Source organism: Hyaena hyaena, unplaced genomic scaffold, assembly GCF_003009895.1.
Source record: "Hyaena hyaena isolate Hyena2069 unplaced genomic scaffold, ASM300989v1 scaffold_52, whole genome shotgun sequence".
NCBI classification, from domain to species: Eukaryota; Metazoa; Chordata; class Mammalia; order Carnivora; family Hyaenidae; genus Hyaena; species Hyaena hyaena.
In genome coordinates this window covers 3,314,934-3,537,998 of record NW_024080684.1, presented here as the reverse complement: position 1 = coordinate 3,537,998, position 223,065 = coordinate 3,314,934, and the positions used below count along the sequence as shown (strand labels likewise).

The 223,065-nt window shown below is 40.6% G+C and overlaps 4 protein-coding genes and 1 pseudogene across 8 annotated transcripts; 2 read left to right on the top strand and 3 right to left on the bottom strand.

Moving 5' to 3' along the window:
- The first annotated feature begins 685 nt into the window (after positions 1 to 685).
- On the top strand, positions 686 to 15,987 carry LTV1 (LTV1 ribosome biogenesis factor). Its single transcript, XM_039230904.1, has 11 exons — positions 686 to 1,197; positions 2,195 to 2,326; positions 4,144 to 4,317; positions 8,565 to 8,652; positions 10,404 to 10,542; positions 10,908 to 11,163; positions 12,209 to 12,336; positions 14,039 to 14,178; positions 14,495 to 14,547; positions 14,800 to 15,000; positions 15,126 to 15,987. The coding sequence occupies exons 1-11, from the start codon at positions 1,195 to 1,197 to the stop codon at positions 15,234 to 15,236; spliced, it is 1,425 nt and encodes a 474-aa protein (XP_039086835.1). The 5' UTR covers positions 686 to 1,194; the 3' UTR covers positions 15,237 to 15,987.
- Positions 15,988 to 16,073: 86 nt separating this feature from the next.
- On the top strand, positions 16,074 to 59,462 carry ZC2HC1B (zinc finger C2HC-type containing 1B). The gene is made up of 8 exons (XM_039230905.1): positions 16,074 to 16,260; positions 26,512 to 26,573; positions 29,104 to 29,223; positions 29,739 to 29,877; positions 47,728 to 47,867; positions 51,372 to 51,480; positions 58,771 to 58,855; positions 59,324 to 59,462. Exons 1-7 carry the CDS (start codon positions 16,233 to 16,235, stop codon positions 58,839 to 58,841), a joined length of 669 nt encoding a protein of 222 aa, XP_039086836.1. The 5' UTR covers positions 16,074 to 16,232; the 3' UTR covers positions 58,842 to 58,855; positions 59,324 to 59,462.
- A 2,669-nt stretch (positions 59,463 to 62,131) lies between these two features.
- PLAGL1 (PLAG1 like zinc finger 1) lies at positions 62,132 to 136,876 on the bottom strand. Of its 5 annotated transcripts, none has more exons than XM_039230897.1 (7): positions 136,543 to 136,876; positions 110,960 to 110,996; positions 94,469 to 94,542; positions 84,665 to 84,738; positions 69,437 to 69,567; positions 65,826 to 65,953; positions 62,132 to 64,474 (listed from the first exon to the last, which is right to left on the bottom strand). In XM_039230897.1, exon 7 carries the CDS (start codon positions 64,468 to 64,470, stop codon positions 63,235 to 63,237), a length of 1,236 nt encoding a protein of 411 aa, XP_039086828.1. In that variant the 5' UTR covers positions 64,471 to 64,474; positions 65,826 to 65,953; positions 69,437 to 69,567; positions 84,665 to 84,738; positions 94,469 to 94,542; positions 110,960 to 110,996; positions 136,543 to 136,876; the 3' UTR covers positions 62,132 to 63,234. The 5 variants fall into 5 exon arrangements, with proteins under 5 accessions (XP_039086828.1, XP_039086829.1, XP_039086827.1 ...); XM_039230898.1 differs by having other exon boundaries at positions 65,833 to 65,953; XM_039230896.1 differs by lacking the exon at positions 65,826 to 65,953.
- On the bottom strand, positions 124,037 to 125,200 carry LOC120231037 (annotated as a pseudogene).
- Positions 136,877 to 204,482: 67,606 nt separating the features above from the next.
- Positions 204,483 to 205,212, bottom strand: SF3B5 (splicing factor 3b subunit 5). Its single transcript, XM_039230903.1, has one exon. The coding sequence runs from the start codon at positions 205,082 to 205,084 to the stop codon at positions 204,824 to 204,826; it is 261 nt and encodes an 86-aa protein (XP_039086834.1). The 5' UTR covers positions 205,085 to 205,212; the 3' UTR covers positions 204,483 to 204,823.
- Positions 205,213 to 223,065: the final 17,853 nt, after the last annotated feature.

Genomic DNA, 223,065 nt, shown 5'->3' with positions numbered 1-223,065 from the left:
CCATAAATATTTGTAATAGTAATAGGAGAACGGAGATACACAATCCAAGATAATTCGGACATTGGAAACACGCCAGGTAATGGGAAGAGTAAACACAAATTTGAGGAAAGATTTGGCAATAAAACTATGGATGCATTTCCCCACCTTTTTTTCCCAGGAAAAGCTGGAAGCATGCGCAGGCACCTGCCTGACATCTTCCTAAGAAGGTGTGATTATAGCCTATTTGCTTAAACCACGTTAAAACATTTGAGGAACGACTTGGAAGAAAATAAACATTAGTTTCCTTCTTATAAGATAAGGTATGCAAACACCAGACATTCCGAATATATTTATTTAGTTCAAATGCCTCTACTTTCAACAGAATCTCGGGGTTTGGTGCACCGGATGTTTGAACAAAGACCTGATTAAGCTTGGTGCAGCCTAGAATAGCAAGGCCCTGATCCTCCGTTGCTAAGGCAACCAATTCCGCGCCGGCCCAGAGGAGACAGAACCTGAAACCTCGGTGACCTGGGAGGGTGGCCACCTTCCTTGTGTGTGTGTGCGTGTGTGTGTGTGTTTGACCTGGGAGAGTGGCCACCTTCTGTGTGTGTTTGTGTCCTTGTGTGTGTGTGTGTGTGTGTGTGTGTGTTTGACCTGGCAGGGTGGCCACCTTCCGTGTGTGTGAGTGTGTGTGTGTGTGTGTGTGTGTGTGTGTGTGTGTGTGTGTGTTACGGATGGGATAGGTTGGGAATACAATGGTCAATAGGGGCGCTACATACGTTGCCTGCCTCTGTTCTCGGTAGAGGGCGCTACAAAAGCAAGTTCCCCTAGAAACAGCAACCCCTCTTTCGCGCCTCACCGCCACAAAGGCTCCCAACACTCCCTTTCCCAGCTTACTTGATTTTGGCCGGAAAAGCCCCGCCCTCCCGGGGATGAAAACAGCCCCACCTCCCAATAGCTTCTCGCGATCGTTGCGACGGAGCCAGCTATGGGTAACTTCCGGCCGCGACCCCTGCAGCTCTTCGGCGATTGGCCCATGTCCACCGCCGGTGCTTAACTTCCTGTCTGGGTTCCGGGGTTGCACGTGTGTTGAGGCCTAAAGACGCAGCTGGAATCCGGGCTTCGCCGGCGTTTTGGTTGTAGCGAGTCTCTTCCCCGGGGGTAACAGCGTGTCGTAGTCGCTCTTCTGTGGGGTGAGCGCCGCGCGGCTGCAACATGGTGAGCAAGGCTCGTTGTCTCGCGGACGGGGCGCTCTGGTTTTGCAGACGCCAGGCGGCTTCCTCTGGTGCCAGGGGCTCCTGCCGCCAGGGATTGGGAGGGCCGGCCCAAAGGTGCGGGGAGGCGTCTTGGCGTCCCAGTGCGCTGTATGGGCCACCCTCACCACCCCGGGCATACTTTGCAGTGTAGATTACTTCTCCCACGGCCAGGCCTCCCCGAGGAGTGGAAAGAAGAGAATGGCTTTTCTTTTTTCCTAAGAGGGCTAAAAAATCTGTGAACGCAGACACACAAACGCGTCACCTTGTGCCCCGTGCAGTCGAGAGGAGGGGGAGTTGGCCGGTTTCTCCAGGCGTTGGAGTGCCAGGTCGGCTCATCGGGTGTTCTCGGCATAGGGAACTTGTGGGAGAGTCTAAGGTTGGGCCCGAAGCAAGATGGCTTACTCACCTGGGATGGTGCTTTCTCAATGTAGAAAGTCAGAGTTGGGTAGGGGAATACGAGTGTAGAAAGAGATGATGCATCTTACTGTAGTCGTGCTGTCCTGGTTTCATTTAATAGTTGGTACACGAGGTGCATAACTTGCTTGAAATGGTCTTCCCCGGATTTTCCGCTGACGGCTTCCTCGTCATTCTGGTCAATTGTCAGGGACCTTCTCTGAGCACCCAGTCTAAAGTCACTCTCATTTGCACTTCACTCTGTTTTATTTTCTTTACTTGAAGTCTTTTTTTACTTATGATTTGCTTGATAAGAATAGGATCTGTGACCTCATTGCTGTGTCCCCAGCCCCCATAACAAGGTTTGGCACAGAGTAAGTGCCATCAAATGTTTATCAAAGGAAGGGAAGTAAAGATTTTCTCCAACGTTGTTGATATTGCTTACCACAAAAATGGAAGTTTTAAAAATCTGTAGACCCTTTATATAACTTCCTGAAGGTGCCTCTGTGGACTCTGGTCTTTTTTGTTCTTTTTCAATGGCTGACTCTGATTCTGTTCCTTTGAAGCCTCACAGGAAGAAAAAGCCTTTTATAGAGAAGAAGAAAGCTGTATCTTTCCACCTGGTCCACCGGAGCCAGCGAGATCCTTTAGCCGCCGATGAGACTGCACCCCAGAGGGTTCTGTTGCCCACACAGAAAGTAGGTCCTGTTCTACAGCCAATCGGTTTGTAAGCGAACTGTCAGTAGTTGTTTAAATTGTTAGCCAGCTGCCTTTCTCCGACAACCTGTGATCTTCTGGGAAACAAAACCTATGACTTAGTTTTCAGTAAATGTACTGATTTTTACGTCTTGGATATTTGATTGAGAGGATAAAGCATCTTTATTTGAGTTGTTTAAATGAGCAAATCTTGTAGAGTAACAGTGAGTATTTACTAAACCAGCTACAATGCTGCATGATTATTTAGGGCTTTTCTGTTGTTTCAAAACCACAGGCTGCATTTTGCCACCTCCTCACTTAACTCATGAATTAGCTTTTAAAAATGCTAGGAAACCTTTAAAAAGTTGATTTGATAATTGTCACAGCGTAAGTTTTGGTAAATTTGATAGGAAGTCTTGGGGAACATTGACCATATTTAGCTTTTTAGTAAAGCCTACTTGTGTGTTGGGAAGGTTTTTTTGCCTGTAATTAATAAGAAATTGTACTTACTTGTCAGGACTGTCGGGTCTTTTAGCCCTCCAAGTACATGACAAATTTCCGTGTGTGTGTGTGTGTGTTTCTTGGCCTGAATTTTAAAAAGAAAAAAGTTTTAATTAAAAACCTTTTTAAAAATGTTTTTATTTATCTTTGAGAGAGAGAGACCAGAGTGCAAGTGGGGCGGGAAGGGGAAGACATAGAATCCAAAGCAGGCTCCAGGCTCTGAACTCTCACCACAGAGCCCAGTGCTGGGCTCGAATTCATGACCTATGAGATCATGACCTGAGCCAAAGTTGGACGCTTAGCTGACTGAGCCACCCAGGCGCCCTGGCCTGAATTTTTTATTTGAACTATAGTTGTACAGTGTTACATTACTTTCAGGTGCACATTATAGCGATTTGACAAGCCTGTATGTTAAGCTGTGCTCACCACAGCAAAGGTACCATTTGTCACTAAACAATGCTGTTATAGTACCATTGGCCATATTCCCTATGCTGTACCTTTTATTCCATGACTTAACTCATTCCATAGCTAGAAGACTGTATCCTATTTCCCTTCACCTATTTGCCCAACCGCCCCNGCCATCAGTTTTGTTCACTGTAGTTATGGATCTGTTTCTGCTTGTGTGTGGTTTTTTTTAAATTCCACATATAAGTGAAATCATAGGTGTTTGTCTTTGTCTGACTTCCTTCATTTAGCATAATACTCTCTTTAAGTCTGTGTTGCAGATGGCAAGAACTCATTGGTTTTTTTTTTATGGCTGAATAATATTCCATTGTGTATATATGTATTTATATATTTTCTGCATCTTTATCACTTCCTCTGTCAGTGGACATTTGGGTTGCTTCCATATCTTGGTCATTGTAAAGAATGCTGCAGTCAACATAGGATTCCATATATTTTTTCAAATTAGTGTTTTCATTTTCTTTGAGTAAATTGCAGTGGAATTACTGGATTATATGAGATTCCTATAATTTTTTGAGGAACTTCTGTTTTCCACAGTGATTTCACCAGTTTATATTCCCACCAGCAGTGCATGAGTGTTCCTTTTTCTCCACATTCTTACCAACACTTGTTATTTTTTTTTTTATTTTTCTACCTTGGCTTGAATTGTTGCACAGAAATGTAGAAGCAGTAATTGTTATTTCATTTAAATTGTACATAGCACTTGGGTTTAGAATCTGTTTCCTGAGTTGTCTCGTTCTTATTTGCCACACTTTCATGTGCCTTATGCTTCCTATTCTGAAAGCTGTGCTCACTAGAAGGTTCCTGTGGCTTGTGCTTGGAAGAGGTACCAATTCCATTTTGTTTATTATCCTAGGTAAATGATGAAGAAAGGCGAGCAGAACAGAGGAAGTATGGGGTGTTCTTCGATGATGACTATGACTATCTGCAGCACCTGAAGGAACCATCTGGGCCCTCAGAGCTTATTCCCACAAGTGCCTTCAGTGTACCTAGCCGAAGAGATGAAAAAGAAGAAACTTTAGAAATTTCAGTAAGACTTTTTATCAATATATGTGGGAGAGAGTGAAGAAACCACCATTTGTAAGTCAAGATAACTAGGGCAAGAAGTGGTGTCAATCTGAAGAACACAAAAATAAGCCATGCCCTCACTTAAAATTATGTGTGTGTGCGTGCTCACAGGAGAGACTAGGCTTCTTATTCTCTGGTGGCAGCTGTTGAAAGTTGCAGCCTTTGATAGGGTTAGAACCTTTGATTAATAGATGTAGTCGTGTTAGATAGCACCTTCCAATAGAAGAAAAGCAACTGACATTGTGTATGTTAACTATTTAGTGTCATAAACTGTCTTCTAAGATAGAACTTAATTTTTGTGGAATGTTCAGATCTTTAACAGTTATAAAAATCTGTGGGCCAACCATGAGAGAATAGAAGCAGTAGATATTATAATGAAGTTCCTGTTACTCTTCTCAACAAAAATGCAGTCCGCTTTAATTTTTCGTTTCAAGTACAAGCTAGAGTATGTATCTCTACGAAATTAGTGCTACTAATTTAAGTTCGGTTTCTTCATTTATGTTCAGGATACCTGTGTCCTGTGTCGTATGACTTTATCTTTTTGTTTAGTATTAGTATACAGTAAATTTTCCCTGTGAAACTTTTATATCACCTAGCATTTAAAAAAAGATATTCGTTTATTGGGTTTGTTGACAGAAAGAAGAGTTAAAAAGGGCACTGATGTCTCCTGCTTCTTATTTTCCGGTCTTGTCACGGTCTAGGCATTCTTTTCCTCAGTGAAGTGTGATCATAGTTCCTTCAGTCTATAGCTTGTTGCTTAAGAAGAGTCAACAGGGTTGCGTTTCCGGGTATTATCCCAGAGGAAAGTAGGAAACACAGCTGTTCTCGTTCACTTCCTAGGTGGTAGCTCTCTTGTAAGGCTTCATAGGCCACTCCCACAGCCCACTCCCACATCTCTGTCCTAGCAGAACCACCTCCTCTACTGCTGCTTTCCCAAGGCGATATTACTGTCAGGTGTAGGGTAGGTATCTTACTGTCTCACCTCCTTCCGTGACCCTGTGAGGGAGGGGATAGGGTCTGGTAGTGCTTCAACTTCATCTTTTTTTTTTTTTTTTTAAACGTTTATTTATTTTTGAGAGACAGAGGCAAGCAGGGGAGGGACAGAGCGAGAGGGAGACACAGAATCCAAACCAGGCTCCAGGCTCTCAGGTGTCAGCACAGAACCCAGTGTGGGGCTTGGCTCCATGAACTGTGAGCTGACAACCAGAGCTAAAGTCAGATGCTTAACTGACTCAGCCACCCAGGTGCCCCTTGTTTCAACTTTATCTTTGGGAGAAAAGTCTTAATAAAGTTCTTGTATTCTCTTGGCTGGATTGTATTGGCAGATTAGCTTTTGAGGGGCACCTGGGTGGCTCATTTGATTAAGTAGCTGGCTTTGGTCATGATCTTGCGGTTCATGGGCTTGAGCTCCGCGTCAGGCTCTGTGCTGACCGCTCACAGCCTGGAGCCTGCTTCTGATCCTGTGTCTCCCTGTCTCTCTGCCTCTCCCTGGCTCACAGTCTATCTCAAATAAATGTTTAAGAGAAAAACACTCTTAATGGACGGTTCAGAGATATTTATAAGAATGAGTGAATTATGTTTAAAAACAAAAATGCCATCTGTTTTCTGTAGCATGATGCAAAAATATGGATGAGTCCTTTGTGCTTTTTTGACTTTAAAGTATTTTGTAACCACAAAAGTTGACTAAACCAGAAATGCTGAATAAACTCTAGAAACAGAAAATGAAGCAGTAAAGAGCAGTCCTGTGTGAGCCACCTGATTGTCACACGAAGGAGAGGAGGTCCTGCCATGGTGGAAAGCAGCCAGGCAGACCCAGCGAGTTCACAGCTACTGCAGCCAATAAAAATCATACGTGTTTTTTCATGTTTGTTTATTTTGAGAGAGAGGGTGAGCACAAGCAGGCGAGGGGCAGAGAGAGAGGGAGTGAGAGACTCCTAAGCAGGCTTTGCCATCAGTGCAGAGCCCAATAGGAGGCTCAGTCTCACAAACTGAGATCACGGCCTGAGCTGAAATCAAGAGTCAGATGCATAACCAACTGAGCCACCCAGGTGCTCCCACCTTTTTTTAAAAACATAATGACTAAACTGTGTATGTGATTCTTTGACTGGTTTTTAAGATTTGAAAAATATCTCCAAAGGTCACTAAGCATAAACTGATTCTCCCTTTTTTTTTTTTTTTTTAAATATTTTTATTTATTTCTAGGAGGGAGAGAGAGAGAGAGACAGCATGAGCAGGGGAGGGTCAGAGAGAGAGGGAGACAACAGAATCTGAAACAGGCTCCAGGCTCTGAGCTGGCTGTCAGCACAGAGCCCAATGCGGGGCCCGGACCCGTGAACCGCGAGATCATGACCCAAGCGAAAGTCGGACGCTTAACCGACTAAGCCACCCAGGCGCCCCCTCCCTTTTGTTTTTTTAAGGTGTATTCATTTTTCAGAGAGTGTGAGTGGGGAAGTCTCAGTAAAGCTGTTTTTTGTTTTGTTTTTAAATAAAGACTCTGTAGCAGAAACCGCATCTTTTCCTATACTTAGGCCACCAAGAAGTGCCTTTTGGAAGCTAAGTTTGCTTGCTGTTCATTACTCTACGTAGCTTTTACTCCTGCTGCTCAAAGGTATCCATTTCCATGTGCTCCATAAGCGAGCGAGAACCAACGTCTCCGCTTTCTGCCTGCTACTAGACTGAGGATGAGGTGGACAATGGAGTACATGAGATAGAGAACATGTCATGACCCTCACGTTGGTAACTAGTTGGTTGAAAAAAGATCAGAGCATAAGGACCAGTCAGTTACATGTGCCAGCACAAGTGGAGTTATTTGTATGGTGTGAAGAATGAAAGGGATTTCACCCAAAGGAAAGTTCTAGGAGAGTGATCAAGAAGGCCTTCATGGAGGAGGGAGGAACTGAGCTGGACACTAAAGGGTGGGTTGTATTGAAGAGAGAGGAAAGAAACATTCCAGTTAGACGGGGTATAGGTAGTAGTGTGGACCAGTGTGTGACATGTGTGCTCCATACATTTGAATTATTCCATGATGTGAGGAACTGGACCTGAATTACACCGAGGTCATCTTACCGAGTATACTGAGTAACAGTTACTTGGTCACATAGAATAGGCCTTCATTTTACAGACCTTGAAAATCAGTGAAAAAAAATCAAAACCTGTTACAAGTTAGAGAAGATTACATAAAATAGTAAAGGAGTGTTAATCTGGAAGTGATGTGAGGGTTGGATTAAGTGTGGGATAGCTAAGCAGTGGTGGTAGTAATCTACATCTTGATTAGCCATGAGTAAGATGGTGCCCGAAAGACTGATGTGATACCACTTTATACAAGAGAGTTCAAAGGGTTCGAGGGATGGAGAGAAATGATTATGACCATCCCAGGATTTAAGATAGCCAATTCAGGGAAGTGCTCTGCTGTTAACCAGAAATTGGCATGTTATCTCAGCTTAGGAGGGAAAAGATTAAATCTTGAAATGAGGACAGTGGCATTGCAAAATCTGGATTTGAATCCCAGAACATCACTTAACAAGCTGTTTGAGGCAGGCATGGCATTTGATCTTTCTTAGCTTTTGTTGAGTAAAACGTGCTGATATCTCATGGGCATTAAATGGAATAATACTGGAGAACACTTTGAAGTTGCAGGGAATTTGCATGCTTCAGCGGATGGGATGTACATGTTTAGAATATTTAACTGGAGCACAAGTGAGAGAATGCAGGATACAGTGCATTAGTTTTCCTAGGACTACCATAACAAATTACCACACATTACCACTGGGTGGCTTACAACAACGGAAATGTATCCTGTCACAGTTCTGGACGTCAAGTCCAAAAGGAAGCTTTCAGCTGCATTGCTTGCATTGTGGAGGCTCAGGGCAAGAACACTGTCTCACACCTATCTCCTTGCTTTTGGTGGTTACCAGCAGTCCTTAGTGTTCCTTGGCTTTTGTTGGCCCATTGCTCCAGTTTGCTTGAATCTTCACATGGCATTCTCCCCTGTCTTCATGTCATCACTTGGCCTTACAGGGACACACCAGTCTTAATGAATTAGGGCCCACCATAATCCATTGTCACCTCATAACTAATTACATTTGCAAGGATCCTGTTTCCAAATGGGGTTGCATTCTGAGCTATTGGGTGGACATGAATTTTGGGGGGACACTTCAACCCAGTTCAGAAGTATTTCAAATCTAACCATTGTGTAATTTCTCTTTCAAGACCACGGGAATTCAGTTGCCTTCGTCAGTATTTGCTTCAGAGTTTGAGGAAGATGTTGGATTGTTGAATAAAGCAGCTCCTGTTTCAGGTGTGCTTGATTTCTTGAATTTTTCAAGTGATTTGATTTGTATTACAAAAAAGAAAGCATAGTAATGATCGTTTTTCTGTTTCTGATAAAGTGATGAAACAATTTAAAATGTGTCTGAATTCAGATCAGAGGTCATTAGGAAAGGATGAGTGATCGGGATCCTTTTCTTTCATTGCCATCGAATTCTCAGTCTTTGAAGTTCATTTTTGGAGAGGAAAGTAAGAAAACTGTGGAGATCCAGTAGGGGAATTTTCACCTGGACCTAGCCTCTTGGCAGTGGAAACAGTGATGTTCAGTTAGCCTTAGCATGCATATAAACTTGTGGGCGCTTAGGGGGCTTAGTTGGGTGAGCATCTGACTCTTAATTTCAACTAAGGTCATGATCCCAGGGTTGTAGGATGGAGCCTGAAGTCTGCCTGAGATTCTTGCTTGGTCTCTCTCTCCCCCTCTGCCTCCTCTCTCTCATTCACACATTCTCCCTCTCTCTAAAAAACAACAAAACAATAAAACCCCGAAACCTATAATAGACTAAATCTGCTTTTAGAATTTCTCCCAAGAGTATAAGTATTTTATGGAAGTCTGTTTTACCATCTGTTCTAGATACAGTGAAAAATTTAATGTTTTATTTTTTTATTATCAGCATTGTATTTTAGAACAAACAGAAGTGGTTTGGTATTTTCTCTTGAATTGTCTTAATTATTGACTAACATTTGCCTCTCAGCATTCATTCATTGATTGCACAGATTTTTGAGTTACTGCAACATGATGGGCTCTAGGGTTAAACCAGAATAAAACACAGTTTCTGACTTCAAGGAATTTATCATCAGTTGGGAAAGATGGACAGTAAAGGGGAAATTACAGTTAACTGTACAAATGGATGAATGGTTTAGGTAATAGTGGGCAAGTTGTCCTGGAGAAAATGGGGTCTAAGTTATTGCTTAAGTAGAAGCTAGGCAGGTGGATGAAGGAGAGGTTATTCTAAACAGGAAACTGCATGTGCAAAATTGAGAGAACATGAATGCAGGAAACCATATTTGGAATGAGGCTGGAGAGTCCAGCAAGAGCCACATTATGAAGAGTGTTAGAAGCCATGTCAGTTCATGAGTTTGAACCTGAGTTTTTTCATAGACTCTAGTTTTACACACAGAAGAAACAGGATTTATTAAACTCTTCTAGGCCAGAAAAACAGTTTTAACGGGCCACACATACTTAGAGTTACTTTTTTTTTTTTTTTTTTTAAGTTGGTTTACTTTGAGAGACAGCAAGCACACCCGAGCCCCGGAGAGACAGAGAGAGGGAGAGAGAATCCCAAGCATGCCCCATGCTGTCAGTGCATAGTCCGACACGGGGCTCCAACCCATAAACTGTGAGATCACCACCTGAGCCGAAATCCAGTCAGACACTTAATCCACTGAGTCGCCCAGGTGTCCCAATTTGAGTTACTTCTTACAGGTGAACTTGAAACCCGATTCTAACTGCAGGTGGAAGCTTTGAATTTTACTAAGTAGACAAAGTTTAATATCTGTAATGCAAGAGTTTTTATGATTACTGAAACCAGAGGTATTTTCCCATTTCCTCACATTCATCCCTCTCTGTCTGTTCCTCACTAGACTGAGTTTGAAGTTTTTAATCATTTTTTTAAATCCTCAATACGTTGGTAGAATGTGGCATACAATAGGTACTCAGATTATGTTATGTGAAGGAATCCTGTTTTCTTGGGAAGTGGTGCTAATTTTTTGTTTTGTTTCTAGGACCACGACTGGATTTTGATCCTGACATTGTTGCGGCTCTTGATGATGATTTTGATTTTGATAATCCAGACAATCTGCTTGAAGATGATTTTATTCTTCAGGCCAATAAACCAACAGAGGAAGATGGAATGGATATACAGTATGTGTGGTTTCTTTCAAATTGGGAATGACCTGACTGTTGCTTCTTCAATAGAGTAGTATCTATAGAATGTTAACACTGGAAGAGACCTTTGAGAGCGTTTAATCTGACTCTTTTGTATTTTAGAACAGAAAATGTGAGGCTTGAGGTCTTTACAAATTGACGATAGGTGGGGCTAAAGTCCAAGTTGCCTGATTGCTGGTTCATTACTTTCCCAGCCCTACCAGACAGGTCAGGCAGCACAGCTGTTCCTGCCCCAACCAGGAATCCTGCCTGAAATCCCCTCAAATTTTACTTGTATAAAGTCATTTGGTTCTGTTGTTTCTCAAGTTGTTTTGACAGTTAATTTATGGCTCTGACTTTAGGAAATCTGAGGCTGAAGATGACAGTGAGTGGGAAGATGTGGATGATGAGAAGGAAAGAGGTAGTGATGATGAGAACTATGGCTCTGCGGGCTCATCAGCTGAGGCCATGTCTGTCCCTGGAAAACCTCTGGGGGCTGTAGAAAAGCATCTGTTCTGGGAAGAGGAAACAAAAAGTCGCTTTACTGAGTATTCTATAACATCCTCAGTCATGAGGAGAAATGAACAGCTGACTCTTCATGATGAGAGATTTGAGAAGGTAAGGTCCCCAGATAAGGACCCTTTTGATGATACTGGTTCCTGGTAAATTTCATGACATTGGAACTCAAAGCCAGAACTTTCAACATTAGAAATCGCCTGTCTTATTGAAACAGATTACAAAATCATCCTAGTTTTAATTCTGGAAAGAATGCATATAGATCAGAGACAGCTGATAGAACTTCCTGACTTTCTTTAGAGAGGTTTGATACTTTGAAAATGAGAGTCTGGCTCCAATCCCCAAGATTATGCTGTTTTCCTCAAGCGCTGGCCTGGGCGTAAACAAAATTCCATTGCTTTTCTGTTTTTTATGTATGTTTGCTCACTGATACAGCCCCAAGTCTAATGTGGTGTCAGGCATGTGGTAAGAATTCAGAGTGTTCAGCAAACGATGAATGGGTGGAGGGTGGGTTTCTTCCTTCAGAATGAATCAAAAAGGTTCTACCTTTGCTACCTTTTCACTAAATACCAATAGGTGAACTGTTACTACAGATAACCTCACTCTTCAGCAGGATTCACGTCACCCCCTGTTTACTCTTAACAGCATTTTATACAGTACACATTTAAGCAAGAATGAAATTTGTAACGAAGTCCCCTTTAAGTTTGAAAGCATCTGTAGAGTATTCTGAAGTAAAGATTTCTACCCAGCATTTGTTCTGTAAGCTGAACAGGATGATTATCTTTCACTTACATATTAAATGGCAGCCTATTTTCCGTCTAAGTGTCAGTCTTAAAGTACTGGGTAGAATGTCTTCCACATGCTATTGTTATGGTGCTAATTCCTGCTAATATTGTAATGGTGCTTGTGATCTCATGGTAGTGCTTAAATAATTGTGTAGAAAGGAAATTAATGTAAACACCGGGGTGCGTAGCTAGCTCAGTTGGTGGAGCATGCCAACTCGTGATCTCAGGGTTGGGAGTTCAAGTCGCAATTTGGGTGTAGAGAGTACTTTTAAAAACCTTTAAAAGAAAAATTAAATGTAACATTTAAATGCAATAGTTTTAATACTTTTTTCTTCATGGTATCTTTTTTCTTAATATATAAGTTTTATGAGCAGTATGACGATGATGAAATTGGAGCTCTGGATAATGCTGAATTGGAAGGTTCAATTCAAGTAGACAGCAATCGCTTAGAGGAAGTCTTGAATGACTACTATAAAGAGAAGGCAGAGAAGTACGTGCCTTTTCCTTGTTTACTTTTTTCCACTTTCGTTTTTCTGCATGCTTTCTTACGGTTTTATGGATTTCCATCCATCATTAAAGTAGCGTCCATTGTCTCAAACGGAGGGTGAACTCAGCTCAAGACAAAGTAGTATTTTCTAGCTCTTAGTTCCAAAAAGTTTTTAAAAACCCATAGCAGAGATAAAAGATGAAAACCAGAGTACAGTTGTTTTGCAAGAGTCCAATCCTTGACAGAGATGCTCTTTAGATTTCTAAAAACTTATTTTCAAATTGAGGAAATCTATTGGATTCAATAAAGATGAATTTCTCTGGTGAGTGAGGAGGTAAGGGTTCTTCCTGTCTTTATTTTTATTTTTTATAGAAGGAAGGGTGGTGATTAGATACTGGGTACCAAAGGGCCAGAGTTCTAAGTCCATAGTTGAGAGGATACAAGAATGAAAGGAGCCCTTTGGTCACGGGGAATGTTCCTGACCACCCAGGACACTTCCCATGTCAAAAGAACATTCTGAGAGCTTTACTTGATAGGATCATTTTATTGAGAAAAACAAAGCATTAATGAATAAGGAGACTTCAAGCCTGAAATTGGTAGGGAGCTCAGAGGCATGACAAGCAGGGTGACTTCTCTTTTCCTCATTTTCAAATAAAGTGTTTAGTTCGACATCTGAATCTAGAAAATCACCCTGTCAGAATCTGTATTGAGAAAGTGATATGTTTTACTTCAGTGTTGATTCACATTTTGATATTAAGGTCCAGAAACTGACTGTAACTTTGGGTGGGAACATACTGAGAGCCACTTTCTTTATGGCTCTAACCTGAGAGTCATAATCGAAGGGCTTGAGGGTTAGAGTGGGGGGTGCCAGGGCACATTCCACTTGGGGAGTAGGGTGGTGCTTTTAGCCTCCTTGGCTGAAGAATTCTGACTTCTGATTATATACGCTCTTCTTTACATCTTTCTGAAATACCAGATGTTCTGAGAAGTTGATTTTTATGGCTCGTAGATAAGAATTTGTCTGTCCAGCCATATTAGTATAACTTTACAGTTAAATGTTTGGCAAATCAGCATCCATATCGAGGTTATTTTTCTGTGAGAAACTAATGAAGGGGCCTGCTGGAGGGGTCTGCTACTCCATGATCACTGTCATTTGCAGATCTTACAGTAGGACAGGGGCTGCATATTTTGAGCAAATTATTTGACCACTTTGGAGAGACAGATTGGGTAGTATTTTTCAAGTCTTTGAAAAGACTGTGTTTTAGGAAAGCTGCCATCTTGTTTAATGTATTACAACCTTGCAGAGATCTTTCTCTCAATGGAATGAATATTGGGGCTGGGAGTGCTTGGATATTTTTGAAATGCTACTGTTTCCTCGGCGCCTGGGTGGCTTAATCGGTTGGGTGTCTGACTTTGGCTCAGGTCCTGATCTCATGGTTTTTGAGTTCAATCCCTGCATCGGGCCCTGTGCTGATGGCTCAGAGTCTGGAGCCTGCTTCAGATTCTGTCTTCCCCCTCTCTGCCCCTCTCCCCACTCATACTCTGTGTCTCTCTCTCTCTCTCTCTCTCAGAAACATACACACACACAAATTGAAATGCTGTTGTTTCCGTAGCTCTTCAAGTGCAGTTGTAGTAACATACAATATAATAATGGGTGGTTGTTTTGTTTTTCCCTCTTTTGTCTTCTTTTTCAAAAACTCAAAAGTTGTGTAAAACTGAATACTCTTGAACCCTTCGAAGATCAGGACCTGCTAATGAATGAACTGGATGGGTCTGAGGAGGAAGAGATTGTTACTATAGTTCTTGAAGAAGCTAAAGAGAAGTGGGATTGTGAATCTATTTGTAGTAAGTATTTTAGTGTCCTTTTTACTGATAAAGGTATGGTAGTGATTTTAAGGTATTAAATACATCAGTTATTTGAAAAAGTTCATTTTTTTGTGTGGAAATGATTTGGAAAAGTAATATTCCTGTTAGTAATTGAAAAAGTTTCAAAACCTCTATAATAAGAGAGACTCCGCCATCTTGGCCCCTCCTCTATAATAGGAGAGACTCTACTGTTATTTTGAACTATGAAAAGATTAAAGTCGGGAAGACAGTAGGAACTCAGTAATGTATTCTGAACTGAAAGTGTGCTTACTGATATGTTTTTGTTTTTTTAAAGGTACATATTCCAATTTATATAACCATCCACAACTTATCAAGTATCAACCAAAGGTAAGTCCTAGTGTCCTGAGCTATTTGAAGTATGCAGTGCAGAAAAACGTGTACAAATTATTTTCTCACTGTAGTGTATCCCTTTGTGGCTGGCAGCACTGTTGGGAAGAGCAACACATGATGTGTCATTAGTGAGCTGTGTGTGTGTGTGTGTGTGAGAGAGAGAGAGAGAGAGAGAGAGAGCGCGCGTGCGCACTCTTTTTTGATAGGAATGGGAAATGACCTAGTATGATTTTTATCTTTTATTTTCAGCCCAAACAAATTCAAATATCTTCTAAAACAGGAATACCTCTCAATGTCTTACCTAAGAAAGGACTCACAGCAAAGCAAGTTGAAAGAATGCAGATGATTAATGGTAGTGATCTGCCAAAGGTGTCAACCCAACCTCGATCTAAAAATGAAAGCAAAGAAGATAAAAGAATGAGAAAGAAGGCTATAAAAGAGGAGCGCAAGGTGAAGTACTTTTCTCAAATGGGAGATTCACAAAGAGCTCATGGGGCAGTGGTCATGGAAATTTTCTTTTGTAAAATTAGTCTGCGTTTGTTAGATTTGAATAACACAAATGTATTCTTATACAGGAACGGAGAGTGGAGAAGAAAGCTAACAAATTAGCCTTCAAACTGGAGAAAAGAAGGCAGGAAAAGGAGTTGTTGAACTTGAAGAACAATGTTGAGGGTCTCAAGCTATGACAGTAGAACATTAAGATAAGGTGCCTTCCCCATTGGGGCTCCTTGTTATGTTCAGTAATGTACAAGGATCTTCAGAGAGACAAAACTATTTAATCTGCCATTTTTACTGGCAGGTGTTTATACTACCAAGTTTTCTCTACCATCTGTCTTGTAAATATTGTAACATTAAAAAAAATAAATTTAGAAATAAAACTCTGAAATAAATGATTTCACAAATGTGAAATGTTTGGATGAGTTGAAGGAAAACATCTTCATAATGTAAATGGAATTGGTGTATTCTTCATTTATTTGTATGATTGTCCCAGCTGTCTTTTGCAGATGTTCTCAAATGTTTCTTTGAAACCTCTCCACTCCTTTTTAGGAGTTAAGTGGTTTAATTTGCTGTATGTAGAAAAGTGACCCCATTAAACCCCATTTTGAAATGCTGAGTGGTAAGTTTTCTCCTGAGAAGGTTCCACCGGTAGGAACTAAGTTTCCCTTGCTGTGTGCAAAGGCTATTTCAGAAGATTGGTAAAACTGAGTATCAAGGTTGTTGGGACTCAACTACTGGATGACTGACTTTTGGAATTTAGAAACAGTGAAGACAGGAAGCAGAAGAAAAAATAATCAAGAAAACTTCCTTGGCTTCAGTGAGTACCTGGCTCAAAATCAGAAATATTTACTTCAGTAAATAACTAGAAAATTTGTCTTTTCAACATTATTTAATGCTTGGAACCATTCATATTTGACTAAAAGACACAGTTGAAAATTTTCCTTGTTTTTTTGGTGAGCTTTTTTGTTGTTGTTTTGGTTTTAGTTTTTTGTCCCCCTGTAAACTTCTTCAAGGCTCAAGCAATGACACCATCACAATTGTTAATTATTTGGTAAACTGACTTCCTTGCAACAGAAGAGTTATTAGTGACCCTTGTACCTGTGCCCATGACTAATGTGTTGTTATCTGGACTGTTCTGGGGGCAAAAAAATCTGAGGACACTGTTGTTCTGAGTTGGGAACAGAATGGCTGAGACTGAAGCATTTGTAGCCGGTGAGCTGCATTTGATAACTAAATTATTAGAGAGACTTTTCTATAATTCATTTGTGACTTTTCCAAACTTAGGTGGTGTTATTTTGTTCTGTTTGGTTGTCTTTGTTTTAAGTTATAAACCTAGGTACTCTAGGATTTTTAAGAACTGTGAAAAACAGTAGCATTAGGTACTCAACCAAAATTGATATAAACTCAGCGGAAGAGCTTATTATAGAAATAGACTCTGACTGGGAAGTGTATATTTAAATGTCAGTCTGCAGAAGTAAAAGGTCAGATGATGGTTATGTTAATAACTGAATGTATTAAATCCTAACAGGATTGACCATTTATTTTGGTAGCTATCTCAGTTGAAGGTTCTAAAACCAGCAAACCAGCAAGAATCTTAGAATAATATTTTGACTTGATGTTATGCAGATTCCTTAGGAGTCTTTTTTTTTTTTTCATATACATGTTTGTATGTATGTGTGTGTGTATATATATATAATTTCTGAGAGGGGGAGAGAGCAAGAGCTGGGGAGGGGTAGAGAGGGGGAGACCGAGAATCCATCCCAGCAGGCTCTGCGCTACCAGCGAAGAGCCCCATGTGGGGCTTGAACTCAACTGTGAGATCATGAGCTGAGTCAAAACCAAGAGTCAGAGAGTTAACCTACTGAGCCACCCAGGTTCTCCACTTTAGGAGCTTCTAATACCATTTTACTCAATCCAGCAGGTTTAAATCGGCACATTTTATATTTTCCAGTCAAGGGAAGAGGACTGTAAGCCATGAATCTTGCTGAAGCATTATTGTGATTTTGGCTGATTATCTTCTAAATTTAAAGATCTTCATTTTATTCTGGAGAACGAACCTTACATATTTTGGATTACTTTGTAAAGTTTTGGAGTATTTGTGATTTGAGTTGTTTATAAACAATGGTTGGGAACTTAACAAAAGGTCCTTGTGAATGTTGGAAGTCCAGAGCGATAAGGGGGTTCTTGCCTTCGGGGACTGCATCAGCTGTGGAGCAGGGTGTGTGTGGCAGAGCTGGCCACACCGAGTCACTGAGAAGTACCAATTGAAATGAGGATCTTGGTACTTGCTGTTTGTTCCCCTTGAAGTGCTTACCTCAGATTACGCTTACTTAAGGTCAGTGTTCAGTTGTCACCTCCAGCTATAAGCTTTCACCTGACCGTATTTAAAAACAGCAACATCGCTCCCCCGCATTTTTTATGCTCCTTCCCTGCTTTATGGTCTCTGGCATCTATTGGCATCTGAGTTATATCTTGTTTTTCGGTCTCCTCTCAGTAGGGCAGGGAAGTTTTGTTCACTGCTTTATCCGCATGGTCTAGAACAGGTTGTGGCATTTGGCAAATGTTCACTAAGTAGTATATAAATGAATGCATAGGGAAGACATTTCACCAAAGAATTGCGTAAACTTGGAAGGAACCCTAGGACCTAGCCTTCAGGTTAGCTAGGAGAAAAAAGGCCTGAGGCATCCCAGGTAGGGCGCAAAGTCATGAATTTGCTTGCCCCTATTTTGTATGAGCACTGTTACTTTTTTTTTTTTTTTAACAAATAGCTTATTGTGAAGTTAGTTTCCACATAACACCCAGTGCTCATCCCCACAAGTGCCCTCCTCCATGCCCATCACCCCCCCTCCCCCCCACACCCATCAGCCCTCAGTTTGTTCTCAACATTCAAGAGTCTCTCATGGTTTGCCTCTCTCCCTCTCCCTCACTATTTCCCCCCTTCTTCTCCCCCATGGTCCTCCGTTAAGTTCCTCCTAATCCTCCTATACGTGCAAACATAATGGTATTTGTCCTTCTCTGCCTGACTTATTTCGCTCAGCATAACACCCTCAAGGTCCATCCATGTTGCTACACATGGCCAGATTTCGTTGTTTCTCATTGTCATGTAGTATTCCATGGTATAGATAAACCACATCTTCTTGATCCATTCGTCCGTGGATGGACACTTAGGCTCTTTCCATGTTTTGGCTATTGTTGAGAGTGCTGCTATGAACATTGGGGTACATGTGCTCCTGTGCATCAGCATTTCTGTATCCCTTGGGTAAATCCCTAGCAGTGCTATTGCTGGGTCATAGGGGAGTTCTATTGTGAGTTTCCTGAGGAACCTCCACACTGTTTTCCAGAGGGGCTGTACCAGTTTACATTCCCACCAACAGTGTAGGAGGGTGCCCGTTTCTCCGCATCCTCGCCAGCATCTAGAGTTCTCTGATTGGCTCATTTTAGCCACTCTGACTGGCGTGAGGTGGTATCTCAGTGTGGTTTTGATTTGTATTTCCCTGATGAGGAGGGATGCTGAGCATCGTTTTATGTGTCTGTTGGCCATCTGGATGTCCTCTTTGGAGAAGTGTCTGTTCATATCTTCTGCCCATTTCTTTACTGGGTTGTTTTTCAGTTGTGGAGTTCGGTGAGTTCCTTATAGATTTTGGATGTTAACCCTTTATCTGATATGTCATTTGCAACTATTTTTTTCCCCTTCCGTAGGTTGCCTATTAGTTTTATGGATTGTTTCCTTTGCCATGAGCACCGTTACTTCTTGTTAAAAGTCACTTTCAGATGTTTCAAATCTGTTATTTTAAAAGTCTAAGTATCAAGAGCTATTAACATTTGTGTATATTATCTTGTGGCCCATTGTATCCATACCTCCATTGTGATGTCATCAAATCATCACAGGTGAAGGATAGCCCCAGCCATCTTGTAACTTTATCAGTACATTTATGTCACTTTCTCCTGTGCATTGACATTAGTATGGTTTTATCTACCTTGGTGGTTACAATGAAGAATCAGGATAAGGTAAAAGTTCTAATGGCCTTACTTTGTTTTTCATTTCTTTTTTTAAAGAAAGAAAATCTAGAAGCCACCTGTGGTCCCGTCCTCATTTTCATTCCACTCTGTCCCCTCAGGAACTCTTAAGTACAGTCTAGATTATATTAATCATCACCTGTATGGTATTCCTAAATACAATATCTTGTTTAGTTTTGAAACACGAATCTGGCTTTATGAGGGCAATGTTTTACTACCAGTTGATGAAGGCATCCTTGAGCTGAATGCTCTCTGAGCCTGAGTTCAGCTTCTAGAGTTTACAAGAGGCCCAGGTGCAGATGTCATTGAGCCAGGTGATGAGTGAGTCCCAGGGAACACAAGTCCCCACAGTTGAAACATCCTGGATCTCCTGCATAAATATGCTTAGTGGCTGAATCCTTGTTTTATATTTTCTGCTTCTAAGGTCACCATGATCTCAAGATCAATGCAGAACCTTCCTGTAGAGTGAAATGAGTGTCCTCAGCCCATCTAGATGTCAGAATGGGAAGGGAAGAATGAGCACTCCAGTTGGATATGGTCAGACAAGCCAAGTATAGAATAGAATAGGAGCCAGATACACTAGGACATACTGTCCTCTGATTACAAAGGCAGTGAACATCTTGCTCACAACAGCCTTCAACGTGTCTGTTTTTCATTACACACCTTCAGATATGGACTGTTTGCTTAGTTCTAGTGCCCAGCTGTCACCCTGGGAATTACTTTCTCTCTTGTGTTGAATCGCCTGTTTGTTACATGGTTTACTCACATTGCTGAGCCCGTTCTCCAGTAATCCTTGAGACAGGATATGTGGGAAGTCAGCTTCTTGAAACTTAAAGTGATAAGAAATGTACTTAACCCTTATATTTGAACAATAGCGTGGCTAGGTATGAAATTATAGGTTGTAGATTGTTTTCCCTCAGAAATTGAAAGGATTTTTCCTCCATATATTTACAAGTTTACTGTGTGGGAATCTGAAGCCATTCTGATTCCTAATATTTTGTATGTTGTTATTTTTTTTAATCTCCGTAGAATTCTATCTCTAGCATTCTGAAGTTTCACGATGTTGTTACAGATCTATTTTCATCCATTGTGTGGTGTCTTTTCAGTGGAGGCTCATGTCCTTTCACCTCTGGAAATCATTAAAGTTTTTTATTTTCTTCCTTGTGTTTATCTCCTTTTTGCTCTTGAACTGTTATTTGGAGTAGGACCTTCTGGACCAGAGGTACTCAAATTGCTTATATTTCTCTCCCAACTCTATGCCGTTTTACTTTCTGAAAGATTTCCTTAAGTGTATCTTCCAGACTTTGTTGAGTTTTTCATTTTTCCTAGAAGACTTTAATTCCTAAGAGTTTTAATTTTTCTTTAAATTGCTTTTTTACTTGTTTTGGGCTTTCATGCTAGAGTTTTTCCTCAGATCTTTGGAAATTCCTGTCTGTTGGCTCATTAAGACTAGAAGGAGACACTGGAAATTCTGAATGGATAAGCAGCGTTTAATAATTTTGAGCTTTATGGTAGAGTGTGAGCTATTAGGGAATCTTTCCAATCTTGGTATCTTTAGGTATTTTGTCATGGAATGGTTATATTCTCAGGGAAGTTTTCATTCTGCCTTGACTCAGTCTGGTAGGCAGAGTTCTGTGAGCCAAGTAGAGGAAGGTAATTTGGGGTATTCTTATGAACAGCATCACTGTTCATGAAGTAATCACTAGATTAATCACCATATATGCACACCTATGACATCAACCTTGATTAATCGAGTCCCTATTTGCGAATTTGCCTACTTGCTAAAATTTGAAAGTCTAAAAAGGTGACTCAACCTTTTCTTCTTTTAAATATTTATATCTGAGAGAGAGCACTGACAGAGGATGTGGTTCTTTCATGGCCATTCACAGACCTGCACATAGCAGTTACAAAGCTGACTCACAGAGCATCTGGGTGGCTCAGTCAGTTAAGTGCCCAACTTTGGCTCAGGTCATGATCTTGTGGTTTGTGGGTTCAAGCCCCGCTTCTGGCTTTCTACTATCTGTGCTGAACCTGCTTCGGATCCTCTGTCACCCTCTCTCTCTCTGCCCCTCCTCTGTCAGTGCGCTCTCTCATATATAAATATTTAAAAGAAGAAAAGGTTGAGTCACCCAACATGCATGTTCTCAGCAAAAGTAGAACAAAGTGATGCCCTGCCTTGTTTCAGCTCCCTTCCGGTAAACAAGTGTCCTTTCACAGTTTGTACCACATTTTTTCATGTTTTTGCAATTTTTCTTGATGATTTTGCTGTTCAAAATGACCCCCAAACACAGTGTTGAAATGTAGTCTAGTGTCTGAGTACAGGAAGTCTGTGATGTGGCTTATGGAGAAAATATGTCTGTTAGATAAGCTTCATCCAGGCCTGAGTTATAGTGTTGCTGACTAAGAGTGTTCACGGTTACTGAATCAACAATATATATATTTATACAAGGTGCCTTTAAGTAGGTTGATAGGTTGATAAAAAGTGTGACCAGAGACTCACAGGACCCTGACCCTGTATTTCCCCCAGAAGTAATAAGTCTGTCTTTGCCCATTCCGTGCTCACAGAGACGTTATGGAATGTCACTACCACAAATAGCATGAGGCACTGCTGAAGCCATGGGTAGGCAGAACTACTCTTTTAATCCTTTTGGGAGAGTAGACTTACAAGGATTAAAAAAGTAGACAACTCCCAGAGTTGGAGAGGGCAGTCACCCAGAGGGTATGGAGTGAGGGAGAGGATCTAGAAATCCACTTCTTTTCAGAAAACTTTTATCTTGGCCCTCTATTTTGGCAAGCCCTTCCTCGTTTATCTCTTCCCAGTTCCACAGGTACTTGCTGCTCTGGGGCTTCCTACAACTTTGAAGGGTTCTGCAGTGTGGTTTGGGAAGTGGATGTTGATGTAGTGTTAAGTCTTCCAGGTCACTTATGTCTATCACTTTTCCAGAGTCCAAATTTTTGGTCTTCTTTCCTCCATGGCCCTTGGCTCTCTTTGTCTCTTTTCCTTTATTGCAGTTTTTTTGGGAACTTGGGGAGAAGCAAAAACTGATTTGGGGGTTCTCTCAGCCATCCTGTCTTAATTCCTTTTTTTTCTTTTAGAACTCATGCTGCTAAGATAAGTTAATAAGTTGTCACCCCCTTCACCATAGGGCCCAAGGAAGATGTTGATATTGGTAATATTTGTATGTTCTGGACTGCAGAGAACGACTTTTAGAGTTTTTTGACTGACAACTGAATGAGAAAATGTCTTCCTTTTTTCTTTTCTACCATGCTTTTATAAGGAAGTGTGGATTGGTAGGTGTCTATACAGAGCATTCTTAACTTCCAGTTCAGAAAGAGAATGTCTAGTCAGGAGTAAAAGTTTTTGCAATATCATTACAGCCATAATCCTCTCCAGGCTTATTTTTCATTGTTAGCATGCTAAACAAAATTGTTGATGGCTTCCAGATCACTTTATTTTCCTCATTTAAAAAATTGTCTTAAGATTTTAAACCAATGTGTAAAAGTAATAGCCAATATATAAAAATAATGGCCACTTCAGTAGTCTACTAAGTAATACTCCTATTAGGGTAAAGACAGAAATCTCTAAGTTGGTACTTCTTGTTTTAGAATTTTTCCCATCAAAGGGTTCTTTTTAAAAATGTCAGTGTTTTAATTTTTAAAACAATAGTATTGTTTGTAGAAAAATTGAAAATGCAGGAAACTAAATGTGCACCTTTTTATCACTTAGGTGTGTGTGTCTATCATATATATATATATGTATATGTATGCATGTACATATCTATCTCCAGTCTTTATTTGTAGATATAGGAATAAAAATGTATCATTAACATTTTCCATGTTCTCCCACAGATCATTTTTAGTCACTACATTCTCATTCACTGGTTGGCAACCTATTTCCTAGTATAATTTTTGACTATGCAGGCCATGTGATCTCTGTTAACAACTACTCTACTGTTGTAGTGTGAAAGCAGCAATAGATATAATATAAACAAATGGGCATGATTCTTTACCAATAAAACTTTACTTACAAAAAAATACAGTGTCAGATTTGGCCTACTGGCCACAATTTGCTGACCCCCAGATTTTTTTTTAAACTTTTTATTTTGATAAAATTAGTGCACAAGAATTGCAAAATAGAGATCCCATTCACCTTTTACCCAGTTTCCCCAGCTTAAGTTCCAGTTTAAATAACTATAGTGCAATATCAAAACCAGGAAATATGCATTGGTACAATATACATTTATAGTTCCAGACCATTTTATTACATCTGTAATAACTGCAACCACATTCTAGGTACAGAACTATTCCATTACCCAAAGGTCTCCCTCATTGTACCCTAATATAGTCACAACCACCTCCCTCCCAGACTAGTCTTCTCTGCTAGCAATCCCTGTTTCCCATCTTTATAATTTTGTCATTTTGAGATTATTGTACAAATGAAATGATACAGTATGTGGCCTTTTTGAGATCGGCTTTTTTCACTCAGCATTGAGATCCATCTAGGTGTTGCCTATATCAGTAGTGTTGTGTTACTGAACAGTATTCCAGGTTTGGGTATTAACAGTATAACCATTCACCTGTTGCAAGGCATTTTGGTGGTTTTAAATAATTCTTTGAAGGTTCTAGTGATCACATATTCTATGTGATTCAGCCTTCTGGAACAAGCACTATAGACCTCATTGATTTCCATGTTTGGATCAACTGAGAGGCACGTGTTCTCTTCCTTATAGTCAAGCTTCAGAATGTGGTATTTCAGGTGTTCTGTTGAATATTGTATATCATTATTTTAAACTCATTGAGCTAATTAAAACTCATGGATTTAAATCAGAGGCTATTTATCCTTCGGGGACTTCCATTTGTTTTGTAGGTTAGTACTGACATACCTGTATTTATGGTAATAGTTGAATATATAATCTTAATACTTATAGACACAGAGATTCAGGTTTGGCTCTCAGTGTTACTACTTACTACTTGTGGTCTTTGAAAAGTCCCCTAACTTTGAATCTCTGTCGTCTTATCTGTTAAAAAAAAAAAAAAAATAGTAGTACCAACTCGGCCTTACGGGGTTGCTGTGAGAAGTAAATGAGATTACATAGGAAAAGTGTTTGGAAAACAGGGAAACACCATACAAATGTTACAGTAATATTGGTAAAAATAAAAATCATCCTTCATTATCAGTTTGGAAAAAGGAGTTTTATAATTATGATGAGTACCTTTTATTAACTAATAAGTGTGTAAGTGGTGGGATATCCTTGCTGAAAAAAAATTTTAAAAATAATTTTAAGACCTAGTTTTACAGAGTTACAAGGCCAAAAGAACAGAGAGGAAGAGTAATATTTCTGTATGCTGTAATGGATGACCTGTGTTGCAAATACAATACCATCTGGCAGATGTGAGAAGAAATCATTTAAATCAACAATGTCTGTAATGAGCTACCATCTGATTCCTGTTAATCAGTCCTTCCTTTTTCAAACCTTTTCTTGGTTTCCATGACCCTGTTCTCTCCTGTTTCTCCTTCTGGCTTATCATCCTCATCTTCTTGGCCCTTAAATATGGAGTTCCCTAGGGATCATCCCTGTACTTCTCTTTCCATGACCTCTTCCCTGGCAATATCATGCCTTTACATCACTCTCCAAACAAAGCCTACATCTGTGTCTCTAGCCCTGACCTCCCTCATTTCCATCCTGCTGGCTGGATGACTTTCTCAAACTCAGTATTTCCAAAGCTGAGGTCATTTTTCTTACTAAGATGGTCCTTCTTTTCATATTCTGTTTCTGTTCACAGCCCGACCATCTTCTGTGTTCTTCAGCACTGTTCTCGCTTCACCACTTCCAACTCTCTCCACATCTAGTCATGTTGTCAATTCTTTGAGCCTGGTGTCTCCCGTTTCCTCTTTTCTTCCCAGTTCAAGCCCACACCTTTAGCTTTTTAACTGAAATCCCATCTTCCCTCCCCAGTACCATCCATTCAACCCTCCTCACCTTTGTCACGTGAACTTTCCACAGCTCTATTCAGATTCTTCTCCATGTCAATGATTGCTCCCCTTCTTTGTAGAATAAAGCCCAGATTGTTAATCTAATATTAACAGTTTTTCTAATCTTTATATACTCAACTCCAGGTGAACTTTAAGTAATATGAAGCAAAACCTTTTCAGAATTCCATGTTTTCCTTTTCTTGTGACACTTCTCTAACTTTAATGTAATTTGTGCACATATTCTTCTTTTCTATGCTGGACACATGTATGGTTTCTCTCAATATTTCCACAGGGTTGCATGTAACAGATTATTTATTGAATGAATGACTCGTGGTGAAACACAATTCTTGTTTGGCCCACACATTCAACAAGTATTTATTGATCACCTTACTATGGATCAGGCACTTCGAGACATGGGGCACAATCTCGTGGGCTCAATTTCGTGCTTTTTTTTTTTTTTTAAAGTATTTGACTTTATTCTTCATTTAACTTTTAAAACACCATTGTTTAATATTAATAACAATAGCAAGTAGTGAGCATATGGTGATTATAGTCCTTCACTCATTCACGACTACATATAAAATGCCAGCAGTGAGTGTTCTTCACTGACTTCAGGAAGAGGTGTGACAGCAAACACCAGCCCTCAGATGATGCTTGTCTTCATGTACTTCTCCATTGTCTTGGTCCCATCTTTCCTGATTTGGATAGAACTCCTGTCTTTAGTTCTACTTGGTCCTTTTCATCAGTATTTTATACTCCCTCTCAGGTAGGAGTTTTTCCAGCACCAAACTCTCTGAGAGAGAAAGCCATTCTCAGGAAAGTACCTTAAATTTGATTATTTGGTGATCCTTTTCATATGACCTTTGATAAATTGCCATGCCTTCACTTAGCACACACACAGACATTACACTCTAGTAGGAATCTCAAAGATGTCATTAGATAATTTGTCACTTTTTAAAAATATCTGTTTATTTTGAGAGAGCATGTGCACAAGTGAGGGGGTGGGCAGAGAGAAGAGAGAGAATCCCAAGCAGGCTCTGTGCTGTCCGTGTGGAATCCGATGCAGGGCCCAGTCCCATGAACCCATGAGATCATTGACCTGAGCCAAAGTCAACAGTCAGACATTCAACCAACTGAGCCACCCAGGCACCCCAGATAATTTATGACTTTATACTAAAGTATTAACTTTGTACTTCTGTCTAAAGCAAAACTATCAGGCGCTTAGTTTAGGAATATGTTAAATGTACTGAGGTTGCCTGAAGGATATGGAATTTACCTGTTTAGTGAAGTGAGAAGTTCCTTTAGAAGAGGAAAATGGGTGAGTTCATGAAATATCTTCCTAAGAGAAGGAAGTTGGTGGGGAGGGAAAAGAGTGAGGAGATCAAGCTATTGAGGTCCCCTCCAGTTAGTCATTTCTTCTTGGGCAGGCAGTTCCACGAAACTAACATAATGTGCTTTTGGATCTCATACAGATGGCAATCAGGAGTTACTTCCCTGTGAAGTCTGTGGAAGACGCTTTGCAGCAGATGTTCTGGTAAACATAAAGACATTTTGTAGATGTGTTTCGTTGGAGTTAAATGAACTGTCAAGTCAGTGAGGAGGCTGCAGCAGCAAAGATTAAAGACAGATGTGGAGGGAAAGCGAGGGAAGAGGGTAACATAACCTATGGCTGGCAGGCCTGGAGGACACTGAGGCAGATAGATGCCACCCCATTCAGAAGGGAGTTTAATTAAACGCGGTACTCTTATAAAAAGGATACCAGATGAAAGTGTTTTGGCACAGCTGATTGTCTCTTGAGAGCTTTTGGCTCTTTTGCCTTTTCTATAAGCATCAAAAATTCAAATTTTAAGGCCAAAGCACCAGGGAAATTAGCTAGTCAAGAGGAATGAACATTGAATTTGGAGCATCTGGAAACTTGGCGTTTAGCCTCAAATTTGTCACTAATTCTGACAAGTCCTTTAACCTCCCTCTGTTTCCTGCTTTGCCACGTATGAAGACAGAACCTTTCAAATTTTAGAGTTTTATGTAATTTGAACAAAATGGATGGAAGGCCTGTTCCAAGATCTAATTGTTAATCAAATGCAAGCTAACTGCATGATCGATGCCTATAAAGTGGAATAAAAGCTTAATTTATTTAAAAATTAGGGAATCAACCAGGTATTAGACTCCAATATTATAAAGAGATACCCAAGAAAAATGATTTTCAAAAACCAACTTATGTTGATAATGCAACTCTGAGTTTGAACATTTTAGATCAAGGAGACATAAGCAGACTTAAAGGTTTTGGACCATATACCTAACCACATTTGGGGCAAAAGACTATACAATAAGGTTGTAGGTTTTCTTTCTCTGGGGAATTTTAAAAATGAAGTATCTGTTCTGTTAATCAGAACTGTGCTGCTTGTTGCCAAGCCGGGCTTGCACCCCGTAAGAATGAGTTTAAGACCTAGGGGAGTACCATTCCATTTGAAGTTGGATCACTGAATTTCAGGTGTGTCTTGGGTTTTCGTGGGTCTACTCTCTAGACCTATTGCCAGGCTACTAAGCATTTATTTGATCGACTGATGTGATGCCTTTCTCTCCTTTAATTTAAAATGGAAGGGACACCTGGATGGCTTAGTCAGTTGAGTGTCTTCACTCTTGATTTCACTTCAGGTCATGATCTCATAGTTTGTGGGGTCAAGCCCCACATCAGGCTCTGCAGTGCAGAGCCTGCTTAGGAGTCTCTCTCCCTCTCTCTCTCTTAAAATGAATAAATAAATAAATAATAAAAATGGAGAGCACCTGGCTGGCTTAGTCAGTAGAACATGTGACTCTTGATCTTGAGGTCATAAGTTTGAGCCCTACATGGAGTGTAGAGATTACTTAAATAAAACTTAAAAAAAAAAAAATAATGTGGTATTATAGCTTGTTTGTACAGGTATAGGGTTTTTTTTTAATAGATTCCATATTTTGTTGGGTCTGGATGAAGGAACTGTGTGTTAACTATTATTAGTTCCATATCCACCGAAGAAGAGGACAGTTAGTGGAAAATTGTTGGTATAATCCTATAGCAGTGATGCCTTAGATTTTTGTAAAGGTGGTACACGGGCAAAGCTCTGTTTGTTCATTTTTTATGTACTAAAAATCCTGAATACTTAAAGGACTACTTGGCTGGAGTAAAGAATGTTTTCCCTGCCGATTGTCTGTTAAATGTTAAATATTGTAACATTTTAAAACTTAATATTAAAAGTTTAGATTTGCTCTGAAATAAATGACTTCATGGATGTGAAATGTTTGGATAAATTAAAGGAAAATATCTTCATAATGTAAATGGAATTGGTGTATTCTTCATTTATTTGTATGGGTGTCCCAGTTGTCTTTTGCAGATGTTCTCAAATATTTCTTTGAAACCTCTCCACTCCTTGAGGAAGTTAAGTAGTTTAATGTGCTGTATGTAGAGATGTGGCCCTGTTGAATTCATTTTGAAATTGCTGAGTGGTAAGAAGAGTTTTTCTGAGAAGGTTCCATTGGTAGGAGCTAAGTATCCCCCTGCTGTATGCAAAGGGCTATCTCAAAAGGGTGGTAAAATGGAATATTAGGATTGTTGGGACTCAGATTCCCTGTTATGTTACTGGATGACTTGCTTGTGGAATTTGGAAACCGTGGAGGCAGGAAACAGAAGACATAGGAAAATTTCCTTGGCTTCAGTGAGTACCTAGCTCAATATCAAAAATATTTATTTCGATTTAAACTAGAACGTTTGCCTTTTCAACATTATTTAATGCCTGGAATCATTCACACAGCCCAAGTGGTAGAGTTCAGTATATAAAACCAAGTTCGAAATATGTCTCTGTAGCTGTGGAGGCCACAGAGGCCTTTTCTTGACCTTGCCCTCACGCAGTATCTAGTGCTGTGTAACATGGGTGGAGAGAGCCAGATGGATTTGCTCTGCTGTGATTTGAGAGTTAGAGAATGAACTTGGCTCCGAAGGTGAACCCCCGTCATTCTAGTGGGGGCTGCTTAAGTACAAACCTTGTGACTGTACATGTTAAAAATTTTAATCCCCACTGTTTCTTTTCTAGGAAAGACATGGGCCAATATGTAGGAAACTCTTCAACAAAAAGCGTAAACCTTTCAATTCCTTGAAACAAAGATTACAGGGCACTGACATTCTCCTCGTGAGAAAGGCTCCTCAGTCCAAGGTACTATCAGTATCGTGCTTGTTCTTCTTGATTACATCCTTAAGTACATTAAAGCCCCTTTTTGGCTCTCTGGTTTCATTTTTGCTTGATAGTGCAGTGTAATGTCATGTAAGTATAATCCACCTTTACTGTTTTCTTTTTTAATCATGCTCACTTAGATTTCGAAATGTATTTCAGATACATTCCAGATGTGGCAAAAAAGAATCTCGTTTATGTTTTCATTAAATCTAGCAATTAACTTGGAAGAGAGTCCTTTTTAATCTTACAGTTAAGTCTTTCTGTTAAGCGTTGTAGTTTGTTTTTCTGATTTTTATTTTGTGTTTTCCCACATTGTTGTGACTTGCAAGTTTTATTTACTGTATTTTCCAAATCTCTTTTTGTATTTTTGAACACACATTCTCTTTTCCCTCTAAATTTCACAGTCCTATGTCCTAAAATTTAAATCCCAGCTTCAAAAGTTGCAGTGGAGAGATGTACAGTCTAAGTTAGTATATATTGGTATTTCTTTTTTATAGCTTCAACCTGTGAGGAGATCTAACTGGAGGCAACAACATGAAGACTTCATTAACGCAATCCGTTCAGCCAAGCAGTGTACACTAGCCATTAAACAAGGCCGACCTCTCCCACCTCCACCTCCTCCATCCATCAACCCAGGTGTGGGGCCTGTTTGGTTTGCTTTTGGGCATTTTATTTTACTCTTAACCAATTGTGCTTGATTTGGGGCCAAATCATCATGCCTTGCTTCCTCCTAGGCACTCTAAAATTAATAATAGCAATTAGATCATAAAAGTAATTTTATCATACAATATATCTTATCCTAATTTTATTTTAATACCGTGTAAAGATTCTGTGTTTCCTTCTAACTCTATTTCAACACGAGACTGCCACTTTACCCAGGGTCATGGCACTGCTTAACTCCAGGGGACACCGTTCACATCATGGTCTATGAGAATGGGACTGTGCAGGACAGTTCTCCAATAGCTCCACGGTGTCAGTGTTTTTTTCTATTTTGGGAGGCGGGAGGGTGGCAGCGGGGAATAGGGTTTTGATTTGAGATAAAAATCTCATAATATGAAATTCACCGTTTTAACCATTTTAAGCTGTGCAATTTAGTGGCCCTAGAGGCTTTTTCCTTAAGCTTTTTATTTTGAAAATTTTCAAATTTACAGAAAAAGGAAGAAATAGTTACAGTGATCACTCATAAACTATACCTTCCATTGAAATTTGACAGTTGTTTACATGGTCATATTTTCTGTCTTCTGATTTTTTGGGGGGCAGAACTATTTTTTTTAATTAATTTTTTTTTTTACAAATAGTTTATTGTCAAATTAGTTTCCACACAACACCCAGTGCTCATCCCCACAAGTGTCCTCCTCCATGCCCATCCCCCCCCCCCCCCACATCCATCAGTCCTCAGTTTTTGTCAGCATTCAAGAGTCTCTCATGGTTTGCCTCTCCCTTTCCCCCACCATTTCCCCCCTTCTTCTCCCCCTTGTTCCTCAGTTAAGTTCCTCCTAATCCTCCTATACGTGAAACATATGATATTTGTCCTTCTCTGCCTGACTTATTTCACTCAGCATAACACCCTCAAGGTCCATCCATGTTGCTACACTTGGCCAGATTTCATTGTTTCTCATTGTCATGTAGTATTCCATGGTATAGATAAACCACATCTTCTTGATCCATTCGTCCGTGGATGGACACTTAGGCTCTTTCCATGATTTGGCTATTGTTGAGAGTGCTGCTATGAACATTGTGCTCCTATGCATCAGCATTTCTATATCCCTTGGGTAAATTCCTAGCAGTGCTATTGCTGGGTCATGGGGAGTTCTATTGTTAATTTTTTGAGGAACCTCCACACTGTTTTCCAGAGAGGCTGTACCAGTTTACATTCCCACCAACAGTGTAAGAGGGTGGGGGGGCAGAACTATTTACAACTAAGTTCCAAACATCATAAGACTTTACCCTTAAATATATCAGTATGCATTTCTGAAATATGTGCGCGTTTTCTTGCATAATCTATGGACTCATATTTTCCCAGTTATCTTAAGAATGTCTTTTAAAGCTCACTCCTTGCTCCCTAATCACAATCCAAGAACCATGCATTTTTTGTTGTTGTCTCTTTTCTTTAATCTTGCACAATATCCCTACTAAGCCAGTAGGCTTTTAGGATATCTTTTAGGACATCTTTTAGGATATCTCCTATTCTAGATTTGTCTGCTTTTTTACTCAGGCTAATGTTTAACTTGTATATTCCTCTATCTTCTGTTTTTCTGTAAATTGAAAATTAGAGTCAGAGACTCTATTAGGTTAATATTAATCCCTATCAGGTATAAGATTTTAAAATATTTTCTCCCATTCTGTAGACTTTCTTTTCTTTCTTTTCTTTCTTTCGTCTGTCTGTCTGTCTTTTTTTTTTTGGTCTTTTCACTTTCTTGATGATATACTTTGATGCACAAAATTTTTAAATTTTGAGAAAGTCCAGTTTTATTTTTCTTTTGTTTCCTAGCTTTTGTCAAATCCAAAAAAATCATTGCAAAATCCATGTCATGAAGCCTTCCCTGTGTGCTTTCTTCTAAGAGTTTTATGTTTTCAGGCTTTTACAGTTTTGTATTTGATCCAGGTGGAGTTAATTCTGTATGTGAAATAAGGTAAGATCCGAGATTCATTGGAAGTCGCTTATCTAGATTTACATGTGGACATCTAGTTTCCTCAGTACTATTTGTGAAAAGACTATCCTTTCCCCATTGAGTGATCTTGGCATCCTTATAAAAAGTCATTTCACCATATATGCAAAAGTTTATTTCTGTGCTAGTCTGTTTTTCTATATGTCTGTCTTTATGCCAGAACCACCCTGTTTTGATTACTCTAGTAAATTTGCAGTAAGTGTTGAAAGTCCTCCAAGATTGTTTTGGTTATTTGGGGACCTTTGAGATTATATATGAATTTTTGGGATGGGTTTTTTTTCTGTTACTGAAAAAGGCATTAGAATTTTGATAGGGGTTGCTTTAAATCTGTACATTGCTTGCATGGTGTTATCATTTTAACAGAATTGTTTTCCAAGCCATGAGCATGCATTGTCTTTTCATTTATTTATCTTTTTTTTTTTTTTAATTTCTATCAACATTTCATTGAATAGGTATAGGAAGGTACAAGATTTTTACCACTTTGGTTAGATTTATGCCTATTTTATTCTTTTTGATGTTATTGTAAATGGAATTGTTAACTTTCTTTTCAGATTGTTCATTACTAGTATATAGAAATATGACTGATTTGGGGGTATTTTCTAACCTGCAACTTTGTTGAATTTTGTTAGCTTTAACAGTTGTTTTTTTGGTGTGGAATTTTTTGGGTCTTCTACATATAAAATTATGTCATTTGTGAACTGATGTAATTTTATTTCTTCCTCTCCAGTTTGTCTCTTTTATTTCTTTTTCATATCGAAATCCTCTGGTTAGAATTGCCAATAGTATATTGAATAGCCGTGGTGAAAGCATACATCCTTGTCTTGTTTTCCATTGAGTAAATGTTAGGATTATAACAGGCTATTTCAAGCATAATTAAAACATATTATGTATGAAAACAATACAGTAAGGTTAGGTAAAGCAAATGGACATACATTGTAGAAAGTTTTTTATGTATTATACATGAATAAGGTTAGTATCCCTTATACTTGAATAGGTGTAGTATTATTTGAAGGTAGACTATTATATCTTAAAGATGCCTATTATAAACCCTAGAGTAAACACACAAAAATCTTGACATATTACTAATGGGTGGAGATAAAATGGAAAAACTTTCAATCTAAGGGAGAATAGGAAAAGAGGGGAAAAAACAACAAAGATGGTAGAAAGACAAATAGCAAGATGGTAAACTTAAACCTAACCATATGGATGGTTGCATATAACTGACCCCTTCAGATTAAAGGCAGATTGTCACTGAATGTGAAAACAAGGTCCAATTATATACTTTCCATAAGAAACACACTTTAAATAGAAAGATAGAAACAAATGTGCCAGGCAGGTGAGAAAACAAGGAGGTGACCCAGGTAGGCCTACAGAGACCACACTCTCACTCAGGACAGCTGCCTGTACGTTAGCAGGCTGCCGCCGCCTCAAGGAGACATACACCAGGGTTGCCAGATCTAATTTCTCAAAGGATGTCAGAAATGCAGATTTCCTGATTTATAAATACCAGAAACTCAAATGTTTTAGAAACTTCAGGTTTGAATCTCTGAGGTTGGAAGTCAGGCAGTGGTTTTCCTTGGAGGGGTGGGGATGAGCAGGAGTGGACATGAGGAACATTGCTGAGAATGTTCTGAGTCTTGATCTGGGCTGGATTACATGGGTGTGTGGAGCTTGTAAACATTTCGTGGAAACATACACTTATGATTTGTGCCTTCCCCCTTGGATAAAAAGATAAAAAGAATTAAATACCAGCAGTGTCAAAACAACTGTAGACTGCCATGTTAAAAACATAGGGAAAGATACACACGCAAGTAATAATCATAAAGCTGGAATGCTAATATTATTATCAGGCAATGCAAATGTCAAGTGTTATTAACAAGGGTAATGATTAAAAATCTATATTCATCAAGAAGGCCTATCCATCCTAAATGTTTATGTACCTAGTAACAGAGCTTCAGAGAACATAAAACAAAAACTGACAAAACTGTAGACAGATTCACAGTTATATTTAGACATTTTAGTGTTCCTTTCTTAGTAGCTAATAAAATAAGCAGCAGGAAAATCAGTAAGGACCTAGAAAATGTGAACAACAGTACAAGCAGTTTGACCTAATTAATATCTAAAGCTATAAGGTGACATGCAGCAACAGCAAAGTATAATTCTAAGTATACGTAGAGCATTCATCCAAGGTAGACCACGTGCAGGGCCACAAAGTAAGTTTCAATAAATGTAAAAGGATTGAAATATCATGCAGATTGTTACTTGACTCAGCAGAATTAAGTTGAAATTAATGATGAAAATATATCTAGAAAATGTCCTAATATTTGGGGGCGCCTGGGTGGCTCAGACAGTTAAGCGTCCGACTTTGGCTCAGATCATGATCACACAGTTCGTGGGTGCAAGCCCCACGTTGGGCTCTGTGATGACAGCCAGCTCAGAGCCTGGAGTCTGTTTCAGATTCTGTATCTCCCTCTCTCTCTGAACCTCCCCTGCTCATGCTCTCTCTCTCTCAGAAATAAATAAAACATTAAAAAAAAGAGAAAAAAAGAATTCCTAATATTTGGAAATTATCAGCTTTTCTTAATAATCATGGACTTAAGAAGAAATCATAAAAGAATGGGAAAATATTTTGAACAGATGGTAATGAAAACATACCAAAATGTGTGGGATTCAGCTATAACAGTGCTAGGAGGAGATTTATATACTTTTAAAAAGCTTATAAGTAGAAAAGAAGAAAGGTTTAAACCAATTACTCAGTATACTTCCTCTTTAAAAAGTCACAAGAGGGGTGCCTGGGTGGCTCAGTTGGTAAGTGTCCGACTTTGACTTGGGCTCAGGTCATGATCTCACAGTTCGTGGGTTCGAGCCCTGCATCAGACTCTGTGCTGACTGCTAGCTCAGAGCCTGGATCTTGCTTTAGATTCTGTATCTCCCTCTCTCTCTCTGACCCTCCCCTGCTTGTGCTGTCTCTCTCTCGGAAATAAATAAAAAATTAAACATTTTTTAAATAAAAAGTTACAAGAACAAATTATACCTCAATTAATTAGAGGGAAAAAAATAGTAAATGTAGTTCACCATATTAACAAAATATTCTTTTTTAATTTTAATTTTTATTTTTAAAAAAAATTTTTTTAATGTTTTTTTTATTTATTTCTAGGAGAGAGAGAGAGAGAGAGACAGCGTGAGCAGGGGAGGGTCAGAGAGAGAGGGAGACACAGACTGAAACAGGCTCCAGGCTCTGAGCTGGCAGTCAGCACAGAGCCCGACGCGGGGCTCGAATCCACGAATCGCGAGATCATGACCTAAGCGAAAGTCAGACGCTTAACCGACTAAGCCACCGAGGCACCCCTCTTTTTTAATTTTTAATGTTTGTTTATTTTTGAGAGAGAGACAGAGTGTGAGCAGGGGAGGGGCAGAGAGGGGGGGAGACACAGAATCCGAAGCAGGCTCCAGGATCTGAGCTTTCAGCACAAAGCCCAACGTGGGGCCTGAACCCACACCATGAGATCATGACCTGAGCCGAAGTCAGATGCTTAACCCTTGAACCACTGAGGTGCCCCTAACAAAATATTTTTAAAAGCATATGATTATCCCACTAGATACAGGGAAAGCTTGTGACAAAATGCAACACCTGTATATATTTTAAAAAGAAAATTCTTAGAAAGGTAGAAATAGAAGGGAAACACCTCGGGGCGCCTGGGTGGCTTAGTCGGTTAAGCGTCCGACTTTCGCTTAGGTCATGATCTCGCGGTTCGTGGGTTCGAGCCCCGCATCGGGCTCTGTGCTGACTGCCAGCTCAGAGCCTGGAGCCTGTTTCAGTCTGTGACTCCCTCTCTCGCTGACCCTCCCCTGCTCACGCTGTCTCTCTCTCTCTACTAGAAATAAATAAAAACATAAAAAAAAAATTAAAAAAAAAAAAAAAAAAAGAAGGGAAACACCTCAATAAAAGGGCATTTTTGAACAATCTGCAGTTAACATTACACTTGATAATCTGAACACTTTCCCACTGAGATGAGAAAAAGCAAGGATATCTATTCTGACCGCTTCTGTTCAACACTGTACTGGAGACGTAGTACCCACTGAAATAAGGAAATAAATTATTGGAGAGGAAGAAGAAGTAAAACTGCCTTTATTCATAGACAACATAATCATGAATGAGTAAATGTAGAAGATTTTAGGAAACTATAAGAAACCTACTGGAATTAAAAGTTCATTTAACACATTTTGAGGATATAAAGTCAATATACATAAATAATTTATATGTCTATATAGTAAGCATAAACAATTGAAAAATGAAATTAAAAATACATTTACAATTATGAAAACACATTAAATACTTAGACGTATGTTTAGCAAAATATGTGTAAGACTTGAAAAATGAAAACCATGAAACACTGTTTAGAGAAATTAAAAAAGACCAAAATAAATGAAGAGATTTACCCATTTTCATGATTTGAGAGACTTGATATTATGTTTTGATGTCAGTTCTTCCCAAATTGAACTATGGACTCCATGTAATTCCAGTAAAATTCCCTGCAAGTTTTCTTTGCCACATAAGGAATTCACCAGTTGACTCTCAAATTATGTGGAAATTCAAAGGATCTGGAATAGCCAAGATAGTTTGGAAAAAAGGGGGAAAATTGGGGTACTGACAATGCCTGATGTCAAAGTTATTTTGATGTTACAGTAATTTAACATTGGTGTATCAGTTGAACAGAAAAGAGAATCTTGATGTAGACCTACCACCCAGGTATGGGCGATTGATTTTTGACAAAGCGAAATTCAATGTAGGAAAGGATAGTTCTATTAATAAAACAGGGACAACTAGATATACATTTGGAAAAAAATGAGTTGTGATCCTTATACAAAAATTAACTGACAAAAATTAATTCACCATGGAATTTGACCTGATATAAGTGCTACAACTATAAGATTTCCAGAAAAACCAAAAATCTTAGATCTAAGAGTCAACAAAGGATATAAGCAGGATATAAAAGGTAGAGATTCTTTTAAAAGGAAATTCATAAATTGGGCTTCACCAAACCTAAAAATTTTAGTCTTCAGAGACACCCTTAGGAGAGTGCAAAGGCAAACCACAGGCTGAGAGAAAATATTCATAATACATATGGTCAGAGGACTCCTATCAAGAATATATAAAGAACTCTTGAAGTTCAATAAGACAACCCAGTAAGAAAAAAGTGAGAGATGTATTTGAACAGATACATCACAAAATAATGGCTGATAAGCACATAAAAAGAAACCCAACATCATTTCTGTCAGGGAGATGTGAATTACAACCACAGTGAGATACCACCGCATACCCACTTGAATCGCTAAAATTAAAGACTGACAATACAAATGACAGCTAGGATGTGGAACAGCTGGAAGTCCCACTGTTGAGGGGAGTGTAAAATAGTACAGCTACTCTGCACTGGTATTTTCTTAAGTTAAACACATGCTTATTTATAGAGCAATTCTATACCTAGGTATTTTTGCAACAAACTGGAAACGTGTCCTTAGGCGAGACTTCTATATTAATGTTCATAGTGGCTTTATAGCATAAGCTAGGGGGAAAAATCCTGCTAATGTCCATTAGCAAGTGAGTAGATAAACAAATTGTGTAATTATTTACAAAACAATACAACTCCACAGTAAGAAGAAAGTGCTACTATATTGGCAGCAACATGGGTGTTCTATTATGTGAGACTATAGAACAGATAAAACCTGAGTGGCAGGAAGGGTGCCTGGCGGCTCAGTCGGTTGAGAGTCCCACTCTTGATTTCAGCTCAGGTTATGACCCACATTGGATTCCATGCTGAGCATGGAGCTTGCTTAAGATTCAGCCTCTCTCTCTCCCTCTGCCCCTCCTCCCCCTCAGTCATGCTTACACGCTCTTTCTCAAAAACAAACAAAAAATCCCCAAAACTTTAGTGACAGAAAATTGAGTTTTGATTGATTGAGACTGGGTTTGGGGGAATATTGACTGAAAAACGGGTATGAGGGAACTTTTTGGGGTAATGAAACAGTCCTGTGTTTCAGATGAAGTGTGTACATTTATTAAAACTCGCTGGCCAGTATGCTTAAAATAGGTGTATTTTACTTCATGTAAATTAGTTCTCAAAGCTCATTTGAAAGAGTAAAAAAACAAAACCAATTCCAAACCCACAGTGTAATCACACTATAAAAATCATCTGAGAAATAATCGGAACTTCTATAACCAGAAAATAATCTTTTTAAAAATACAGGTTTTTAAAAATTATTTTTATGTCCAGTTGACATACACTATTATTAGTTTCAGGCATACAACATTAACGATTCGACATTTGTATACATTACAAAATGCTCATCATATTAAGTGTAGTTAACATCTGTCATGATACAAATTTATTATAATATCATTCACTACTAGCTGTACTTTTTATCCCCATGACTGATTTACTTATTTACTTACCCATTTCTAAGTTTTGAGGGGAAGATGAAAATACTTGGTACTGAAGTGCACAGGGATGTGTGGAGTAAAGGATTATATTGGCCGTAATAATTTTCCAGTGTGAAAAGAGCTTACCTTGACTATCCTTAACAGAAGATTATTTCACTTGCTGAATGATTTGAATTTTAGAGCTCTATGTGAAAAATGAAGTGTATTTTACTTGGACCACTATAACAGTGTTGAAATTGATCCTTGTGGGTGTCGATCTCTTACCCATTGGCAGAGCACATCCTAATTTTCTGTTCTTGTAATAGTTTCTCTTGATTAAGGAAACTTTTTTTAATCAGAGGAAGCAGGAAAAGTAGGATAGGATGCTTTCGGTAATACTTTTTGTATTGCATCTGGTGTTTGTTTTTGTTTTGTTTTCTAATGAGAGGAAAATTACAGATAACTTTATAAAATTAAAAAAGTATTTTTTGGTGAGATGACCTTTTTTCTTTATCCTTTCTTTATCCTTTGTTTAGGATTACTATTTAAGATTCATCGTTTATGGAAAGGGTGATTTACTTATTTTGTAACTGGAAGTTTTTACCTCTTTTACCTATTTTGCCCATCCCTGCACCTCCCTCCCCTGCTGGCTACCACCACTTCGTTTTTTGTATTTATAAGTCTGTTTCTGTTTTTTGTTCATTTGTTCATTTGTTTTTTAGGTTATACATATAAGTGAATCATATGCTATTTATCTTTCTCTGTCTTATTTCACTTAACGTATTACCCTCTAGGTCCACCCATGTTGAATTAGAGTTTTCATTTCTTTGGGTAAATATCCAGAAATGGAATTACTGGATTATATGGATAATATATATATATTATATGGATATATATATATAATATATATATTATATATATGGATAATATATATATTATATATATGGATAATATATATATATTAAAGTTTATTTATTTTGAGAGTGGAGACAGAGAATCCCAAGTAGGTGCCATGCTCTGCACTGAGCCCCCAATGCAGGGCTCGATTTCATAACCAAATCCTCATGACCAGAGCCAAAATCAAGAGTTGGCTTGAGCCATCCAGGTGCGTGCCCCTGGTATTTATATTTTTAATTTTTTGAGGACTCCCCATATTCTTTTATAGCGGCTGCATCAGTTTCCATTCCCACCAACAGTGCATGGAGGTTACCTTTTTCTGCATCCCCACCAACACTTGTTTTTTCCTGTCTTTAAAAAAAAATTTTTTTTTAATGTTTTATTTATTTCTGAGTGAGAAAGAGAGAGAGACACAGCATGGGCAGGGGAGGATCAGAGAGAGAGGGAGATACAGAATCTAAAGCAGGCTCCAGGTTCTGAGCTAGCTGTCAGCACAGAGCCCGACGTGGGGCTCAAACCCACGAACCGTGAGATCATGACCTGAGCTGAAGTCGGACACTTACCTGACTGAGCCACCCAAGAGTCCCTTTCCTGTCTTTTTTGCTTCTGTCCCTTCTGACAAGTGTAAAGTAATATTTCATGTTGATTTTGATTTGCATTTCCCTGATTAGTGACGTTGAGCATCTTTTCATGTGCCTGTTGGCCATCTGTATGTCTTCTTTGGGAAAATGTCTATTCAGGTCTTCTGCCCATTTTTTATTCAGATTTTTTAGGTTTTGAGTTCTGGGAGTTCTTTATATATTTTGTATATTAACCCCTTATCAGATATATCATTTGCAGATATTTTCTACCAGCCGGTAGGTTGCTTTTTTATCTTTGTTGTTGTTTTGTCTTTTTTGTTGATGGTTTCTTTCACTGTGCAAAAGTTCTTTAGTTTGATGTAGTCCTAGTTTATTTTTGCTTTTTTTGCCCTGTGTAAGGAGACAGATCAAAAAATATAGTACTGACTCCTATGTCCAAGAATTTATTGCCTGTGTTTTCTTTTAGAATTTTTATGGTTTCAGGTCTTACATTTAGGTTTTTAATTTATTTTGAGTTTATTTTTGTATATGGTGTAAAAAAATGGCCTTTCTCATTCTTTTGCATGTATCTATCAACACCATTTGTTGAAGAGATTGTCTTTTCCCTACTGTATATTCTTGCCTTCTTCTCTCTTTTCTGTTCCATTGTGTCTGTTTTTGTGACAGGAGTATGCTGTTTTGATTCCTAGAGCTTTGTAATATAGTTTGAAATCTGGAATTGTAATATCTCCAGCTTTGTTCTTTCTCAAGATTTCTTTGGCTATTCAAGGTCTTTTTTGGTTCCATAAAAATGTTGTCACTTGTTCTAGATCTATGAAAAATGCTAGATCTATGAAAAATGCTAGTGGTCATTTGGTAGGGATTACATTGAATCTGCAGATTGCTTTGGTAGTATAGACATTTTAACAATATTTAATCTTTCAGTCCATGAGCATGGTGTATCTTTCCATTTATTTGTGTGGTCTTCAGTTTCTTTAGTCGGTGTTTTATACTTATAGTACAGGTCTTTCACCTTCTTGGTTAAATGTATTTTATTCTTCTTGATGCATATAGAAATGCAACAGATTCCTGGATATTAATTATGTACCTTGTAACTTTACTGAATTAATTTACTACTTCTAATAGTCTTTAGGGTTTTCTATGTATATAGTATCATGTCGTCTGCAAATAGTGACAGTTTTATTTCTTCCTTACCAGGTTATATGTCTTTTACTTCTTTTTCTTGTCTGTATTCTGTGGCTAGGACTTCCAGTAGTATGTTGAACAAAAGTTGTGAGAGTGCACATTCTTCTCTTGTTCCTGATCTAAGGGGAAAAAGAAAAGTTCTCAACCTTTCATCATTGAGTATGATGTTAGCTCTTTGTTTGCGATATATGGCATTTATTACGTTGAGGTATGTTCCCTCTGTACCCACTTTGTTGAGAGTTTTTATTATAAGCGGATGTTGAATTTTGTCAAATGCTTTTTCTTCATCTATTGAAAGGATTGTATGATTTTTACCCTTTATTTTTCTTAAATGTGGTGTATCACAGTGATTGATTTGCAGATATTGAACCATCCTTATATCCCAGGGAATTAATCGCACTTGGTGTGTGATCTTTTAAACATTTTTTATTTTTATTAATGTATAGTTAACATACAATGTTATATTAGTTTCAGGCATACAGCATATTGATTCAACAATTCAGTACATTACTCAGTGCTCACCATGATAAGTGTAGCCACCATCTGCCATCATACAAAATTATTGGTTGTTATTGACTATATTCCCTATGCTGTACTTTTCCTCCCTGTGACTTACTTATTTTAATGTGAATTAATTGAATTTAGTTTGCTAATATTTTGTTGAGGATTGTTGCTTAGAGATATTGGTCTATAATTTTTTTTTTAGCTTCTTTGGTTTTGGTATCAGGTTGCTGGCCTTATAGAATGAAATTGAAGTATGTCTTTCTCGTCAATATTTTGGAATGGTTTGAGAAAGTATATAGTAGCTCTTCTTTAAATGTTTGGTAGAGTTCCCCTGTAAATTCATTTGGTCCTGGACTTTGTTTGTTCAGAGGTTTTGGATTTATGCTTCAGTTTCATTTATTCATTCAAGTGGTCTGTTCAGATTTCATGTATCTTCATGATTCAGTCTTGGAAGATTTCATGTTTCTAGAAATTTATCCATTTCTTCTAAGTTTGTCCAGTTTGTTGGTATATAATTTTTCATAGTAGTTCCTTATAGTTCTTTTTATTTTTATATTGTTGGTTGTACATTCTCCTCTTTCATTTCTGATTTTATTTATTTGAGTTCTCCTTTTTCCTTGATGAGTCTTACTAAAAGTTTATCAATTTTGTTTATCTTTTCAAAGAATCATCTTTTAATTTCATTGATCTTCTCTATTGCTTTTTTCTTAATTTCATTTGCTTCTGCTCTGACTTTTATTATTTCCTTCCTTCTATTAACTTGGGCTTTATTTGTTGTTCTTTTTATAGGTCCTTTAGGTGTAAGTTTAGATAGATTATTTGGTATTTTTCTTGCTTCTTGAGGTAAGCTGTATGTTGTAAACTTCCTTCTTAGAATGGTTTTTGCTACATGGAAGATTTTGAAACATTGTGTTTTCAAATTCATTTGTTTCAGGGCGTATTTTGGTTTCCTTTTTGATTTCTTTGTTGACCCATTGGTTATTTAGTAGTAGCATGTTGTTGTATATGTAACTGATTTAACTACTTTTGTGTTTTAACTTTCATACTAGCTTTATAAGTGATTGACTTTACTATATGTTTTTACCAGTGAAACAATTTTTTTCATAATCTTCTTACTTCTGATTATGGCCTTTTATTTTACACTTAAGTTCTTTTAACATTTCTTGTAAGGCCAGTTTAGTGGTGATGAACTCTAACTTTTGTTTGGGAAACTCTTTATCAGTCCTTTAATTCTGAATGATAACTTTGCCAGGTAGAGTATTCTTGGATATAGGTTTTTTCCTCTCTGCCCTTTGAATGTAGGTCATGCCTCTCCTTTTTAGCTTTCAAAGTTTCTACAGAATAACTTTAGTTAAGACTACATGACTTTAGTTTTAGCAGAAACTAAAAAAATATCAGCAGATAACCTTATGTGGAGAATTCTCTTGTATGTAACTAGTCACTTTCCTGTTGCTGCTGTGAAGAATCTTCCTTTATCTGTGATTTTTGACATTTTAATTATTACATGTCTTGGGTTCATCTTATTTGGGACTCTGTGATTCCTGGGCCTGGATGTCAGTTTCCATCCTGAGGTTAGGAAGTTTTCAGCTATTATTTCTTCAGTAAATTTTCTACCCTTTTCTCTTGCTTTCCTCCTTCTGGGCCCCCCATGATATGAATGTTAAAATGCTTGATGTTGTCCCAGAAGTCCCCTAACCTATCCTCATTACTTTTTTCTTTTGAGAGAGAGAAAGAGAGAGTGAGGCAGAGAGAAAGGGAGAAAGAGAGAATATTACAGGCTCCTCACCCAGCATGGGGCCTGAAATGGGGCTCCATCTCATGACTGTGAGATCACAACCTAAGCCAAATTTAAGAGTCAGATGCTTAACTGATAGAGCCAGGTGCCCCAACCTATCCTCATTTTTAAAAATTATTTTTTTATTTTTCTGTTCAGTTTGGGTGATTTCCACTACTCTGTCTTCCAGATTGCTGATCCATTCTTCTGCATCCTCTAATCTATGTTGATTCCCTCTAGTGCATTTTTCATTTCATTATTGTATTGTCTGGTTGGTTCTTACATTTTCTTTGTCTTTGTTGAAGTTATCATTGACTCCATCCACTCTTCTCTCAAGTCCAGTGAGCATCTTTATTACCATCACTTTGAACTTTTTATCAGGTAGATTGCTTATCTCCATTTTGTTTAGTTGTTTGTGTTTTTGAGCTTTTGTCTCATTTTTTTGTTTGGTATATATTCTCTGTCTCTTTTGTCTTACTCTCCGTGTTTGTTTCTAGGTCAGTTAGGTTTCCTGGTAGTGGTCTTGTGTAGACGGCCTCTGGAGCCCAGTAGTGCAATCTATCCTGATCATAGAGCTCCAGGAGTGCGCTTCATGCGGGCTGCTTGTGCCTCTCCTTGCAAATGGACCATAGCTGCTGGGAGTGCACTGATGGGCGGTGCTGGCCCTTGGCATAGCTGGCCCAGCAGCCTGGCTGCAGCTGCTCTGGGCGTGCTGGTGGGTGGGATTAGCTCCCAGCGCAGCTGGCTAAGAGGCCTGGCCACAACTGTTATGGGCGTGCTGGTGTGCCAGAAAATAATCTTTGTAATTGCTTCACTTCTGCTGGGTGCTAATGAAAATATAGCTTAAAATAATGTGAAAGTAGAAAGATCTATGGCTGTGATTTTGATAATACTTTGGCAACAAGCCTTATATAACAAAAAAAAATCTTTTAGGAGCAGTATTTCCTTTTAATAGCAGAAGCTACAGAGTTGATGGCTACTTGATAGTTCTTTAGGCAAATAAACAAAACTATGTCAGCTGTCCTGCTGTGTGGATTTCTCTAATTTCCACATTGGATTTAAAATGTGGGGATTATTGTTTCCTTAAAGTAAATAATGCTCTTTGTAAGATCTCATCACATGTACAATTTATTTTTCTGCTTTCATATTCTGCTAAAATATAGCTTTATAATCAAATTCTTTCCTGTGCCCTTATTATAATTTTATGTACCAAACAAAATGATTATCTAAAATAACACATTTTTCATTACTTCATTAGACTGTGTGAGGATTTTATATTAGCCCGTATATTCTCAGTCTTAAATACTAGAAAACGTATACAGTTTTAACTGGGGTTATATATAATGTGGCCTAGTTTGCATGAGTTTGCAGATCATTTCATTTTTTTTTCCTCACCATGATTCCTGATTTCATGACTCAGTTGTGACACATGTATTTATTCTAATTCTTACCGACTTAAGTCTGCCAATCATTCAACTTTCCAGGATGCTGTGACACTTTACAGAAACAGTTGACCTTTTCAGTGAGGCCTGGGACATTTGGTGCCCATTTCAGAGGCTACAAAGACATGGGTACTCAACTCAGTGCTTGCATTTTAAAAATGACTCTTGCTTAATGTTTCTGAGATCTGGCCACCTTTCCCATAGTCATCCTACGAACCCATTTGTAGTCAGACTTTAAAGATCATTACTTTGGAAATAAACAGCACATGGTGACTTTAATGACACCATTATTGATAGAGGAAGAGGGGATTCAGACTGAGATGAGGGTAGACCGTACAAAACAGTCATGCTGTGTTCAGATTATTGTTGCAAAAAAAAATTTTTTTTCCATTCTCAGAGTATTTGAAGTTTTCTTCCTCTGCCCCTTTATTTATTTTTTTTAATATTTTTATTTATTTCTAGGAGAGAGAGAGAGAGACAGCGTGAGCAGGGGAGGGTCAGAGAGAGAGGGAGACACAGACTCCGAAATAGGCTCCAGGCTCTGAGCTGGCAGTCAGCACAGAGCCCGACGCGGGGCTCAAACCCACGAACCGCGAGATCATGACCCAAGCGAAAGTCAGACGCCCAACCGACTAAGCCACCCAGGCGCCCCTATTATTTTTTTAATGTTTATTTATTTTTGAGAGAGAGAGAGACAGAGCACAAGTGAGGGAGGGGCAGAGAGACAGGGAGACACAGAATCCGAAGCAGGCTCCAGGTGTCAGCACAGAGCCTGACATGGGGCTCGAACTCCAGGAGCCACAAGATCATGACCTGAGCTGAAGTTGGATGGTTAGCCGACTGAGCCACCCAACAACCCCTTCCTCTGCCCCTTTAAGTCTTGACTTCACGTCCCTCCTCTGCGCTGCTGGAGGACCCAGTGCTTCCTCCCTTCGAAGCTGACATCATGAGTGGTCCTTGTCTGCTTCTTTGCCTAGCCTTCTGGTTGTCTCTGAGATTTTTGTTGGCAGGGAGATACACCTCAGCTTTGTTGTGTCCGTGGTGGCATTTGACACCAACCACACAGAACGGTGGCAGTGAATCGATGAATGAACAAGTGGGGGTGAAGAAGCCACGCAGTCTGCCACGATCACCGTCTTTGCACAAACTGAGTAGGGTTTGTGGTAGTGGCATTTCTGATCAAAGCCTGGACTCTCAGCTGGTAAAACTGAGGAAACCACCAAACCAAGAGCTGAGTTGTAGATTGCTTTCTCCATCGCTGTCATGAATTCTGCACAACAATGGCACTTTCAATTTTACTTTTATAAGCAGTTTCATTCCTATTTCGCAGTTGGAAATGCAAGCTTGCTGGGCCAGTTTCCTTGTAGTAATAGGATGTCCCACCCGCTCACTGTACCGAGCCCTAGTGCGGCTTATCTGAGCTAATTTTCACAACAGCCTGATGAAATAGGTGCTGTGTAGGGACTGGGGAAATCGAAGCTTAAGGATATTGAGTAACTTGCTGTCGTTCACGCATGTAGCTCAGGCTCAAAACCAGTCAGGCAGGCTGCAGGGCCTTCTTCATTTCCCAATGCTGTCCTATTTTATTTTGTTCAAGGAATTTATCACCGTGGGAAAACTTTGTTTCTGCAGAGTCGTTGTACCCCCAAGTAAAAACCGGTGCTGGGCACGTAATAGGTGTTCAGTATGTATTCAGTTGGTGATTACGTACTGCCTTCCAGAATGTGCCTTCCAGAATGTGAAATAAAAGGTTACGCTAAGTGCTCATCTGTTACCATATTCCAATTTCTTATATATGCCAATTGTTACATTTTATGAGTATTCATTGTAGGAAGTGATTTGTTCAAACAGAAAACTCCCCCAAATTGTTTAAAAAGATGCCTTCAAAAAACTCTTAACCTTGAAGACATCACTGCTTCAGATACTCATGCACACATGTGGACGTGCATGACTAAGGCAAATGTCCGTGCAAAGTATAAGGTCGGTGCTGTCTCAGATCGTTCCTGGCAGGGCAGAAGGGGAATGTTACTCTCTTAGGTCGCTCCTGTCCACTTTGTCATCCCTTACAGCTGCCTAAAACAAAACAAAAAGAAAACTCTCACATTCCCGCCTCCTTCGGGGCGGGGGGTTGGGGGCTCCAAACTGGCTTTGCTGTGAGCGTCTCCTCATTCTACAAAGGCCGTGGTTCTGTCGTGTCCCATTTCTCTCACTGTTTAGTCATTATAAACAAGGGCCAAGCGGAGAGCAGTGGGCAGCAGCACCGAGGGGCCTGGGGCCCACCGAGCTGCCCGCGAGGTTCTGGCCCTGGAAGCTAAAGCTGTGTGTGTCTGGAGCCACTTTCCTTCCCCTCCTCCCGCTTTTGCTTTTCTCCTTTGTGAACCCCACCTTTTTCTTTTTCCGTTAACTCCTTCCGTAAACTTACTATTTGCCTCCTCACTTAGGAGTTGAATGAAAAAAAATCAGCCACTGCAGAAGCAGCGTGTCTGCCAGCCACACTGATTTCAAATCCCATCCCAAATACCCACAAATTTGAAATGACTTCCTCCTCCCATAAGGAGGGAGAGGAGCTCCATAACCTCGTCTCAGGTGACCTTCCGCCCCACTCGGTACCACAGCCTGGGCTCTGGTGGCTTCTGTGCCCTTCTGCACCGTCAGTGCCAACAGTGTGAACCTAGGGCCGCTTGCTTCACATAAGGATTCACTGAATAATTCATTTACGTGGGAAGTGCCTAAATATGCCGAGTCCATTGTCTAACAAACGTATCATGTAAACATTTTGAAGGGACACACTTAATTGAAGTAAGTGTATAGACAGAAAAACGTCTCCCCTGCTCTGTCGTTTATTGACCCCTTGCACACCTTTCCCTCTGACATACGCGGTCTCAAACCAGAGTCTGGGACTTTTGTTCTTTTGTGGTGGAGCAGAGGTCATATCCCATTTATTTTATTTCATATAGTCCATTCCAGAGTTGTTTTTGAAACGTTAATTGCCTTTTGTTTTTATCTTTGCATTTAGATTATATTCAGTGCCCATACTGTATGAGGAGGTTTAATGAAAGCGCAGCCAATCGGCACATTAATTTCTGCAAGGATCAGTCTTCTCGCCGAGTCTTTGATCCCGCCCAAACAGCAGCCAAATTGGCATCCAGGGTGCAGGTAACTCTCTCTCCCCAGGTGTTGGCTCTCTGACCTTGGATGCTCGGGGCAGGCAGGTAGGATTTGCTGGGGAACCTAAATTACCCATCCCCAGAAGTATGAGGACCAAGGTCGCTGCTCACTGTCACTCATCCTCATGGAAGTTGGCTTCCTTCGAGGCATGCTTTCTTGCTAACAGCACCTTTGGATATTATAGAAAAAATATTTCAACCATGATTGAAGCTTCTTGGGGTGAAGCCTTGAATATATAAGTAGTGTTTCTGTGGTGTTATGGTAAAACCCCGTGTATGTATGCAGCAATGGCTATTGGCCTTAGCCATCCAGAAAAGCACTGCAAACTTGGACATGGGGCCGGCCAGGTAGGGAAGCTCTCACAAGGAAGACCTGCTCTGTAGTCGTGTGTTTTGCTCTGTGATAGAGGGAGGGGTCTGCAGCCTTTTATTTAAAGCCATCAAATCAGCAAGGTAAAGTAGATGAATAGAAGCACACTGTTATGAATAGGTACAGGTAAGTAAAATGACGAGCCGGTTAGGAAGACAACAGACTTATAAAAACAGAACTGAAGTTCAGCAAACAGCTGCACACCCATCAGAGGTCCCAGGGATATAACTTACAATATACTATAAAAACTGTTAGTCTCATAGCATGGCTCTGACGCCAAGGAAAGATTAAATCGGTCTGAATATTTGAGGGTATGAAACATATTGAGAAAGATTTCCACGAAATCCAGTATGTAATAGGAGTGGGAGCTTGTCCAACAGTAGTGTATCTCACGGACTGCGGACTCAGCGCCGTTTCCACATACATTAGACCCTTACTGGGTGTCTACTAGGACTGCCCCAGACACTGTGCTAGGTGCTGGTTGATCAGCATTTGTAATTCCGCAGAGGAGGAGGAGGAGGACTTGGAAACGAGCAATCAGAAGCTGTGGTAGTTGACCTGTGCAGAGGAGCACTATGGAGGAAGGGACAGTGTGGTCCGTGGGAGGCTACAAAGGGGGCAGCACTTCTCCTTGAATATCAGACGGGTTCACCAGCCTGGAGTCGGGGTTGGGGAGGGTATTACGCAGGAGCCCACCATGTGAGCTAAAGCATGGCGTGCCTGTGTGTGAGGGAGAAGGGGCACGTGAGGGGGCGTCAGATCTAGGAGAGCTTTCACTCGAGTCAGTTCAGTGAGGAGGAGAAGAGGAAGTGGCCAGATGCCCTCAAATCTGAGGACCTCACGCAGGAACTGGAAAGTCCCCCTGAACCCAGGAAGTCGTCTTCTCTACTTTCTCACCTTGTCCCTTCTTCCTGGCATGCTTCTGTGAGCTCCCCTCTCTGCAAATCCGCTTTCTTAGCTCTTTGCCTGGTTGTGACCTGCTTCCTGTGTCATTCTATGGGCAGTGTAGACGTGTTGAATAGTGCAGACTGCAGTGACACAGAATTAGTTTTTTAGAAGGATCACCTTTGCCACTAGTGGTCAGAGGGATTGGCCACCATTAGGAGCCCCAGGTGCAGAGAAAGGATGAGGGCCCAGAGGAGGAGGATTAATGGGTTGTATGTGGAGGAAGAGTTTGAGAAAGAATGGGGGTGGGGAGGGGATGGTCTGGAAGCTGATTGGATATGGGCTAAAAGAGGGTTGACAAGGGTTTTAGCTTCAGAGCCCGAGAAGGGGCTGTACTGTACATCTAGATAAGGAGACAGGAAGCAGGAGATAGATCTGTTGGTGGAGCAGGCAGGGTGGTTATGATAAATATAGTTGTGGAGCTCCAGTCTTTATACCTGAAACAGCATGGGAGCAGTGCGCTGTGGAAGGCGCCCAGATCCTGCAATCAGTAGTCAGGGTTTGACTTGCAGTTCTTAACTATCCGTAGGTAAACTTGGACAGTTTCTTTGAGACTCACTTAAATCTGTACCTTGCCTCGTTGTTGGGAGGCTTACAGACAGTATCAGCAAAGTGGCTTCTGCCTTTCCTCTTCCCACGCGGCCCCACGTGCCTCCTCCTCTCCGGGCGGCCTCTCTTGCTAGTGGGACAGGCACCACAACTGGGGGCACTGCTTTGGGCCAGAATTCAACTGAGCTGGCAAAGTTTTCTTTTTAAAAATGTCCTTCTAAAAATTTATTTTAAGTTTATCCATTTATTTGTGAGAGAGCGCTAGTGGGGGAGGTGCAGAGAGAGGGAGAGAGAGAATCCTAAGCAGCCTGTCAGGGCAGAGTCCGATGTGGGGCTCAAACCCATGGACCGTGAGATCATGACCTGAGCTGAAATCAAGAGTCGGATGCTCAACCGACTGAACACACTCCCGCACCCCCCACCCCCACCCCCACCCCCACCGCCAGGCGTCCTGGAAAAGTTTTCTAAGTAAAACTCTACCTATACCTTCTGAAGCAGTGAAGGGCGCGTTACATTTCTTCGAAATGTTCTAGCCAGTTCATGAAGTTAGTCACGTTAGTGGGGCCAGAGGGAGTCCAGGGAAGCAGCAAACGGAAGTGCTCTTTATTCCTGAAGAAGGCCAGCTGGCCGTCCTGAGTGTAACCAGTGACTTGGCCCTGTTCCTCTCCTTGTTTTCCAGAACTGAGTGGTGACTGGGAGCACAGAAGAAAAATTAGCTGCTTTCTGAGGAAACTCCCCATAGAGTGTATCTGAACAGCAGTCCTCGCTTGTCTTGCGCCGGCTTTGCCACTCAGGGGCCAGGCGAATAGTGAGGCTTATTCAGAGGGGAGCAAGACGGGAGGGGTCGTTTTCCTTCTGAAGGGCTGTTAACAGCGCAGCTGAAATGTGTTTCTATTTTAAACATAATCAACTTTAAAAATGTGTTATAGCCTTAACCAAGAGAGACCAATATGGGCCTCTGAAAATAGCTGTCTTTGTTTGGACGCGGACGAGCTGCCTGCTGTAATCTCCCTCCCAGCCACCCTTGCCCACGTGAGAACTCTCACTTGGAGTAACAGGTTATCTTTATACAGTGGTTGCCATGGAAATGTTGTTGGGACCAGTAGCTAGGTAAGAGGCCCCCGAAGGACCTTTGGGCCCTTGTTCTGTATTAATGTAACTGTTCAGCTACTGCTGCTCAGCAGGGAGGGGTGTGGTGCGGGGATGATGGAATTCCATGTTTAAAACATTTGCTGCCTGCCAATGTCTGTTTTTCTTCTCTGTTCATGTATTTAAAAACAAAATCATCCTCAAGTAAAATGAAAAACTAAAATGTTCCATAACTGTCCTCATTGACATTAAGTGATTTCTTATGTCTCCATACAACGAATTTTATAGGATTAACATATCACCACTCCCCTTAGGGGTTGATTATGGAATGAAAGTGCCAAAACCCAGACGTGGCTCTGAGAACCAGCAGGAGGACAGGCGAACGAGGGTACAGGGTGTGCGTGCATCCCCTTCCCCCGCTGGGCAGAGCATGTCCGGGAGCTGACCCCCATCTGCTACTGCTTAAGTGGCGACAGCTTTACCTCCTGGGTGCTACCTAAGGTACAGAGTTGTTCCCTGTCTCTCTTGCTCTTCCTGTAGGCTAGGGCTCAGATGAGTCCCAGAAAAGAGCCAACGGTAACCAGTGCCGTGGGAGTCTTGCTGCAGAACAGGGCCCTGGAATCCCCGAATGTGGTCCCAACTAGGCCAGGTGAGTCGGAGTGAGTGAGTTCAGCTACCGCGTGAGGCACCAGAAGGGAACTGCTGTTGACTTTGGGATTTGTTGACAGTTGGCAAACGCCATGGCATACAGCGTTGCTTTTGGATATAATGATAAGTGGTTTTGTTTGAGGTTAAAGCTTATTCACCGAGAAAGAGAATTTCCTAATTTATCAGGATTTGATAACTCTATTGATACGCAGTCAGATACGATTATAGCAAGGTGGTCTAGAGCCATCATTCTCTGGTCTTGTAAAGTTGAAAAGAGATTAAGAGTGGGATATAACAGTGTATCGGGTATGCTGTGGAAAATAAAAGAAGAAAATGAATAGCCAAGATATGGCAACAACTTAAGTGTTTGCTGATGAAGACTTCAAGACGTTGTATATATACATAATGGAATATTATGTAGCCATAGAAGAGAAAGAAGTCCTGCCTTCTGTGACAACATGGATGGACATTGAGGCCATTATCCTAAGTGAGATAGATAGTTCAGACAGAGAAAGTTAAATACGGTGTGATCACACTTATATATGGACTCTAAACACAGTTGAACTCATAAAAACAGGAAGTAGAATGTGGTTGTCATAGGTAAGGGTGGGGATGGGGAAATGATGGTCAAAGGGTGCAGACTCCTAATTATAAGTTCTAGGGATCTAATGTACAGCGTGGAGACTTTTGTTAGCAATATTGTAGTATATACCTGAAAGTTGCTAAGAGAATAGATCTTAAATATTCTCACCACACACACACACACACACACACACACACACACACTGACACACACACACACACACACACTGACACACACCCCCCAAAGGGAACTATGTGAGGTTGTAGATGTGCAAAAATTTTTGTGGTAGTCATTTTGCAAGATATATGTGTATCAAACCATCCTATTGTGCACCTTAAACTCTCACAATGTTCTAATCAATTATATCTCAATAAAGCTGGAGAAGAAAAAAAAAGGGAAATTTTCCTTGCTAGAACTAAATAATTTCTTCCAAGTAGCAGAAAGGCATAGCCACCATTAAAGCACTTCCCTGTGTGCTAGAACCATTTCATTTTATTTTCCTGATAATCTCCCAAATGTTTTAATCTGTGGAAAGGGAAAAAGGCTCAGAAGGAGAAGTTATTTGTTCAAAGCACACAACTGGCAAACAGCAGACCCAGGTGAGATATCTCCTGGGCTGCCCCTCTGCACTGAGCTGCCTTGATAAATGTGGCATTCTTCTGATGATCAACATCGTGCTATGAAGGCAATGTGAATTCACTCACGGCCATATTGGCGCCTCTGATCAGGAGTTTTATTTTGAAGGTGTTATCAGAATCAGACTAGGAACTGCCAGTCTCACAGTCCATAAAGTCACCATACCAGAAAGCTTTCGTAGTTTTGAAATTCCTCATGCGTTGTTTATCATGGGCTAAAAATGGAATGGGACATTTAGAAAAGATTCCCTACAGCCATGTAAACCCAATTCATTCGTTTTTTTCCCTGATCTGTGAAAACTTAACAATGGGGTTTTAGTTTTCACTTAGAAAATAATACATTCAAATTATACATATGTTTATTTGGTAAAACTTTCGGTAAGCTAGTTTTCTAAATCATAGATTGGTGTCCTTCAGAGAGACAAGTTCTTTATATTATAGTTTCTTATTTTTTCAAAGATTATATTATAATGCTTCCCTTTCAGTGAAAAGCCTTCTTTTAAGTTTGAGGTTAAACCTTACTTGCCAGGAGGGAATATTTCTAAATTCATCATGATTAGAGAATTCTGACAATGTGCCAAGTCTGGTCTGATTATAGCAGTGGGATCTAGGGCCTTCATTCCTTGGTCTAGTAAACTTGCAAAAAGACTGGGAATGGGAGAAGGCAGTGTGTCAGTTTGAAATAGTGTTGAAAATAAAGGAATAGTTTTTTGGCTTGGACTAAGTGATTTTTTCAAAGTAGCAGCAAGGCTTCTATGAAAATAAGTGAAAAGCTCCTAAACTAGACCTCAAAAATTTTGTTTCACCGTATGTGACACATCCCATGATGTGTCTCAGCATGTGACATGTCCCAGCACTTGACAATAGGCAGAATGTTATAAAGACACCATTCTAATCAATCAGAAAATAGATTAGTAGCCAGTAGGTCTAAGCAAAATAGTATTATGTTTGCTCTTGACTAGCTAATGGTGGTTTATGACCACTGTGATGTTGCTAAGTAACATCTATTTATTTATCTATTTAATTTATTTATTTTAATATAATTTATTGTCAAGTTGGTTTCCATATAACACCCAGTGCTCACCCCAACAGGTGCCCTCCTCCATGCCCATCACCCATTTTCCCCTCTCCCCCCACCCCCATCAACCCTCAGTTTGTTCTCAGCATTTGGGAGTCTCTCATGGTTTGCCTCCCTCCCTCTCCTCCCCCCATGGTCTTCTGTTAAGTTTCCCCTGTTCTACATATGAGTGAAAACATATAGTATCTGTCTTTCTCTGCCTGACTTATTTCACTTAGCATAACACCCTTGAGTTCCATCCACATTGCTACAAATGGCCAGATTTCATTCTTTCTCATTGCCATGTAGTATTCCATTGTATAGATAAACACATCTTCTTGATCCATTCGTCCGTTGATGGACACTTAGGCTCTTTCCATGATTTGCCTATTGTTGAAAGTGCTGCTTTGAACATTGGGGTACATGTGCCTCTATGCATCAGCACCCCTGTATCCCTTGGGTAAATTCCTAGCAGTGCTATTGCTGGGTCATAGGGGAGTTCTATTGTTAATTTTTTGAGGAACCTCCACACTGTTTTCCAGAGGGGCTGCACCAGTTTATATTCCCACCAACAGTGTAAGAGGGAAAAGGCACATTTTTTAACATGGCTCACACTGGGTTCTATCCCACCGCTGCCTCTGTGTTCTTCTTTAAAATGTTTTCTTTTTTTTAATGTTTATTTTGAGAGAGAGAGAGAGAGAGAAAATGCGAGCAGGGGAGGGGCAAAGAGAAAGGCAGACACAGAACCTGAAGCAGGCTCCAGGCTCCGAGCTGTCAGCAAATGGCCCGACACGGGGCTTGTAATCACAAACCATGAGATCATGACGTCAGCCGAAGTCAGACGCTTAACCAACTGAGTCCCCCAGGCGCCCCTGTGCTCTATACTGTAACAGGCCTGCACACTCCTGGCCCAGGGCTTTTGTACACTGATCGCTCCTTTGGCTGAAAACCAAAACAGTCCCCCCTGACCTGCACTGCTCACTCACTTCAGGTCTTTGCTGAGTGTCGTCTTCAGAGTGAGGCCCCTCAATGTCTATGTTTAAACTTTATCAAACCCTCCATAATTCTCTTTGTAGTATTTTTATTTTTTAGTGTTTGTTTATTTTGAGAGAGAAAAAGAGCATGCATGCACTAGCAGGGGAGGGGCAGAGAGAGAGAGAGAGAGAGAGAGAGAGAATCTCAAGCAGGCTCTGTGCTGCCAGCACAGAGCCCAACATGGGGCTCAAACTCACAAACTGTGAGATCATGATCGGAGCCAAAACCAAGAATCCGAGACTTAACCTACTGAGCTAGGTGCTCTCCCCCTTTGCAATTTTTTAAAATAGCATTTATCACCATCTAATATTCAATCTATATTTTTCTCCCACCACCAAAAAGGAATTTAAGTTTCAAGAAGCCTGAGATCTGTCTTCTTTGTCTATTTTTAATTGTACTGCTGTATCCCTACCTATTGGAATTGTTCACGGCACATATGAGGTGCTTGATAAATACTTTTTTGAATGAAATATATGGGAGAAAAGTAGGTGTCTTGATTCTGTAATTTCCCACTTAAATTATTGGCATGTGAATTCGAATTGTCATGTTAATTAGATTTAAGAGGTAGTTTTTGTTTTAGTTCAGGTTTAAGATGCTTTTTTTTAACCATTAAATATTTTATTTATTTTTTTAATATAGTTTATTGTCAAGTTGGTTTCCATATAACACCCAGTGCTTATCCCAACAAGTGCTCTCCTCCATGCCCATCACCCATTTTCCCCTCCCCCATCTTGGGACACCTGGGTTAGTTAAGCATCTGACTCTTCATTTCAGCTCAGGTTGTGATCTCACAGTTCGTGAGATCGAGCCCCATGATGGGCTCTGTGCTGATGGTGTGTACACTGCTTGGGATTCTCCCTGCTTTCTCCCTACCCATGTGCATGGGCACTTCCTCTCAAAATAAGCACTAAAAATTTTTTAATTTCTTGCCTTTTCCTGTAGTGTCACTTGCTTACATTTAAATAAAAGTCTCCAGTTTGGTTTGCCTTTAAATTAGTTACATTTCATTTGGAGTCATCCTGGGAGGAAAGCATACTGAACATATAAGAAGTATATTGAGGGGAGGTGAATTCTTAAAAAATGTTTAAGGCTTGGAGAAAAACACTGCCTTTCACTAATATAAACAGGCTCTTATATGATCAGATTTGCATCTTACTGTCCATTGTTTCTGTTCTGCTCAGTCTCAATCTGTTTGTAATATGAGAATCTTTAAAAAATTGTGGTTGCTTGACTTTGCGATTTCTAGATTGATAATCAGTAGTTTAGGCCACTTGGTGTCACTCACCTTCCACATAAATCCTATTATTGTCTTTCATCTAGCCGGTAGTTAACTCCCTAAAACTCTGGCTTTCATTCTTAAACTCTCGTGTACCTTCCAGGCACAGCGTTTTGTTCTAAATTCACAGTCAGGGGAGATACAAGTGCATAAGTCACAACCCTCATCCCTTCTAGAGTCTTATGAGAAGATAAGCATGTGCGGGAAGATCTCTGATTCAAGAAAGCATGTGATGTATGAAGCTGATACAGCAGCCACCGTGGGTGTTCACAGGATTCATTCACTGAACACATAATTATTATCCATGGTTATTTCTTATGCCCATAGATTCTTAAAAGTCTAGGAGAAGAGGCAGTTAAAAATTATGTCACATATTTAACAATTCGAAATGAAAGTCCTGGGGGAAGACAGGAAAGATCTGACCTTGCCCCAAAGGCTCCGTGCAGGAGGGGTCAGTCAGAGAGAGGAAGCTTCGTGGGGGTGGAGGCATTCGGGATGAGCTTTCAGGATGAGCTAGATGTTGACCAGTGGAGAAAAGTTGAAGATGGAATGAGCAAAGATAAGAAAAGGAAAACACAGAGGACATACTTTGGAAACAAATGGCCCAAAGCATAGCAACGAGTGGGGTGTGAACAGAAAATCAAGTTAGAACGGAAGGCTGGCCCTAGAGCAAGGAGGGCCATAAATGCTCCATGAGGCGCCCAGGCTGGATGTGATAAACGCAGGCGCTGGTGTTGCATCCTCCGTCACCGGCGGCTGTGTGAGTTAGGCAATCATGACGGCCTGGGATTCCTCATTTAGACCTATTTTGTTTGTCTGCTAAAACTTCTTTGGAGGGAGCATTTTTTAAAAAGTATCATGTAAGAAATTAATGCTTAGTGTAGAAAACATTGGAAAATGGAGAAAAAGTGAGAAGTAAAAGTCACTTATAATTCCGTATCCTGACATGACCACTGCTAACAACGATTCCTTTTTCCATTTTTCTCTACGTACACTCTTTTTTTTCCTTTTTATCAAAGTTTGGGATCATAGCCCCATGCTCATCTTGATTTTTTTTTTCCACTAACACATTTTGAAGATTTCCCTATGGCAAAAAGAGATTGTTTTGTTTTGTCTTTGAGCGTTGTATCACAAGATTACTTATTTAGCTCTTTTCCTGGTATTGAGCAGCTAGATTGCTATGCTAATATGCTGTGGTATTTTTTGCTATGCTAAATAATTCCCTTCTTCATGGGGAATAGCCCAGATTGACATCAGACAGTCTTCTAAGCACTTCATATGTCAACTCACTTACTCCTCACAGTAACACAGCGCACACGTAATTGTCCTATTCCTGTGTACAGGCGAGGGGAGTATAGAGAGGCTAAGCCACTGGCTCAAGTAATTTCATCAAAAGGGGTAGAGCTGACTGAGTCTTTGCCTGCTTTGGGATAACTGGGTCAAAAGTGAAAACATTAAGGGGAGAGGCATTTATAACATTGTGATCATCACCTGTAATACTTACGTATGGAAATTGTTTTAGAAAAAGGTATATAGATCTTCTGTTCACACAAAGATTCTAATGTTTAGTTGGAAAGTAAGTTTATAGTCTAGTTTGCAGATATACAACCAGTGGCTATTTGCTCAAGGGTTTTGATATAAAAGGGACTGCGTTCCTGAGGAGGTACTGCGGAGCGAAGCTTCTACAGGACTTTCATACAGAGAGACCAGGATCACTATGACAGTACAGTTCTGGGCACTGGAGCCATGTTCTGTCATGTGTTCAGTGAACTGTATTGTACAACTTTGTTGGAGTGGGCTCTGCTTTTATTTTTGGAGCCAGTGGATTTGATGAATGTAAGCATCTTACCTGCACTAGCATCACCTCCTTACCTAATTTGATTATGTAGCAGATGGAACAAGTATCAAGGGGTCATTGCCACATCTTTGGAAGACCTAAAACGTGTAGATCTTTCAGTGAAAGTAACACTGAAGACTCTCCTCCTGTGTCTTTTGAGATTAGTTTGATTCAGGATGTCCTTGGGTTGTTTGGTAACTTCCCCTTCATAAAACACGGAGTGGAAAGGAGGCCTCTAGGACAGAAGGGGATTGTTCCATTTTACAAAAAAACAAAAAACAAGAAACCAGATTTATCTGAGACTCCTGTCCCATGCCATGCGGTACAAAGCAGACCATAGTGTGGCATGCTTGTATCTATAAACTCCTCCACCCTCATACCTAGTAATGCTGTTGGGCACAAAGGGAAAGAATCCTGTTTGTGGAATGAGTCCATCGCTATGAAAATAAGCCCTGGGAGGAAAGGCATCTCATGCTTCCATAAGGCTTATCAAACCCTTTCTGGAATGAGAGCAGGCAAAGAACTGTGAAGACATGATATACTCAGGGAACATTTCAAAAGCCAGGACAGCGATGGGGAGAGTCAGATTGTAGAAGTGATGGCCCGCCTGAGGTGCTGGTCCAGAGGCCCATCCTGGAGAAGGGGAAGGGCCCGGGGCAGAGGTGGAGAAGGTGCCTGAGACTGTCCCTGTTTCCCTTATTATTTGGCCCAAGATAGAGACTGAGTATTTGTCTATAGCTACAAAACAGAACAAAACAAAAAGGAAGGAGAGACTTTTGAATCCAATGTGAGGATTTCATAATCATTCCTTTTTTTTCTTGCTAATGTTTGCTTTTACATAATAACAAATCTGTTTATGTCTGCAAAGGATTAGCAGTGGACCCTGCTTCTGGAGCAAAACTCAGACAAGGATTTACTAAACCTTCTAAAAAAGATTAACTCCTAGAGGCCAGGTAAGAAAAACAAAAAAAAATTAACCTCTAATCCAGGTGTTGCTAATCATTTAATGTGTAAGGTACAGTTAGTGAGTCTTTAAGAGAATGAATCCATAGTAGGCAAACCAAAGAGAAATTTGGGCAAACCCTCCCTTAGATTAATAAAATATATGCTCTTGAAATACACTCTTTTGTTAAACATATAGTTTGAAGATGATATTCAGCTTCTGACTGGTAAACTACAGGGAAGGGGAACGAGCCCTCATTTTGACCTGGAAGGCTACAGCCCTGTCCCTTCTTCCAAACACATTTGTCCCAAAAAGGACAGTCACCTGAGATTGACACTGAATAGGACTGCTCTGGAGACCTTTTTTTTTTTTTAATTGTTAATTTTTTGTTAAGAATGTAATGAGGCCTGTATTATTTAACATTCTTAATGTGGAAACAATGACGTTCTAAAGTAAATGCCTGTTTGTTTGTTTTCAGACTGTCTCCCTTTAACTCATCAGCTGGCGTGGCTGTGCACCCAGGAATGCCACCTAAGGGGAAAAAAAGGCAGACAGCTGTTTATAAGCCCACGATTCTTCTCGAGACATCATGTACAAGTAAAAACCAGATTCAAATTTTCTTCTTCTTTACTCCCTTTAAAACGTTCAAAACCGTATCATTAAACAACATATCAACCTGCAAGAAAGTGGTTTAAGTTTTTTTTGGTGGGTTTTTATTTTTTATTTTTTTTTGGATTTTTCTCTACTTTTTTTTTTTTTTTTAAGAGAGACAGCATGAGCAGGGGAAGGTCAGAGAGAGAGAGGGAAATGCAGAATCTGAAGCAGGCTCCAGGCTCTGAGCTAACTGTCAGCATAGAGCCCAACGCAGAGCTCGAACCCACGAACCGTGAGATCATGACCTGAGCTGAAGTCGGATGCTTAACTGACTGAGCCACCCAGGCGCCCCTTATTTTTTGGATGTTTTAAAGAAATGTTGCTTTGATGTTAGAACCTTTTAGTGAAATAGTCTTTGGAGTTTTGCTTACTAGAATCATTTATTTGCTAGGAAAATAGGTTTTTACTTAGCTTCGGTCTACATAATGTGAAATCCCTTTTAAAATTAAAAATCTTTTTCTTTCATAGTTTATTGTCAACTTGGTTTCCATATAACACCCTGTGCTCATCCCAACGAGTGCCCTCCTCCATGCCCATCACCCCCCTTCTCCCCCCCAAGCCCCCTTAGCCCTCAGTTTGTTCTCAGCATTCGAGTCTCTCGAAATCCCATTTTTGATATTTGCTCCTGATACACTTTAATTACCAAATACTCCTATTTCAAGTTTCCATCTGTACACCACGAGTTGTCCCACACCAGCTCACACAGTTTGGGGGGAAACACCGCAGTGGAGGAACAAGTCACAAGAACCTTCCCATTCTGTGTGAAGGATGCTCCTAAGTGGCCTCAGGCTGTTTCTAATGGCCAGGCCAGAAGCTACCTGCTCATTCTCCACCCCCGCCCCCAATTTCTGTGGCTTTGCTGGGACGTGGTGTTTCAACTACTCCTTCTCCTTGCCGTCCTCAGGGTGAATAAACTCTTTTTGTAAAGTTCTTGGCACTCATGCTTTTTCATGAATTTTTTATTAAAACATTTTTTTTTAACGTTTTATTCGTTTTTTTGAGACAGAGACAAAATCTGAAGCAGGCTCCAGGCTCTGAGCTATCAGCACAGAGCCCGATGCAGGGCTCAAACTCCACGGACCGTGAGATCACGACCTGAGCTGAAGTCAGACGCTCAACTGACTGAGCCACCCAGGCGCCCCAAGAATTTTTAGTTTTAATTAAAACATTTATTTATTTTGAGCAGGGGAGGGGCAGAGAGGGAGGGAGAGAAATTTCCCAAGCAGGCTCCATGCTGACAGCACGGAGGGAGCCCTACGCAGGGCTCAAACCCACAAACTGTGAGATCAGGATCTGAGCTGAAATGAAAGTCAGATGCTTAACTGACAAAACCACCCAGGCACCCCTATGTTTTTGTTCTTGAACTCGGTTTAAATTAGAAATTAAGCCATTTTTTCTAAATTTATATACATTTTTTACTTTTTAAATGTTTATTTTTGAGAGAGAGAGCATGAGCAGGGGAAGGGGCAGAGAGGATACAGAATCCAAAGCAGGCTCCAGGCTCCGAGCTGTCAGTGTAGAACCTAACTCGGGGCTCGAACCCACGAGCCGTGAGATCATGACCTGAGCCGAGGTCAGACACTTAACCGACTGAGCCACCCAGTGCCCCTCCTGTCTAAATTTAAATAGAATTCCAAGCTACTCCCACTTGTAATACAGCAGATACAACACCTGAACTCTTTTATGATCTGTGTTTTGGGACCAAATGCTATGTTCTGTGCTCAGGTAAATCAGTTATGTGCGCTGCAATGGACTGAAGACTACTAAGCCATGTGAAGTTATCTGTGGAAGCTTCTGTAAGTGGATCTTGGGAGATTTTGCTCAGGTGAACCAGTACTGTCTGCCCTCCCTGCTCTGGCAGATTGCCTTCTCTCAGAGAGGTAAGAGTGGATATAGGAATGGAGGTAGGCAGCCCACTGGGTTCCTACTGAAGAGGGAAACTTTATCCCTTTTTCTCATTTCCTACCTGCAGCTTAAACTGTACTTTAAGGATCCACCATGTCGGGTCTCCATACTGCAGTCGAGCCCTGGGTCGCTTGGTGCCCTTTATGTTCATCAGCATCACGGTTAAGGGCTGTGGGCCAGGGTTTCTCGTGCTGGCTAAAAGGCTTCTTTGATGGACAAAGGGTACTCACGGCTTCCTTTTCTCTACCCACCCCCATCCTAATGAGAGGTTAAGCAAAACCGGCTTTTCAGATTCAAGGGGTCATAGTACTTTCTGAAGAAATCCTAACAAGCAATAGGCAAGCTTCTAATCTGTACTGGAAATTAATGGTAAGGACCATTGTGAAACTGGAACATGGTAGCCCAGGGTAGCTAGTACTCTGACATCTACATCAGAAAGTACATAATATTATAGAAGAATTAAAACAATTTTATCAGTAATTTTTAGAATTAAATAGTGCTAGGAACTTAACTGAAGCATATAAGCTTCCACTTTAAGTCCTAATTTACTCCAAAAAAGGTAGTTTCTCATTGATGCTGAATAGAAGTCAGAATAGTAGTTTCTGTGGGGGACGTAATGGCCAGGAGGGGGCATGAGGGAGCCGGCTCGGGAGCTGGAAATGTTTTCTATCCCAATCTGGACGGTGCCGCGGGTGTAGTTTGTAGTAAAAACCAGTCAAGTCAAGTATGCAGGATTTGTAGAGTTTATTATATGTAAGATATATCTTCATATAGAAAGCCTCTAAACACAAAAGACAAATGAGCTTTAAAAAAAGGTTAGGTTTTATATTCTTACTCATTAGATACCAAATTCAAGACATAGATTATAGTTACATTGCAAATGTTATCCTTTTGAATAAAACTAATATTGACTTAAATGATGAATTTAAATGCATTTATTGGTGATTAAAAATAATACTTAAGCAGAGTAGTATTTTAAGCCAGAGCAAAGAAAATTCTTGTTTAATATATATATATATATATTTTAAAATTCCAGTAATATTTTCTTAAATTCCTGTTAAAAATATAATCAATATTAAAGTCAGCAAAATGCTTTTTTTTGACTGACGCCTGGATTATTTTACCACTTAACCTGGTTACACAGTGATTTTTTTTTTCCGTCAGATATAACTGACAACCAGTTTAGTCTTTTAAGATAAATGAAGTGATAACTCACATTGTAGCATCTTGTGGAAAATATTCAAACTACATTTAAAATGCTTTTTTAAAATGGAGATGTCTATTATTCCACAAGACATTGTTTCTGTAAAACTACAGGTTGGCTATGGCAATAGTAACTAAACTACATCCAACCCTGAAGGTAGAAAAATCCCTGAAAAGAAATACACAGCCTAGTTATAATATGCAATATAAAGGTTATTCTTGTATTTCAAAAATTCTCCCATGTTGGAGAAATCCAAACCTTCCCATAGTTCCCTTACTAGGCAGTGCCGCATAAAATTAGTTAACATTATTATGATCATGGCTTACGATTAAATTCAATTTGACAAACACCTATATATAGCAGCCCTCGTTTGGATGTCGGTTATGACAATAGTTGCAGTTCCATTAAAGAATACTTGCTTATTAAATTTGGTACAAAGCATGAACACTCAGGACAATTGGCACAATACATGCAGTTCGAGAACTCTCTTTATGTCAAGCCAGTCATCACTGAATTCGCCGTATTTCCAAGTCCCGCTTTCCAAATCTTTCCTCGTATCATAACTGATGTTTAAAATGCTCCGTAAAACACCCTCCAGAATAAGAAAAGTACGCCTTAAAAACCAGTCATCTGAACGCATGATGGAAATGAGGCAGGATAGCGGAGCCGGTGCCAGCTGGGAAAACGTGGGGGATGGGGGGCAGGGGGAGCTGGCCCAGGCTCATAGTGCTCATGGCTAGTGAGGGATCTTGTTGCTGCTGCCCCAGGCAGCTTAACCTGTGGGGCAGAGACTCCCCAGGCCCCAGGGTGAGTGCGCTATTCCCAAAGGCATTTTGGGTAGCAGGCGGGGGCAGCTGCCAGAAGCCCAGCAGGGGGGAGATGTCCAAAGAGGCAGGTATCGTTAGGTTCACAGCGTCTGCAGGGAGCTCCTTGGGCAGGCTGACTTTGCCAGGGCCCCCCTTGGCCAGATCGAAGCCCGGGCTGAGCTTGTGAGGTGACTGAGGCTCTTGCAGAGGCAAGTCCTCAAGCAAACCGATGTTGCAGAATCCTTTAGTATCTGCTTTGAGGGGCAGGCTTGCCAGTGGGGAGTATGAGGTAGAACTGGTGTTGTACTTGTGATTCTGCAGGGGGGCGGGAGGGGAGCCGGGGGAGGTGACGGGGTGCAGAGGGGCCAGGGGCTCCGGCAGCGCCGGCACCGGCTGGGAGGTTGGATCGGAGGGGTTGTGGGCGTGGCCGTGCACCTCAGCCGCCAGGCCGCCGGCGAGCCCGTTCTGCGCGGGGGCTCCCAGGGGGAAGGGAGAGAGCGGGGCGGCCTTCAGCTGAAACTGGGGGGAGATGGAGTGGAAGGTGCTCAGAAGGTCTCCGGACTGCAGACTCTCTTTCATCAGCTCCTGTGAGTGTGTCTTCTTGGTGTGTCGGGTGAGGTGGTCTTTGCGCCCGAATCTCTGGGCGCAAAACTGGCACAGGAAGTCCTTGCAGCCTGTGTGGACCACCAGATGGCGCCGCACGTCCTTCCGGGTGTAGAAGCATCTCTCGCAGTGGTCGCACTGGTGCTTCTTCTCCTTGGTGCCGCCGGGCGGCTTTTCTTCCGCGTGGGCCTTGAGGTGGTCCAGCAGCACCTCGGTGCTCCCCAGCTCCAGGGCGCACACGCCGCACGTGAGGTCGCCGCTGCTGGCCGCGTGGAGGGCCAGGTGCCTCTTGTAGCCCAGCATGGTGTTGTACTTCTTCCCACACTCCTCACACCCGAAGGCCATTTTGTTGGGGTCATGCGTTTGGAGGTGGTTTTTCAGGTGGTCTTTCCGATTGAACGTCTTCTCACAGTGAGCGCACTGGTGAGATTTCTGGGGTGAATGGGTAGCCATGTGCCTAGGAACAGAAGGGAGAAGAAATGAGTCCCTTCTGAAATTTTAACAGCCAAATGTATTGTAGGAACAATATTTAAGTAATGCTTTTATCTAGGTGAGGTGTAAGATTATTTTCATAAAAAATCTATATTTCCCAGATTCTACCAATGTATAATAAAAAAAAATAGGCACCACTAAAGGTACAATAGTTTTATACCTGTAAAAAAAAAAAAAAAAAACCACTCCTTGAGAACCGATTTTCCTCATATATGCAGAGATTTCTAAACATATATAAATATTTAAAAATACGTCATTTTCAGGAAAGGGTTAAATGGATGTTCTATACCCTCTGGAAATTACTGAGTTTTCAAAAGTGACCCAATTTACCTTCCACCCAAAACCCCATGCCCGCCCCCCACACCCTCTTCCCAGATTTTAGGTGGTTTTTCCTATGTACAGTTCCTGCTTGGTTTTCATTGATGAGGTAGAAAGTTCAGGCCATAGAAATAACACTAAGTGTCTATCCTTGATCTCCAAGAGTGTTCAGTTGGACCCCAAACCCGGAATGCCACCCCACCGCCTGTGCTGTGAGCCTGAGCCTCATGCTCAAGTCTCGGCTCCTCAGCTGAATACTTTTCTATGAGCTGTCATCTCAGAGGTGTGCAGCCCCTGTCTCCAGAGGCTCTAACGACAAAATTCATGAAGCAGCCTAGGTTGTACTTCAAGCCACAAGCTGCAATTAAGGATGCTGTTCTGGAAATAAAACTAACACACAGGACCTGGCGTTTCATAGGATAACACTCAGTTATTACGATGAACCTTTTTAAAGTGTTAAGGATGACAAACTTAAGATTTCCTCAAGTTTTTTTTTTTTTTTTTTTTTTTAAACCTACTGAGTTTAGGGGTAGAGTCCCATGATGTATACACTGAATGTTAGCCAACTTGACAATAAATTATGCTTTAAAAAATAATAATAAAAATTAAAAACCAACAGTTTAGATTTTAGGAGCTCAGCGGAACTACAACAAATGGAATTGTGATGGTTTTCCAAAGCGGATTTGTGCTTTACAAATACAATACAGGTATTTTGAAGTTTCAGATCAACTACAGCTTAACATTTATTTTGAGAGAGTGAGTTAGAGCATGAGGGTGGGGGGGGGGGAGAGAGAGAGAGAGAGAGAGAGAGAATCCCAAGCAGGCTCCACGCAGGCTTGAACTCACAAACCGTGAGAGCATGAGCTGAGCTGAAATCAAGAGTCGGATGCTCAACCGACTGAGCCACCCAGGCGCGCCCCTCAAAGGAAAACGCTGAACTGTTGTAGCAGCTTAGTCTTTCTAGAAAAAGCCCTTTTGAATTTTGCCAATGAAATTACCAGTGACCTTCACGAAGCAGGCTGAGGGTGTCTCAGTGGGATCTTGAAGAACTGGAGACGGGTTGCACGCCTCTGAGATGCAATTGAACTTGTGGCTTTGGGTACAAAAGAATTTCTAACAACTCATTCTGTAAAAAAAGAATTTCTTTAAAGACCATATGTTGAAGTCAAAAGTATATTCATCATACCTTCACCCAACCTTCTAACCTACATTGTCCACTCCTGATCCTTTCCTAGAATTGGTAAGGGGTCTACAGTAGCTGCTGTTGGAAAGCCAGTTCAAAAACATAATTTGGGTCTAATTGTCATTTTCTTAAAGCAAAACTTTATTTCTTCTCCCTCTCTCCCTTCAGAAAAAAAATATTAGCCAACTATGTGCAGGGGATAGAAAGAAAAGGAAGTTCCACCTCTCCCCTCCAGGACAGCAGGGCTCAGCATACACAGGGATATGTAGAATGCTACCGTTGTGGAGGGACAGGACCCATTGCGAGAGGCAGCTGGGACATGTAACACGGTGCTGTGTCCCCAAGTTCCACATGTATTGAAACACATTGCAGAAAAGGGTTTTTGAAGCCAAGTTATACAAGGCTTATACCCCATTCTTACACAAGGTACCCACAGATACATCATCAGGAATAGATATGAGGGGGAATGGTTTGCAAACCTGACATTTAAACAGTCTTCAGTGTGGTCCAGAACTAGAGAACAGGACTCCCTGAGCTCTGCCCTGGCTTTTCTATTCTTGCCTTTTCTTCTTTGTGGAGGACTTTGATTAGATTTCATTTATCACCCAGGGGTAGGTCAATGCCAAGTTAACGACTCTGGACCACCCTACTCCTGACTACCTGTGAGAAAGGTACAGGTCAGCGAAACTCTACTTGAGCAATAACACCACTTTTCACGTTTTACCAGCTGCCATTCCTCTGATTCTTTTGACTCTTTCCTTCGCCTGGCATCCAGCCCTTCCCCTTTTAATTGATCCCTTACTCACTCATGCAACAGTCCCAATCTAGAACACGATCATCTTATAGCTGAAATTACTTCAACAGCTGGTTTCCCTCCCTCAACTTCTCGTCTTGCCTCACAGCCCACGAAACCACCAGCTTCAGGCTGTGCTACAGGCAGCGCCACGTGTAACTGCTTACAGTAAGACCTCCAAGCGGGAATTCGGGCCGGCCTCGCAGAATCCGCTTTTCTGCGTGCCTTCTGCCTTTTCCTCCTGCTTCCCCCACCTGCTGTACCGGGACCCACGTTCTCCTTTCTAAGGTTCTTTTCTCCGACCTCAGCTTCTAAAACGGAGCTTATGTTGAAGCTGCGGGAATGGGATGGTATGCTACCCACTGTACAAACTAAAACCACAAAACCTAAAGTGTCGCCCCCCATCTTGCCACTCGTTACTCTGCTTCAAGCCAGAGGCGCGAGGCGCGGGGGGCCGTTCAGGGCAGGCAGTTCTGGCATAAAGCCAGCTGCTTGCCGTTTGGGCCTCACTTCGCACCCTTCACTGAGCAAGCTGCTCCCCTTGCTCGGAACGACCACCTCCTAAATAATTGCTCAAGGCATCTTCTTCAGTGCGGTTAACCATGGCACTCCCACCTAATTCCTGTCTTCCAATAATCTGTCAGCTTCACGGTCTTCCCAAATATTTATCCCCCGTATGTGTTTCAGTCTTTATCCACAGGTGGATTAACTGGAGCAACTGCTGCTCTCGGTGTTTGGGTAAGAACAATCACTGTGCGCACATAAGAAGCTTGTTGCAAAACAGGAGGGCTTTACAATGAAGTTGATGCACTCAGTACTTACAGATTAATGGCAATTAAAGATGGGTCTGTGTACAGAACCCATCTGAATTTTAAAACACCTAAGCATTTATAGGCTTATTTTAAAAACCAGAGTCTATTGCGTTATGACAGTGGTATTCTGAGGGGCGAGGAGCATAACGTAGATCTTTTTAAAACTTTCAGGTGCCTCTCTCCAAGGGTCCTCTGAGATTTAAGAATAACGAGGTCTGTGTTAACGCCACTCAGATGGAAATCTCTTGCCAAATTTTGACTCTCCCCTGTGCAGTTATAGGTGAGGAGCCTGAAAGTTGAAGCTCTAACGTTCATTTCACGGAGATGAAAGGCAAGTGACAAATTCCCCTAAGCAGGTGTCAGAAGCAGCGCACACAACAGCGCAGGCTCTGCGTGCAGACGGCGTCCACAGCACCACAGCCTTCATTCTCAATGCTTCTCAAGACTCCTGCACAGCTCAGTAATCGTGTGTGTGTGTGTGTGTGTGTGTGTGTTGTCTTTTCTAGGATGTGAAAATCCTTTGGAGGGAGAAGCTTCAGCTGTATATTCATTTCCCTTGTGGAAGTGAATCCTAACAGGCATTCAAGAAATAATTCCGATTAAATTTAGTTTTTTTTAAGTAATGCTTTTCATCCTTTGGTATATCATGGATGCCTTTGAAAATCTGATTAAATGCACACACGCAACAGCTGTATACCCAATAGAATTCCACGTGGCAGGCTGGACAGACTCCTCCCAAGTTGAGAAACTGCTCTAAAGACTGGTACTTTGGAGACGTTCCCCCGCTCCATCCTTATGGACAGGACCTGGACACATGCTCCGTATTTCATGCCTATTACCTCACACTTCCCCTCAGTCCACTGGCCACTTGTCTCATCTCCGAAATACTACCAGAGTCCTCTTTCTCACATCTCGACCAAAGCCACCCTTTCCACGGCTCAGACTCGTTACAATAAACAGACCCTTTAGGACAGAGGCTAAGGCCGGTTATGAGCTGCATTCCCTTTCTGCCTCCACTCTGAGCCTCCTCCAACACTATCCTCTAGACTTGTGCGCCTGAGGGCCAAGGCTTCGGGCTTCCCCGGAACCTCCTCTCTGCCCGCCTCCCCGTCCAGGGTGAGGCTGTGCCTTTCTGAGAAGCCCTGCAGGGGCAGCTCCTCAGCGAGCGCAGAGCACGGCTTCCTGCGCCTGCGCGGCGCCGTCAGAGCACCCGCACTGCATTTTAGTGGTGTCTGCATGACTGTCTCCCCAGCACGGGTCTTTTCATCTTGGTGTTTTTATGCCTGGCATGTTGTAGGACCGCAGGAGATACTTGCTGAACGCGTGAACTGACACTACATGCAAAACGGTCACAGAAAGCCACATTCAACACTGGAGTGTGCAAGGCTAACGTGCACCCACATTCTGCATCCCTTGCGGTATCTGGTCAGAGGGCCAGCAAAGCCACTTCAAGGTATGTGTCAAAGTACATACCTTTTCTAGAGCCTCTCACCTCATTAATTTATATCTGGAAATGAAGGCTTTGCCACAGTCTGGCTGCAAGCACTTGTAAGGTCGCTCCCTGGAGTGGGAATAATTGTGGATAGTGAACTTCTCCAGGGTGAGGAACGTCTTGCCACATAATTGGCAGGGATACGTGGCCATGGGCTTTACTTCTCACACCTTCCTTTTCAGATGCGCTGACCAAAGGCTGTGCCATTTAAGCACAAATGGAAGGATGGTGCTGAGCACATGAGCAGAGCCACGGCAGCCTGAACTCCAGACCAGGGGAGAGGCAGCGTCGTGGTCCCGGTTCTACCCAGACATGGGCCTCTCAGTTACCATGAGCTTTGCTTCCTGCTCTCCCACATCCCAGTTTATAGACGCAGCCTCAGGCTGGGAGAACGTCGGAGGCACGATGCGGTTCCGGGAGCATCACTAGAGCCGGGGCACGCTCTGGACCGCCGGGCCGTCTGTGGAGAGAACAACAACAGTTTTCTTGCATTAGCATTTTGACGAGAGTGCTCCTCCTCTCCTCCCAGCTCAGCACCAACTACCCAGAATCCCCACGTTTCTTTCCACGGCCCCAGTGCAGCACACGAGTCTCTCTCCTCCCTCATGTGCTTCCGGAGGCCCTTCTGCACATCAGTCCTCCCAAGCGGCGAGGAGGCAAGCACGCAGCGTTCTGGTGGCAGCTGAAGCACACTTTCCAGAGAGACAGCTACTTCCACAGACGAAGGTATTACCTACTTCAGATCATGACGTGAGGTCAGCGTGAGGCTCAGCCAACCAATTCAGAGGAAAGAAAAAACAAAAGACCTCCCCAGTGTGTTAGAGTGTTTTATTGGTACAGAAATAAAAGTCATCTCTGCCTATTCAAACCCTGGGCTATTCTTCTTCACCCACGGTTAGCATAACGTGCGGTGTTTATTGCACCTGTTTAAACTTCCAGGGGAGGAGATGAAATCATTTGTATACGTCCAAGTTAATTTGTTTGTAAGGTTACCATGCTGAAGATCTCAACTCCATGATGTAAACAAAATGTGAATAAAGCCAGTTTAGTCCACTGATGTGGTGCCTTTCGAGGGGAGACAGAATATTCTCCCGGAAACAAAAATGATGGCTCAGGCTGCAGTTAGACATGTAGGTAGCATCCTCCTGTAAACTGTTTGTTATGCTCATCTCCTCCCCTTCTGTTTCTGGGGGCATTTCCTCATTCCCCAGCCCCACTCTGGAGGCCCAACTCCTTTGTTAGTAAGGCCGCTTCTAGAAGGTGGCCGGCTGCCTCAACCTGTCTCAAACCAACCTTCCAACCTAAGCAAAGTTACCGAAACCCATGCCCTTCCTCTTCTACCAATGGGCCATCATTCGAGGAGCCTTAAGTGTCTCTAGCAGTCATGAACAATGCAGAAAAAACCCTGCCTACCCAGAATCCTGTGCTTTTCTAGAAAGAATAATTCTCAGGCAAGTGGCTGCTAACCTTTCAATTGTCAATACTTAAAAAAAAAAAAAGTACTGTATGTCTATATGAAGCACACTGGAGTAGCACGTATGCAGGCCAGTCTTTCCCGAGCTATGCCGAGTAAGCAGAGCACCCACGGTAAAGTGACCAACCACAGCAGGTCCTCAAGGGCCCATTTCCTGCATGCATTCATTTACTGCCCAGTCTTTAGAGCTGCTCTTTGTTGTGAGAAGTTAATTTTTGCTTACCTTTTCACAGTTACTTTCAGGTAAGGAAAGCTCGAGTCTAGCTAGATAAAATTTATTATAACAGTCTAAGCATCTTTAAACCTACCAGCTCATAGCACACGTACACAGAGAATCAGATACTCCTTTTCTAGCTGACAAAACCTAGAGCGGACGTCTGTGGTGTTCATGGTGTCTGCTCAGAGCTCGCCAGGGGTCAGCACCAGGCAGAGAGCCCTCCCCACCCGCGCGCTCGGGCCCTCAGCGGGGACGCGCACACTTTAACCTGAAGCTTCAGTGCTGACCCAAAGCTGGGCACATGGGCCGCTCAGCCAGCATCTTGGCACTGAACCTCCCTTCTGATGGCAGCACGCGCGTGCCTTGTTCTCTGTCACCGAGTGTGACTTGAAGCCCTCTCCCCCAAATCCTTGCTCCCTTACAGTATTGCAGTTCATGCCTGTGGCCCCACGCTGAGGCATCCCCAACAAGCATGGCCACAGACCAAAGGATTCCTTCCAGGAATGCCATCCTGTGTGGCCGAGTTTTTGCTGCCAGGTCCCGTGATCTGTCCCACTTCTCATCCAGCCGCAGTCTGGCTGCAATACTGGCCCAGCTATAAAAGGCATAGAATTTATCATTGCCATTAAATATACTCATTCATTTGAAATCTCTGTGTTCCAAGGCTATCAAAACAGATTAAAATGTAAACAAAATATGAAGTTTGAAATTCATCTTTTCCTTGTTCTCATGACGGCTGAACTCAAAATAGTGCCAGTCCCTCAGGAGGAGAGCTGGTCTGGGGGGGGATTTTCTCTCTCTCTCTCTCTCTCCCCCGCCCCCCCACCAATCCCTTCCATGTGCACTTGTTCCAACTTCGCTCACTAAATTCATTCTCCACACTCATGCTTTCCAAGTGATGACCGGTATGTCCAGGAGAACTTTCTGTGATAACGGAAGTGTCTCACATATGACGACTACTGAACACTCAAAATGTGATGGTGAGAAACTGAAATTTGTGTTTAAATGTAAATAGGCCCATGTGGCCAGTGGCTGCTGTACGAGACGGCAAAGCTCAGTTTCACACTCAAGAGAGATAAAGCAAAGGTTCTGCTTTCCTTCAGACACAACTGTGCTGATTCACCCTCAGGTGTTTCCCTGAAGTGTGGGAGCGATTCGTGTACACCCAGTCACTTGTTCTATGAATACGGTGGAAAGACTCCCTAGTTCAAATTCTAGCTTGCCCACTTGTTAGCTACATCTTGAGTCTGTTTCCTTATTTGTGATACCACCTGATGCACATAACGGGCTGTTGGGGACAACCAGCTGGAACAGCAGGGATCTGAAATATGCAGTAATCTAAAAACATACCACACAAGTATAAGCTGTTTATCAAACACTGGGATTAAGCGTAGAAGCCATCAGCTGCACAAGTGGCACAGGGTACTGGTCACTCAGCTACAGCCACAATAGTGAAACACACGTTCTCTCCCTCTGCGTAAAGCACCATCCACTATTCACATGGAAGGAACTAGGAGTCTGGATAACACACATGCTCACACCCGCAGAAAGACCTATGACCTTGCACGTCAAAATCGGCATTCTTTGTTCCTCAACAGATACCAGCTTTGACTGACTGCTTACCAATACACCAAGAATACAAAGGAAAGGTAAGATTTATTCCATTTAGACTTAACAAAAAGTGCCTGACCTTTAGCACTAAATAAAATTTTCCCAGATCGACTTTCCAGCCACTGCCCTAGATTCCAAAGTCCAACAGTCATGGACATCATTACCTACATTTCCCTTGGGTCTTTGAAGACGGTGGGTATATAATGACGGATTTTCAGACACGGCAGATTTTATTTAAATGTAACACACATTTCCTCACTTTGTTCCACGTGGAACTTTCAAACAAATATCACTTAAACATTTTTTTTTTTATATATTTAACTCATTTCATGAGCGTCTCTTCCCAAGAGCTGATGTTTTTTTAGGTCTGTGTGTTAAATACACCTACCCCAACACTAAGTGCAAAACTGGCCCTCAAATGTTGAACTGAATTAATTATAATTAACATTCTTTAATTTCTTAAGTCTTTCTGAATGACGAATTCAACTTCAGAAATGGTTTTAACGTTTCATTCACCATAACCGGGTATTTCATTAATGTGGACCTTCAAATATAAATATTTACACTATGTTCATGATATTATCACAATCTCCTATAAAAATAGTCTTTCTCAACAGACTATAAATTCATTGTGGCCAAGGATCAAAGCTCAGCTATTTTTAAAAAAATAAACCATGTGGATAATACAACGTCCCCCATCACCATGAACTTGACCAGTACTGGCTGGCTGCCGCTGATTCCAATCTTTGGTTGAAACCTGATGCGCTTTCTGGCCACATCCTTAAAACAGACTCGTGATTAACTTTCTATTATCTGGCAAACCACCAACAATCCTAACAGAACTGACAAAGGGATGGTCCTGATGATAATCAGTCTATTCTGTGACTTGACACACAGATGGCATTTGAGTCTTAAATACGGTAATATCGCAACACCTGTCACCCTGGAAAGATAGTAAGTCTTCCCCCAAAACATCTCAGGACATAATTTTCAATCCCCTTGATTCTAAAAATACTGCGTGAGTGATACAGATCTGCCACTATGCCAAAGAAGGCTTGTGCCATCTGCTTCATTCTGTTCATGCTGATTATTTTGGGGATGAGTGGGGATCAGATTGGAATAAGAACATATATATATATGGCAACAGCTAGGAAAGACCGTGTTCCCTGAGAGCGGGCGGTATACTACGGTAGAGGTCAGAGCACAAGTGTAGTTCTAGGATGTCCCCAGGGCTGCGTAACACAGGCATCTAACAGGGGACAACAAATGTTCTACAACATTCTCAAAATAAACTATGACTTCTGGCTTCTATTTCCATTGTCCCCAGTGACACAATGCAAGGCCCATTTCTGAGAGGAAAATGAATTTCCATTTTTAATCTTCCAACATGTATTCCAAGCTCTTTTTTTGATTCCATTCATCACCACTCCTTGTGGATAAGAAGGTTCTGCTCCAAACATTTCCGTGTGTCTCACACACCCCTAATTTGGGATATTTTTATACAAATTGTTAAAAACAGTTTTAAAAGGGCTTCTATCAAAGTTATATTTTCTTTTTTTACTCTCAAAACATGAAAACAGCCCATCATGGAGCAGGGTAGGTGGAAATTCATTGCTTATTTGGGCTCTAAGAGCCCTCTAGAGAGGGCGCTTCTCTTAGTATCAGATCTTTGAAGGACTCTGGTAATGAGTTTCTAACATCAACAAACAAAGCTATCCATAAACATTAGCAAGATAAGATTCTCAGAATCTCTGGGTAGTTGTTACAGCTTATTACACACATGTGTTGTACAATTTGTTAGGTACTGTATCTGAGCAAGCCTGACAGAAGAGTTGGGGCTCAGTATATGTCTAATCAGCAAAACAGGTGCTCATGGGGCAGGACTAACTTGGTTGAGGATGACAGATGTGAGGCCTTGATAAGTACCTCACCAGATGGCTGTGGCTAGGTTTTCACTCTTAACCCAGAGCAGGGGGTTGTAAGCGGCTCTGAATTCTCTGAAATTCTGTGTAAAATTAGGGGGCATGTGCACTGGAGTTCTTATGGGAAGAGGGACCATAAGCTTTCTTCAGATTTTCTTTTTTCTTTTTTTTTTTAATGTTTTATTTATTTCTAGGAGAGAGAGAGAGAGACAGCGTGAACAGGGGAGGGTCAGAGAGAGAGGGAGTCACAGACTGAAACAGGCTCCAGGCTCTGAGCTGGCAGTCAGCACAGAGCCCGACGCAGGGCTCGAACCCACGAACCGCGAGATCATGACCTAAGCGAAAGTCGGACGCTTAACCAACTAAGCCACCCAGGCGCCCCTTTCTTCAGATTTTCTAAGGGGTCCTAGATTCAAACAGGTTAAAGGTCATTGACTTAGATGAAAACAGAGGAAATCCCTGTTGGTGCTATCAATTCAGTTTATTCACAAAGTCACTGATATTTCCTAATTCATGGGCCATATATACTTTGTGCCTCAATCACTGCATTTTGTCACGTTAAAGTAAAAAAAAAACAAAACAAAACTAAAAACCAAAAAACAGAAAGGTTCTATAATAATGTTTTTCTGAAATTCAAGCAGTAAGCCAACTTGTAAAAATTTCATTTCAAATATGGCCTCAGGGATGCCTGGCTGGCTCGGTCAGTAAAGCATGTGACTCTGGATCGCGGGGGTGTGAGTTTGAGCCCCATGTTGGGCAGAGAGATTACTCAAGAAATAAAATAATTAAAAATTAAATAGGTTAACAAAACCAAATATGGCTACAGATGATAATTCAACTATCCCATAAGACAGGCCTACATTTTGTATACAGGGCAGGCTACCCTCAAAATCATAGAAGTTCATTTGTCACATCTTTAAAAATAATTTATGTAAAAAATAGGTGTGTATTTATTCTCATTAGCGTTCTAATGTGTGATCACTAAAATCGATGAAGACCTGAGCTGCCAGCACGTAGAATGAACTTGTAAGGCTTGTCACCCTCTCGTGTGCACACTCCTCTCCCACAGGGGCCCAATGGCCACCAGGACTGCGGGTCAGTCCGCAGGCTGTTTCATTACTGTGCCTCGTTCCGTCATGCTTCTGTGTTCCCCGCACGATGCCCCTTCCTTGGATGTCCTGCCAGCCCCTGCACATGCCCACCTGGCAAAAGCTTCTTTCTCCCTGTCACTCCCAGGCAGAGAGAGGTGGTGAACCTGGGGGGAACGGATCTGAAAATCCAGCTAAAACCCTGCAGACTTGGGCCCAAGGAGGTTGTGGAGGAGATAAACGCAGATCACTGAAACACCACGGCTAACTTGGAGCAGTCTGTTTGGTGAGAATCTACCACCACAGAAAGTTCTTCTGTGTTCCTCCAGAGTTACGTATTCCACAGCCTATTAGATATTAGGCATCTCTACCTTAATACGTTTGAAAACATTTGTTCTCCTCTGATGGGAAGCGCTGACCGACTGACCCTGCCCCTCTGTTCTGCTCTGGGGAGCACGACCCACCACCTGCTGCACAATCGGGTGTGCTGCCTCCTGCCTTTAAACTGCTACCTGGAGAGACTTAGCTTTGTTAACTCCATGACTAAGCTCTTATTTTCTTAGAAACAAGGCCTAAAATAAACAAGAAAGCCAAAGTGGCTTATTTATATAATATTCGGAGAAAAAATTAATGAGAAAGCTCTCGGTTGATTACACCACAGCTTTAGAACATCAAATCTACGCACTAGACTTAGAAAATGTCAATAAGGGGGCTCCCGGGTGGCTCAGTCAGTTAAGCATCTGACTTCGGCTCAGGTCATGATCTCACGGTTCACAGGTTCGAGCCCGGCATCTTGCTCTGTGCTGACAGCTTGGAGCCTGCTTCGGATTCTGTGTGTGTGTCTGTCTCTGCTTACCCCCTCCTCCCTACCCCACTCACTCACTCTCTCTCTCTCTCTCAAAAATAATAAACATTAAAAAAAAGAAAATGTCAGTAAGGACAGAGTGCTAACTTTCTATTTACAAACAGTTGGGTAGATTGAATAAAAGTATGTAGTCCCAGTCTCTCCTGAAACTCTACTAAAACAGTATTAATGAGATTTTTCAAATACAGCCTAAGATAACAGGAAAGGAGAAAACTGCCACAAAATGTGGGAAGCTGGAAAGCAGGTAAACCAGCAGGAAGTGGCTTCGCAGCCATAAGAAAGCTCAGTTCGAAGCCAGTCACGAAAAGCTGTGAAGCAACCGGACTGACTGCAGAGCCCATCAAGAGTCTCAGAAACGTGGGCGCTAGGGAACTCCGGACGTGGGGTGAGAGTGGGCAGACAAACGGAGTGGCAACGTCTGTGGGAAGCATGCGGCCCTCTGACCGCCTCCCAGGAGGGGGCATGGGGGGAGGGCACCCTGCTGAAACAGGGAGTTAAGTGGAAGTTTGTACACTTGCCCTATTTGGCAACCAGGCCCATCCTCTCCAGGGCAGGAGACTGAAGGAGTCTTCTCTGGGGAAGCTGACCGGCCCAAGAGAAAAGAGCAAATTACCAGGACGAATGGCAGGCCCCGGGCTTACCTGCACTAACCTACAAGAAGCCCTAGTGAAGAACACAAAGCTCCCATCAGCTTTTCACTGGCTCCACTCATAAATCAGCAGGCAGCTGGGCATCACCAGACATCAGAAGAAAGCATCTAATAAGAAAACCTGACACAGATAAATAGAAAAAAAAGCAGCTGGGATGAAGACGACTACTCTACGGGGAAAAGAAAACTTCAAAAACAACTATAAATACCTGAGAGAGGGAGAGAGAGATCCCTAAAAGAAGAAATACACATACACAGATACACACATTTTTTTAAGAAAACAAAAGAAAAGGCAGTAGCAAGAGCAAGACCCCAGGGGCAGGGATTTGAGTCAAACTTGCTGGGGGAGCATCTGAGAATCTGCAGAAACTCCTCTGATATCTTTATGTTTGCCAGTGTGGCTTATCTTGAGGGTACCTGCTATTTTTACACATTTGCTCCTCCTAATGCTCACTAGTGATTAACACCATGAAGCAACCTTTTATAAGCCAGCTAATATAATCCAGAGACTAATTAACAGTAAAACCATTCATAGGTTAACTGGTTAAAATATGCATTGTTAGACTTAGAAAAGAGGAGGTAATTTTTAAGTTAATGAAACAGCTGATTATCTTCATCATATGATAAAAGTACCTATTAAACACCACACCTTGTCAAACATTTGTACATGAAGTGGACCTATAATAAAGCTATAAAGAGATGACAAGTGCAAAACTGGAATGGAGTAAAATCTTCCATTATTTATAGATGACTGTCTACACAGATTCCAAAGAATCCATACACAGAATAGAATTAGAAAGCTTGGCAAGATATTCAGTTATAAAAATCAAAATACAAAATTAACTGTATTTCTAAATGCCAGCAAACAAAAATATAATTAAAAATACCATGTACATTTGCCACAAAACAAAGATCTAGGAATAAATCTAATCACAAACGTGCCATATATTTATGGAACAATTATAAAGCTATACTGAAAGACATTACAGAAGAGCTAAATAAATGGCGAAATATACCATATTCATGAATAGGGAAATACAGATAGAATTAACATCCGTTCTTTCCATACTATTAATTCGATGAAGTACTAATAAAAATTCAACAGGGTTCTTTGTTAGAACTCTTATTTTAAATTTTATATGGAAAAAGAAAAGTCTAAGAATAGCCAAGAGCCTCCCACTCCTACTGGATCATACTCATCATCATATAAACAGAGTACGGTATCTCCCAAAGAAGAAAAAAGTAAGAGATACAGATGAAAGTGTTTTGTGTTTTTTTTTAAGCTACCATAATTAAGGCAGTATGACCTACTAAGGCACAGGATTAGACAAGTAAACCAATGGAATAGAATGAATGGCCAAGAAACAGACCCACCCTTGTATGGAAACAATATATTACAGGGCTGGGACTGCAATCACTGGGGAGAGAACAGACTACTTAATAATTGGTTATCCATATGGAAAATAAGGAAACTGGATTCTTATCATACATCATATATAAAAAGTCTTGACAGATTATAGGCTTAATGTTTAAACAAAACTTTAAAAATGCAATCAAGAATAAAAAATAAAGCATTTCACAGAAAGGGGAACTCCACTAATATGCAAATGAAAATATGCACAATTTTATCCAGGTTAGATTTCTTGGTTCATCAATAAAACCATTTCCCTATACTATCTACTCTATGGGCCTTCCCTCTTCATTGTACTTGGCTGGCAAAACTACAATCCTGGTTAACCTATTTGATCCATGACCAACCCCATCTTTACCCAATACTTCTTATGCCCTCTTTCCCTGCTCTTTTTTTTTTCATCATGTACTTAGCGCATTTGTCATTTTTTGTTTTATTTCTTAACACCTCATCCACCAACCCACAAAAACACACTGGAATGAAATGCAATTTTAAACCAACCAGATGGGCAAAAATTATAAAGTCAGTCAAAACCAAGCAGTGCCTAGTGAAAGTGAGAAAGACAATATACAAGACAGGAGTCATGGACAGACAGGACATGTGCATCCAAAGATGCTCTTCCTTAGGGCTTAACAGATATAATTAAATTGCTCTATAAAGACTTATGCATGGGGGCGCCTGGGTTGCTCAGTCAGTTGAGTGTCTGACTCTTGATTTTGGCTCAGGCATGGGATGGAGCCCTGCATCAAGCTGTGCTAACAGTGTGGAGCCTGCTTGGAATTCGCACTCTCCCTTCCTCTCTCTCTCTCTCAAAATAAGTAAACTTAAAAAAAAAAAAAAAAAGACTTCTCCATGAAAATAATTGCTAAAATTCAAGGTTGATAAGGAATACAGTTGTCTAATGAGTGGTCATCTCTTGCTCAGGAGATCAAGAGATGTTTCATGAAGGAGAAGCCAAAGTTAAAGCTGAGCCTGCAAGTTTACTTGCTATTCAAGGGGGGAGGTGGTCTATTTCAGGCCAAGGGAATGAATCAGCAAAGGGCACGTGAAAATAAGTAGTTCAGTATGACTGGTATATGATGCAAATATGGGGACACTGTGGACAAACAGGCCGGGGAGGGAAGCAAATACCAAATCATGGATGGTCAGTGATACGCTACTACATTCCACAAGGGGGAGGTGGGTTTTGTTGTTGTAATACTTTAGCAGATTGACTAACTTATGTAGTCAAGGCTAGCCACTAACTCTGAGTTTCTGTTGCACTGGAGTGAAGGAGGTGGACAGGTAAGAGGGGAAGGAAGTAGAGAATGCCAACAAAACACTATCTCCATAGGACTGGGGAGAAACAATGGGAAGAGCAGAAGCATAGGAATCTAAGGCTCAAGAAGACCAAGAGCAGCTGAACCACGAGAAGCAAGGACAACCCAGGACTGATACCAGGGGGTCAGGCAACAGGAATCCATTGTAAACAATGGACTTGTCATCAGATCATACTCTGTGACAATAATAATGGCAGAGATATGTAAGATCTACTGGAGGGCGGTAAGACCAGGAGCATTTTACCTTCTGCCGTGTCTCAGAAGAGATAACAGTGACCTGGAAAGAAGAGAGGGCAGGTTGAAATGACACTTAGTAAACAGACTGGTTAGATTAGGACTTAGGTGAGGTCAGAGGAAAGAGGTGACTGGCGGCGGCAAAGGAAAGGAAGGAGGAGTCGCAGAAGAAAAGCCCAGTGTCAGGGATTTAGTTTTGGGCATGTTATCTTTAGTATTAGACATGTTAATCTTCTCTGTATTACTTCAATTTTAGTATACATGCTGCTGAAGTGAGCACTGGTTTTAGACATCTTGAGTCTCCTGGTGCCTAATGGGCATTCAGTCTCGTGAGGAGACCTATGACATGAGGGAGAAGCTGAGGCACTTTTCTAGACCAAATAACAGCAAATGACACCCTTTGATTACTAGCTTCTGTAAGTGACTTTGTTAGTTACTCCCAGCTCTACATGGGTGGCCTCAGAGCCTATCATTAAGCCCACGTGCTCAACCTTGATCACCAATGTTTGTCCTTCCTGGTGTGGTTTGGTAAAGTGGGTTGTCCTGGGGGTGAGGAGGAATTTGTTTTCTTTATGGAAGACTGTAGCTAGATTGATATTCCCTTAGGATATCTATTCTGCACTGCAGAACGGGGCAGAAGCAGGCTTGTGGAAACACGTAACTCTCAGAGGGTCCAAGGGCAGAAGAAGCCTTCCGCTGCTAAATTCCCCCAATTCCTCCTGCTGTAAGAGTGTGGAGACAAGTCTATGGTGATAAAAATAAGCAAACTGAGAATTAAATTAGCATTAAAAAAAACCTTGATGTTTCAAAATAATTTCTAGATGGTTACAGTATAAAACAGGACCCCAATAGCTCAAGTCTTTGGTTGCCCAGTGTACTAGAAGAAAGTAGGCTCTTTACAGGTGGGAACCTTTCTTTGCTATAATGTGTTTGGAGGACTGAAAATCTATTTAATCTATTTAACAGGTAAGGCTGACCACTCTGAGTGTACATGGAGTGGGGTGAAGAAGGCAGGGAGAGAAGATGTACAAGTAAGTAGAGAATGCCACTAGAACTTAGTCTCAGCTGGACTAGGAAGAAGCCCTAAGCAGCAATGGAAAAGGCAGAAGAAGCCTAGGAACATGAGCCTCGAAGAGCCACAGAAGATGAAGAGAAGCCATGCTACCAAGGGGAAAGGGCCGATGACCAGGGAGCCAGGATCCATCACTGCAGAGGCCCCTTTCTGAATAGAGGGGTGGGGGTGGTGGGGCTTGCCCAGCCCAAGATTCCCCAGACAGAGTCAAAGCACCTCCCCAGAATGGATCACTCTGCATGTACTTAAATCTTCCACTCCCTTCCTCTCCCCATCACATACATGATATTTTAAAATTCAAACATTAAGGAAGAAACATCAAATGTCCATGAACAAGCAGACAGGCATGTGTGTACAGAGAGACAAGTGTGAGGTCCAGGGGTGGTTCTCAAGAGTAGACGGAACAGACCTGATTTCCCGAAGACTATTTAATGAACTCCAGCTAGCACGGCAGGGATAAGGAGTGGACAGCAGTCCTGAAATCCAGACGAGAGCTTCTGGTATTAGGAGAAGATTTTCTAGTCATTAAACTCAGCGGTGGGGACTATTCTTTTGTGACAGCTGAAAACAGATCCCCCTCCTCCCTCCCAACAAACCCTCTATGCCTGGCCGCTAGGCCCTTTTAGCGTGTGATTCAACAGCTGACAGCCAGTGATCTCTTTTCCTGGGTTTCTAAGAGCAGGGCTCGGAGGAACCAAAACTTACCTAATTAGCGGCAGGGCCTATTGTCCGAATACGGTTACCATTCTAGGGAAAAGAAAAGCCTGGTCCCTTCCCAGGAAGTGTGTGAGGGTAAAGGATCACACTGAGAAAAGAAAGAAGAAAAGCATACTAGTCACACTGATGACGGAAAGCCAGATCCATGAGTCAAAAATCTCTCGAGGGCAACACAAAAGCTACAGGAGGTCTGGAAGGGATGCTCATGACTTAGATGGACTGTTTGATCCTGAAACCGCACAACCTCTAAAACAGAAAAAGGCCTACAAGCAGGTACCAACATGTCAGCAAAGTATCTTTGGGTGGCAGACTTAGGGCTTCAGTTCATCCTTCCTGAAAATCTGTACTTTCTAAATTTTGATCCTGGCCAGTCAGGTGAACCTAGGAGCACACGAGGAGGGAGAGGCAGACCTGAGGCAGAGGGAAGAACACAGCGAAGCAGAGGCCTACGGTGGCACAGGGCCGCCCGGCCCGTTCTGCAGGGTTCTGCGGGGACTTGCTGTGCCCCGAGAGGAATGGAGGCTGTCTGAGGGAGCGAGGGGCCAGCGAAAGTGAGGGCGTTTCCAGAAGCAGATTCCTTTACACAGGAAAAGCCTACAAGTCCTCATCCCTCTCCCCCAGGGGCAACTCCCTCGCCCTGGAGGAACAGCGGAGTTAAAAGTACTGTTTCGGAAAGTCTCCCTGGCTCTTTTTACACACGACGAGCCTGGGACCAAATGTGATTACCCAAATGGACACGAATGTAACTGGCAGCTAATAAATGACAGCGTACACACTTTTCCCCCAAAGGTTTTTCTACAGATGAGCATCCAAAACTCACCTTACTATGACCTAGAGACCTACATACTGAAGGGAAAAAGGTAAAATCGCTGCCACTTGTTCCGAAGCTCACTCCCCTTTCGGGGGAAGGGTGTCTGCCCACCTGTGAGGGCACATGCCTGTTTATCAGACAGAACCACCACACAGTGCCAGACTGAGAATCTTCTCTGCCTTTCCATGTCACGTCCAAAAGATTCAAACAACATGGAGCAAACGGTTCATCCAGAAATACTTAATTTGAAATGTAAAAAAATGCATCACTGGCCCTTTCAAATAATTCCAGGTCCCCCCCCCCCCCCCACTTTTAAGATGATACATGTTTCATCGGGTTTCCATTTTAAAAGGCGCGGGCTCTGGACAGACAAGGCAACTTGTCCCAGTTCCTGCACTGGCTTCTCTGAAAGGGAGAAAGGAATGTCGGGGGAAATGGGGGCGAAAGTTTCAGAAGAGAGGAACACTGGCAAGCAGGGCCACCTCTCCTTTTCACCTTAAGTCTTTTCTCTCCCCCCATTCACAGCTTTAGGTCCTTTGTTTGTTTAACAAACCATTACAATCATACCCAGTTCAATGGGGAGGAATGTGAACTCTTTAAGTAGCTGTCCTCGTAATCCACATGTGTGGTCCAGCCTACAGCCCATCGCAGCGGCTTCAATGTGCGGTTCTGTGCTCCCGGCCTCTGGAGGCCAGGCACCTTGCTTACAATGAGCCCAATTTCCCCCGGCCGCATGCTTGCTGCTCCTTCCCAGTAGCCTATAGTGATGTCCCAAGTTTCCTGCTTGCCCAGCGACTGTACTGGCCATCCTGTCCGGGCTTGCCCCATTCAGCTCTCGAGACAGAAACTGCCTGGGGTGGCAGCCACCCCCTACCTGTCTTCGGCCCACAGACTCACCACCGACACTGAGCTGACACATTCAAGAATCTTCCTGGCTATCATGCCCAACCTTCCAACCCAGCCCTCCAACGTCAATCACAGGGTAAACAGAAGACACAATGGCAAGAGTCCCCCTCCCTCGCCTTGCTGGAACTGCTAGTGCCTTTCTCAGTTCGTAGTAGATATATTGGCCATCTTGGGATGGATCTCAATGTCTTGGCCAATATTAGTCAGATTATATTTCAAAGGGAACCAAAATACTACCTGGCAAAACGATATTCTAGGTCAAACTCATAAAGCCCTCCGTCAGCCCTGTTAGATAGAAGGGCTTCTTTATACCCACCTAAGAGAGGAAGAAACTGAGGTTTAGAGACTTACACTCTTTGCCTGTAGGCACTGACAAGATATTGCAAGTAATGTTCTGAACTAAGCAGAGCACCCAGAAGTGTTAGGTTCCCTAATAACATTCTTGATGATAATGACGAGGAGGACCAGAGGCCAAACCCAGGTGGTCTGAGCTAAGCTGAGTGCTCTTCCTCCTCATAACCTCGCAATCCTTCCTAGTTACCCGGTCTGCAGGAGTAGCAGACTTCAGCTTTTACTACAGTATTTTCCAATAAAGCCTCCAAATGTGTGGCTGGATCCCCTGGTGTGACTGGTCTGTGACCAGCATCGTCTTCAAGCTAATCAATTAACATGTTCCACCAAGAGAACTTTTACACATCTCAGGTCCACAAGTTAGAGCAAGGCACCTTTAAAACTTTTGAGCTGACAAGGCGCCTTGTGGAAAACTTCACAGATCTGTCCGTATTACTGGAGGCTATGGGTGGGGGGCAGTAGAGGATATGAAAAGTTGCTGATGGCATCATTTGATTCCCTAAATTGTACAGCTTACTAATGCTTCTCAAAAAACAAAAGGTTAGAAGAATTCTGTTCTAAGGTATTTGGCAATTTGAGGGGAAAATGTATTTATCCTCTACTAGAAACTTTAAAGAAATATATTTATTGTTGAAAGAAGGAGAATGGGAGAGAATCCCAAGCAGGCTCTGCAGCTGCACAGAGCCCAACATGGTGTTCGATCCCACAAACTGTGAGATCGTGACCTGAGCCAAAATCAAGAATCGAATGCTTCACTGACTGAACCACCCAGGCGCCCCTCTGCTAGAACCTTTATGAAGTACCTTGAATCTCCTGCACATACTTGACTGATTTGACTATGTGTTTCCAAGTAACTGTTAACAAACATGCCCAGGTGGAAACATCTGAAGAAGCTTTCACTGGTTCGTACCTACTTGGTGACAGGAAACACCAGCTTCCAGATGGTCATGGAGTCCCCTCAGAGGTTTGTTTGACGATTCAAACCTGTAAAAAGAGATCTTGCACATCTTCAGTGAATGAAGCTAGGAAAGCATTCTCCCCCCGCCCCCCCACGCTGCAGCTTGAGCCTGACTTCAAGAGCACATACACACAACTGACAAATGACAGATTTTTACTACCCTTTCATGCATTTTCATTGACAGATCAATTTTAAATGTGTAGATCCTATAGTAGGATACCTCAACAGGCACACAACCATTAATTTTTAAATATCTCAGATCTACCATATGGCCAAAGTCTTAAACATTTAGCTCATCTGATATATATATATTTTTTAATTTTAATGTTTATTTTTGACACACACACACACACACACACACACACACACACAGAATCTGAAGCAGCCTACAGGCTCTGAGCTGTCAGCCCAGACCCCGATGCAGCGCTCCAACCCACGAACTGTAAGATCATGACCTGAGCTGAAGTTGGACGCTTAACCGACTAAGCTACCCAGGCGCCCCTCATCTGATATATTTTAAAGGTATGATGGAGTTCAAAATGCTGCAACTTATAGGACTTTCAATCTTATATCACCTTGACCAAGAAGATCTTTAAGTATTTATATTACTATTGGATTAGAAAACCCTGGAGCTTTCCCCTACTTTTTGCAAGTAGGGGGAAAAAAAAACAACACATGAAATTGTTTACATAAAATATTCAAAAAAGCACAGAACACACAGAGGAAATGGTATTTTTTTTAAAGCAACAGTATTAGAATACCATAAAACAGGTATGCAAATCTATGCAATAACAGAGCCTGAAACACATTGTGAACTGAAAAAAAGCAATAACCAGGAGGAATTCATTTTCAACACAAGCTTCAAATAAACATATAGATTCACCAGATGTGCAGGGTGAAAAGGCTGAGGCCTCCGAATTGTATACACAATTCGATGGTTACCAAACTTGGCTATGCACTAGAATCGCCAGAGAAATCTTTAAAAATACAGATTCCAAGGCCGCAGCGGAATGTAGCACGGAACGCCGCAACACCACTTTGGCACTGGGAATTGATGTTTTCACCAAGTCCACCAGAGCCGAGGCCATGGCCAGATTTGCACCACTCATCTCTGGGGAGCATTTGGAAGCCAGTATCTCTACTCACCAACCAACGATAAAACTTGGCTTCTTCCAATTTAGGACTATTCCAACCAGTCAATTCTCAAAGGGGGAGAGCTTTCTGGGATTTTCCTAACCAGCACAAAGGTAAATCTATTCTGAAACAAAGCCAATGATATCCCACCTATGTGATTTATTTTCTTGTTCTCTTAATTTGATTTTTTTAAAAAAAATCCATGTTCGTTTATCTTGTAGGAGAACATGCTTTTTAAATTAAAAATGGAAAAATGAAGATCATTCTTAGACAACTAAATTTGAAAAATAACCCATCAGAATTCAGGAAAAAACCAGAGGTGAGTAGGATCTCTGAATCACTCAGATAATTTGTTTTAAATGTATTCCCCACTTTGCATGTATAAACACTTCAACACATCATCTCAAGGCCCATCTCTCTTCTCAAAATACCCACCATTTATCATGGTGATTTAATTGGGTGGTCTCCAAAGGCCTGTATTAAATTTGTTTTAAAGCGCTTTAAAAAACACTGAGGCAAGAGAGTAAAATTCTTCTGGAGGATTCTTCCTTTGCACCTACTCATCTCACCATGGACAATACCAATTTATGAATTCAGAGAGACGAGGGCTCTCTTCTTCCTGAGGAAGGGTGCACATGACATGAGGTACGCAAACCAGGCAGTGGAGTGGCTTAGCTTCATTGTCGAAATATTCAAATGATCACTAAAAGAAAGCGATTCCTTTCTGAATCCAACAATACTCCTTGGCCTCTGAGGGCTCACACAGGAGCTTATTCTTAAGCTGTTCAATGTAAGCAGCACCAGTGAAAGAGGAGAACTCTGGTGGGGAGGAGGCCAAGTTCAACTGCCTCTCCCACCTGCCATCTCAGCACCAGCGAAACATTTAAATAGTTAACAATGCAATGGAGAACTCGAAAGCGCGCATGGCCCTGGGGAAAAATCATGCGTAGTGTGGGATAGTTTAGTAAAGCAGACAAGAGACAGGAAAAATAACACATCTAAGTTTGACAGGATGCTCCTTGCAGACTCCTTTTCAGGTCAGAATTTAGATTTCAAAATCTGAAAAAAGGGTTTTAATCTTTCATATATACATACATATGATATTTCAATATATAATATATAAATATATATTTAAAGTTTATGGTAAAAATGACCCTGTAACGTGAAACACTCCTAAACATACATGTTTCTGGGCTCCAGAGTAACAAGGAAAGTCATGTTTTTCTAGGAATGGGTATCAGCACACGGTAACCAGATTACAGTTCACTGTTTTAAATAAAAGGGAAAATGTTTCTTTGGAAAAGGATCTGTTTATATCTGCTTACTCAGATGTTTCGATGACAAAAAGTAAAATTTCCTGAATACACAGCATATGATTTCTAGAATGCATTTTTGCTGGCGCAGTAGGTCTTTCCAGACGTTTGCCTCAGAGAGCCACACTGAAGAACAGGCCCTTTTCTCTCTGAATGTCCTGGTTTAGCGGCCCGCTGAGCATGCACTGAAACCCCCAGGACACAAAGGGATCCCCTCCACTTTCAGCTCATTCACTTCTGGCTACTCCTGGTTTTTCTCAGGTCAATTCTTCAGACTGACTTTTTTATTTCTAATGATTTAAGTGGGAAAGAACTGGGGAAGCCCCAAACTCTGGGAATTCTGTCTTAGTTTTCAGTGAAAGTCTCCTCTAGACTGAAGATGTGCAAGGTTGGTTTCTGAAAAGCTTTGGAAAAAGGTATGTGTGTGTGTGTGTGCGCGCGCGCGCGTGTTTCCTAAAGACTGTAAGTCCAGATAGAAAGGAGCCCACCCAATATGGGAGATTACAGACAACTAACTCATATGTCACTGAGCTAACAATGAGATTATACCTCTGAAGCAAAGACCCTAAATGGGATATTCATATTCATCTTAAAACAATGAAGTCACTTTAAAGATGACACAGTAGAGTGGTGTTTGAACAGATCTGTGGGCCTGACAGCTGCCTCCCTAACCTTCCTGCACCATCCCTGGGGCACTGCATTCATACCCCAAGGTTTCAACTCCTCCTTGCAGGCAGAGGTCTCCCAAATCTGTCCTTAATCTTGAACTTGCTTTCCAATTCCAGATGAATCTATCTATAACCTCTCAGCCTGGATGTGTCACAGCCCTGAGGGTCACCTGCCCTAAAGCAGGGGCTCCTCCTCTAAGATTACAGGTTTTAGTTACTAGCACCACTCTGTAAAAACATTTACTGGATGCTCAGAAGGTCATGGCCATTAATCACTGATCGTGCTCACAACCACAGGAGCATCTGGTACTGGCCCCACTGTACTTAATGGGGAAACTGAGGCTTAGAAGTTGCACTCATTTGCCTGTGCTCACACGACCAGCAGCGGCGGAGCTGAGACCTGCATCCAGAGCATGTGGCGCGAATGTCCACGTCATCAACAGGTCAGCCTCCTTACTGTGTCGCTTCCCGGCCTCTCCGAAGCCAGAAACTCTGAAGTCATGCTAGAACTTTCTCACTGACTAAGCTATATAGATTCTGCATGCTTACTGTCTCCCAAATCTGTTTCCTTCTCTTAATTTCCATAGTTACCACTGTTTGGGCGATGTTTTGCCTTCATTACAGCCTCCAAATCAGCATGGCGGGACAACTCTGGAATTTTACTTTGTCCTCCCAATAGCTTTTCTTTCTAGCTCATTTAAAACAGGTGGCAGGCTTTGTAATTCCTTGTATTTTAGCCCAGATGACAGCAGAGGCAGTTTGTCTTTGTTACTATCTAAACCCAAAGAGGAGGTTCTGCCCAACTCCTGAGATTGGAGAAACAGAGGGCACAAAAGAGGTTGAGAAAAAGACCCTCTCCCTCCACCCCCACCCCCACCCCCACCCCAGGGCCTATAAAAGAGGAGGAGATCTGTGAGCACCAGCAAGGGGTCCCTTGCACAGCTCTGTTCCCCAGGGCGGTGAGCAGAGAGCCCTGAAGAGTGTGGGGTGTGCTCAGGGAGACCAGACCCAGCGCAAGGTTTCCAGCCCCTGCTCATCGTCCTGATGCAGAGAGCTGCAGAGACCATTGCTATGATACACAAAAGGTCAGAGGCCAATCCCTCACCTACCAGGTGCCATGGTAATCTCCTGGGTTCTAGGACACACCCCACGGGGGAAGGAGAGACACCTAAAAATGACTGAGATGAAATTTCCCTGTAGGTTAGCAGAATGGGGGCTGGAGTCTGAATTAGTTACAGGGAATTAAAAAAAGGAAGACTTCCTGCATACCTGATGTTTGCAGGGAGATTCAGACTTGTGGGATGCCTGTGTAAGGCGTCAAGAATATTTGACTCATACGTATCTGTGCTATCGACTAGCCTCAACTGCTAAAACTGGAGCCAGATTGTTTTTCAAAAAAAAAAAAAAAAAGGCCACCCCCTGTCGCCAAGAGGAGTGTGGTCTCTGCAAAGGCGCTGGTGACCTGGGGGCAGTCCTGTGCTTTAGAATCCTGGGGCGGATAGAGAAAGAAGGAAGGAAGGAAACTCGTGCAGATGTTGAGAGTTTACTCATAAGATTAACTCCTCTGATTCCTATGCAAATACCTAGAAAGGGGGAGGCAGAGAAAGTTGTCTTTAAGGCCTTTATCTTAAACTCTGACTTGCTTAAAAACCAAAGGAAGTAACAATGTCAACCAGGAAGAGGAAAGAGACAGGCCAGTGCTGCTGGTCTCGAGGCACAGGCCACCCCTGCTTCCCAAGCCTGGCTGTGCCTCCCAGGTCAGCAAGTAGGACAGGAGAAGGATGGCTGATTTCCATCAGATGGAAATGAGAGTGTGCAGCAAACTGGGGAGCTTGGGGAGAGGCTGTAAGTTCTTAATGTAACAGATTTGCTGATTCAAAGATGTCGGGGTACTGTGACACCAAATGAAATGTCCAAGAGGGGTTCAGATTCTGAGACCAGTCACACATTCTCAAAGCACATTCCATCCATTTCAGTTCTGTGGCCAAATATCTGAGACCTTCAGAAGAGGCTTCTGAAAGCTTTGACGAGGATTCTAGATAAGCCAAGATATAGCAGCCATCCTTCAGAGATTAGAGTTTTTAGAACAGAAAGCTCTGGCGGAAGAACTTCAAATGAGCAAGAATCAGCAACCAGGGAGCCCATTTTCCTGCCACCCAGGCACCCACTAAGTCTGCCCAAAATGGGGCGCACAGCCCATGGGAAGACGGAACTGGGAGAGGGGGAGCTACCTGGGGAGCAAGTGGTCCGTCACAGAGACAGAGTGTGCCAAGACAGTGCCCCCTCCTGACTTTGGTTATTAGGAAGATGGATATTTCATATTAAATTATACTAAGAAGAGAACTCATAGGAAGGCTGGAAGTTAGGTATCTTGAGCCAGCAGGCAGAGGTTTGGAAAAGCAAAAAGCAAAGCAACTGCAGTGTGGGGCTGCTCTGGCCTCTGCTGACACTTGCTTCCCTTCTCACACCAGAGAGATGAGGCCCAGAAGGGAAGAGAGTAGCAAGTAGTTCATGAACATTCACATGGCATTTCCCCAACCCCCATCACCCAGCGAGGGCAACCACATGTAGGAGACTACTTTACAACTGGTGGTGCCTAAAAACTTGGTAGGAGGGAGGTAGAGAGAGATGCTGGAGAAAGGAGGACTAGCCCATTTTATTGGCCAAAACTCAACTTTCATGTGGCTTCCCTTAAACTTGCTACCAGTCTGGTGACTCAAGAGCGTGAGTCAGCTAGGCCAGTGCAAAGGGACATTTCTGCGTGCTAGAGACCTTGGTCCATTAGGGCTCCTGTTTTCGCAGTGACCCCCTTCATTCTAATCACAATGCCACTGCTACAGTGATTCTTCTAGCATGCAAATACACGACATCACTTGGCTGTTTGGAATTCTTCAAAGGTCGTCAGTTAAAACCAAGAGTCCTGACCAATCAGAACCACTGAGAGTTTTTCATCGGGAAAGCAGTATGCTCGGGCTTCTGTTAGCCAAAGAGACCTCAGACGGCAGAGGTACAGATTATGCTCCTGGATTTATCCATCATATACACTAAAATCAATAATAGTAATTCCCTTGGGGAAAGAAACCCCCAAAACCCAAAAACTGTGCACATAAAGAATAAACGCAATAACTGCATACTGAAGGTGATCCATAAAACCATTCACGGGGAGTTCCAAGTCTTCCCTGAATCAGAACTAATAATACCCTCACAGCACTGTGAGTTAAACACACAGGAAAAATGAGAACCATTTCAGAGAAACAACATAAAATGATGATCATCTTTTTTTTTTTTCTTATTTTTAAATTTTATTTTATAGGGAATTAACATTCCAGGAATGTTGCCTTATTTACCAGTGCTTTAATCATTTGGTTACATTTCTTTGAGGTAGTTGCAGTTATTGCTTTGGAACTTCTTTCAATGTTCTAGATTTCCTTCCTGAAAATCTTTTTTTTTTTTTTTTTTTTAACAAATAGTTTAATGTCAAATTAGTTTCCACATAACACTCAGTGCTCATCCCCACAAGTGTCCTCCTCCATGCCCATCCCCCCCTCCCCCCACATCCATCAGTCCTCAGTTTTTGTCAGCATTCAAGAGTCTCTCATGGTTTGCCTCTCTCCCTTTCCCCCACCATTTCCGCCCTTCTTCTCCCCCTTGTTCCTCCGTCAAGTTCCTCCTAATCCTCCTATACGTGCAAACATATGATATTTGTCCTTCTCTGCCTGACTTATTTCACCAACAGACACATGAAACGATGCTCAGCATCCCTCCTCATCAGGGAAATACAAAACAAAACCACACTGAGATACCACCTCACGCCAGTCAGAGTGGCTAAAATGAACAAATCAGAGAACTCTAGATGCTGGCGAGGATGTGGAGAAACGGGCACCTGCCTACACTGTTGGTGGAAATGTAAACTGGTACAGCCCCTCTGGAAAACAGTGTGGAGGTTCCTCAGGAAACTAACAATAGAACTCCCCTAGGACCCAGCAATAGCACTGCTAGGAATTTACCCAAGGGATACAGAAATGCTGAAGCATAGGAGCACATGGACCCCAATGTTCATAGCAGCACTCTCCACAATAACCAAAACATGGAAAGAGCCTAAGTGTCCATCAACAGATGAATGGATCAAGAAGATGTGGTTTATCTATACCATGGAATACTACATAGCAATGAGAAACAATGAAATCTGGCCATGTGTAGCAACATGGATGGACCTTGAGGGTGTTATGCTGAGCGAAATGATGATCATCTTAATGTGGTTCTAATTTACATGTTGAGTGTGTGTGTGTGTGTGTGTGTGTGTGTGTTTTATGAATTGCTTTTAATTCCTGTGCTCAAAAAGGAAAAAATTAGCTAGGTAAATGCCACATAATGGGCCAATTAAATTATTCCCCCAATAAAGTACACTTTGTTAAGGTATAAACATGTATAACTCCTAGTGCTATTTTAAACACACGATAAACTGTGCTTTACTATTTTTAATAATATTTAATACTATCCTATAGTAAGACCATCCCCCAACTCCCTTCATCTCTAAACTGCCTTCATTTTAGCCTTGTGTTTGTTCAAGGAGTCAGAAAATAAATTTTCATGATAACTCTTAGGTAACTTTTCTTACCTAAAAGTGGTACAATAATATGTTTTACTCCCCGTCCCCCTTATTCTGCTGTGTCAGCAGCACACTCTACTTAACACTAGGGTGTGTTCCTACAGTTAGTTAAAAAACAAAAGTCAACCAAATGATGGTATTCATCTAGATACAACCTAGAAAAATGGTGGGGTATAACGGAAAGACCATTGGCTTTGGAGTCAAATGGCTCCAGGTTTGAAGACTGGCTCTGCTACCTGCCAAGTATGTAATCTTAGGCAAGTTCCCTAACTTCCCTTTATGGCGACATCTATGTACTTTCCAGAACTGTTGTAAGATTACACATTACATATGTACCTACAGAAACACAATGACTCGTACAGAGTCTAAAGTATATGTGCAAAATAGAAGGGGCTTGTTGTAAGTTTTAAGAACGACTTTACATACCGGGTAAATTCACAATTAGGAAACATTAGTAATCTGTTTCAGAATGCAATGTATGTGACAGAAAGAGTATGAATTATTGATTCACTTCCATAATCTTTCCTTAATTTAGATCATCATGACACAATTTCATTTCCTAACATATGCTTGTAAAATAAATTTCTATTATTTCCTGCATGCTACAAAAGTTTTGTATGTCATGTGTATGAAAGATTCCTAAATTCTTAAGCAGTGTGATAGTATTGCTGTGCTTTAAATGGCAATATCATGTTTAACTAGAGAAAACAATTATAATTGGCATGAATTGGTCATACAGGTATCACAAAGTCACCTAAATGATATACATAAGGGATTCTGGAGTTTTTCGATTTTGCTTTTCTTTTTGAATGTGCTGGTGGGGAAGTGGACTGGTTTCAGTTAGAATCATTTGAAGAACAGGAATTTTCACACACACACACACACGCGCGCGCGCGTGCACACACACACACATACACACTTAAGATTCTCTTCACTCTGGCCTTCCACCTCAGACAGCTGTGGATAACCTTCTAGAAGTTAGCCCCAAGAGCAAAATAAATTAGGAAGTGACTTATCTAGTGAGAGCTTTGGGGAAAAAAAAATTCAAGTGTAAGACATAATGTAAGAAAACTTACAAAGAACACTGGAATAAAAAAAATATGGCATAGTACAGTCAAGGACATTTTGCAAAAAAAAAAAAAAAAAGTGTGGACAGAGGCCAAGAATTATGGTTAAACAACACTGTTAGCACTGAAGCTACAAAACAGGGGGTGGGTAGCGTTGGGGGTGGTGGCAATGGGCTCAGACAGAAAATTCATACATGTTATAGGGGGAAAAAACCACTAAAATGTTGGATATGAAATTTAGAGGTTGCTATTTTGAAATAGGTGGTTAGAACATTATTATAATCTCCATATGTATGATGGAGAATGTTAAGAAATAAAAATGTCTGATAAATACTGAGGATCCTGTCAACCATAAATTCTCTCAAACACTGGATTTCGAAGCACACTTATTTCTCAACTTTAGGAATCTGGACAGAATAGATGCAAATTGATAATCACTTCATATTATGGTTTTAAGAGCATGATTTAGAAACTGAACTGTAATAAATGCAACAGATTAAGTATGATTCTACATGAAGGGAACAACACACTAAATTTCCCCTCGGATATATTCACCTGTTTTTAAGATAATTTTAAAACATCTTCTGAAAATGTGAGAGAGGGAGATCACAAATTTCTAGTAAGCAAGTCATGATAAATAAAAAGCAACTGTATAATATCCCTGATTTCTAAATTAATATGAATACCAATGATAGTTCTTAGCATATTCTCTTGATTTTTTTCTAAAGAGTGAAAAATAGGCTTTCATATCCCTCAACTCTATTTTTCCTTCAAAGCCTCAAGTTCCTCAAGTGCAAATTCTCTGAGAGCAAGCATTTTCGGGAACATAACCCCCTCTACTGTGGAAAAAGCAGAAGGCTTTGGTGTGTGCTCTACCATAGGAAAGAACAAGAATACAGACTCACGACTGACCACAGGAGAGCAGACTGGGTAGAAGTCCGAGGGCTTAGCAGAGACATACTTACCTTTTTAAGTCTGAGGTACAGAGAAGTTTTAGATGTGACATGAAACAGAGGCCACATCAGACGTGAGAGCAAGCCTAGAACAGGGCAGGGGGTGGGGAGGAGAGAGGAGAAATCAAAAGGTTAAAAAAAAAAAAAAGCATGGAGAAAAACCACATTGGTACTAAGTAAGTGGACATTTATGTACAGAATATGAGTTCAGGTATGCCCAGATCAAAAACTCTCTTCGTCAACACACCACAGTGCCATTTTCCAGCCTTCCAGAGACACGCCTTTAAGTTCTGACAGGAGTCTAGCTTTCAGAGAGGCAGCGCAGTGATGTGGTTAGGAGCATGAGCTCTGGTGTCAGAGTGTCTAGATTCAAATCTCGTGCCACCGGGGCCACGTAGAAACCTCACGCAATTTGTTTAGTCTCTCTCTGCCTTGGCCTCCTCGTCTGTAATATGAAGACTATAACTGTACCTACAGCGCAAGAGCCTTTTGAAGATAAAATGAGTTAATCTGAATAGTGCTCAACAGTATTGCCTGGTAAGCAAGGAGCAAGCATGTATTTGCAACTATTTTCCAAAGACCTCTGTTCGAGTGAAAATACCTCACAGCCTCAGGCAGAAATCAGACAATAATCAGAACCTTTTAAAAAGTGTCAAACATGAGCACTATCCTTTGGGAAAAGGAAACCAGCCCCTGAGCAGGACAGAGGATGAAGTAGGGAGGAGAGGAGAAGATTCTAAGGAGCAAGATCATTAAAAGGCCCTAAACAAACCCAGGCAAACAAAAACCAAAAACACCAAAAAACAAAACAAAAAAAGCAAAACACAAAAAACAAAACAAACAAAACTCCTTTCCCCCAAAGACAAGGCTGCTGTGAGAAAAGAGCCTCGAAATGCAGAATTTGTTGACAGTAAGCATACCCAATGAAGGTAATTTTAAATCTGTATTTCAGAACAGTCTTTCCTGTAATTCAATCTAATGAATAAGGAGGATGTTTCCCTTTCAATGACTAGATAAGCCAGTATTAGGGCTGCTTTATTTGGTCAGTCTGGATGGACGGGAAGCCATCTAAGAGGGAAGTATCTGGTGTCTTTCTACGAGGAAGTTTGCTTATGGAGATAAACACACACGAGCAAATACAAACACTGAATATGTGTTGATCCCCAAACCTCTTTTGGACGTTTGACTCATGTTAGTTGAAATTATTCTTCTTAGATAGTATAGCACTCTTCAGACTTGAGAAAAGGCTCTTTTATGGAGGATCATGTAGTTGGAGTTCTGTGATTCTATAGACCTAGCAAGAACACAATTCTTAACTGAAATTATTTCCTTGGCCTGTATGTAGTTGTTTCTATCAATGTGGACAAAGATATGCCTCACTGCTAAAATGAAAAAGTGTGGTTTGATTTCCTACATTTCCTTCCACCCTTTACCCCTCCCTACTTTGGTATGATGTCACATGAAATTACTTCCAGAAACAGAGGGTAGAGCAGCCAAGTTATAAACCTAAGTGCTATGCTTACTGCTTTCTTATCTACAAGTTAATACTTATGGGGGCGAGAGTCTATCGATGATCAAGGCCATGGTAATTTTCCTATTTCGTAAGAAATCTGAAATCTCAGCAGAATCCCAAGCTGCTGAGTCCACCGCATTCACATGACCCCTACAAACACTCATTCCTCTACAAGATTCCTACTGCAACTCACGCATTTGCGAACCTGTTTAAACTTCACTCTCACCTTTAATCAAAAACAGACAACCAAATAGATTTCTTTAAAAATAATCTTCGTGGTAAAAACAAAAATATCATGGGGAGTAAAATATTAGCCAGTTACTGTACTTCTGTGCTTACTTACCACCCCTCCTCCCCATTTACTAAAATTTTCCATTACAACTTTAAGATGTTGTTTCCCAAAGAATGTTGACAACTCTTTCCCTCTTAAAGCTGTGGTTTAAAAAGAAATAGGTTTTAACTTGCAAAGAGCTCAGAACTGGGCTTGTTCTAGGGTCCCCGTGAAATCATAGTAGTTGGTCCTTTAGTATCAAAATTTCCCTGAAACTTTTCATTGACAAATGAAGGTGTTTGCTTCCTTTGATAAGGAGTTTATAACACACAGCAGTGGTAAACCTGGTTAAAGAAACTATCAAAGGATAGTTTGTTTTGCATTATTTAACATTACATCATAGAATTAAATCATGTAAAATGGAAGCTTTATCCATCTCAATCACTAAATGTGGTCAAGTGAAACTCTACAAAACTCTAAATTAAAAGCTTTTGCATTGTACTGAAAATATGGAAACCCTGAGATGAGATTTAATTTTAGGAAAGAATATTCGAGAACAGAGCTTAGATTTAAGAAGGACAATGCCATCCACTTTTTTAATGCCTCCTGTTCAGAGACTGATGGACTGCCCAACAAACCTGCCAAATCAAAAAAGTGTTTCATAAAATTCTCCATAAAGCATAGATTTTAAAAAGCTATAGCACCAATCAGGTAACAATAGATCAATCAAGTTTTCCTAAAATGTAGTATTTGCAGTTGAAGCCTGGATAAGTAATTACATTCAAAGTAACGTACAGGGAGCTATCAATCCCCATTCATGCAGCTCGCATTCGCTGAGCCAAGAGCTTTGCTGAGCTTGGAGATATAAAAATGAATCCGACACAGCTGCTTTACTTCCAGCTAAAAGAATACACCTAAACAAAGAGCTACAAGGCAATGTGTTAAGTGCCAGAATAGAGGTGTGCACAAAGGGCTCGGGGCCAAAGGAAGACGCTATAAATTCTTCCTGGGAAATCAAGCAAGTGAGGGGAGACATAAAAGAAGGTATGGTGATGTTTCCCTGTGATAAACTCAAGACTTTTTCCTTACCGTGTTTGTAAAAGTAAGGTAGTAACTTTAGGATTTATGAAATGTGTTAATTGCAAGTCTAATAGTGGTCTATTAGCCAGTTTCATTTATGCTTCGGATGGGCTTTCAGTTACAATATCCAAAGAATATACGTTTTTAAAAATAAAAACACAACTGTCCAGAGCTGCAGGAATGGCCAGCATGAGTAAAATTTAGATACAAAGTTCAAAGATGTTTTGAAGCATGAACGAATGGCATTCTTTACACTTAGTAATATTACATTAATGCTTATTTCAAGCATCGGTTTTTTTCTTCTTCTGAATGCAAAAATAAAAGAATTACTCGATTATATCATGAGTAATATTTGTCTTTCTCTACTTCTGTGTTTAAAATAGAAGGAGGGTGTTGAATCAACTTCTACTTAACATCATTTATTATGCATACCATATTCCTACTTATAACACAGTTGTGACAGAACCTCCATTGTTCATTACACACTAGCCCCAAACTTGAGTAATTCTAATGTAAGCATGAGAAACCACCGTCTCCTTTGGGGTGAATTTCCAAATTCCTCTGTGTTAAATTGAGGTCTAATTTTCCCTGTGCCTGGTTTTCACAAGAAGGTCCCTTCCACCCCATGTGCTCCTTTTCAGCTGTCAATAAACAGAGGCAGTGAATTCCCCCACAGCTTCACAAAGCTAGTTAGGCAGGGCCATTCATTCCTTCAGGAAAACAGGGCATTGATTTCAGCGAGTTCCCAGGGAGCAGCTGCAACAAAGAGATCAAAGGCCCACCTCTCTCTCCCTCCACTGCTTCCATCAGGCCAGGCCCAGACAAACAGCGACAGGTTTCCTTGAGACAAGGAGAGGGCCCGGCAGACCACCTCATGGTTCAATTCAAATTCATCCGTTTCCTACATTCCAGTGACAGTCCAGAATGCTAACCATGACAAACCAGCACAATCACCCGGCATAATATACTGCTCGCTAGTTCATCCAAGGTCAGAGGGAGAAAACAAGCACCGAGGGAAGTCCTCCACTTCTAGGGCCTGCTGAGCCTCAATGGCCCCCTGACATTCCATAAATAAACTTCGCCTGCTCACTCTCCCTTTCTTTTTCCACCCTGCAATCCCACAAGCAATGGTCTCACTTAATCTGCAATTTCTTTCGTGTCACCGTACCCAAACTATTGGGACATTTCATTCTCAACGTAATAGTTCTAATGACGATAGGAGCATGGCTATGTGGGCAGCCCTTCTCAGGTCACACCTAGTAATCTACCACCATAGGGTGAATTTACAGCTGTAATTCCCAGAGCTTCCTTCAAGGCCTGATTTCCAGTGAAGGCCATACAACCTCAAGAGTCCATCTGCGTAAATTCTGTTTGCGAAACAAAAAACGTGAACAGACGTAGAAAGGTTAGCTTTTGACGTGAATGGAGTAATCACCCAAACTGGTAATCCAAACCCCTGATGTGACAGTCTGGGTGTGAATGAGCCCTGTGCAACTTTGTGGGAGTGAGGGGGCGGTGGGGGTGCAGGGGGGAGGCAAGAGGGGCAAGAGGAAGATGGACTGGTTACCTACGTTGAGCAGATTTGATTAAAAGGTTTCTAAAGTCCCCTCTGAATTCTGAGCTGCTTCTTTGACACAACCTTCACGAAAGCCTGCAACAAAGTGCATTTGTTTTATTGTGCTCCATTCCATTTCTGTCACTAATTCCGAGGAAACATGGGAGTGGATGGGTTAAATCTGAAAATTCCTAAACCAAAAAGAAAATAAACAATATTGGAATGAAAGGTATGGAGAACTCATTCCTTGACACAGAACACAACCGTCCCACATGCCCATCTTATGAACTTCAGTATGACCTGGGGAATCCATTCACTGATTATTCATTTGAATGCCAAGGACGCCATTTTGTACAGGGTGCTGAACAGCCCTCCAAGAGAAGACTTTCACTTTCTCTCAAGCTGGGACAGAAATGAGCTTTAGAAAATACAGAAGTCTAAATGGCACAGGAAAGGTAGCTTCCTAGTAGGCACAGTATGACAGTTATATTAGGAACCTCAAAGCTGACTCTGGCACTGATCCACTTTGGGCCTCTCTGTCTTTCTACTCTTCCAAAATGGAGACAGAAATATCTGTCAAGAATTCCATTACAAAGTATTGTGAAATAACCATTCCTCAAAAACAAAGTATCTCATCTAAGAACGCTAGTCTTTTGAGTAGAACTTCTTTACATAATCACTCTAAATTTAATAGAGCTGTTCTGGAAACTCACTAAGTTCCTATAAATCAAATTATTTTTTAAAAGCACTCAAGAAAATTTACTACTTAATGAAAGCCTATGGCAAATGACAAAATACACTCATCAATTCATTTATAAACCCTTTCAAAAGCATTTAAAGCACTTACAAACATCAATTTGATTTTCATCACAACCACCTAAGATGGGTGGTTTTACTAGTTTCTATTTTTGGATGAGGAAAACAGGCTTAAGAAAGGTAATAAACTGACTTGCCAAAGTCACAGAGCTGGTAAGTAGCAGAGTCACAGTAAAGTATCCCGTTTCTCAATCCCATGCAGTTTCCACTGTACGTAGCTACCATATGTGCATACAATTGTTCACTGAACTCCTCTCAAACTGTATTAAATAATCACAGTCTACTCCTAAGCCCAATGCACTGTCTCACTCATTCAAGGAAGCAGTGCTTGAGTATGGATTCTGTTGTCAGATCCATATTTAAATTTTAGTGTCGCCTTTTAGTAGTCTTATAAATTAAGCCGTTAATAATATTTACATACTCAGTTTCCTCATTTGTAAGAGAGAAATAGTATCTTCTCTGATAGGGTTTGTGAAGGATCAAATTAGATAACTAGTATAAAGCCCCTAAAGCAGTGTTAGCATATAATAAATGCTTAATAATGGTATCTATTATCATTGGTGCTGAAAATCAAACCAATGTAAAGTTTATTAAAAGGGAAAAATATGTTTCCTTTTCAATAAAAAGACATAAAATTTAACTTTCAGCTTCTGTATTACATGGCTCTCTCCAGCACTAAAAATTTACCACTCGCATCTAATATTTTAAGGTGGCCAACTAGTAAACCAAGATCAAACTGTCATAAAAGATGAGCTACTACAAAAAACAAACACTAATTGAATTGTGTTTTAAAAAGCTGATCGAGGAAAATCCCTGGTTGTTATAAAGCAGCAATGTGGTTTTTGTGTACAATCAGCTTTACTTCTTGCCATTTAACTCTTTTAAGCAGGAATGTATTGGTGCTAGGCAGAAATGCAGACAGTTGCCACATGAAGATAAAAATGACTAATAGGAATATTTGTTATACGGAGCTAGCGCTCTGTAAAATTTTCAAAGAATACGTATGTTATTTACGTGGATTCATTTGACCCCACACTGCTCTGCTTACTAGGAGAAAACAGATTAACTTTTTAGCACAAAGGCTGCCAGTGATAAACGGAAAACTTTTTTTTTTTTAAAACTCCTGGTCTCATTTTTCATAACACCTTATTGATAGCTGGTAGTATGGAGATGTTACAGAACAGAGTGTACAGAATACTGGGGGAAGACAGAGGCCACTAAGTCTGGTAGAGCTAAAAAAGGCTGTGGAGAGGAGGTGACATTTATCCAACCTTTTACCTAGTACAAAATCACATCCAGAATGTTAGTGATGGTCCCTGAGCCTCATGAAGTTTTCTCTGAACTCTGAATATGCCTTTCAGGAGCTTAGTTCTCATGCACTGCTTTTGATTATTTGCAAACTTAAATGCATCTCCCTTTAAAAAAATTATTTTTTATATTAAAAGAGGCAGGGAGTTGAGGCCACTGCTATTTCACTGAACATCACTTAAGGTTCCATCTAATTCTACAGTTCTGTGATTTCTAAGATTACTGGTCATTCTTACATTACCTACTATATAATACATCAGTTTAAATGTGTATGTTAATCTATAGCCTATTATCACTGAGAAATATATTTCACTACCATTTATCTCAGAAATTAATAGTTGGGAAGAGCCCTTAAGAATATCTAAGGGAGGGGCACCTGGCTCAGTTGATAGAGCATGTGACTTTGAGCTCCACCCTGGGTATAGAGATTACTTTAAAAAAAAAAAAAAAATTAAAGAATATCTAAGGGAACATGCCTCACTAAAGAAACTCAGCCCCTAGCAAGAGAAGTCTAATGGTTATTTCTTACCTATGAAGGGCTAAGAGTTGCCTTTTTATACTTTTTATAATCACCAGTATTGTCTCTTCCAACATGAAACAAACATGTTTAACAAAAGACATTCACATATTTGAAAACAATTTTGACAATCCCTTACCTTGAACCATTACTTTGAGACTGCTGTTCTTTTCTAACATAGGCATATAATGCTATAAATTTTCCTGTAAGCACTGCTATGGTTGCATCCTAGTTATTTGGAAATATGTTTTCATTTTCATTCCGTTGAAAATACTTTCCATTTCCCTTTTCATTTTTTTGTCACATGGGTTATTTGTCAAAAGTCACCAGCACAACCATTTGGATCTGGTGCATTTTCTTTTCCAGGAAGTTTTTTTTTTCTTTTACTATTAACTTAATAGATACTGGGGCACTCAGGTAATCTATTTCTCCTTGAGAAAGTTTTGGTAGTTTGTATGTATCTTTCTACATATTGTCCCATTTCATCTGTTACCAAATTTGTAGGCAGAGACTAATTATAGTGTTCCTTTATTTGCCCTGTAATATCCATGATATCAGTAGTTATGAACCCTTTTTCATTCCTGACATTGGTAATCTAGGTCTTCTTTTTTCTTTGGTTAAACTGGCTATAGTTGTATTTTTTTTTTTTATCTTGTTCAAAGAACTATCTTTTTGTTTTGATTTTCTCCCATTTTCCTATTTTCAAGTCTGTTGACTTCACCAATTTTTATTTTTCTTCTACTTGCTTTTGGTTTAATTTGCTCTTTCTCTAGTTTCATGAAGTGGAAATTTAGGTTACTGATTCAAGATATTCTTTCTAATATATGTATTTAATGCTATGAATTTCACTCTCAGTACTGTTTTAGCTCCCTCCTCCATCCCCAATTTTTATAAGTTGTATTTTCTTTTAGTTTAAAATATTTTTAAGGTTTCATGAGGCTTCTTTGATCTATGGATTACTTAGAAGTATGCTGTTTAATTTCCATCTATTGGAGATTTTTCCAGCTATTTTTCTGTTATCAATTTTCAGTTTAGTGCTGCTGTAGTCTGAGAACACATCTTGTATGATTTCTAGTCTTTTAAATTTAAGGTATTTTGTATGGCCTAGAATGTGCTCCTGAGTTGTCTGGAAGTGTGCTGTTAACATTCAAAAATATTTTTCTAGATACCTTCTGTACTAATTTAATTCCTTTATGGTCAGGGAACATTTTTCATATGATTAAACTTTAAAAAACTAATTTACTCATTTTCTTACCTAGAATATGGTCCATCTTAATAAATGTTCTGGGTGTACTTACATGTGTTGGGTAGAACGTTCTATAAATGTCGATTAGGTCAAGTTGGTTGATAGTGCTGTTCAAGTCTTCTCTATCCTTACTGATTTTCTATTTAGTTGATCTATCATCTACTGAGAAGGGTGTTGAAATCTGACTGCATCTGTGGATTTATCTATTTCTCTTTATGTATAGTGAAATTTTATTATTAGCTGTGTAAACATTTAAGATTATGTCCTCAATCAGTTTACCACTTTATCATTATCAAAGAACATCATTATACCTGGCAATATTTTTCCTCTCATTTCTACTTAGAAGTTTTAAGTTGAGGCTTAAAAAAAGATTAGTACTAAAATACATATTGTTTTGTATCCGTTACATTACAACCTAATTGTGTCTTCAGATGTATGAAGTGCATTTTTTGCAGGCAGCATATAATTCATTTTCTTTAAAAAAAAAAAAAAAAGAAGCTGACATTCACTGTCTTTAAACTAATGTTTAGACCTCTTATACTTAATATGATTATTGATATAGTTAGGCTGAAATGTACATCTTGCTATTTGTTTTGTATTTGTCCCATCTGTTCTCCATTTCCTCTTTCCTTTTTTTTTTTTTCCCCTATCTTCTTTTGGACCATTTTTTTATGATTTAATTTTATCTCCTTTAGCTTATAATTCTTTTGAGGTTGGTTTAGGGTTTATAGTCATATCCTTTTTACAATGTACCTTCAAGGAATATTACACCTTTTCACATAAAGTATAAAAGTTTTACATTACATTTCAATTTTTCCAATTCTGACCTTTGTGCAATTGTTGTCATACATTTTACATGTTATAAGCTCCAACTACAATGTTACTATTTTTGGTTAAAAGGATCATCTTTTTAAAAAATATTTAAGTTTAAAAAACTTTATACATTTACTCAGGTGGTTTCCATTTCTGATGTTTATTTCGATATAGTATTATTTTCCTTCTTCCTTATGGCTTCCTGTAACATTTCTTATAGTGTGTGTATAAAGGCAGTGAATCCTTCAGCTTTTGCATGTCTAAAAGAGTCTTTTATTACCTTTCTTTCATTACTTAAATTATGTTGCTCCACTGTCTTCTGGCTTGCATTGCTTTTGGTGAAAAGTCTTCTGTTATTTTTTGTTCCTCTAAATTTATAGTATCCTATTCTCTCCTTTAAAATCTTTATTACTGGTTTTAAACTATTTGATTGTGACATACCCTGATGTAATTTTCTTCATTTTTTGGTACTTGCTGGTATTCATTGAACCTCTAAGATTTGTGGGCTTATTGTTTCCATCAAATTTAGCAAACTTTCAGCCATTATTTCTCTAAATGTTTTTTCTATTACTTTCCTCCTTTGGATACTATAATTATATATTTGGCTGTTTGAAGTTGTCCCACAGCTCACTGATGGAAATGTTTTGTGTGTTTTTTTTTTAGCATGTTTTATTTTGTATAATTTCTAATGCTTTATGTTCAAGTTCACAAAGTCTTTCTTCAATGTCTTGTCTGCTTTTACTCCCATCCAGTGTATATTCCATTTCAGATGTTTATGTGCCTCTAGAAGTTCAACTTGGATTTTTTTTAATACCTTTTGTAACTCTCCTTAACTTAGTGCTTTCCTCTACAATCCTACACATATGTATCATAAAATAACTGTTTTAATATCTTTGTTTAGTAAAGATGTTTACTAAATCTTTAAAAATTTGTTTATGTTTATTAATATCTTTATTAAAATCTATCATCCCCGAGTCTATTTGTATTGACTGATTTTTCTCTTCACCAATGAATTTTCCTGGTTCTTGACATATTTATAGTAAATTTTGATTGCACCCTTTACCTTGTTAGGTGCCAGATATTTTGTACTTCTTTAAATATTCTTGAGCTTTGCTCTGGGATGAAGTTAAACTACTAGAAACAATTTGACCTTTAAGACAAGGGTCTGGAAATTGTGGCCCACAGCCTATTTCTGTAAATGAAGTTTTACTAGAATTTGGCCATCGTCATTCACTTACATATTATCTACGGCTGCTTTAACATTACAATGGCAGAGCTTAGTAGCTACAACAGAGATCATATGGCCTGTAAAGCCTAAAATATTTTCTATCTTATCCTTTACCAAAAAAGTTTATGATCCCTCTTTAATGGTTTACTTTCAGGATTTTTTTTAAAGAAAGGATCAAAGCAACCTTACTCTAGGGCTAATTTCCCCTTACTACTGAGGCAACACCCTTCTGAGTACTCCATTTTATGCTACTTATATTACACAGGTTTTTCTACTCTGCTGGGACACAGTCTTCCCTGCCCTGTGATATACATTTGCCTTTCTAGTGGTTCTTTTCCCAGCCTTGGGTAGTTCTCTTACATGCATGCACTAATCAACACTCAGCTAAAGACTCCAGGGGAGCCCTCTGATGATCTCCAAAGTGTTTTCTTTGTGCAATTCTCTTTTCTGGCACTCTGTCCATATTTTATAGGCTTTTTTGGTTCCATTTTGTCTTTTGGTTGTTTAATGCAAGAGAATGAACCGAGTTCCTGTTACTTTGCCATGGCTGGAAGTCATGGAAGTCCCCTCAGTCTCAAGTTCCAATTCCTTACTATTGTATTAGTGTTTTATATTCACAAATTAACTACTGAAAATGCTGCATTATCTCATTTCATCCTCTCCACATCACTGATGTAGATATCACCGAAGAGCTCAAAAACTACAAAAAGTGACTTGTCTGGGGTCACATTACAGAGCAGCCCATGTCTCTTAGTCATTTTCTCTTCCAAAAAAAACAGAAGTTTTCAAAATTTGGGATATATAATATAAATAATAGGAGACTACCTTCTCTATAAAGTACATTGTAAAAATAATTTATTACTAGTGTCTCAAATTATAATACTGAGAAACATAGAATTAAAGGATTGTTACTGCATGTTGCTAATGACCAGGTCTATCTCCTCAATTAATCCTCATAATCCTCACAGCTATTATTATTTCCATTTTATAAAAGATAACTTGTGGCTATGAAAGGTTCTTTAACTTGCTCACAATCATGTACTTACTGGCATTACTGCTGGAATTCAAGCCAGGCTACACTCATTCTAAAACTTGTGCTCTCCATGCTGTCTGCTAATTTATAGCTCTTAAAAGCAGAGCTTTTGGAACTAAATTATGATAGAACACTCCAAGTCCTCAGTAACAAAATTGTATTAGGAGCCATTTATTAAAAGTATCAAGATCTATTCATTTTTACCAAAGAGCTTTTAATCAGACAACTGCTGAAAAAGAAAATTAAATATGTTCTTAGAAGAAATTTCAAATCTAGTTTTTCTCCCTGTAATACTTAGAAATATATAGATAGTTGAGATTTTGGTTGCTTTTTAATTATGTTTCATCTAACTGAAATTCTCAAGTCAAGCATTTAAAATTCCCTTACTGAGTTATCTGGGAAAGCCTACAACTGACCAAAACTCAGCTGAGCTTGAGCTCCTACAACAGAATTTTCTTACCTCTAAATACTGAAAATATATTCTGCTTTCTTCAGATCTTACTATTTATTTTCTGGCAACAAAGCTATACATACTTACTGTAGGAAATTCTGAAAATACACATTTCTTATCTGCATTATTCTTAGTATGTCAGTTTCTTGCTAGCCATAAGAAATGAACCTATTATATCTTAAGCCTCCAATCACAGTCACTAAATGTATATTTCCCACTTCTCTACTTTATGTAATTGCATTAATTCTAAAAGTTTTATAGTTTATTTTCAGAACTGTAGAGGTCTATCATCATATTGCCTATAGAATTTTGTGTTATCTCCTCTTCTAATAACTATATTTGTTGCTTTTCAGTCTCATTGACTGGCTAGAACTTCTACTACCCATGTCCCTACTCTTGATTTTGATGGAAATGTTTCTGGCCTTTGCTATTAATAAATGTGTTAAGATTCCAAACAAATATTTTGTATCCAAAGTGAGAAAGTACTATTCCTAAAAGATGACCAGAATGAGTGTTTAATGTTATTAAATGTCCCACAAAACTCTAAGTTCACAGTTAAAAGAATTATTAATAGGGTGTAGTTTTTCCAGAAGATTCCCAAACACTGAATCATTTTTTGACTCAAGGTAAGTCTTATTTGGTTACAATAGATAGGTCTTTATAAAATTTTATTTGTAGGTTTTTACATTTATTCTCATAACTGACAATATTTTAAAGGTTTTGTGTTGGCCATTACATTTTAACGACAGTTAAATTTCTTGAATATATCTATTTTCTCTCTCTGTGCTGTGGAAGTTATGTAGCATGGAAGTAATTATTACATGAACAGTAGGAAGAATCAATCTGACAGGAAAACCAAGTTAAAATAATCTTTAGTATCTTAATCACTAAAAGGTTTAAGTTCATTTATATAGAATTTTATATCATGTTTGCTTAAAATTTTCTTACTCTCCTCTGTATTTCCCTAATATTCTTTTTTTTGTAACCTAGTACATGGGCAATTTTTTTAAGTCTTCCAAAGGTATTATAGTGTATGGCTGTGTTTATCTTTTGTCTAATGGTTTGTTAACAGTTAAGAGGATCCATGACAAGATATAAATTATTTACTTATTGTCACTTTCAGAAGGAAAAATCAAAATCGCATGGAAAACTCTAGTTGGCCTGGCTTGGATCACATGCCCATCCTAGGACTAGAATACTACTAGAAGGACAAGATACAAAGACTGCCTCAACGTGAGTCACTTACCCATCTTTGTGAGTCAGGAGGCAACAACAGAAGGGCATATTAGACAAAGTCAGTAACTACTGCATAATCCCTTTCCCCTGCTCCACCTGTGGAGCTCATCTTTGAATGAAGGGAAGACAAACAAAATATATCTCAGATGGTGATTAAAAACTAAAGTACTTAAGAGATAAAGACCAGTAAAAGGGTAAAGGCAGGGAGAAAGAGCGGCAATTCAAAACAGGCTGGGGCACCTGGGTAGCTCAGTCGGTTAAGCATCCAACTCTTGATTTCATCTCAGGTCATGATCTCATGGTTTGTGAAACTGAGCCCTGTGTCAGGCTCTGTGCGGACTACAAGCCTGCTTGGGATTCTCAATCTCTCTCTCTCTCTCTCTCTCTCTCCCCCCCCCCCCTCTGCCCTTTCCCTCCTCAAAGTAAATACATAAACTTTAAAGAATGTTTAAAAAACAAAACCAAAACAGGCTGGTCAGGGAAGGCCTAGGTGAGGAGATGACAATTTAGCAAATATCTGAAGGAGGTAAAGAAGCAAGTCTTATGGCTTTTTGTGGCAATAGCAACTACAAAACCCTGACCTGGAACAAGAATATTGGGATGGGTAAAGCAGTGAGTGAGGGGGCACAGTATATGGTTAGGTCAGAGGTAATGGGGGTGAGCCCATGTAGAAGATGATAAACCTCTATAAAGAGAGGCACTGGAGTCATTGGAGCAGAAAAGTAACATGATCAGACTTAGGGTTTTAAATAATTTATCTGGCTGCTCTTTGGAGAAGGGGTTATAGGAAAGAAAGTATAAAAGCAGAAAGACCATAGAGCCCCTGGCTCAGTAGGTTTAGCATCAGCTCTTGATTTTGGCTCAGGTCATGATCTCATAGCTGTGAGACTGAGCCCCGCATAGGGCTCCTCACTGAGAGTGGAGCCTGCTCAAAATTCCCTCTCCCTCTCTCCACTTGCCCTTCCCCAACTTGAGTGTGTGCTCTCTCACTCTCTCTCAAAAAAAGGGGAGGCAGAGAGAACAGTAGGAAGGCTATTTTAATAAAAAGATGATGAATGAGGATGGTCTGGACCAGGCTGATAGTGGAAGAAATGGTGAGAAGTAGTCATCTTCTGCATATATCTGAGTTAGAGCTGACAGTATTTCCTGACAGCTAGGTATGTAGAAGGTGAGAAAAAAGAGAAATGACAACGGTGTCAAAGAGTGTGGCCTGAGAAAATGGAAGAATAGAGTTGCCATTTACAGAGATGAGGAAGACTAAGGAAGAAGAAAGTTTAGTTGAGAGTGGAGAGGAACCTAATTGTAGACAGATTAGGTTTGGTATGCCTATTAGACATTCAGGAATTGGATATTTAAATCTGAAGTTCAGGAGAGAGGTTCACACTGGAGGTACAAATCTGGTAGTTATCAGCATATATGTGTAGTTAAAGCCATGAAACTAAACCAGCTTAGCTAGGAGTAAGTGTAAGCAGAGAAACAGTGTAGGAACTGCCCTGGGTCACCCTGTGGAAGTCAGGGCAATGAAGAAGTATCTGCAAGGAAGACTAATGTGAGTGGTCATGGTAACTGGAAGGCAGCTGGAAAAGTGTGGAGACTCAGAACACTAGGGAGGAGCATGACTGACTAGGTCAATGCTACTAGTAGGTAAGGTAAGATGAGCGCTGAGAACTGTGAGATTTGCAACATGGAGGTCACTGGGGACATGACAGTTTTGGTAGAATGCTGAGAAGCCAGACTGAAATGAGATCAAGATAGAATAGACAGAAAGACTGAAAAACTGTGTTAAAGAAAATGGAAATGAAATAGATTGATAACTAGGGGATGGGAGTTAAATAATTTTTTTTAAGTAAGGGAGGGAGGAAATCCATAATTCAGGGGAGTGAAGGGACAAGTGCTATAGCAATATCCGTGAGTAGGTGAAAGGAAATAGAATCTAAGAACATAAGTAGAAGAGTAAGCTTTGGATTGGTTTTGGGCAGTTCACCCAGGGAGGAGAAGAGAAGGCCGACTGTATGGTGCAGGTGGTTGGGTAGATGTGACGATGGGCACTTATGGAAATTCTCTTTTAGGTATTTCTATTTTATCAGTGACAATGAAAACAGAGTTATCAGGTGGAAGGGAGAACAGAAGAGGAGGAACTGGAAGTTTATAGAGAAATAGGTTTTAAATGTCCTTCTAGAAATTAATTGTCCAAACTGCCTGAAAACATTAGGGGACCACTGTGGTAAGTAATAAAAACAGTTAAAATAAGACTAGTGAGCATGGCTGGTCACTTTTGTCCATCTATGACCAGCAGGGCAGCTAAAGGCATGGAAGAGGTAGACTAAGTCTTTGGGGTTTAGATAGCAAAGTATAGTCAAGCAAGAAGGAGGGATAAAGTGTGGGGGAAATGGGTGATTTTAATGATAGGGTACAGGTTATTTACATTGAGTGAGGAAATGTCTAGGTAGAGTTAAAAATTTGTTGGTGGGAGCAGGGCCTGGTAGAGAATGGGATGCTTGAACTCAAGATTATGGAAGGAACCAGTTATTGCTAATGACTAAGTCGGCAATATCACCATGGGATGACAGGACTGAAGTAGCTGGGGAAACAAGATCATTGAAAGAGAAGAAGTTAAGGAAGTGAGAAATCAAGATACTGGAAGGACCCCAAAGTGGCCATAAAATCACCAAGAATTAGGACACATTAGTCTTGGAGAGGAGGACAGTGAGCCAGGAGCTAAATCTTCGAGGAATGAGAAAGAGTGATGTGGGAATTAGCAGGTGACTACAACAAGGAAAAAATACATATTTTTACTTCCAAGATTTAAAAAAAAATTTTTGCTAATGTTTTATTTATTTCTGAGAGAAAGAGAGACAGCATGAGCAGGTGAGGATCAGAGAGAGAGGGAGACATAGAATCTGAAGCAGGCTGCAGGCTCTGAGCTAGCTATTAGCACAGAGCCTGACATGGGGCTCGAACCCATGAACCATGAGATCATGTCTTGAGCCGAAGTCGGACACTTAACCGACTGAGCCACCTAGGCACCTCTGCTTTCAAGATTTTTAAAAATTATGTTTTATAACTATATTTATAATAATTACTTATGCTTAATTGTATATCAACTGTTTTAAGGTACTTAAGGTCTTTTTATGTTACACTTCTTCTGTTGTAGCTCAAATGTCCTTATTCTCTTTTGCTATCATTGTGAAAAATGTACAATAGATCCTGTCGTTGTTATCAATTTCCTAAATTTTAAAGCACTATTTCCCCACAAATGTTTCCTGGAGCACCAGTCCTATGGTATATATGGGGTTGTGTTGGGAAATATGTTTGAAAAACACCACAGACCATACTCCAATCTTTGCTCCAGGTTCTCTACAAAAGTACTCTTATGTAATCAGAAAATACAATACGTTGAGGGCAAAGAATAAAAAAAATTAAAATATCAACTTACAAAGCCAATGATGACTTATCAATGAGGCAGAAACAACCTAAAAACAAAAAAAAAAAGTCAGTTATTAGTTTTATATAATAGTTGCACATGCATTTTTTAATTTTACTGTAACTGCAGATTCACACATGATTTTAAGAGAGATCTTGAGTACCATTTACTATTTCCCCCAACGATAATATTTCAAAAAACTAAAGTAGAATATCACAATCAATATATATTTATGTTATACAATCCACTGACCTTTTGAGATGTCCCCAGCTTCATTATACTTGTTTATGTATTTAGTTCTACAGAACTTTATTACCATAGGCTCACACATATACCACCATAGTCAAGATACCAAAACCGTTCCATCACCACAAGGATCCCTCATGTCTTTTTAATTTTTTTTTTTAATTTTTTAAAATTTATTTCTAGGAGAGAAAGAGCGAGAGCGCGTGAGCAGGGGAGGGTCAGAGAGAGAGGGAGTCACAGACTGAAACAGCCTCCAGGCTCTGAGCTGGCAGCCAGCACAGAGCCCGACGCGGGGCCCGAACCCACAAACCGCGAGATCATGACCTAAGCGAAAGTCGGACGCTTAACCGACTAAGCCACCCAGGCGCCCCCTCATGTCCTTTTAAAAGCACACCCCACCTCCTTTTCCACAACCCCCTTCTGTCCCTAACCTCTTTCGCTTTTTTTTTCCCTCCCTTGGGATAGAGAGAATGCTCACAAGGGTATACACACAAGCAGGGGAGGGGCAGAGAGAAGGAGAATCCCAAGCAGGTTCCACACCCAGTGCAGAGTCTGAAGAGGGACTCAATTTCACAACCATAAGATCATGACCTGAGCTCAAACCAAGAGTCTGATGCCTAACCAACTCAGCCACCCAGGCACCCCAAACCTCCTACACATTGACTTTTTAACATTAAAATAACAGCATCCATTTGTGAGTGATAAGCATTTTACTCACTGTGCATAAAAGACTACTACCCAGTTATATGTCAAATAGTAAATAAGGAATTCTATTTTTCTACATGAAAGAGTAAGATTTAAAGGAACAAATTCTCTAGAGAGAAAATTTCGTTTGTTTGTTACCATAACATAAACTACTCACTTCAAAAATCAAAAGGTGAAAGGTAAGAGTGTTCAAAAATCAAAAGGTGGAAGGTAAGAGTATTATCTGAACTCAGATTCCATATTTTCAACATATATTTTAAAAGACTTTATTCTTTTAGAGCAGTTTTAGGGGCACCTATGTGGCTCAGTCAGTTAAGTGTCTGACTTTGGCTCAGGTCATGATCTCACGGTTCGTGGGTTCGAGCCCCGCATTGGGCTCTGTCCTGATAGCTAGCTCAGAGCCTGGAGCCTGTTTCAGATTCTGTGTCTCCCTCTCTCTCTGACCCTCTCCTGCGCATGCTGTCTCTCTCTCTCTCTCAGAAATAAATAAAACACTAAAAAAATAGAGCAGTTTTAGGTTTACAGGAAAATTGTTTTTAGTTTCACCATTCGTACAACTGCTGCCACATTGGAAAGCAACTGACTTTCATATATTAGCTTTCTAGCCTGTAACATTGCTATTATTCATTTATTAGTTCCAGTTTTTTTGTTTTTGTCTTTTTTTTCTATATAGATGATTGTACCGTGTGTGAAAAAAGGTAGTTTTATTTCTTCATTCCCAATCTGTATACCTTTTATTACCTTGTCTTATTGCATTAGCTAGGAATTCCAGTATTATACTGAAAAGGAATGATAAGAGGCCATCTTCCTTGGTTTCTGATCTTAATGGGAAAGCTTTTACTTTCTTGCCATTAAGTATGATGTTAGCTATAGGCTTTTGCAGATATTCTTGATCAAGTTGAGGAAGTTCCCCACTATTCCTAATTTACTGGAAGTTTGTGTGTATGTGTGTGTTTTAAGCATGAATGAGTGCTGGATCTTGTCAAATGCTTTTTCTGCATCTACTGGTAAATCATCTGCTTTTCCTTCTCTAGCTTGTTCATGTGATGGATTACATGAAATGATTTTTTTGAATGTTAAACCAATTTTTCATATTTGGATAATCCCCTTTTGGTCATGGTATGTAAGACTTTTTAAAGATTACTGGTTTGGGGCACCTGGGTTGAATGTCCGACTCTTGATTTTGGCTCAGGTCATTATCCCAGAGTCGTGGGATTGAGCCCTGCTTTGACCTGCACACTGGGCGTGAAGCCTGCTTCAGATTCATTCTCTCTCTCTCTCTCTCTCTCTCTCTCTCTCTCTCTCTCTCTCTCTCTCTCTCTCCCCTCTTCTGTCACTCTCCCCTGCTCATGCTGTTTCTCTAAAAGTTAAAAAAAAAAAAAAGATTGTTGGATTTGAAATGCTAATATTTTGTGAGGATTTCTGAATCTATGTTCATGAGAGATACTGATATGTAGTTTTTGTATAATGTCTTTGTCTGGTTTTGATATTAGAGTAATGCTGGCCTCAAAGAATAAATTAGTAAGTATTCCCTCTGCTTCTATCCTCTGAACATGATTGTGCAGAATGGCACAATTTCTTCCTTAAATGTCTGGTAGAATTCACCAGTAAAACCATCTGGGCATGGTACTTTCTGTTTTGAAAGGAAATTAATTATTTGACTTTTTTCTACAGATATAGGCATGGGCATTGAGTCCACAGTATTCCTTTATTATTATTTAAATGTCCAAGGGATGTGAAGTGATACCTCTTTTATTTGTGATATTAAGAATTTGTATCCTCCCTCTTTTCTCAGCCTCACTAGAGGCTTATTAATTTTATTGATCTTTTCAAAGAACTAGATTTTGGTCTCATTACTTTTCTCTGACATCTTATTTTCAATTTCATTAATTTCTGCTTTTTAAAATTTTTTAAATGTTTTTTATTTTTGAGAGAGAGCACACACAAGCAAGAGAGAGGCAGAGAAAGAGGGAGACAAAGAATCAGAAGCAGGCTCCAGGCTCTGAGCTGTCAGCACAGAACCTGACACGTGGCTTGAGGAACTCACGAACCACAAGATCATGACTGAGCGCGTAACCTACTGAGCCACCCAGCTGCCACCCCCCCACCTTTTTAAATGATTTAAAAGTAATTTCTCTACCCCACATGAGAGTTGAACCCACAATCCGGATATGAAGAGTTGCATGCTTCACCGACTGAGCCAGCTAGATGCCCTGATTTCTGCTTTAATTCTTATTACTTCTTTACTTCTGTGGACTTCAAGTTTAGTTTGCTCCCCTTTATTTTCTGGTTTCCTAAGGTGGAAATTTAGATTATTGATTTCGGGGTTTTCTTCTTTTCTATATATGCATTCAATGCTATACATTTTCCTTTAAAGCAACATTTTCTGTGCATCTGACATTTTGATGTCATGTTTTCATTTAGTTCAAAGAATTTTAAAATTTCTCTTGATATACTTTTTTGACCTATTATTTATAAAGAGGTTATTATGTATAACCTCTGTAACTTGAAATTTCCTACTTGTCTTTATGTTATTGATTTCTAAGCTAAATTCCATGGTGGCCTGAGAGCAAACAATGTATGATATCTACTCTTTTAAATTTGTTGTGTTTTATGGCCCAGAATGTGGTCTAACCTGGTGAATGCTCCATGTGAGCTTGAGAAGAATACATATTCTACTGTTGTTGGATAAAGTGGTCTAAACATGTCAATTACATCCAGCTGATTGATGAGATATTATGTTCAACTATGTCTTATTGATTTTCTGCCTAATGGAGCTATCTACTTAAGATATAAAGTATATAATATTTTTTTAGAGTATAATATTTTCTAACCAGAAACGTGAGTGCTTACCATAGCATGATCTAGGCATTTTAATCATTTTATCTCACTTAATCCTCCTAACAGCCTCATGAGGGATGTACCATATTATCTCTTCTTGGCCTATAGGAAAACTCGGGCACCAAATGTTTTAGTAATTTACCCAAGGCCACACAATTAGCAAATGGCTGAACCCGACACTCGAGTCCAGGCTTTTAGTATCTAGGCTATATGGTCCCTTAAACAATCCTAGGATGATCAAATCATTTTGTATTACCATTAATTCTATGATGAACAATGAAAATTTTCCTAGTAAGTCTTGCTTACAGTAATTACTCCTAAGAACTAATGTCCCTTTTACTTACTGTTGCTAAACACACTTACACTGGCAGATACAGTACCAGCACAATATTTGTATGGTCCTTCATTCAAAACATTCCACAAAATCGAGTGAAATATTTCATGTTTGTCTGCATGTCACCAGAGCAATAACATTTATATTCATATTCACTGTTTTTCTTAAATTGTTAAATTATTAATGGATAGAGACTATAACAGTATAAGTAGGTTTGTAAATAGCTATACACAAACATGCAAGAAATGCCTTTGATGAGCTTAATCATAAGCACAAAGACAATCTCAGGTTGGCTCTACTTCACCAGAGTTTCTGGTTTCCAGGAACCTGGACTCTGACATGGGAAGGGAGTCAAGACCTTCACTGGAAGGTAAGACCCAGCATCAGAGAATCCTGTGGGCAATTTCCTTTAAACTTCATTTACCAGCTAGGAAGATGATATAACTTATTAACCTACAATTAACTTATTAACCTAGAATTTTTATAATTCTAGGATGTAAAAAAACCATGCCATTCTTAGCTCAGATAACAAAGTGCCATAGACTTGATGGCTTAAATGATAAATATTTATTTCTCCCAGTTCTAGAGGCTGGAAGTCCTGGATCATAGTTCCACCATGGATAGGCTCTGGTGAAAATCCCCTTCAGAGTTTTAAACTGCCAACTTCTCATTGTGTTCTCAGACGGTGGAAAACAGAGCTAGCTACCTCTTTGGTCTCTTCTCATAAGGGCACTGGTTTCATTTATGAAGGCTATGCCTTCATGATCTAATTACCTCCCCAAAGCCCCACCTTGAAGATTTCAATGTATGAATTTGTGGGGACATAAACATTCAGTCCATTACAATGACCTAATATGGAGATGAAGACAGTATAGTCATCTCTTAAAAAACTCTTTACCAGATTCTCACATCTAGGGGAAAAAACAGGGATAGGTTACTAAAAACCATTCTATAATCAAATGGTATCTTGCTGCTAATTTGGACAGCCCAGGTAGGCATCTGTGTGACTGGAAAGTGCCTCAGGGTATATTAAAAATGCACAGAAACAATAGAGTGGAAAAGCTACTGCAGTAGAAATGGAGACGGAAGGTTCAGAGATGGGGGTCTCACAGCCAACAAGAGTGACTTCACTCTAACTTGTCTGAGTTCTAAAGCCTGACTACAACTCCAGAACTCTTCCCTGCTCCTGTTATCTTCCGGTTGGTGTTTTTACTTCTAACACTTGTACATACACATAGGTCTCTGTTAATATCCCCACTTCATGTTCCACTGAGGGAAGAAAAAAAAAAAAAGCTACTGGATAGAGCATTTCATCTGTTCAATGCTAACCCTACAAACTTCCCTTCTAGCACCACAGCAACCTCGCCTCTCCATTCAAAATTTCCTTTACATTATCACTTCCTCCCTTTCTACTAAAGATACTTCTTCCCAACATACAACTATAATTTGGTATTTCTCAACCTAAAATAAACAAAACCTTCATTAACTTTGCACTGCTCTCCAGCTCCCATATATTCCCAGACTATCTTTCTCAAATTTCTGAAAAAGATTTAAAAAGTAGATAATCCCCATTTCCTCACCTATTCACTTTCCAACCCATTCCCCTGGCTCTGATCTCCACCACTCTATCAAAAGATCCTTATCAAGGTCATCAAAGCAATTCTTATTATCCTCATTTTAAAAATCAGGGCACTAAAGCTCAAGAGAGATTACTAGGTTGAGATAGTAAAGACATATCTTCCCTTAGAGATAAGCAAGAGCCCAGAGCTGCTCCAAAGCTCTCTTTTCAGGATGTTAGACTAAGGACTTCATCTTCCAGGGACCCCACCTCCTTCTCCCGTTAGGTCATCTTCCCTGCATTAAAGCTCAGACTTACTCCCCAGCATATCTCATTGTTTTTCATTATTTTTCACTGAGAAAGAATTTTGCTTGATCTATGAATATTTTATGTAGATCACTTGGTGTATATTATTTTAGTTAATTGAAAATGGGTAGTATAAGGAAACATTGAAACGGAAACCTTTCTCAATATTAGACACTTGAAAAGTATCAGAGCCAGCATTTGACCTCATCACCTAGATTCTGGACCCCAGGCTGCCTGGCCTTCATGATGGTTAGATATCACAGCTTCTCAATTGTTCCCATTACACGGTAACAAGGCAAGAGGATCACTCAGAAGTGTGACACATCCCAATATTTCCATAAAGTCAGACAACATGGGGTTGATCCAAATTTGCTATGAGCAAACATATTAGAAACTGGTTTATATATCATAATGGGACTTTACAATGAGAGTCACAATTATTAACACAGGATACTCAACTTTGGTGACTACATCATTTTCCCTCCAGAGCTCTATTTAGAAATCTAATTTAGTAAGCACGAGGCAGGATACAGATTTGCATGCTCACCCATATCCTATTATTTTTCTAAGCACACAGACCCTACACTTGCTCAACATTGCCCTTAAAGCTGGACACAAGGGGTTCACAGCAAACCCTTCCCTCTAGAGTAAGAAGGCCAAGGGTCTAAGGGTACATGTCCACCCAGGCCCAGACTCCCCCTTCTGGACCATGCTGTAGATTCCTGGAACAAAGGGATTTCTTATTCAAAGAACTTCAAGCCTGCTAGTGGGGACTGTGAAGCCCTCTTCCCCAGACCTATGCTTATGAGAAAGATTATGCCACTGTGTATGCAGCCCTAGGCCCCAAGAGGTGGCCAATGGGTGGCTATTTGCAAAGGTGTGGACAGAGCTCCAATGTGTGCCCTCCATTGTGCAAAACTGGGCCTGGAACATGAAGACAGGGGAAGATGGGCCAGTATTCCTACACTGCCATGTTCTAGAGGTACAGAAACTTCAAGACTCCAAAAATCCCACATTCAAACCTAGTTTTCCAGGTCATAGAAGATAAATTGCCCAAGAATGATAGACTATGTGTTGTACAGTTAATTAGCTCAATTTATAACTTTTAACTATTTAGATTCATGATACAATTCCTTCTGTTTAATATTTCTGCTTTAACTTCTCTACCTCCTTATAGTGAGGCACAACCATTTCACTAATTCTAGGCTACTAATTAAACAGTTCATTATTGGTACAAGACTATTTAATATTCTCTTCACCCCCATGACAATCAAGAAGGTCAGGTGTTACAGAAAGCATGCAGGATGGAGGTGCACCCACAGTCTTCAGTCTGAGTGCAGAAGGCAGAGTCTCCCAGAAATCCACAATGGATTTTTAGTATGAGGAAAAAATAAACTGGTCTTCACTAAAGCCACTGAGGTTTGGGGATAGTGTGTCAGCACAGTGTAACTTTAGCCCATTCTGACTAGAAATGGGTATCAGAAGTAGGATGTTTCTCTAGCAAAAACTTAAAATATATTTAGTGTTCAGGGAACAGTGGGGAAATTAATCTTAAGGGCTGGAAAAACAGGTAATATATTTATACAGTGACAAAAAATTGCATAAAGTATTTGTTTCTAGTACATCAGGAGACATATTTCCTAATAAACTTACAGCTCTACAAGAGAGAAGAAAACAAAACATCTGAAGTGCGCATTGGTTATTTGTGGCTGCATATGGCAAGGTATTCACGAAAGGGAGGAGCTAAGAAAAGAAATATCCGGTTCTCAAAAAGAACAGAGCGATTGCAGACATTTCCAATTTGCAATGTTATATGAACTAACTACTTCTCACCCCCATACTAACAGAGACATTGAATGAAGGCCACAGGCCCAGGAAAACATCAAAAAAATTAGGCCTCAGAGAAAGGACAGATTAACATGTTCATTAAATCACTTTAGTTGGATAGATGATGAAAAAAGATCAGATTAAGGGTATGGTTTTCCCACAGAAGCCAGTCAGTCCTCAAATAACGTTCTTTTGGTCTAGAAAAAACTATACAGGCAAGAAAGCAAACTGATGCAGATCTGAGAAGCAGGTATCACAACAAAGAGAAAAACAGAGACGTGCTTACCGGCATACAGAACAAACAGAAAGGAAATCTTCCAGATTTTGGAGAGGACTGTGATGCCAAAGAAAACCAGTCTGTCAGCTAAAGTCTGAAAATGACCCTTTGGCTCCTTCTATGTGGAAGCAGTGGGAAGAAAGGGCTGCTCGGTTCCAAGTACAGCAAATCCTCTACTCTACATTTCATATGGGGCCAAGGAAGAACTCCCCAGAGGAAAGAACCAGAGCCTCATGAAAACAAGGTAGGTAACAAGAAGGTAAAATCAGGCTCCAACCAAAAAACATTTTGTTCCCCCATGGTGTCCCAATATCTGTCATGAGGGATTTCAGAATTGCTATGGACCAGTAACTCCAGCGTGCCTTCTATGTTCCCTTTTTCTAGATGGGATAGTCTACTCCATTGAACTGCCCAATTCTACCTTTATATATCAGGTATACACAAGCGAGACGTGTGTGCATGCACGCCTAATAAACTTACACACACGCATGCACAGAGGGAAGGCCATGTGAGGACACAGCAAGAAGGCAGCCATCTCCAAGTCAGAAATTGAGGCCTCCTCAGAAACTGAATTTGCTGGCAACTTGATCTTGGACTTCTAGTTTCCAGAACCGGGAGAAAACAAACTCCTATTGTTTCAACCACCCAGTCTGTGGTGTTCTGCTATAGTAGTTTGAACTGACGAACACGGGTTTGGTACCATGCAGTGGAATGCTGCTATAATAACTGGCTAAAAAATGTGGAAGTGGCTTTGGAACTGAGTAGAGGTTGGATGAGTTTTGAGGTGCATTCTAGAAAGAGCCAAGACTGCCTTGAAGAAATAGGAAGTCAAAGGTGACTGTGGTGAGAGCTCAGATGCAAATGAGAGCATGCTATTGGAAACAAAGAAAAGATGATCCTTCCTATAAAGTGGCAAAGAACTTGGCTGAATTGTGTTCTAGGGTTCAGTGGAAGGAAGAGCTTGTAAGTGATGGGTGTTCAGCTAAAGAGATGTTTTTTTTAAGTTTATTTGAGAGAGAGAGCAAGCAGGTGGGAAAGGTAGAGAGAGGGAGACAGAGAGAATCCCAAGCACACTGTGCACTATCAGTGTAGAGCCCAAACTCATGAACCGTGAGATCATGACCTAAGTAATTCAGATGCCCCTTAGCTGAAGAGATTTCTAATCAAAGTATAGAGAGTGTGGCCTGGCTTATCTCTATTGCTTAAGTAGAGTGCAAGAAGAGAGATAAATTGAAGGAATCATTAAGCACAAAGAGAGAGAGAGAGAGAGAGAAGACTTGAAGATCTGGAAAAATTCTCAGCCTATCCATATTGCAAAAAAATGAGACAGTATGTACTGTAGAAAATCAATGGTGTGGCTGGACAAGCACTGTATGAGATTATCCTTAGAGTGATTAATCAGCCTAATTGGCAGAAGCCAGGAATAGAATGGGATTATACCAGCAGAGACACAGTTTGGACCAAACAGAATATAGTCAGGATGAAAAAAAGGAGGCTTTTGGACTTCCAAGATTGAACAGGACTAGAACTATTTGGCTGCAAACATGCTCTATTTCCCATGAAAAGGAAAGAATGACCCCAGGGCAGTTCAGATATTCTCACTTCTACTCCCACTATATAGGGCAAGGCTGCTTCCTCCTTCATTTCAGAGGGTGGTGCTCCCATCCTCAGTTTCAGTGGGTCAGGCTGCCCCACCCAGTGCCTCAGGGGTGGGGCCATTGCCTAGGGCTATGTGGCCAGAGGGAATATCATGAAGCCAAAGAGAATTATTCTTAAGCCTTTAAACCAAATGGGGTTTGCCTGGCTAGATTGTTAGTCTTCTTTGGGACCCAACAATTCCTGTCTTCTTTCTGCTTTCTCCCATTTGGAATGGGAATATCTATCCTATTTCCATCCCACCACTGTATTTTGGAACCACCTAACCAGTTTGGTTTCACAGGTTCACTGCTGGAGAGGAATTCTGTTTCAAGATGAATCATACATACCGTGAGTCTCATCCATACCTAATTTAGAGGATTTTTTTAGGCTCCACACCCAACGTGGGGCTCAAACTCAGGACCCCGAGATCAGGAGTTGCAAGCTCTACTGACTGAACCAGCCAAGTACCCCACTGATATTCAGGTAAGACACTGGCATGTAGACTTCTGAGCTGATGCTGGGATGAGTTAAGACTCTTGGACCTATTGGGATGAAATGAATGTATTTTGCCTTCAAGAAGGACATGAATTTAAGGGGGCTAGAGAGCAGAATGTTACAGGTTGAATTGTGCCCCTCCAAAATTCTTATGTTGAAGCCCTCACCTCCAACATGATTATATTTGGTGACAGGGCCTTTTAAAAAAGAGGTACCTAAGATTGAATGAGATTAAGAATGGGATTTGTGTCCTTACAAGAGAAAGAGACATCCTCTCTCCATACGTCCAGAGAAGAGGCCACATGATGATGTATACAGCAAGGTAGCAGTGATTGATAAGCCAGGAAGTCTTACCAGAAAACAAAATTGCTGGCACTTTGATCTTGGACTTCTAGACTACAGAACCTTAAGTAAATTTGTTGTTTAAGCCAACCCACTCAGTAGTATTTTGTTACAGCAGCCCAGGCAGACTAACACATTTACCCTTCATGGGTATTTCAAAGTATCTCTCCCAGGGATGAAAAAGGGAAGGACGTTTGACACTGGGTTGGCCCAGACCTTAACCATCAGAGACCTTTTGTTTCAAGGTCTAGTAATACCTAAATAATTCCTATGAAATGAAAAATCTATACCAACTAACTGCATTAATGGCAGCCCACAAGAAAAATAAAACTGGAACCCAGACCTCTACATTTTCTTTTCCAAAATGTAAAGTTTAAGGGGACATGGTCTCTCTCCCACCATGGTCCACACTATTATGAGACCTACTAAGCCATATCTTTCTTTAGATTTTCTTGATTTAGGCTTTAATTCCCTCCCAGTTGTTTTGATGGCACCAATATCATATAAAGAAATACTGGGTGATTTGAGATGAACTTTAACAAGACATGGACATGTGTCTCACTAGGAAGCAGCTGATTCTATTACTCCCTGATATGTTTCTTGTTAAGTAGATCTGGGAGAGTTTTCTATCACAGGGCTGTGACATCTGCATGCCTGATTATGAGGTTCCCAGGAGAGGTAGGTAATCAAATAAAATGTTTATTAAACACATCCACGAAGTGCTCACAAACAGAAGTTATGGCAAAGACTGCAAATGTTTCCTGATACCCATTCCTACAGACTTCCTTTGAGATTAAGCTCTGAATTTTAAAATGGCACATGGGCATCTGGAATAAGGACATTTCCCAATGTTCCTTGAAGTTAAAATTTGTCATCTTATTGACAAACAAGATGTAGGCATTTAAAGTGTTATATGCAAATTTTGAAAATAGCATACTCTTATTTCCCCCTCCTTTTTCTTGGCTGGAATACTGACATGATAGAGCTTGGCTAGCCATCTTTCACCATGAGGCAGACAAAAAGAACAATGGTACAGAACATAGTTTAGAAACAGACCCAAATGGACAGATGGAAACTAGATTTTCACCACTGCAATTCAATGAGGGAAAGGAAATTCTTTTCAAAAAATTATTCTAGAGCAAGTGGATTTCTATACTGGAAAAAAAAAAAAAAGTAACCTAGATTCTTATCTCACATCATACAAAAAACTATTGAGATAAATCACAGAATGGAACACAGATCTAAACGCGAAGGAAAATTAGTATCTTCGTGACTGTGGAAAAGGCAAAGTTTTCTTAAACAGTACACAAAACACGGTATTTTAAAAAATGATAAACTGGTTTTAAGAAATTCTGCTTATCAAAAGACATCATTAAAAGAGAAAACCAAAGTCACAGACTGAGAAGCTATTTGTATGTAATACACACAACCAACAAAGGACTCTTATGCAGAATGTAAAGAATTCCTACAAATCAAAAGGATGACAAACAACCCAATAAAAACATGCAAAAAGACAAAAAAGTACCGCCTAAAAAAAGGAACCCAAATCATCTGAAACATTTGAAAAGGTGCTCAACATTATTTATAACAAAGGAATGGAAAAGAAAACTATGAGATACCACTTCACTTCCACCAGAGGGCTTAAAATGAAAAGTAACAATATCAAGTACTGGTAAAAATGTAGAACTACAACTCTTACATTTATTCATTCACTGTTGGTGACCCAGCAGAATTTACTAGAACTAAACACATAGCTACCCCAAGACTTTAAAATTCTAGTCTTAGATACATTCCCAAACAAAATACTGCAAATGTCACTAAAAGATCTGTGTATGACTATTCATGGCAGCTTTTCTTTTTTCTCAGTAAAATTTTATTTTGTAGTCAGTTCCAAAGTCGACAGAGAAATGGATCAAATGTCCCAATTAGTTGCACTGATTGCGCAGAAAACGTTCGTGGCCATTTCATAGAAACTGCCGTTTCTCCTAAATTAACAGGATATTTGGGATGGACACATCACGTCTAAATCATTTAATCTGTAAGCATAAAGGATTAACAGCCAGAGGCAAGGACTGAGCTGTCAAGTATTTTATTGAAACAGGACCCGCACAGCACTATCACCATCCAGTCACCTCCCTCGCCTACCAAGGTGCTCGTGGGTGCGGGAAAAGGCCCCAGGTGAGTTTAGATCCAACAGCGTCAGAGGTGCAGGACTCTGGACTGAGAAACTGGTTATCAAAGCAAGAACCCAGATGAGGAGAATCTTTAGGGGACAGATACTTAAGTGACAAAAAGGTTTTAAGAAATGAGAACGTTATGACAAGAAGTTCTGAGTAGAAGCACTGGCAGACCCTCTTCCTCAGAGCCCCTCGTGCCTGATGGGCTTTGCTCACATGGCCAACTGTGGTCGTGACCAAAGATCCCCATGAGGACTGCCAGTGTCCACACAGACAGCCTCGGTGAGGCCTCCTCCTGGTAGACAATGCAGAAAATCCCAAGATGGCAGTCAGGATGATATGCTCAGAACAATTCCCTTTTCCATCCTGGGCCTGAAGTATGGACTGCAATGCCACATTTTAGGTTCTTTAGATATTCATACTTTTCACTCTCCTCCTTAAGAAATGCAATGTAATCGTGCTGTGCAGCTTGTGGGGAGAAGACAGGGAAGGAGCTGTGCCTTTGGTGGCACCTGCTGGAGCCACGCTGGGGGTGGAGGAGAGTGGGTCCTTTAGGTAACCCTCCGGAGCAGGAGATCTCATCCAGAGGCATGAACCCTGTGTCCCTGAGGGTCCTGCATGTCACTGGCCATCGGGCTGGACTACCAGGTGGGTGATGCCACCATTGCTGGGAAAGAGGTGAAGCCAGCCTTCTAGAGGGACCTGCCCTGCCCAGCACACAATGTAGCAGATGATGTTGGCACGGCAGATGCGGATGTCCTAATTGTCCTTCTGCTGCTTGGCATCTGCCTAGTGGTTGTAGTTCTGGAAAGGTGGCCTCGATCGGGCCTCTATCTTTGTAATACACAGCCTCCAGCTTCCAGTGGGACACGGGCAGGTCGGGCTTGATGGAGATCTTCCCGTAGCAGGTATGTGCTGACCCTGAAGATGCCTGGGAGATGTTTGATGATGATATTGGTGGTTTCTATTGCATGGGTCATGGACAGATGGACAATTTTATTAAACTTCAACCCTAAGCTTGCAAGTTGGAGCCCAGTTAGTTAGTTCAGCTTGTTCACGACCCAGGGATGTTAGTGTGTTCCTTTTCCAGGGAGGCATTCACATGGTTGTGGGAATGCCTGATGAGGAAGATGGGTCACATGGCCTTGGCTTTGTAGTGGTCCAGCCCAGATGACAATTCTTCTTCTCCAGATTCTAGGTTCCTCTTCCATAGGTTCACCAGGCATAGTACTTATCACCTGTCCGAGCTGGGGTCACAAATGCCCGGCCCATGGCATATGGCGCCCACCCACGCCCATACCTTGAGCAGGTACCTCTCCACATCCCCACCCACATGGGGCTTCCCCAACACCATGGCCAAAAAGAGTACGGATGCTGAGCCCCTTACCAGGGAGCAGGCTACCAGCTATAGTGCCTGTTGGCATGCCACGCCCACCTGAGCTGCACCAGCCCTGTGCCCACAGCAGTTTTGTTTGTAGTAGCCAAAACTAGAATACAACCCAAACATCTATTAACAGAATGGATACACTATGGTATGTTGATACAATGGAACGCTTTAGAAAAATATGTATGAGAAAAAATATATACACATGCATTAATATGGATGAATTTCAAAAAATGTGCTGTATGAAAGAAGTCAAAGGAATACATATTATTTGGCTACCTTAAAGTCCAACAATAGACAAAACTAATCTGTAGAGATGGAAATGAATACCTCTAGGAGAGATACTGGCTGGGAGGAACATGGAAATTTTCTCTTTCTGGATGGATGTAATACGTTTTTTCTTGATCTAGTGGCTATAGAGGTATACACATAGAAAAATTCATCAAGCTGTATATTTAAGACTGACACACTTTCTATGCTTTCCCCCCTGTATGTTTACCTCAGTACAAAGAGAAAAAGTACTCCATAAAAGATAACCAGACTATTTTTACCTTATCAGTTGTCTAGTAAATGTTATTAGGCAAATGCAAAATTATCTACTTAAAAAACAAAGACCAAGCAAACTGTGCTTACGTCTTTGTTTCACTGACCCCAAATAAGTCAAAATTAGACTATTCAAACCTTATCCATTAGTGTCCATAAAAACTTAGAAGGAAAATCTGAAGAAAGTAGGAGTATATCAGATAGTCCCTAGCAGCTACCTTGGTTACTGAAGTGAAGACTCGACTCTATGTAGCACATTGGTAATGTATATGAAGCAATTTTAGTAATGCGCTTTTCCATAAATACACCTATTTAATAATTTTAACTGTTTTTAGTACCAAGGCAATATGGCATAAAACAGCAAGAGCTTTTGAATCAGATGAACCAGTTTTGCCACTTACTAACTATACAGCATTGGGCAAGTTTCTTAATCTCTTTGATACTGAGTTTCTTCACAACTTAAAACAGAGACAATAATACTTACTTTGCAAAATTGTAGCACAATTATAGTAGGTATTTAAGAGCGGTAGCTATTTAGCAATAGCTCTTTGTATGCAAAGTATCATGGTAGGTACTGGAACTCTATCTCTAAGAACCCGACCAACTGGAAATGACATTTAGATATAAAGATTGGTGATGAAAGGTAAGAATTTAACAAGGGCTATAGATTACAAATTATAGGGTTCCTATCCAGGTAGGAGGATTGTGGGGTGAGTATCCTCTGAACAGAGCCTGGAAAATTTTTGGAAAATCCACGTAAAGCAGAGGATATGGCATGAATAAAAGAATAGCCTCAAAAACAGTACAGTGACTTTAGGTTCTAATTAGTTAAGACTAACTGTGCCATTGGACTAATTCTAAAGAGAAAGACTACAAGGCTAGGAAAACAAGCTGGGACTAGACAGAAAAGGACCAGTCAGGTTAAGAAGTCAAGGATCTGTTTTCTCAAGTCCTGGAATGTCACAGAAGGGTTCTTTTCAGGAACCAGTCCCAATGGTCACTGTACAGGAAAGGAAGGGAAGGAGAATCTCAATACAGGGGAAAACAGCAGAGAATGATAAGGGGCTAACCCAAGATGCTGAAAGGAATGGAAAAAAAAAGAACAAAACAGGAAAAGTAGTAGAGTTCAATTTTATCAATTTTAAAAAACAGATAGACATTGAGTTTCCCTGAATATTCAAGTAGGCTTGCCTTCAACTTTTAAAATGATTGACTGGCTTACAAGGGCAAAGAAGTATCCAAAAGCAACAAAACATATTGTCAGCCACATTGAAAGTGCGCATACATATTGCTAGCAAATGAATCATTTAAAAAATTCCAAATATTGAAACCTCTACAACAATACAGTGATCATGGTGAAACATGCAGAAGGGCTAAATCGTTTATTTCCTTTCTGTTGAGTGACCATTCTTTTACAATACATGGCAAGTTTCAAATTTGCTCAGTTTAATATTTTAAAAGACTCATTTGCAAGAGCTATCTTTCTTTCTATCAAAAGACTCTGATATAAATCACTTTAGAAAGTTGGGAATATTGCCACTTCAGTTGTTTGTGTAATTTTTTTTTAAGGAATCTATCGTTCATTGTCTTTTGCAATGGCAAAAAAAAAAAAAAAAAAAGCCACTGTATGACTCATGAATATCACATGAAAAAATTTAAAAAGTTAAATCCACATCACATAAATATATGTAAGGTTAACTCAACAGTATATAATTTAATACTTTATATAATTACTAAATAATTAAAATGAGAATAACTTACAGCATTAAGGAACAAAAAAATGGGTGCTTCCTAGGGGGTAAGCATAATTGTTTGCCCTTTCTATGTATTAGCTCACTCAATCCTCTCAACAACCTTCTGTGGTAGACACTTGTTATCCACATTGTATAGATGAGAAAATCTAAATATAGAGAAAGTAACTGTCAAAGATTACACTAGATAACAAGGGAGAGGCAGAACTAGGAACTGAACCCAGGCAGTCTAGCTCCAGAGTCAGAATTCCAGTTAATAAACGTAGAAAGAATGAAGGAAATGGGGGGCACCTGGGTGGCTCAGTTGGTTGAGCATGCGACTCTTGGTTTCAGTGGAGGTTAGGATCTCTCATTTGCGAGATCAAGCCCTGTGTTGGGCTCTGTGCTGACACTGTAGAGTCAGCTTGGAATTCTCTCTCTCCCTTTGCCCCTCCCCCCTCATGTGCGTGCTTGCTCTCTCTCAAAATAAACATTTAAAAAGAAAGAAGGAAGGAAATGGAAAATCATCATTAGAATACCACAACAATAACTGCTGCAGGCAAGATCAGTTGAATGCTAAAATTAGTGGGCTACACTTTGAGAAATAGGACATTTGCACAACCTCAAAACATCTCCCTCAAAATACTTATTAATTACCATGGTGGTTTTAAACCTATATCCACATATCATTTGATACTTTTCCCTCTCCTCCCTTGGATAGACTTCTTTAAACAAAACAGAGTATAAGAAGTAAAAAGCAGTAGTGTGTTACAAAGGAGAACCCTGGCAAACACTGCCTAACCTATGTGATTAAGGTGAACACATCGATGTGGCTATCCTGTGCCCCCAGATATGATGCAATGAAAAGAGCACAACATTCCTGTGGTTTTCTTCACCCAAAGTCCATAACCTCAGTCTAACTGTGAGACTACCCTGGACAAACCCAAAATGAAGGACACTGTACAAAATACATAAGTAGCAATGTCTGAAAGACTAAAATGTTTTCACAGATTGGGTAGACTAGAACGACTTGACAACTAAATGCCATGTAGTATATGGATCAGAATGGAAGAGGAAAAGGAAAGTGGTGGAAAACCTGGGGAAACCTCAGTAAAATCTGTCATTTAGTTAATAGTATTGCACCAATGTTAATTTCTTAACTTTGATAAATGTATCTTGGTTATGTAAGATGTTAACATGAGAGGAAACTAGTGAAGGGTATATAGGAACACTCTATAATATCTTCGCAAATCTTCTATAAATCTAAAAGCATTTTATAAATAAAAGTTTTTAAAAGTTCAATACCCATTTGTAAAATGGTCAGTAAACCAGGAATAAAAGTTTCCTCAATCTGGCATCTATTAAAAAAAAAAAAGTACAGTAAATATAATTTTTTAAGTTTATTTGAGAGACAGCGTGTGTGTGTGTGCATGCTGCGCACACAGGACAGAGGTGGGGAAAACAGGTGAGGGACAGAGAGGATTAGCGGGAAGGCGCAGAATCCCAAGCAGACTGCACCTTCAGCACTGCAGAGCCCAATGCAGGGCTCAAACTCACAAACTGCAAGACCACAACCTGAGCCAAAATCAAGAGTCAGTGTTTCACCAACTGAGCCATCCAGGTATCCCTTTAGTAAGTGTAATGGTGTATTTCACGATTCTTAATAGTGAAATATTGAGGTATCCTCCTTTAAGGAGAAAGGGTACTTTTTTTTTTTTTGAGAGAGAGACAGAGAGAGACAGAGACAGAGAGAGAGAACAAGCATGCATGAGTAGGGCAGAGACAGACAGAGGGAAAGAAAGAATCTTAAGCTCTATACCAGGCATGGAGCCTGACTTGGGCTCAATCTTATGACTGTGAGATCATGACCTGACCCAAAACCAAGAGTCAGATACTTAACCGACTAAACCACCCAGTAGCCCCAAGGCTGTCTATTTTAATGCTTTTGTTAAATACTGTTCTGGTGTTCCGAGCCAGTGCAATAAGGCAAGAAAAATAAAAAAACAGAGATTAGAAAGGCAAAGTTAGGGGAGGCTGGGTGGCTCAGTTTGTTAAGCATCCAACTCTTAGCTCAGCTCATGGTCTCACGGTTCATTTGAGCCACACGTCGGGCTTTGCACTGACAGTGTGGAGCCTCTTTGGCATTCTCTCTCTCCCTCTATCTCTGCCCCTGCCCTGCTTGCATGCTCTTGTGCTCTCTCTCTCTCTCTCTCTCTCTCTCTCTCAAAATAAAGAAAAAAAAGACAATGTGAAACTTTTTTTTTCCAGATGACATGCTTGGGCATTTAGGACATCTCCAACAACCTACAAACTACGAGAACTGAAAAGCAAATTTAGTGACATTATAGAATACAACCTCAATATACAAAAATCAACTGTACTTTTAGATACTAGCAATTTTGGAAACAAAATTGAAAAAAGAGGCCATTTATAACAGCATCTAAAAAAACCTCAAATGTCTAGAATTAAGTTTAATAATGCAGAAGTCCCTTACACTAAAAAAGCAAGACAATGCTGAGAATAATTGAAAAAACTTATTCAAAGAGAGAGATACACCATGTTCATATACTGAAAAATTCCCTTAAGATGTTGTTCTTCTAAAATTGTTCTGTAGAGGCAATGCAACCCCAGGAAAGTCTGGTAGACTTTTTTTTTTTTAAATAGATGTTGACCAGCTGATTCCAAAATTTATATGGAAATGAATAGCACGTAAATATAAAAAAAATCCTTAAGAAAAAAATTGGACGGTTTACACTACTTTAGTCAATACTTCCTATAAACTACAGTAATTAAGAAAGCATGATACTGATGGAAGAACTGATATAGTCCAAACAGAACAGAAGAGAGTTCAAAAACACATCCAAATGTATGATCATTCATTTTTTTAATTTTTGAATTTAATTTATTTTTGGAGAGAGAGAGAAATAGGGAAGAGGGAAGGGGGAAAGGGAAAGAGAATCTTAAGCAAGCTCCACAGTCCATGATGGGATCCTGAGATCATGACCTGAGCCAAAATCAAGAGTTGGACACTCAACTGACTGAGCCACCCAGCTGCCCCTATGATCATTTATTTCCAACAAAAGAACACCTACAATTCAATGAAAAAAGAAAGGTATTTTGGTGTGTGTGTGTGTGTGTGTGTGTGTGTGTGTGTGTGTTGAGAGAGAGAGAGAGAGAGAAAGTGAGCAGGGGGTGGAGGGGGGCTGGGGGGAATCTTAAGCAGGCTCCATGCTCAGCACTGAGCCCGACACAAGCAGGGCTCGATCCCACATCCCTGGGATCATGACCTAAGCCGAAATTGAGAGTTGGACGCTTAACCGACTGAGCCACTCAGGTGTCCCATGAGAGGGTTTTCCAATAAATGTGTAGAGCAACTGAATGTCCATATAGAAAATCTTGACATTCTTCATCTCATACTGGTGATAAATCAAAAACCCAACTGTGAGGACTAAACTATAGTTTCTGGAAGAAATCACAGGCAAATGTATTTAGGACCTTGAGGATAGGCAAAATGAGGGTGGGTAAAAAAAATCTGTGGGAAGGGTACAAGAAAAATCACTAGACTTCATAATAGTAACTCTGCTCAACCAAAGGCAACATTAAAAGAATAAGTATGCAAACTTTAGACAGGTAGAAAACACTTGCAAACATGTACCTGATAAAAATTTCTTGTCCAGAATACATAAGGAACTAAAATCACTCACAAAAGTAACCTACTAAAAATGTAGGCAAAAGATCTGAACAGCACTTCATAAAAGAAATCTTAATGGCCGATAAATATAAAAAGATAGTTCAACATTATTAATATGCATGGAAATGCAATTCACTTCCCCTAAAACCGTCAATTTAGCACTTTGGTATATATCCATAAAATAGGAGTATATGTCTGCCAATGGCAATTTCAAGAACGTTTGCAGAAATGGGATTTACAATGACCAAATCAAATGGTCATCAATAGGAGAATGGATAAATGAACTGTGGTCCACCTGCTTGATGCAATATTGTGGAAGAGGGGTCACCAAAGTTTTTCTGAAAAGGGCCAAATTCTAAATAGTTAGGCTTCATAAGTCATATGGTCTCTGTTTTAACTACTCAACGCTGCTGCGTGGACAAGTTCATGTCCAATAAAATGTTATACACCAAAATGTGTTGTTGGCCCACCCGTCACAGTTTGCCACCATTTGCTATAAAGCCAACAACAACAAAAAACTACTTATACATGCAGCCTGGACAAATCTCAAAAATATCCTGTGAACAAAAGGAAACACAAACACTATATGATTCCATTTATATGAAGTTCAAAAACACCTGAAAATAATTCACAGTGCTAGAAGTCAGGACAGTAGCTGACCGATGGAGAAGAGAATCTCCACTGAGCGGAGGAGACAGGAGGGAACTTTTGCAGGGATGAAAATGTGTTCTATCTTTATCCGAGTGGTGATCACACAGGCATACACATATGTAAATCTCCTAAAGCCATACGCTTTATTTCTGTGCTTTTACTGTACATAAACTATAGCTTATTTTGGAGAAAACAAAACTGGACAAAAGACAGAATAAAGACCTGAAGAAATTATCTAGCATTTAACATGAAGAAAAAACATATAATATATATAAAAGCTAGATTAAAAGAAATGGATAGACTCAGCAAATCTAGCAGAAGTCCAAGCAGAGTTTTGAAAGAAAGGGGGGGAAAAAAAAAAGCGGGGGGAGGGAAAGCTACACAGAAAGAAAAAAGATGAAACTTTTGGGGAATTGATAAATAAAAGCCCAACCTTAGAGACAGGAAATAATAAATCCAGTATAAGTGAAATGTCCACACCTAGACACACTGCTACAAAACTATAGCACAAAAGAGAAGATCTTAAAAGGAGGCAAAAAACAAAACAAAACACAAAACAAAAAAGCAACAGATTAACAACAGTAACAGTTATCAGAACTAACTGTAACACTGAAAGCAGAAGTCAATGAAACGACGCCTCCAAAGAACTGAGAAACAGTCAACCTGGAACTGTATACCAAACAAAACCATCATTCAAGAGGGTAAAATGAAGACATTTTCAGATAAAGTTCGCCATCAACCTTCCTTTAATAAATAGGCTTCTAAAATATATTTGACAAAGAAAAAAAGAAAGATCTGAGATGGGAGAAGGAATGACAAAGGATCCATAAAAAGAAAAAAAAAAAACCAATGATGTCGAATTTACAGGGGGAAAAAAAAACAAGGTGTTAACTAAAACTCCAGATGACAACAACATGTAATTAACTGGTGTGAAAGCAACCTAGGTTTCTTGAATTATCTGCAAGTAGAATTAATACACTTTAGGTTGAGTTGTACATTAAAAAATTTAAAACTAAAATAAATAAAACATAATTTTCATACCAGTTAAAAGGGAAGAAATCGGGAGTCTGAAAAAAATCCAAAAGGTGGCAAAGAGAAAAAAAACACAACACAAACAATAAAAACAACCATAAAACAGAATGTTAGGTTTAATCCTATATATATCATTAATCATTAAAACACAAAGACTGTCAGAGCAGAACAGAAAAACAAATCAGATTTCATCTATGCTAAAGAGATATTCTAAACAAATGTTAACTAAAAAGGTGTAACTGGAGTATTCTAAAACAAAATTGATTTTAAGGTAATAGGCATTTGGTGGGGAGGCATAGGGCAGGACTGTAGAATGACAAAAAGGCCAATCTACAGATTTCAAAATAGAGCAATTCCAAACCTGTATATATTGTTTATAAAGCAAAGTGACAGAATTACAAGAAGAAATGTATAAATTCATGATCTTTTTATTACACCTATCTCAGTCATTGACAGATCAAACAAACCAAAAAACTAGTAAGGTTAAAATGATTTTTATGAACATCACAATTCTTGTGCTTGATCTAAGACGGGTGCGTGCGTATTTATATTTTTATACCTACCTTGCCCCAAAAGTCTGTGAGTACATATTCTTCTCAATCATTCAAGGCGCAGTTGAAAAACTAACCAGGAGGCCACAAAGCAATTCTCAAATTTCAAAGAATGGGTAACATAGAGCCCTCATTTGCTGACTACAGTGCAAGTTAGAAATCAATAACAAAAGAATAACTCACAAAGCCTTCCACATTTGAAACTAGAGAATACTTCTAAAAATCTCATGGGGAAGGGAAAAAAAAATCCTAATGATCTTTTTTTCATCCTAAGGAAAAAATTTTAAATTAATTAGAACTGAAAAAATAGACTACATACAAAGCAACAGTAAATAAAAATGTGTAGTATTTGTGGGGGCAAATCCATGACCAGAGTGAAGAGCCCAGAAAGGAGTCCAAGCATATCTGGGAAGATGTGTATGACAGAGGTAGCACTGCTAATCACTTGGTGCGGGGATCAACTGCCACGCCACACCGGGAGAGAGAGAATGAATCTGTCTTGATCTCACAACATAAATTTTAAAAATACATATCTATACATATACAAGGCAGGTAAGTTAAAGAATTGTGTAAAAAAAAAATAGAAACTTGAAAACTTAGAAAAAATTTCCAAGTACATTTCCCTAATGGAGGAGAGGATCTTAAGACACGAAAGCACAAAGAAAAGATTGTCTGCAGTTTACATAACCAACAAAGGATTTGCACCTAGAACAATGTTTTCCAACAGAAATTGCTGCAATGATGGAAGTGTTTTGTTATATAGTATAATGCAGTAAAATATAAAATAATACAGTAAAATAGAATAGCCACTAGTCATATGTGACTATTGAGCACTTGGAATGTGGCCTAAAGTGACGGAGGAATTGAAACTGTTGAAGTGCATAGGACAGCATGTTAACATTTAAAAATTCTCGATGAGGGTTCGTAAAGGTCCGTTAGATTTTTTATATACTTTTTAGTACTTACATTTTTCGTAAAAGAATTTGATTTATATAAAATATAAATAAAATAAAATAAAATTTCAACTTTATAAAAAATACGTAACAGTCATTTTTCGGAAAGCAAACACACCAAATGTTCAAAATGTTATCTGTGAATTTTATTTTTCTTCTATCAAAAAAAATTAAGATATAAAAGCATATACACGATTCAATGAACACAGACATAACCACCCTAAAAGTTATGAAATAAAACATTACGGATATTGTGTGAATTCCCTGGATACCTACCTCTGATCACAACTTTTCTCTTTTTAAAGGAAAGCTGGGAAATATGAATAATAGATCAGAGCCCTGGCTTCAGGCTTCTTCATTTCGCAACACCCACATTTTAACAGATTTGGAGGGAAACTTAATGTATAGACGTGACATGTATCATTTAACAAAGAGTAATAAAGCAAACACTGATGTAATCATTGCCCAGGTCAGGAAATAGAGCATGTTTAGCATCCCAGAAGTCCTCATTATGTCCCTTCTCAATCTCAGCCCCCCACCCAACCTTGATCCCCCAGGAGAAGACCACCAGTTTGACTTTTAGGGTATCAATTTATTCACAACTTCTCCTTACTACTTTTAATGCCTGTATATGCATCTCTAAACAACAGCTTTATTTCGTCAGGTTCTGAATTTCTCTGAATACTGAATGATACCCTCTTCGACAACTTGAGTTTTTCTGGGTTTTTTGTTTTTTTTTTTTTGGTTGGCTCAACATTATTGAGACACATTTATGTTGAAACACAAAACTACTTCATTCACCACTTCTGGGTAGGTTCCATTTTATGAATATAATTTACCTTTCTCCTTCACATAGACAACAAGGCATCCAGCTTTGGGGTATTACAAATAACACCGTAGTAAACCTCGTACACGTCTGCATGTGTATATGTATGAAAATTTATCTAGGGCAGTGGCTTTCAAACTTTTTTGACCATGACTCATACTAAGGAATGACGTTTTACATCATGACACACATCTGTGTGTGTATAAAACTGAGAGGGGGAAAAAAAGTTTCATGAAGCAAATACCCGATGACCTGAGACATAGTCTGTTATTTTCTATTCTCTGTTAATCTGTGTTTTACAAATTCTGACCATTATCCACTTAACTGATTTCACGACTCGCTAAAATGGGCTTCCAACTTTGAAAAACATCGCTCTAGAGGATAGCTACCTAGGGGTGGAACTGTTAGGACACGTAACACGGCCATCGGACGGGGTCAACTTTTCTAGATCCATAACTTTTAAATAAATGTTCTTATCTGAGCGTATACAAATTTACCACTCTATAATTTTAGAGCCCAAACTGTAAAACATCAGACCGTTTTATCTCTTCCTTCGGTCGTAAAACAGTACTAATCACTTACCATGTGCTGTGTATCCACTGGACTCTGAGCGAGACTGATGGGTTAATACACGGGGCTGGGGGGGGTGGGGAGGACATAAGGGACCCGGACCTCAGTGAGGCCCCAGAAGGCTCACAGGAGGGGCCTCCGATCCTGCCTGGGGAGGGAGGGGTTAGGGAAAGATTCCTGGAAGAAGGAGGACCTAAGCTGAGTGCTGCTATTTTTAATTTTTATTGGTTTCCTAAAACATAAAAGTAACACATTTGTTGGGGGGGGGGTAAAGTCAAAATTACAGAAGTTTATTTATTAAGAAGCAAAAACCCCCACCACCGTCCTGAAAGTTTGATGCGGAGACTAAATAACCAAAGTTGCATTATCAGTTATCCTAATCTAGGAAATTTTTAGGAGCCCACGTTCTTAAATAGTTTTAAGGGCATATCTGACAGAGTCCACAACGTTAAAGGATAAAACGAATCATATTTTCCATAGTGAACATGAAACGCAAACCTTTCACGTTTAATTACTTTACTACTTTTAAGAGACTTTTTATCTTCCCCCCCCCCTCTGGCCTCTTGGCAAGGTTGGAGTGCCAGGTTTCAAAAGTCGAGTCTATTTACTACATACCAAATATACACAAAACGCTTCAAAAAGTGGCATTGAAAACGGCCGGCTGAAAGAATGTTTTGTTCCAGTCAACTCGGCTTGGCCGGTGACAATTCGTCGGAGTTTCACACTTGGTCCCGAGGAGCCCGGACCCCGTCACGTACGCGGCGCGTCGGCACCGGCACACCCTCCCCGGCGCGGCACGGAGCCCGGGACGGAGCTCGCGCCGCGGCACCGCCGCCGCCGCCCCGCCGCCCCCCGGCCCGCCGCGGGCCCCGCCGCCGCCGCCCGCCGGCCCGGGCCCGCGGCACCCCCACCACCTACCCTTCGGGGTCGAGAGCCCCCCGGAACTCAGGCGAGGCAGCTCGGGCGCGCCGCCTCCGCGGCCATGACGGCGACCCGGGGAAGCACCCCGCGCGCCAAGGCCCGCGGTCCGCCGCGCTGGGAGGAGAGCCGCCCCGTCCGTCCGTCCGTCCGTCCGCCAGGAGAGTGAGGCCAGAAGACGCCCCAGACGTGTCTAAATCAAGGCTCGGGGCGGTCCCGACGGGCTGAATGACAAATGGCAGATGCCGTGGGCTTTGCCGCCCTCGGCAGCCGCGAGGATGGCTGCGCCGAGGAGGCCGCGCACAGGCGGAGCCCGGGAGCCGGAACGGCGCGTCCGCGAGGAGGGCGCTGGGGCCCCTGGCGGGGGCGTCACGTGGCAGGAGGAGGCCCCGCTGGGGAGCCGGGGGGTCGGCGGCCTGGGCGGAGGAAGAGGACCGGCGCCCAGACGCCTGGCCGATTGAGTCATCCGTGCGGGCTACGCCAGGGTCGCCCAGGTGCGGAGCTGGCGCAGGTAGACCCGAGGCGGCCCGAAGCCCCTGCGGCGTCCGGGACGGTTCGCTGAAGTCACCGCCGGGATGAACCGCCCCGAGCCCCAGCAGACGCGCGAAACACGCCAGATGCGAGGAGGGCACTGCGAGCCGCTCCATCCACTCACCTCCCCTTCGTGCGGGGTTGAAGCAATGGCAGCCTAACTGCGGCCCCTAATTGGGAGCCAGGCACGGTTCTAAGCACTTCGTGGGGAAATAATAGCCCTCAAGAGTACCCTGGGAGAAGCACTTACACTCCCGTCTTTCCCATGGAGGTCCTAAGGCACACAGAGATGAGACGGAAATGATTTTATGGCTCTGGAATCCTACTATGTATGCTTTAAGTAATTTAAAATGTTTCAGTGTTATTCAAATTTGAGGGAAAAAAAAAAGAAACGGAAGCAAATCTCCAGCGGTTGCTTTCTAGCCTACACGATACACATTCCTAAAAGAGGCCTATTATAAATGTGAAGTAAAATGAAAGGCATGAAGACTTCGCTGCAATTTCAGGCCGTCTCCTAGCTTTGAAATACGAGGTTATTCGCATCTTAACAATTCTACCCACCTTCGCCGCAATCTTCCAATTTCCACTGCTTACGTTACTTGTGGCTCACTGGCTCGTAGAACATTTACATGTTCTTATTCGCCCACCTTACTCTCCCAGGTTTTCAGTCTCTTAATTCTGTATTTAAGTGACTTCCACATTCATCATAACGTATGCATTCCTAAATTCTCGATTTGTATTTCTTAATGACCTGCCCTCTTTTCCAAGTAGCTTTCTTAAGGAATGCTTAAAGAATACCTTAAGGGTTTATCTACTTTTTAGCTCTACACATTAAAAACTGAACAGGGTAAATATTTTGGATTCACACCTTTCTTCAAAACCTAACAGAACAAAAAGGCAATTGCTTCATTGATTTTTGACATCAAATTTTTGTGGAGAGATCTGAATCCTGTGTAATTTTCTCCCTGGGAGGTAATTGATTTTTCTACTTGGATGCCTGAAGACTATTTTTTTTTTTAATCATTAAAACCAGATCCTTATCTGGGCTATGTCTCAGTGTCCATTATTCTCTATAAGCATCCCTCCTCCCCCCGCCCTCCCCCAGTATATAGAATAATCTTTCAATTTATGGATTCCATTCTCCTTTTCTTAGTATAGCATCCCGTTCATATTATACATCTGAGTAAGTTTATCTTTCATCGGTTGGATTTTTTACCCTGGAGTCACCAGTTGATTTTTCTCCTTCCGCATCCATCTTCTTGTGATTTGCACGTACTCTGATTCTCTCAAAAAATTCTATTCGTTTATTTTTCTAGCTTACTGGATTTTAAAATCATGTTGTTTTGAACCTCAATTTTCTCAGCTATGCAATTTCCCTTTTCATTACAGTCTCATCTTAAAGTGTCCTTGAGCTGTTTTGAGTTATCTGTATTTTTTTTCCTGTAATGTGAAACACATATAAGGAATACAAATTTCTGCTCATTGCTTATGTTTTCTTCCAGCCTTGTTTTCGGTCTTTTACATGCTACTTTCCTTCCTTCCCACTGCCATGTTATAGCATGTTTGCATAATCGCTATGTCATATCTTTTATCTTGTTTATCCTTAAAAGTTAATACCAGACCGTGTATTTGCACTCATATGCTAGGAGTGAATTCCTGGGTGCTTTCCTCTTTGCCTGAAATGTGTCCGTCTTCCCTAACCTGAGCTTCAGTTTTAGGGCCGAGTGTTACTGCTATCTACTCTTTCTGGAATCTGAGGGTTTAAGGATGAGAGGAGGGGCAACGGGGGATTGAAGAACTCAGCTTGAAATGGAATATAGAGCTTGCTGGAAGAAGTCAGCCATCACTTCTGAAATTCCTTAAATCCTCAGCAGTCCTTCAAGCCAGCCAAGCAGTAGCCCAAGCCTATGAACTTCAGCCCATTTGCCCAGTTTAACATAGTACCCCAGAAGGTGGCGGACTTTCCTGCTTCCGGCAAAAATCCAACAGTGGCTAGCTCATAAAGATTCCTAGACATTTTATGGGGATGCCACTGACTACTTTCCCGACTGGAGGACATTTGTGAAGATTCTCAAAATTTGGTCTGATCATCTTTCTCCTCAATACGCCTTGCAGGGGGAGTGGAAGGTTGTAGACATACAACACATTAGTGGAATCTCCGGTATCTTTGCTGTGCCATCACTTCTCACATTTTACATTATAAAGTTGTACAGTATTTCTTTCTTTGACTGCAGGTGAGCGGTTTTACCTTCTTTGTGTAGTGTAGGGTTTTAATTTTGATCTTCTTAAATGTTTTCTTTGTGCTGTATTTACCCATAAATCAGTCGATCAGACTCTCTTATTGGTAATGAATTATATGAAAATCCTTTTTTAAGTTATTCCCACAAAGTTCTTCAAACTTGGTAACTGTAATACCCTCCTTTCCCCTAAGCATTCCCTCAGTGACATGTGCCTTTGGATGATGGTGTGCCCCAATGAAGGTTCTGGAGCAGAGATTGCAAACTCCAATCTCTATGAAGTTTAAAACAGTGAGGAGTGAGATTGTGGTAAAAGTGAAAAGAACATTCTCTGTGCAAGGGGCAGATGCTATACAGCTCAGGCCAATTGCTGCCATGTTGGAATTCAAGGCACTGTTGCCAAATCTGTATAATTCAGGACAAGCATGGTATCTAGTCTTTCAATATAAAAATTTCCCAATTCTGGAAACGGTATAGAGGCCAAACGAAGTATCTCTCAAGGCCAAATTGGACCCAAGGGTTACAAATGTGGTCCCAGTTGTAGAGAACCACTCAGCATAAATTCCACGATCTCTATTTTTGTAAGCACTTTGAGATACAGGCTTATTCTACAGACTCTTCAATGACTTCTTAAAATGTCTTTAGCAAATATAAAGCAAGAAGATTCATGCTGACATATTTACAATTTGATACAACATGTTAGGACCCAGCACTTTCAGGAACAGATGTTACCAGAGGTAACAGCTATGATTGGGCTAAAATTAATACCATGTGAGCAGAGTGTTTATATAGATTATGACAACCTTAACAAAAATAGCAGGAAAAAAATATTTTCAATTGATGCAGAAAAGGCATTTGACAAAATCCAACACCCATTCTTGACGAAAAAAAAAACAGGAAAGAAAAGAAACTTCCTCAAGTTGATAATGGACGTATTTGTTTCCTATAGCTGCTGCAATAAATTACCACAAGTTTGTGGCTAAAACAAGAAATGTATTCTCTCTCAGTCCTGGAGGCCAGAAGTGTAAAATCACAGTGTCCGTGGGGCTTCACTCCCTCTAGTGGCTCTAGAGTAGAATCCTTCCTTGGCCTCTTCCAGCTTTGAGAGGGGGTTGACATTCTCCCGTTTCCTTGGCTTCCTTGGCTTCTGGCCACATCACTCCCACCCCTGCCTCCGTTTTCACATCGCCTTCTCTTCTGTGTGTTGTGTGTTTTCTCTTCTGTAGGCCTATCTTACCAGATACTTGCCATCGGATTTAGAATGCACCTGAATTACTTGAGATGATCTCATCTCAAGATCCTTAATTATATCTACAGCCCCCCGCCCTTTTTTTCCAAATGAGGTAACATTCTCAGTCTGAGGGATTAGGACATGGGTATATCTTATTGGGGGGGGGTCTTTTTAACCCTCTATAATGTGCAAAATCCCAGTCACCTCTGCTGTGGAAATTAACAAGCTGATTCTAAATTTCATATGGAAATGAAAATGGTCTAAGATAGCAAAAAAGAAAAAGAAGAACAAAGTTGGAAGAATTACGCTATTTGATTTTAAAGCCTATGAAGCTACAATAATCAGGTCAGGATAGTATTGGCATAAGAATAAATGGAACAGTATATGGAGTCCTGAAACAGAGCCAGACATGTGATCTATCAATTGTGGACAGAGGTACAACATAATTCTACCGGGAAAAAAAAAATGGTGTGAGAACTGGTTTGTGTGGGGAAAAAAAACCCAACTTCTATTTATACTTCACAGAATATGCAAAAATAAAATCAGTTTAGATCACAGACCCAAATAAAAAAACAAAGACCATTAAGCTTTTAGAGTTGTCCTGTCCAATAAGTTAGTCACTAGCCATGCTATTCAGCACGTAAAATGTGGCTAGTCCAAACTGAAATGTGCTGTAAGTATCAACTATGGTCTAGCTTTTGAAGACTTGGGATGAAAAGAGAATGTAAAATATCTCAGTAATTTTTATATTGATTACCTGTTGAAATAATATTTTGGACATATTGGTTTAAATAGAAGATATGATTGAAATTAACTTCAACATTTTTTTTATGTTTTTTACTTAGAACTTAAAATTATATATGTGGTTTACATAATAGTTTTGTTTGACAAGACTGTTCTAGAAGAAAATCTAGGAATAGCAAAGACTGGTTGGGTTGGACATGAAAAGCAACAACCATGGAAGAATAAATTGGTAACTGGACTTTACCAGGAATAAAACCTTCTGTTCTTCAAAAGAAGGAATTAAGAAGCTAACTCACATACTGGGAGAAAAATATTCACAATACATATATCTGACATAGGACTTGTATCAGAATGTTTAAAGAATGCATACAACTCACTAATACAATAAACAATGCAATAAAAAGACTTGAAATGCAATGGGCAAAGACTTGAAAAGATACTTCATCAAAGAAGATATCTGAATGACCAATAAGTGCATAAATGACACTCGATGCCATTTCCCCCAGTGACTATTAGAAACTAAAATCACAATGAAATACTATTATATACCCACAGGAATGGTTAAAAATTCAAGACTGACAATACCAAGTGTTCTAACAACGTGGGAAATCTAGAATTCTCATACATTGATGATGGGAATATAAAATAGTACAACCTCTCTGAAAAACTGTTTGAAAGTTTCTTATAACGTTAAACATATACCCACGATATACCCAGTAATCCCACTCCCAGGAATTTATCAAAGAGACATAATAACTTATCTACACAAAGACTTATACACAAATATTCACATTAGTCCCAATCTGGAAACTGTGAGAAAATGAGCAAACAGATGATCATCTCATAGACGAGTCTAAAAAAACATGCTGAGTAAAAGAAGCCATACATAGGAAAAGACCTGCTATATATTTCCATTTATAGGAAATTTTAGGGGGCAGGAATCTAATCTATAGGAACAAAAATCAGGTCAGTGTTTTCCTAGGGTAGATGGAGATGAGGCATGAGGGAACTCTGTGGGGTAATGGAAATGTTCTAGATCTTGATCAGTGTGATAATTACATGGATCTATATATTTGTCATACTTTGCCAAATATTATGCTTCCAATGAGTACATTTTATTATACGTAAATTAAATCTCAGTGAAGTTCCTCTTCCATTCTTACCTGCATAGAATGGGGAGAAAGAAATTATAAGACTGTTTTTATCTTCATCCACTGTAGTTTGAATTAGTATTTACCTTCTGCTTTTTTGTTAACGTTTTCATTAGCACTCCCTTATACATTATCAATTCATTTTCTCCCCTGTGAGGGTTTAAGTGGCAGAGATGAAACTCAAATCCACGTCTTTCCTCGGACTCCTAATCCAATGTCCCTTCACAATACAAGCAGCATTCGGCTTAACAGATTTAAACCGGGCAACTTGAAAAAAATCTTCTAGTGAATTCAACAAATATTATGTGTTTAATTTTCTTTAACCAAAATGTAAGTAACACCTAAAAACCTAAATAAACATTTAGTTCTTCTGAGGCCCATGGCTTCTGGCCAAACTACCTTTCTCAGTGGCCTTCTGCTGACTTTCCTCAATCTCCAAGTCCCTTCTTTTTTAGAGACTGTAATTCTTGGCTCATAGGGCTCCCTCCCCTTCCCTACGCTTGTCACTATTTGCAATGACTTCTCTATCCAGGTATCACTTCCTCAAACAGGCCTCCCATGAGAATATTTTTCCCAAAGCAAAACTGACTAATGTCCATTTCTATCTTCAACAGACTGACATGTGGTGAACATAATAAACTCACAAGGCAATGTTTGGTACATGTAGTTCCTCTACTGACATTTTTTACATTATGTGGTAAAGTTTTCCCGTTATATGCATACTGGAAAGTGCAACAAAATACTCGTGTTGCTTCACCATGTACCAAGGATCAAGATGGTTATGTGAGAAAAGAGAACATGGCTGCTTGTGGCTCCTAACAAAGTAAGGGAGGATGACCCACTGATTTAAGCAGCTGCGTGCTTCCTGTTTTTATAGTAAAATGTACAGATGTAATTCAAATTATATGAAGTATGGAAAAGAATTTCCTTTTTTTTTTTTTTTAAGAGAAACGGTGCAGGCATGAAAGAGAGAGTAGGGGAGGGACAGAGAGAGAGAGAGAGAGAGAAGATAGAGAAAATCTTAAGCAGGCTCCATGCCCAGTGCGGAGCCCGACACAGGGACTCAATCTCATGACCCTGCGGATCATGACCTGAGCTGAAATCAAGAGTCGGATGCTTAGCCAACTGAGCCACCCAGGCACCCTTCCAATTTTTAAGTAGGAAATTTTTAAGTAGCTTAAAATGAAGAAAATAACACAAAGATGGGAGGGAAACATTCACCTTTTATTAATAAGCAACTAGAACCAGTCAGAAGTGATTTAAAATAGATTCAATGGCATCAATTTTCCCTCCTGTTTCATGTGGCATAAAAAAACCAAGTTGACCATGACCAACTGCTGACCTCTGGAGTGAAAAGTAAAAGTAGTATACAAACACCAAGGACTGACATCTATTTTTCTCTACTATAATTAAAATTTCATCACAAAATTCAACAATAGGTAAAAAGGTACAAGAAAAAGGGAACATGGTAGAGGCTTCAGAAGTACCCGCCACTCAAAGTAAAAGGATGTGGCAGGCTGACTATACCTATTTATCTTCTCCCTCCCTGAGCTCCGCCAAAACAAGGACATCAGGAGAGAGACATGAGCCACAGTTAAAAGAGTTCAATAGATTTTAAAAGACAAAAATCAAATGCAGAAGTGGTAAGTGACTTAAGAGTGGAGAAGTACCTACTGAGGGGCTGGATACTCAGGGGTACCAGCTCGCAAGAAGTCCTGTGTGGTGCCGTCAGGGAAGTGTTGGTTGAAAACCTTTATTTTGCATACAGAGCAATTAGGTGACCAGATCCGATCTCGCGCCCTGGGGAATCTGGCAACCACACTTCCAGCACCCAGAGGAAACGAGAGTTATTATCTGGATAAACTAAGGGGAGAAAGATGTTGAGATCCATAAGGTAAGAGGATTAAAACAGAATTACTGAATATCTAAAAACTGAACTGCTCCATATACTATTTGGTTTTAAATCTGCCGTATACTTTTTCTTCAAAATTTAAAAGCATTAAAAAAGTTAAAACAAGGGGCGCCTGGATGGCTTAGTCGGTTAAGCGTCCGAATTTCGCTTGGGTCATGATCTCGTAGTTCGTGGGTTCGAGCCCCGCGTCAGGCTCTGTGCTGACTGCCAGCTCAGAGCCTGGAGCCTGTTTCAGAGTCTGTGACTCCCTCTCTCTCTGACCCTCCCCTGCTCACGCTGTCTCTCTCTCTCTCTCCCCTAGAAATAAAAAAAAAAAAAAAAAATTAAAAAATTAAAAAAAAAAGTTAAAACAATGAGCTCTGTACTAATTGCATAACCTTTATTGTTCATCTTAAATTTTCTCTTTCCTTTTTGCTGTTAGCGGTCTGATAGCCTGAACTTAGTCCATGGACTTTACCAACACATACTCGTGATTATCAGAAGCTATATTTTACTTCCCCTCACCAAATGTCCCTATTGCCTCTCAAGTCTCTGCTTTAACGTGAACTCCTATAACTTTACCCTAGAGAAGGGATGTGTGAACTACGGCCTGCGAGTGAAGCTGATTCCCTTGGTCTCCTGCCATACAGCCTGCAGGCTAAAAGTTCTACATTTTTTAGATGTTTGGGAGGGAAAAAAAAAATCAAAACAAAAATATTTGGTGATGTGAATATTATATGAAATTAAATTTCAGTAGTCATAAATAAAGTTTTATTGGAACACAGCTGCTCTCATTCATTTACATATAATCTACGGCTGCTTTCATGCTACAGCAGCAGCCAGCTTGTACGTATGGCCCACGAAGCTGCAAATATTTGCTAGCCAGTCCTTTACAGAAAAAGGGCTGACACATGCCCGAGAGGTCAAGGCACAATCCTGACCTCAGCTCAAACTCCCATTTCTTGTTTTCTTTTCGTCCTTTGCCCTCCGATCTTCAATTGTCCTGCAAGGTAATCTCATCTCAGCTTACCCTGAGCTTCCCAATCTCCTCTTTCTCTTTGTTCCTAGGGCTGCCTATCCTACTCTTTCCCTTGTGCCCTCTTATCCTCTCCATGGTAGCAAGGCCATGCATCTCCCTCCTTCTCAAAGCTCTCTCCAGCTCTTCACCTTTACTCAAATGTCTGGCTCTCCTCAAAGAGCGCCCACACCCAAGGACGCGGTTTGAGGAGGTGCAATTTCCAGTGGCCACTCACACTGGGAGAGGTTAGAAAGACAGCATGATTCTTACCCTCATCCCCACTGCTAAATCATTGCTCCCTCACTCACATATTGAGACATCTCCTGTAGGGCCCAGGACATCGGGCTCCTCCACAATTTCCCCACTCCTATTACCATCACCTAAGGACAGATCCACTATAGATCTTGAACAATGGAGGGCTTTGGCAGTTGGTTCATATAATTTCTCCTCTACTTTCCCCATCTTCCTGGGCCAATTCAACATCTACATGGGCGATATATGCAATACCTTGGTCTTAGAATTCCTTCACTTCCTCCTAGTGAAAAAACCTTCTCTCCACTCAAGCTCTCTTCTGAATCCATGACAACCTCCTAGACCTTCAACAGCCTGGAACAGCTCCATCTTAAAAATTCTAAACTCCAGCTTCCCCACTTCTGACTGAAACTTCCAACCCTTTACAGTCTCTCACTGTCTGCTCCCAGGATATTTACTCTGCACCAACACACACACACACAAACACACACACACACACACACAATACATGTGTGCATGCCTCCTCTGGTTTCAGTTTCTTCCCTAGCCTAGATTGCACAACTCATGATCTCCCCACGGTCTTCTTCATCTTGACACCCTGACTTTGCATTGAACCAATCTTCAAAGCTATAGCCCAGCCAACTGAAAAACATAGAGGGAATAATTTAGAAAAGTAATATTTATAACTATCATAAAAATGGATAATTGCAAGGATCAAAGGATGCTAAAACTATGGGGTAAAAATCAGAGCGAAATGGATATTTACAGTCCACATAGTTTCCAAGCATCTATTTCCCCATACATTTATTAATTAAAAAGGGGAAAACCATAACTTGATAGCAAAGAAACCTAGCAAATACTGCCTTAACCAAATGATGAAAGTTCGTATCATCAATGATAGGGTAGATGGACATAGTGCTCCCTGATGCAATGCATAGATAAGGACACAACATCACATATGCAGTATTCCTGGCAGAAACAGAACCCAAGTTTACAAAAAGGAAACAAGTAAAAACCAAGGGACATGCAAAAAAAAAAAAAAGACTAGACTGTATGTTCCAAAAACATCAATGTTATGAAGGATGAAGCTAAAAAATTCTTCCAGATTGAATGAGATTAAAAATTCCACTGAATGCAATGCCTGATGAGTCCTGGAGTGTTCTTTTAAGCTACAAATTTTTTGCTGGCTGGCTCAGTGAATCACAGGACTCTTAATCTCGGGATTGTGAGTTTGAACCCTACACAGGGTGTAGAGATTGCTTAAAAATCTTAAAAAATATATTGAAACAATTGGAGAAACCTGAATATGGACTATACATTCAATAGTATTTTCCTGAGGTCAAATTTCTTGAGGAATAATTGTACTGTTATTATGTAGAAGGTGGTCATGGTTCCTGGGAGATAAATGCTGGAATGTTTATGGTTCAACACTCAAAGTCTAACTTACATTCAATGGTTCAACAACATAAGTATTACATATATGAAAATGATAAGGCAAATTTGTAAATATTAATAATTGGTTAATCTACATTAAGAATATAGGGGAGTTCATTCTTTCAACTTTTATTTTGGAAAGCCTCAAAACCACAAAAAATTTATTAAAAACTCCAGCTCATATCCAACTACCTAGGATGCTTCCATAGTCAGGCCGTTGAGAACTGCTAGAAAAACTTCTACAAATGAAAATGTGATTGAAGACTGGGCTATTCCCAATATTGCTTATTCAGCTTGCCACCCATTTGCTGGGGAGCTTTTCAAAACCTTTATCCCTCTCCTCAAACCATCTCAAACAACCTCACCATCTTCCTACTTCCTGGAAAGCCGAGATCATCAAGAACAAACTCCCAATTTCTTCTCTCTCCCACCACCTACAAGCTTGTCTTTATCACTCAACCCTTGTTTTACCCAGAGCTAATTCCACGTGAATTCTCATGCCTTCCCAACCCTTCAAAAAACTTGTGCTGTCATTCAACATCCTTGTATCTCCTCCAATGCCCATCTTTAACTCTCTCCTGGCTTTCTCCTCTGTAAACAAACATATTAAAGTTTCTCCTAGCTTGAAAAACATTAAACTCAAGCTGCAGATCTCCTCTGGCTACATTTTATAGTTCTGCTTCCATCCCCCGCCCCCTACAACGCTTCTTGAGAGTAGCATCTGCTTGGGCTCTCTACTTCTTCAGCATCATTCACAGGTCAGACTTGGGTCCTCATTTGTCGGCTCTCCTCGGTCTCCCTTGCTACTCTACTGATGCACTTCTGTAATCGGAAAGCCAATAGAAAGTCTGTCATCTGGGACCTCTCTGCAGCATCTGGTGTTATTCCCCACTCCTTTCTGCTCGGAAGGACCTTCTCTCCCATGTCACTGGCACTCTGCCCTTCTCTCTGGGCCTCACTACTCTGACCATTCTTTCTGAGCCTCCTGGGAAGGGCAGGAGTCTCTACAAGGACTATTTTGCCAGGGAATTTCAACAACATTCTCTTTCTTGGGCTCCTGAAATGCCCTCGGCCCTCTAGTCTTCTCAATTGAAACATTAACACCTATGTGACCTCATCTAAGCCAGTAGTAGTAGTAACAGCAAGAAACATATGCCAGGTACTACACAAAGCACCTTTATGTTTCATTCGTTTCTTTGACACAGCGATCCAAGCAGGTACTACTATTATCTCCATGGCACACATGAGAAAACAAAAGTTAGAGAGGGTAAAGAACTGGCCAAAAAATTTCTTAGCTAGTAAGTAATAAAGTTCGCCACCCTGATTCTGTAGCCTGTGCTGTGCTACTCCCACAGAATCATTAAGAGAAGAAAACAGGGGCACCTGGGTGGCTCAGTCAGTTAAGTGTCCGACTTCGGCTCAGGTCATGATCTCATGGTTTGTGGGTTCGAGCCCTGCGTCGGGCTCTGTGCTGACAGAGCCTGAAGCCTGTTCCAGATTCTGTGTCTCCCTCTCTCTCTGACCCTCCCCTGCTCATGCTGTCTCTATCTCTCCCTCACAAATAAGAAAACATTAAAAAAAAAAAAAAAAAGAAAGAAAACATGGGCAACATGACCAGAACAGAAAATGAGATGGGTAACAGAACATTCTATGAGATCTGAGTGAGTCCATAAGACAGGATACTAACAGTGAAGGAAAAAAGACTTCACATTTCATATTTAATAACACCATGGGATGGGGTTAAGAGCCTCTCAAGTTCTCTTTGGTTAGGAAGTTTTAGCACTTATTACTGTACTTTCTGTGTTAGTGTTCTAAGGTTCATTAATATCTGTTCTAAAACTATTTCATCTGGAGATAATCTTCAAGGTACTGTACCTCTACTCTTTGTGAGTCTTTGTAATATCTTGTAGTTACTTTCCTGTTCTGTCCTTCAGGGGACATTTTTGCAGGAAAAATAAACTTTTATAGAAAATGGGGTTTGCTCTTTCGTGATGGAATAATTACATAGAGGAGATGGAATAATTACTCAGAGGAAGGATATAGAGAAACTCTAAATTGCTATGGTTTCCTCACCTGCCTACAAATATACAAACTTTGTATACATGGTAAACATGGAAGGCATTTTTGTGAGCAGTGCCTCTGAGACATGATCCACCAGATTTTTGTCCTATTGTCATTTGAAAGTCACTGACAGATTTATTTCACTCTGGCATGCTGTCATAACAGTTGAGCTTTTAGGCAGTGGGAGTAATAAAATTCCACAAAGAAAGACTCTCAATGTCTGGATCATGCAGTTCTTTTCTTTTGTGAAAGCAATTAGAAAGGAAAGGAGATCTAACTGTCTATTGGTAATGTTCCAAGAGGGTTTCCAAAGGTCAAGTGCTCATGGAATCATAGAACTGAAAATTGAAAGATACCAGTTTTCTGGAAGGTAACATATTAGTTCTCATTTTACAGACAAGGCAGTCAAGACCTGGAGAGGTAGACTAGTAAGAAATGGAAAGAGAGAGGAGAAGGTAATTGCAGATAAGGTGATCCAATGCTCCTATCTCAATCAGACCTGGGTCTTTAAACCGGAGGGTCAGAATCATCCAAAGAACTTTCAAAATCCATATGCCAACGACAAACCACAGACTGGGAGACAATATTTGCAAACCACAAATCTAATCAAGACTTAAATACACAGATCTACAAAAAGTACTTAAAACAACACCACCACCAATTAAAAAGTGGGCAAAAAACCCCAACAGACCACTCACCAAAGGAAATATAGAGATGGCACATATGTGTATGAAAAGATGCTCAACACCATTTGTTATTAGGGAAATGCAAGACAAGATACTACTACACATGTGTAAAAATGGCTAAAATCCAAAAATCTGACCATACCAAATGCTAGCAAGCCTGCAGAGTGGCAATCCATTATTGTTTGTGAAGATACCAAATGGCATAGCTATGAAGACACTTGGCAGATTATTACAAAGTTGAATATAAACTTACCATACCATCCAGCCATTGTTCTCCCTGGTATTCACTCAACTGATTAGAAAATGTATGTGTACACAAAAGTCGACACATAAATGTGTATAGCAGCTTCATTCATAATCACCAAAATCTGAGAGCAACTAAGAATGTTCTTCAAATGAATCGATAAACAGACTATGATACACCCATACAACAAAACATTCAGCAGTCAAAAGGAATAAGCTAATTCATGCAACATGGAAGAATCTTAAATGCATATTGCTAAGACTTAGCAGTTTCAAAACTGCTTCCACGTATTATGTTCCACATAACATTTTGTAATTTTTAAAATTTTTTAAAAGTTTATTTTTGAGAGAGAGAGAATGAGTGAGGGAGAGGCAGAGAGACAGAGGGAGACACAGAATCTGAAGCAGGCTCCAGGCTCCGAGCTGTCAGCCCAGAGCCCGATGTGGGGCTCGAACTCACGGACCGTGAGATCATGACCTGAGCTCAAGTCAGAGGCTCAACCAGCTGAGCCACCAAGGCACTCCCCACCCCCCCTCCATTCATATAATGTTTTGGAAAAGTGTACACTGTAGAGATGAAAACAGACTGAACTCACCAGAAGTTTGGGGAGAGAGGAAAACCAACTACTCAGGATGAAGCACAGAACCTTTTGTATTTGTTTTTGTTTTTAAGGACAGTGAAGCAATTCTGTATGGTAATGTGGTAGTGGGTACACAACACTATGCATTTGACAAAATCTACAGAATTAAACCTTAATTTATGAGAAGTAAACCTTAATGTAATGCAAACTTAAAGAAAACCAAATCAGCCAGGAGGTCATGAATGCTGGCTGGGACAAAAGAATCTGCCTGTAATTACTAATGTATAAACTCACTAAAGGGAGTCAGAGGAAAAAAGGTGTTGACCTAAGAACTTTGGAAATGACTAAAGATGAAAGAAACCATATATAAGCACTGAACTCCAGTTGGTGAAGTTGTTTCCCGTGGGGGTACAAGATAACAGTTCTGAAACCACCGCACATGCATACTGGGAATGAAAAATTAGTAAACAGATGGTGATAATGGAAGCCGGGTTTTTCTCACTGTTGGAGAGGGAGATTACAGATAAGAGAGGGTAGGACTAGAATGAGCCATGTAGTACTGGATTAGAGCTGGCGATCACATTACGAACCCATGTTTACCTTAATAAAGATACAGACGGATATAGAAATAGTTACAGGTAGAGGTAATACACAGGTTAACATTTCCTAGTTCTGTTTACTGAGGAGACCTAGACGCAGTAACACCCTGCAGCCATCAGCACACCTAACAGATCTTTGTTTCTTCTTCTTCTTCTTAATATTTATTTTTGAGAGAGATAGACAGACAGACAGACAATGAGCGGGGGAGGGGCAGAGAGAGAGGGACACATGGAATCTGTAGCAGGCTCCAGGCTCTGAGCAGTTGGCACAGAGCCTAAGGCGGGCTCAAACTTATGAACTGCAAGATCATGACCTGAGCCAAGGTTGGACGCTTAAGTGACTGAGCCACCCAGGTGCCCCTAGATCTTTGTTTCTAATGCGATTCTCCAATAAAGGAACCAGGCCCCTTAGAGAAACTGCTGGTTCTAGGGCTGGGGCAGGGAATATACAAGATGAACCTCGAGCACCAGAAAGCAACAAAGTGCTCAAAACCAAAATGGTAATGGCTGTATGTCAAAGAGACACACAGCCAACCTGAAAGAGTTCCCCATGACCAAAACTAGAATAAATTTGAGGAACCAAGTCATTCATGTAGTGCTGAATTACAAGCCAAGGTACAAAATAAATACTCATTTATATTAGTGCTGACAAATCCCAGATAGGAGAATTCCAAATAACTTATGTCGATACCCTGCTTCAAAAAAGTGGAGCCTAACTCCTCTCTCTTTAGGCAGTGGGCTGCACAAGGAACTTCCTTCCAAAGTGTACAGAATAGGGAAAAAAGGGCAATTTTGTCATGGAGTAACCTGTCAAACACGACCTCAGCAAGGGGATCAAGGTAAATATCAACAGTGATAAGTCATATTCATAGCATATACCTTATTCCTTTACCTCTGTGGTCTCCATCCCAAGATGAAGAAGATGATTTGTTAACCATAATAAAAACCATCAAACAAACCCAAATTAAGGGACTTTCCACAAAATACCTGAGCAGTACTTCTGAAAACTGTCAAGGTCATCAAAAAAAAAAAAAGAAACTGAGATACTGTCACCGCCAAGAGGTCCCTAAGGAGACCGAGGGACTAAATTTAATGTGCTCTCCTGAATGGGATCCTGGAATGGAAAGAAAACAAGGAAAAACTGATGAAATCTGAATAAACTATGGAGCTTTAATAGCAATACAATTATTGGCCCATTAATTGTGACAAATATACCACAGAAATGTTAAGATGTTACAATGTGAAGAAACTGGGTGCTGGGTATCTGCTTTTGCAACATTTTTGTAAATCTAAAACTACTCAAAAATAATGGTCTTTTTAAAAGGACAAAATCCTTGTCTGAGCTCTACCTGAAGAGTTTTGGATTCAGTCTGGGAACACGGCCATGAATACAAGCTAACAAGAACACTAGTGGACAACAAATGGACAAAATCTACCTCTAAGAATTTCTCCAATTTATCCCAGCTCCTTAATATTCACCCAACCTAGGGGCGCCTGGGTGGCTCAGTTGGTTAAGCATCCAACATTGACTCATGATCTCGCGGTCTGTGGGTTCAAGCCCCATGTTAGGCTCTGTGTTGACAGCTCAGAGGCTAGAGTCTCCTTCAGATTCTGGGTCTCCTTCTCTCTCTGTCCCTCCCCTGCATGCGCGCTCTCTCTCTCTCTCTCTCTCTCTGTCTCTCTCACTCAAAAATAAAGATTTAAAAACATTTTTTTAAATCCACAACCTAATAATTTATATGTTTGATAAACACTTATAGAAAGCCTACTATGTGACAGGAGCTCTGCAAGGTACTGAGAATCAAAACCTAATAAAGCCATTGTTTTCCAAACAGTGAGCCATAAACCCTTCATGGGTCATGAAACTGATCTGGTGGGTCACACCTAGTGTTTTTTTCCCCAAATAAAATGAAAGAATTCAAAAAACATCAGAATGCAATTTCCACAAAAAGATTTTGCTTTGGGGAAATTATTATGAGGATATGTGTGTTCTTCCTGGGTTATGATATAAAATGCACTTCTTAATGGAGATTAAACTCAAAAGAACTTGAAAGGTATGCAATAAATTATATCCTTGGCCTCAAACTGCTTAAATTTAGTTGGAGAAGAGATACAAATAAATCTTAGAAGGTTTTGTGTTTCAAACCATAGCATAATGAAACTGTTTTCTGTGATTCATACCCCAAAAAAAGTACAATGCCAACCAGGTCACACAACCTTAGCCTAAGTAGTATCACTGCATATTTATAATGATTTACTTACAATTTATTCTACCTGTATGGACTGAATTATGTCTTCCACCCAAATTTATATATTGAAGCCTTAACTCCAAATAAACCTGTATTTGGAAATTAGAAACAGAGCCGTTAGGAAGGGATTAAGGGTAAATGAGGTCATGGGGGGGTGGGGGGGCTTAAATCTGATAGCACTGATATCTTCACAGGATGAAGAAGAGACACTGGAGCACTCTCCACGACCATAAGAAAGAGACCATGTGAGGATGCAGTGAGAAAGTGGCCATCTACAAGCCAAGAAGAGAGGCTTCACCAGACACCAACCCTGATAGCACCTTGATCTTGGACTTCTAGCCTCTAAAACTGTGAGAGAATAAATCTCTGCTGTTTAAGCCACCCGGTATGTAGTATTTTGTTTGGACAGCCCTAACAATACTACTATACCTCCGAAACAAATCTGAGGCAGCCAACTAGCTAAGGCAGCCATCCAACTACGAAAGTTAAAGACCTAGCACTCAGTTGCTGAGCACATTTTCTCTACAAATGGCCCAACATATTCCTGAAGGTGTATTTTTATAGAAATCCATATATTCATGATTTCCTAATAATTCAATTCTACCCAAGCCCCTAATTCATTTACTAACTTAGCTGTTATTTTAAGTCTGAATACACACACACACACACACACACACACACACACTCTTCTAATCTGTAGGTCACTTCCATAAGCGCACTGTGATACTTAAGATCAATTACTATTTAATCCTACAGATGCTCTGCAAATCATTGCAACTACTAGAAAGCAGATGGAGAATCTTTTTTTTATGTTTATTTTTGAGAGAGAGAGAGAGAGTGCACGCGCGTGAGTGAGCACGAGCAGGGGAGGGACACAGGATCGGCAGCTGATTCCAGGCTCTGAGCTGTCAGCACAAACCGTGAGACCATGACTTGAGCTGAAGTTGGAAGCCCAACCGAGCCCCCCAGGCACCTCAGATGGAAAATTTAAAGAAGATTTCAAATTTAAAGAAATTTGAAGATTTCCAGGTTGGCACGAATTCACCTTAGGTTTCTCAAATGCAAATAAAGCATATTAATACAACCGGGCATTGACATTTTGTCTGAGGCATAAAGTGAGTATGAAGTTAAATCTAGGTATTCAGAATAAAAAGTGAAATTGCAAGTAAGAGCCTCCTTTTTGTTGCTTTCACAATACCCAGAGCAGAGGCTAAGGAAGAAAAGAGAACAAAAGAGTACTAGGGAAGAACAGGGGAGAAAGAGTTCCATGGGCAGAGAGGCGGGGGCACGGGAACACTGAAATGTGAGGGAATAAAAATGAAAACAGCCAGAATGGCAGGGCTGATCCTCATCCCCACTGAGCCCCAGTATCCACTGAATCACACTGAAAAGAGCCTGTAAAGATACCAGTACATTCTGAGTCTGAGGCTGTGCATGGTGAGAGCTTGTTTAAGTGTTCCTTTTTTGAAATGAGGTTAGATCTTTCAGACAGTCTCTTCACTGGGAAACACTTTGCTCTACTGAGGAAATCTTAAACACGTTTGCTAAACTATTATATTTCTATTCTAATTATCTCAATTTCTCCAGTCTTGCTAATATAGGTACAGACTCATGTATAATAAGATCCTAAAGGAAGGATTTGGATGTTCTCAATTGCCTCAGAGTACCATTCATCTTGTGAGAAGGAAACAAATGCCTTTATAGAGTTTTACCAGGTGGGGGGGGGGGGGAGGTAAGGTGAAGGAAATATAAAGAAATCAAAACTTCAGAGACACCAGGGTGGCTCAATAGGCTGAGCACCTGACTGTTGGTTTTAGCTCAGGTCATGATCTCATGGTTCATGGGTTTGAGCCCTGCATCTGGCTCTGAGCTAACAGTGCTGAGCCTGCTTAGGATTCTCTCTCTCTCCCTCTCTCTGCCACTCCTCTGCTTGCACGGTCTCTCTCTCTCTCTCTCAAAATAAATAAAACTTAAAACATTTTTTTCTTTAGAAAAGAAGGAATCAAAACTCCAAAAGTGCATAGATTTGTCCCTTTGAAGTCTCGGCCCCTCAAAGAATTTAACTAGGGGCACATATAGCTCTTTATCAAGTTTACTTATTACAATTTTATGCTATAACCAAAGCAGAACTCCTTTGTGAAGTTAATGATTTAACTATATACAGTTACTGTATCAGTCACTAACTTTTGAAATATCTTTGCCTTTTTAATACTCTAAAATTAACTGTTTCTCTCATAAGTGCTCCAAAATATATTCATATAAAACACACTTGATCTTTTAAATTATATTTTTTAAAAGTCAAATCTCAGTCATCTCCTAATGCAAATGCTTTATCTTAATTGTGGTGGCAGCTCCAAAGGTAAACACATTTATCAAAACTCAAGCTGTAGAGTGAGATTGGTTATATTTTATTGTTTGTAAGTTATAAATCAGCAAAGCTGAGGAAAAAAAAGCCTCTACCAAGGGTTATGAGGATGTAGAAACCAAAAAAGAACAATTAAGGGCTTAATTTAAAAGGAAAGCCACACCACTATTAGGAGGAAGAATTTAAAAGAGAAATAAAAAAATCACTGTTACGTGCTAATTTTAGGGTGCTGTTGTAATTTGAGCTGCACTCTCTCAATGGCGAAATACATAAAAGAGAACATTCCCTAAGATCCTGGTATCTGACAATGGAAGAAAAGAAGAAAATCTGGATAAACTAGCTCTATTCTGCACAAACAACTATGGTTTTCTTTACTCCACTTCTGGGCTGCTGAGGGTGTGAAGAACGACAAGGAGCCAAAGCAAATGGGCCCCACAAAGCACATAGTATATGGTGCGTGTTCAACTATAGAATCATCTATGTTGTATTTTCCTTATTCTAAAAAGACAGACTTGTCATGGAGGTTCAGGAAGAACAGGAAGACATTTCAAATAATAGTAATCATCATCATCATCTCACCATCCAATTACAATTATTAATATGCCTCTATTTATTCCTGTCCATTTTTTATATTATCGAGATGATCTGGAATAGATATAGTCTTGATTCTGGCCTCAATCTGAACACAAACATCTCGCTATGACATTCATTTTTAGGCATCTGAGGAACTACCTATAAATATAATTTAGACAAGTTACACCCTAATCTACTGTATAGCAGTATCACAATTAAAGTAACCATTTTTCAATTATTATACTTCTAGGTTATTATCAGTTTTTAATTTTTATTTTATTTTTAGAGAGAGGGAGAGAGAGGTGAAAGGTGAGGTGGGGAGAGAGAGGGAATCTATTAATTTTTTAAAATTGCTTTTTATTTATTTTTTTTTGAGAGAGAGAGAGAGAGCGCGCGCGAGCGCGAGCATGTGGGGGAGGGGCAGAGAAAGAGAGGGAGACAGAATCCAAAACAGGCTCCAGGCTCTGAGCTGTCAGCACAGAGCCCGACACGGGGCTCAAACTCATGAACTGCGAGATCGTGACCTGAACCAAAGTTGAACATTTAACCGACTGAGCCACCCAGGTGCCCCAGAGAGAGAGAGAGAATCTTAAGCATGCTTCACACTCAGTACAGAGCCTGACAAGGGGCTCCATCCCATGACCCTGAGATCATGACCTGAGCCAAAATCAAGAGTCAGATGCTCAACTGACTGAGCCACCCAGGCGCCACTATTATCAGGTTTAAAAAAAAAAAAAAAAATTACAAAGAATGCGGTAAACATCACTACATATGAAGCATTCAGCATACTTAAAATTATTTCCTGAGGTAAGGAATACCTTCCTACATTTGACACGAACTGCAAAAGCTATGAAAAAAATTGAGAAATGATACAACAAAATCAATTTTTTGGCATGACCAAGCACACCATGAGCACTGTTAAAAGACAACAAACTGGGCGGTGGGGGACTGTGACTCGTGATAAAGGGCTACTTTCCTTAATATATTTAGAGAGCACTTCTACAGATCAGTGAGGAAAAGAACGAAACAGAAAAATGAGCAAAGGATAGGAACAGACACAGTTCATTTAGTGAAGAGTTTGCAGGCAGCTCTTAAATCTATTAAAAGACACTCCTTTTAATCTTAAGAGAAATACAAATTAAACCTATGCTGAGGTTTTTCACTTATCACATTGGCAGAGATTCCAAGACTTTTAATACACACTGCACTGTCAAGCGTTTAGAGAAAGGGACTGTCACCCTTCACCAAGAGGAGACTCTTCTTGTAATGACATGTAGTAATCTCTAAGTATTTGTAAGCAAAACAGGGAAATACTGACTGGTTTAGATAGCATGTTATCATTTGTGGACAAATGGAGTGTGGAGAGAGGATAATACCCCTCCCCACCACATACACACAGACATTTGGATGAATAATGACCAATATTACTCTTTTCATAAACTCTAGTGTCTGGGGTTCACAGGAGCAAGCAAACTTCTTCACTGTCCACTCTTTAAGGCCTTTTGAATTGAAAAGCATTTAAATATATACCCATTAGGAAAATAAAAGTCCAATTTAAAGAATACATTTGAAAGTATTTCTCTAGGATGGGTATCTAAAAGTAGAATTTTCCAGCCAAAGAGTCTAAATATTCTAAGACTCTAGACTGTGGAACTGTTTTCCCGAAGAGCTCAAACTCTATTTCTGGTAGCCATATGTATCTTTCATAGGCATTGTAGGCAACATAAGATTTTTTTTTTTTTTTTTTTTTGGTAATTTCTACACTCAACATGGGGCTCAAACTTACAAACCCAAGATCAAGAGTCACAAGCTCCACTGACTGAGTCAGCCAGCCACCCCAAGGTCTTTATATTTGATAAAGTGATTAGGAAAAAATGACATAATTCTGATTTGCACATCTTGATTACTAGTGAGTTTGAGCATTTTCCACCTTTGGTTAGTTCTTTAAAGTTCCTCTTTTGTGACTTATAGTCATCACCTTTACATACTGGGGACAATGTTTTTTCTAAAATATATTACATGGTTTATCAACCTTCTCCCTGTCACTCATTGCAACTTTTTTAAATCCAGTTTTTTATCTGACTTTTAATTTGTATTTGTTTGACAGAAGTTTTAACTTCTCATGTGGTCAAATGGAATCATAATTTCCTCTACCTAGTTCAGTCCACACATCCTTTAGTTGCCACTACATACGAGGCAGTTACTAAGCCCGTGGGTAGTTGAGAGGTGAAGTCTATCAAGGTGAGCGACATTGGAAAGGTAATTCTGATATAGCCTGGTAAGTGAAGGTGAAGAACTACAGGCTATTGTGGACACATATAACTACCCATCTTGGGCATTTGGCTCAACTCAGCAGCAGAGTCCAATTTTCTAGAAGACATCATTCTATACATTTAGAAGATGAAGACATTGAGTGAGAGAGCATGCTAGGTGCAATGGACTGAGCGTGTGTGTTCCCCATAAATTCTTATGTTGAAGCCCTAATCCCCAGTGGGACAATATTTGGAGATGGGGCCTTTGGAAGAGACTCAGGCTTAGGGGAGGTTTGAGAGCCCCAAAGATGGCATTAGTGCCATTATAAGTACATAAGACCAGAGCGCACACTCTCTCTCTTTGCATGCACAAACTAAGGAAAGGTTGTGTCAGGGTGTAACCAGGAAAAGGGCCCTCCCCAAAACCCAACCATGCTGGTGCCCAGATCTTGGACTTCCAGCTTCCAGAACTGTGAGAACTGTTTGTTGTTTCAGCCACTCAGTCAATGGTAATTTGTTATAGCATCCTGAACTCAGTACTGAGGAGTAAGTGCAATAGCAAATACCTAAAAATACGGATGAAACTTTGGAACTGGGAAGAGGCTGGAAGAGATCTGAGCCATATACCAGGAAAAGCTGAGATTGCTTTGTAGAGACTTTTAAAGGAGATTCTGGTGAGAGCAAAGATTGAGAGGTGAGCCATAGAGAAAGCTTCCAGCTTCTTAGAGAACATGTCTGTAATCACATACGAAATGTTGTAGAAATATGGATGCTAAAAGCCATTCTGATGAGGAGGAGCACAGGTGAGGAACAGGCCATTAGACCATGGAGAAAGGCAATTCTTGTGAAAAAGTGGCAAAGAACTTGGCTAGATTCTAGTGTTTCATGGAAGGAAGAGCTTGCAAGCAATGAAACTGGATATTTAGACAAAGATTTAAGCAAAGTTTTGAAGGAGCAGCTTGGTTCCTCCTGATAGCTTGTAGTAAAATACAAAAAAAAGAAATATATTGTAGAAAGAATTGCCACACAAAAAGGAAGGAAACAGAACTTAAATATTTAGAAAATTCTCATCCATCCTGTCAAAAATGAGAAAGCATATTTGGAAGAGAGCACTCAGTGTGTGTCTGACTGACAATTTGATAAGATTAGTATGGGTGTGAACCATGGACCTAATCAGCTACTCCAGCAGGAACATTGCCAGTTTGAACAGAGGTGGGACAAAATGAAGGAAGACTATCAGACTTCTCACATCCTACAGGACCTTAGAATTATTTGGTTTTGAACATGGACTATTCTTTGAGACAAAGGAAGAAACACACTGAGAGGGGATTCAGAAATAATAGGGGCTACCACTCCCACCACAGATATTGAATACATGGACCCAGGGGGCAAGGCCACCCCTACCTCAATTTCAAAGGGCGGGACCACTGTCCAGCAAAGTTGTGCGAGAGGGGCTGCCCAGAGAGGAGGAGACACAGTCCACCCGTGGCAGAGCCACAGAGTCAGATCTGTTGTCCCAGTGAGTCCAAAACATAGTCCATCCAACCCAAGGGGATTACTCTCAAACCTTAAGGTCTAATGGACTATGCCTTCCTAGGTTATAGACTTGAGACTCACCATCCCTTCCTTTTCTATTTCTCCCTCTTGGGACGGGCATGTATATCTTATGCCTGTCCCACCATCATAGGTAGGAACCACATAACTTGTTGTTTTCACAGGTTTACAGCTTTTTTGAAATTCAGCCTCAGGCTGAATCATACCAGTCTAACCCATAGCTGATTTAGATGATACTCAGATGACTTTGGAACTAATGCTAGAATGAGTTAGGACTTTTGGAACAGCTGGGATGCAATGTATGTGTTTTGCATGTGAGAAGGACATAAATTTGGGGGAATGAGGAGCATAATTCTATAGACTGAATGTTTGTGTTCTCCTAAAATGTTGAAGGTCTCACCCCCAAATGTTATGGTTTGTTTTTTTTTTTTTTTTTTTTACAGGTGGGGCCGTTAGGGATCATCAGGTTTAGAGAAGGTCATGAAGGTAGAGCCCCAGTGATGGGATTCTCAAAAATTATACGGAGATGATGAGATCAGAGCTCACTTGCTCTCTGGGTGCAACATTAAGGCCATGTGAAGACATAACCAGGAAGAGGGTTCTCATCAAAAACTCAATCCTGCTGGCACCTTAATCTTGGACTTCCAGCCTCTAAAACTGTGAGAAATAAATGTTTGTTGTTTAAGCCACTCAGTCTGTGGTAATTTGTTATAACAGCTTGAACCAGGACACTAGGTACAGGGAGGACCACAGGAAGTACGTGGATACATAGACGACCTGGTATCTAAAGTGAACTATCAGCTGCGTGTTATCACCAGAGTCTAGAATACACAAAGAACTGTAAGAGATAATGCTAAGGAGATACTGATGGGTCAGCTCAGACCTGTGATTTACACAACTGTGAGGGAACAGAATTGGGGTTTTAAGCCACTAAGTTTATGTTAATTTGTTATGGCAGCAATATAAAACCAATACAGACTTTGGTGCCTGGAAGTGATAGGCTGTTATAACAAATAAAAGATGGATTCCTACTGGAATCAGGCAGGAGGTAGAAGCTGGAAGAATTTTGAGAAACATGATAGAAAGTCTTCAAGAAACTGTTAGTCGAAATACGGACATTAAAGGTGTGGCCAGTGAGGACTCCAAAGGAAATGAGGACACATTAATAAAGAATGCCACACCTGAAACTGATCTACAAGTGTGACAATCTCTATAAAAAATTCTAGCTAACTTCTATGCAGAAATTGAGAAGCTGCTCCTAAACACATATGGAAATTCAAGGGAATCAGAACAACCAAAACAGTTTTGAAAAACAAGATCAAAGTTGGAGGGCTCACCCTTCCCAAATTCAAAACTTACTATCAAGCTACAATGATCAAGACAATGTTGTACTCACATAAGACTAGATATAGATCAATGGAAGAGAATAGAAAGTCCCAAAAGAAACCCATACACCTATGGGCAGGTGATTTTTTTTTTTTTATTAGTGCCAAGACTATTCAATGAGGAGAGAATAGTCTTTTTGACAAATGGATGAATAAAATATGGCATATCCATACAAAGATTTAGCAGTAAAAAGGAATGCTACATGCTACAACATGGATGACCTTTGAAAGCATTATGCTATGTGAAAAGTATCAGTAACAAAGGATCACATATTGTATAAATCCATTTATATGAAATGCCCAGTATAAGCAAATAGAGAGACAGAAAGCAGATTAGCAGTTGCCTAGGGCTGAGGAGATGGAAGGATTGGGGGCGATGAGGTTTCTTTGTTAAGATCATGAAAATGTTCTAGAATTGATTATGGTGATAGATGTACAACTCTATGAATATACCAAAAGCCATAGAACTGCATACATTAAATGACTAAATTGTGCTGCATATGAATTATATCTAAGATGTGTGTGTGTGTGTGTGTGTGTGTGTGTGTGTTAAGAAAAAAAAAACCACATCAAGGCACATCAGCAAATTGCTGGAAACCAATGACAAAGAAAAAATTTCAAAGCAGCTGGAGGAGGGGAAAAAGGCATAAAATAAAAAGACAATCCACAAATTAAGAGGTAGGCTTCTTATCCCAGAATTATAAAGAACTACTAAAAATAAAAGATAAACCATCCAAAATAAAACTGGGCAAAATATATAAATAGGCACTTAACTGAAGAACAAATTGAAATGGACAAGAAACAAATGAAAAGATGGTTGACTTCCTTAGTAATCAGATAACATGATTTAAAAATATCAGAAACCAGGAGCACCTGGCTGGCTTAGCTGGTAAAGCTTTCTTCTCTTGATTTCAGGGTCATGAGTTTGAGCCCCAGTTGGAAGTAGAGCTTACAAGGAAGGAAGGAAATAGCAGATACCATTTCACACTGCAAAATTAAAAAGTCTGACAAGAACATTTACATTTCTGATGGAAGTATCAAATGGCATAATCACTTTGAACAATTTATAATATTCAATGAATACAAAGTAATATGTACTAAATATCTCAGAAATACCATTATTTGTTATAAATCCTAGAAAACTGTATGTATATGTATGCCAGAACATGTGTACAAGAATGTTCACGGGCACCTGGGTTGCTCAGTTGGTTGAGCACGGGACTCTTCATCTCAGGGGTTTTGAGTTGGAGCCCCACATTGGTTTTAAAGATTACTTAAAAATAAAATTAAAAAAAAATAGAAAATACTTTATAATTTGTGTTTCTAGTCAATCTCTCATTAAAAACCATTTGTAAAAAGAAAAGCTAATAGGAGGTAAAGAAGTAGAGACGGCTAACCTTAAATATTTTTTAAGTTTGAGAGAGAGGGGGGGGGGGGGAGGGGGAGAGAGAGAGAGAGAGAGAGAGAGAGAGAGAGAGAGAGAGAATCCCAAGCAGACTCCAAGCTGCCAGCGCAGAGCCAGATGTGGGGCTTGAACTCACAAACCGTCAGACCATCACCTGAGTTGAGCCCAAGAGTTGGATGCTTAACGGACTAAGCCACCCAGGCACCCCTAACCTTAAATATGCTTTAGAACATCGGGATGGGAGGAGGAGAGAGAGAAGGTAGTGGTTAGAAGGGGCCCAGGGTAAAGAGAAGGTTTGGCTTTATTCTCTTTCAGAAGAGGAAATATATAGGCTAAGGAATAAAAACCAGTAGAGACAGATTAATAGGTTAATGGAGGTAGTGGTGGGAACGGTAGAAATTAACATTCGCTGAAAGCCTGAGCCAGATACTGTCCCAAGCCCTTTAGCTGCCTTATGTCATGGCAGTTCTATTACTAGTCCCGTTCCCCAAATGGGAAAACTGAAGCATAGAGAAGTTCAGCAACATGTCCATGGCTACATTTAAGAAGTACAAAACCATATTCTAACGTGGCAGACTCTGGCCCCAAAGCCAGGTTTTTGATCCTCTGTGCTATCAGCCTCTAACTAGAAGGGAGGGCATATAAGTGAGGGAACAAAATCACAAAGTCCCACAGGTGTGAAGGCCGGTCTTGACTAAAAAAGATACTTTCAAGGCTGGAGAAGAGGTGGATAAATGGCACGAATGGGGAAGAACAAATGGGAAGGAAGCAGTTCCCAATTCATAGTCTCCATTTTTTTTTTTAAAATGAGGTAGGAGGTCAGTTTGTTTGTTGAAAGTGGAGTGGAGACTGGGTTGACCTAAAAATACTTGTGTATCTGGTGAGAGTTGAGTAGAACTACGACAAACTAAGGGAACGCGAGATTCACATTCCCCATGACCTACACCTATTGCATGGAATGCTAGGTCCAACCTCCTGCACTGATTGATGCGTTCTTTCTTTCTCTTGATCTGGACTGGTTAAACTCAAGAAAATTAAACGTGCCAATAATGCAATTCTACTGCAAAGTCTTTGAGAGCAGCAACCAGAGTTCGCTCAGCTTTCCTGCCTAGAACCTCTACATTTTATCTTTTGGATGTTGTTCTCTTGTTGTCTAAGGAGAAAAACGAACAAAAAACCAAAAACAAAACATCTCTATGCTCTTTTAAAGCTAGCTTTCTTTTACATTTCTGTCTCTGTAGATTATAAATCTATTCTAGGGAATAAGTCTGCATCTTGCAAAGAATAAGCATACAATATTTAAATCCTTGTCCTGACTAATTCAATTCATGAATTTCTATACATATCTCTGAAACAAATTACAACATGGAAAAGTGGATATTTCTTAAACACTACCAAAACTGTATTTTTACATAGATTGAAAACTCTCAAAATCTCTTTACACGGCTTTTTTTTTTTTTTAAGCAATAAGCTCTTATCTTTCCAAAGTATCAGTCCAATTGTCCAAATGATCAAATTCCAAATTAATGACACTTTCCTATAGTCTATGAAATCCCCCAGTTTCAGGAACTGTATCCATCACTCCTTTATTACAAATAATATCTTCAGGCAAAATCCACTGGCAAACAATCAGAAATTTGGTAGGAAAAAATAATTTTACAACAACTTAGTGTGTTATGTTTAACAAATTATATTAAATCTAATCAGCTGTAGACTTTAAAATTTTTTTAATGTTTATTTAATTTTGAGAGAAAGAATGAGAGAGTGAGAGTAAGGGGCAGTAAGAGAGGGAAACACAGAATCTGAAGCAGGCTCCAGGCTCTGAGCTGTCAGCAGAGAGCCCAGTGTAGGGCTCAAACTCATGAATCGTTTAATCGTGACCTGAGCCAAAGTTGGACACTTAATTGACTGAGCCATCCAGGCACCCTCTGTAGATTTTATCATAATCAGATTATATATATTGCCTCAAATAGTTTGTTTTCCCAAATTTCTCTATATGCCATGCAATTAAATTACAAAATATATTTCAAAAAATAACGAAACCACTCAATACAGGAAACTGCAATAAGCAAAAGAATCGGACACAGGGAAACCAGTAACTGCAACATGTGTGTTTCAAGAAAAAAAAAAATCTGTTCAGGCATATATTCAAATGCCAAATAACTTCCACTAGGACTTTCATCACACAAATTCTACTTTGTTGCTATGATCCATTTAGGTAAACAATACACTGAAATGATTGCTAAGGATAATCACATACTTTTATTTTTGTCACCAGCAGTATCTTACCTGATGGCCTTTTAAACCAATGTTTCAAATATTTTTGACCACAATGAACAGTAAGGAAAAAATTTGCATGTCACAACCCAATACAAACATATTCATGAAATTCATATATTTACCTTGCTAATAGTGATGCACCCTTAAAAAAAAATACCGGTTTCATTCTACCAAATTAAAACAAGAGTTTGAAAAAAAATACTGCTTCAATTATTTTACTTATTTTTTAATGCTGATTTGGGGAAAGGAGGGGCCGACAGAGATGGGGACAGAGGATCCAAAGCAGGCTCTGTGCTGACAGCAGAGAGCCCAATGCAGGGCTCAAACTTACAAACCACGAGATCATGACCTGAGCTGAAGTCACACGCTTAATTGGCTGAACCACCCAGACACTCCCTCAAATGTTCTTTTTAATAACATGATTCTAGGCTGCCATTCAGAAGTCAAATATGATTTGCCCGAGTACTAGAGAAGGGTGCAAGTGACTCCCATGGATGGTATCTCTCTCCACATCCCTACCATGCCACAAAGGATGGAAAAGAGTAAACCACCAGCAAGGGAAGAGACAAGAAAAGGTAGACAGAACCTATCTTGCTGATATCTGATCAGAGTCATCCAAAATTATGAGAGGCCGTATAGAACACAGGATCGAACACAAAATTTAGAATCAAGTCCTAATTCTACCATGTTAGGCAGGGAACTCTGCAGACGTTTCATTTTCTCAGCTGTGATGAATAACATGGGGCAGGGGCTCGGTCTCTTATCTACTACTCGGAATATTCCCGGAGTCTAGAACGGTGGTTGGCATGTAGTAAGTGCTCAATAGAGATTGCTGAATAAATGAATGAATGAATGAATATGTTGTTCATATGGCTGTAGGCAGGAGGTCATCCAAATGTGTGAACTGGTTTTTAAAATCAGTCTGAGGTCACTGGAGACCCAGTATGCTGGAAGCTTCACACTACCCAGTAACTAAGTGCCTTCTTTTTTCCAAGAAAAAAAAATGGGGGTGGGAGAATTTTCTGTATTTTTCTTTTCTATCAGCTCATCCTTAAGAAAATATGTATACGCTTCTCTCCTACATGCAGCTTGTATGTAATATTGTGCCCTCTTAAACCACAAATGTAAACATTGAGCCACTCCTCATGCACCTAAACCATGTAACTCCTCCTTGGAACAAACAGATTCCCTAAGAGGGCCACAGAACTATAAATTACAGTACTCAATTTTTTAGCTTAACATCTTTACTGGTAAATGTTTTGAAATTATTTTGACTGATGCTCCATCATACTGAATTATCTTTATCAGGTATAATCTCATACTACCAAGATAAATCATTTATTCTATTCATTGTTAATTCTTCAGCAATTCTTTTAGTTATGCTATCGTGCCTGCTTCTAAGAGGAATATAAAAGATTCCAGTTCTTGCAATCCTACCATGATTTATCAGGAAACTAACCATTCACTATACAAAATACTATCTGCTTAAGTTATTATACTTAGTATAGATAATACACCCTAAGATATTTGGATAAAAAGAAATATTTGTCTTTATAAAGAAACTCATCACCTAAAATTCTAGGTTTCAGGCATGGTAAATACATGGCAAATGATCAGCCATTTTCTTCACCCTCCGGTACCTTTGTCAGGCCAGTTACTGATCACGGTATTCTTGCCTAGCCAACATAGATAGGATCTCTGGATTCTTCTCAACACATCCCTCTAGGCAGCCACAACCAAATATGATGAAACTTATCTGTCACCTCTGGGTTCAAAACTCCTTAAGTGGTTAGAGAAAAGTCTTTGCTTATATTAACTATCACATGAATCCTGTCCAAATATACACCAAAAAGCACATTTTTAACTCCAAAATCTACCAGGGAAAGAGGTATTCTTTTTTCTATGTGGTCCAACAAAATGGTACTATTTAAATTTAGGTCTTAAATTACCTATGTCAAATGGTGATCATTGTCTCCAAATCCAATAAAGACACCTGATGATCTTTAAGGTTTATTCTGTAACAAATCACACATGAAATTATAAATTTTTTAATGGTTTTTTTTTTTTTTTTTTTGAGAGAGAGACCAAGCACGAACAGGGGAGAGGCAGAGACACAGGGAGATACAGAATCCAAAGCAGGCTCCAGGCTCTGAGCTATCAGCACAGAGCCGGATGCGGGGCTCAAACCCACAAGCCGTGAGATCATGACCTGAGTCAAAGTCGGACACTTAACCGGCATCCAGGTGTCCCTGAAATTATAAAATTAATATATGTTCACTGTAACAATACAAAAGTACCTATGTAAAAATTAGAAGTTTACCACCCCTTTAGTAGTTCACTCCCCAGAAGTAGCCAGGATTAAGTTTGTGAATGTCCTTCCAAACTTCCTTTATATTTTTATGTATTTATTTTTGAAAGAGAGAGAGAGAGTGTGTGAGCAGGGGAAGAGGAAGAGGGAAACATCTTGAGCAGGCTCCATGCCCAGCACAGGACTTGCCCTGGGGTTCAATCTCACAAATGTGAGACCATGACCTGACACCCCACTGACAGAGCCACCCAAGTGTCCCAAACTTCCTTTATGTTTATACAAGGAAATATGTGTGTGTGTGTGTGTGTGTTCACATCTGAGTTATACGAGAGCTATTTTCTTGACAAGAATATTTCCAGCAAATTTATATTTGTAAATGAAATGCAGTACCTAATAGATGAATGAATAGATGAATGAAAGCCAATTTACTGTTATATTTTGTATCTAACACAGCTCAGTGTTCGAAAGAAAACCCTGGAAAAATGCATTAACCCAGCACTTTTTCACAACATGAATTGTTATAATGAAAGATTCTACCCAAATTTTGCTGAAGTTCAGAAACAATGGAACTTTCTATCGAAAAATATCTTTTGCATATAGTGGTACCACATACATAGAAAAAAGGAAGGTATCATTTCTTGTTAGGAGAACTCGGAAATAGGAGAAATGAGTACTGAGAGGATCCACAGATACTCAACATCCACAGATATGCATGAAAACACATTTGCCGAGACACAAGGTAGTCAGCAGAGAAGGAAGCTCACCAAGTGCTTAGTTTAACACTTTCATTTTACATATAAGGAAGCAAATTCAAAGGTCACACAGCCAAGAACAGAAGCAGCACCAGAATCACAACCCACAGTCTCTTGCAGTGCAAAACCACGTGGCCTCAGCATTCTTTAAAGTGAGGAACTGCATTTGTATGGAGGTTGTACCTGGTTTAAATGCAATTGCCTTTGTCCCCAAATCTTCCTTCTTAGCCCCTGGGTCCCTCTCTCCCAGGTCCCCCAGCTACCCACAAGCCTGCCATCCCTTCTCACTCCAAGCTGGGTTCGGCAGCCTCTTCTACGGGTGACCCTCTGACTGGTGCATCTCTGCTCTGTCCTTTACATTATCCATAGCAAAGTCCTAAAGCGCCAGGAAGAGAAATGTGCCTGCCATTCTCCAAATACAGAGCCATCATTGTCAGAGAGAGAAGTCATGAGCCCAGGTGCTTTTAGGAAAGCCAAAGGTACATTTCATTATGAGTGATAACGAAGCCTGGGAGAAAAACTCTGATCCCCACAAACAATTACATAACCAACGTCTTGATTTGGGTTCTGTGTTCACAGAGATTGATTCATATTCCCAATAAATGGCAGCCCTATAATTTGGGCTAAAATTTAACCTTTGAAAGTCCTTGTAAGTAGCACTCTTCTGAAAGCAGAAACACTTTTTCATAATGCTATCGCAGAAGTTCAACATATGACGAGTTGAAGAAGCAGCATGTAAGAGAGATTCCACTTTATTTTTCCTTTATCCCTTCTCCTAACTCATGCCCACCTTTGGGCACCCCTGAGGATCCCTTGAGCCCCAGAGAATTCGTTTGAACAACTTTATATATTTTGACACATTCACACCTTTATTGAGCAATGTCAAACCTCTATAAAGACAGAGTCAATGACATTTTACACATTGCAAATTGATAATAATTGGTAGTGTTCTATTTACCTCTTGCTTGCTAGAAACTTCACTCTTCTTTTCCTCCCAAACATGAACTACAAATATCTTGTTCAGTTCTGGATAATGTGTATATTAAAAATGATTTTTCTTCTGATCACAGACGCATCTCACCCATGTCCCCAGCCGAGGGTTGTTCTATTGGTGGCAGAAGGGGCACTAGTCCAGTGCCAGTCAGGCACTTGTCACAGTGCTCCAGAGAACTGACCCCCTCTCTGCCCTGGGGACCACCTTCCAATGTACTCCCAAATTCTAAACGTTCAAGCTGCTAGACACTACATTTCCTTTGATTCTCATGCCAAAATGAACACAACAAATTGGCTTCAACAGTTCACACTTCTAGTCCCCCCTCCCCGAAAGCCCAGTCTACACAATTAACCCCTGGGGTCAGGGGTTGCTGTGGGGGGTGCCATAGACCATCTCATTTCCTCCATGCCACTCATCTCCGGGTCTCTTACCTCTAGATGCTACTTCTGCCTTCCTTTAGCCTGAAGTCTTCAGGTTTGTGGACTTATGCAAACCGATGGCCAATTCAGAACCCACTTAGCATTAGATTTGTATCTTCAGCCAGATCTTATTCCAAGTTTAGGCTGAGCCAATAGTTGATTCTCTGTGACAGAGTGACTCAAAATTCATACACATATACTGAAGCTAGAATTGGCAGAGTTGCCCAAATAGTACTCAAAAGTAAATGTGCACATACTAGAATTTCTCCTAAGAAAAATGACCTCCAATTTAAGAGAAGTTGTCATAACTAAATCAAAATCATGAATACCTGACCATGGTTGACAAATATAAGCAAAGGCTGGTGATCTGGGAGTCCTGGAAAGGGAGACCTGAAGAGGAGCACTTCAGTCAATGCATCCACTGAGCAAAGGAGAGCCAAGCCTTCAGTTCATTGACTGGCAAAGGGCAGATCACAGGCTTCCGTGGCTTTGTGACACTATTATTGAGGATCAGTCAACTCTTCTGTTCTCTCTTCTCAACATGTAGCTCTCCAGCCTTTAACTGCCCTAATGTAAATGCCTAAACCTGCTTCTGAAAAAGTAAATGGACCTGCTGGGCACTTTCATCTTTCAGATGTAAATTAATAATCTAAAAATGGGATGCTGTAGACAGGTTCTGATTTGTTTACTTAGTATGACTCAGACTCACAGGTCCTACGAACATCTGGACAGAACTCAAGGGCCTTTGTGTCTGATAACAAAGGTCCCAAAGTCCTCTCCAGACACCTCCCCTCTACTTTCCTTACCTGGGGATCCTATGGCTTCCTGATCTCTGACCTCCTTTCCAAGAATAGGGAAGAATCATTTACACTTTGATAAATGCTCTTCACAGTCCTAACTAGAATTTTCTCAGGTTTTTTTTGATACATTCAGCAAATGTAGTCAATAGTTAATGCCTATCATAGCTAATCACTGAATCTGCTACATCTTGTGAACTTCAGGGAGCCTTGTAACTGGCAGAGGACGCTTTGACTTGCCCCTCGTCTTCTCCCACGGAGGCTGCCCAGCAAGGAAACCGGCTTTGGTCTTTCAGGATTCCTGGGACCAGTTGTGGGGACTCAGCCTCAAGGTCCCAGGTACCCGTACTCTTCTTTTTTAAAAAAAATTTTTAATGTTTATTTTTATTTTTGAGAGCGCGCGAATGGGGAAGGCACAGAGAGACAGACAATCTGAAACAGGCTCCAGGCTGAGTTGTTAGCACAGAGCTTGACGCAGGGCTCAAACTCACCAACCATGAGATCTTGACCTAAGGTGAAGTTGGAGGCTTAACCACCTGAGCCACCCAGGCGCCCCATCCTCTACTCTCCCTACTCCTGTAGCTTTCTATCCCTAATGCCATCCACTGTTCCTGCATCCTCAGTTGACCAGGGTTTGAAATGCCATTCTCACCCCTGCGAGAAGGCAGAGTCCCCTCTTCTCCTCCAGGAAGCTTTCGCAAACCTTTTGAGAGCACTCTGGTCTCCTCCCTTTAGGAGACCGTGCCACACCCATTTAGCAGTTACATTCACCTCACCACTTGTTTCTTTACTGCTTCTTGGTCTATCTGGTGACTTTTTACCTTGAGTTTCACCTATAGCACCCACCACTCTCCTAGGCACTTACCAGCTTTGATTACTTGAATGAGGTTAAAAATGCTAAATTGAGAGTTATAAAATTGGGAATCCTCTGCATGTAAAAGGAGCAAGATGGTCCATGAAGATTACAGCCACACCTTCATTAAGGAGGGAAAAAAAATGAACCATAGCTGGGGGCTCCTCTCAAAAATGTTCTTTTCTTTATACTTTTCTGCACCCTGTTTTACATTGAAGAGATTCTTGGTCATACTTCTCCATTGCAAACTCCCAATTAACATTCTACTTAAAACCTGACCCACATGTGTGAGTTCCCTACACAGCCATGATCCATGATCTCCTCTCCCACCTCTCCAGGGACCAGGCCCATGTGAAAGGGGATATGCAAGGAAGTACTATTTGTGCACCAGAACCACCAGCTGCAGATGAAAGCAGTTAAGACGCTGAGCAATAAGGCCACTTTTCTAGTAATATTACAACATATTACTGGAAGTTGGAGACCGGGCTCCCCCTTTTAGAGCTCTTCCATAATAAGACTTCCTTATGGCTTTCCCACAGTCTCCCTCTCCCAGCCCCATCCATAAGCCTAAGAAAAATGTAATTTTCATAGAAATCAACAATGAGAAGTGGAGAATCACTGGGTGGTGGTAGTGGCAGCGTTGTAACAGACACCCACAATTCTAGCCTTTGCCGCTTTAAGTACCAGGGACGGTCAACTTCAGCCATAAGGCTGTCAGCGACAGTGCAGAGCGGGAGAAACACAACCACAAAATTGCAAAGCACAGTGCTTCTCCCTTAACTTGAGCTGCCTATACGACTTCTGCAAGCCAGCCACGCCCAACTGCATTGGACAAGGACAGAACTATCTGTCTAGCTTACCGGTGCTTCCACTAGGATCAAGTCAGGTGAGATAAGAACGGCAAGAGCAGAGGCCACTGGTGATTGAGGCCTTATCACAGCCAGGTGCCTTCTAAGCATCATAGCTGTTCATCCTCACAAGTCTCCTGTAGATCGTATTATCCTCATTTTACACATGAGCCGACACAGGTAGTTAAAGTCACCAGCTAGTGAGTTATTCAAACTCAGAACTGTTGAGCCCATGCTTTAACTAACACATTATCCTGCCTCCTCTCATGTTTTGAAGTAACTGTGAAAACCAAGAGTTCATACATATGTGATCAGTATGTATAAGACAATAGACCCCTGAAGAAGCTGGTGGCCATGTTTGATTTACCCAGTTCCTTTTCACTCTTCCCTCCCAACAAGTACCCCCTTCTCCACCAATTCTATCGAACTCCGTTCTCCTCCTGAACTCCTGTTTTTATTTGAAGTTTATTTACTATGGGAGAGGGGAGAGGGGCAGAGAAAGAGAGGGAAAGAGAGAAAAGCCCAAGTAGGCTCTGTGCTGTCGGGTTGGAACTCATAAACGGTGAGAACAAGACCTGACTCAGATGCTTAACCGACTGAGCTACCCAGATGCTCCCCTACCTCCTTCTAATTATTCCCATTTATTTCTTTTACAGCGTTCCTTTTGTGCCCTCTCCTCTACTAAATCACTTCAAGCTTTCCTAATTAACACAATGAGAAGCACCAAAAAAAAAAAAAAAAAACACATTTTTAAAAAGTAGATGTAACTAAAAGGCTATCTGACTATTATTTTTAAATGGAGCTAAATATTTAGTAAGAATGCAGAACACATTGAAGAACTTATGTGTCCTTTCTTGGATTAACTATAGACACAGCTGAGACTTACAAAGATAAAGTGATAAAAGCCAAGTAAATTTTAAAGAGAGTCATCATGAAACCAAAAGTCATTTCTACTTTAGATTGTCAGCATATGATTACACTAGAATTTCATCAGATTGAAAAATAAGAACACAGATTTGACTACACATAGAATCTTCGGTTCTCAAAGCTTTTACGGAAGGGTGCTGTTTACCCAGATCCTATGTCACCTCTTTACTGATGCCCTTCCCCTGAGGCTGTTGGGGACCGTGGAACTTCATGCTATACCTTTATTATCTTTGAACCAGGTTAAATTGTGGCCTATTTTCACATCAGTATCCCCCACTAGACAGAGATGACCAGAAAGAAAAGAAAGGCATGTTATTCATCTTTGTATTTCTAAAATGCCTGATACATCAAGATCCTCAACACAGATCTGTTGAGTAATGGAGCCAAAATACACATTTAGCAGGGAAATACATAGCCTTCAGCCTGATCGGGGCTACCAGAGGGCAGGACACATTGGAGATTACTGGTTCTCGATTTGCCTAGATGAAAATAATCTAAAGCCTTTGGCTTTTTAGAAGAGGAAATACACAAGGCGCATTTTTCAAACCATCATCCAGGGATGGGGCAGGCTGGAGCTTGCTTGCATTTCTTCCAGATGATTCTGATTTTCTGAGTTACAGTTTACACCAACTCTGTTAGAGATTGGACTCCCTGAAAACAAACACTCCTTTTCCCTGGCAAGGTCATTCTTCCACTCCCTTCTCACTTAATCCAAACATCGCTTGAAGAACCAAAGCATGTGTTTTTGTTGCCACCAAACCAGAATTTGGGATAATTCCGATTTCTCCCCTTTCACACACTTCCACACATCCTCTACTTTGTAAGGAGTTCTTAGGGCCTACTTTACAGGGGAGGACACACGATGCTTAAAATTTGTTCGACAGTCACACTGAGTGGAGCCCGGTTCTTCCACTTCCTGATTCCTAACCAAGCGCCCACAGCAAAATCCCCAGGGAAGCTTTTACAGAAAATGCCAAGACCGGGGCTTCAACCCCACCACTTCTGATTCAGGATCTTTGGGGTGGGCCCAACAGGTGTACTTTGGAAAAACGCTCCAGGTGCTTCTGGGAGGTGCCTCAGGCAGGCAGTCCCGCACCAGACAACTACAATAACCCTTGTAATGTCATGATGCATTCCCTAAGCACCTCGCAGTTATTTGCTTTTATTCAAGTGGCCAAACAGATGCTTAAACCAAGACATCGCAACAACTGCAGTAGTTATCACTTTACTTATTTTTCCTTAATAGAAGAGGCTTCTACGGACCTCTTCACACTTAAGTAAACGAAACCATTACCAGGGGGTCACTTTTCCTGGACTAAGCCGACCCCCCTCACACACAAGCAGGGGCGTTGTAGCGGATACGAAAATACAGCTGCGCACCTGCGAAAGCTAGGGCGACCACCGCCTCCCGCAGCGTGCCCCACCCCCCGCCGTCCAGCATGCGGTCCCAGTTCCCTAAGTGCTCTGTGCCTGGTCTAAGGTGTTGGGGGGGGGGGCGCGCACCCGGGTCCCTTTTCTCCCGAAGTCAGTGGGGACTTCCCAGCCGCCACTCCGTCATTTTCTTCCCATCAACTCAGTCTCTCCGGGGACAGGCTACGCTTGAATTCGAGATTCTCACGTTTGGGGTGGTTCAGAAATTACCCTGCGGTGAACGCAGACCTCCCCGCACCCTCTGCTCTGCGCACACTGAGCCTGGAAAACGCGAAACACGCCCCCCTCCCGGGGACCGCGGGGCGGGCCGTAGGTGGCAGCTGCTCCGCTCCCTCGTCACCGCCACCCGCCCCGCCCCGCGCAGAAGCGAGCCGCGGCCGACCCCGGAGAAAGGGGAAGCGCGCCCCGAACCGCACACAGGCGGCCCGCGCGACCCGCGGCGCGCGGGAGCCGCCCGGCCTGGGCGCCTCGGGTCCCGCGGCGGCCCCGCCGCGCCCCGCCCCGCGGGCCTCGCGCACCTGCAGCCCCGCGGCCGTCGGGCCCGCGCGCCCGCCCCCACTCCCAACCCCCCCGCACGCGCGCGCGCGCTCCCGGCTCCCAGCTGCCGCCGCCCGGCCCGCCGAGCGCCTCACCTCTGCGTCCTCTCGACTCGCTGCCAAGTTTCTCCTCCTCGGAAAGTTCCGGGGCCCGACCCCGCGGCCCGGCGCGGGCGCCGAGGGGGAAGCGGGCCGCCTGGACCGCCGCCGGGCGAGCAGCGCGGCTCCGAGTCGGCGGCGCGGAAAAGGAGAAGGGGAAGGGGAGGAAGGGGCGGGGAGCCTCGGCGGGGTGATCCCCGCCGACCCCAGCCTGCCCGCGTTGGCCGCTGCAGCGGCCTGAGCGCCGACTTTCCGCCCCGCCGCTGGCGACGCTGGCTGCCTCGCCGTTGTCCTCCGCTCCAGGGGCTAAGAGCTCGGGCTCTGGGGTCAGGCTGTTGCAGACCTTGCTCCACTGCTTACACGTGTGTGATCTCGGGCAGTTTCCTTTACCCCTCTTTGCAAAACGAGGAAAAGCATATAGTACCCATCCACGGCGAAGCCAGATTTTGTGGGGCCTGAAACCTTAAAAATGGGCTGGGGGGGGTGCTTTTTCAAGGGAAGACATAAAATTAGACTCAGGGCTTTGAAACGGATGCGGACAAGCGACAAGACTTGAAGCTTCACTAGCTTTACATGTCAAATGCCTTGTTGGGAGAGTTAAATGAAGTGAACCACGTGAACACCCACAATGGGCCCTGGCACACTCGACAGGTGTTGTTTATAGGGATGATTTCCCTGTAGCCCGTCAGGTGGACCCGGGAGGGGAAGAAATAACAGGTGTCTTAAATACACATAGTACTCAGTTCATGCACAAACGCTGGGCCAGTTTTCAGTTCAAAAGCCTAAGGCTCAGAGAGGTCCTCAAACTTGCTCGTGGTCACACGGAACCCAATTCTGACACATTGCAAGTACCTGGTTTTTCCACAGTTTTACCTCACAAGTACTAATATGTAAATATCCTCTATAACTTTTTGTTTGAGCAAGAAAAGAAAGAAGAAATTCCCCCATGAGAGAACAAAGGGTTTCAGAAATACCTGTGTTTCTGAATTTTCACTGCAAAATTTCCCCAGTTCAATACAACAGCAAATGGACTGCCCTTGAAATCACACCCTGTGCATGTGAAGTACCCTGTTGCAAAATCAATAAATGGCTTTACTTAAATGTGTTCAGGTTACACATTTGCTTGCTCTGCTAGCACTGGGTGTTTACTTTTTCTATCGATTACTAATACTAGTGCAATTCAGATTGATGGGTTTATAATCTATCCACAAAGGCCTTATAAGCTAAGAAAACAATCACATAATGAAAGGAACTCCCCGTGTGTAAGGCATTTAGCGTACCCTTCTCACTGAAGCTCTTTGCTTTGTGTCTTTGCTGTAGATATAGTTACCCTCCAATAACTGACAAAAATTCAAGTGTATTGTCTCTAAGTTCACACAGACACCCAGAATTTGAACCTAGTTTGGCATGAGTCCTAAACCTTGACTCTTTTTTCTACACTTTGGGAAAAAGAGAAAAAACTAGAAAAACTTCACGAGGTCGTTTATGTTCTTCAAAGTGAGGGAAAAGATGTCAAGTTCTAGTCGTTGTTTTCTTAAAAAGTCTCTATAGCAGAAAACTAGAACATAAAGCTTAGACAATTTGGATTTCTAGAGTGAGGAAGAGTGACTAGTAACCAGGCACATAATGGACAATGAATTTGTTGAAGGAACTAATTCATAAAATAAGTACTTGGTGATGCTTGTTAAGTCACAACCTTTCAATAGATGTGATTCTTGTAAAATGACAGTACACCAACGAGGCATATCCTCCCACCCCACACCCACACCCACCTCTTTTTCTCAGTCTATCTACTTTTGGGTCACTAGTTTTTCTTAAATTTTTAAAATGTTTATTTATTTTTGAGGGGGAGGGAGGGGCAGAGAGAGAATGATGGAGACAGAATTCGAAGCAGGCTCCAGGCTCTGAGCTGTCAGCACAGAGCCTGAGGTGGGATTGGGACCCACGAGCCACAAAATCATACCTGAGCCAATGTCAGGTGCTTAACTGACCGAGCCACTGAGGCGCCCCAGCTTTTGGGTCTCTACTAACCAGTAAAATGGGCAAGTCAAATTTTAAGAGGGAGCAAGAGGAAAGAGTAGAGAAAAATAAAAGGACCATAGGCGAGAGAGTAGACGAATGGGGAGGGTCATCCTTTCCTCTGTTTGCTCCTCAGAGGGAAAAGCTCTTTTATCTGTAAGAAATATGAGAAAAAATGCAAAAGTATGTTAAATCCTAAATTGTGAAATTGAAACCATAGTTTTATCTTTATTGTATTAGTGTAAAAACAGCAATATTTTGGTAAGACAGAAAACCAAACCTGCACTGAAGCAACCTGTGCACCCCCCTCCTCCGCATGTTTGTTCTGCAGTGGCTTTGGATGAGGTGGGGGATGGGAGGTCACTCGTTTAGATAAAGAAGGTGAGTTCACTACCTCTCCCTCAGGCAGGGAAGCATTCATGCAGGAAGTGAACTTTCAAAGACTGTCAAAAACAAATTCAATAAAGGAAGTGAGAGAGGATGGCACATATACAACTTTCAAGGAATAGGTGAGTTTTCAGAAATTCCAAGGAGAGGATGAAATGGTGGCCCTAATAAAGGGAATGACAGCCCACGCTGGTGAGTACTTGGAAGTAGAGGAGGAGAAACCATCCGATCTAAATATGGCAGGCTGGAGAATAGAATGTAAGGAAAAGACTCTAGGTGCTTTCTTTAATAATCTGCAGAAGATATGAGATAACTACAACCTGAAGTTAAAAAAAATTTTTTTAACATTTATTTATTTTTGAGAGAGAGAGAGAGAGAGAGAGAGCAGGAGAAGGGCAGAGAGAATGGAAGACACAGGATCTGAGGCAGGCTCCAGGCTCCATCCAAAATCCATCCAGGCTCCAAGCTGCCAGCACAGAGCCTGAGGTGGGGCTCGAACCCATGAACCTTGAGGTCATGACCTGAGCCGAAGTCAGACGCCAAAGTTGGATGCTTAACCAACAGAGCCACCCAGGCGCCCCTTGAGCCTGAGGTTTACAGCGAAATTTAAAGAAATCGGTGAAGTGGGGTTAAAAGGTAAAACAACAGCAACAAAGCAAAAAACCCAAAATAATCTGTTGCATGAATGAATATGTCGGCTGCACTGCAATTGGAATCATCTCATATAAAACCAGAAAAGAATATTGACTTTACTCACTCAACTTGCATTCAATAAAGATTATTTAGCATTTTAACCTAGCATACAGCTCTCGAATAAATAGACGTAAAGTTAAGCATATTGAGACAAAATGATAACTTTCATTCTACATTTTTTCTGTTCAATACAAGATCATCTCTGATGCTCAGCAATTGAAGTATTGTAATTTTTTTCAATTACCTTCTCTATGTTTACTAGATTAATTGCAAATCGCTTGGTTATGGTATAATTCTTTAACAAAGTCAAAAATAAAAGTATTACTAAAAAGTATAAGGACATATATACATACATACAGTGATTAAGAGGGATACTTGTCTCTACTCACTGACTTCAAGGGTGAGGTTCATAATACACTCTGAAGTATTATAACTTCTTTATTGCATTAAAACCAAAGAATAACCCTATTAAAATTACACCAAAATTTAAAATGCAAAAAAAAAAAAAATGGTGGAAATTTCAGGAAAAGATGACAAATCCACTACTTGTTAGAGGAGGTCATCAAGAGAATGTAACCTCCAGCTGACCTGAGAGTTAAGCCTGGGCAGTTGGAGGCCCCCACCCCTACTGCCCCCATCCCTGTCCTTGGAATGTCTGCTCTGCCCACTGTTCCCATGGTAGGAACCATTTTCAAGGACACAGCCTTGAGAGAATAAGGTGTTGTTGAGACCATCTGGACTGTCCACCTGACTGATCCCAGTTAAAGTCTCCGTAGGAATTTTTAAGATTCTGGTAGGCTGGTGTGGTGATCTACTCATCTTGCACCCACCCAAGACAAGCCTTGTAAGGAAGTTCCCTTGCTTATTAAATCTGCTACCTACAAATCTGGAGTGGTCTGCCTCTTTTTTTTTTTTTTTTTTGGTTTCTCCTTGCCCTCCAAATGCAGGGGCCAGTTTGTGAACTAATAGTACCGTGAGAAGTAAGTGATTCACTTTCAGAAGTACGAAATAAAAGCTGTGCTGTCTAGTTAACAATAGGTTTACAACCTGTCAATAGTAGGAAACCCTCCTCTCCTCCCCCCCCCCCCCCCCCCCCGGCCCATGGAGTCCCTAACCCTGGTTCTTCTTCCCCTCTCTATCAGGCTTTGCAATGAGCATGCGCCAAAGAACTGAAGTATCTGCATCACCTCAAGGAATGTACATTTGTTCCAATCAGACTACTTTTCGGCCTTACATGGGCATAGGTGACTTCCGGGTAAGGCTGTAACCTCTGTAGTACTCAGCCAATGAGGAGTCAGGGGAGGGACTTCATGCTAGCAGATAAATTGGCTGCTGTAACTGCCCCAAGTTGGCCTGTCCATCAGACACCCGCTCTTGCAAGAACGTTGACTAAAGCCTCGCTTCACTGTTGCTGAGTCTCCACATCTCTCCTTTGATTGAGGCAGTGGGATTATTTCTCAGAACTACCATAACTGGAATTTTAACAGAATCTTTCTAAATTATTGTCAGGTTAAGCAGACAAAAATAGCAAGGATATAGGAGGTTTGAAAAACCATTAACAGGCTTGGGCACCTGGGTGGCTCAGTCTGTTGAGTGTCGGGCTTCAGCTCAGGTCATGATCTCACAGTTCCAGCCCAGTGTTTGGCTCTGTGCTGGCAGCTCAGAGCCTGGAGCCTGCTTCAGATTCTGTGTCTCCCTCTCTCTCTGACCCTCCCCTGCTCACCCTGTCTCTCTCTCTCAAAAATAAAAATAAAACATTAAAAAAAGCCATTTAACATTGATCTGCCAGACACATTTAAAAAAATAGTAAATAACACAAATTTATTCCCTATGCCCAGATTGAGAGAATAGCTCTTTTTATTTTTTTTATTTATTTTTTTAAAATGTTTTATTTATTTCTAGGAGAGAGAGAGAGAGAGAGACAGCGTGAGCAGGAGAGGGTCAGAGAGAGAGAGAGTCACAGACTGAAACAGGCTCCAGGCTCTGAGCTGGCAGTCCGCACAGAGCCCCTCGCGGGGCTCGAACCCATGAACCGCGAGATCATGACCTAAGCGAAAGTCGGACGCTTAACCGACTAAGCCACCCAGGCGCCCCTAGAATAGCTCTTTTTAGTTATATACCTAGTTATAGATGACAACCGTCATCTCATCAAATGTCACTGGCATACCCAGCAGTCCTCTGCCAGCAAATACAGTATCTTAGTTGTGTACAGTTGGCACAGTTGTGCACTCTACATTATACCCGGCACCTCCCACCGCCAACCACCTTTCATACAGCAAATTCCATTCTGGGACATCATCTGCTGAGAGATGACGTTAGCTACTGAGTGATGGGTGGCGCTATCACCTTCTTACCTACTTACCAAAAGCCTAGGTTGTGCTGGGGGTTTGTGGCCCCAATGCCCGTTACACTATACTGAATGATAGTGTTCTTAACCTCTGCCTCCCCACAGATGGCATCTTGAAGGAGGCGGGGGGGTCAATTTCCAGCGCCTGGAAACTGCCCCACTCAATGGGAGGTTGGGTAGTTCTGGCAGACAACCTCTGTTCAGTAGTGATATCTTCAACTCCCTTTCTGTTGCAACTATACAACCTAGCATGCCCCTGGAGGGCTGGTTTAATCTCCCTAGATGCCCGGAATAGGGGTACCCTGACACCAGCAGCCTATCTCACTTCTTGGCATTGCAGAGTGGGGGTGGGGAGACCATAACTCTCACTTGTCTCCTAGGCTGCTGAGGCTTGAAGGAGCCAGGGATTAGCCAAAATCATAATGAGGGATTTTGTAATCATTTCTTTGTTACAGTAATGAGAGCCATTTGTAACATTTATGGTTTTTCTTTCTTTATACACTTGCCTTTTGAATATATTTCCAGAAACTCATTAGTTACCAATGTAAGGGACTGGCTTAGCAAATACATTACTGCAAAGAAACAGATTTCGCTTCTCACACAACAGCCTCCTATTATGCCCCTGCCTGTCTTCCTTCCTTTTTTTTTTTTTTTTTTTAATTTATGACCTTTAATCCCTAGAACCCGTTCCTATTTTCTCAGTCCATTACCTCCATTCTGACTTCCCTTATCTCCCTACCCAGGGTGAGTCAGTTGTTTTGTGTGTGTGTTGTGTTTTAAAAAAATTTTTAGTGCACATGTTTCCTTACCACTATTCCCCAGATCTCCCTCCATTCGAGGTCAAGAAACTTGCCCCATCTACTTTCACCCTATCTACTTTCGTTGTTACTTTCCCACATTATTGTTACTATAACATCAGAGGAGTATGTAGATTGGATCCACTGTGAATTCATACAATCTGAGAAGGGTGTTTAGCATCCTTTGCTTCCTCTTTCCATTGCCTGCTCTTCCTCAGTCCTGAATCTTTTCCATCCAAGACCTCAGTTGATGCCCTTTCTCATTCTTAATAAGATTGAGACAGGACTGCCTTCAAGTAGAAAAGTACTTCCCCTTGGAGCTTCCACAGATATTTTTGCATCTTTCCATTCTTTATCTTTCTTGTTTCTGAGAAATAATTCCTCCTTGCAAAAGCTAATCTCTGTGGCTTACACCCCAAACCTTCCATTTCTCCAGGATTAGATTCTATCAATTGTCACTTTTTACTTGCGTTTTCAAAATCCTCTACTTTGTTGGCTCTTGGGTCTCTGCCTTTAAGCCCAGGCCTCAATTACTCTTCATGTAATAATTATTAATATTAATGTAAAGTTTCCCAACAGCTCTGCTAGTCCCTTAAACTATTGACTTGTAGTCTATGTTCCCTCGCCGTCAAACTTTGTCAGTGAGTGTCTATTCTCATTACTTTAGATTCTGGCCCTTAACCACTGCAGAACACCTTAGAACACCTGCACCCATCCCCTACCCCTGGAATCTGAGCTACCCAACCATTCTACTTTACCTCCTTCCTTAGAAATCAATAGTTATATTCACTAGGCTCAGTGGTAGCATCCTACACCATTCTCCGAACCATTTACCTTCCTCCCTCATGATTTTTTCCCCAAAGATTTTTTTTTTCCTAAGAAATTTGGAGGATTTTTTTATTGGCTACATGACAACTACTGGATGGTACCCTTATTTAGAGGTCTTGTTTCCTTTGGTAATCCATCAGGTTGAACATTTCAAAAAAGCCAGACTCCGGGGCATACCATGCCATACATCAATAACCCACAATTGTGCAGATTTTATATATCTAGATTATATATGCTCTTTCAATATTCTCTATCTACAGACTTTCTGGGGAGAGGGAAGAGAGGTTGTAAATAACCCCAAGGAAATAGCTAATAGCTCAGCTCTAAGAAGAGGCAAAGCAATTATTAAGAAGCTTAAGGCGAAAAACAAATAATCCAGTGAAGAAATGGACAGAAGACATGAACAGACACTTCTCCAAAGAGGACATCCAGATGGCCAACAGACACATGAAACGATGCTCAGCATCCCTCCTCATCAGGGAAGTACAAATCAAAACCACACTGAGATACCACCTCACACCAGTCAGAGTGGCTAAAATGAACAAATCAGAGGACTCTAGATGCTGGCGAGGACGCGAAGAAACGGGCACCCTAATACACTCTTGGTGGGAATGTAAACTGGTGCAGCCCCTCTGGAAAACAGTGTGGAGCTTCTTCAAAAAATTAACAATAGAACTCCCCTATGACCCAGCAATAGCACTGCTAGGGATTTACCCAAGGGATACAGGAGTGCTGATGCATAGGGGCACATGTACCCCGATGTTCACAACAGCACTCTCAACAATAGCCAAAACATGGAAAGAGCCTAAGTGTCCATCAACGGACGAATGGATCAAGAAGATGTGGCTTATCTATACGATGGAATACTACATGGCAATGAGAAAGAATGAAATCTGGCCATGTGTAGCAACATGGATGGAACTTGAGAGTGTTATGCTGAGTGAAATAAGTCAGGCAGAGAAAGGCAGATACCATATGTTTTCACTTATAAGTAGATCAGGCGAAACTTAACAGAGGGCCATGGGGGAGGAGAAGGGGAAAAAACAGTTGGGGAGAGGGAGGGAGGCAAACCATGACAGATTCTTGAATACTGAGAACTGAGAGCTCATGAGGATAGGAGAGAGGGGAAGGGGGCTGATGGGCATGGAGGAGGGCACTTGTGGGGATGAGCCCTGGGTGTTATATGGAAACCAACTTGACAATACACTATAAAAGAAAAATAAATAAATAAATAATTGCATTTTAATAGGCTAAAATTACATGGAGTTATAGTATTTTTACCTACTAGAAAAAATTAGTAACAGTTTCAAACTGTACATCCATCATTTTGCAAGGTGAGTTAATTTCATTATGTGTTATGGACTGGATTATGTTCACTCAAAATTCATGTCGAAGCCCTAACCCTCCAAGTGACTGTATTTGGAAATTGGGTCTTGAAAGAGGTAAAGTAAAACGAAGTCATCAGGGTGCGGTTCTGATCCAATATGACCGGAATCTTATTAAGAAAAGGAAGAGACACCAGAGGTGCTCATGCACAGACATAAAGGCCATGTGAGGACACAGGGAGAGGGTGCTGTCTGCAAGCCGGGAATAATCCTCACCAGAAAGTAACCCAGTTGACCCCTTGATCTTGGATCTCCAGCCTTCAGAACAGTGAGAAAATAAATTTCTGTCGTTTAAGACATTCAATTTGTGATTTTTTTTTATTATGGCAGCTCTAGTAGACTAATACATTGTGAAAATTTTAAATATGTAAAGAAGAGAATATAGTAAAATCAGCCTCCTCTCCAAACCATTGCTGAACCTTAATAATTGCCAAGATTTGGCCACATGGATATCACATTTTTTTTTCTTTTGCGTCGTTTGCTGATGTGTTTAAAGCAAACCCCAGACATTCTCTTACTTCATCCTTTCTTCCTTCACTATGCACCTGTGACACAATATCACTGCGATTATCACACTAACATAATTAACAATAACTTGAACTTGTATAAAACCGAGGTCATCTTCAAACCCTCAAGTGTCTCAAAAATGTGTTTTCACACCTGTTTCTTGTATTTTGTTTCATTTTACTCAAAATCTATACAAATTCCACCCATTGCATTTAATTACTATGTCTCCTAAGTTCTATTTAATTTTTTATTTTCCATGTCATTGACTTGTGGAAGAAACAAGGTCCATAATGTCTGACTGTCCCACATTCTGCCTTTGTATGTTTACTTCCTTCCTAGAGGTACTTGTTCCTCTAACCCAATACTTCCTGTAAACCTAGGCCACTCAGTTTGTTTTTTACATTTTGTATTTTCTTTACCTTATGGGTCATTCACAAAAACACATGTGTTTCAGTGATGTCTTTTTCTCCTGCATTCATTTCAGTTGGTGTTTAATATTTTATTTACTAGGTATACTAATTGTGATGAGTTAGTCATATTCTAGTGGTTTCCCTAGGATTAGAATGATGACATAATATAGGATCTGAAGATACATCAACAGGAGTTAAAAGAAAATTATTTTGGAAGAAATTCAAAACCAGTTATCATTGTTTTATACAGCTATGTATATTGATTCAGTATGCTCTATTATAAGAATAATCTGTCTTTAAGAATTTACCGATTTATTTTTTTTAATGTTTATTTATTCTTGAGGTGGTGAGGGGCAGAGAGCGAGAGGGAGACACAGAATCTGAAGCAGGCTCCAGGCTCTGAGCTGTCAGCACAGAGCCCGATGCGGGGCTCAAACTCACAAACTGTGAGATCATGACCTGAGCCAAATTTGGACACTTAACCGACTGAGCCACCCAGTTGTCCCCAAATTTACCGATTTTAAAAGAAATAAAAATTTCCCATATATTCATGAAATCTCTTGATTATGAGGGCTATGTTTTACATTTTTTCAGATGTATAGAAGCAATTATCTTAAAATAACCAGAAGAATCCAGCTTATTTGTGTGCAGACATGCTGATTTTTTAGTGTCTGTGGGGAAACATTGTGTTTCGTAGATTAAAAACCAGAACTCAGTAGGGTTCAGTGTCTTTACCAAGTGAATATAGACATTACAGTTTTGTACTTTATCACATATGTATAACTTTTTAATAAGTATATGGGTTTTATATATTTTTCTAGACTTGATAATTTTTCAATGTTGTGGAAATTTCATAAAGGATATGGCACAATTGTAATTATTCACACTTATTGGGTACCTACAGTGTGCCAGGTATTAGTTTAAACTCATTATGCATAATAAACTGTTTAGACTCACTCCACAACGAGCCTATAAATAGGTTTTTATTCCTATTTAATGAATGAGGAATCAGTTACAAACCAATTAGGTTTCTTTCTAAGTTTTTTCTTATAGCCAGTAAGTGGCAGAGACAGAATTTGAAACTAGGCGGCTTAACCCCCTGATCCTTAGAGACCTGATCCTGAGCCTTAGATCCTAACCCTCCATGCTGTGTAAAGCCTGTATTAAAGGGGTCTAAGCAGGGAGGAGGAGGAAATCACTAATTAGTTCTCAGCCTGTACAGGCCACTGGCCAATTTCCTCGTGGCTCTGGGGGACTTCTCTAGTTTCAGGGGGGCTTCAGGGAATCCCCATCCAAATAAAGCAGTGTGGGATAGATCTGAGAATACTCTTGAAGAGCAGTGGAAAGCCCCAGCCACTGAGACACTTGAAAGGGTCTAGCAATTTCTGTCCCTGTCTCTTCTGACAGAACTAGTCAGAGTTAGTTAATAGAGAGGTCAAGAAAGAAATGGATACAAATGCCTTTGCAGATCTATTCTGTGTAAGACCATGTTGCCTAGATCCACCATGCCTTCCGAGAACATTCGGGAGAACAAGGTTTGCATTCTGAAGATCAGTTCCGAGCGAACTTGGGTGAAAAGTTGCTGGTCACACATGCCTTTTTGTCCTTCATGCTGAACACCTCACTTTCTATCTTCAAAGACTTCTGTAAAGGAAACCTTCCTAGAATAAAAAGACATTGTATTAAAGATGCAATTGATTTGGTAGGGCTTTGTTTTGTTTGTTTTGTTGCAAAAATCCCTCTATGTATCTGAAACTTAAGTTTGAACACATTCTATTTTTATTTGTATTAAATTATATTAATTTATATCTAATTAATTTATATTTTTACTCCCCACTACCACATTTTATGGTTTTGATGTCTCAATTTATACCTTTTATCTTGTGTATCCCTTAACAAATTACTATAGTTATTATTATCATCTTTCGTCCTTTAACCTACATACTAGCTTTACATGTGATTAGCCAGTCACCTTCACAACATTAGATTATTCTGAATTTTATTATACAGCCACCGTTACTGGTGAGAATTAGACTTTCGTGTTTTCCTGTTACTAATGAGCGCCCCTTCATTTCAGCTTAAAGAAGTCCGTTTAACATTTCTTGTAAAGCCAGGCTCATGGTGATGACCTCCTTTAGCTTTTGCTTGTCTGGAAAGGTCCTTATTTTTCCTTCAATTCCAAACAAATTATGCCTAGTAGAGTATTCATTGTTGGCAGTTTTTCTCGTCAGCACTTCGAATACATTATGCCACTCCTTTCTGGTCTATGTTTCTGCTAAAAAAAAATCTGCTCATAGACTTACAGGGATTCCCTTTTCCTTGACTTATTTTTCTCTTGCTGCTTTTTTAAATGTTTTATTTATTTCTGAGAGAGTGAGAGAGACAGTGTGAGCAGGGGAGGGTCAGAGAGAGGGAGTCACAGAACCTGAAGACAGGCTCCAGGCTCTGAGCTAGCTGTCAGCACAGAGCCCAACGCAGGGCTCGACCCCACGAACCATGAGAACATGACCTGAGCCGAAGTCAGATGCTTAACTGACTGAGTCACCCAGGTGCCCCTTTCTTGCTGCTTAAGATTCTTTTCTTGTCTTTAAATTTGGACACTTTAATTATAATGTGTCCTGGTGTGTGTCTCTTCAGGTTCATCTCGTTTGGCACTCCCTGGGATTCCTGGATCTGAACATTTCCTTCCCCAGGCTAGGGAAGTTTTCAGCTGTCATTTCATCAGATAAATTCTCTGTCCCTTCCTCTCTCTCCTCTCCTCTGGAGCCCTATAATGCTAACACTGTTCTACTTCATGTAACCTTATAAACCTCTTAAAACCATCCTCATGCTTTCTCATTCTGTCTCTTGCTGCTCTGACTGGGCGAACTCCCCCGTCCTACCTTAAGTTATATCCAGTCTGCTGTTAATTCCCACTAGGGTATTTTTTTCAGTTCAGTTACTGTATTCTTCAACTCTGTGACTTTGATTTTGGTACTTTCTTAGATTTTCTCTTTGTTGCAATTCTTACTTTGTTCATCCATCCTTCTTCTAAGCTCAGTATGCATATTTATGACCATTATTTTTAACGCTTTATCAGGTAAATCACTTACTTACATATCATAAGGTCTTTTTCAGGATTTTTACTTTATTCTTTCATTTGGAATCCATTTTTCCATTGATGCAGATTCCTTGGCTCTTTTTGTTGGTTACAGTGCATTGGATAAGATAGCCACCTTTCCCAGTCTTGAAGCAGTGGCTTTGTGTAGGAGATAAGCCTTCTTGTTCAACCCTGTCCTAGCTCTTTGTCATCTCTCAAACCTTTTTGATTGTCCAAGCATCCTCCTTTATTTTTAGTGGCTCCCAGTATCTGAGAGTGCGCCAAGACCTGTTAGTGTCCCAAAGGTGAAGAGATCAGGCAGCATCTAGATTCAGGCTCATTAGAATCCACCCTCTGTCAAAAGCTTGTAAATATACCTCTTGAAGGGGAAGACTGGGAGAAGATTTCTGAGCCCTGAGGGTAATAGCCAGTTAACAACTGTTTCTTTGCTACTGTCCTGTTGAACCCATGAACACAAGCCTCACTTGCACCAGAACCAGGCAACAAGGGATATGTCCTCTGGGTGGCAGACCCCAAATCTAGGGCATCAGATGTGCACACAGGCTCTTCTCTTGGAGATGCCAATCACCGGGAGCGCAGTAGAGAGAGAGCATAATGATGGTATCACAGGCCTCACTGGTCTCTGGGCTGGATTGTAATCAGCCCTGAACGTGTGTCCAATTAGAAGCTTTCCATTCGGGCCACAGCCACAAAGACAAGTTAATAGGCCTCTTTTACAGAAACACTAGGGGTGTGTTTTAGTCTGCTGTCTTTCTGCTGTGCCCGGGGTAAGGGTGGCTGGTTGAGAAGTATTCCTCCGTTTGTAACAGTCCCATGAAACCCAGAAGCATCAGCCCTGCTGGCCACCAGGGCCATGGAATTAAGAGGTGTCCCCTCAGCAGCAGCCATAAAAGTCAGGGTGCCAGACGAGTGTGCAAGTCCAGCCCTGGAAGATGGTACTGACTGAGAGTAAGGCAGAGGGTGAGCACAAAGATGGCACTGACCTTCATCCCCAGAGGGCATCTCAGTAGGTTTCTAGTTGTGTACCAAACCAGAAGCCTGCCCTTCATGCTGATGCTTCAAAACAAGCAAATAGATGTCTTCTGCAGGAATACCCTGGGTGGGGGGGTGGGGGGGGAAGGAATCTGTAATCTCTGCGCTGTGCCCTCTGGGTGGGAGCCAGCCAAGAACTACCTGTCCATTTGTTACAGTTGCATGGAACCCCCAAAAGCATGCCCCACTGGCCACAGAGCCAGGCAATAAAGGGGAGCCTCCTAGGTGGTGGCCACAAAAACCTGGGCACCAGGTACATGTAGAAGCTCCACTCTGGGAAATACCAGTGCTCTGGAGCAAGGCAGAGGGAAAGCTCAAAGGTAGCATCCATCCTCTGAAGTCTCTGGAGAAGATTAAGTCGGCTCTTAAATGTGTGTTTAATTAGAAGCCTGCCCTTCGGGCCACAGCTATGAAGATAAGCCAGTAGGCCTCTATCACAGCAAGACTGGGTGCCTCAGTTTGTGGTTGCCTCTCTGCTGTGCCCCAGGGGTGACAGCTGTTTAAGAACTCTTTCTCGGTTTGTTATAGTCCTGGGGTATCATGACACTAAGTTCTGCTGGCCATTAGAGTCCAGAAATCTAGAGGTGTCCCCTGGGCTGCAGCCACAAAAATCAGGGCACCAGACAAATGTGTAAGCTCCTTTCGGGAGATACTGGTGAGCTGGAGTGAGGCAGAGGGAGAGAGTAAAGATGGCACTCACTGGCCTCTTTGGAGAATGTATCAGGAACTCCCTAGAAGTGTGCTAAATTACACGCTTGCCCGTCAGGTGGACACCTTAAGACAAGCAAATAAATCTCTTTCACAGAAAGTCTAGATGCTTTTCATTCACCTGCCTCTATGCTGGGCCCGGGGTTAGGTAGGTCTGTGAGAGCCCTTTAAGGACAGTTTTTCAGTTCACTACAGTCTTGTGGATCTTGTGAATGCAAGCCCTATTGGCTTTCAGAGCTAGATGTTTATGAGGCTTGTTTCTCAGGTGCAGATTTTAAGTTGGGTAGCCAGATGTAGGGTCAAACCCTTCACCCCTCAGGGAGAAGCTCAGGGTTGTGAGTTCCCTCCTGATTTTGTGTTGACAACGAGGTGAGGTTTATAGTAAGACTATGTCTCAGCCTCTTCTACCCGCTTGGATGTGGGTTGTTTCGTGTTCACTCAATCTGTGAGTATTGGTAGTTATTTTTTGGTTTCTTCCCAGAGGAAATTTTTCCATATGTAGCTGTAGATTCAGTGGGCCTATGGGAGGATATAAGTTCAAAACCCTCCTACACTGCCATCTTGAAATGGATCTGTTCTCCTTTTATTATTTTTAATTTTATTGCTTTATCAGAATATTTGCTCTGTCTCATTCTCCAATAATTGGTGACAGAACTTTCTCGTTCTGTGTTTTGTATCCTGCGCCTTCCACCTCCTTCACCCTTTTCTCTCTATCCAATCTTTTCTTCATATTGGTTCCAGGCTAATCTTCTAAAAGTTTAACTTTGAACAAGCAAATCTCTGCTCAGAAATCCCATTACCCCGATATTCATAATATGGAGTCCAGACTCCTTTGTTTGGGATTTGGGGGTCTTTCACAATCTAGCCTCAAACACAGTGAAAACCTTCCATTCTTGACTTTCCTTGAACAACTCATTCTGGCCTAGGGCATCTTTCCTCCTAAAATACATTTTTTTTTTTAACCTGCATCTGTTTTCTTGCTATCTATTCTATTCCTTTTAGAAGTACCTCTCTCTTGGGGCACCTGTGTGGCTCAGTCGATTAAGCCTCTGACTTCAGCTCGGGTCATGATCTCACGGTTCGTGGGTTCGAGCCCCATGTCGGGCTCTGTGCTGACAGCTAGCTCAGAGCCTGGAGCCTTTTTCATATTCTGTATCTCCCTCTCTCTCTAACCCTTCCCTGCTCATGCTGTCTCTCTCTCTCAGAGATAATTTAAAAACATTTTAAAAATTAAAATAAAAAAGAAGTACCTCTCCTTCCTTTTTGTTTACCTGAGTCACATCCTTACTGAAATGCCAAGTTCAAGACCTGCTTCTTTCAGAAGAGGGTCTCTGATTACACGATACAACCCAACTTCAGAGACATAACAATGTGAATACAATGTTCATTTAAAGTAAACAAAATGCAGTATGTTGCATGTAGTTGACTGTTTAACAGCCTTAGTAGAAGCATCTATAGAGGATAGCTATGGTTTGTTTTTGTCCAGTGTCCATTCAATCTTTTCCCGATAACTATCCCCTCTTTCTCTCAATAGGTCCATCCTCTTGGCTACTGGGGATTAGGTACCTCCGGAAGCATCAGATCCACATACAATCCAGGCATAGAACACATGACCAAGGATAAATTAGTCAATGTATTAATACCCCTGACCAGAATGATGGGTTTAGGGAAAGTCTGGAATTTGAACCTGGAACTAATAGCCCTTGGAGCTACTGGCAGCCTTCAGGAAATGGAGGTAGCACCAAGGAATAAAAATAAGAAATTAAGGGAGAGGCGCTCCTGGGTGGCTCAATCAGCTAAGCAATCGACTCTTGATTTTGGCTCAGGTCATGATCTCATGGTTTGTGGGTTCGAGCCCCACATCGGGTTCCACGCTGACAGTGTGGAGCCTGCTTGGGATTACCTCTCTCCCTCTCTGTCCCACCCTTCATCATGTTGTCTTTTCTCTCTCTCTTTCTCAAATTAAATAAATAAACTTAAAAAAATAATAAATTAAGAGAGAAAACCAAAGTTCTGGTCACAGGATTAAGTCTTGGATCATAAAGCATCAAGACAGAAGCACTCAGAGTGATTAGTGACATGAGTCCCTATGTTTTCTTTTTGTTTCAGATGGTGGATCTCAACATCTTCTTTTGCAACTAATATAATCCTGACTTACAATAGGGAAGACAAATCCCTAGCTATAAAGATGCATCGAACAAATATTTATTACATTCCTATCACATACCAGCACTGTGCTAAAAATGAATAAAGTGGTCTTTCCATTCCAGCTCCTCTTGGGTAGGAAGGGACAATCCTTCACCAATCTCGCCCAGGTAAGTTTGGCATTCTACTTGGATTCTTTTGTTCACCCTGAATGAAATAAATACAGTTTCATGTGAGTGGCTTAATCAGGAAGAATTTTGGTAAGTATACTAAGTAACAGATAAAATTTGGACCTTATTAACCACATATTTGTGGTAAGCTCTATCCTTTTGAAAACCATAATCTCTCATTACAAAAAATTAAGCCATGACACCAATTTAGAATATAGATTTAACATTATCTCTTAAAACCAACAGTGTTGTTTCAAGGAAGCTGTTAATAAAGATACTCATGTAGAAACTAGAGGGTAGTTTGAATTAAATCCTTTTTAGGTTTATGTGCCATGCACTACTGATATTCAAGATTCAGTTACTTGGTAGAAATCCAGAAGAGAAAATATTCAGCAGATTAGGCTGAAGAACAAAGAGAAGATGTGTCATTCTGGGTACAACACTTGGTGTACGTGTAAATGTCATGTTCATTTCAATGCTTAACATGGCAGAAATAAGCCAACTGATGTTGATTATTAACATGCTGGGTGTATAAAATTGCATTTTAGCATTCCCACAAATAGTCTGACACCTAAAATTTCAGCAACTTAGAGTTAGTCTGAATAAATCATACCACTTAAGGCTCATAAAAACCGCTATTATCTCATATATGTACTTGAAAAAATGAGGTGATTATTATTAATACTAATTGGAATTTTAAAACCCAAAGTCTAAGTGGAAACAGAGTTTCTTCAGAAATCTATACATATATTATTATTTGAAACTCAAAAATAAATATGCTCATAGAATGAGAACCAATTTTTACCTTGGTAATTGCCTAGGGCCTTGTGTCTAAGGCCAAAAACCGGCTTTTATATAAATTAAACATGATACTTTATAGAGGCGTCTGGGTGTCTCAGCCAGTTAAGTAACCAACTCTTGATTTCAGCTCAGGTCATGATCTCGCGGTTCATGGGTTTGAATCCCACACTCAGCTCTGTGTTGACAGTGTGAAGCCTGCTTAGGATTCTGTCTCCCTTTCTCTCTGCCCCTCCCCAGCTTGCTCTCTACCTCTCTCTCAAAATAAATAAAAATAAACTCAAAAAACGATACATTAGAATTGAAAGGGACCCTAAAGTTCTTTAAAGTAACCTAGATATATAGCAAACTCCTCATTACAGAAGAAGGATAAATTGAGTATATATACGAATATAACTTTCATATAGGCATGAGGCAGCCCCAACTTGATAGAGAACAAGTTTGAGGCAACAGGCTTTGAATAGCAAAGAACTTGCTGTATAGTGATATCTATAATCTACATATCTATAGCTATGTATCTATACCTATCTATTTAGTGTGTGTGTGCATGTTTCCTAAAAATTAAAATCCTCCCAGAAATACAGAACCAACAACACTTGTCTCCAAACATTGACTCTTTAAAAAGAGTGGCTATTAGGAGAAACACTGGCCTTTTACCGTGCACATGATGCTATGGCAAAGGCATGCCCTTTGGATGGGTCTCTGGTAACAGCGTCTAGACAGTTCCATCTGCCTTCCCACCAGAAATATTTCCAACAGACCTGGCCTGGGTAATGTCGTTGCTTGTTTCTCATTATTGAATTTGTAGTGAGCAAACTTACTGGCTTAATTAGTGAATAAACCAAAAAACACTTTTGTTAAATAAATTCATCACCCTTAATTTTTTTTCAGAGATTTGATAAGAAGGCATGAGAAACCAGCTCAAATATAATTAGTACATTAAATGTACTTAAGTACTCCTAATACAAATGAATAACTTCTCCAACCTTCTTTTGTACCAACCTATGGAAGTATATAAATATTACTTAATATTGTATTTTCCATTAATAATGCTGATTATATAAAAATAAATGCGTGTTATCAAACTGTGGAATCCTTTACAGAAACATGCCGTATTTACTACCTTAACAAATCCCATCTCTGTGACACAAACTTCAGAGTGTGTGAAATTTAATTAGCACCACTCATTTCAGTGTGTGAATTCTAAAGAAGTTCTAGGGCTGAGAGAAAAGGTTAAAGATGTATTAGCTTTACTACACTAATTATCTGTTAATTATCTTATCACAGAACAGCAAGAATCACAAGGAGATAAATGGGAAGGGAGATAGAACAAAAGCCAGAGAGAATACTGAAGAGAGAGAGAAAAAAATGAATGTCAGATCAGCTTACAACCTCATGAGTGTAAATATATTAACTTTTCATAATTCAGACTCTAATAATTACAGGTCCATTTAAATTAACTGGAAGATATTTAGTCCTCTGCTACTACATTGTATTCATCAACCCCAAAGTGGGTCCTTTCTGAGATGTATTTATCTCAGATTTCATTTTCCATAAATCAGTAGCTATTTTCTACTACATATGGGAGATGCTTTATTTTTAGCCAAATACACTTTCCCCAGGAAATTAAGGGCAAGAATTCCCATGTAATCTTATAAAAATGGATATTGTGAAATTGCTTATTCAATCTAAACTATATTTTGAGATTTACTTTGCTTAAGTCTTTCATTTTGTGTGAAATTGTCAAGTTATTTGGGTATTTGCTATTTTTCACATCACTTATTTATATGTCAAGTGATAAGAACAAGTGTGCATTTCTTTGAAAGATGTTGAGGCTCGGGGGAAAACCTACCATGCTTATCATACTTGGTAGTACTAAAATCATTTAGGTGAGGCTTTTAACACATCACAATACATCAGAGTTCTATTTTGAGACTGAAGGGTGGAAAGATGCATAATCAATCTCTGTTTGAGTCCATCTCACCTTCACTCAATCACCATTGCTTCTTGTATATTTGTTCATGCATTGACTCACTCGTCATTTAATACATAAAGTTATCAAATACCCACTGTTCTAGAACCTGTAGATTCATGGATGTACTGTGTTTTGCTTATTTAACTGTGACCTTATTTTATCATATTTATATCTCTTCAGTGCCCAGGACTGTGCTTTACGTGGTCTGATGATGGATTCTACTAGGTCAACGGTCAAAAAATATTATTGAAGCATTTACAGTGTGTCGGATACTAAATTATTGTTCACCTTGTGAACAATATCAGCTAAAATCATTGTCTATGCTTAATACTTTATTACCTAAAGTTTGAGATAACTTAGGAGGAAGACACAAGTTCTAAGAGATGGTCAAGCTCTACATTCTTTTGAACTCACTTTTAGAAGAATTTCTTCCAAGGGGCGACTGGGTGGCACAGTCAGTTAAGTATCTGACTTCGGCTCAAGTCATGATCTCATGGTTCCTGAGGTCGAGCCCCACATTGAGCTCTGTGCTGACAGCTCAGAGCCTGGAGCCTGCTTCAGGTTCTGTGTCTCCCTCTCTTTCTCTGACCCTCTCCCACTCTCTGTCTTTCTCTCAAAAATAAATAAACATTAAATTTGTTTTTAATCTCTTCCAAGACATCATTTTTTGTGTGTGTTTTTTGAAAGTTGAGATGGATATGTAAGGATAAAGGAAGGACTCTTGACATAGGGAATATAGTTCATAATATTGTAATTATTTTTGGTTAACAGATGGTAACTAGATGTATTGTGGGGATCGTGGGGCTTGGGGATCACTTTGTAAGGTATAAAAATATCAAATCACCATGATGTACACCTGAAACCTGTAAGATATTGTATACCAGTTATACTTTATAAGAAATGATGAAATATGGGACACCTGGGTGGTGCAGTTGATTAAACCTCTGACTCTTGATTTGGGCCCAGGTCATGATTCCAGGGTCATGGGATCGAGCCCTGTGTCAGGCTCTGTGCTGAACATGGAGCTTGCTTGGGATTCTCTTTCTGCCCCTCCCCTGCTTGTCCTCACTCTCTTTCAAAATAAACAAGTAAGCATTAAAAGAAAGTTTATAAAAAATGATGAGATATATTTTACATTTCACTATTAAAGGTTAAACAAAACAAATGTAAATAAATCCTCTTTCAAGGGGTTGGGATGATTAAAATGCTGTGTGTGGGGGTTAGATAACAAATGAAAACAATAGGAGGGAAAGGGGGGAAGGGGGAAGGGGGAAGGGAGACGGAGACGCTGAGGTGGGCCCAAATGGAAAGTACAGAGCAAAAGGAGCTGCCTTATAGGGACAGTCAAGAGTCTGTTCAAGAGTCTGTCAGTCTTCTTTCCTGAAGACTGATTGTCTTCTTTCCCAGACTATCAGATCCAGAAAGGTTGCGACCCTGTTTGTCTTGGTATATCTGTTAAATGAATGGTTAATAGTAAAGTTTCTGAAAATAAGAATTCTACAACTTATATATTTCAATACGCATGATACACATTTGTCCCCTGAGTAGGACACCTTGCCCACCCTTAAGGGGGTAGGTGAGGGTGTTCCACTATTTGAAATAGTGAAATGCTGGAAAGAGTCTAAGTGCCCTGAATCAGGGATTGGATATATAAATTGTGGTATATTCCCATAGTGTAGCATTAAAAAAAGAAACTACATATCTATATCTTTCGTTTGGGATATACATATATACATATATACATACACACACACAGTATCTATACAGACACAATTTTATCATGACATCATCTACATACCATACAATTCACTCATTTTAAAGTATACAATTCAATGGCTTTGATGTTATTAATTTTTTAAAAGTTACAGTAAAATACATATAACATAAAAGTTTCCATTTAAATAATTTTAAATGTATAATTCATTAACATTAATTACATTCACAGTATTGTGCAGCCACCACCATGTTTTCCAAAACTGTTTCATTACCCTAAACAAAAATTCTGTAACTATGAAGCAATGGCTACTCCCCTTTATGACTCCCCACAATTTCCGGTAATCACCAATTAACTTTCAGTCTGTATGAATTTCCCTATTCTAGATACCTCATATAAATAAAATCATGCAATATTTGTCTTTTTGTGTCTTGCTTATTTCATTTAATACAATGTCTTCAAGATTCATCTATGTTGTAGCATGTACCAGGACTTTATTACTATTTATGGTTGAATGACATTCCTTTGCATATATTACATACTGTATTTTGTTTATTCGTTCATCTGTTGATGGACACTCTAAGACTGTTCTCACATTTTGGCTATTCTGATAATGATGCATTGAAATTGGTGTACAAATATCTGTTTGAGTCCTTGCTTTCAATTCTTTTGGGTCTATACCTAGAAATGGAATTGCTATATCATATATAATTATGTCTAGCTTTTTGAGGAATTGCCAAATCACTTCATTGGCATATTTTTTAAAAGTACAAAACTACAAAACACCTCTATCATAGATAGATGATAGATAGATAGATAGATAGATAGATAGATAGATAGATAGATAGATGATAGATATGTTTGGTCTACTGGGTAAACTGGAAGAACACTCACCAAAGTTACTATTTCGGTCAGAGGGATGGGATACACAAAAGGAGAGAGGAAAAACTAGGCTAGGAGTGATCAAAGGGAACAGTTTTATCTGCAACGCTTCTTTTTATTTTTAAGAAGGGCTACATATACATACATTATTTATAGAATTAGCTTAAAAATAGTTGAGAGGAAAGAACATTTGATAAAATATTATCAGTCTTTAATTTGAGGTAGAAGGAATATTCATGTTACATTATTCTTTGTCCTTTTTTTATTTTTTAATTAGAAAAATACAACTTTTTTTTTTGAGAGAGAGAGAGAGAGTGTGTGTGAGAGAGAGATATTGGGGGAGGGGGCAAGAAAGAATCTTAAGCAGGCTCCACGCTGGGCATGGAGATCAATCTCACAACCATGAGATGATGACCTGAGTCAAAATTAAGAGTCAGATGCCACCCAGGTGCCGCTGAAAAAGACAACTTTTTCTAAAAAGTACATATAACTTGATCCTTGTATAGAAACTGTTGAAGGAGATAGGACTGTGATAATATCCTCATCGTAAAGAAAGAATTCTGAAAAAGATAGTGGCGGATCAGAACCAGAGACTATGGCTCTGCGCTGCTCGTGGGAGGGCTTGGTGAGGAGGGAAACTGGGGAGGTGAGCACCCAAAACTCTTTGATGCCATGTAATGGTTTCATGACATTTGTTTCGAAGGCCATTTTACCCCCATTCTTAATGGCATGATGACATTTCTGTTTCGAAGGCCTTTGGTTTTGTGGGGCAACATGGAGGAAGAAAGTATAAGGTTCGTTAAAGCAGGAAGATAGCACGATAAGAGAAAAGGCTGGAGGGCAAGATAACAACTGAGAACAGTGGCTAGGAAATGAGGGCAGCAGAGAAAAGAAGGGATCTTGAGGTCACGCAGATGGAAAAGATCGAGGTTCAAAGGGCCGTTTGTAGCAGACTGTTTGCGCTGTGTGAGAGCTGAGATGTATTCTTCCATGTACTGGTGTACTACCAGTGCCCTCACCCCGTCTCAGTGCTCACTATTTCTGTGCTAAGTGATTGAGTGGGCAGGTATATGTGACCTGCGAGTTGCATGTAAGGAAAATGGAGGACATGGGGAGCCTGAAAGGAATGTGGGATGTGAGATAAAAAGCCAGTTAAATTAAGAACAAATTATCATCAATTGAACAATTGTTGGCTGCCAGATCACTTACTATCAATCCCTGGTCAGTATATACATCTTCCAGAATTAATACATTTAGAGAACAAAAATGTCCAAATTCCTCAAAATATTGTTTTTTTTTTTATGCCGTTGCCCTGGAAAATAAACTTAATAGCTTTGTAACTAATTTGTACAATATAAGTCTTTTTTCTTTCTAATAGCTTAAAGTTACTACCCCTGGAGAGATGAAAAAAAATCAGAGCTGAGAACTAAGAGTGCTTCACTCACAAAAGGTATTCATTTTCAGCTGAGGGAATTCCAATCTAAGAAGGTAAGGGAAGTTATCTGTGGTTATGAATTCCACCTACACGTTGCCACCAAATTCATTTTCCTCAAGCCCAGTGTTGAATACATTTCTCTATTCAAATTTTTTTTTTAATTTCTTAATGTTTTTTATTTATTTCTGAGAGAGAGAGAGAGACAGCATGAGCAGGGGAGGGTCAGAGAGAGAGGGAGACACAGAATCTGAAACAGGCTCCAGGCTCTGAGCTAGCTGTCAGCACAGAGTCCAATGCAGGGCTCAAACCCACGAACTGTGAGATCATGACCTGAGCTGAAGTCAGACGCTTAACCGACTGAGCCACCCAGGCACCCCACTCTATTCAAATTTCTTTCCTTGCCAAAAGGTGTATACCCCAAAGGTATTTCTCAAAATTATCTTTACAAGTGTTTCTTGAGAAAAGAAAGTCTAAGATCAAATAAGTTTAGGAAGTGATGAGTTAAGAAAAATTTTTATTTATTTATTTTTTAAATGTTTTATTTCTAGGAGAGAGAGAGACAGCGTGAGCAGGGGAGGGTCAGAGAGAGAGGGAGTCACAGACTGAAACAGGCTCCAGGCTCTGAGCTGGCAGTCAGCACACAGCCCGACGCGGGGCTCGAACCCACGAACCGCGAGATCATGACCCAAGCGAAAGTCGGACGCTTAACCGACTAAGCCACCCAGGCACCCCAAGAAAAATTTCTTACTGCAGAACTTTAAAAAAACTAATCTGAAGCATGAATCTCCAAGCAGTGGGGCATTTCTGAAGCTTATTTGAGCAAGATATTCCCCCTGTCTTTATCCCCCCGTTCCCCAGCCCCAAATCTGTAACATTTCATGGAATTAGAATTCTGTTTTGGAATGACCTATAAGAAAGAGCCTGGATCCTGGAATCAGATCTGAGTGTAAGTTCCTGCCTTAACACTTAACTAGCTGAGTGATACTTGGCAAACAATGTAAGTTTTCCTGTGTCTGTTTGCTTACTGGTAGAACGGGATAATAAACTCCCTTGGGTTGTTGTGAGGATTGATTGAGATAATATATAAAAGTTTTTGGCACATAGTCAGTACTCCGCAAACAGTAGCTGTTATCTCATGGTTATTCTGGAATTTGAACCTTAACTTGCTTTTCCAGTCTTATGCAAGGAGCATAGAGTGGGAAATCCTGTAACCCACGAGAAGTTAATGAAAGTAATGGAAAGGTTTTAAATAGGAATAAGTGGTTTGAATTCTCCCACCCTTGCTAGGGTAGCTTGTATGATCTCCAGAGGCTTATAATGCCTTGCCATTGTCTTAACACATACAAATCCTACTTAACACTCAAGGTCCTACTTATCACTCAAGCCTCTTTCTCAACAATGACCTCATTCACTCCCTCACTGGCAGTTTGCAATCATCTCTTCTTGTAAACTCTATAGCCTTTTCCTCCTATATCTTTCTTCAGCACTTACCATTGCTAAGATAAATTGAATTATTTATGTGCTGCTGTATTTATTTCCCTAACAACCATCCTTTTAAGGGCAGGGTCCACATCTTGTCTCATTTTTGTAAGAATAATACAGGGATTTGTACTATTCACTATGTATTTGTCAAATTAAAAACATGCTATCACCTTACAGTTCACAAAGTGGCTTTCAAATTACAACATCACTGTAAATAAATACAGAAAGTTGATTTTCTCCAATTAGCAGAAAGCTAGAAGTCTGGGGCTTTTTCCAAAAGTAATTTCTATCAGAGCATTATCTGCTGCCCTCCTGTGTTTGAGAAGAATATTATTTTATACCAGAACTACAACACAAAAAGAATATCAGCCTCAATAAAATTTATTTGGACTGTACTTTGTTTACTTTCAGAACCTTGAATGAATTTTTTCCCATACTAATTATTTTTCCTTTTCCCATTAAAATTATCTTTATTCAATACATTTCAAGCTACATTTTTTACTTAGATCTATATGGTATGTAAGAACTTTCAAATTGGCCTGATACTCCTTCTATTAAACCTAATCTACTAAAGTTTTTATATTTCTATTTTTCAATCTGAGGCAAGAACTAATCTCAAATTATTCTAATGTGATTTTTATATATTAGACCTGCTTGGGGAACTGTATAGTTAAGACTGTACTTTGGAGCTAGAAAGACCTGGTTCAGATCTTAACCGCATAGTAATTGTATAACCTTGGGCAAATTACTTGTCTGAAACTTTTTCATCTATAAAACAAAGGTAGTACTGCCAAAAGATCACATATGATATAGCACACCATAAAAGCTATCAATGTGATAGCTATTATTACTGTTTAAGAAACATGTTTTCAAATATCTTTTTTCGTTAGAATGACCTATTTTGGTGAAGTTGAAAACTACAAAAGGACATGAATTGGAATAGACCCAGTGTATAATTTAGATTAAGTTCTGTCTTTCCACATTCAACACTCAGTATTTATTGAACTCTTGGGATGTGCCAGGCACCATTCTAAACACCTACCCTTGTACAGCTTAACAATATAAATCCTACCACTTCATGATATCTTTCTCTAAGTTACTAACTTCCTTTTAAATTCTTGCAGTTCTTATTGTTCACATTACTTACTGGATTCCTTGTTTTTATTTTTTAATTTTTATTTTTTGAGAGAAAGAGAGACGGTGCGAGTGGGGAAGGGGCAGAAAGAGAGGGAGACACAGGATCTGAAGCAGTGTCACAGAATCTGAGCTGTCAGCACAGAGCCTGACACTGGGCCTGAACCCAGCTGCAAGATCATGACCTGAGCTGAAGTCGGAGGCTCAAGCGGCTGAGCCACCCAGGTGACTACCCCATACTTGGTATCCAGTCCCTTCCTCTCTATCTCCAGTGCAGGTTGTCACCTCTGCTGGTCTGCTGTACTGCTACAGCCTCCATTTAGGGATGGGGGCTCACCCTCATACCACTTAGTAAACCTTTATCAAGCTTTCTAAGGATGGAGACTTACGTGAATCTCTCCTACTCTAACATAAGCTGGGGGAATGAGCATTAGTGTGGAGACTTTTATTGAATTGCTGACAATCACACTCTATTTTCTGTTATGCCATCTCAGTCTCTTCTCAACATAGCAGCCAGAAGGATCCTCTGAAACAGTTCATTATTTTCCTCGGAGCAATGTCAGTCTTCATTCATTTCTTGAGAAAACGTCTGCCAAATACTCAAATCTAAATAACCATATTTCAATCTACTATCTGGGTTTTTTTTCCCAAGCAAAAATGATGGGAAAGGAATTGCAGGGAATCTGTGAAGTTAACACTTTTCATAATACTAAGATTTGCCATTTTTACCCGCTTTAACTTTTGTACAGATGATACAAAAGCAACTGAAAGTAAACCAGCAAATCAGCGCGAATCAAGGTAGTGGCACCAAACTACTGGTAGTCTTTGTATTTTCTGCTGCCATGCACTCTCAGTAAAAACAAACAAAACCACAAAGTCAACTCAGTTTCACTTAAAAATGTCCTTTATGCAGTAAAAAGTAGTAATTTTATGAAATCTTAGCCCTGAGGGCATGTCTTTTGAAATATTTCATGTGACAAAATTGGTCATATCCATAAAGCGTTTCTGCTGCTTCCAAAGGACAGTGGTTTTCTCAAGGAAAAGCACTTATTATTTGAGTTACAAACTGAACTGGCTCTGCACCCCCCACTCAAGGAATATCATTTTACTTGAACAACCGACAAACCATAGTTACTTAGAATTGGGTATGTGGCAGACATTTTCTTGAAAATGAACCATGTTGGCCTGTTGCATCAAGGAAAACATAAGACAGCATTTGCTACCAGTGATCAAATGGAAGCTATCAAGGAAAACTTAATATTGTTTAAAACTTAATACCACTCATTGTGAGTTTTTCAGCTTCCCAATGTTATGAGACTTTCCTGATGAGATCAGTGGTGATGTTAATAAATGTGATTTTTTGATATGTATAATGAAATGTGTTAACATCAGAAGGCTTCTGTACCTCAGTGAGCCAATACTTTCCAAACGACAGATGCAGGGTGTTACAAAATCATATGTGGGTAAAGGATCCTTTCAAAGTTCATGATAGATAAATGAATTTTAACATAACAGAATGAAAAGTTCATTGATCAAAGTCCATGTTATAACTAACTTCTAAGAAATTACCACTTGTTGGGGTTTTGCTAGAGAATTAAAGCATAGGCACAATTATTTGAAAAGGCTATGAGAATATTCCTCCCTTACCACATTATTTATGTGAAGTGTACTTTTCAAACTTCAACCAAAACTTCGTATCACAGGGGTTCCTGGGTGGCTCAGTGGGTTAAGCGCCCGACTCTTGATTTCGGCTCAGGTCATCTCACAGATCCAAGAGATCAAGCCCTATGTTGGGCTCTGCACTGCCAGCACGGAGCTTGCTTGGGATTCTGTCTCCTAATATTAATAAACAATACAAACAAACAAAAAACAACCTTGTATGCAAGAGTTTGAATACTGACACAGATAGGAAACTCCAATTGTTTTCTATTAAGCCATTGAAAACATCTGCAAAACTGTTATTTAAAAAAAAAAAAAAGCTATTCTCACTAAATTAGTTTTGGAAAAATATTATTTATTTTTAAAATATTTATTTTGAGAGAGAAGAGTGTGAGTAGGGAAAGGAGCAGAGAGGGAGAGAGAGAATCTCAAGCAGGCTCCGTGCTAAGCATGGAGCTCAGTCTCACACACGAGATCATGACCTGAGCCAATATCAACTGTTGGGTGCTCAACTGACTAAACCACCCAGGCGCCCCTTTTATTTTTTATAAAGTGTTTTCGCTAACATGTGCTGGTTTTATTTGTTACTCTGACATGAATTAGTAAATATTTTAAAATTTTGTTTTAATTTCTAATTTGGTCAGTATCAACAGCTGTAAGGCTCACAGGCAGACTTTGGGGGCAGGTGGTCTTCAATAATTTTTAAGAATGTAATGAAGTCCCAAGGCCAAAATGTTTGAGAATTGCTGATTGTTATGTGAGGCCACATTACTTAATGACACCATTACTCCCAAAGACTCCCCATTTCCCTGAGGATAAAAGTCACAAGGCCTTGCACTAGCCTATCAGCCTCTATTCTTATCTGTTCCTCCTCCATCACCTATCCCTCTATTCTTCCCCTTGCTCACTTCTTCCAGCCATATTTGCCTCTTCGCTGTTCTTCCAGTAAGCCAGACACAAGTTTGGTATTAGGACCACTGCAGTGGTAGTTCTCTCTACATAGAAAGCAGTTCGGTCAGTTTTCCCGCAAGGCTACTTCTGCTCCCTTCTTTAAAGTCTTTGCTCAAGTGTAACCATCTCATTATTCTAACATAAGCATGTTTAAAACTGCAAACCTACTGCACTCCCATCCTGCACATTTTCTAATACTTATGTCTACAGTCTGTGCAGCCTCCCTCGCCAAGCATAAGTTCCAAAAGCATAGCGAAAAATGCCCACCACATAGAGCTCAACAAATATTCGTTGAATGCTGAATGAATTAAAGTATTCGTTTGACAGCTTGTTTTTGTTTGTTTTTTTCAGAATGTGCCCACAGTCCCAAGGATGGAACTTACATATAAATGGGCAATGCCGGCAAAGGTTTTTTGAATGGAAGAAAATGAAGGTGGGATACAGTGATCACAAACCTCATTACTGAAGGTATTATGGGTCGGAAACAAGATCTTGGGAGAAGTCAAGGTTGGGGAATATTATAAAGGTTGTGCATGGCGTACTTAGGTGTCTGGCAACACGCTGGCCCTGTGCTCAATCCCGCCACCGCTCACCCCCTCCCCAACACCCCCCACATCTTCTGTCTCCCTACGAAACCAAAGTCCCCAGAGCCCTCCCTGGACCCCTCCACCCAAACACAAGCAGTCCACACCAAGAGACTGAAAAATTTCTAAACTTTATAGAAAAAGCAACGACGACAATCAACTAGCTAAAAACGAGCCTCCAAATCCCGTCTCATTCCAGTGCCTTCTCCCCTCTCAAGCTGACTTCAGGAGCTCTCCACAGTCTCAGTTCTCAGGGGTCCTGGTGGTTATCCCAGCGCTGCGTTGGGAAAGGTCCACAGGACGGCGGGCCAGGCGAGACGCCCCCGGCTACGCACTGCTGCACCAGGAAAGCACGAGAAATAGGAGCCACGGAGAATCGGTCCACTTGGTTCAGGAACAGGCAGGAACGACGGCAAAAGGGAGGAACTCAGGAGATGCTCCCGCACAGCGGTCTCAGTTCTCCTCCGGCTTGTCGGCTGGTGGTCCGCAAGGCTGCAGCATCTTCTCCATCAAGTTGAAGCGGACTCGCGCTTTGCTCTCATTCTCCGCAATGGCAAAGTAGTTAAGAAGGTCAAAGTGGCCCATGTAAGAGCAGTAGGAGTCGCGGTGCTGGTTCACCAGCCATTCCCACTTGGTGGTGTCGGCGTGGCCCGTGCCGATGTACTTGGACTGCAGGTGCTCCAGCTGACTGTGGATGGTGTAGCGGTCCGTCATCTCGCCGCCTTCCCTCTGCTCCCAGGTCAGAGGCCACAGATAAGAACGAGCAGCTCTAGATTTTCACGCGGGAGAGAGGCCGCGGCACAGACCCTCCAGGCCCGCGCGGTCGCAAGCGAATGGCGTCATAGCGACGAATCTGCGTGGACTCGCGGTCCTAGGGCTCAGAAGCGGAAGCGGAAGTGTATTTTGCCTTGCAATTGGAGTTGCCTAGGCGACACTACAAGTCGCCCGCCCTCCCCCCAAGAAAGCCCCTCCCCGTTCTAGAGCGTTGCATTATGGTTCAGTTAGTGACTCTTTTTCTGAAGGGGAGCTTTGCATGCTGGGACCTGTAGTCTCCGAGGGCTAGTGCGCGCCGGCTTCTGGGACTTGTCACGGTTAGGGGCCGCCGGCTGCCGGATGGAGTGTAGTGTCGGGGAGGCGGGGAGCGTCCTTGGGAGGTTGAGAACTGAGAAGAAATGGGAAGCTCAAGTAGGACGGGTCACAGGCAGCTGTGAAAATGAAGTCGGTACAATTTTGATTTCGGAACGAATGTGGCGGCGTGGCCGTCCCTTCACAGCCAAGGGTGGATCACTCTGAAATCAGTCGACGCAAGTTCTGGCCCCACCTCTGTGTCTCATAAGCTATGCGGAGTGAACGTTATTTCAACGCTTGCAGGGCCGCCGTTTCCTGCCTGGTGACCGAAGTGCTATACTAGTCCTGACGTGTTCGGGCTTCCTCCTCAAGCCCCTCCTTCCTCTCCCGCTTCTTAATTTGATATCCTCCCGCCAGCCCCTCGCCCCACTCCGCACGCCTGTATTTCTCGACGTTCCGTGCAGTTCGCCTCGCCACGTCTTTGTACTAGCTGTTCCCTCCGCTCGGAATGCTTTTGTTCCCCTGGCTAACATCTTCTCTCTTTAAGTCAGCTCAAAAGCATCTCCTCGAAATCGGCTTTGGCCACATCAGACAGATGTAAATTGTCCCTCCTGTTTGAGTCTTGTCCATCTCTCTTCGTTATTTTCGCTCCATATTCTACTTTTTGGTTTAAGAACTTCCTTAGGTGAATTCAAACCCTTGAGAAAAGTAGTTTGTTTTTTCGATGCTATCTTTTGTCACCTGCCTCTTTTATGATATCTCTATGATATCCTCATGGCCTGGCCGAGAGTGTATTCTCAAAAAACATTTGATGAGTGGATGAACAACTGCATGGCAGCCAAATAGAAGGAATTCTTTACTGGGAGAAAGAGAACTTTAAAATGGTTTTATTCTGATACAAAATCCCAGTTACGTACAGATGAGATCTAATGTACAGCATGAGGACTGAAGTTAATATTGTATTGAACATTAGAAATTTGCCCAAGAGTAGATTTCAGGTACTCTGAACACACACACACACACACACACACACACGTGTAACTGTGAGGAGATGGATGTGTCAATTAGCTGGACTGTAGTACAATCATTTCATTATGTATATATATATCAAATCATGTTGCATACCTAAAACATAAACAAGTTTTATTTTCTAAAAACCGATTTAAAGGAAAGGAAATGGTACAAAAATTGCTCCTTGTGGGATCAAATGCCTGGGCCAAAAATGAAAGAAAAAAAAGTCTTATTCTGTTTAAGCTATTATAATAAACATTTCACTCCTGAAATGTAGAGACTTATTATAAGACATATCTGTGGATTCACCATTCAGATATATCAAAGCTTGTCATTTTGCCATTGTTTCCAACTTTGTTAAATAAACATGGAAGTTCTCTGTGTTCCTCTCCCTAATCTATTCACTTCAGGAGACTAGCTTGAATTGAGAGTTAATCTTTCCCAAGTCTAGTTGTTTGTTTTTGTTTTTTGATTGCTGAAAGTTTGTGTATCCAAGGTGTTATTGGTATGCAAGTTTTGAAACTTTACACAAATGACACCCTGTTGGTATTTTCCCTCCTCAGAATCCAGGTTGATATATGCAATTTTAAGAATTATTTTTTTGATGTTTATCTTTGAGAGAGAAACAGAGCAAGAGCAGTGGAGGGGCAGAGAGAGAGAGAGAGAGAATCTGAAGCAGGCTTCAGGCTCTGAGCTGGCAGCACAAAGCCTGATCTGGGGCTTAAAATCACAAACTGCAAGATCACAACCTGAGCTAAAGTCAGACGCTTAACCCATTGATCCACTCAGGCACCCTGATACATGTAATTTTAATGCATTTTCCCTATCATGTAGTATGCTATTGAATTAATATACCATAATACGTCCAGTATCTCAATAATGGACATTTAATTTTATATTTTTGCCATAAGAAACAATGCTGCAATAAATATCTTGTACATAGATTCTTATCCACGTGAAGGAGTTTCTTTAGGGCCTCACATATATAGGTAAGTGAGACAGGGATGAGTGTCGTCAAACTTTGCTAGTTTGCCTTATTGTTGTCCAAACTGATTATACCAATTGGCTCTCCCAAGAAGAGAATAAGAATTCCTTTTGATCCACATCCTTCCCAAAACTCGATGTCTTCAGACATTTAATTTTTTTTAATTCTATGGATGGAGCAGAATTTCATTATTTCTTTAATTTGCGATCCCTGCTTACTAGGGAGATGGCATATTTTTGTGAATTTACTGGTCCATTATATTTCTAATGTGTGAATTGCATATTCATACTTTGGCAATTTTTATTGGCATGTTTGTCTTTTTCTTACTAATTTTTTAGGAGATCTTTATATATTCTGGATACCAGTCTTGCTAGTCATATGCAATGAAAATATTTCTTTCCAGTCTGTGATTCATCTTACACTTTCTTTATGGTATCTTGTAAGAAGTTGGGTTTATTTATTTTTTATTTTTTAATGTTTATTTATTTCTGAGAGAGAGGGAGAGAGAGGGAGAGAGAGAGAACGTGAGCAGGGGAGGGTCAGGATGAGAGGGAGATATAAAATCTGAAGCAGGCTCCAGGCTCTGAGCTATCAGCACAGAGCCTGATGCGGGGCTCGAACCCACGAACAGTGAGATCATGACTTGAGCCGAAGTTGGGCACTTAACCAACTGAGCCACCCAGGCACCCCAAGAAGTTAATTTTAAAGTAGTAAAATGCATCAGCCTTCCTTTATGGTTTGTGCTTTTTGCAATTGGATTAAACAATGAAATCAAACAAAACTCTTTTTTTACCCTGGAGCCATAAAAAATGGTTTATTCTAAAAGTTTTATAATTTTGGCTTCTATATTTAGAAATTTAATCTACCTGAAAATTTTTATTTTGATTTATTTGGCTTTAGGGATCTAATTTTCAAATATTTCCTATATGGCTAGCTAGTTCAAAGTGATACCCTCATTCATTAAATAGTACAACCTTTCCCTACTCAACTTTAATGCTTCTGTTGTATTTGCATAGATCTGTTTCTAAGTATTCTGTTCTACTAGTCTATATGCACATTAGTAACACATTAGTTATTTTTATTTTTTTAATGTACCTTTATAATAAGTCTTGATACCTGGCAGGGTGAAACCTGTACAATTTCTTTTTTTTTTTTGGAGATGTCTTAACAATTCTTGACCCTTTGAGCCCTCCATCAGATTGTGCTGACAGCTCAGAGCCTGAAGCCTGCTTCAGATTCTGTGTCTCCCTCTCTGCCCCTCCCCTACTCGTGCTCTGTCTCTTTCTCTCTCTCAAAAATAAATATTTTTTAAAAAAATTTTTAAACAATGATTCTAAGTATATGAGAGAATTCCTCAAATTCAAAGTTCTTTAGAACTAGATGGAAAATACATTTACATGTAGTAGTTAATAGCTAAAGTATATTAGTTTGCTGGGGCTGCCCAAACAAAGCACCATAGTGCCTTAAGCAATAGAAATGTATTCCCTCACAGTTCTGGAGACCAAAAGTCCAAGATTAAAGTGATGGCAGGGTTGGCTTCATTCTGAGGCTTCTCTCCTTGGCTTACAGATGGCCATCTTCCCTCTGTGTGTGTTCCTCTGTGTGTCTGTGTCCTAATCTCCTCTTATAAAAAGGCCGATAACGCAGACAGCCTCTCCTCTGCTATTCAGCCTTCCACTCCATTGTAGTGTATTCAATAAACTTCTCTAAAAAATAAATACATAGATTTTAAAAATTAATAAAAAGGCCAATCATATTGGATTAAGGTCTACTCATATGACTTCATTTTATCTAAAGGCCCCCTCTCTCCAAATGTGGTCACATTGAGAGTTACTGGGTGTTAGGACTTCATCGTGATTTTTGGAGGGGCACAATTTAGTGGTTAACGGTTTTATACAGTAATGAGGAATATGTAAGAAAACGTGTTCCTTTTTACATATTTGTAAATTTAATTAGATTTGTGAAAACAGTTTATGTGAAAAACCTTTGTTAAGTCAGACAATTGGAATACAAGGAAAATGCAACATACTATATTAACAAATGTGGTTTAAAATGTTTAATAGTAAAAATTTGGAGTGGATCTAAATTTTATCCACAGGCCTATTAAGAGTGATTGTGAAATTTTGCTAGACTTATGAATGGTTTAGGATTTAAAAAAAATTTTTTTTAATGTTTATTGTTGAGAGAAAGAGTGCAAGCAGGGGAGGAGGAGAGAGAAAGGGAGACACAGAATCCAAAGAAGGCTCCAAGCCCAAAATGGAGCGCAAACCCACAGATCTTGAGATCACGGCTGAAGTTCAGATGCTTAACTGACTGAGCCACCCAGACGCCCCGTGAATGGTCTAGGATTTTTAACTGAATTTACAACTTTAAGGAAAAAAGGCATTTTTTCAATGTATAACTTAAAGATTAAGTTTTAAAATCTAAAATCTCTGAATGATATTTCATACATTTCCCCAAATGACCCTTGAAGTCACCAAAAAACCTTGCATTTAGCAAGACTGCCTGCAAATAACACAAAAACCCTGCTTCAATTTGAATTGTAATTAAATTGATTTTACAGATTTATTTGGAAAGAACTGTCATCTTAACTATATTGAATTTTCTTATCTATGCACATAGGAAGCATTACGATTTTTGTTTTTACTTCTACTTTTTTTACTTCAAATAAAGCATCTATAATTTTCCCCATAAAGGTCTTTCACGTCTTCTATTAGATTTATTCCCAAGTATCTGCTATATATACTTAAAGATATTCCTTGTGAGTCTCAAATTGTGACCTACTAAGGAATATCACAATTTCTTATGCTTATTGGCAATAAAGAATTTTGGTCTGTAACCAGGGACCTTAGGGAAGACAGAGTCTCCTTCCAGGAAAGTCTTTAATATTTCCCAACCCAAGATATTATTACCTCAACTCAATCCTGCCTGTTAGGTGGCTTTTACGTAACTATCAAATACTATCTTACAATTGGGCATTTGAGTAAGAAAAATATGCAAGAAAAGATTCTATTGGAAAAGAATATAGAATTAAAAATGCATAGGGAAAAGAAAATATACATTTTTTAGGCAAAAAATTATATTTTGTCTATTTTTTAAGTCTGGAAATGCAGGCTAATATTTTAATCTTTTCATTTTTCTTGGTCTTGTGCTAATGGCTTTAAATATTTTAAAAGTCATGTAATATTTTGAATAGTCAAGGCATCCTTCAAAACCAAAAAAAGTATACAGAGGAATGCAGTTTCTAACATCTACCCATTCCCCACCCCCATCCTCAGTAAGTACCCATTGCTATGTGTATCTTGTATATCCTTCCAGAGACGGTTTTTAGTGGATGTATATAGGCAAACACAAATATATATGATATTTTACTCGTTTTAAAATGTGGATGGTAGCAAAGTGCTCAAATGAATATTTTGGTTTTTGTTTATTTTTTGAGATATCATAGGGTACATGAAGAGCTTCCTCATTCTTTCTGGTCTTGTTTTACAGCTGTCTAATATTTCATTGTGTGGATATCATACTCTAACCAACCTCTTCTTGTCAAATGCCTTCTGTATCCAGAAATTATATTTAAATTTTATTATTATTGTAGAAAAATATGAACTTCAAATTGACATGAACTAAAGTCACATTTCCTTTGGTGAAAAATTATTTTAGCTACCATTTTTTGTCTGTAAGCAAGTTAAAAATGCAAGGATTTTCAACATGTGCAGGTGTTGATACCACGTTTCACACTAGGGGTCGCCAAAACAGTACTCAACGCCAAAAAATAGATGGACAATTGAGAACATTTTATAAGTAGGCACCTGGAGTTTCTCAACCACAGTGAGGGAACTGTACCTGTGACTGAGATGCTAAAGGCAAAACTTTGGTTTGCTGTATTCTCGAAGGCACTAAAACTCTGAGAATTTAGGAGAGAAGCAAGCAGTCCTTCCCTTCTCATGCAAATTTTACTTTGGGGTTTTATATTTAGTTGGATTAAACAGCAGTGGGGAGTGCTTGGGTGGCTCAGTCAGTTGGGCGACTGACTTCATTCGGCTCAGGTCATGATCTCACGGTTTATGGGTGAGCCCATGTCCGGCTCTGTGCTGGCAGCTCAGAGCCTAGATCCTGCTTCAGATTCTGTGTCTCCTTCTCTTTCTGCCCTTCCCCTGCTCACAATCTGCCTCTCTCTCTCTCAAAAATAAATAAACAAAAAAATTTTAAAAACCAGGAATGTGGAGTTTAGGTGATAAAGAATTTAGGGAATTTTTTAAAAGAAGTTTGTTAGGCATATTTTCTTGTGATTAGAAATGTCTTTATCTTCAGCTTTTCTTTCCTGGCTATCCTGAGTTTCATGTATCTGAGCGGATCTGGAACTCAATTTTTGAAGGGTTTTGCCTCTAATTGGGTATATATTTCAAAAGCTTAAAGTGTACTGTATCTTTTTTATAATTGCTTCTAAGGAAAATATGATTGCCACAGGCATGCATTCTATGACTCTTCATTTGAGATTTAACAGGCCTTCCCTCTCTATTGTTTAGCCATTACATTAAATCACAAGCTGGTACAATTTTTGAACAAAAATTTGTCTGGAGAAATTTCACAAAGGAACTTTGAAGTATTATATACACATTATACATATTCCACTCATTGCAGTGATATGAAATCTTATAGCACTAAGATTAATGATTGACAGATCAGAGACACTAAATTAATATTTATTGGATAAACGAATGAATGAATGTTTGTGACAACATCTTGAGTGACAGCAAAGGATTGGAAACAACTTTAGAGCCAACAATAAAGGAATAATTACATAAATTACAGTGTAATCTGGGTACATATGACATATCTCATTTGAATGTAAGTTCCTTTGAAATCTGTAACTCTTCTCCATTATATTAGCAAAATGATTTACCTATTGTTGGCACTCCAAAAAACCTGAATTATAATACTATTTTCCTGCTGGTATTAGTCAGGGAGATACCCCAAATCTCAAAACATCCCCCAGGAGTTGCCACCTCGAAGTTGCCACCATTTACTACCTTAAACTTAAAGAGATGTGGATTGGGGGTGGGGGAGCAATATTTTCTTTGGAGCTAATAACAGAGACCTAAGACAAGGCTTTACAAAATTATGAATATACTAAATTTTAACTGTTACAGAGTCACTTCAATTGTGAGGAACTTTTTCATAGCTGAGGCAGTTCCTTGAATATCAGTAATCACAAATTAGAATATGAAATCTAAGAACAAGAAGCACCCATTAAAAAGTTTTTTTAAGCTTTTACTTATTTTGAGAAAGTGAGCATGAGTGGGGGAGGGCTAGAGAGAGGGGGAGAGAGAGAATCCCAAGCAGGTTCTGCACTGTCAGCACAGAGCCTGACGCAGGGTTCAGTCTTGCAAACCGTGTGATCGTGACCTGAGCCGAAATCAAGAGACACGACTGAGCCACCCAGGCACCCCTTAAGTACCTTAAACATGTGATTCTTTGTAGTTTACCTAGAGTGAACGTTGTAGGTGACACTGGAGGAAAGGAGCTGAGCTTATACTTTCCTTTGATTTGAATTTTAGCAAGTGTAAGATATGTGTAGTTCCTAGGGAAGGTTTAATGCCCCTTGGTTTTAAATCAACACAGGGAAGCTCTTTGGTTTTGACTTTTTTTAGAACAGGTATGTGTATAAAAGAGAAGTGATGACATCCATATCAAAGTCTGGTTTCTTTCACAAGCTGCACTTACTTTCATTTATGAAACAGAGCATGTTTCAAAATCTCTATGTGTATTTTTGTGATTTTATTCATTTGTAGTATATCTCCTTCATATGTCACCTAGGAATGTTTCCTAATGTAGAGGTCTCCAAAGGATCTGTGTTCATACGCTGCGTACAGGGGCCCAAAAAGAAAATGACACAGAAGCAACTTAGCTGTTTATTGTTTATAGTATCTTAAGGCCAAAAAGGAATTTGGGGGTGGGACAGATTGGCACATGTGGCCATGGCAAAGTACCAATGGTGCCATTTGCCCACCCATTTTTCTCACTTTTTCTTCAGTTTATGTAAACCACTGTGCAAATGCAGTTTCAAGCCTCTCCACTTCCAACTAGATATCTGCCTCTCAGTCCCTCTTGTAAAAAAAATTCTAACATTATGCCCACTGAGAACTTCTCTAATAAGAAGTTTCAATAAGTTAACTGCTTTCGTTGTTTAAGGAACTGATTTGTTCTGTCGAGATATAAAAATATTTCTGAGTCTCATCTTTGGAGCCCTTGAGATGGCTAAATGCTGTTGATGTACTTTTGTTTCCTCCCAAGATTTTTTCTTTTTAAGAAACTCTACACCCAGTGTGGCCTTAGAACCCACAACCCGAAGATCAAGAGTCACATGCTCCACCGACTGACTGAGCCAGAAAGGCATCCTACATACCTTTTCATTTCTAGGTTTCTGTCCCTTGATTTGCTAGGATAATCTTTGTACCTGGCTTAACAGCTTTACTTAAAAAGGATACAAAAATACCTGCAGTTCTGTCCTCATTAAAGTGCAGTTTTGCCCTGAGATCAAGACAAAAGTGGGCCTTGTTCTGGGCTCCCTCACTTCAGGGAGCTGGCTGCACCCTCCCAAGAACTGACAAGTCCATTGGTCAAGGAAACATACTTGACATACATACTCAGCCATGCTCCCACGTCCCCAACCCCTGGCTCAAGCACACACACACAACAAAGATTTGAAGCACAAATTCCATATACATATGGCCCCAGGCCCACGTCCAGAACCTGTGCAGGTTTCTTCCCTGGGTCTGTCCCCCCAACGGCTGGTCTTACTGCTGACGTGCACACCCCTAAGCCTGCAGTGTGCCCAAGGAATAGCTATTAGCTGGGATGTTTGCTTGTGAACTCGGAGAGGCAGATTGAGAAATTTTACCTGAAGAGTTTGGGTTTCGATGCCATATAATTTAGAGATGATTTTTTAGAAAGACTCGGGTGGCACCTGTAGATTATTTTATACTTCCCCCAGGTTCCCATTCAGTCTCAAATTTCTTACTGGCAAGTATCTTAGATCATAAATTACATACTTAGTGACAATGACTTACTCCAGGTGATAACCTCAGTTCTCCTGAAGTGAAACTTCTCATCACCTTCAGTGCTAAAGCTACTTCATTTAGAAGGTGACTGACTTTTCAATCAAAGATCTATAATAGAAGGATGATGAATTAAATCATAGAATTAGTGAGTTAGGCTTAAGAATAGCCTATCTATGTATGTTAAAGTGTTTGTAATATTTAAAAGACTTTGGCATTTCAGACTATCTGATGGATTAATGTTGTGATTCTATTATTTAAAATGTATAATTGACTTTTAATTTCAAATTTAAGAAAGAATGTGACCAAATTTGCAAGTGGCATTCTAATAGTTAAAAGAAATGGCTTTAGCAAATGTATAAGTTAAATTTAGATTTATAAGAGCCTTTGAGATGCTTTGGAACAATTTTCTTACTGGGAGCATGTGCTTACTTGGTCAGAGGTTTTGAAGTGCTTAAGAGTAAATTGAACATATGAAACCCATTAATGAAGTGAAGGAAAGTTGCTGGATACAAAATCAACATAAAAAAAGTAATGGTGTTTCTATATTTCAGCAAGAAGAAAATAAAATGGTCCCCACACAAGCAGATAATGAGATATGGCAGGTGTGTTACAGGGAAGTGGGAGAAAAGAAAATCTGTCTGATAACAGTGCTAGGACAGCTGTGCAACATGTAAGAAAACAAGTGAAATTGGACTTCTAGTTCACACTGTACACAGTAGTCAATTCCAGGTGCATATGAGATCTAATATGAGGTCAATTATGAAGTTATTCAATGATTAATATAGGAGAATATCTTCATGACTTTGAGGGAGAGGGGGGTTCTTTAATGAGACAAGAATGCACTAAACATATAACTCAAAATTAGGAGAACTGAGGGAGGCTTTCAGCAGAAGTCAACATGCTCAAGGGCTAGAAAGAGTGGCTGGCCAGCACCAGGGCTGTGAAGCCTTCAGGAGGAGAACTGAGCAATTGTTTCGTAAGCCCAGAAGAAGCTGTTCCTTCAAGTAGGCCCAACAGGAAGACATCTAATATTTTTGGACCAAATGAAGAACCTCAGGACATACCTAAAAAGACAAAAATCCCTGAAAGGAGAAGTGTTATTTTTCCAAAAATCAGTGGTGTCTGAACCCGCCTTGTGGGAAGACGAGCCACTGTCACTTCACCCTTGGCACAGCCAAACAAACCCAAGGAGGCTGTTTTCTTCCGTGAAGGAGAAGACCCGCAATTGGATCTGACAGCTGCAAGGAGCACCTCCTGCAGAGAAGAGCCCAAAACTGGTGTCCCTTTTCAGTTGCCTTGCTGACTTTGGAGTCAAGAAGCACTCATTCTATGTACTCATTCCATGTGACAGGCTCTATCAGGTACTTCCTGTCTCCATCCTTTACATGGTTTGTGGTTCAAAAGTTGTTATCAGAAAGGTCTTTAGATTCCAGGATGTTTTTTCTCCACCAAAAAAAAGTCATATATGGTGGTTTAGTTTTTTAAGCCTAAACACACTAACTTGCTTGACTTACAATGAAGTGTTCTAATGATAGAAATGAACTACCATTTATAATTATGTTTTCTTAAAATATATATATAAGAAAATAATTTGTGATTCCAAACTGGATTTCCAAGAAGAAATTTGATGTTGTAATGCTGACTCCTGTGGTCTCTGCTGACACCAAGCCCCTGTCATCAGCCAGATAGGAGGGAAAAGCTCTCTAGTTCTGTCCGCTGACAAGGAATTTGGAGTGGAGATGGGGGAAACCAGAGATAGGAATAGAAGCTTTGGGGAATGAGGAAAACATGAACTATAGCAAGAGCTTCTGAACAGTAGTGACAGAACTCTCTCTGTTCTTTTCTCCCCATCTTTTCCTGCTTTCTTACCTTCCCTGAAGCTGTAGGAATGGGTCCAGTGTGCATGGGTAGTTTGGTCACATGCAAATCTGCTGCATTTGTATTTAGAAAATGTTCTATACATTCAGGACTACCTGTGTTTGGAAGATTAAAAAGCTCTTAGCTTCCTTTTCCCGACCTCTAGTCTGCATTGAGAAATTATTAGTCTCTGTATTTTTATTAAGCCTTAAAACTTGTAAAAAGTGCATTTGGTACAAGTTTCTTTGTTTTTGTTTTTACTAAGCTCTATCAAAGGCAAAGCAGCAAACCTATACTCACATCACAATATAATTTTGATGGAAACATTTTCTTATTTTTACAAAGTGGAATTGGCTATAACAGTTGAATTAAATTTAGCAATCATGTACTAAAAAACAAAGAGCCAAGATTAGTGTATTTAATTACATAAAAATGAAACAATTCTGTTTATCAAAAATATAATTAAAAGAATACAAACACAAGTCACAGACTGGGAGAAGACATGTACAGCCTATATAAGCTACCACCACCACCACAAACAACAACAAACTTGTTTCCAAATACACAAAGAACTCTTTAAATTTGACTTTTTAAGAAGGGGCAGAAAATCCAATAGAAAAACAGATAAATGACTTGGTTGTGCATTTCACAATAGAGATCATCCAAATGGCTAGTAAATATTGAAAAGTTTAATAGACAGAGAAAGGTTAATTAAACCAATGACATGTCACTGCACCCCTACCATATTATCAAGTTTTAAAATTTTATAAAGCCAACTATTGGTGATGAATTCTAATTTTTGGTAGGAATGTACTATAAATTGTACAACAACTTTGGAAAACAGTTTGGGACTATCAAGACTGAAGACATTCAGGGGTGCCTGGGTGGCTCACTTGGTTAAGCATCTGACTTCGGCTCAGGTCATGATCTCAGTCTATGGGTTCAAGCCCCGCATTGGGCTCTGTGCTGACAGCTAGCTCAGAGCCTGGAGCCTGTTTCAGATTCTGTATCTCCCTCTCTCTCTGACCCTCCCCTGTTCATGCTATCTCTCTCTCAAAAATAAATTTCAAAAGCATTAAAAACATTTTTTTTAAAGTCTGAAGACATTCATATTCTATGTTCAAGCAGTTGCACTCCTGAATACATCCCTGAGAGAAGTAGTTCTCCAAGTAGGGTCCCTGGATCATCAGTATCAGCATTATCAAGGGAACATTTAGAAATACGACTTCTTGGGCCCTACCCCTGATCTACTGAACCTACTGATCTACTGGGGATGGGGTCCAGCCATCTGTGTTTTAGTAAGCCCTCCAGGCGGGTCTGATGCATTGTGTGCATGTATACATAACTACACATCAACAAGAAAGTTTATAGCAGCTATGAAATTTTACTCAAGGGAGAACAGGAGGAATTCAAGGAGGTTTTTTTTTTTTTTCATCCTTGAGCATATCTATTTTCTTTATTTGTTAGGAATCAGGGTCATATGCAGAGGGGAAGGAATGGGCTAGGTGGCATGAGAGTTATGAAGTTTTGAAATATCTTAGGAGCAGACTGGGTTAAAATGTTGAGCAGCCCAGTTCTAAGTGCACATTTGGAACCGGCTGTGGTGGGCTCAGGAACGATAAAATTGTGTGCACAGAACTGCTTTATACAGGGATTGTTTCTGTTATCTCTCTGGCGCTTATTCATATTCTTCATACAATCTTTGTAAACTAGTTATTTCAAGTAGTTGACTCTGTTGAAGAAGCAAGCGGCATTTCACAAACACTCTTAATAAGTGTTACATTCTGTAACAGCTGCTCAGTAAAAAAGTTAAATCAGTGATGGAGGGTTAGCAAATGGTGGATAGCATGCCAGAGTGAGTGTGACTTAAAGAAAGAGGAAGGTCTTTGGAGATGAACAAAAAAAAATTATTATTATTATTTTTAAAATATTTTTATTTATTTCTAGGAGAGAGAGAGAGACAGCGTGAGCAGGGGAGGGTCAGAGAGAGAGGGAGTCACAGACTGAAACANTTTTTTAATGTTTTATTTATTTCTAGGAGAGAGAGACAGCGTGAGCAGGGGAGGGTCAGAGAGAGAGGGAGTCACAGACTGAAACAGGCTCCAGGCTCTGAGCTGGCAGTCAGCACAGAGCCCGACGCGGGGCCCGAACCCACGAACCGCGAGATCATGACCTAAGCGAAAAGTCGGACGCTCAACCGACTAAGCCACCCAGGCGCCCCTAGGAAAAAAAAAATTATTTTTAATAATAGCGAGTCTACAGCTTAATAGCTGTTCTGGTCCTGGGAAAGTGCAATTCTCAGGGCAGGTCTCTCTTTTGAGAGAGAGAGAGAAAGAGAGAAGGGGGGGGGAAGGGGCAGAGGGAGAGGGAGACACAGAATTCAAAGCAGGCTCCAGGCTCTGCGCCATCAGTACAGAGCCTGATGCAGGGCTCGAACTCACAAACTGTGAGATCATGTCCTGAGCCAAAGTCAGACGTTTAACCAATGGAACCACCCAGGCGCCCCAAGGCAGCCCCTTAGAAGCACAGCCTAAGCTGGAGATTCTTGGGTAAGTAATTTGTTGAGGGAGTGGTCTCAGGAGAAGGGCAGGAAGAGGTAGAGTAAGGCCCGAGCAGACTGGCGGAGAGGAGTTGCCGCGCCCCCACTCCTCCCAGGAAATGGCTTACTATCACTGACAGTGCCCATGGACCCAAGGTCCTGCTTTGTGACAATCATGTTGGCTGTAACTTCAGGCTGGTGGTGGTTGGAATGTCATTGTGCAGTGGGGTCAGGAGCTCCCTGTGGTGCCAAGCAGGTCTGGTGTGGAACCCGGTGCAGAAGAGACTGCAGCCAGTTGCCGAGGGGGTGTGACGCAGTAGCTGCTTGGTGGCCTCTGTTACTCAGCATTAAAAACGGCCTTGTTGGATTGAAGATACGTGTGCAGAAAAAGTGCTGGTGTAAACATGCACTCCAGTCACAGTGGGGAGAAAGCCTCAGCTTCATCCTGTCAAGCGTGCTGAGGCTTGACACGCGGGCCCCAGGGCTGGCCAGCGGGCGGCTCTCAGACCTGGCGAGACCAGCGGCACACAGGCCGTCCCTGCCCCGAGGCAACTATGACCACTTCGGTGACACGCTGTGTGATACGCTTCCCCTCCTCCTCTTCTGTTTTCCAAAGTTACGGGAGAAAAGTGGCCTCCAACTAGTTCAAGAGGAAGGGGGAATAGATGGATATTCAGCTGATTTGTAAAGGAAACTAAAGATGTCAGATCAGGGCCTATAACATGATGCGCATGAACACCCAACTTGAGGGCTCGGATTCCTGTCACTACGGGACACTGCAGCTTTGGCTGATCCCTCAGGAGGTGATGGAGCTCAGACTGCTCATCTCAGTTCAAAGCATTTCCATGTCAGTCATTTATTGTAATGGGCTATCCATTCTAGGGGAGATAACTTCCCAAGCAAGGGACTTCTGCTTGGCCAAGGTTAATTCTCCAGAAAAGGAGGCAGTGGTGGGCCTTTAGAACTCAAAATTCCCAGCAGCCTAGGGATTAGGGCATTGACCTGGTCAAGGATATCCGGACAACAGCATCTACTACAGTCTATCCCTTGTACTACTTAGCTCTTCTTCTTTCTCACCAGGTATTTAAAATTTCTGGGGAAACTAAGAGGAGAAGGATCAGTGGATCAAATGTAGATTTCCACTGTTGCAATTAGTCCCAGGTCTGTAACTGATGTTTATCATGTCCCAATATCACCACACACTCCAGATTCTCCTCTCCAGCTCTCATTTATGTTGGTTCAGGTGGCTTTCCTGGTAGGCTGATGTTGACTCTCATCTCATACAGGTTCCTACAGGTTACCCTACTGTTATTGAGCTGTGGTTGCTGCACTTCTGGGTATAAGAAAACCAAGGGACACTATAGTAGATAATGTGAGTGACAAATATATCAACTTCTTATGATGAAAAAGGTCAAGTAACCCTAACAATATGGTAACTCCTTTCCTTGCAGGCAGGTCTACAGCAGCCTTAGCTTTAAGTTTAGTGGTCGTCTTATTGTGTTCCTTGGTGGAAGCCTCCCCTCTGGGAACCAGGATCTTTAGATTCACAGAGCCTAAAATTTTGAGAATAAGAAGCATAATTTTCTTGAAGGGTCACAGGAAGTAATGATGGGACCATCCTGACTTTTATTCGTTGGTTCCCAGACATGTGTATTCTACTTAATGGGGACATAGCTGTATAATGGCTGATGGCTTAAGATCTATTCTGTACCCTAAAGGATAGTGTTCCGTCATTTGCAAGACTTGTGACTTGGCTGTACCTTCAAGATGCTATTTCACTGTTCTTTCAGGCTGGCAGTTTCTGGATGGTGCATATATATGATCTATAATCATATGCCCAGTGCCATACTTCCTCTACTACAAAGAAGGTCTGTTGGCCCAAAGATGATGTTAGGTGTGATCCCATGCCAGGATATCATAAGCTGTATGAATCTTCACAGGTGATACCTGAGGCAAAAAGGGTAGGAAAGGTAAATCCATATCTGGAATAAATGTCAATCCTATTCAAGATAAAATGGGGGGGACCTCTAATATGTCATCCATTTAGAGAACCAAAGGGAAGTTCTGTGGAAATTCCAGGTGGCCTGGATCTCTTTGGAGCATTATGGCAAAGAATTAATAGAGAATTAATATAGCAAGACTTGGACAACTCCTGGGAAAGACCAGGAATGTATACTGTTATCTATCCTGTGTGATTGCAAACTGTTTCTGATTCTCATTCTGATAGATATAAGACAGACAGATATAGACAAAGCTGCAAACCATACACCGAAGGCTGTGGTAATCTGTTACAGTAAATACACTGCATCTAATATGATAGATGAAAATGAGGCTACTACTTGGATAAGCTTGTGGGTACTCAATGTTATGCTGATTCACCTGTTAGGCCAGAATGGTGGGTTAAATGTGTGATATAGTGAAACCAATCACCCCTACATCCTAAACTCTACATTACTCTCCCAAGATATAAATTGTTTTTGATTTACAATCTTGGCTGAGAGTTGAGTGTCGGAGGCCGCGCCGGCTCCGACAGGTCCAGGGGTCCCTGAAGGATGGATGGTGTCAGCGAGAGAGAATGAGAGAGCCCCAAGATTCTTTCTGATCACCAGGCAGGCATCTCTGTCCTGTCGGTTTTGGTGTCTTTATTTAAACGTTCAGCAACAACATGAAGTCAGAGAAAGGAATTTCTACAATGGGAGGCCTTTTGCGATAACAAGTTTTTGATATTTTGCAGAATTATCCCAGTCATAGTGAATTTACAACCAAGGAATTAACAGGATGCTCTTAGTGATCAACAGGATAATATATAGGTTAGGTTGTATATAGATAAGCTAGGAGTCATTCTGTCTGGCTCTCAAGTGGATGAATGTTTCTGAATTGGTTTGTGTGTGGAAGCCATCATGGGGGCCCTAAATGTGTCCGTCTTTGCACCTGGGTTTATGTTTTAGCTACTTTTATCTATCCTCATCCCAGTTGCCAGTGTAAGGGAGGGTGTTTGTGGAATGTAGGCCTTGAGGAAGGGACTGCCATACATCACCAATTAGTAAGTTATGTTCTGTACTTATCTGTACCTTAACTATAAATTAGGCTCTTCCGATATGGGACCAGGCTCAATAGTAACTCTTGTGTTCTTAACCCCCTTTATTATCTAAGTCTTGGATCTGCAAGGCCCATAGGAAGAGCCTTTTGACAATCGCCCATAGAGCTTTCATCTAAAGTCTCTTTTGTAAAGGCAGGAATATGCTTTTCCTTATGAGGTATCTGTATTCAGAATATGGGTCTGATATGGATTATTGAGAGGCCTAGTCAATACCAACAGGCTTATTTCCAACATGAGTCAGTAGTAGTAGAAGGAGATACTAGTCTTCATTTCTCATGGCAGAAGCTGTGCAAACACTGCCACTTCCTTGCTGTGACTGCCATCCAGAGAGGCCGGTGCGGCTCCCAGCAGTTGAGGGTGTATTTTCAGAGACTTCTACTTGCCCTTTTTACTACTACGACTCTTATTCTACAAATCAAGGAGCTAATATGAAAGTTCTGTAAAATCCGAATGTGTCTGTTCCAGTTATACATTCAGAAATTAGGGGAATGAATCTGTAGGGATCTGTGGATCAGTGAACATGTGTAACTGGCTAGGTGTCTGTTAATTACTTGACTCTCGCATACTCCAACTCCCACAAGGGAGTCAGAAGGTGCTTTTGGTCTCTAGATATTACCACCAACTTAGACTCCGTAACAGTCCTTTAAAAAGCCATGTATTCCCAATCTCCAGTGCATGGCTATCTTAAGATTCTTTGGGGGAAAAACTAGGGGATTTACTGCTGTATACTTGCCGTGGTGTTGCAGAGTCCTTCCTCATGTGGACCTAGCCTTTTATTTCAGTCAATGGAGATGTTCTGGGCTGGGTTTGAAAACAGGCTCAGATTTGAAAAATGGAAAAGGGATCATGACTTTCCATTGGGGCAGCTGGCCAGTCTTCTGCTCATCTATTCTTTTTTCTTTTTTTTAAATTTTTTTTAATTTAATTTAATTTTTTTTTGAGAAAGAGATCTTTTATTTTTTTTTGTTTTTATTTTTTTTTTACAAATAGTTTATTGTCAAATTAGTTTCCACATAACACTCAGTGCTCATCCCCACAAGTGTCCTCCTCCATGCCCATGCCCCCCTCCCCCCC

Excerpts from the sequence above, each read along its gene's own strand:
- LTV1 (XM_039230904.1), top strand. Across the intron at positions 4,318-8,564 it reads AAGAAACTTTAGAAATTTCA|ACCACGGGAATTCAGTTGCC; the intron begins GTAAGACTTTTT and ends TTCTCTTTCAAG. Across the intron at positions 10,543-10,907 it reads GAAGATGGAATGGATATACA|GAAATCTGAGGCTGAAGATG; the intron begins GTATGTGTGGTT and ends CTCTGACTTTAG.
- ZC2HC1B (XM_039230905.1), top strand. The coding sequence starts at position 16,233 with ATGGCTGAGACTGAAGCATTTGTAGCCG. Across the intron at positions 26,574-29,103 it reads GCTTTGCAGCAGATGTTCTG|GAAAGACATGGGCCAATATG; the intron begins GTAAACATAAAG and ends TTTCTTTTCTAG. Across the intron at positions 47,868-51,371 it reads AATTGGCATCCAGGGTGCAG|GCTAGGGCTCAGATGAGTCC; the intron begins GTAACTCTCTCT and ends CTCTTCCTGTAG.
- PLAGL1 (XM_039230895.1), bottom strand. The coding sequence starts at position 69,259 with ATGGCCACGTATCCCTGCCAATTATGTGGCAAGACGTTCCTCACCCTG. Across the intron at positions 64,475-69,107 it reads TCCAGATATAAATTAATGAG|GCACATGGCTACCCATTCAC; the intron begins GTGAGAGGCTCT and ends TTCTGTTCCTAG.
- SF3B5 (XM_039230903.1), bottom strand. The coding sequence starts at position 205,084 with ATGACGGACCGCTACACCATCCACAGTCAGCTGGAGCACCTGCAGTCC.